The 288358-nt window shown below is 47.4% G+C and overlaps 1 protein-coding gene and 1 pseudogene across 1 annotated transcript; both read right to left on the bottom strand.

The window, feature by feature from the left end:
- Positions 1–66969: 66969 nt before the first annotated feature.
- On the bottom strand, positions 66970–253576 carry LOC136621722 (uncharacterized). Its single transcript, XM_066597399.1, has 15 exons — positions 252883–253576; positions 168572–168708; positions 167972–168030; positions 167052–167111; positions 165436–165498; positions 160880–160927; positions 154867–154914; positions 151420–151440; positions 136322–136342; positions 134956–134991; positions 133337–133381; positions 112625–112672; positions 105447–105533; positions 102847–102888; positions 66970–67117 (listed from the first exon to the last, which is right to left on the bottom strand). Exons 2-15 carry the CDS (start codon positions 168621–168623, stop codon positions 67106–67108), a joined length of 642 nt encoding a protein of 213 aa, XP_066453496.1. The 5' UTR covers positions 168624–168708; positions 252883–253576; the 3' UTR covers positions 66970–67105.
- Positions 119740–119856, bottom strand: LOC136622059 (5S ribosomal RNA; annotated as a pseudogene).
- Positions 253577–288358: the final 34782 nt, after the last annotated feature.

Here is a 288358-nt window from a genome sequence, read left to right as displayed (position 1 = left end):
ACTATGCCTATAATCTTCCCAGGAGTGTACTCAACAACTTCCCAAAGTTTCATGGCGATCGGATGAATGGTGTAGTAGCGCATAAAGGACAAACAGACAGACACGCAGACAGACACGCAGACAGACACGCAGACAGACACGCAGACAGACACGCAGACAGACAGGCATGCATGCACGCACGCAGACAGACATACATTCAATTTTATATATATAGACTAGCGTACCCGTCGCGCGTTGCTGCGAAGACAGACATACATACATACTTCGTTTTTATATATCTAGATGACGGCAGCAGCGACCACTGAGGTTTTGTAGGCCGCTGCTTCCCCCTTGCAGGCTGAATAAAATAGCCGTTGTGTGGAACATCCAATTTATCCGGCTGCTGTGGCTTCTTGGGAAGATAGCCTAGTACATGTTTGCCCACTTCCAACTCCAATGGAGACTGACTGTAAATGGCTGGTGTGCTCTAGTATTTATGGTTTCAAGCTGTACGTGTCATTGCATACAGTCTATCTATCTATCTATCTATCTATCTATCTATCTATCTATCTATCTATCTATCTATCTATCTGGGTTATTGCATACAGTCTATCTATCTATCTATCTATCTATCTATCTATCTATCTATCTATCTATCTATCTATCTATCTATCTATCTATGACATCAGGAAATGAGAGAATTAGATTTTGTAGGCCGCTGCTTCCCCCTTGCGGGCTGAATAAAATAGCGGTTGGGTAGAACATACAATTTATCCGGCTGCTGTGGCTTCTTAGGAAGATATCCTAGTACTTGTTTACCCACTTCCAACTCCAAAGGTAATTGGCTGGCGTGCTCTAGTGGTTCCAAGCTGTACGTGTCATAATAGAGCCTTAATGACATCACAATGCAGCTTTATAGAACATGTTGGGGCATGTTCAAGGGCGTCCGATGTTGATGATATCAGTGATGACATCACAATAGCAGGTGGCTTACTTATTCGATCTACGTGGGGGGGTCGTAACTTTCGACGACCCGCGCGCGTGCGCCATTTATCGTAGGATAGTTGTACTATGCCTATAATCTTCCCAGGAGTGTACTCAACAACTTCCCAAAGTTTCATGGCGATCGGATGAATGGTGTAGTAGCACATAAAGGACAGACAGACAGGCACGCACGCAGACAGACAGACATACATTCAATTTTATATATATAGATATTGCTGTGTATTTTTTACAGATCCTGATATACTGCAGTTTTCACATTGACCACTAAGCCTAATGATAGTCTAAGATTTTCTGTTCCATGGTGAGAACTTTTCAGTAGTCATCTCATTATCATCACAGGTAGGACTACAATGAAAATCAACACCTACATATAGATAGCAGAAGCTCCACCATTCATAAAAAGGTGATTGTCACAGCTCACCTTCTCCCCCCCCCCCCCTGCACAATGACCTCTGCAAAGCATGACCTCAACACTTTCCCACAGTAGCCAATGAAACCTCTCTAGAGATGAGCGAGCACTAGAGATGAGCGAACGTACTCGTCCGAGCTTGATATTCGTGCGAATATTAGGGTGTTCGGGATGCTCGTTACTCGAAACGAATACCACGCGGTGTTCTGGTTACTTTCAGTTTCCTGTCTGAGACGTTAGCGCGCTTTTCTGGCCAATTGAAAGACAGGGAAGGCATTACAACTTCCCCCTGTGACGTTCAAGCCCAATACCACCCTCCTGCTGTGAGTGGCTGGGGCGATCAGATGTCACCCGAGTATAAAAGTCGGCCCCTCCCGTGGATCGCCACACATGCCTTGTGAGTTAGCTGAGGGAAAGTACTATCGTGCTGGTGCTGCTGTAGGGAGAGCGTTAGGAGTCAGTGTAGGCTTCAAGAACCCCAACGGTCCTTCTCAGGGCCACATCTAGTACTGTGCAGTACTGTGTTAGCACAGTATTTTTTTTTTTTTTGTCCAAAATTGGATCTGCAGAGCATTGCGCCCTGCAATAGGGACAGAAGTGGGGGTTAGGCAGGGAGAGTGTTAGGAGTTAGTGTAGGCTTCAAGAACCCCAACGGTCCTTTCTAGGGCCACTTCTATCCGTGTGCAGTACTGTCCAGGCTGCTGTTAGCAGTGTTGCATATTTTTTTTTTTTCTCAAAACCGGCTGTGCAGAGCATTGCACCCGGCATTAATGCTACATGGATAGAATTGTGTAGGCAGGGCCAGAAGACATTTATTATTCATTGAATACACGCAGTGGGGTCTTCCCTTTGCTAAAAAGGACAAAAAATAATATTTGGCCAGCCTGTGTCAGTCCTAACTTGTCTCCGTGTACGTGTGTGCTGCGTGTACAACGTACAAAAATCCGACGCAACCAGCTACGCTTTACTGCAGCCTAGCGCCATTGTCTTTCCTGACTGCTGGCAAATACCTGCTCTGCTAGAGTTAATAACTCTGCTACACTATTGTTGTGTGACACTTTTTGAGGGCCACACCACAGATATTAAACTTCTTCTTCATTGAATATACGCAGTGGGGTCTTCCCTAAGCTAAAAAGCGAAAACATTATATTTGGCCTGCAGGCTTGCGCCAATTTATTTCCTGCCTGGGAAATCAAATCACTGGTAATACAGCATGCTGAGGGGTAGGGGTAAACCTAGAGGACGTGGACGTGGACGTGGCCGAGGACGCGGAGGGCCAAGTGAGGGTGTGGGCACAGGCCGAGCTCCTGATCCAGGTGTGTCGCAGCCGACTGCTGCGCGATTAGGAGAGAGGCACGTTTCTGGCGTCCCCACATTCATCGCCCAATTAATGGGTCCACGCGGGAGACGTTTATTAGAAAATGAGCGTGTGAGCAGGTCCTGTCCTGGATGGCAGAAAGTGCTTCGAGCAACCTATCGTCCAGCCACAGTTCTGCGCCGTCCACTGCTGCAAATCCGAATCCTCTGTCTGCTGCTCCTCCTTCCTCCCAGCCTCCTCACTCCACTACAATGACACATGCTCAGGAGCGGGAAGACTCCCAGGAACTGTTCTCGGGCCCCTGCTTAGATTGGGCAGCAGTGGTTCCTCTCCCACCAGAGGAGTTTATCGTCACTGATGCCCAACCATTCGAAAGTTCCCGGCGTCCGGGGGAAGAGGCTGGGGACTTCCGCCAACTGTCTCAACAACTTTCTGTGGGTGAGGAGGACGATGACGATGAGACACAGTTGTCTTGCAGTGAGGTAGTAGTAAGGGCAGTAAGTCCAAGGGAGCAGTGCACAGAGGATTCGGAGGAAGAGCAGCAGGACGATGAGGTGACTGACCCCACCTGGTGTGCAACGCTTACTCAGGAGGACAGGTCTTCAGAGGGGGAGGCAAGGGCATCAGCAGGGCAGGTTGCAAGAGGCAGTGCGGTGGCCAGGGGTAGAGGCAGGGCCAGACCGAATAATCCACCAAGTGTTTCCCAAAGCACACCCTCGCGCCATGCCACCCTGCAGAGGCCGAGGTGCTCTAAGGTCTGGCAGTTTTTCACAGAGACGCCTGACGACCGACGAACAGTGGTGTGCAACCTTTGTCGCGCCAAGATCAGCCGGGGAGCCACCACCAACAGCCTCACCACCACCAGCATGCGCAGACATATGATGGCCAAGCACCCCGCTAGGTGGGACGAAGGCCGTTCACCGCCTCCGGTTTGCACCGCTGCCTCTCCCCCTGTGCCCCAACCTGCCACTGAGATCCAACCTCCCTCTCAGGACACAGGCACGACCGTCTCATGGCCTGCACCCACACCCTCACCTCCGCTGTCCTCGGCCCCATCCAGCAATGTCTCGCACCGCACAGTCCAGCCGTCGCTAGCGCAAGTGTTGGAGCGCAAGCGCAAGTACGCCGCCACGCACCCGCACGCTCAATCGTTAACCGTCCACATAGCCAAATTTATCAGCCTTGAGATGCTGCCGTATAGGGTTGTGGAAACGGAGTCCTTCAAAGCTATGATGGCGGCGGCGGCCCCGCGCTACTCAGTTCCCAGTCGCCACTACTTTTCCCGATGTGCCGTCCCAGCCCTGCACGACCACGTCTCCCGCAACATTGTACGCGCCCTCACCAATGCGGTTAGTGGCAAGGTCCACTTAACAACGGACACGTGGACAAGCACAGGCGGGCAGGGCCTCCACATCTCCCCGACGGCACATTGGGTGAATTTAGTGGAGGCTGGGACAGAGTCAGAGCCCGGGACCGCTCACGTCCTACCCACCCCCAGAATTGCGGGCCCCAGCTCGGTGGTGGTATCTGCGGCGGTGTATGCCTCGTCCACTAAAGCACCCTCCTCCTCCTCCTCCTCCTCAACCTCTGTCTCGCAATCTAGATGTGTCAGCAGCAGCAGGACGTCGCCAGCAGTCGGTGTCGCGCGGTGTGGCAGCACAGCGGTGGGCAAGCGTCAGCAGGCCGTGCTGAAACTACTCAGCTTAGGAGATAGGAGGCACACGGCCCACGAACTGCTGCAGGGTCTGACAGAGCAGACCGACCGTTGGCTTGCGCCGCTGAGCCTCCAACCGGTGCATGGTCGTGTGTGACAACGGCCGTAACCTGGTGGCGGGTCTGCAGCTCGGCAGCCTCACGCACGTGCCATGCCTGGCCCACGTCTTTAATTTGGTGGTTCAGCGCTTTCTGAAAAGCTACCCACGCTTGTCAGACCTGCTCGTAAAGGTGCGTCGGCTCTGCGCACATTTCCGCAAGTCCCACACGGACGCTGCCACCCTGCGCACCCTGCAAATCGCTTTAATCTGCCAGTGCACCGACTGCTGTGCGATGTGCCCACACGGTGGAAGTCTACGCTCCACATGTTGGCTAGGCTCTATGAGCACGGTAGAGCTATAGTGGAATACCAACTCCAACATGGGCGCGCAGTGGGAGTCAGCCTCCTCAATTATTTTCAGAAGAGTGGGCCTGGTTGGCAGACATCAGCAAGGGTCCTTCGAAACTTTGATCAGTCTACCGAGGTGGTGAGCGGCGATGCTGCAATCATTAGCGTCACCATTCCTCTGCTATGCATCTTGAGAAGTTCCCTGCTAAACCATAAAGGCAGCCGCTTTGCGCTCGGAAACAGAGCTGGGGGAAGACAGTATGTCGCTGGATAGTCAGAGCACCCTCCTGTCTATATCTCAGCGCGTTGAGGAGGAGGAGGAGGAGGAGGAGGATGAGGAGGAGGGGGGAAGAGACAGCTTGGCCCACTGGTGACGGTACCCATGCAGCTTGCCTGTCATCATTTCAGCGTGTATGGCCTGAGGAGGAGGAGGAGGAGGAGGAGGAGGAGCAGGAGGATCCTGAAAGTGATCTTCCTAGTGCGGACAGCCATGTGTTGCGTACAGGTACCCTGGCACACATGGCTGACTTCATGTTAGGATGCCTTTCTCGTGACCCTCGCATTCAATGCATTCTGGCCACTACGGATTACTGGGTGTGTACACACTGCTCGACCCACGCTATAAGGAGAACCTTCCCAGTCTCATTCCCGAAGAGGAAAGGGGTTCGAGAGTGTTGCTATACCACAGGACCCTGGTGGACAAGCTGATGGTAAAATTCCCATCCGACAGCGCTAGTGGCAGAAGGCGCAGTTCCGAGGGACAGGTAGCAGGGGAGGTGCGTAGAAGATCGAGCAGCATTTACAGCCCAGACAGTGCAACAGTCTTTAAGGGCCTGGACAGCTTTATGGCTCCCCACCAAGACTGTGTCACCGCTCCCCAGTCAAGGCTGAGTCGGCGGGAGCACTGTAAAAGGATGGTGAGGGAGTACGTAGCCGATCGCACGACCGTTCCTCGGTGACGCCTCTGCCCCCTACAACTACTGGGTGTCGAAGCTGGACACGTGGCCTGAACTAGCGCTGTATGCCCTGGAGGTGCTTGCGTTGTCCTGCGGCTAGCGTCTTGTCGGAGAGGGTGTTTAGTGCGGCTGGGGGAATCATCACAGATAAGCGTACCCGCCTGTCAACCGACAGTGCCGAGAGGCTAACACTGATCAAGATGAACAAAGCCTGGATTTCCCCAGACTTCTCTTCTCCACCAGCGGACAGCAGCAATACGTAAGCAATACGTAGGCTGCACCCGCGGATGGAAGCTACGTTCTCTCTCACCATCCAAAACGGGGACATTTCTGCTTCATCAATCTGTGTCTATAATATTCCTCCTCCTCCTCCCTACTGCTCCTCCTCCTGAAACCTCACGAAATCACGTTGAACGGGCAATTTTTCTTAGGGCCACAAGGCTCACTCATAATTTTTCTAAACAATTTTTAGATGTTTCAATGCTCTGAAAAGCGTTGGAACTTTAACTTGAACCAATTTTTCGCTAAACTGGGCTGCCTCCAGGCCTAGTTACCACTTAAGCCACATTAACCAAAGCGATTAATGGGTTTCACCTGCCCTCTTGGTTGGCCATGGGCAATTTTTTTCAGGTACATTAGTACTGTTGATACAGCAATTTTTGTGGGCCCTCGCCTACGGTGTAATCAAATAAATTTTTAGCCCACCTGCATTACAGCTGACGTTACATCAGCTGTGTTGGGCAATGCAATGGGATATTTCTATGTACCGCCGGTGGCTTCCTGGCACCCACCCATGCTCTAGGTGCACACGCAGTTTAACCTACATCTGTCCACTTGAAAAGAACCCCAGTCTGACTGGGGCATGCAGTGTGGGCCGAAGCCCACCTGCATTAAGCACGACATTACTACCTCAGCTGTGTTGGGCAATGCAATGGGATATTTCTATGTACCGCCGGTGGGTTCCAGGGAGCCACCCATGCTGTATGTGCACACGGAGTTTTTACTACATCTGTCCACTTGAAAAGAACCCCAGTCTGACTGGGGCATGCAGTGTGGGCCGAAGCCCACCTGCATTAACCACGACATTACCTCAGCTGTGATGGGCAATGCAATGGGATACATTTATGTACAGCGGGTGGGTTCCAGGGAGCCACCATGCTGTGGGTGCACACGGAATTCCCATTGCGGAGTTGTACCCTGCCTGTGACTATTTATAAAAAAAACGCGGTCTGACTGGGGCGTGCAGACACCTTGACAGAATGAATAGTGTGTGGCACATAGGTTCCCCATTGCTATGCCCACGTGTGCAGCTCCAGATGGAGGTGGCACAGGATTGGATTTCTCATTGCTTCTGTACAGCATTGTGGACTATCAGCCCGCCCCTTTTATGGGGGGGTCGCTGCCTAGCCATGCCAACCCTCTGCAGTGTGTGTCTGCTTTTCCTGTGGCAGACGCACTTATACATAGACCTGAGGGTGGCGTGGCATGAGGGCAGCTGAAGGCTGGGCAGGGACAGTTTGGTGTGCGCTGTGGACACTGGGTCGTGTGTGTGTATGGGGAGGGGGGGGAATTGGCAGCATGTAACCCAGGAGAAGTGGCAGCGGAGTGTCATGCAGGCAGTGATTGTGCTTTGTTGGAGGTAGTGTGGTGCTTAGCTAAGGTGTGCATTGCTAATGATGGGTGCCGCTGCGGCTGACAGGTGAGTGACAGGGGAGAGCGGGCGGGAGAAGGGAGAGAAAGATCTTACTCTGTTCCTCCCCGGTCTCCCCTGCAGCTCCCCGCTCAGCAGCGGCACCCGAATCTTCAGACCCGAGCACAGCGATACTCGGATAAAGCAAATTACTCGAGCGAGTAGTGCTTTTCCGAGTACGCTCGCTCATCCCTAATCATATTGTTAAATTTAATTGCAAAACTAATTCATTTTTGTAGCTTGTATTCTATGAATACTTATCTAATAGAAGAACTTTGTTATATATTGTTTGATTTTTTTTTTTTTCCACCTTGACTAAAACATGCAGAGTACCGTAACAAAATGTTTAGGGGAGTAGAGGGTGGATGGGCTAACGGGGGCAGGGTGTGACAGGGGTCCCAATGGTATTCTGATACGGGGGCCCCTGAAAAAAATGTGGGGGCTATGGTTTGAGGACATTGCAAAAGTATGAAACTTAGCTTCAGCACATGAACAATAGCTTTGAAAGCCACATAGAAGACATTCCATAGAAGTTAACTGTACAGGGGCGAGATTTGATGGGGGGGGGGGGGGGGGCAGAAGCAAGCAGACTATCAATCAAAGGAATTAAGTGGGCATGAAAAAGCCTAATTCACATGTGGTGCACACACATTTCAATTAGGAGTAATGCAGGTAGAGGGCAACTTTTAAAAAACTGTAGAAATACGGACTATAATTTGTATATGATACATGATTGGCAAGGTGGTTTGGAAGGGCAAAATGACCTGACAGGTTTCCTTGAAGCATAATCACCATATTGCAGGATGAACAAAATGTATAGAAATAAATATGTCACAGAAAAGTTTCAGAAGCCTTTATTCACACTTCTAACATGGCTTCTGTATATAATAGAGCAATTACAGCTATGATGAGTCCATTTTACAACAGCTCTCAAAGAATCCTGACTGTTCACACTGATTTATAATGATCAAAGCAGAAGGAAAAAAATTAAAAACTGTTTTTTTTTGTACAGTGTACATAGGAATGAAGACATTCACCCAAAATGGAAACATACCCATTGTGGCCCTAATCTACTCATAGGACACATGGTTAGGCCTATAATGGAGGGAACACCCGTTGGATTTCTGGGCATAACTGAATAAATTCCAGGACCCATTGCCCACTTGTATGGAATAAAAATTGACACCTTAAAAAAAATCCTCCCTCCCCCACACACTCCGTGCCCTTTTCGGCGTTCCCCAAATCTTAGATAAAAGTTATAATGTGAACTGTGTAGTATTTCCGAAGACAGGGTAATTACAGAGGCTGGTTAGGATGGGCACATGGGGCAATAAAACGGGTATCCCCCCTCCTCTCATGCTTTTTGGGGGTATTTCTTGACCTCCGTGGGCGGTATGGGTGTAAAAGTGGCGCTCTGTGAGTCTCCATAAGCTTGATGAGGTGCGGCGGTCTCACACAGAAGATGCTCAACAAGCTGCTCCTGGAACTGCAGGAAGGCGAGCGTTCCCGGGAATTCTTGTAAATTGCATATTACGGGTAGCAGTCTGAATAACGCCAGGCTCATGCAGCCGTAGGTGGAATCCGCTTGCGGAGGCCCACAGTGGATCCCAGCTGTGAGCCTGGCTGTGACCTGCGTACGGCGCATAACTGTCTACTCACACAGGCGGTCATGCGCACTACCTTTTTTTTGTTTGTATTTCCTGCACCGTCGCTTAGCGATGACGCGGGTACCCGCAGCCCGTATACAATGTAGTTGCGTATGAGCTGCGATTATATCCGCAACCAACGAACACAATGGGCTCTATGTTGCGGATATCCGCGGTAAAATAGAACCTGCTGCGTTCTCTTTCCTGCAAAGGGATTACGCAATTGCGACCCACTAATGTGAGCGGAATTGTGTAATCCAATGCGATTGATCTGCGTTATTACCGCGGATCAGATGCATGCAGAATCCGTAATTCCTTTCCGTTCATGTGAGACCGGCCAAAGGTAGATCGCTACCTTTTTATCACGTGACCGTGGAACCGCTCAACGAGGCCACCAGTCACTGCTCCGGGCTCTCTGCGATCGTTGGTCGCTGGGAGCAAGGAGATTTTAAATTTCCTGGGCTCCCCGACTCCTGCGCATGTGTCCGGTGTTTTGCCGGCGGTCGCATGCGCAGAATCCGGGAAAGTTCACGGAAGAAGATCGCTTCCGGTGCAAATACGGAGGCCTCCGTTAAAAAGTTTCATCTCCTCTCACCGATCGCATCGGTGAGGGGAGATGAACCTTCACCTTCTTTTTACTTTTACGTGATCGCCATTATCCATTGGATAATGGCGAACGCGTGACCAGGAACCGCTCACAGCGGATCTCCGTGAAATCTCCATTCTCTCGGCTAAGTTTTGTAGCCAGGAGCAGGGAGATTTTAAATTACGCTGGCAATGCACAGCTTTTGCGCATACGCCCGCCACCTTGGTGACGGGAGCGTGCGCAGAAGCTGGGGTAAGGTCCGCGGATAAATCCGCAGGCCTTAGGTACGTCATTTCATCCTCCCTCACGGATATGATCCGTGGGGGTTGATGAGACGTAAGATTTTTTAACTTTTTTAAACTTTTTTTTTTAACTTTTTACACTTTTTTAAAAAACTTTTTTACACTTTTTTTAAACTTTACATGATCACTGTCATCCATTGGATGACAGTGATCATGTCCCCAGTGACATCCCTCTGCTCAGTGCTACACATGGCAGCCAGGAGCAGAGGGATTTTAAATTTCCCGGGTCACGAGCCCCTCTGTGCAGGCGCCCAATGACTGACATCGGGCGCGCACGCGCAGACGGGGACCTCGGGTCCCGGGACATCGGGGAGGACTTAGGTGATTATTTTCACCTCCCCTCATGGATCCGATCCATGAGGGGAGGTGAAACTGACAATTTTTTAAAACTTTTTTCTACTTTTTCGCGATCGCCGCTATCCAATGGATAGCGGCGATCGTGGGCCCGGGGATCGCTCACCGCGGTCCTCGGTAACGCCTCCTGGCTCCCGGCTACCTTTAGGAGCCGGGAGCCAGGAGATTTTAAATTTGCCGGGGCTCCCGGGCTTCTGTGCATGCACGTGACGTCATCGTCTGCGCGCATGCGCAGAAGACCGCTGACGGGTCCAGGAGGACCAGAATCTTCGCGGGCAGCGTGGAGAAGGCGGGTGAGTATCTTTACTTTTTTACAGTGTTTTATTTACTTTTTTTGGATAGCGCCGATCGCACTTGCCGGGGGGGACTGCCCGCATCCTGGGATGATAGCTCCATGCTGTCGGCAACCTGAGGGCACCGACAGCATGGAGCTGTCACGTCCTCAGGCAAGTGGGCATTATTCCTAAGAGGATGCATAAAACTACATCCTCTAGGATTAAAGCCCACTTACTGAGGACGTAGTTTCCCGATGGGGCGGTCGTTAAGGGGTTAAGTCCCCTCCCTGATAGCATCATTCTGGCCACTATGCATGTTCAATCCTTATATTCCAACATCCCACACAAAATCCGATAACACGTAGAAAGGGCAGCATCCAGGTTGTCGATCTAGAAACGTCTTTTATTTCCCCATAACACGAAATAGACAGCAACGTTTCAACCTTGACCACGCTATCTTACAATGCAAACACCCCCTCTTAAAAAGGTATAGTAGGACAGTCACCACCAATCCAATGAAAGGTTGCCACCCCCTAATCCCAACAAGTTTAATTACAGCATTAAAAACATCTGTACATATAATAAAAACATGTAATGGCTTCATCCACGTTGCTGACATCATGCTGATCTTGTCGTGCTCTGGGTCCAGTGCCAGCGTCACGTTACGGATACTGCGCATGCGCGGGGAATAATATCCCGATCTCTCAATGCGGCGCCACCCTAGGAAGGGCATGGCAACTTACATAGTCACTGCACACAGGCGCAAACTGCGCCATCATGTAGGTGGCATGATCCAGCTTACATTACAAATCCCTTCCAGGGTATGGCATGCATTGTCTGTGCAGCGGATCATTACATTAACCCCCATTGGATTTTTAACGGGAGAAGAAAATAGCAGGACAAAACAAGAGAGCAGAAAATGAAGCATAAACAAAAGTAAGAAAAATATGCAGGCATTAGAGATGAGCGAGCACCAAAATGTTCGGGTGCACGTTACTCGAGTCGAACTTCCCGCGATGCTCGAGGGTTCGTTTCGAGTAACGAACCCCATTGAAGTCAATGGGCGACTCGAGCATTTTTGTATATCGCCGATGCTCGCTAAGGTTTTCATTTGTGAAAATCTGGGAAATTCAAGAAAGTGATGGGAACGACACAGAAACGGATAGGGCAGGCGAGGGGCTACATGTTGGGTTGCATCTCAAGTTCCCAGGTCCCACTATAAGGGCGCCCACCCACTGGCGTTTTTTTACCTGCGTTTTGCGTTTTTCCTGCACAGGCATAGAGATAACATGTGTTCCTGTCCACTGGCATTTTTTTGGCGTTGCGTTGCGATTTTTAACATAGGAACTGTCAGTTGCATATGTGTCCTTATTTTTCTCTTAATGCACCCATGAATGGCAATGGAAATTAACGGAAAAGCCGCAAAAAACGCCGCAAAAAACGCGCGGAAAATGCTGCGTTTTTCACGCGCGGAAATCGCAAACGCCAGTGGGTGGGCGCCCTTAAGCCACAATAGCGGCAAGAGTGCCCCCTCCCAACAATTTTTACTTCTAAAAAACCCTCATTAGCAAGGCATACCTTAGCTAAGCACCACACTACCTCCAACAAAGCACAATCACTGCCTGCATGACACTCCGCTGCCACTTCTCCTGGGTTACATGCTGCCCAACCCCCCCGCACGACCCAGTGTCCACAGCGCACAGCAAAGTGTACCTGCGCAGCCTTCAGCTGCCCTCATGCCACACGCTGGCCTCATAGCCTCGGTATCCAAGGAGGCGGCAGCATCAACGGTGTAGAGATTGTAAAAAAAAAAGGGTTTTATTGCTCCATAAAATGGCGACGTTTCGACTTAATCTAAGTCTTTTTCAAGCCTAATACATTGCCATGAACACACATCTTATATAGTGAGGACAGACAGGGAGGACACTCCTCCAACTCCTTAATCAGTAAGTAATACAACACACATGAAACAAAAAGCAGACATGGACTATAGAAAAGACATGGACTATACAAAAGATTAAGGATTAATGATTAAGGAGTTGGAGGAGTGTCCTCCCTGTCTGTCCTCACTATATAAGATGTGTGTTCATGGCAATGTATTAAGCTTGAAAAAGACTTAGATTAAGTCGAAACGTCGCCATTTTATGGAGCAATAAAACCCTTTTTTTTACAATCTCTACACCGTTGATGCTGCCGCCTCCTTGGATACCATTGCATTTATTTGGGGTTGGGTTCATGACTCCACAGGTGGCTTGGCATATACAGACTGGAACCTCTGCACTGAAGTGCATGTGTTAGGTGTGCTGCGGGACTTTCCTATTTCTACTGGCCTCATAGCCTCATCACCCTTATGTCTATTTATAAGTGCGTCTGCCATGAGGAGGAATCGGAGGCACACACTGCAGAGGGTTGGCAGGGCCAGGTAGCGACCCTCTGTAAAAGGGGCGGGGCGATAGCCTACAATTCTGTACAGAAGCAATGAGAACTCCAATCCCGTGCCACCTCCATCAGGAGCTGCAAACGTGGGCATAGCAATGGGGAATCCATGTGCCCCACAGTATTCATTCTGTCAAGGTGTCGCATAGCTCAATCCACACTGCAAGGGGAAAGCCGTCTACGCTCTGCCCCCTACCCAAGTCAGTCAGTGTCTTTGTGCCAGACAGGTCAAACACCGCAATGGGAACTAAGTTTGCACCAACAGCATAGGTGGGTCCTAGGAAACCCAAGACATGAACAAAAAATTGATCTGAGCGGCCAAACATGGCAGACTTGCACTGCGCCCACGGCATAGGCCTCGGCCCACAGATTCAGCAATCCTAGGCTGGAAGCGGACTTTCACTGCACCCAGGACATAGGCCTCTGCACAAACCCTCAGCAATCGCGTGCCTACAACGGACTCCAATGCTAGCGTAGCTGTGCACGTCTCATTAGCGCTGTATTGCTCCTGTAGTTTGTCCCAATGCAGTGCCCCGGATAGTAGAGCTAACGTCATATTAAATACAGGTGGGCTTCGGCCCACACTGCATGCCCCAGTCAGACTGGGGTTCTTTATAAGTAGACACAGGCAGGTACAACTCCGTGTGGACCGACAGCATGGGTGGGTCCCAGGAAGCCACCGGCGTTACATAAATAAATCCCATTGCATTGCCCAGCATGGCTGAGGTAACGTCAGATTAAACGCAGGTGGGCTTCGGCCCACACTGCATGCCCCAGTCAGACTGGGGTATTTTTATAAGTAGACACAGGCAGGTACAACTCCGTAATGTGAAGTCCATGTGGACCCAAAGCATGGGTGGCTCCCTGGAACCCACAGGCGGTACATAAACAAATCCCATTGCAGTGCCCAGCACAGCTGAGGTAACGTCAGATTAAATGCAGGTGGGCTTCGGCCCACACTGCATGCCCCAGTCTGACTGGGGTTTTTAACCCCTTCCCGCTCCATGACGTACCGGTACGTCATGGCAGGCTGGTACTTCGCGCAAAATGATGTATCGGTACGTCATCGGGATAGCGCGAGACCATGACTAACCTCGCTCTATCCCGCAGCGGGAGTCGGCTGTCAGTCACAGCCGCCATCCCGCTGCAACAGCGGGGGGCATCGGAGACGCGCCCCCCGCTGTTAACCCCTTCCTTGCCGCGATCTAAGTAGATCGCGGCATGGAAAGAGTTCACAGGGGGAGCGCGCTCCATCTGTGTCTCCGGCCAGCTCTCGCAATGTCATCGCGAGAGCCCGGCCTGTCACCATGGCAACAGGACGCCAGACACTGGCGTCCTGTATTGCCTATGCCTATGATCGCTGTATAAGCAATAAGGCATGGCAGAGCAGTAGCTCTGCCATGCCTTATGACAGCGATCATAGGCACAGTGCTGCAAGTCCCTCAGAGGGACTCAAATGGTGTAACAAAAAGAAAAGAAAAATGTAAAAAAACCCCTTTTTATGCTTTTTCTAATATTAGCATAAAAAAAGTAAATAAAAATTAAAATCCCGCATATTGGGTATTGACGCGTCCATAACGACGTGGATAAAAAGTTGAACATGCTTTTTATTTTGTACAACAAAAAGCGTAAAAAAAACACTAAAAAACAGAGGCAAAATGCTAATTTTTAGCATTTTGCCTCACAAAAAAATGCAATAAAAGTGATCAAAAAAGGTGTACATTCCCCAAAATGGTACCAATAAACCTACAGCTCGTCTTACAAAAAATAAGCCTATATAGAGCTCCATATATAGAAAAATAAAAAAGTTACAGGACTTTGAATGCAGCTATAGAGAAAAAAAAAAAGATTTCCCAAAAAAAGGCTTTTTATTAGAGATGAGCGAGCACCAAAATGCTCGGGTGCTCGTTACTTGGGACGAAATTTTCGCAATGCTCGAGGGTTTGTTTCGAGTAACGAACCCCATTGAAGTCAATGGGCGACCCGAGCATTTTTGTATATCGCCGATGCTCGCTAAGGTTTTCGTTTGTGAAAATCTGGACAATTCAACAAAGTGATGGGAACAACACAGAAACGGATAGGGCAGGTGAGGGGCTACATGTTGGGCTGCATCTCAAGTTCCCAGGTCCCACTATTAAGCCACAATAGCGGCAAGAGTGCCCCCCCCCCCCGCACTGTCAGCGTAAAGATCGTTCTCCTCTGCCATAGCTGTAACAGCTGTGGCAGAGAAGAACGATGTTTGCGCATTGAATTCAATGGAGCCAGCAATACAGCAGGTTCCACTGAATGCAATGGGCTGCCGGCGAGCGCGGGGATGAATTGTCGGGAAGGGCTTAAATATATAAGCCCTTCCCTGCAATTCATCCAGAAATGTGTTACAATAAAAATATATACCGGCGTATAAGGCGACGGGGCGTATAAGACGACCCCCCAACTGTCACCTTATACGCCGGCAATACAGTGGAGCAAAGAATAAAAATCATTACTCACTTCTTCTGATGTTCTGCGCCACTCCTGCAGGTTGTCGCTCCCTCCTGGTCCACGGCATAGTATTGCTTTCTGGACGCAGGGCTTGAAATCCCCGCCTCCAGAAACACAGCCAATCACAGCCATTCAATGACATCATTGTCATTGGCTGTGATTGGCTGAAGGCACGTGTGTTTCTGGAGGCTGGGATTTAAAGCCCTTCGTAGAGAAATCAATGCTCTGCCGGGAACCAGGAGGGAGCGACAGCCTGCAGGAGCACTGCAGAACACCAGCTGTGGCAGAGAAGGATTTGTCTTCTATATGTTCTCAATGGGGTTCGCGCTGCTGCCGCCGGCCCCATTGAGCGCGTATAGAGAAGATTTATGGCCTTAAGGAGGACCGTTGGGGTTCTTGAAAGCTAAAATCACTCCTAACACTCTCCCTATAGCAGCTCCAACACGATAGCACTTTCCCTGAACTAATGTCAGAATGCATCTGTGGCGAGCCGCGGGAGGGGCAGATTTTAATATTTGGGTGACACCTAATCTCGCCAGCCACTCACTGCAGGGGGGTGGTATAGGGCTTGAACGTCGCAGGGGGAAGTTGTAATGCCTTCCCTGTCTTTCAATTGGCCAGAAAAGTGCACTAACGTCTCAGAGATGAAAGTGAAAGTAACCCGAACATCGCGTGGTGCTCGTTACGAGTAACGAGCATCCCGAACACCCTAATATTCGCCCGAGCATCAAGCTCAGACGAGTACGTTCGCTCAACTCTACTTTTTATTGAAAAAGTGTAAAAACCTAAAAAAAATAAGAATTTTGGTATCGCTGTAACCGTACTGACCCGCAGAAAAAATTTAGTGTCATGTATGCTGCATGATTAACGCTGTAAAAAGAATCTGTCAGAATTGATGCGTTTTCTCTCCCTGTTATCATAAAAAAAAAAAAAAAAGTTTTACGATATTGTCTATATACCCAAAAGTGGCACCGATAAAAACGACAGCTCGCCACGCAAAAAACAAGCTCTTATATGGCCGCGTCGACGGAAAAATAAAAAAGTTATGGCTTTTGAAAAATGGCGATGGAAAAATACCAAAAATCGCTTGGTCCTCAACTCCAACATAGGCCATGTCATTAAGGGGTTAATACATAGACACTGGCAGGTACCAATCCGTAATGTGAAGTCCCTGTAGACCCACAGCATGGGTGGCTCCCTGGAACCCATCGGCGGTACATAAATGTATCCCATTGCAGTGCCCTGCTCAGCAGAGCTAACGTCAGATACAATACAGGTGGGCTTCGGCCCACAGTGCATGCCCCAGTCAGACTGGTAATATGTACCTTAACAGTAACCGCGTTGGTGCAAATGGTTGCGACTGTGGACCTAGTAGCGCGGTTTTATTTAGTTGGTTTTCGAAATGTGGCCATGAATAAGTGGGCCGCTGAGCCGGCGCACTTTTCCGCGCAGGTCTGACAAGCGTGGGTAGCTTTCCAGAAACCGCTGAACCACCAAATTAAAGACGTGGGCCAGGCATGGCACGTCCGTGAGGCTGCCGAGCTGCAGAGCCGCCACCAGGTTACGGCCGTTGTCACACACGACCATGCCCGGTTGGAGGCTCAGCGGCGAAAGCCAGCAGTCGGTCTGCCCTGTCAGACCCTGCAGCAGTTCGTGGGCTGTGTGCCTCTTCTCTCCTAAGCTGAGTAGTTTCAGCACGGCCTGCTGACGCTTGGCCACCGCTGTGCTGCCACGCCGCGCGACACCGACTGCTGGCGACGTGCTGCTGCTGACACATCTTGATTGCGAGACAGAGGTTGCGTAGGAGGATGAGGAGGAGGGTGGTTTAGTGGAGGAAGCATACACCGCCGCAGATACCACCACCGAGCTGGGGCCCGCAATTCTGGGGGTGGGTAGGACGTGAGCGGTCCCAGACTCTGACTCGGTCCCAACCTCTACTAAATTCACCCAATGTGCCGTCAGGGAAATATAGTGGCCCTGCCCGCATGTGCTTGTCCACGTGTCCGTTGTTAAGTGGACCTTGGCAGTAACCGCGTTGGTGAGGGCGCGTACAATGTTTCGGGAGATGTGGTCGTGCAGGGCTGGGACGGCACATCGGGAAAAGTAGTGGCGACTGGGAACCGAGTAGTGCGGCAGCATCTCCAGGCTGCTCAATTTGGCTATGTGCACGTTTAACGCTTGAGCGTGCGGGTGCATGGCGGCGTACTTGCGCTCAAACAGTTGCGCTAGCGACGGCTGGACGCTGCGCTGAGAGACATTGCTGGATGGGGCCGAGGACAGCAGAGGTGAGAGTGTGGGTGCAGGCCAGGAGACGGTCGTGCTTGTGTCCTGAGAGGGGGGTTGGATCTCAGTGGCAGGTTGGGGCACAGGGGGAGAGGCAGTGATGCAAACTGGAGGCGGTGAACGGCCTTCGTCCCACCTTGTGGGGTGCTTGGCCATCATATGCCTGCGCATGCTGGTGGTGGTGGCTCCCCGGCTGATCTTGGCGCGACAAACCTTGCACACCACAGTTCGTCAGTTGTCTGCACTCTCAGTAAAAAACTGCCACACCTTTGAGCACCTCGGCCTTTGCAGGGTGGCATGGCGCGAGGGGGCGCTTTGGGGAACAGTTGATGGATTATTCGGTCTGGCCCTGCCTCTACCCCTGGCCACCGCCTCTTTCAACCTGCCCTGCTGCTGCACTTGCCTCCCCCTCTGAAGACCGGTCCTCAGTAGGCTTAGCAAACCAGGTGGGGTCAGTCTCCTCATCGTCCAGCTGCTCTTCCTCCGAATCCTCTGTGCGCTCCTCCCTCGGACTTACTGCCCTTACTACTACCTCACTGATAGACAACTGTGTCTCATCGTCCTCCTCACCCACTGAAAGCTCTTGAGACAGTTGCCGGAAGTCCCCAGCCTCATACCCCGGACCCCAGGAACTTTCCAAAGGTTGGGCATCGGTCACGACAAACTCCTCCGGTGGGAGAGAAACCATTGCTGCCCATTCTGGGCAGGGGCCCGAGAACAGTTCCCGGGAGTCTGCCTGCTCCTCAGAATGTGTCATTTTAATGGAGTGAGGAGGCTGGGAGGAAGGAGGAGCAGCAGCCAGAGGATTCAGAGTTGCAGCAGTGGACGGCGTAGAAGTCTGGGTGGTCGATAGATCGTGGATGGCAGAAAGTGCATCCACCATCCACGACAGGACCTGCTCACACTGCTCAGTTTCTAATAAAGGTCTACCGCGAGGACCCATTAATTGTGAGATGAATCTGGGGACACCAGAAACTCGGCTCTCTCCTAATCCCGCAGCAGTCGGCTGCGATACACCTGGATCAGGAGCTCGGCCTGTGCCCACACCCTGACTTGGGCCTCCGCGTCCTCGCCCCCGTCCACGTCCTCTAGGCCTACCCTTACCCCTCAGCATGGTGTATTACGAGATTAGCAGAAACAGAACGCTGTAATTAAATGTGCCGCTTATTGGCCTGTGGTTGGAGGCTGACTTCGCGTACCTAACGCACAGTAGAGCCAGGAAACAATAATGCGCAAGGCTGGGTATTAATTCACCAACTACTACCCCCAGCTGAGACGCAGTAAACTGAAGGCAGTGAGAGGCAGGCCAAATATTGTAAATTTTTGAACTTTGTGGGAACAACCACACTGCCTGTGATATACACTGTATTTCGATTGCCCTGTTGGAGGCTGACTTCGCGTATGTAACGCACAGCAGAGGCAGGAAATAATTATGCGCAAGGCTGGGTATTAATTCACCAACTACTACCCCCAGCTGAGACGCAGTAAACTGAAGGCAGTGACAGGCAGGCCAAATATTGTATATTTTTGAACTTTTTGGAACAACCACACTGCCTATATAGCCAGTATATTTATTTCACCTTTCCCACTGTGCCTGCCTCACTAGTACTGCCCCTATACTCTGTAAAATGACTGCAGACTGAGGACGCTATGGTCTGCACGCCTGATATACAAAAAAAAAATAAAAAAATTGTGCAACACTGCTCCCAGCAGCCTCAACAGTACTGCACACGGTCAGATGTGGCCCTAAGAAGGACCGCTGGGGTTCTTGAAGACTAAAATAACACCTAACCCACTCCCTATAGCAGCTACAGCAAGACAGCACTTTCCCTGCCAGCCACTCACTGCAGGGGGGTGGTATAGGGCTGGAACGTCACAGGAGGAAGTTGTAATGCCTTCCCTGTCTTTCTATTGGCCAGAAAAGTGCGCAAATTTCTCAGGGAAGAAAGTGAAAGTAACTCGAACATCGCGTGGTGCTCGTCTCGGACGAGTACGTTCGCTCATCTCTAGTGCCCAAGCAAAGGGTAAAATGAGGTATTTTATATTATGGCCAAATTATGAAGATACAAAATAACTGTTAATAATACTTGAGCTAATTGGGCCACATTATATAAGCTTGCAATCTATGTCAAGGGTCCTCATTGTCTTGCGAGTCTCCAACTAAAAAAATGGCTTTGTGGAAAAAGTTCATTTGCCACGGAAATTCTCTGTGAGAAGTCAGGAAGTCGTCAGCAAAGGGGTCTCTAACTTTAAGTTCAGAACATGCTGGTGTATGCTGTCATTGATCTGGCACAAATTATGCAGAACCACAGCAGCTTTAATTATCGTGCAAATGTTTTCGGCTTTCATTTGAATGGTGCCCAGGAAAACTCGCCAATAACTGGAAAAAATCATGAAGGTACATTCAACAAAATTCTGAGGCTATGTAAAATGGTAAAGACCCATCTTTTGCTGTCCAACCCTCTGCGCGGAAATGTTCGCAGAATGTGGGTTAACAGGCCAAAGCCCAAATCTGCAAAAATTATGAAAAGAGGCTAGTGTACCTGAAGAATCAGTAAGCAGCCGTGTCACTGGCAGGGCCAGCTGGTTGGAAAGAAGCTGCTGCCCCATTCGGGATAACCTGAAAATGTGAGCATCTGCAGCGCTTCCATAGGTACAAACCAGTAGTTACTGTCGTCCATCACTAGTAGAACTGTGGAACAGTATTACTTATAGTTGTAATATCAGGACCGTAAGTGCGGCAGGTTCTTCACATGAATGTGCTTACCATCCAGGGCCCCGAAGTAGTTTGTACACTGCGGAGCAGCTTGAAATCCCTCAGCGATGTTCAGCCAGTCTTGCTGAGAGGAAAGCAACATCATCGATGGTTTCAGCAACTCACAAATAACATTGAGGTCCTTTCATTGATCCCACAGATGGTGGAGGGCCCCAACAGGAACTAAAAATGCAGTGATACAAATGACAAATCTGAAATTACAAGACAAATACAAATATTTAAGACATTACAAAAGCAAAAAGATAAACACTTTCTAGGGAAAAAGAATATATAAACCACAAAATACACATGGAAACCAGCTTGCACTTACCTTAAGGTGACCAGCAGATGCTCCTCAGGGGAGATACACCAGCACATGTTAGTATCTGTATAGCTCAATCCAGAACAAACCTCCTCAAGCTGCTTGTCGAATGATCATGTAGTGTCCCAGAACGAGAGTCCTTGTGACACCCCAGTGCAAAGTTGTTGAGTGGTTTTATAAAGCATATTTTTCACAATGCATAATCATATATATTGTTTGTACTTTGCACTGTGCTGCCTTATATTTGCAGAACCTTGCATTAGCCCAGGCTATGCAGAGATATAAGGATTAAATTGTACAGTCGAGATGTGATTTTGGTAGAGATGAGCGAGCACCAAAATGCTCAGGTGCTCGTGTCGAACTTTTCGTGATGCTCAAGAGCTCGTTTCGAGTAACGAACCCTATTTAAGTCAATGGGCCACTCGTGCATTTTTGTATGGGACCGATGCTCCGCATAGGTGATGACTTGTGAAACTCATGGAAACACCACAGAAACGGATAGGGAAGGGCAGGGGAAGCATGCTTGGCTGCATCTGAGGCTCCCAGGTCCCACTATTAAGCCACAATTGGGGCAAAAGTTTGCCTCCCCACTTCTTAACAAATTTTTACTTCCGTCAAACCCTCATTAGCAAGGCACACCTTAGCTAAGCACCACACTACCTGCAACCAAGGACAATCACTGCCTGCGGGTGACACTGGTGGCTCTTCTCCTGGGTTACATGCTGCCCAACCCCCCGCACGACCCTGCGTCCACAGCGCACACAAAAGTTTCCCTGCGCAGCCTTCAGCTGCCCCCATGCCACACGCTCGCTTCCTAGCTACACCACCAGGGTTGGCAGGACTTACCTTAAGGTGGCCAGCAGATGCTCCTCATGGGAGATACACCAGCGCATGTTAGTGTCTGCATAGCTCAATCCAGAACACACCTCCTCCAGCAGCTTGTCGAATGATCACACAGACATGCAGCAGAAGGCGAGAACCTTTCTAGATGTGTGTGCAAATCACAGTAAAGACTGTTAAAGTTGCCCTTACTGGGTCGCTACAACACCAGAGGGTGAACCCAGAACCTCTGCTTCTTTCTTCTGGTCTCTTTCCCCAGGATCAGATGAGATGCTTCAAAAAAAAAAAAAAAAAATTGTATATACCAGCCAAGCCAGGAGAGCAGTATCCTGTTCTGAAGGCATGGTTCTAAGAGCAAATTCAACAGCCCTCACCATGACAAAAGCACGTGAGAATGTCGCCTGGGCGTTCACCTGAAGAATATAAAATGATGTTTCCAGTGGCAACTTTCTGATGTAATTACCTGCTTGCGATCGTTTCATGTAGTTGATATGCAGTCCATAACCTGTACTTCTGCTGAAAAAAAAAAAAACATCTGCGATCTTCCGCGACCATTGCTTTCCGCAATCGCTCACAGGTCTTCCACTGCGGATATCCACACGTAGAATCTGACCCGTTCGTGTGAGCCGGGCCTAAAGGGGACACAGAATGTGACATTTATGTTTAGATGTTCGCCATGAAACTTTGGGAAGTTGTTGAGTACACTCCTAGGAAGATTATAGGCATAGTACATTCATGCTATGATAAATGGCGCGCGTGCGTCGTCGACAGTTACGACCCCCCCCCACGTAGATTGTTCGATTTCCATCATTGCCACTAATTCTCTCACTTCCCGATGTTGTAGAAACATGAAATTTGGCAGGAGCATTGATTATGTCATAAATAGGAAAAGCTAATGGGTCCCAACTTGATTATTCAATTCTATGCGCAAAAGAATTAGCGCCCAAATTTTACGTACGGAATCGAATTCTCTCGCTTCCCAATGTCATAGAAACTCGAAATTTGGCACGAGCATTGATTATGTCATAAATAGGAAAAGTTAATGGGTCCCAACTCGATTATTCAATTTTAAGCGCAAAACAATTGGCGTCCAAATTTTACGTACGGAATCGAATTTTCTCGCTTCCCAATGTCATAGAAACTTGAAATTTGGCACGAACATTGATTATGTCATAAATAGGAAAAGTTAATGGGAAGTTGTTGAGTACACTCCTGGGAAGATTACTGGCATAGTACATCTATCCTACGATAGGTGGCGCGTGCGAGCGTCGACGACAGTTATGCCCTCCCAGACAAAGATCGTTTGGTTTCCATCTCAAGCACAAAAGCAAAAGGCATTACGAGCAACGGAATGCGTGGTCAACTACAAAATGATGCATCCGCCGAACGTATCACAAGACAATTCCTGGATATTGAGAATGCTGAGGTAAAATAAAAGCTGTGATGTGATTGGTTGCTATATATTATACCGCTGAGGTAAAATGAATGCTGCGCTGTGATTCGTTGCTATTTTTTATATTGCTGAGGCAGAATAAAAGTTGCGCAGTGATTGGTTATTTCTCTTACTGCTGACGTAACATAAAAGCTGCACTGTGATTGGTTGTTATAGTTTATACTGCTGAGGTAACATGAAAGCTGCGCTGTGATTGGTTGTTATATATTATACCACTGAGGTAACCTAAAAAAGCTGCGCTGTGATTGGTTGTTATCTAGATATATAAAAACGAATGTATGTCTGTCTGTCTTCGCAGCAACGCGCTAATTCTTTTGTGCATAGAATTGAATAATCAAGTTGGGACCTATTAACTTTTCCTATTTATGACATAATCAATGCTCCTGCCAAATTTCAAGTTTCTATTACATTGGGAAGCGAGAAAATTAGATTCCGTACGTAAAATTGACGCTAATTCTTTTGTACATAGAATTGAATAATCAAGTTGGGACCCATTAACTTTTCCTATTTATGACATAATAAATGCTCCTGCCAAATTTCATGTTTCTACAACATCGGGAAGTGAGAGAATTGGTGGCAATGATGGAAATCGAACGATCTACGTGGGGGGGTCGTAACTGTCGACGACGCACGCATGCGCGCCATTTATCGTAGCATAAATGTACTATGCCTATAATCTTCCCAGGAGTGTACTCAACAACTTCCCCATAGTTTCATGGCGATCGGATGAATGGCGTAGTAGCGCATAAAGGACAGACAGACAGACAGACAGACACGCACGCATACATACAGACATACATTCAATTTTATATATATAGATGTTCAGTAATTGGCAGAGTGGTTATGTAAATTATGAACGGCACATGGCCGCGGCAATTGCTTCCAGGATTGGATCAGCAGGGACTAAAATGGCAGCACTGGACCAAGGAGGGGAATATGGCTGTAATTAGAGATGAGCGAACGTGTTCTTAATGAGTACTTACGCACCCGAACACCGCCATTTCCGAGGACTTCAGTATTCGCGCGTAAAGTTTCGGGGGGCGCCGGGGGGCGGGGAGAGGCGCGGCGGTGCGGGGGGTAGCAGCGGGGAACAGGAGGGAGCCCTCTCTCCCTCTCCCCCCCCACTCCCCGCTGCAACCCCCCGCGCTGCCACGGCGACCCCCGAACTTTTTTCGCCCGAGTACGGAAGTCCTCGCAAAGTTCGGTGTTCGGGCGAAAAGGGGCGGGGCCGAACACGTTCGCTCATCTCTAGCTGTAATGTATGGAGAGTGACATAGAAGCCTAGTCTGAAAAATTTGGAAAAAAGTGAACCATCTGCTCCTATGCACTTACATTACTACACAATGTTCTTCTACAGCCTAGCAGTGGGCAAATGTGCAATTCTACAATCTATCCTGTCTTTGCCGTTTTCCTTAAAATATTATCAGCTCTGCTTTCACACGGACAAATCGCATGATTTTCTCGCGATGCAACAAATTACATGTATGTGAAGCCCAATGGGTTCCTTCACATTTGCGAGGTTTTCTCTGATGCTATGTTGTGAGAAAAAAAAATAAAAATACACGGCATGCTCAATATTTGAACGATTTGCAAATTTTTGTAGCCCATATTTCCCTATGGAGCTTCCTTGTTTATCGCATCTCACAAGCTAACGATTTTCATGAAATGTGATACATTTCTCTACCCCTAAAATAAGCCCTAGCTGCATTCCCTAAAAATAAAAGAATACTTATCTAGCAGGCTTGGTCCAGGTCCTCCTGCTGCGCTCTGGAGCTCCGTGGAGTGTCCTGCAGTCCTTGTTCGTCCACAGAAGATCACTTCCTGATTGCCGGATTCAAAAATCCCGCCTCCAGGAAGCGATCGGTCTGATTGCATTATCGAGCGCTGCATTGATTGGCTGTGTAGCGCTGGGTGAACCAATGTGAGGGCTGTGATCGGTTCATCCAGCTCTGCAGGATAGGACTATCCGGGGTAAGGCTTCTCTAAATCCAGGTCCTTGAAAATCCAGGGACTGGTATTGAACTCCAATTGTTTCTTCATTCAAGAAAACCAGGAACATAAAGACAAAGAAACTAGACAAACATGCTATATGTAAAATGCAACGCATTTCAGAGGCACGCAAGTTACCTTATTTATCAAGCACAAGGAACAGATTCAGTGGTGTAGGTTATATATCTTTTGCTTAATGAGAAGGGAGAAGGAAGAGTTAGAAGAAGGGAATAGGTAGGGGTAAGGGTAGAGTACACATACTGGTTCCATTGATCTGAACAGTGGCTATTTCATTGATTTGAGACTAGGAGCACCCGCGGGAAATCCTGTGACATTATAAGCCTCACTAAACAGGTAACAGGATGTAATAAGCGGTCACCCAGTAATACAATACTCACAATCCAAAATGTGTCAATATAAAGTGCAATAAATGACTAATAAAAAAATAAAGAAGTGTTTACTCCAACCCTAGACTTGGTAAAGAGCCCTCTGGTATAGGCAAAGGAAGGGATTTCTGTAAACCAAAGTGTCATAATTGTATACGGGTTAAAATACAAGTAGGCAGAATGGAAGAGGCACCAGCACTCCACATGTATTGCCACCAAGAGGAGAGGCTTCCTCAGGGGTAGCCAGCTTATATGGTTAGTGAATCTAAACATGCTCTGAATTTACGCAGAGGTGACACATTGACATGCATTGGCCTGATCTATTTCTTGTCTGTGAAAAACAAACGTGCTCCAAGGGAAAAATACCCCCGCCCTCCGGAGCCCAGAAAGATCAATGACGTATTCTATTATCCTTTTTTTTTTATTGCGACGCGTTTCGGCAGCGAACACCCGCCTTTCTCAAGCAATCATAAAGTTTACAATGAGATACAACTACTAAGTTTAACTCACATAACCCGCTCTCCGAGGTATAGATCAATACACGAAATTGAAAGGGGACCCAATTCAGGGAATTCAAAAAACCCTAATAGACCACATAGAGAGGGGTATAAAAAACAATAGTCTAACAATAGCCACAAGGATCAAGTGTATGCAGGAAAGAGGGTGAGCGTTGGTTTATTCTTGTTATAGGATCTGAACAATGGCTATTTTAATAATTTCAGACTAGGAGCACCCGCGGGAAATCCTGTGATATTATGAGCCTCACTAAACAATACGCACAATCCAAAAGGTGTCAATTAGAGATGAGCGAACGTGTTCGGCCCCGCCCCTTTTCGCCCGAACACCGAACTTTGCGAGGACTTCCGTACTCGGGCGAAAAAAGTTCGGGGGTCGCCGTGGCAGCGCGGGGGGTTGCAGCGGGGAGTGGGGGGGAGAGGGAGAGAGAGAGGGTTCCCCCCTGTTCCCCGCTGCTACCCCCCGCACCACCGCGCCTCTCCCCGCCCCCCGGCGCCCCCCGAATCTTTACGCGCGAACACTGAAGTCCTCGGAAATGGCGGTGTTCGGGTGCGTAAGTACTCGTTAAGAACACGTTCGCTCATCTCTAGTGTCAATATAAAGTGCAATCAATGACTAGAGCTATAGCAATTTCACCTGCGCTCTGGTATCTGAACGGGCCTAAAGGTCCCTCTACATATAAAAATACCAGTATTACAAATTACACGTGGCTTTAGCCAGGGCGCTGTCTTTTTGACGCCAAGTAGCTTTGGCCGGAATTTGTTGGCAGGAGTGAGCTTTAGGGAGAGCCATTTTCATGGGTGCCAACTTGATAGCCCAGGTACAAGTCTTAAACAGTCCATAAAACACATAAATACATATGTGCAGGAGGTAGGATCCTGTTCATGGGACGCCAAAACTTGCAATCCCTGGGCGGAGTATACAAAGGCAAGGGTTCTTATCAAAGAGCCCTCAAGATGAGGTGGTTGTATTCAAGTTCGGGACGCCACTGTTCCACTCACCAGCATTCATACATGGCGGAAAAATAGACACATAGGCAAGTGTATTATGCCTCGGTACCCTAGGAACAGTTAGGGCCCAGAATAAACTTTACTAGTGACTTTCAAAGACAGTTCAAACAACTTCAGCAGGCAAGTTTCACAGTGCAGGCAGATTAACATTATTCAGACATTTGACGTGAAAGTCAATGGCCACAGAATGGCAGTATTATCACCGCGCTCTCATAGACTTCAGGACGCGTGGGTGTGACAGTTATCTAGACTTCAGACGGCCGCATGGGGCTTGCAGATAAACTTAAGATTACTTGAAAAGGTTTAGAAGACTTCTGCTCTGGCCCTGCTTGAGGCACACAGTCACTAGAGGAAGTAGTTACTTACAGTGGCTCACTAACAACAGACTTATGGGGGAAAAACATTCAAGCTCACTCACTCCCATTTCAAGCCTCTTCTTAGAAATAAAGTCTTTCTTGCTCCTCCATCTTCAGCAACACGAGGGTTGAAGGTGCCCTCATGTGCCTCTGTGGTAGCAAATCCTCAGGTAGATGATGGACCTCTGAAGATGAACTTTGAACTCCTCACTGGAGCCCTTAACACACATATTTATAGATTCATCCACACCACGTCACATGTCAAGCTGGTACATTTACATACAGGCAGGAACTTTATTATTGTTAAAGGGGTTGTCCCGCGCCGAAACGGGTTTTTTTTTTTTTAACCCCCCCCCCCCCCGTTCGGCGCGAGACAACCCCGATGCAGGGGTTAAAAAAACAACCCGCACAGCGCTTACCTGAATCCCGGCGGTCCGGCGTCTTCATACTTACCTGCTGAAGATGGCCGCCGGGATCCTCTGTCTCCGTGGACCGCAGGGCTTCTGTGCGGTCCATTGCCGATTCCAGCCTCCTGATTGGCTGGAATCGGCACGTGATGGGGCGGAGCTACACGGAGCCGGCATTCTACACGAGCGGCCCCATAGAAGACTGCAGAAGACCCGGACTGCGCAAGCGCGGCTAATTTGGCCATCGGAGGGCGAAAATTAGTCGGCTCCATGGAGACGAGGACGCCAGCAACGGAGCAGGTAAGTATAAAACTTTTTATAACTTCTGTATGGCTCATAATTAATGCACAATGTACATTACAAAGTGCATTATTATGGCCATACAGAAGTGTATAGACCCACTTGCTGCGGCGGGACAACCCCTTTAACTCTTCACTCACTGCAGTTGTGCAACACACATACTGCAAATAACTAGACAAGCTTTGCACAGTGCATCTACAGAAGACAGCCATGTATGACATATATGGAGGGGCCCTAGAATAGCTATTCTGGGACACTACACTTGCAATGTGTCAATTCATGTCTGTCATGTGTTATGCTAGAGGTTCTAAGTAGCAGTGAGTGGTGACAAGAAGAGTCCAGTCTGGCCAGAGAGTTCAAACTTAGTGAGAGTGCGCTAGAGGCTCTTTCTTCAAAGTCTATCCTTTCTTTAGAGTTAGTGAGTGCTGGCCAAATGAGGGTACATTCAACCCTCATGTAAAAAGAATGGAGGAAGAAGAGCTGTTCCCTGAGGTTGGATATGCCGTGGAAAGTTGAGACGTGAAGAGAGAAAGAGAGAGCATGCAGAGAGAGAGAGTCTGATCACCGTGCAGATGTACCGTACTTAATCGTTTGTATGTGGAGAAATCTGTCCCTTGCCCAGTTTCCAGGAGTAGTCCTGGACAGATAACTAGGACTCTCAAGCTGGTGTCATCCTGAGTGTACCCTTCCAGGAGTGGCTCCATACAAGTCTCAAGATTTTAGGGCCACTGGCCTGCGTTCCTCCCAGATCTACTTGTGTTTCTGTGTGACCTGCATCGGTGTATCGTTATACTGTATATCCTGTTTGCCAAGTTTTCAATAGTAAAGTTTGCCAAGCCCTGACCGTTCCCAGGGATTGAGGTACTTAAAGGGGTTGTACCGTGAACAGAAGTCAATGTATACACTTCTGTATGGCCATATTCATGCACTTTGTAATATACAATGTGCATAAGATATGTGCCATACAGAAGTTATACACTTACCTCAACTTATTTGGGACTGGCAGTGTAAATTGATTTTGTCGCTGATCTTTTCTGATATGCGTGCAATATAGTTATATAGTATTGTGACACTTTGAGTTCAGGATCTCTAAATTCTATTGTTATTCACAGTCAGGGTTATATTAGTAACTTCATGAAGAAGAGTGCCCAAATGTTACTAAATGGATACTGATAAGTTGTGAGATAGTCTGTGCCAGCTTCCCCTTGGCTTTGTGTTATGTACATAGCTACAGATTACATTCCAACAGCAGCAAAGACAATTCTCTGTACTTGGCAAGATGATAATTGTTTTTCATTGTAGGTTAAATGTAATTTTATGGCGTCTTCTCGACCATGTTCTAATTCACAGATATGCATGGCCTGCCAGTTACTTGCAGATTGTCTGTAGAATCTATAGTCTCAGGATAAAACATATAACTCAAGTCTCACCCTTGCTGTCAACATTTGTATATTAGCTGTATACAGCTGAATGGCATTTGTATACTTCTATATATATGTATTGTAGCACAGCGGGGGTTAAAGAGCACTCCAAACCGTCACTTTTCTTTAGGTTTATTTACGCAGTCTTTAACAGGCAACAAAAAGTAGCTGGGTCTCCAGATAAATAGTAAAATAGCAGCAACAAAAAAGTCTCTGTTCAGGATTAACCCTCCCTAGTCCGGAGGTAACGCAGGTAAACTCCTCAGCTGAGGAAACCATACAAGTCCTTAGAGGTGCACAGACCTGTGGATGTCCAGAGCGCCGCTGGTCCTTATGCCCTCACTCTCAGTGGCTCTAGTCCAGGGGCAGGCGAAACCTCCAGGGGTCCTGCTGCATCAGGTAGCGCCTTGTCCACAGTGTCTCTCTCTGTTCACAGTGGAGGTTACACCAAGCAACTGTAGCCTGTATCTCCCCGACACACACCGCCTTCTACCTTCCACCTGTCTCCTTAAATGGCCGGCTGGACAGGTGATAAGATCTGGCCTGGAGTGGAAGAGGACCGGACTACCTCACAGAGGCTAATAACCTCTGTGACACATACCTTCCACTCCAGACCATTCCTCTTACCCGGTTACAGTATATAAACACTGTGAATAAGTATAGACTAGTATTGTGTGTGCACCCAAAACCATTAATCCCCATATACTTACAATGTTGTAGGACCGTTTTCGGGGTCACTACAACTAGGCTGAGTGACAAGTGTGAAAAACAAAGGATTTTCTTTTTCAATACAGATTGTGACGTAAACTTATAGAAGAATTTCAGATTTCTTTTCTTTAATACTTTAACATAAAAACGTGATTTCTAAAAACTGATCATTTTCTGATGACACATTCTCTTTATTGTCCATACTTTAATATGCAGAGAGAAATCTTGCCATAGGAAGCCATGGGGTCTTTTAGATGTGATTTCTTGAAGCCCCTACTCAGCGTCAAAACGACCCTCATGTGAAAGAGCCCTAAGAACCAACAAAGTGTTTGAACACAATCCCCGTTCCTCCTGCTGAAGCCATGTTGGATATGGTCACTACGACATCTGCTGTGCAACAATTAGTATTAAAAAACATAAAATTACACAAGTAGAAAAAAAGAATCCCATTTATTTGAAAATCTCCCTTTTCAACATCTATTACAATATGCAGACTAAACATCTTGGTTTATCTCATGGTTAGTAATAATAATCTTTATTCATATAGTGCCAACATATTCCGCAGCGCTTACAATACAGGGGACATAACACAAGACAACGGTTACATGTAGTAATCAATTGATGGAAACAGTAGGGGTGCGGGTCCTGCTCCAACAAGCTTACATACTACATATAATGGGGTGATAAGAAGGTAACGGGGCTGGAGATGTGCACAGTATGGCGAGGTGCAGAGTGAGGGATGCTATACACACAGACAATGGTCAGGCCATATAGTGGCGGAATCGGGATGACTGCAGGTGCTGGTTGATTACGAAGAGCCATGCTAACCCTAAACCTAACCCTAAACCCCCGCGTGTCTCGTGAAGTAGCACTCGGGGACATCTCGAAAGGGGGGGCTGCGTACGGCTGCTTAAGGCAATCCGCGTGCACGCAGTGTAGTCACGTGGTGCCGAAGAGCCAATCAGATGGCTCTAATCAGCAGCGCCGCTTAAGTGCGGCTGAAATACCAAATATCCTTCCTGCACGCATACACTGACCTGTATGCACCGGCGAGAGGAGAGGTCAGGGGTCACAGACTGATTACAGCACAGCGCCCCACCGACTGGAGCTGCAGAGAATTAATGCAGTGCTGGGTGCCCAGTACAGGGGTCACTATTACTACTGGGGCCACTAATGGAGTCACAAATACTATGGGGCCATTGAAGGGGGTCACTATTACTTTTTGGGCCACTAAAGGGACCACTACTAGGGGCACTATTAATATTGAGGCTACTATGTGGGACACTCATAATACTGGAACCACTTAGGGGGTCGCTGTTACTACTGGGACCTCTATAGGGGTCACCATTAATACTTGGGCCACTATGAAGGTCACTAATAATTCTACGGCGACAATGAGTGCCACTATTATTACTAGGTCGCTTTGGGCTACATTATTACTAATGGGGCCACTTTGGGTGTCACTATGACTACTAGGGCCACTATCCCAGTCACTATGACTACTAGGGCCACTATTCCAGTCACTATGACTACTGGGGCCACTATCCCAGTCACTATGACTACTAGGGCCACTATTCCAGTCACTATGACTACTGGGGCCACTATCCCAGACACTATGACTACTGGGGCCACTATCCCAGACACTATGACTACTGGGGCCACTATCCCAGTCACTATGACTACTGGGGCCACTATCCCAGTCACTATGACTACTGGAGCCACTATCCCAGTCACTATGACTACTGGGGCCACTATCCCAGTCACTATGACTACTGGGGCCATTAAGGCAGGTCACTATTACTTTTTGGGCCACTAAAGGGGCCACTCCTGGGGTCACTATCAGTCCAGCCTCACGCTGGCATATTTGCCCATATAATAGGCAGAGAATAGGACCCGTTGTTTTCTTTGGGTTCATTCTCATTTTCGGTTTTTGCACAAGCTCTATTTTAGTGCACATTTGCGCACCAAAGGCCCCCATAGGAGTCTATGCGCACACATGTACACACGGGAAGCACATACCTGCGAACACCGGCACCTCGTTTGGCTTAACAGCCATATAAATGAGTGCGAGGCGATTCCCCCACCCGTGTGAACTAGCGGCGCTGGCGCATACACGCACGGTATTTGTACAGACACGCAAGATACGATTCTTCAGGGCGCAAAAACGCCTGTGTTTTTGCGCTTTCCCCCTTGTGAGGCCGCCCTTACTCTGATCACTTCACACCAGTCTCAGTGCTTCATAAATGTGTCGCCATCTTCTGTATTGGTGCTTTCAATGCTGCAAAGTGGATGTTTTGGGGGTTATTTTTTGGCGGGGAGGACATTTCACACTTTTCCTCAGGCAGCATGAAGACTTGGGGGCTGCTGGTTAGATGTGACATCATTAGGATGAGATGACAGTGACAAGCAGGTGACATCACTGCAGCTAGGCGGCGCTGTACTCCACCTGCCCGCAGACTCCCGCTTCTGCCCCCTCCTCCTGCAGACAGTGGGGGGCGCTCTGGCCCTGACATGATGGCTCTCAGATCACATCATCATTCCAGCACACAACTCACAGACGCTTCCTCTCTCCTCCCGGGCAGCGCTGCTTAACCTAAGCAGAAAGTGCTAATATGCGCCCGACACAACAAGCAGCTCAGCAGCAGGATGACGTCAGAGCGCACATCAGCGGGAACCTCCCTGGTCTCTGCTACTGATAAAACCTTGAGGTAAAATCTGCGGCGTCTAGCAGAGAAAGAGCTTTGCAGGAGCCTTATACAACAGCGCCACCTGCTGCCAGAAACAGGACAATCACTGGCTTTCCTACCGCTCATACAGCGCACCCTGCTGGTCGCTGCAGTTTAGTGTTTGGATGTTTGCTCCCACACACTTGCGTTTGGGTTTTTTGTTAACGCGATTGTCAATGGGACTTTGTAATGTTAAAAACGCAACGCAATGCGCTAAAAACGCAAGTGTGTGGGAGCCCTTATAGAAATGATTGCTGGCAATATTAAGATTGCAACATAAAAATCATAAATATACATTATTAGTCGGATTTCTGAAAACTGTCTAAAATGAAAAATTGCCCATAGCAACCAATCACAGAGCAACTTTCATTTTGTAAGAGCATGACGAGAAATGAAAGCTGAGCTGTGATTGGTTGCTTTGGGCAACAAAGACAGTTTTTGTTTTAGTCAGTTTTATAAATCCTCCCTCTGCTGGCCGTAATAACTGGATACTGATAGCGGGCTCACGGCGTACCTTTATATATAAAACGCAGAATCTGTTTGTGTCAGATACAAATCCGCAGTTCTGGTCCGATCTGAGTGATATGTTGCCTAAACGTTCTGCAGCACCAGCGACGAATACTGGCGGAATTAAAAATCAAAAACACGTCCCCTGTGATTTTTTTTGCCAATAACAACCAATCACAGCGCAGCTTTCATTTCTTATACTGCTGAGGTAAAATGAATGCTGCGCTGTGATTGGTTGCTATTTGTTATACTGTTGGGGTAAAATGAAAGCTGCGCTGTGATTGGTTGCTATTTCTTATACTGCCGAGGTAAAATGAAAGCTGCGCTGTGATTGGTTGCTATTTCTTATACTGCTGAGGTAAAATGAAAGCTGTCCTGTGATTGGTTGCTATTTCTTATACTGCTGAGGTAAAATGAAAGCTGCACTGTGATTGGTTGCTATTTCTTATACTGCTGAGGTAAAATGAAAGCTGCGCTGTGATTGGCTGCTATGGGCAACACAGATTTTCTTGCGGTCAGCTCCCATAACAGTGGGGGGGCTCATTTTTGTGGCCACTTTGTATATTCCGGGACTGATAGTCATAAAATCGCTGTGTATCGCAGGGTGTATCTCCCAGTCCGTTATAGCAGGATCCGTATTTTTCTCTTTCCCGGTTCGTACATCATGGATATTCCCCGGCAACATAGAGTACCATATAAGTGAATGGGGTTTAACAAACGCCGTTCACTTACAACAGAAGCACTCTGCAGCGGGAGTGAGGGCTCCTGCAGACGAGCGCAGGCGTATATACGTCTGATAGAGCGTGACGTGATTGCGCTGTGAAGGGAGCGCTATCATGGGCTTTCATGCGTCTGGCAGCGCTGTTTACTGTAGTTTTTGCGCTGTAGGGATGTTTATATCGGGCGGGACACATCCGCACCGGCTGAGCAGCCTAATTAGTCCCCGACGTTATAAATTAATACAGAGAAATCGCGCAGTTCAGTGCACAATTTTTTGCAAATCCCCCCATAGACTACTATGGTGCCCCGAGTGCGCAAATGTGAACAATAACAGAGCACGTTGCGTATATTTTCACGTTGGTGAAAATCTAGTGCAAAAACACAGAATGTAAAGGAACCCATTGAAATGAATGGGTTCTGTTGTCTGCGGTTTGCCCGTCTGCAGGAGCCCTATGGCCGGCGTCACACGGACATCTTGGCGTGCACAATACGCAGTGAATAGAACCTACTGATTACAAGGGATTTGTTCAAATGCACATATTTTGGGTGCGCATTTTCGGCCATGCAAAAAAAGATAGAACGTGTTTTATCATTCTGTGCATTGACTCGCCAGAGGTCTCCATAGAATTCAATAGGGGCGCGCAAATGCGTGCGCAACACTCAAGGTGAAGCATGAAACAATACGTAATTATGCTGGAAAAAGAACGCATCTGGAACTAATTAGTCATTTCAATACGTGCGTTTGTTTGCCACGCGCAAATTAATATGCCTTGCGGGCAGAAAAAGTACAATAACACTTGCTGATACACAAAGCAAAAAAGCCGCGTTCATAGTGCAAAAAAAGTTGTGCTATGCTCGTGGGAAGCCATCTTAATGATGTGATTTTGACATCTCCAGCGCCGATTTTCACTGTGGAATTCATTCATTATAATGCAGCGAGGGAATTCTGCGGGCAAAATCCGCATCAAAATCCTGAGGCAGATTATAATTCAGATTTTGTCACGGATTTTCTCAGCGAGGCGTGAATTCTTCAACAAAAAAACCCTAGATGTCTAGGGGGTCATTCACACGAGCATATTTGCGCAGTGTATTATGCGTGCAATTTTAGCATAATACGCAGTGAATAGAACCTATTGATTTCGATGGGTTTGTTTACTTGAGCGTATTTTTTCACACAATGTGCGATCGCAGCATGTTTTAAGTTGGCACGAATTACGCGCCATAGAAGCACATTAAATCAATGGGTGTGTGTAAATAGGCGCCAAATACGTAGGAAGCCTTCGTATCTGCTGCTTATTTATGCACAAAATCAGTGTGATTTTGTGCATTCATTTTCATACGTGTAAATACGCTGCGTATTCACGCAAGTAACAAGACTGACGACAGGCAGAAAAACATAAGACAGCAGCCATCCTATCATTCCCCATTTAGTGAATATTACATGCAGGACAGATCGCGTAGCACCGGTCCTATCTTTCCCCATATAGTAAATACTAGAGATGAGCGAGCACCAAAATGCTCGGGTGCTCGTTACTCCAGACGAACTTCCCGCGATGCTCGAGGGTTTGTTTCGAATAACGAACCCCATTGAAGTCAATGGGCGACCCGAGCATTTTTGTATATCACCGATGCTCGCTAAGGTTTTCATTTGTGAAAATCTGGGCAATTCAAGAAAGTGATGGGAACGACACAGCAACGGATAGGGCAGGCGAGGGGCTACATGTTGGGCTGCATCTCAAGTTCCCAGGTCCCACTATTAAGCCACAATACCGGCAAGAGTGCCCCCCCCCCCCTCCCACCAACTTTTACTTCTGAAAAGCCCTCATTAGCATGGCATACCTTAGCTAAGCACCACACTACCTCCAACAAAGCACAATCACTGCCTGCATGACACTCCACTGACACTTCTCCTGGGTTACATGCTGCCCAACCGCCCCCCCCCCCCCCCCGCATGACCCAGTGTCCACAGTGCACACCAAAGTGTCCCTGCGCAGCCTTCAGCTGCCCTCATGCCACACCACCCTCATGACTATTTATAAGTGTGTCTGCCAGAGGAAAAGCAGGCACACACTGCAGAGGGTTGGCATGGCTAGGCAGCGACCCTCTTTAAAAGTGGTGGGGCGATAGCCCACAATGCTGTACAGAAGCAATGAGAAATCCAATCCTGTGCCACCTCCATCTGGAGCTGCACACATGGGCATAGCAATGGCACAACCTATGTGCCACACACTATTCATTCTGTCAAGGTGTCTGCATGCCCCAGTCAGACCGTGGTTTTTTATATATAGTCACAGGCAGGTACAACTCCCAATGGGAATTCCGTGTGCACCCACAGCATGAGTGGCTCCCTGGAACCCACCGGCGGTACATAAAAAAATCCCATTGCATTGCCCATCACAGCTGAGGTAATGTCATGTTTAATGCAGGTGGGCTTCGGCCCACACTGCATGCCCCAGTCAGACTGGGGTTCTTTAGAAGTGGACACATGCAGTTACAACTCCCTGTGGACCCACAGCATGGGTGGCTCCCTGGAACCCACCGGCGGTACATAAATATATCCCATTGCATTGCCCAACACAGCTGAGGTAGTATTGTCATGTTTAATGCAGGTGGGCTTCGGCCCACACTGCATGCCCCAGTCAGACTGGGGTTCTTTAGAAGTGGACACATGCAGTTACAACTCCCTGTGGACCCACAGCATGGGTGGGTGCCAGGAAGCCACCGGCGGTACATAAATATATCCCATTGCAGTGCCCATCACAGCTGATGTAACGTCAGCTGTAATGCAGGTGGGCTAAAAATTAATTTGATTACACTGTAGGCGAGGGCCCACAAAAATTGCTGTATCAACAGTACTAATGTACCTCTGAAAAATTGCCCATGCCCAACCAAGAGGGCAGGTGAAACCCATTAATCGCTTTGGTTAATGTGGCTTAATTTGTAACTAGGCCTGGAGGCAGCCCAGTTAAAATAAAAATTGGTTCAGGTGAAAGTTTCAATGCTTTAATGAGCATTGAAACGTATAAAATATTTTTAGAAAAATTATATGACTGAGCCTTGTGGGCCTAAAAAAAATTGCCCGTTCGGCGTGATTATGTGAGGTTTCAGGAGGAGGAGCAGGAGGAGGAGGATGAATATTATACACAGATAGATGAAGCAAAAAGGTCCCCGTTTTGGATGGTGAGAGAGAACGTAGCTTCCATCCGCGGGTGCAGCCTACGTATTGCTTAGGTATCGCTGCTGTCCGCTGGTGGAGAAGAGAAGTCTGGGGAAATCCAAGCTTTGTTCATCTTGATGAGTGTAAGCCTGTCAGCACTGTCGGTTGACAGGCGGGTACGCTTATCCGTGATGATTCCCCCAGCCACACTAAACACACTCTCTGACAAGACGCTAGCCGCAGGACAAGCAAGCACCTCCAGGGCATACAGCGCGAGTTCAGGCCACGTGTCCAGCTTCAACACCCAGTAGTTGTAGGGGGCAGAGGCGTCACCGAGGACGGTGCTGCAATCGGCTACGTACTCCCTCACCATCCTTTTACAGTGCTCCCACCAACTCAGCCTTGACTGGGGACCGGTGACACAGTCTTGCTAGGGAGCCATAAAGCTGTCCAGGGCCTTGGATAATGTTCCCCTGCCTGCGCTGTACATGCTGCCTGATCTCTGCGCCTCCCCTGCTACCTGGGCCGCGGAAATGCGCCTTCGGCCACTAGCGCTGTCGGATGGGAAGTTTACCATCAGTTTGTCCACCAGCGCCCTGTGGTATAGCATCATTCTCGAACCCCTTTCCTCTTCAGGAATGAGAGTGCAAAGGTTCTTCTTATACCGTGGGTCGAGCAGTGTGTACACCCAGTAATCCGTAGTGGCCAGAATGCGTGTAACGCGAGGGTCACAAGAAAGGCATCCTAACATGAAGTCAGCCATGTGTGCCAGGGTACCTGTACGCAACACATGGCTGTCCTCACTCGGAAGATCGCTTTCAGGATCCTCCTCCTCCTCCTCCTCCTCCTCTGGCCATACATGCTGAAAGGATGACAGGCAAGCTGCATCTGTACCCTCAGCAGTGGGCCAAGCTGTCTCTTCCCGCTCCTCCTCATGCTCCTCCCCCTCCTCCTCCTCCTCCTCCTCCTCTGGCCATACACGCTGAAAGGATGACAGGCAAGCAGCATCTGTCCCCTCAGCAGTGGGCCAAGCTGTCTCATCCCCCTCCTCCTCATGCTCCTCCTCCTCCTCAACGCGCTGAGATGTAGACATGAGGTTGCTCTGACTATCCAGTGACATACTGTCTTCCCCCGCCTCCATTTCTGATTCCAAAGCGTCTGCCTTTATGCTTTGCAGGGAACTTCTCAAGAGGCATAGCAGAGGAATGGTGACGCTAATGATTGCGGCATCCCCGCTCACCATCTGGGTAGACTCCTCAAATTTTCCAAGGACCTGGCAGATGGCTGCCAACCAGGCCCACTCTTCTGTAAATAATTGAGGAGGCTGACTCCCACTGCGCCGCACAAGTTGGAGTTGGTATTCCACTATAGCTCTACGCTGCTCATAGAGTCTGGCCAACATGTGGAGCGTAGAGTTCCACTGTGTGGGCACGTCGCACAGCAGTCGGTGCACTGGCAGATTAAACCGATGTTGCAGTGTCCGCAGGGTGGCAGCGTGCGTGTGGGATTTGCGGAAATGAGCGCAGAGCTGGCGCACCTTTCCGAGCAGGTATGACAAGTGGGGGTAGCTTTTCAGAAAGCGCTGAACCACCAAATTAAAGACATGGGCCAAACATGGCACGTGCGTGAGGCTTCCGAGCTGCAGAGCCGCCACCAGGTTACGGCCGTTGTCACACACGACCATGCCCGCTTGGAGGCTCAGCGGCGCAAGCCAGCGGTCGGTCTGCTCTGTCAGACCCTGCAGCAGTTCTTGGGCCGTGTGGCTCTTCTCTCCTAAGCTGAGTAGTTTCACCACAGCCTGCGGACGCTTGCCCACCGCTGTGCTGACACGCCACGTCACACTGACTGCTGGCGACGTGCTGCTGCTGACACATCTTGATTGCGAGACAGAGGTTGCGTAGGAGAAGGAGGAAGGTGGTTTAGTGTAGCAAGTATACACCCCCGCAGATACCACCACCGAGCTGAGGCATGCAATTCGGGGGGTGGGTAGGACGTGAGCGGTCCCAGGCTCTGACTCTGTCCCAGCCTCCACTAAATTCAGCCAATGTGCCGTCAGGGAGATATAGTGGCCCTGCCCGCCTGTGCTTGTCCACGTGTCCGTTGTTAAGTGGACCTTGGCAGTAACCGCGTTGGTGAGGGCGCGTACAATGTTGCGGGAGACGTGGTCGTGCAGAGCTGGGACGGCACATCGGGAAAAGTAGTGGCGACTGGGAAATGAGTAGCGCTGGGCCGCCGCCGCCATCATGCTTTTGAAAGCCTCCGTTTCCACAAGCCTATACGGCAGCATCTCTAGGCTGATCAATTTTGCAATGTGCACGTTTAACGCTTGAGCGTGCGGGTGCGTGGCATCGTACTTGCGCTTGCGCTCAAACTGTGGCGCTAGCGACGTCTGGACGCTATGCTGAGAGACATTGCTGGATGGGGCCGAGGACAGCGGAGGTGAGGGTGTGGGTGCAGGCCCGGAGACGGTAGTGCCTGTGTCCTCAGAGGGGGGTTGGATCTCAGTGGCAGGTTGGGGCACAGGGGGAGAGGCAGTGGTGCAAACCAGAGGCGGTGAACGGGCATCGTCCCACCTTGTGGGGTGCTTGGCCATCATATGCCTGCGCATGCTGGTGGTGGTGCCTCCCCAGCTGATCTTGGTGCGACAAAGGTTGCACACCACTGTTCGTCGGTCGTCAGGCGTCTCTGTGAAAAACTGCCACACCGTAGAGCACCTTGACCTCTGCAGGGTGGCATGGCGCGAGGGGGCGCTTTGGGAACCAGTTGGTGGATTATTCGGTCTGGCCCTGCCTCTACCCCTGGCCACCGCACTGGCTCGGCCTGTGCCCACACCCTGACTTGGGCCTCCGCGTCCTCGCCCGCGTCCACGTCCTATAGGCCTACCCCTACCCCTCAGCATGGTGTATTAGCAGTAGTGCAGAAACAGAACGCTGTAATTAAATGTGCCGCTTATTGGCCTGTGGTTGGAGGCTGACTTCGTTTACGGAACCCCAGGTAATAATTAGGCGCAAGCCTGCTGTAACACTTAGCTGGCTGCGTATTTATTTGGAGAACTACAACCCCCAGCAGACACGAACCCAGAACACTGAGCAGAGTAACAGGCAAGCCAAATAGAATTTTTTTCAAATATTTTTTTCCAAAGGACCACTGCGTATATTCAATCTATAAGATGTCTTCTGGCCCTGCCTACACAATTCTGTCCCTGATCTGTGTGACGGAACTGCAGTGTTGCACTGTTATTAAGTGCAACAGAGCATTGATTTCAGAGCCAGGAAATTATTTGGCGCAAGCCTGCTGTAACACTTAGCTGGCTGCGTATTAATTTGGAGAACTACAACCCCCAGCAGACACGGACCCAGAACACTGAGCAGAGTAACAGGCAGACCAGTAGAATTTTTTCAAATATTTTTTTCCAAAGGACCACTGCGTATATTCAATCTATAAGATGTCTTCTGGCCCTGCCTACACAATTCTGTCCCTGATCTGTGTGACGGAACTGCAGTGTTGCACTGTTATTAAGTGCAACTGAGCGGTGATTTCAGAGCCAGGAAATAATTTGGCGCACGCCTGCTGTAACACTTAGCTGGCTGCGTATTTATTTAAAGAAATTTTACCCCCAGCAGACACGGACCCACAACACTGAGCACAGTGACAGACAGGCCAAATAGATTTTTTTCAAATCTTTTTTTCAAAAAGACCACTGCGTATATTCAATCTATAAGATGTCTTCTGGCCCTCCCTACACAATTCTGTCCCTGTAGTATTACTGCAGGGCGCAATGCTCTGCACGGCCGATATAGCAAAAAAAAAAAAGTGCAACACTGCTAACAGCAGCCTCCACAGTACTGCACACGGTTAGATGTGTTCCTAGGAAGGACCGTTGGGGTTCTTGAAGCCTACACTAACTCCTAACACTCTCCCTGCCTAACCACCACTTCTGCCCCTGTAGTATTACTGCAGGGCGCAATGCTCTGCACGGCCGATATAGAAAAAAAAAAAAGGTGAAAAACCGCTAAATGCAGCCTCCACAGTACTGCACACGGTTAGATGTGGCCCTAAGAAGGACCGTTGGGGTTCTTGAAGCCTACACTAACTCCTAACACTCTCCCTGCCTAACCACCACTTCTGTCCCTGAACTATTCATGCAGGGCGCAATGCTCTGCACGGCCGATATAGCAAAAAAAAAAAAGTGCAACACTGCTAACAGCAGCCTCCACAGTACTGCACACGGTTAGATGTGGCCCTAAGAAGGACCGTTGGGGTTTTTGAAGCCTACACTAACTCCTAACACTCTCCCTACAACAGCACCAGCAGCAGCACTTTCCCTCAGCTAAGTCTCACAACGCATCTGAGGCGAGCCGCGGGAGGGGCCGATTTTTATACTCGGGTGACACCTGATCTCCCCAGCCACTCACTGCAGGGGGGTGGTATAGGGCTTAAACGTTGCAGGGGGAAGTTGTAATGCCTTCCCTGTCTTTCAATTGGCCAGAAAAGTGCGCTAACGTCTCAGAGAGGAAAGTGAAAGTAACTTGAACATCGCGTGGTACTCGTTACGAGTAACGAACATCTCGAACACGCTAATACTCGAACGAGTATCAAGCTCGAATGAGTACGTTCGCTCATCTCTAGTAAATACTATGTGCGGGACAGATCGGGTAGCAGCGGTCCTATCTTTCCCCATGTAGTGAATACTACATGCAGGACAGATCGCGTAGCATCGGTTCTGTCTTTCCCCATGTAGTGAATACTACTTGCGGGACAGATCGGGTAGCACCGGTCCTATCCTTCCCCAAGTAGTGAATACTACATGCGGGACCGATCAGGTAGCATCGGTCCTATCATTCCCCATGTAGTGAATACTATGTGCGGGACAGATCGGGTAGCACCAGTCCTATCTTCCCCATGTAGTGAATACTACTTGCGGGACAGATCAGGTAGCGCCGGTCCTATCTTTCCCCATGTAGTGAATACTACATGCAGGACAGATCACGTAGCATTGGTTCTGTCTTTCCCCATGTAGTGAATACTACATGCGGGACCGATCGGGTAGCATCGGTCCTATCATTCCCCATGTAGTGAATACTATGTGCGGGACAGATCGGGTGGCACCGATCCTATCATTCCCCATGTAGTGAATACTATGTGTAGGACAGATCGGGTAGCAGCGGTCCTATCTTTCCCCATGTAGTGAATACTATGTGTAGGACAGATCGGGTAGCACAGGTCCTATCATTCCCCATGTAGTGAATACTACATGCGGGACAGATCGGGTAGCACCGGTCCTATCTTTCCCCATGTAGTGAATACTACATGCGGGACAGATCGGGTAGCATCGGTCCTATCTTTTCCCATGTAGTGAATACTACTTGCGGGACAGATCGGGTAGCATCGGACCTATCTTTTCCCATGTAGTGAATACTATGTGTAGGACAGATCGGGTAGCACAGGTCCTATCATTCCCCATGTAGTGAATACTACATGCGGGACAGATCGGGTAGCACCGGTCCTATCTTTCCCCATGTAGTGAATACTACATGCGGGACAGATCTGGCAGCATCGGTCCTATCTTTCCCCATGTAGTGAATACTACATGCAGGACAGATCGGGCAGCATCGGACCTATCTTTCTCCATGTAGTGAATGTGAACCCGACCATAGGAGGAGACTTTTACTGAAATAGAGGGCATTTTAGATATTCAGTTTGAAAACTAGATGTCCAGTGGGTCTAAAGCCTCCTTCACATGAGCGACAAAGTCGCGTGATTTTCTTGCGTTGCGGCAATGCGACAAGTCACGTGTATGTGAAGCCCATGCTTTCCTATGGATTTCTTCACATTTGCAATGTTTTGTAGCATGTGACATTGCTAGTCAAACACCTCGCGGGTTTCGCGATATGCCTGCGACTTGCGATGTTGTGAAGCCCATGCTTCCCTATGGAGCCTTCCTCTCTGTTGCATTGCATGGAACGAAAATGCTGTACAATTTTGACAGTAGGAAATCCTACTGTAAAAACTCTAAACTAAGCCCTAGCAGCAGGAAAAAAAAATCACCTAAGAAATGCTGTCCAGCTCTGCAGCATCGTCTTCTCCCTGATCCACTGCACTGGACTTTAGGCATGCATTCTGGCCGGGAATTGGAAATTCCCCCGCCTCCAGGAAGCGCTGCTTCTAATTGGCCGTGGTGCTCAGTCAATCAGAGCCAGAGCTCGTTGAACAAACCATAGCTATTCACAATGATGGGGTGCATTAAAAACCATCCGTGTCCGAATATGGTGTCAAAATCGCAACAAAATGTTCTGATTCAAATCGCAGAGTTTTTCCCACGGTAAGTGTGAGAGTGGCCTTAGTTATGTGGCATGTTCAGTACGAGGTTCAGCAACGACCTAGTAGTGGACAGTGGGGAACTCCTCAACAGCCCCGATCAGGTAAGTGGTACTTTTCGGTTGGCATAGACCTCTATATCTCTGGCCAAACCTGAATTTCCAATTTTTGTCTGGAAATGGAATGTAACTAGAGATGAGCGAGCGTACTTGTCCAAGCCTGATGCTCGTTCGAGTATTAGGGTACTCGAGATGCTCGTTACTCGAGGCGAGCACCACGCGATGTTCGAGTCAATTCCATTTCCTTCCCTGAAAGTTTTGCGCCATTTTCTGGCCAATAGAAACGCAGGGAAGGCATTACAACTTCCTCCTGTGACGTTCCAGCCCTATCCCACCCCCCCTGCAGTGAGTGGCTGGCGAGATCAAGTGACCGCCGAGTATTTAAAGTGGGGCTGCCCGCGGCTTGCCACAGTCACACACTGGGAGAGATTAGGGACAGTGCTGGTGCTGCTATAGGGAAAGTGTTAGTGTAGGATCCTGTCTTCAAGAACCCCAACGGTCCTTCTTAGGGCCACATCTGACTGTCTGCATTACTGTTGTGGCTGCTGGTAGCAGTTTTGCAAATGTTTTTTTTTTGCATATCGGGCATGCAGCCCCATTACAGCTATAGTGTTCTCAGGTTACAGTCTGTACTACATAGTATAGGGACAGCGTTGCTGAGATAGGGAAAGTGGTAGTGTAGGATCCTGTGTACAAGAAACCCAACGGTCCTTCTTAGGGCTACCTGTGACCGTGTGCATTTTACAGGTTGTCTGATGAGAGTTGTAGTCCATCACTATTGCACAACTAGGCCTGCTTACAGCCTTCTGTATAATTTGTTTCTGGCTGCAGTTAGCGTTACATAACCGTTGCCAGCCTCCAACTGTACACCAATAATTTTTTACACCGCTCTGTGTCTGCCGTCAACTTCACGCACAGCGTACGGCGACAGCCCCTGATAGAGGGAAAGTCATATACACACTATATAGCCAGTATTCTTTTTCAAAAAATTTTTTAAATAAAAGTTCCTTTTTACGGCTACCTGTGACAGTGTGCATTTTACAGGTTGTCTGATGGGAGTTGTGGTCCATCAGTATTGCACTTAGGCCTGTTTGCGGCCTTCCTGACTATTTTTTTTCTGCCTGGAGTATGCCTTACTATACTGCTCTCAGCGACAAAGACTACGCACATAATTCCAAGATTATTTACACCAGCCTGTGTCTGCAGTGAATTTGATGCTCAGTGCACGGCCAGCACAGGTACCTATAGAGGGAAAGTGATATACACAGTATATAGCCTGTCTTCTTTTTTTTAAAAAAGCCAAAAAGCTCCTTCGTTGGGCTACCTCTGACCTTCTGCATTTTACTGGGTGCCTGGTGGGAGTTTTGGTGCATCACTATTGCATTGCGTCCTTTCTTCCATTTTTTTCTGCCTGGAGTTAGCGTTACGATTCCGCTCTCTCCGTGAAAGTGTACGCATATAATTCCATAATTATTTACAGCGGTCTGTGTCTGCTCTATTCATAATCCACCATGCTGAGGGGTAGGGGTAGGGGTCGAGGATGTGGACACAGGCGAGGATGCGGAGTTCGAAGTGAGGGTGTGGGCACAGGCCGAGTTCCTGGTCCAGGTGTATCCCAGATGGCTGCTGCGGGATTAGGAGAGAGGCAAGTTTCTGGGGTCCCCAGCTTTATACCATAATTTATGGGTCCATGTGGTAGACCTGTATTGCAAACAGAGCTGTGTGAGCAGGTCCTGTCGTGGATGGCATAAAATACATCCAGCAATGTATTGGGCACCCAGTCTGCATATGCTTCTGCTACATAAATGTTACAGGGGTCTGCTGATACTGCTGTTACAGAAATGTTACAGTGGTCTGCGCATACTGCTGCTAGAGAAATGTTACTGGGGTCTGCCTATACTTCCACTACAGAAATGGTACTGGGGTCTGCCTATACTGCAGCTACAAAAATGTTACAGGGGTCTGCCTATACTGCTGCTACAGAAATGTTCCTGGGGTCTGTTTATACCTTTGCTACAGGAATGTTACAGCGGTCTGTCTATACTATGGGTGCACTAAGTCTTCCCATCGCAGTGTTTCACCTATGTGGCACAAATAATACAGTGACTGAGTAGGCCAGAATTGCTGGCCGAGGCCATGTTGCTTGGCGGAGAGAAACGCTCCTATGGTTGGGCACTCCGATTTCTTCCTGTGTAATACCATGTTTGTGCACTTACAGCATAGGCTAGGCCAAGTGTGAGGATATATATATATATTGCCATATGTGCTTTATACTTTTATACCTATATGCAAGTTTTATTCAATTCCAAATGAGAAAAAAACTTAATCTGTCGCCTTAACATCAGATATTCCAAGGCTTTGCAAGGCTGAGAGAGAGTTCATAGCGCTGGACACACAGACCTGGACATACACGGCCACCCTTAGCCAGGCGCTGATCACAGCACAGAGAGATGTTCTAGAAATTCAGAGATACCGAACCAGACGTGAAGGCCGCATGTACTTGGCCGTTTTCCCAGAAGCCCATATCAAGATGTTCAAATGTACATAAACGTTCACTGTCTTAAGCCGCTTTCTTAGAATTGAGTGGGTGATTCTTTGCACTGGAGTTAATTAAATACGTGATTTTCTGTACATAAGCCAGAGGCGCCTCACTGTCTCAGGCCGGAAATCCGGACTGCCCATATGTGGTTATTAGCCCATCACCCCTTGCTGGGGATGGGACAAAGGGTATAAGATCTCATGTAATCTGTAATAAAGCGGGTCGGCAAAGCGCAGCCATGCCCCGTGTGAGGAATTATACCAGACCTCCCTGTGTGGTGTCTCTTCTTACCGCCGGCAACGGGGCAAGTGGGGTGGGCCCGATTGGTGCTGTACTTAGAATATATTACCCTGACAAATGGCGCAACCAACTGGGGCGACAAAGCCAGAGCCTGCAACGCATTCCACCCGGATCCACGCTACGGGGAAGCCATCCTGCTGCAAACCGAGCCTGATCAACTCACTTAGAACTCCAGGTAAGGCCAGCATATATTTATGTTGTGTTTTACGCTGAGAGTCTTGCAGCAGGACTGACTATCTGTGGTTTGTGACCGGACGGGTTGGGTTAAGAGTTCTACACGGTAACTCGTGTGGGCTCCGGGTTTGCCGTCATGGACCACTGACCGTGATATGCGCACCAATCGGTCACCCAGAAACTAGTCTGTAGTCTATTTGTTGTTGAAGTTTTAACGTTTTAATAATAGTGGAGATTGTTGTATCTGCAGAAGTTTTTTTTTTTCTCTTTCTTTTCATTTAGTCTCACAAGAGAAGGGACCCTCAGTTTAGTTTAGTTAGTTGTTAATGGTTTAGCAGAGAGGGATGCATTTTGTGAGACAGGCTTCATAAGAGAAGGGACTCTCGGTCGTTTTGCCTTATATATGGGGCTAACGATCTGATTTCAGAGAGATGCATTTTATGGGGCTGGTTCCATAAGGAGAAGGGACCCTCGGTTGTCTTGCCGGTATATAAGGGGCTGACAATTTGAAAATTAAGAGGGATGCATTCTATGGAGCGTGCTATTTTTATTGTTGTTGTTGTTCTAATATGCGTAAGATCTTATTAAAGAAGACAGAGCCCCTTAAGGGCTGCCACCGTGTGGATGAATCTGTAAAATGTAAGAAAACTTATGAAAATGTGTGACACCGACCCGCACGGCAGATTACAAAATGGTGTCTGGGAGGAGGTCTTTAGGACCGAGAGGTGCCTTGGAAGACCAAGGTTTGCTAGAAAGTGCTGGAGAGAGAGAGAGACAGAGTAAGTTAAGTATGTACACATTATTTGTTTAAGAAAGTATCCGTAAGTGAAATGTTGGAAAGTACAGTAAGTGATCAAGAGGGTGTCAAGAGAGTGTCTATTGAAGGTTATATTGGCAGTTAGGTAAGGGAGAGAAGTATGAGAAACAAGCAAGTCGATAAGAAAGTTACAATGCATGTGATTTGTTGGCAAAAAGAAAGAAGAAAATGTGTATAATACAAGATAGATAATAGATATGGATATATATGTGTATATATGTATATACTGTATGTGCAAATAGTGCAAATAGTTAACTGAGCTTGCTTTTAGATGAGAAAGATTGTTGACATGTAGCTGCGAGCTTGTGTTTAGTCTTCAAGGTCGGAAGATAACAGCGAGAGAGAAAGAATGCAATAACAACCTTGGTTAATATCTTTGCTTGCTTACAATGAATTGAAATGAATTTAATTAGTTATACTGTCTTAGTAGGCAGGAAATATAGCAATCAATTTCTAAGTTATATTCTTACTTATACAGGGGTTGAAAATGAAGAACATGTTGTGCTGTATTTATGAGTTCAAATGCAGGGCTGTTCAGTCAGTGAATGCATATTCAGAGATTTATTTTGAAAAGGTGGGGGCTTTCAGACTTCACTTTTTGTTCAGGGTCAAATACAGAGAAATACAGAGAAAGAGAGACAAGGGGGGTTGAAAAATACCCACAGATTCTAAAATACTTCAGCGTTTAATACAGCATATAATAGCTTCAGTAGATGAGAGATAGAATGTTTCAGTCACTTAGCAAACTTTTTTTACATAATTTGTCAAAGATAGCGCTCATTCACAATCTCATCTCAATAGAATTATGTACTTTATAAGATCATAGCACTCACCTCGGTGTTTTTCAGATGATGTATGTATGTCAAACTTTTTTTGTCTGTGCATCTGTATGTACTGGTACACCTTCAAAGGGGGTGATGGAGCAGACTTGAGAGCATGGATGGATGAGAGTTAGTGACCCGTGTTTGGGCTGCGTGGAATGTGTGATGCAGATAATTGACTGGGGATAAAAGTCCTCCCCATGCATGGGACTTTGCTTGGTTGTGATGTGGACGTTTGGACTGTTACGCTGAAATGGAGCAGAGAAGACGGACGCACGGAGCCAATATCGAAGGGGTGGAGCTAGATGATGTAATAGTACGTAATGTTTCATCCCTCTTCTCGACAAGGGAGGGGTGAGGAGCTTGAGCAGCTAGTAAAGGTTTTGTTTTGTTTTTTTTTTTGTTTTTTTTCTCCTGTCTCAGATTTTATAAGACATTGCATGCAGGAACAGACTAATAATGAATTCACTTAAAGGAATATCACATTTCCAATATTAGTAGATGTTTTGTAGATTATTCTGCCCCGGTGTAACTCATGTTTCTGTTATAGGTGCTAACATCTTACAGGCCTTATCTGCATCCATCAAATCTTTTTACAATGTTGTACTAATTTAAACCCGGCTACTATTGTTCCAATTGAGTACCCTGGTTTAAAGGGGGGGAGGAGAAGGCATAGGTGATCTAGGTATTGCAAGTCAGCCATTTTTAAATTTTTTGCAAGCCATTTTTAAATTTTTTGCAAGCCATTTTTAAATTTTTTGCAACAAGGTTCTAATCTTTTTGAAATAAAATACCAGCCTGATTGTCTAGCAGTGATGCAACAAGAAAATTTAAGTTTTAAAAAAAGTTACTGAAAGCCCTTGTTAATAATGCATATTTTGAGTTGTTTTTTATAGATGGTACCAGGGTGATTGACGACTCCACACTGGATATACAGTGGTTACACAACAAGATGTCCTAAAAGCAGAATGCCTCCGCATGTCGCAGTACAAGAAGCGGAACAGAAAGCACTCACTGGGGCGTGTAGAATGGCCACAGGTAAGATGGCAAACATTTACACTGACTCCCGGTATGCATTTGGCATAGCTCATGATTACGGCCCAAAATGGAAGGCCAGACAGTTTTTTACCTCAGCAGGACAGCCAATTAAAAATGTTGCAGCGGTGCAGTCTCATGGAGACCCTACTTCTACCTGACAAAGTGGAAAGCTCACACCAATTCCTACACCGGAGAAGCGAGAGGCAACGCCATCACAGGCCACACAGCAAAAGCAGCGGCCCTCAAGCCGTGGAAGAAAAGAAGAAAAGAAGAATTTGACAATAACTTTGGACTTTGACTAAACTTGAACTTTGATAAAAACTTGGAATTTGACAATAACTTTGGATTTTGATATGAACTTGGACTTTGATAAAAATCTTGGACTTTGATATGCTAAAGACTTTACAGTTAAGAAAAAGACAAATGGACTAAAAAGGGACGGCGTATGGTGAACAGTCAACAGAACTTGCTTACCATAGTCCCTGTGCCCCATGATGGCCCAGCTGACGCACGAAAAGACGCACCTCTCAAAGCAGTAATGATGTCGATGCTTGAACGAGGACGGGTGGCTCCTTGGTTTTCTGTAGCTGCTGCATCATTTGTCCAATTTTGCATGATCTTTGCCGTAAGCAACAGGGCAGAAGTAAATTTGCCACATCACACTTGCCTAGACCACTCTACCCATTTCAGGGATTGCAAATTGGCTACACTCAGCTCCCACTTGTTGGGGAGCATGAAAATGTGCTTGTTGTTGATTTCTTTTCAGGTTGGGGACCTACTCTGTTACCAAAGTAAATAAGCAGGTAACCGCTCAGAAGCTCATGAATGAGGTAATCTGCAGATATGAGGCACCAGAAGTGATTGAGCCAAACAAAGGTACACACTTCACAGGTGAAATAATACAACACATCATGTCTGTTTTGGGTATATTCCAGGCTTTTCACACACCCTACCGTCCGCGGAGTAGGGGGAAAGTAGATATAAAAGGCAATGAAGAAAATGGGCAAATCTTGAACTGAGTGTCTTCTATTAGTTTTTCTTTTTCTCAGGAGGATACATGCCACAGTAGCTGAGTTTGGGGAATGATTTTCTTGTTAATTTTGTCATAGGTTTCTCCAAGGAATTGTCAATAATGTATTCTGCAGTCTCTGCTTTTCTCCCAGGTCCTACAGATGAGTGTCACAATCTGAAACCAGGTGACAGGGTCTATGCGAAAAAGTTTGAAAGAGGGACCCGGTTTGAATGTCCCTACCAGATGTTGTTCACCACCCCAACTGCAGTCAAGCTCGAAGGAAAGCCCACTTGGATCCACACTTCGCACTGAAAAAACTAATGATCCTGCATATCCTTTACATGCTATAATGTGGTACAATTCCTCTAACACACCTTTGACTACTGTACACTAGCCCCCTGTTTCAGAACAAATTAATACAATCAAATGTGCAATATGAAGACTACACTAAGGGTGAGAATCCAACACCGCATCGTGCTAAGAGAGAAGTTGACGCTCCAGGTGGTAACTTTGATCCACATGTACACATAGATACAATAGGAGTGCCAAGGGGGGTGCCAGATTAATTTAATTCTAGAGATCAGTTTAAAGCAGGTTTTGAGTCCTTATTTGCTATTGTCACTGTTAATAATAATGTAGATTGGATGAATTATATCTATTACAATCAGCAGAGGTTTGTAAACTACACCAGAGATGCTTTACAAGGGTAAGCTGATCAATTAGGGCCTACTGCATCCATGGCGTTCCAAAATAGAGTGGCCGTGGATATGGTTTTAGCAGAAAGAGGTGGGGTATGTAATTTCCTGTATGTGTATTATCCCTTTGATCAAAAAGAGTATGAGTAAGGGACTGGATAATGTGACCAAAATTTCCCTTGTTTGAAAAAGATGAAGAGCCAGTTCCGATAATGCCAACCACGTACGTTACCAGAAGAATGGAGAGATAGACTAGTACTGTGTCTGTCCCAGTCTCATAAGATGGACTGTCAGTGGACTTCCCATTTGCCTAGGGAAAGTGCAGAAGACCTTAGGTTCCGGCGAGGGCACACCCTGTGGGGTGTTAACTCGTACAGATAGAGGGTGTGGATGCCCGGAAATAAGCCCAGGGAATCCATGGCCTCCTTCTGAGGTGAGGTAGGGATCCCTCCCTTTTAGAAGTAGGGACTTACGGGCAAGTGGAGAAACCCTGACGCAAGGGAGAGACAACCGAGGAAGAGTGCAAAGTCTGATGCTTGATCTCCATATTAAGTTTTTTTTAGGGGGGTTTGTGAGGATATATATATATATTGCCATATGTTCTTTATACTTTTATACCTATATGCAAGTTTTATTCAATTCCAAATGAGAAAAAAACTTAATCTGTCGCCTTAACATCAGATATTCCAAGGCTTTGCAAGGCTGAGAGAGAGTTCATAGCGCTGGACACACAGACCTGGACATACACGGCCACCATGAGCCAGGCGCTGATCACAGCACAGAGAGATGTTCTAGAAATTCAGAGATGATACCGAACCAGACGTGAAGGCCGCATGTACTTGGCCGTTTTCCCAGAAGCCCATATCAAGATGTTCAAATGTACATAAACTTTCACTGTCTTAAGCCGCTTTCTTAGAATTGAGTGGGTGATTCTTTGCACTGGAGTTAATTAAATACGTGATTTTCTGTACATAAGCCAGAGGCGCCTCACTGTCTCAGGCCGGAAATCCGGACTGCCCATATGTGGTTATTAACCCATCACCCCTTGCTGGGGATGGGACAAAGGGTATAAGATCTCATGTAATCTGTAATAAAGCGGGTCGGCAAAGCGCAGCCATGCCCCGTGTGAGGAATTATACCAGACCTCCCTGTGTGGTGTCTCTTCTTACCGCCGGCAACGGGGCAAGTGGGGTGGGCCCGATTGGTGCTGTACTTAGAATATATTACCCTGACAAATGGCGCAACCAACTGGGGCGACAAAGCCAGAGCCTGCAACGCATTCCACCCGGATCCACGCTACGGGGAAGCCGTCCTGCTGCAAACCGAGCCTGATCAACTCACTTAGAACTCCAGGTAAGGCCAGCATATATTTATGTTGTGTTTTACGCTGAGAGTCTTGCAGCAGGACTGACTATCTGTGGTTTGTGACCGGACGGGTTGGGTTAAGAGTTCTACAGGGTAACTCGTGTGGGCTCCGGGTTTGCCGTCATGGACCACTGACCGTGATATGCGCACCAATCGGTCACCCAGAAACTAGTCTGTAGTCTATTTGTTGTTGAAGTTTTAACGTTTTAATAATAGTGGAGATTGTTGTATCTGCAGAAGTTTTTTTTTTTCTCTTTCTTTTCATTTAGTCTCACAAGAGAAGGGACCCTCAGTTTAGTTTAGTTAGTTGTTAATGGTTTAGCAGAGAGGGATGCATTTTGTGAGACAGGCTTCATAAGAGAAGGGACTCTCGGTCGTTTTGCCTTATATATGGGGCTAACGATCTGATTTCAGAGAGATGCATTTTATGGGGCTGGTTCCATAAGGAGAAGGGACCCTCGGTTGTCTTGCCGGTATATAAGGGGCTGACAATTTGAAAATTAAGAGGGATGCATTCTATGGAGCGTGCTATTTTTATTGTTGTTGTTGTTCTAATATGCGTAAGATCTTATTAAAGAAGACAGAGCCCCTTAAGGGCTGCCGCCGTGTGGATGAATCTGTAAAATGTAAGAAAACTTATGAAAATGTGTGACACCGACCCGCACGGCAGATTACAAAATGGTGTCTGGGAGGAGGTCTTTAGGACCGAGAGGTGCCTTGGAAGACCAAGGTTTGCTAGAAAGTGCTGGAGAGAGAGAGAGACAGAGTAAGTTAAGTATGTACACATTATTTGTTTAAGAAAGTATCCGTAAGTGAAATGTTGGAAAGTACAGTAAGTGATCAAGAGGGTGTCAAGAGAGTGTCTATTGAAGGTTATATTGGCAGTTAGGTAAGGGAGAGAAGTATGAGAAACAAGCAAGTCGATAAGAAAGTTACAATGCATGTGATTTGTTGGCAAAAAGAAAGAAGAAAATGTGTATAATACAAGATAGATAATAGATATGGATATATATATGTATATATGTATATACTGTATGTGCAAATAGTGCAAATAGTTAACTGAGCTTGCTTTTAGATGAGAAAGATTGTTGACATGTAGCTGCGAGCTTGTGTTTAGTCTTCAAGGTCGGAAGATAACAGCGAGAGAGAAAGAATGCAATAACAACCTTGGTTAATATCTTTGCTTGCTTACAATGAATTGAAATGAATTTAATTAGTTATACTGTCTTAGTAGGCAGGAAATATAGCAATCAATTTCTAAGTTATATTCTTACTTATACAGGGGTTGAAAATGAAGAACATGTTGTGCTGTATTTATGAGTTCAAATGCAGGGCTGTTCAGTCAGTGAATGCATATTCAGAGATTTATTTTGAAAAGGTGGGGGCTTTCAGACTTCACTTTTTGTTCAGGGTCAAATACAGAGAAATACAGAGAAAGAGAGACAAGGGGGGTTGAAAAATACCCACAGATTCTAAAATACTTCAGCGTTTAATACAGCATATAATAGCTTCAGTAGATGAGAGATAGAATGTCTCAGTCACTTAGCAAACTTTTTTTACATAATTTGTCAAAGATAGCGCTCATTCACAATCTCATCTCAATAGAATTATGTACTTTATAAGATCATAGCACTCACCTCGGTGTTTTTCAGATGATGTATGTATGTCAAACTTTTTTTGTCTGTGCATCTGTATGTACTGGTACACCTTCAAAGGGGGTGATGGAGCAGACTTGAGAGCATGGATGGATGAGAGTTAGTGACCCGTGTTTGGGCTGCGTGGAATGTGTGATGCAGATAATTGACTGGGGATAAAAGTCCTCCCCATGCATGGGACTTTGCTTGGTTGTGATGTGGACGTTTGGACTGTTACGCTGAAATGGAGCTGAGAAGACGGACGCACGGAGCCAATATCGAAGGGGTGGAGCTAGATGATGTAATAGTACGTAATGTTTCATCCCTCTTCTCGACAAGGGAGGGGTGAGGAGCTTGAGCAGCTAGTAAAGGTTTTGTTTTGTTTTTTTTTTTGTTTTTTTTCTCCTGTCTCAGATTTTATAAGACATTGCATGCAGGAACAGACTAATAATGAATTCACTTAAAGGAATATCACATTTCCAATATTAGTAGATGTTTTGTAGATTATTCTGCCCCGGTGTAACTCATGTTTCTGTTATAGGTGCTAACATCTTACAGGCCTTATCTGCATCCATCAAATCTTTTTACAATGTTGTACTAATTTAAACCCGGCTACTATTGTTCCAATTGAGTACCCTGGTTTAAAGGGGGGGAGGAGAAGGCATAGGTGATCTAGGTATTGCAAGTCAGCCATTTTTAAATTTTTTGCAAGCCATTTTTAAATTTTTTGCAAGCCATTTTTAAATTTTTTGCAACAAGGTTCTAATCTTTTTGAAATAAAATACCAGCCTGATTGTCTAGCAGTGATGCAACAAGAAAATTTAAGTTTTAAAAAAAGTTACTGAAAGCCCTTGTTAATAATGCATATTTTGAGTTGTTTTTTATAGATGGTACCAGGGTGATTGACGACTCCACACTGGATATACAGTGGTTACACAACAAGATGTCCTAAAAGCAGAATGCCTCCGCATGTCGCAGTACAAGAAGCGGAACAGAAAGCACTCACTGGGGCGTGTAGAATGGCCACAGGTAAGATGGCAAACATTTACACTGACTCCCGGTATGCATTTGGCATAGCTCATGATTACGGCCCAAAATGGAAGGCCAGACAGTTTTTTACCTCAGCAGGACAGCCAATTAAAAATGTTGCAGCGGTGCAGTCTCATGGAGACCCTACTTCTACCTGACAAAGTGGAAAGCTCACACCAATTCCTACACCGGAGAAGCGAGAGGCAACGCCATCACAGGCCACACAGCAAAAGCAGCGGCCCTCAAGCCGTGGAAGAAAAGAAGAAAAGAAGAATTTGACAATAACTTTGGACTTTGACTAAACTTGGACTTTGATAAAAACTTGGAATTTGACAATAACTTTGGATTTTGATATGAACTTGGACTTTGATAAAAATCTTGGACTTTGATATGCTAAAGACTTTACAGTTAAGAAAAAGACAAATGGACTAAAAAGGGACGGCGTATGGTGAACAGTCAACAGAACTTGCTTACCATAGTCCCTGTGCCCCATGATGGCCCAGCTGACGCACGAAAAGACGCACCTCTCAAAGCAGTAATGATGTCGATGCTTGAACGAGGACGGGTGGCTCCTTGGTTTTCTGTAGCTGCTGCATCATTTGTCCAATTTTGCATGATCTTTGCCGTAAGCAACAGGGCAGAAGTAAATTTGCCACATCACACTTGCCTAGACCACTCTATCCATTTCAGGGATTGCAAATTGGCTACACTCAGCTCCCACTTGTTGGGGAGCATGAAAATGTGCTTGTTGTTGATTTCTTTTCAGGTTGGGGACCTACTCTGTTACCAAAGTAAATAAGCAGGTAACCGCTCAGAAGCTCATGAATGAGGTAATCTGCAGATATGAGGCACCAGAAGTGATTGAGCCAAACAAAGGTACACACTTCACAGGTGAAATAATACAACACATCATGTCTGTTTTGGGTATATTCCAGGCTTTTCACACACCCTACCGTCCGCGGAGTAGGGGGAAAGTAGATATAAAAGGCAATGAAGAAAATGGGCAAATCTTGAACTGAGTGTCTTCTATTAGTTTTTCTTTTTCTCAGGAGGATACATGCCACAGTAGCTGAGTTTGGGGAATGATTTTCTTGTTAATTTTGTCATAGGTTTCTCCAAGGAATTGTCAATAATGTATTCTGCAGTCTCTGCTTTTCTCCCAGGTCCTACAGATGAGTGTCACAATCTGAAACCAGGTGACAGGGTCTATGCGAAAAAGTTTGAAAGAGGGACCCGGTTTGAATGTCCCTACCAGATGTTGTTCACCACCCCAACTGCAGTCAAGCTCGAAGGAAAGCCCACTTGGATCCACACTTCGCACTGAAAAAACTAATGATCCTGCATATCCTTTACATGCTATAATGTGGTACAATTCCTCTAACACACCTTTGACTACTGTACACTAGCCCCCTGTTTCAGAACAAATTAATACAATCAAATGTGCAATATGAAGACTACACTAAGGGTGAGAATCCAACACCGCATCGTGCTAAGAGAGAAGTTGACGCTCCAGGTGGTAACTTTGATCCACATGTACACATAGATACAATAGGAGTGCCAAGGGGGGTGCCAGATTAATTTAATTCTAGAGATCAGTTTAAAGCAGGTTTTGAGTCCTTATTTGCTATTGTCACTGTTAATAATAATGTAGATTGGATGAATTATATCTATTACAATCAGCAGAGGTTTGTAAACTACACCAGAGATGCTTTACAAGGGTAAGCTGATCAATTAGGGCCCACTGCATCCATGGCGTTCCAAAATAGAGTGGCCGTGGATATGGTTTTAGCAGAAAGAGGTGGGGTATGTAATTTCCTGTATGTGTATTATCCCTTTGATCAAAAAGAGTATGAGTAAGGGACTGGATAATGTGACCAAAATTTCCCTTGTTTGAAAAAGATGAAGAGCCAGTTCCGATAATGCCAACCACGTACGTTACCAGAAGAATGGAGAGATAGACTAGTACTGTGTCTGCCCCAGTCTCATAAGATGGACTGTCAGTGGACTTCCCATTTGCCTAGGGAAAGTGCAGAAGACCTTAGGTTCCGGCGAGGGCACACCCTGTGGGGTGTTAACTCGTACAGATAGAGGGTGTGGATGCCCGGAAATAAGCCCAGGGAATCCATGGCCTCCTTCTGAGGTGAGGTAGGGATCCCTCCCTTTTAGGAGTAGGGACTTACGGGCAAGTGGAGAAACCCTGACGCAAGGGAGAGACAACCGAGGAAGAGTGCAAAGTCTGATGCTTGATCTCCATATTAAGTTTTTTTTAGGGGGGTTTGTGAGGATATATATATATATATTGCCATATGTTCTTTATACTTTTATACCTATATGCAAGTTTTATTCAATTCCAAATGAGAAAAAAACTTAATCTGTCGCCTTAACATCAGATATTCCAAGGCTTTGCAAGGCTGAGAGAGAGTTCATAGCGCTGGACACACAGACCTGGACATACACGGCCACCATGAGCCAGGCGCTGATCACAGCACAGAGAGATGTTCTAGAAATTCAGAGATGATACCGAACCAGACGTGAAGGCCGCATGTACTTGGCCGTTTTCCCAGAAGCCCATATCAAGATGTTCAAATGTACATAAACTTTCACTGTCTTAAGCCGCTTTCTTAGAATTGAGTGGGTGATTCTTTGCACTGGAGTTAATTAAATACGTGATTTTCTGTACATAAGCCAGAGGCGCCTCACTGTCTCAGGCCGGAAATCCGGACTGCCCATATGTGGTTATTAGCCCATCACCCCTTGCTGGGGATGGGACAAAGGGTATAAGATCTCATGTAATCTGTAATAAAGCGGGTCGGCAAAGCGCAGCCATGCCCCGTGTGAGGAATTATACCAGACCTCCCTGTGTGGTGTCTCTTCTTACCGCCGGCAACGGGGCAAGTGGGGTGGGCCCGATTGGTGCTGTACTTAGAATATATTACCCTGACACAAGGAACTCAAAGACTGCCCTTTACAGTGTTGAGCTATCTGTGTTGCGACACATGGATTTCCCGTTGCTATGTAACTCAGGGCACCTTGGGTCCCAAAGGTGGAGGCTTGGAACCGAGCCTGACCCTGGGCCCGCTAACGTGCTTCCCACACAGACTATTGCGGGTCCTGGTCATGGTGTCTTTGGCTTTTAATGCCATCTCCTCCTCCTGCTTAGGGGTCAGGGGATCAGCACTGGGCATCATGTATTTTCTCCTGTGTTACCACAGTTATTTGAGACACTGGTTTGGGCCAAGGAAAAGGAGCATTAGTGCATTGATGAGACCTTCACAGCTGTACTAGCATCGGGGTCCGCTCTATGCCCACGATTGCTGAGGGTGTGTGCAGAGGCCTATGTACTCGGCTCAGTGAAAGTCTGGCATGTTTGGGCACTATCATTTCTTCATGTTTATTACTGTCTTTGGGTTCCTTCGGCTCGCCTACGCTGTGGGTGCACAAAGACTTCCCATAGCGGTGATTTACCTGTCCGGCACAAAGTCACTGACTGACTTGGGTAGGGTGCATAGTGCAGATGGCTTTCCCCTTGCAGTGTCAATAGAGCTATCCGACACCTAGACAGAATGAATACTGTATGGGCACATGGACTGCCCATTGCTATGTCAGTCGCAGCACCTTGGGTCTCACAAGGTATTTGCTGGGACCGAGCCTGGCAAAGGGCCCGCTCACATCCTTTTAACACAGGCTACAGTGGGTCCTAGTCATGGTTTCTTGGCCTTGTAAGTTCACCTCCTCCTGCTTGGGGTCAGGTGATCAGCAATGCGCATCATGTATTTTCTCTCGTGTTACCACAGTTATCTGAGAAACTTGTTTGGGCCAAAGGAGAGGAGCGTTACTGCATTAATGTTACAGGAGTCTGCCTATACGTCAGCTGCAGAAATGTTACAGGGGGTTGCCTATTCCTCAGCTGCCGAAATGTTACAGGGGTCTGCCTATACTGCTGCTACACAAATGTTACAGGGGTCTGCCTATACTGCTGCTACACAAATGTTACTGGGGTCTGCCTATATTGTTACTACAGAAATGTTACTGGGGTCTGTCTATATTGTTACTACTGAAATGTTACTGGGGTCTCCCTAGACTTCTGCAACATAACTGTTACTGGGGTCAGCTTATAGCTTTGCTACAGGAATATTAAAGGGTCTGTGCATACTATGGGTGCACTAAGTTTTCCCATCACGGTGTTCTACCTATCTAGCCCCCAATAAACACTGACTGACTAAGGCATGGAGTGTGGGCCGAAGCCAACATGTATTTTCTCTCACGTTACCACAGCTATCCGGGGCACTGCAATGGGATTTTTTATATACCTTCTCTGGGTTCCTGGGACCCACCCATGATGTGGGTGCACACAGACTTCCCATAGCGGAGTTGTACCTGCCTAGCACTTTAAAATAAACCCAGACTGACTAGGGCATGAAGTGTGGGCCGAAGCCAACATGCATTTTCTCTCACGTTACCACAGCTATCCGGGGCACTGCATTGGGAAAAACAAGAGGAGCGATACAGCGCTAATGAGACGTTCACAGCTACACTATCATCGGAGTCCGCTCTATGCCCGCGATTGCTGAGGGTTTGTGCAGAGGCCTATGTCCTGGGCGCAGTGAAAATCTGCCATGTTTGGGCACTCTGATTTCTTTATGTGTACTGTCTTTAAGTTCCTTGGGCCCACCCATGCTGTGGGTGCACACAGACTTCCCATAGAGGTGTTTTACCTGTCTGTCCTCAAAAGACTGACAGACTCGGGTAGGGTGCAGAGTGCAGATGGTTTACCCCTTGCGTTGTCAATGAGGTATCCGACACCCAAACAGAATAAGTAGTGTGTGGACACATAGATTCTCCATTGCTATGTCACTTGCAGCACCTTGGACCACACAAGGTGTTTGCTGGGACCGAGCCTGGCCAAGGGCTCACATCCTTTCAGCACAGGCTACAGCGGCTCCTGGTCATGGTTTCAGGGCCTTGTGAGGCCACCTCCTCCTCCTGCTTGGGGTCAGCATTGCGCATCATGTATTTTCTCTCGTGTTACTACAGTTATCTGAGAAACTCATTTGGGCCACAGGAGAGGAGCATAACTGCATTAATGAGACCTTCACAGGTGTACTAGCATCAAAGTCCGCTTCCTGCCTATGATTGCTGAAGCTGTTGGCCGAGGCCTATGTCCTGGGGCAACTGCAACGGCGCCAGGTTGGGCCTTTGGAACTTTTTCCTGGCTAATGCAGTCTTTGGAGCAGTGAAAGTAAACGTAACGGATTTACTGAGACCTTCACAGGTGTACTAGCATCGAAGTTCGCTTCCTGCCTACGATTGCTGAGCCTGTTGGCCGAGGCCTATGTCCCGGGGGAACTGCAACGGTGCCAGGTTGGGCCTGTGAAACTTTTTCCTGGCTAATCCAGTCTTTGGAGCGGTGAAAGAAAACGTAAGTGATTTAATGAGACCTTCACAGGTGTACTAGCATCGAAGTCCGCTTCATGCCTACGATTGCTGAAGCTGTGGCCCGAGGCCTATGTCGTCGTCGCAGTGTAAGTCTGCCATGTTTGGCCACTCTGATTTCTTTATTGTTCATGCCTTGGGTTGCGTTGGACCCACCTATGCTGTTGGTGCACACAGACTTCCCATCGCGGTGTTTGACCTGTCTGGCACAAAGACACTGACTGACTTGGGTAGGGGGCAGAGTGCAGATGGCTTTCCCCTTGTGGTGTCGATTGAGCTATCTGACACCTAGACAGAATGAATACTGTGGGGGCACACGGATTCCCCATAGCTATGTAACTCATGCCCACGTTTGCAGCTCCTGACGGAGGTTGGCGCTTTATTGGAATGAAGATTGAACATCAATTTCTCATCGATTCTCTACAGCATAGTAGGCTATCGCCCCACCCCATTTAAAGAGGGTCGCTACCTGGCCCTGCCAACCCTCTGCAGTGTGTGCCTCCGGTTCCTCCTCATGGCAGACGTACTTATATATAGACATGAGGGTGGTGTGGCTATGCAGCCAGTGTGTGGCATGAGGGCAGCTGAAGGCTGCGCAGGGACACTTTTGTGTGCACTGCGGAACGCAGGGTCGTGCGGGGCGGTTGGACAGCATGTAACCCAGGAGAAGAGGCAGCGGTGTGTCCCGCAGGCAGTGCTTGTGCTTAGTTGGAGGTAATGTGGTGCTTAGCTAAGGTATGCCTTGCTAATGAGGGTTTGTCCGAAGTAAAAATTGTTAGGGGGGGGCTCACTCTTGCCGCTATTGTGGCTTAATAGTGGGACCTGGGAACTAGCCCAACCCGCCTCCTTCCCTTGCAGAGAGGGGCAGCGTATATCGGCTGGGCATGAAAACCCTTCCAATATACGCCCATCTGAATAAGCCCTTAATCATGCAGCATAAATAACACAATACATTTTTTTTTGTGAGTCAGTACGATTACAATGATACCAAAGTTCTTATTTTTTTTTGGTTTTTTCACTTTTCTGCAATAAAAACACGTTTTTTGGACATTTTGTTTTCTAAATCACTGCATTCAAAGTCCCATAACTTTTTTATTTTTCCATGGACGGAGCTTAGTGAGGGCTTATTTTTTGCGAGACAAGCTGTACTTTTTATTGGTACCATTTTGGGGTACATATGGCTTTTTTGATTACCTTTATTGCGTTTTTTTGGGAGTAAAATGCTAAAAATGAGCATTTTGCCTCAGTTTTTTAGCATCTTTTTTATGCTTTTTGCCATGCAGGATAAAAAGCCTGTTCAACTTATTGTATTCGTCGTTACAGACAAGGCGATACCAAATATGTGGGATTTTATTAATTTTTTTATGCTATGAGAAAAAGTACAAAAAAGTTTTTTTTTTAACATTTTTCTCTTTTGTACAGTATTTTAATCTTTTTTTTTTTACACCATTTGTGTCTGTAATACCAAAATGCACCTACAGTTGGTATTGCCGGAGGCCTTTGGTTGTCACATGACGCCACACTCTATTTGGATATGATGATGACGCAGAAATAATGGAGACCAGTCCAGTATAGTTTAGTAAACTGGGAGTGAGCAGTTTGATATCGGTAAACAACAGGTTAACTTTACAACTTTCTGTGGAAGGCTTTGTCTCAGCTGAACAAGGATGCAATATAAGACAGGCAAGATACAGTAAGATTGATTTGATGATTCTCAATTTCAACGCTCTCTCTAATATTAACGCCTTCCCGCTCCAGGGCGTAAGTTTACGTCCTGGGAGCGGGGTACTTCCCGCTACAGGACGTAAACTTACGTCCTAGTGATAGCGTGGGATCACATATGATCCCGCGCTATCCCGCAGCGGGAGCCGGCTGTCAGTCACAGCGATGCGGCCCCGATCAGAGATACGGCCCTGCTGTTAACCCCTTCCATGTCAGTCACAGCCGGCGTCCTGCTGCAACAGCGGGGGCGCATCGGAGATGCGCCCCTGCTGTTAACCCCTTCCCTGCCACGATCTAAGTAGATCGCGGCAGGCAAAGAGTTCACAGAGGGAGCTCGCTCCCTCTGTGTCTTCGGCCGGCTCTTGCGATGTTATCGCGTCCTGTGTTGCCACTGCCCTAGATCGCTGTATAAGCGATAAGGCATGGCAGGGCAGAAGCCCTGCCATGCCTTATCACAGCGATCATTAGGGCTATAGTGAAAGTCCCCCAGAGGGACACAAATGTTGTAAAAAAAAAGATTAAAAAAATGAATTTAAAAAAATGTAAAAAAAAGTTAAAAAAAACCTTTTTTTTATGCTTTTTCTTAGATTAGCATAAAAAAAGGTAAAAAAATGAAAACCCCACATATTTGGTATTGTCGTGTCCATAACGACGCGCACAATAAGTTGCACATGCTTCTGACTGTGCACGGAAAAAAGCTTTAAAAAAAACGCTGAAAAACTGGCAAACAAACAGGTGAGACAGGGTAATTGTGCTTATAGTGTTCTGTAGTACCCGCTGGGCCACTACATGGCCCTCTGGGGGACTTACATCCTAGCACAGAGGATTTTTATGATAAGACATTGCAGGACTTTGCTCCTGCAATGCCTTATCGCTTGTTATAGCGATCATAGGCAGTGGTAATACAGGATGTCTATATGTGGCATCCTGTTACCATGGCAAGCAGCCGGGCTCTCTGCGATTACATCGCAAGAGCTCAATGACGTCACAGAGGGAGTGCGCTCCCTCTGTGAAGCCTTTACGTGCCACAATCTATATAGATTGCGGCGGGGAAGGGGTTAACAGCGGGGGTCGCATCTCCGATGCACCCACGCTGTTGCAGCGGGAGGCCTGCTATCAGTGATCGCCAGCTCCCACTACCGGATAGCGCGAGATCTCTTCTGATCTAGCGCTATGCACAGGACATCAGGGTACATCCAGTTGCGGGAAATACTCCGCTGCCATGATGTACCCTTACGTCTTGTGGAGAGAAGGGGTTAAAGAGGTTCTACCAGAATTGCAAGTTATCCCTTATCCACAAAATAGGGGGTAACTTGATGATTGATGGGGTCTCACTGCTAAAACCCCCGCTGATCTCAAGAACGGTACTACTGTGGGGGAAGTTGCTTCTCTTTCCACAGTGATGAAACTGCCAATGGAGCGCTGGCAAAGCATATGTGGTCAGCGCACCATGCATTTCAATGGTGTGGAAATAAGTGGCACCCGCTCAGGTATCTCTGCAGTTCCATTATAAGTGAATGGAATGCTACTTGCACAACCAACAATTCAGTCTCTGCCCCATTACAGGAAGTGCAGTAACCTTGCAGTGAGGAGGAGAGGAACACAGGGGTCCCATTCTCAAGATCACTGAGGGTCTCAGCAGTGAGATACCTACTGATCAGCAACTTATCCTGTATCCTATGGATAGGGGATAACTTGTAATCTTGGTACAACCCCTTTAAAGAGACACACAGCACATTTCTTGAAGCTTCTCACATGCTAGTGTTTAAACGGAACAAGTGAACGAGCCAACAATGATTTACAGTCCTGCAGAAACTGAAAGACGAACGAGAAGTGAACGATTCTCATTTGTATTCAGTTGTTGGCTCACATTTAGACTGAACGATTAACGTTCACTTTAAGTCGTTTGAACGATTTTTTGAATGTTGTTGCGTCTAAATGCAGCGCGAGGGCTCAGTCACACGGGCGCCGATCTGCCTGTGTTTCTGGATGATAAGACGGCCGCACTGCAGGTGCAGATGACTCACCGCACCGGCTAGAAAAAAGAACACATGGCTGGTAATGGAGCTGGTCATGCGGAGAATCGTCTGCACGCGGTGCGTCCGTCTTATCGTCCAGAAATACAGGCGGATCAGCGCCCATGTGACTGAGCCCTTACTTTCTATCTCTTACAGGGGTCACAACACACAATTACTGTGGTCCGGGTCCCTCAGAGGCCTGTGTGCCACACCATAGTGTAAGGCATCCATGACTTCCTACTCAAGTACACTTCTGTTCTTTCAATATAACACACAAGTATTGAGATGTAACGCTGGATCGGTCTTTCTGACTACACCCAGTATAAATGTATTTTCTTTACCGTAGGGACTGATCTTAAGAGTTTACATGTAATGCATCAGACATGTCAACTTTCATACTGAAAACCTTGGTGGGAAACAATATGAGTATCGTGGTTTTGTTCTAATCTACTGCATAGAACATCTGCAGTGGCCCAGTACATCATCCTGGTCCCCTCCATAAATGTCATGTTTTATGTTGATGCACTGTGCAAATCTGTCCTCTCATTCTAGTATGTGTATTGCAGCAAATGAGAGGTTAAATGTCTGCAGAATATGAGGTGACTGTCTGTGAATGTAACAAATTCTATCCTGTCACGTGGTATGAGTGAGGCTAAGGGCTCCAACCCACTTGCGTTTTTTTCACGCGTTATAGCTTGCCTTTTTTTCATGCTATATTGCTGCTTTTTTCCATGCAATTGTCAATGGGACTTTCTAATGTTAAAAACGCTTTGCAAGTTGGTGCGTTTTTAACATTAGAAAGTCCCATTGACAATCGCGTGAAAAGAAAGCAGCAATATAGCATGAAAAAAAGGCAAGCTATAACGCGTGAAAAAAACGCAAGTGTGCAGGAGCCCATATGGCATGAAAAAAAAGAAAGCTATAACCCGTGAAAAAAATGCAAGTGGGTTAGAGCCCTAAAATGAGAGTGCCTGAAAGCGGGAAAAGGTCCATGTCTTCTGGGTTCCTGTTGAGGAGTGACAGCTACATGGAGGTACCTTTAATCGGTACTGGTGTATCTTGACACCACCGGAAGCTAGGGGTGTAACAGCTGTCACCAGGAGTGAACGCCCCTGTCCCACCTCTAGCTTCGGATAGGGAGAAAAGATACAACAGGAAGGAGTAATGGCCGTGGCAGATACCCCCTCACCTTTTTGCTGGCACTGTTCCATGCCCCGTGGTGTCCCTTTTGCAATGCAGCGGCAGCCCCGCATTTTCTCTACATGCTCCGAGGCTAGGAGTGCTCCCCTGATCAGTCCCTGTGGCGTGCTGTGCTCCCTTCAGCACTGGAGCGGCGGGCAGGCCGTCCACTTGCCTGCCTGCTCCGCGCCTGGTACTGGTTCCCCGGTGTCACTGGCAGCGGCCAGCGTGCTCTCTTCTGCACTGCAGCCTTGGGCCAGCATCTTGCATGCGTGCTGCACTGCTGTAAGTGTCCTGCGCCGCTACTGCTCCCTGGCGGTCCGGCGCGTGGGAGAAACATGTACAGCCGCCACATGCTGCCTTACAGCGAGCAGGAGAGTGTCGGCGGGGGCACATAGGCAGCACAGAGTCACCGGGCCCAGATGGCCAGGCAGCCGCAGGGTGAAAGGGGGGCTGGGAGTGCAGTATCAGGAGCAAAGGCACCGGAGGGTTGCCAAAACACTTGCCACATGCTGCTGCAAGTAGCCAATCGGGAGCTAGGGGTATGACAGGGGCGTTCCTGCATTGAAGCCCTGTCAAACCCCTAGCTTCCCATGGCATCAAGATACACTAATACCCCTGTAACCCTTGTGTAGTGAAGTATGGAAGAAGAGGAGAGGTTTCTCGGAGTGCTTATTTATGGAATGATGATGGAGTGAGCCCCCGAGAGAAAGAGAGTGAGCAGCCAACAAGTGCATTCTTCCAAGGCCTAGTGCAGAGGTACTCAATTATAATTGTTTCACGTCCGCGCCTCCTGAAGTCTGGGACTGCCAGGTGGAGGTACTCTGTCATTGTTCACACTCAAGAGTCCTGAAGTCTGGGTCCTGCTGAGTGGAGGTACGCGTCTTTATTTGGTCACGCACAGACGACCTAAAGTCTGGGTCTGCTGTGTGGAGGTACTTTGTTTTATCTAATTCCTGCACTTTCCAATCCTGTCATCTGTGCCTTGTGTACTGCTGAAGTTTGCCAAGTAAAGTTTTATTCCAGGCCCTGACCATTCCCGGGGACGTGAGGTACTCTACAATTGTCTGTGGCTCAATTATTTCCCTGCTGATGTTCATACAGGTGGGAACCAGAACAGCGGCGTCACCCGTGACAACCACAATTCCTGTTGCTCAGTTAATTGGGGATCCCAATGCCGCAGGTGTACGGAAGAGGCCCAGCGCTGCCCTGGCCGAGGCTACGTGCGTTCCCCCAGGAGGGAGCATGGTAAATGTCACCATGAGAAGCCAGCATCTTACCCTCCCTGCTCCTCAACGTAGGCCCTATGTCTGGGGTCACCCTATGGGACACCGCACATTCTTTCTCTTTAGTTTCATCCATCCACCCAAACCTTCACACCTTCATCCGAAATAAGACAAACCATAGGTTAGTATACTGAAAATTTATTTAGTAATCATTCGAGGGGTATAAGGAGTGGGGACAATTTAGGTAAAATCATCATTTTTATAGATGAAAGTTAATCTAATGGTGATTGTTGATTTTGTTGTTGATTGGAGATTTTCTTTGCATCCTACATTCAGTCTGATGCCTGAAAAAAGACAAAAAGAATTTAAATATTCCATATTTTTCATATGTCTGTAGGGCTGTTTGTTGGCTGTATCTTTGTTATGTATGTAAGGTACATGGATCAACAACATGATGGAGTAAGGCTGCTTGCACACGGGTAGGTCGGACCCCACAGTGGAGTTCGACCTTGTGCCTGGCTAGTGACCGCAGCTTATCTCTCTGCCGTCTTCTCCTCTGCTGCTGATGTGCTGGCCGATGCGCCGGCACATCAGCAATACATAGGACGCCGTGCCGTGGCTATGGTGATGACACGGCTCCTGTGACCATTTTGCAAGGATGATTTCAGAATGGCAGCAGGACGGATGGCTTCCTTTGACTTCAATGGAAACCGGCCGTGGGTAGCCCACACAAAATCACAGCATGCTGCAATTTCTCCCCTGTGAACGGAAAATCACAAACAATTTCCGCTCATGAGCAGGAAATCGTGTTTTCTCATAGCATGCTATGGAATGGATTTGCTGCAGAATACAGAGGCGGAATCCTGCTCTGGATTTCACAATGCAAATCCGCCTGTGTGCAGGAGGCTGAAAGTGGATGGCCATGACTAAATAAGTCATATGGGAGTTTACTTTCAACATTTAAATCAAATGGGCTTAATTGTCATACTTATAGGGTGCTTTCACATGGGCAAAATTATTCCGCAACAATGTTGCATAATATTCTGTACAAAAATCCGCACATCTAAATGCAAATTTACATATACAGAATACAATACAATACAGAATTGCCAGCAGAATTCTTTGATTTTATTTCACATCAAACTCCACAATTTAGCAGTGCGCATTTTGGTGCTGCTTACTCTGCAAGAATGCAAATTCCACTAAACTTCCTGTCCAACTTATCTCTTTTTCTGTGTTTAAAAAGAGAATTACCTGTGGCTGAGCACTTTTCTAACCATAGACATAACATAGGAGATATGAGAGTTTTGATTTTGAAGGGTGGTTTCAAGTCGCAAAATCACAGAAGAATTTGGGAGTATAAATTGATAACAACCTTTGACACGCTGAATACAGGGCTAAATTATTCCCCAGGATTTATGCGTGAATGGGAGGTGTGAGACATTTATTGCACAGATAAGACCCCCATCAACAGTAATTCAGGGACCATAAACTTTCACTCCCTTATCAGTGTTTAGTTAAAAATATTTGTGTACCTCTTGTAGCATTTCTAGCCTGACGACCCCCCCCCCCCCCCCAACAGTAATTTAGGGACCATAAAACTTTCACTCCACTATTAGTGCCTACACAAAAAAAGTTTGTTTGCTGTTGCAGAATCCCTTTTAAGTGCGAACCAATCACATCCATATCTGTGCCTTGTCATAAGTATGTATGTTATGAGTGTGTATAAATATTCATGCCTCTTCAGATCTTTTCCATTTAAGCCTGAAAAAGAACCCTGCGTTGGTTCGGAAGCTCGCTGTAACATCATGTATTTTTGTTAGCCATTAAAAGGTATTATATCTACAAGATTACGTGGTTTCTCTTTTGCTGGGAACAGTCACATTTTGCTCTACTGGCTAACACGGTACCAAACCTTTGTTTTCAGTAGTTGGCCACACATGGCATATTGTGCACAGTTTGTGTATAAGACGGACATAGATGAACTGGAGTGGGTGCAGGAGTGGGGACATAGTATAATAGATTTCGGAAGGAGAGTCATTGATCCAGGATTTTCTTCTGATTACCATCTGTGGCGTCGGGAAGGAATTTTTCCCTCTATTATGAGGCTGTTAGCAACTACCTCCTGGGGTTTTTTGTCACCATCTCATCCACAGTAGAATTATAGGTTGTAATTGATTGATTTGTGCTTTTGACCAGCTACATAACTATTTAAGCCTGTCTTTGCTCAGAGATGAGCAAGACATGAAACTGAGCGAGTAACAGTAGCCGGTATTTAGGTATGTAGAGGGTATCTAGAATGGTAAGAAACATGACATGTCAGAAGTTGAGATTAGTGAGATTCTGGATGTTAAGACACCAACCCCACTTACCCCTCACGATTACTGATGGATGCATGCTCCTGTTGACTTTGGCTCTCCTCAAAAAACTGTATAGGGGATGACTGTCATCCCAGCGATGATCACTCAGGCAGAGTGTGTCGGAGATCGTTCCGCCCGCCCACCTCTATTTACTGAAAACAGGCAATTGTTCATAGATGAATGACTGCATATTTACAGCGGCCGATGCAGCGGCAGACCAACAATAATTTTATGGTCTGTATGAAAGATCCGATCAGTGATTTCTCTGATTGTTCTCTCTCTGCCTGCATTTAGACGGCACAATTATTGTCCAAACTGGTCAATCTAACAAATGATTCACACGATAATCATGCTGTGTAAAAGTAGTATAATGTTTGTACTCTACTCTCTAAGGAGAGAGAGTAGAGAAGTGTTTATAGGAGCTAAACAGTCATGGACGGGGGGTGTGTGGCCTGATGAGAAGCGGGAACAGACGCACTCCTTAGTTCTCCTCTGCAAGAACCCGTTTAAAGCGGCCCCTGGCAGCTCGGATTGGCTCTAAAGCGCCCAAACACCCCATAAATAGTCTCCTCAGACTAAGAGGTACAGTTTGAGCCCTCTTGCGGGTCCATGGGCACCGGAAAAAATTGCGGCCTACCTGGGCAGCTGCAGCCTAAGTTTGGAGGCCCAGCCGGCTGGAAGTCCAGCGGGAGGTACGGCAGAGGCGGATTCTGGCGACGGCGGGAGTGAGGAGGCCTGCGCTCAGGCAGGGGAAGGTCGGGCACCACAGCCGCTACCGGGAGGAGCGGTGAAGAAACAGAGGGAGGTGAGGGAGGGCTCCAAAGGGGCTGCGGGTGGCGGGGGAGCAGCCGCAAGCGTGGCAAGAAGGCCCAATAGAACGCTACCTGTGGGAACACCGCTTCACAGGGCCACAGCACTCTCTCCACCCCCCAAAACAAGAAAACCCAAAAAAGCAATAAGGGGGTCTCCAGGGAATGCCTCCAGACACCGGAGGCATCCCTCATAAGGCTGACTGAGGCTGACAGAGGGGTGTGGGACCCGAGAAAATACAAAAGGAAGATAGAGGTCTCTTCTCCAGCTTCTACAATCAGGACATTAACCTCTTCCCACCCCATGACGCAAGGGTACGTCATGGGAGCGGGGTACTTCCCGCAAAATGACGTATCCTTATGTCATAGGGATAGCGCGAGATCACATATAATCTCGCGCTATCCTGCAGCAGGAGTCGGCTGTCACCCGGCCTCCCGCTGCAACAGCGGGGATGCATCAGAGATGCGCCCCCCACTGTTAACCCCTTCCCTATCGCGATCTATGCAGATCGCGGCAAGGGAAGGGTTCACAGAGGGAGCGCAGCCTGTTGCCATGGCAGTAGCCCTGCCATGCCTTATCACAGCGATCATCAGGCAGTGTTGCAAGTCCCCCAGTGGGACACAAATTGTGTTAAAGAAAAAGATTTAAAAAATGAATTAAAAAAATATTTAAAAAAAGGTAAGAAAACCCTTTTTTTATGCTTATTCTCATATTAGCATAAAAAAAGGTTACAAAAATTATTTATTTATTTTTTTTTTTAAATCAATTTTTATTGAAATTTTCACAATAAAAGACAAAGAGAATTTTACAGCGTACTGTACATATGTAGAACTGTAGACAAGGATAAACATATGCATTAACAATCTGCTATATCTAGGCTATACCGCGGGGCATGTACAGTATCTTTGGCTTAAGAAAGAGAAAGAGGGGATCATCTGGTCTCAACTGAGGCCAGTATTGTGAGTAATTATTGCAAGGACCTGTTCAAGCAGAACATACTGTGAAAGACAAAAGGGGGGAATGGGAAGAGTTAAGAGAGGATGGGGGGGGGGGGGGGGGGGACGAGGGAGGGTGAGGGGAGAGTGAGCTCCCGAGAGGGGGGAAGGTTATTTCCAACCTTGGGGCTCTCACCAGCTGCGCCCCCAATGACGTTCCCGATGTCAGCTTCGTTCTAAGCCAGTAATGGAGGAGGAGGGAGAGGAAAGGTTAAGCGCAAGGACCCTCACATTAAAACCCCACATATTTGGTATTGTTGCGTTCATAATGACGCGTACAATAGGTTGCACATGCTTTTGACTGTGCACGGAAAAAAGCATTAAAAAAACACAAAAAAACTAAACGCGATAAAAGTGATCAAAAAAAGCCGTATGTACCCCAAAATGGTACCAATAAAAACTACAGCTCGTCTTGCAAAAAATAAGCCCCCAAAGAGCTCCGTACATAAAAAAATTAAAAAGTTACAGGACCTTGAATGCAGCGATTTTGAAAAAAAGGTTTCCCAAAAAAACTGTTTTTATCGCAGAAAAGTGGAAAAACCTAAAAAAAAAAGTAAGAATTTTGATATTGACCCGCAGAAAAAATGGACTGTGTCATTTATGCTGCATGATTAACACTGTAAAAAAAAAAAATCTATGGCAGAATTGATGCGTTTTCTCTCCCTATCATAAAAAAAAAAAAAAGTTTTACAATATAGTCAATGTACCCAAAAGTAGCACCGATAAAAACTACAGTTCGCCATGCAAAAAACAGGCCCTTATACGGCCGTGTCGACGGAAAAATAAAAAAGTTATGACTTTTGATATATTGAGTAGAAAATCTGCCAAAAATCGTTGCGTCCTTAAGCCCAAAATAGGCCATGTCCTTAAGGGGTTAAGAGAACAGAACAACCAGTTCTCTGGCAATTCCCCCATTGCCACCCATATAAAACAAAGAAGCAGGCTAATTATAATAATGGGGCAGACAACAAGTTCTGGACTGTAAAACTACACTTTGAGCAAGACACAGTTTCTAACCCAGATTTATTGATCTCTGCTGCCACCTGCTGCCCCTCCTGCAAATGACAGCTTTCCAGCTTCTCTGCTAATTTGATATAACATAAAACAATCTACGCTTATCAGGGTGTTTGTGTAGTACGGGATGGATTGGAGAATGCATCCTTAGTTCCTGCTCCTTCCGGAGTCTCGCATCGTGATATGCATTAATAACCTACTCAAATTATAACAGCACCCTTTGGCGTTCTTTCTAAATCTTTACATAACAATGGTGAAAAACAAAGGCAAAACATCGCAATTTCAACAGATCCCCTTCAGAGCTACTTTACCGAGAATGTTCACTTCACAATCTGTAACCGACCCTCCCTCCCCGACGAATCCTCAAGCTTCATCAGCACCAGAGGCATCCCCACCAAGAGCTCAAGAAGAATTCAATATAGAAGCTAGCTGTGTCCACTTTGACCAATCCTCCCTACTAGACCAGATGAAAACGATCTTTAAAACTGAACGTTCTGCTGCCGTCAAGGAATTCTCCAAGCAAATTTGAGACCTAGGTCAGAGGATGGATGAACTAAAAAAAAAATTGATGACATAGTGGAAACTATTGAAGCAGACCGCCAACATGTAGCCAACCTTGAGGCCAAAATTGAGCTACTGGAATCCAAATATGAGGACTTAGAGAACAGATCTTGGCGCTGCAATATTCGCATCAGAGGTCTACCTGAATCCATTACTGCCCTAAAGGAAACCGCAATCAATCTATTTTCAGCTATTCTTCCACAGATTGATCAGACGTCCTTCAGAATCGACAGAATACATAGGGCCCTGGCCCGCCCAGACGTGGTTCTTAAATTACATTTTTACGAAGTCAGAGATCAGCTATTACTAGCAGCCAGAAATCTGACCTCATTACCAGGACTACCCACTTCAGTTCAGCTGTACACAGATGTGGCCCCGTCGACCCTGGCCAAGCGAAGAGCCTTCAGACCGATTACACAGGCTCTGAGCTCAGCCAATATAAGATATAAATGGGAGTTCCCATTCGCTCTCCATTTCCAGCCCCTTGGTAGGACCTATACTGCCAAATCTATAGAAGAGGCGTTTGGGGCCCTAGAGAGAGCACAGATTCCGGTGTAGAGATCAAGGGAGACCGGCCCCTCGCGTTCCCATCCTGGGAGGACCTGAAGTAGGCCTTGCCCCTCGAGGGGGTCGACAAGGCCCTTACGTCAGGAGTCTGATCCAGGACTGTCTAACTCCCCATAAAAGGAAAAAGAAAGAAAAATTGATTTAAGGACCTTCCCTTTACTAAATTAATGGTAGTTTGTGAGGGGAAGATAAGGAGGGGAGATACGGTCGTCGATGAGGTCTCCACTACCTGGTTGGCAAATTATCCCTGATGCTAAGCAGGTAGCGGAGGTGATAAAAAATGATAAAAAACATAAGGACTTAAAGGGGTTGTCCCGCGCCGAAACGGGTTTTTTTTTTTCAACCCCCCCCCCCCCCGTTCGGCGCGAGACAACCCCGATGCAGGGACCTAAAGAAAGCTTACCGGAGCGCTTACCTGAATCCCCGCGCTCCGGTGACTTCTATACTTACCGGTGAAGATGGCCGCCGGGATCCGCTTCCTCCGTGGACCGCAGCTCTTCTGTGCGGTCCATTGCCGATTCCAGCCTCCTGATTGGCTGGAATCGGCACGTGACGGGGCGGAGCTACACGGAGCCCCATTGAGAACAGAAGAAGACCCGGACTGCGCAAGCGCGGCTAATTTGGCCATCAGAGGCCGAAAATTAGTCCGAAACCATGGAGACGAGGACGCCAGCAACGGAGCAGGTAAGTATAAAACTTTTTATAACTTCTGTATGGCTCATAATTAATGCACAATGTACATTACAAAGTGCATTAATATGGCCATACAGAAGTGTATAGACCCACTTGCTGCCGCGGGACAACCCCTTTAAGCATGAGGGTTTTTTTTGATACTTTAATACAGGTGGTAAAATTAAGCAAGCTACAAGACTAGAGATGCGAGACCGAGAAGGACAAATAACTGCCCTGATTGTTCAAAGATGAGCGGCTCCCCTTTAAGGAGAGTCGTTCTAGGACCTTTTCTGGTTTATTTTGTGTCTTATATATGTTGTTCCCTCGAGGGGGGGGCATCAGATGTTTGCATGTTTGTTTGTTTTTCTGGAATTCTAGGTCTTCCATTTTACAAGGAGTATGGTAGAAAAACTGGTCCCGCTAAATCGGAAGTTCGGGGAGAGAGAAAGGTAGAGCGTTACACTCAAGACATCCAATGGTATGTATAATTTCCCACAATTTACGGGGATTCAACTCTCCCAACAAAAGAAAGATGGCTCTACTGTCATACTTAAAATATAAACCTGATATAGTCTGTATACAGGAGATCCACTTTTCTCACACCTCTGTTCCCAAACACTTCCACACACACTACTTCAGATATTATACAGCAACGGCACCAAAAAAGCATAGAGGAGTTCTTACCTTGCTGCATAACTCTTTCCCATTTCAAGTTGAAGAGACAGATATAGACCAGGAAGTAAGATTCTCTATACTGCTAGGCAAATTATATACCCAATCGATGGCCATAGTCAATGTCTATGCTCCCTCAGAAAACCCCCTTCCTACCATACAGGTGATTTATCGGAAGCTCCTCAAACTTTCACAATATAAAATCATATGGGTAGGCGACTTTCATTTCCCTTTCTCGGCAACTAAAGATAGGTCAAATAGTAATCCAGACAGATTCTCGGCTCATCAGAAGAGGGACTGGGGAAACAAATTATCCCTATTGGCGCTAACAGATAGTTGGAGAGAGATACACGGCAACAAGAGAGGATATACTTTTTTTCTTCAGCCAGTCAGGTATATTCGAGACTGGATTATATACTGATCTCTACATCCCTCCTACCCGCACTTGTAACATCTAGGCACTATTCATGCTCGTGGTCAGACCACGACTTGGTCCATTGTGATGAGATCCCCAAACCCATCTATAAATGGAGACTGAATGAAGCTCTTATCCGAGACCCCAATATCTCAGGTCAAATTCATAAGCAGATTTCAGACGTTTTTAGTCTGAATTCTCCCCAGGAATCGCATCCCCATTGGATTTGGCTCGCTCATAAGGCCTGTATTAGGGGACAGCTAATCCGACTAGCTTCCCAAAGAAAAATAGAGAAAACGCAAACTTATTTAGCCCTCGCGAGAAGACTATTTCTGCTTGAAACCTATAATCAGCGCAACCCTTCGAGGGCCACGACTAAGGAGATTAGGGATATTAAGATTCAGCTGAACGCCCTTTTATCGGAAAAGGTTGAACGAGCGCTCCAGTAGATGGTGTACAAATATTATAAATTTGCTAATAAGCCAGATAGATTATTAGCAGAGAAACTGAGAGAGAGGCAGAGGATGAACTCAGTTTTCAAGCTGTACACTCCCAACAATACGACCACCTCTAATCCAGACAGGATATATAATGCGTTTGCCACATATTATTCGTCACTATATAAAGTACATAAGGGGAATGTTGAGGTCACAGGACCCACTTTTATAGAATCCCTCCTGCTACTTACTCTATCTCAAGACCAACGAGACCATCTAAATGGGGATATCATCATGGAAGAAATAAGGGAGGCCATAGATAACCTAAAAAGTTAGGGAAAGCCCCGGGCCCCGATGGTTACACTGTAATCTATATATATAAAATTGAATGTATGTCTGCGTGTCTGTCTGTCTGTCTGTGTGTTTGTCCTTTATGCGCTACTACACCATTCATCCGATCACCATGAAACTTTGGGAAGTTGTTGAGTACACTCCTGGGAAGATTATAGGCATAGTATAAATATTTTATGATAAATGGCGCGCATGCGAGTGTCGTCGACAGTTACGCCCCCCCACGTAGATCGTTCGATTTCCATCGTTGCCACTAATTCTCTCACTTCCCGATGTCGCAGAAACAGGAAATTGGCAGGAGCATTGATTATGTCATAAATAGGAAAAGATAATGGGTCCCAACTGGATTATTCAATTCTAAGCACCAAAGGATTAGCGTCCAAATTTTACGTACGGAATCTACTTTTCTCGCTTCCCAATGTCATAGAAACTTGAAATGGCACAAGCATTGATTATGTCATTAATAGGAAACGCTAATCGGTCCCAACTCGATTATTCAATTCTAAGTGCCAAAGAATTAGCGTCCAAATTTTACATACGGAATCTAATTTTCTCGCTTTCCAATGTCATAGAAACTTGAAATTTGGCATGAGCATTGATTATATCATAAATAGGAAAAGCTAATGGGTCCCAACTCGATTATTCAATTCTATGCACCAAAGAATTAGCGTCCAAATTTTACGTACGGAAAGTAATTTTCTCACATAGAAACTTGAAATTTGGCACGGGCATTGAATATGTCATAAATAGGAAAAGCTAATCGGTCCCAACTCGATTATTCAATTCTAAGCGCAAAATAATAAGCATCCAAATTTTACGTACGGAATGTAATTCTCTCACACCCTGATATATATAAATGAATGTATGTCTGTCTGTCCTTTATGCATTACTACACCATTCATCCAATTGCCATGAGACTTTGGGAAGTTGTTGAGTACACTCCTGGGAAGATTACTGGCATAGTACATCTATCCTACGATAGGTGGCGCACGCGCGTGCGAGCGTCGTCGACAGTTATGCCCCCCAGACAAAGATCGTTTGATTTCCATCTCAAGCACGAAAGCAAAAGGCATTACGAGCAACGGGATGAGTGTTCAACTACAAAATGATGCATCCGCCCAACGTTTCGCAAGACAATTGCTGGATATTGAGAATGCTGAGGTAAAATGAAAGCTGTGCTGTGATTGGTTGCTATTTCTTATACTGCTGAGGGAAAATGAAAGCTGTGCTGTGATTGGTGTCTGCTTCTTAAACTACTGAGGTAACATGAAAGCTGTGCTGCGATTCGTTGTTATATATTATACCACTGAGGTAACATGAAAGCTGCGCTGTGATTGGTTGCTATATATAATACCGCAGAGGTAACATGAAAGCTGCGCTGTGATTGGTTGCTATTTTTTATATTGCTGAGGCAGAATAAAAGTTGTGCTGTGATTGGTTGTTATTTCTCTTACTGCTGAGGTAACATGAAAGCTGCGCTGTGATTGGTTGTTATATTTTATACTGCTAAGGTAACATGAAAGCTGCGCTGTGATTGGTTGTTATATATTATACCACTGAGGTAACATGAAAGCTGCGCTGTGATTGGTTGTTATATATTATACCACTGAGGTAACATGAAAGCTGCGCTGTGATTGGTTGTTATCTAGATATATAAAAACGAATGAATGTATGTCTGTCTGTCTTCGCAGCAACGCGCGACGGGTCAGCTAGTCTATTATAAAAAATACAAAGATACTTTATTGGGACCACTACAGAATCTGTTTCAATCTCTTCTGAAAGGGCACACCCCACCTTAGGAATTCTAAAACTCCAACTTAACGGTCATTCCTAAGGCTAATAAAGACCCTCTCCCAAGAGCTATAGGCCTATCTCGCTATTAACCCTTTCCAATCCAATGTCGGGCCTGCCCCGACATCATAATTTCCCTCCACAGCTCCGATGTCGGGGCAGGCCTGACACTGCAGTGCAGGAGTGCATCTGCACCCGATCGTCAGACACATCAGGTGCAGATGCACTCCTGCACACAGGTCCTCATCAAGGACCCCCGAGGAGAAGGCAGAAAGGGTTTTTAACCCTTTCTGCCTTCTCCTTTACACATTACATAGCGCTCAATTAGCGCTACGTAATGCATAGAGATTCCGGACGGCGATCATGTGACCGCCGATGTTACCTGAGCCCCGGTGGTCACATGATCGCCGAGCCGGGAGCCTGCACCGTGGGAGGACCTGCTTACCTGACCGGCGTCTTGCGCCACCTGACCTCAGCGGTCACATGATCGCTGAGCCGGGAGGCAGAAGGAGAATGCGGAAGACAGGTAAGCAGGTCCCTTCCTGCACCCTCCTGAACTCTGTCAGTTCAGGAGGGTGCAGGGAAAATGTATTTTTTCTCACCCATTGTGAGAAAAAATAAATGGATTGGAAAGGGTTAAATATTGACTATAAAATTTTCACCTCTATTTCAGTGGCTCACCTGAACCATTTTCTTCCAAGCCTCGTCCACAAACACCAAGTCGGGTTCATCCCCTCTAGACAGGTCCCAGATAACATTAGAAAGGTGCTAAATATATTTGATTACCCTAAGGATACGAAAATCCCAGTTACATTATTAGCTCTCGATACTGAAAAAGATTTTAACTCTCTGGCCTGGGACTACCTATTTTTTATCTTGTGGCGTATGGGTTTCGATGGCGCCTTTATACATGCTATTCAATCGTCAAAATCGCGGCAGCACTCCGCTGGATCCAACCACAAAGGTGGGAGATGGCAAGAAAGAAATGCGCAAAAAGCTCACACAGGAGGACCCGACTCCCTTGAGTCCTCAAAGATCATCGATTCAAAAGAATAAAGTAGCGAGCAGCGCCAGAGATGGTTACTTGTTATTTAAAAATGCATCAATGGATGCCTCTTTATTGCATTAAGAAAATCCAGTAGCGCACAACGTTTCAACCCGGCAAGGGTCTTTCTCAAGTGCATCCATTGATGCATTTTTAAATAACAAGTAACCATCTCTGGCGCTGCTCGCTACTTTATTCTTTTGAATTTATACATGCTATTGGAGCGCTGTATTCCACTCCCTCCACTCTATTAAAATTGCCTACAAGCAAAGAGACTCCTATTCCAATCAGGAGGGGCACGCGACAACGCTGTCCCCTCTCGCCAGCATTATTCGTGTTAGCAATTGAACCCCTCGCAATAGGTATTAGACAAAACCCTAATATAAAAGGAGTTGCAGTAGAGGGAGTGGAATACAAATTGAGCCTATTCGCAGATGATTTACTGCTTACACTAACCCATTAACTTCCCTACCCAATCTAATGGGGCTATTAGAAAAGTGGGTGTCACTCTCGGGACTTAAAATCAATTCAGATAAATGCAACATTGCATATATGAACTTCCCTTCCTCCTTAGTAAAACTAATTGATGTAAATTTCGGATTCCAAAATCAACACCAATATATCCTCTACCTAGGAATCAACTTAAGTACATCAGTAGCCACTTTATACAAGTGGAATAACCCCCCCTTGATACAAAATTTATTGACGGATCTGACCAAATTGGATGAGCCTCTACTGTCATGGGTGGGGAGAATTCACGCAATAAAAATGAATCTACTACCTCGCATACTGTACTTGTTCAGGACACTACCTATCCCAATCCACTGCCCAGTTATAGCAAACCTACAGCGACGTATATTTCAATTTATGTGGGCTTCAAAACTACCGAGAATTAAAAATACCCTCATGTATTACCACAAAAACAGGGGCGGCCTCTCCGTTCCTAATCTATGGAAATATTATGTAGCGGCACAATCGGCCCAATGGTTAACGACATTGGGGGGGGGGGGGGGGGGAAGGCCCCACTATGGGTCAATATAGGGTCATCTAGAATATCGCCGCAAACTTTTCCTTCCCTAATATGGTCAGATAACCCCATGAGCCCAAATTTACACAACAAAAGTCCGCTCACCTTTTACTCCACGAGAATATGGAGAAATAGCCGATTTAAATATAAGCTTTCTACTAAACCCTCTAGGATGGTGCCTATCATTCCAAACACAAGATTCCCACCGAGCATGAATTTGATCCACTTTCAATGGTGGAAGACTAACGAACTGACAGACCTCCACCATTTTGTGATGGGATCCCAGGTATTAATGCCAACCCAATTTCAAGCTAAATTTCATCCTCCAGTAACAGAAATTTTTCCAGGAAATCAAGTTTTCCATTTTCTGCATTCACTGAGTTTGCCACGGGTGAGTCCCGAGATGACAATGTTCGAAAGATTATGCAGAAATGACCTCCTGAGAAAGGGAACATTGTCCCTATTATATAAAGCGTTGAATAGACTCAATACAGAAGGCAAGCTCCCGTTCATGCGAAAGTGGGAAACGGAATTACAAATTCACATGTCAGAGGAGAGATGATATCATTGCTGCGAAACGATCACTAAGGGCAGCCACCAGGTCACCCTAATAAAGACATCCATCAATATTCTGCATCGTACACATCTAGTTCCAGCTAGAATAATTACATTTTCCCCCTCAGTTTCACCGCTTTGCTTTAGAGGTTGTACAGAAATGGGATCCCAGGTGCAAATATGGTGGAGTTGTCTGGTGGTAGCCAGACTTTGGTCCCAGATTCACTGGCTATTACAGAGGCTATTTATAAGCCCACTTCCAAAATCCCCAACAATGTTTCTACTAGGAGAGCGCCCTCCAGGAATTAAATATCAAGCACATAAACTGAATCAATACATATGCATGGCAACCACGATCCATATTGTGGCTAGGTGGAAGCAGCCCATCCTCTCCTACAATGATGTCCATAATCGGATCTCTCAGATTCCTCTGTATGAAAGGTTGCACGCCATACAAACAGACACTAACGAGTTATAGCGAACTATGGAGACCCTGGATTGAGATGATTGACATTCCAGGTCTCAGTCATAACCTGCTCTCGACCATGAACTCCCCCGATGATCTTATAAGCCTTAAAGGGCCTATGTTGAATTCCTACCTACTGTAATGACTGTAATAATAAAAGAAAGTGAAGACTTATGTTTTTGTTTTAGTTTAGTTATTTGCTCAGAATGTTATTTAATATCCAGGAACATTTGATATTCTAGAATTCTGCTTATTAGAAGAAAATGTATGAAAGAAGTATTCAAAATGTACGAAGATGGATCTCTGTTATTCCTTTTACTCATCATTCCGCCCCCTACGTGGCGTAAAGTGAAAGCATGAATTACAAATGTATCAATTTTTGTACCCTAATGAAACCCGTTGAAACTAAACAGTCATGGAGGTCAGCGGAGTGCACTTTGTTCTAGCAATTATATTATTGAGGGGTGTTAGAACTCGGACCCCTTCCCAACACAACTGGTGACATGTTAAAGATTTTCCTTTATTTAATTCATACATTTATCATTCTCTTAAATGCATGGTAGGCCTTAGAGCCCACCTCAGACTGCGAGTAGGTTTCAGATACCGGCTACTTGGTCAACTGTTTTTATTACTCCTCCCTGGTTAAAAAGAAATAAAAGGGGGGAGGGGGGGCGTGGCCTGGCAGAAGCGGGAACGGGCGCCATCTTAGAGGCTCCTGACCGAGGAGCACTTCAGACAGCGATCCTGCTCACCTGAGGCCCCATCCGGGGACGAAAAACATACCGCTGACACCGCGGGGAAGAGAGCTCCAAATAGAGACCGGTTGGAGCTCTCTAGCAGCACTTATACCGTCGCGGCCTACACACCCTGGAGAATCCCCGGGCTAAAGTGCCGGCCCCGACTGAACGAAAGTAGAGGAAGCGGCCCGCGAGCGGCGGACCACAGCAGCTAGAGCCTGCAGTCAGCGGCAGCAACACACAGCCAGCAGACAGAGGAGGACGAGGCTCCCCTGCAAGAAGCAGATAAGTGGAGGGGGAAGCAGCGCCGGGGGAGAGCAGAAAATCACCCAAGGGGGGGGGGGGGGCTGCATATACAAAACAGCAGAGTCCAGCAGTAATCCCTGGAGGCCCCTATTTGCCAGAAGGGAGACACAGCTTCAATATACTAAGCCCACCACAGACCACAAGTAGGGGGCTGCAGACCCCTGGACGAGCAGCATAAAACAAAGTGATATAACCCCCCCCCCTTTTCCCACCACTATCACCAACTCCACTCATCCACCCATAAACTGCCCATAAGGGAAACAAATTGAGAGCCTTGCTCTAATTTTTCCAGAGCCACCTCTAGTGTAGCTCTAATAACAATAATAATCCTCAGTAAAGCTGACAATGGCCCGACCAGAGCCCAGTGACAAGCTACCTAAAAGGCCGCCCTTGTTGTGATATGCTAACAAGAGACCCACGAGAAAGAGAACCGAGATGGAAGACTAATAGAGATGAGCGAACGTACTCGGATAAGCACTACTCGTCCGAGTAATGTGCCTTATCCGAGTACCGCTGTACTCGTCTTGAAAGATTCGGGGCGCTCCGCTGCTGACAGGTGAGTCGCAGCGGGGAGCGGGGCAGAGCGGCCGGGAGAGAAGGAGAGAAAGATCTCCCCTCCGTTCCTCCCCGCTCTCCCCTGCAGCTCCCCGCTCCGCACCGCGTCCCGAATCTTTCAAGACGAGTACAGCGGTACTCGGATAAGGCACATTACTCGGACGAGTAGTGCTTATCCGAGTACGTTCGCTCATCTCTAAAGACTAACTAAACAAAATGTAAGGGGAGACACCGAGACCTCCGACCTCCTTTCTTAACAAAATAGCGGACCGGATGAGCTAACGATAAATCGCCTAATTCTGAGACAATAGCGCCAAAACAGTGCGCCACAGATCCACAATAGAAAAATGGTGAAAATTGGAAAAGATAAAAACAAACAGCATGTAGGTACGCCGAGACCTAACAAGAACCAGGCAGAAATGGACAAATACTTAAAAAAAAAAGCACAGCTCCCCAGCGGCGCATAAACAGAGAGCGCATCAAGAAAACCTCACCGAACAAATTTCAGAGGACTCTGACATAGATAGTGCCTCAGTCACCTCAGACCGTAATGAGGGCACAGACAGGGGCCCGATATCTCGCACTTTTCTCAAAAAACTACTAGCCCACTCCATCTCCCCAGTAATGAGAGAATTGGCGGATATCAAATCAGAAGTCAAACAAATTGGACACAGAGTGGAGGACCTAGAGAACACACAACAGGAATTAATACAACACAATTTAGCCCTCCAATCTAACGTGATGGCTCAACAAGACCACCTGAACCAAGCCATGCTTCTGATAGAAGATCAGGAGAATAGAAGCCGACAAAAGAATATCCGCTTCAGAGTCCATCGCCACTGAGGCGTTAAATTCAGTTGTGACACAGATTTTCCAAAACTTACTAGGAGAAGAAAGGGCAAATAAAATAACAATCGAACTAATCCACAGAGCCCTACGGCCCAGACCCTCACCTACTGAACCACCCAGAGACGTAATCTGTGGTCTGTTAAGTTATACAGACACTGCGCTATTCTACAACGAGCCAGAGAAATGAAAGAAGTAACTTTTGAAGATAACATTATTCTTCTATTCCAGGATATTGCACCCAGCACCCTGGCAAAAAGAAGATTACTGAAGCCATTGACTGAGGCCCTACGTCTGAGAAAACTATCGGTGCGGTGGCTCTTTCCGTTTGGCCTCTCCACATATAAAGATGGCCAACAGATAATAATTAGAACCCCAGAAGACCTAGAAAAAGTATGGGAGAAACTCGAAATACCCCCTCTAGACATACCGTCGTGGCAACCTGTCCAGCTCAAACACCAGCTTCCTCCGCTAAAGAAACCTGAAAACTGGACATTAGGGGAACCCCGAAAACGCCAAGATACAAAAAAAAGACCATTAGTGGAAGCCTAGAAACATGACCCCTCTCCACCAAGTGGAGGGCCATTTAAAGAGACTCTGACACCTCGTCCTCATCTCGACTCCACTCCCGACGAGATACCCTGAAAAGCGGTAGATACTGAAAAGGAATTCGAGGGGCCACGGGGAACCTATCCTGAGACTAGAAGACCAGGTAACGGGGTTTTACCCCACCAACACTCTTCTCCCATCCCCCGACATAATGTCATCACCTCACTATTTACAGAGACTTGGTTTATGGACACAGATCTACTACCATTATCCACACAAAAGACATTATATCTACAAAGATGTCCCTACACTCCGGGGCTTCGAGTACAAACTGGTCTTGTTACTAACCCATAGTTAAGTCACAAATTACATAAATGTTACAGCTACTGTTATTGAAATAGTTTGGACGATCCCCTGTCCTTAGGGATCGCGTTCTTGTTCGGTCTGTTACTAACCATTTAAATGCTGAACCAGGACCACTTTTAGTGGCCCTAGCTATAACCATAGCAATACTGAATTATGGAGGTCTCGGTGGTTGTCCCCACCTTTACAGGTGAGCGCCCAACCACCCCCCATCTATACGGAGAGAGAGGGGAGCCATGGGGGCTTTGCCCCATTCTTGGACACGATTGAGGAACGGGCTCAAGATCCTTTTAGGCATGGCCCCCTCATTACCCCGTACAAGTTAAGTTTCCTCATTTTACCACCACACGTGGTGTTTACTGTTCATATTTGTTTTTATAACTGTTTAATTGGCAAGAGCACATCTAACATTATGGGAGAGGAAAGAGCAACCCAGCGAAAATTTGAAGCTGCCCCGGAACCGACCCATGGCGGAAGTTAAAATCACTTCATTTAATGTAAGAGGCTGGAACACCCCACAAAAAAGAGCCCAATCCTTTTCACTACTGAAACAACTTAAAACAGAGGTGGTGTTCCTGCAAGAGACCCACTTCCGACATAATCGAATCCCCAACCTCCCTACATATAGATTCAACCAATGGTACCATAGCACTCCACTCCTTCCAGGGGAGTCTCGATAGCCATATACAAAAAAGTCCCCTTTACCCATGAGCGGATGGAAATAGATATGCAAGGCAGATACATCTTCTTAAAGGGCACAGTGGCACACAGCAAAATATCTTTTGCTAATTTATACGCCCCAAATAAAAAGCAAATTCCATGGCTTATACGTGTACTAACCAAATTCAACAAATTCGCTGAGGACCTGTGTGTGGTCGGCGGGGATTTTAACCTGGCACTAGACCACTCACTAGACACCACCTCGAGTTCTGAAGCGTTCTCACGAAAACAAATATACAGAATAAGAAGTCTCTTGACAGAATTTAATCTACAAGAAAACTAAACCTAGGAGTAAGAGAGTACTTGTATTACTCCCATATACACTCTACATACCATAGAATAGATTATATCTTGATATCAGGCAAACACATCCACGCAGTCAACGCAGCAGACATTGGCCCAACCACAATTTCGGATCATGCCCCCATCTCTATCACAATGATAGTGGACAGCCTGCCGAGGAGAGATTGGAACTGGCGCCTCATTTGCACACTTATAAACGGCGGAGAAAACTACAATCTTCTGATAGGAAAGCTAAAAGAATTCTTTAAAATTAACGACAGCTCAGAGATATCCACCCCCATCCTGTGGGAGGTTTATAAAGCCTTCATTAGGGGAGAACTAATTTCCCTAGGAACTAAAGTTAAACGACAAAGAGATGAGGAAACCAATAAGCTCCTCGCCCAAATAACTGAGGTTGAAACCCAACACAAAAATAGACCCGGTAATGACACCTTAAAAAAACTAAAGGACCTGAGAGATGAACTTAAACAAGTCTTAAATATAAAAACAGCAAAAACCCTCCTCACATCTAAATATAAAATTTATATCCATGGAGACAGAGGCTCAAAAGTGATGATGAGATTCATTAAAAAACAGAAAGAAAAAGCCTTCATTTCACAGATAAAAAATATCCATGGAGACAGAGGCTCAAAAGTGATGATGAGATTCATTAAAAAACAGAAAGAAAAAGCCTTCATTTCACAGATAAAAACCTCCTCGGTCACTTCTTCGTTGGATGTCACTATGTCTCCCGAGGAGTTTGAAAAGTACTACACTAAATTATATAACTTACAGACCGAGCCGAACATGACTACCGACGACACTCTAGCATTTTTAAACCACTTAGATCTCCCGAGACTGTCTGAGGAAGAAGCCTCATCTCTCCTACAACAAGTCACAGAGGACGAGGTGACCAGAGTCCTAGCCTCTATTCCCAATGGGAAAAGCCCAGGCCCAGACGGGCTCCCTATTATGTACTACAAAAAGTTCGCGAAAACACTAGTCCCATATCTCACAAAACTATGTAACTCCCTTCTCACAGGTACAGCTCTACCCAAACAGTCTCTCGAGGCACACATAGCATTAATCCCCAAAGAAGGGAAAGACCCGACCTCATGCAGTAACTACCGCCCCATTTCTTTACTAAATGCGGACATAAAACTATGGGCGAAATTGATCGCCCAGAGATTGGCCCCTTACCTCCCCAAACTGATCGACCCCGATCAAGTGGGCTTTGTCCAAGGAAGAGAAGGAAAATACAACACCACACGGGCTGTACACGCTATTCACCACACTAAAATAAACAAGATACCACTGATGCTGATATCTACAGATGCTGAAAAGGCTTTTGATAGGGTCAGCTGGGATTACATGGAACACACCCTCACAAAATTTGGTCTCCCGCTGACCCTAGTTAAAGCCATCTTTACACTCTACTCCGACCCTACGGCGAAGATCCAGATCAACGGCACACTGTCAAAACCTTTTCCTATAAAAAAACGGCACTAGACAAGGTTGCCCACTCTCCCCCACATTATTTATTCTAATTATGGAAACACTACTTCAAAAAATTAGACAAAACACGGATATCAAAGGAATCAAAATAGGAGACGCTGTTCACACCACCGCGGCATTCGCAGACGACCTCCTAGTCCTCACGACAAACCCAAAGAAAGCCCTTCCGGCGCTATTGGAAACTTTCAATCTCTTCGGCAGGCTGTCCAACTTCAAGATCAACTATGACAAGTCAGAGGCCCTTAATATTTCTACACCACCCCACATTATTAACTACCTAAAAAAGAAATTCGAGTTTAAATGGCCACCCTCGAAAATTAAATACCTAGGTACATCACTAACTTCCAACCCCAGCCTTCTGTTTGACGCTAACTACATCCCCCTGTTTCAAAAAGTCAAATCCCAACTCAAACAATTTAACTCGCCACTAATCTCATGGTTAGGGAGGAAGAACCTAATATTCACCTACATACTGCCACCAATCTTTTACATACTTAACGCAATCCCCATTAGTGTCCCCAACTTCTTTTTTGCACAAATACATAGACTATTCAGAGAATTTATTTGGGACAAACGCAAGCCGCGGAGAAAGATTCACTTCCCCCGATGACCCCAGCGACCTTAATCCCAGCTATCCTTGCTAACAGCCCATATAAAACAGGTGGGTTCTGGGACAAACTTAACGGTCTCACGATATTTGATATCCTCAAGGGGCCCAAACTCACTAACCAGGCCCAATTCGATGCAAAATTCGCCCACCTTGGCCTAGATTTCTTGGGCAAGGCGGCACTTCACCACTCCCTGATGAAGCTCCAGAGATCTAGCTATGGCAAACTTAGAGACCCACTATGGTTTGAGAGATACATCTCACTATCCTCATGCCCAAAGAGATTGGTCACACAACTATATAAAAGCCTTCTTCTACAAACAGCATCAGAGAAGCCCCGGTTCCTAAGAGAATGGGAAAGAGAAATGGGAATTAGCCTTACCAAGGAAGACACCCTTCGGGTATTGAAAAATTCACATGGCTTCTCCAGATGTGTACGAATTCAGGAAAACTCATATAAAATTCTGTCCAAGTGGTACAGAACCCCGACAGCAATATGCAAAACAAAACCCGAGACTTCGGACAGATGCTGGAGATGCGAAAAAGAGAAAGGAAATGCACTACACATATGGTGGGATTGCCCGATGATCAGACCCTTCTGGAGATCGGTCACTGATTACATTAATAAAATTTGCCATACGTCATTTTCCTTCAGACCTGAAGAGGTTCTTGTTTGGCTGCCTACAGATAGATTTAGCCCCTCCACTAAAAACGTACCCACTATCTTACTAACAGCAGCTAAGCTACTTATTCCACTTTACTGGAGGGAAAAACAGATCCCACAGATGTCCCAATGGCTAGAGAGAATAGCTCAAATATTCCGCTTCGAAGAAATACTCGCCTGGGAGAACGGTACAAGGGATGAGTTTACAACCCTCTGGACACCGTGGATCGGGTTCCGGGAAAGCAGAAATGACCCAGATGACTAGCATAACAAATAAGTATCCACGAATACCATTGAAAGCTCTCACTATTGCTCCCATTGAGCAGACAAGATAATTTGCTTGCCATGTATTACTTTGTCGTTTTCCCCTCCCCCATCTACCCCTTACCCCACTCAAATTCCCCCCCCCCCCCTCCTCCCAACCCCGCAGCCCTCAGCCAGTTAATAGAACAATACAGGTGTATGTTGTACACAACTCTTACGCGATAATAGCGAAAATACGAATGTATATATGCCATATGTTATTGCCGGCCCTGCACGGCCATACAGTCGCAATTTTCTGGCAATCCTAAAAGTTTAATAAAAAGAAATTGTTTAAAAAAAAAAAAGAAATAAAAATATAATTTTATTAAGATGTGCAAGTGATGAAAATAAACATAAACTAACAGAACTACATTCAGTACTAATTCCACAACATTCTGCAGGATTTTACAGTAAAACTGGAATGGCAGTTATTTTATACATCTGATTTTACATGTCTATGTACTCATTAATATGTCTGTAGTGCCCAATAAGCAGTGCCCCTGGCATAGAGTGCCCCCATACTTAGTGCCCCAGCCAATAATTTCAAGGAATGTAAAACCAAACAGTCGCTTCCTCCTCTCACCAGCGCAGCAAGAATGCAAATGATCAGTGAGCGGCCAACTAGTGGCTGCTCCCACATCAGAAATCTAGATTGGATGTTTAATTGCCAAACTATCAAGCAAATTACTTTTGCCAGCAGTGATTTGGGGATCTTGCAATTTTTTTACTTACCTGACGTTCTGCCATTGCAATTTTAACTATTTAGAGTAGATGTCCGCGTATTTGAGCATATCTATCTATCCCTCCATGTCTTCCCTGGTGTAACAATAGGGGTCAAAATTGCACACCAGCCCCTAAATCAGGGAACCCATAGGCTCCCCTAGCCATGGTAACGCTGCCTGACTGCACTGTTTAATGCTACGCCTAGGACCCCCACACAGCGTGTCTGGTGCGAGCGCTGCACAGCTTCCCCTGCACTGTGACTAATAGTCAGAACTTCCTCCCCAGCGCCGGCTCAGTCTCCTCCCCTTCAATGTTGTTTCCTCCACTCAGGACGTTGGGGAGGAGGAGCCAGAGTTGGGGAAGAAATTCTGACTAAAGAGAAAAATACATTAAAAGGGGAGGAGACTAAGCAAAGGCGGGGAGGAAGTTATGGCTATCAGTCACTGTAGGAGACGCTGCCTGTGCAACATAGAAGAACCTAGAAGAAAGGTTAAACAGTGCAGTCAGATAGGCAAGGTGCATCATCTTGTATGACAGTAGGGCAAAGGGAGAAATAATGGGAAATATGTGTGACGGGGCAGAGGAAGAAATAAAGAGGCATCATCTGCGACGGCAGAGGAAAAAATAAGGGGGCATTATGTGGTATGGGGCAGAGGGAGAAATAAAGGGACAATATGTGCTATGGCACAGATGGAGAAATGAATGGGCATCATGTGTGACAGGGCAGAGGGAGAAATAAAGGGCCATAATATGTGACAGGGGGCAGAGGGAGAAATAAAGGGACAATATGTGCTATGGCGCAGAGGAAGAAATAAGGGGGCATCATATTTGACAGGGGGCAGAAGAAGAAATAAAGGGGCATCATGTGTGACTGGGGGCAGAGACAGAAATGAAAGGACATCATGTGTGACCGGACAGAGGGAGAAATAAAGGGGATAAATGTGTGACAGGGGGGCAGAGGAAGAAATCAAGGGGCAGCATGCCTGGCAGGGTGCAGAGGAGAAATCAAGGGGCTTTATGTGTTATAGGGCACAGGGGAAAATCAAGGGGCATTATGTATTACAGTGGGCAGAGGGAGAAATCAAGGGGCATTATGTGTGATGGGGCGGAGGAAGAAATAAAGAGGCATCAACTGCGACGGAGCAGAGGGAAAAATAAGGGGGCATTATGTGGTATGGGGCAGAGGGAGAAATAAAGGGGCATCATGTGTGACATGGGGTAGAGGGAGAAATGAAGGGGCATCATGCATGACAGGGACAGAGGAAGGAATAAAGGGACATCATGCATGACAAGAGGCAGAGAGAGAAATCAAAGGGTATCATGCATGGCATGGGGCAGAGGAGAAATCAAGGGGCATTATGTGTTATCAGGCAGAGGGAGAAATCAAGGCGCATTATGTATTATGGGGCACTGGGAGAAATAAAGAGGCATCATGAGTGATGGGGGCAGAGGGAAAAATAAAAAGGCATTATGTGTTACAGGGGAGAGAGGGAGAAATAAAATGGCATCATGAGTAACAGGGGGCAGAGGGGAAATCAAGGGGCATTATGTGTTACAGGGGGCAGAGCGAGAAATAAAAGGGCATTATGTGTGACAGGGTGCAGAGGGAGAAACAATGAGGCATCATGTGTGACAGGGGGTAGAGGGAGCAATAAAGAGGCATCATGTGTGACAGGGGGCACAGGGAGAAATAAAAGGGCATTATGTGTGACAGGGCAGAGGGAGAAAAAAATGGGCATCATGCGTGACAGGGGGGCAGATGGAGGAATAGAGGAGCATCAGCATGACAAGGGGCAGAGGGAGAAATGAATGGGGCATAATGCATTGTAGGGGGCAGAGGGGAAATCAAGGGGCATTATGTGTTACAGGGGGCAGAGGGAGAGATAAAGGGGCATTATGTGTGACAGGGGGCAGAGGGAGAAATAAAGGGGCATTATTTGTGACAGGGCAGAGGGAGAAATAAAGGGGCATCATCTGCGACGCGGCAGAGGAAAAAATAAAGGGGCATTATGTGCTATGGAGCACAGGGAAAAATAAAGGGACAATATGTGCTATGGCGCAGAGGGAGAAATCAAGGGGCATCATGTATGACAGGGGCAGAGGGAGAACTAAAGGGGCATTATGTGTGACAGGGGCAGATGGAGAAATAAAAGGGGAATCATGCGTGACCGGGGCGCAGAGGGAGGAATAGAGGGGCATAATGCATGACAGGGGCAGAGGGAGAAAACAAAGGATATCATGCAAGGCAATGGGCGGAGGCGAAATCAAGGGGCATTATGTATTACAGGGGGCAGAGTGAGACATAAGGGGGCGTTATTTGTGACAGGGGGCAGAGGGAGAAATAAAGGGGCATTACGTGCGACAGGGCAGAGGGAGAAATAAAGGGGCATCATCTGCGACGGGGCAGAGGAAAAAATAAAGGGGCATTATGTGCTATAGAGCAGAGGGAAAAATAAAGGGACAATATGTGCTATGGCGCAGAGGAAGAAATAAATGGGCATCATGTATGACGGGGCAGAGGGAGAAATAAAGGGGCATCATGTATGACTGGGCAGAGGGAGTAATAAAGGGGCATCATATGTGACGGGGCAGAGGAAGAAATAAAGGGGCATCATGTGTGACAGGGGGGCAGAAGGCAAAATGGAAGGGCATCATGTGTGACCGGGGTGCAGAGGGAGAAATAAAGAGGCATCATGTGTGACTGGGAAGAGGAAGAAATAAAGAGGCATCATCTGCAACTAGGCAGAGGGAGAAATCGAAGGGCATCACGCATGGCAAGGGGTAGAGGAGAAATCATGGGGCATTATGTGTTATGAGGGAGAGGGAGAAATTAAGGGGCATTATGTCTTATTGGGGAGAGGGAGAAATAAAGGGGCATTATGTGTGACAGGGGCAGATGGAGAAATAAAAGGGGAATCATGCGTGACCTGGGGCAGAGGGAGGAATAGAGGGGCATAATGCATGACAGGGGCAGATGGAGCAAACAAAGGGCATCATGCAAGGCAGGGGGCGGAGGCGAAATCAAGGGGCATTATGTGTTACAGGGGGCAGAGGGAAAAATAAAGTGGCATTATGTTTGACGGGTGCAGAGGGAGAAACAATGAGGCATCATGTGTGACAGGGGGTAGAGGGAGCAATAAAGAGGCATCATGTGTGACAGGGGGTAGAGGGAGCAATAAAGAGGCATCATGTGTGACAGGGGGCACATGGAGAAATAAAGGGGCATTATGTGTGACAGGGCAGAGGGAGAAAAAAATGGGCATCATGCGTGACAGGGGGGCAGATGGAGGAATAGAGGAGCATCAGCATGACAAGGGGCAGAGGGAGAAATGAATGGGGCATAATGCATTGTAGGGGGCAGAGGGGAAATCAAGGGGCATTATGTGTTACAGGGGGCAGAGGGAGAGATAAAGGGGCATTATGTGTGACAGGGGGCAAAGGGAGAAATAAAGGGGCATTATTTGTGACAGGGCAGAGGGAGAAATAAAGGGCATCATCTGCGACGGGGCAGAGGAAGAAATAAAGGGGCATTATGTGCTATGGAGCACAGGGAAAAATAAAGGGACAATATGTGCTATGGCGCAGAGGGAGAAATCAAGGGGCATCATGTATGACAGGGGCAGAGGGAGAACTAAAGGGGCATTATGTGTGACAGGGGCAGATGGAGAAATAAAAGGGGAATCATGCGTGACCGGGGCGCAGAGGGAGGAATAGAGGGGCATAATGCATGACAGGGGCAGATGGAGCAAACAAAGGGCATCAAGCAAGGCAGGGGGCGGAGGCGAAATCAAGGGGCATTATGTGTTACAGGGGGCAGAGGGAAAAATAAAGTGGCATTATGTGTGACGGGTGCAGAGGGAGAAACAATGAGGCATCATGTGTGACAGGGGGTAGAGGGAGCAATAAAGAGGCATCATGTGTGACAGGGGCAGAGGGAGAACTAAAGGGGCATTATGTGTGACAGGGGCAGATGGAGAAATAAAAGGGGAATCATGCGTGACCGGGGCGCAGAGGGAGGAATAGAGGGGCATAATGCATGACAGGGGCAGAGGGAGAAAACAAAGGATATCATGCAAGGCAATGGGCGGAGGCGAAATCAAGGGGCATTATGTATTACAGGGGGCAGAGTGAGACATAAGGGGGCATTATGTTTGACAGGGGGCAGAGGAAGAATTAAAGGGGCGTTATTTGTGACAGGGGGCAGAGGGAGAAATAAAGGGGCATTACGTGCGACAGGGCAGAGGGAGAAATAAAGGGGCATCATCTGCGACGGGGCAGAGGAAAAAATAAAGTGGCATTATGTGCTATGGAGCAGAGGGAAAAATAAAGGGACAATATGTGCTATGGCGCAGAGGAAGAAATAAATGGGCATCATGTATGACGGGGGCAGAGGGAGAAATAAAGGGGCATCATGTATGACTGGGCAGAGGGAGTAATAAAGGGGCATCATATGTGACGGGGCAGAGGAAGAAATAAAGGGGCATCATGTGTGACAGGGGGGCAGAAGGCAAAAAGGAAAGGGCATCATGTGTGACAGTGGAGCAGAGGGTGAAATAAATAGGCTTTATGCATGACAGGGGCAGAGGGAGAAATAAAGGGGCATCATGTGTGACAGGGGAGCAGAGGGTGAAATAAATAGGCATCATGCGTGACAGGGGCAGAGGCAGGAATAAAGGGGCATCAGGCAGAACAAGGGGCAGAGGGAGAAATCAGGCGGCATCCTGCATGACAGAGGAGAAATTAAGGGGCATTATGTGTTACACGGGGCAGAGAGAGAAATCAAGGGGCATTGTGTGTGACAGGGCAGAGGGAGAAATAAAGTGGCATCATGTGTGACCGGGGTGCAGAGGGAGAAATAAAGAGGCATCATGTGTGACTGGGAAGAGGAAGAAATAAAGAGGCATCATCTGCAACTAGGCAGAGGGAGAAATCGAAGGGCATCACGCATGGCAAGGGGTAGAGGAGAAATCATGGGGCATTATGTGTTATGAGGGAGAGGGAGAAATTAAGGGGCATTATGTCTTATGGGGCAGAGGGAGAAATAAAGGGGCATTATGTGTGACAGGGGCAGATGGAGAAATAAAAGGGGAATCATGCGTGACCTGGGGCAGAGGGAGGAATAGAGGGGCATAATGCATGACAGGGGCAGATGGAGCAAACAAAGGGCATCATGCAAGGCAGGGGGCGGAGGCGAAATCAAGGGACATTATGTGTTACAGGGGGCAGAGGGAAAAATAAAGTGGCATTATGTGTGACAGGGGGCAGAGGGAGAAATAAAGGGGCATCATGTGTGACAGGGGGCAGAGGAAGAAATAACAGGGCATCATCTGCGACGGGGCAGAGGAAAAAATAAAGTGGCATTATGTGCTATGGAGCAGAGGGAAAAATAAAGGGACAATATGTGCTATGGCGCAGAGGAAGAAATAAATGGGCATCATGTATGACGGGGGCAGAGGGAGAAATAAAGGGGCATCATGTATGACTGGGCAGAGGGAGTAATAAAGGGGCATCATATGTGACGGGGCAGAGGAAGAAATAAAGGGGCATCATGTGTGACAGGGGGGCAGAAGGCAAAAAGGAAAGGGCATCATGTGTGACAGTTGAGCAGAGGGTGAAATAAATAGGCTTTATGCATGACAGGGGCAGAGGGAGAAATAAAGGGGCATCATGTGTGACAGGGGAGCAGAGGGTGAAATAAATAGGCATCATGCGTGACAGGGGCAGAGGCAGGAATAAAGGGGCATCAGGCAGAACAAGGGGCAGAGGGAGAAATCAGGCGGCATCCTGCATGACAGAGGAGAAATTAAGGGGCATTATGTGTTACACGGGGCAGAGAGAGAAATCAAGGGGCATTGTGTGTGACAGGGCAGAGGGAGAAATAAAGTGGCATCATGTGTGACCGGGGTGCAGAGGGAGAAATAAAGAGGCATCATGTGTGACTGGGAAGAGGAAGAAATAAAGAGGCATCACCTGCAACTAGGCAGAGGGAGAAATCGAAGGGCATCACGCATGGCAAGGGGTAGAGGAGAAATCATGGGGCATTATGTGTTATGAGGGAGAGGGAGAAATTAAGGGGCATTATGTCTTATGGGGCAGAGGGAGAAATAAAGGGGCATTATGTGTGACAGGGGCAGATGGAGAAATAAAAGGGGAATCATGCGTGACCTGGGGCAGAGGGAGGAATAGAGGGGCATAATGCATGACAGGGGCAGATGGAGCAAACAAAGGGCATCATGCAAGGCAGGGGGCGGAGGCGAAATCAAGGGGCATTATGTGTTACAGGGGGCAGAGGGAAAAATAAAGTGGCATTATGTGTGACAGGGGGCAGAGGGAGAAATAAAGGGGCATCATGTGTGACAGGGGGCAGAGGAAGAAATAACAGGGCATCATGTGTAACGGGGGGTAAAGGGAGAAATAAAGAGGCATCATGTGTGACAGTGGGGCACAGGGAGAAATAACGGGGCATCATGTGTGACAGGGAGCAGAGGGTGAAATAAATGGGCATCATGCGTGAGAGGGGCAGAGGCAGGAATAAAGGGGCATCATGCATGATAAGGGGCAAATGTAGAAATCAAGGAGAATCATGCATGGCAGGGGGCAGAGGAGAAATCAAGGGGCTTAATGTGTTACAGGGGGCAGAGGGAAAAATAAAAGGGCATCATGAGTGACAGGGGGCAGAGGGAAGAATAAAGGGGGATTATGTGTGACAGGTTGCCAGATGGAGAAATAAAGGGCATCATGCGTGACCTGGGGGCAGAGGAAGGAATAAAGGGGCATTATGCATAGCAGAGGAGAAATCAGGGGGCATTATGTGTTATTGGGCAGAGGGAGAAATAAAGGGGCGTGATAAGTGACAGAAGGGCAGAGGGAGAAAAAAAGGGGCATTATGTGACAGGTGGGCAGAGGGAAAAATGAAGGGGCATCATGCGAGACAAGGGAGCAGAGGGAGAAATAAGGGGCCTTACGTGTGACAGGGGGCAGAGGGAGAAATAAAGGGGTGTTATGTGTGACAGGGGGCAGAGGGAGAAATAAAGAGGCATCATGTGTGACAGGGGGATGAGGGAGAAATAAAGGGGCATTATGTGTGACAGGGCACTGGAAGAAATAAAGGTGCAAAATCTGCGATGGGGCAGAGGGAAAAATAAAGGGGCATTATGTGCTTTGAGCCAGAGGGAGAAATAAAGGGACAATATGTGCTATGGTGCAGAGGGAGAAATAAATGGGAATCATGTGTGACAGGGGCAGAGGGAGAAATAAAGGGGCATCATGTGTGACAGCGGGCAAAAGGGGGGAAATAAAGGGGCATTATGTATGATAGGGGGGCAGAGGGAGAAATATAGGGGCATCATGTGTGACAGGGAGCAGAGGATGAAAGCAATAGGCATCATATGTGACAGGCAGAGGGAAGAATAAAGGGGGATCATGCATGGCAGGGAGCAAAGGAGAAATCAAGGGGCTTTATGTGTTATGGGGCGAGGGATAAATAAAGGGGTATCATGAGTGAGAAATCAAGGGGCATCATGCATGGCACGGGGCAGAGGTAGAAATCAAGGGGCATTATGTGTTATGGGGCAGAGGGAGAAATCAAGTAGCATTAAGTGTTATGGGGCAGAGGGAGAAATAAAGGGGCATTATGTGTGACAGGGGACAGAGGGAGAAATAAGGGGGCATCATGTATGACAAGGGGCAGAGGGAGAAATAAAGGGGCATCATGCATGGCAGGGGCAGAGGAGAAATAAAGGGGCATTATGTGTGACAGGGGCAGAGAGAGAAATCAAGGGGCATTATGTGTGACAGGGGGCAGAGGGAAAAATCAAGGGGCATTACGTGTGACAGAAGGCAGAGGGAGAAATAAAGGGACATTATCTGCGACAGGAGAGGGGGGCAAAGGGAGGAATAAAAGAGCATTATGCGTAACAGGGGGGCAGAGACAGGAATAAAGGGGCATCATGCATGACAAGGGGCAGAGGGAGAAATCAAGGGGCATTATGTATTATGGGGCAGAGGGAGAAATCAGGGGGCAATATGTGTGACAGGGGGCGGAGGGAGAAATAAAGGGATATCATGCGTGACAACGGGGCAGAGGGAGAACTATGACAGCTCATTCACAAGAGCGTATACATGCACACTTTTTAATGTGAGTAATACACTGCAAATATAACTCACTGATATCAATGGATTCAGTCACATTAGTGTATTTTCGCTATGTATTTTGGTCATATAAAAAAAAACGCAGCATGTCCTATATTCATGTATTTTTCTGGACTGAAATACTAGTAGTATGTAAGTATGGAGTGTATAAATACGCTGGTAAAAATGTACCTACTTGTGTATAAATGCTGTGTTTACACGCAGCCTATTTAGGTGACCTAAACCTGCATTACACATGTGAATGAGCCCTAAAGGGCAGGATATGTGACGGGGCAGAGATTGAAGTATAAGTGGCATAATGTGTTGTAAAGGGAGAGAAATATAAGGGGTATCTTGTTTGATGGATGACAAAAGCAGCATTCAGTGAGAGAAGGCATGCAGATAACCATGAAGGGGCATCCTGTGTGATGAGGAAGAAAGGCGAGAATCATTAGGGGCATTGTGTTTGACTAGGAAGGTGTGCAGAACCATGAAATGGCTTTCTGTGTGATGACAGCAGGGAGTGAATGAGGAGCTATCTATGAGGAGGGGAACTATGAGGGGCATTCTGTGGGATGGGGAGGGGGCAGAACCATCAGTCTGTGTAAAGAGTAGGGAATAGAGATGAGCGAACGTACTCGTCCGAGCTTGATGCTCGTTCGAGTATTAGCGTGTTCGAGATGCTCGTTGTTCGAAACGAGCACCACGCGATGTTCGAGTTACTTTCACTTTCATCTCTGAGACGTTAGCGCGCTTTTCTGGCCAATAGAAAGACAGGGAAGGCATTACAACTTCCCCCTGCGACGTTCAAGCCCTATACCACCCCCCTGCAGTGAGTGGCTGGCGAGATCAGGTGTCACCCGAGTATATGAATCGGCCCCTCCCGCGGCTCGCAGGATGCATTCTGACAGAGATCAGGGAAAGTGCTGCTGATGCTGGAGCTGCTATAGGGAGAGTGTTAGGAGTTATTTTAGGCTTCAAGAACCCCAACGGTCCTTCTTAGGGCCACATCTGACCGTGTGCAGTACTGTTGAGGCTGCTTTTTGCAGTGTTGCACATTTTTTTTTTTTGTATATTGGCCGTGCAGAGCATTGTGTCTTGCAGTAATTTTACATAGTCCAGGGCCAGTAGTGGTGAGGCAGGGACAGAAGACATATACAGTCTATATAGGCAGTGGTCTTTTCCAAAAAAATTTGGGAAAAAAATTCTATTTGGGCTGCCTGTGACGCAGCCAGCTAAGTGTTACAGCAGCCTTGCGCAAAATTCTTTCCTGGCTCTGCTGTGCGTTCAGTAAGCGAAGTCAGCCTCCAACCACAGGCCAATAAGCGGCACATTTAATTACAGCGTTCTATTTCTGCTCTACTTGTAACACCACCAGCATGTGCAGGCATATGATGGCCAAGCACCCCACAAGGTGGGACGAAGGTCGTTCAGCGCCTCCGGTTTGCACCACTGCCTCTCCCCCTGTGCCCCAACCTGCCACCGAGATCCAACCCCCCTCTCAGGACACAGGCACTACCGTCTCCTAGCTTGCACCCACACCCTCACCTCCGCTGTCCTCGGCCCCATCCAGCAATGTCTCTCAGCGCAGCGTCCAGATGTCGCTAGCGCAACTGTTTGAGTGCAAGCGCAAGTACGCCGCCACGCACCCGCACGCTCAAGCGTTAAACATGCACATAGCCAAATTGATCAGCCTGGAGATGCTGCCGTATAGGCTTGTGGAAACGGAGGCTTTCAAATACATGATGGCGGCGGCCCCACGCTACTCGGTTCCCAGTCGCCACTACTTTTCCCGATGTGCTGTCCCAGCCCTGTACGACCACGTCTCCCGAAACATTGTACGCGCCCTCACCAACGCGGTTACTACCAAGGTCCACTTAACAACAGACAGGTGGACAAGCACAGGCGGGCAGGGCCACTATATCTCCCTGACAGCACATTGGGTGAATTTAGTGGAGGCTGGGACCGAGTCAGAGCCTGGGACCGCTCACGTCCTACCCACCCCCAGAATTGCGGGCCCCAGTGGGTGCACACAGAATTCCCATTGCGGAGTTGTACCTGCCTGTGACTATTTATAAAAAACTGCGGTCTGACTGGGGCATGCAGACACCATTGCTATGCCCACGTGTGCAGCTCCTGATGGCGGTGGCACAGGATTATATTTCTCACTGTTTCTGTACAGCATTGTGGGTATCGTCCTGCCCCTTTTAAAGAGGGTCGCTGCCTAGCCGTGCCAACCCTCTGCAGTGTGTGCCTGCGGTTCCTCCTCATGGCAGACGCACTTATAAATAGACATGAGGGTGGCGTGGCATGAGGGCAGCTTAAGGCTGCGCAGGGACACTTTGGTGTGTGCTGTGGACACTGGGTCGTGCGCGCGGGGGGGGGGGGGGGGGTTGGGCAGCATGTAACCCAGGAGAAGTGGCAGTGGAGTGTCATGCAGGCAGTGATTGTGCTTTGTTGGAGGTAGTGTGGTGCTTAGCTAAGGTATGCATTGCTAATGAGGGCTTTTCAGAAGTAAAAATTGTTGGGAGGGGCCCACTCTTGCCGCTATTGTGGCTTAATAGTGGGACCTGTGAACTTGAGATGCAGCCCAACATGTAGCCCCTCGCCTGCCCTATCCGTTGCTGTGTCGTTCCCATCACTTTCTTGAATTGCCCAGATTTTCACAAATGGAAACCTTAGCGAGCATCGGCGATATACAAAAATGCTCAGGTCACTCATTGACTTCAATGGTGTTCGTTATTCGAAACGAACCCTCAAGCATCGCGAAAATTTCGTCCCGAGTAACGAGCACCCGAGCATTTTGGTGCTCGCTCATCTCTAGTAGGGAATGATGGGGAGCAGTTTGTCTGAGAGGTGAGCAGTCAGTGAAAGAGGGCAACATGGGGATCAGTTTGTGTTAGATTACTTATTAGAAATTTTAGCTGGTTGGCATTATTAAAGGGTGCAGCAGGATGGAGGTTGTGACTAGTGTGGGGATGTGGTGTGTGGTGGGAAAGCATGGAGCCAAAATGTCTTATACAAATTCTGCATAGATAATTGGTGGTTAGAAAAAGTTGTCATGGTAGTCTGGGCCCGATACAGGTGCAAACCGAAAGTGAATGATACGAATCAGGTATGACATCACTTGTTATCACTGAAGGTAACTGCACTGTAATCACTATCACTGTAGAACTAGTATCCGTTCATTATTTGCTAAGTTTACTATTAGGCCTTAGTCAGATGGGCGTTTTTTCACGCGATTTGCGGATCGCATGACGGATGCGCATCCGCAAATCGCGTGACCGGTGCCCGAAAATCGCCCGAAAATCTGCTCCTAGCCGCGTTTCATTAGAAACGGGCCGGAGCTGTCCAGCGCATTGCATTCAATGGAGCCGGCAATACAGCCCACTCCATTGAAAGCAATGCGCTGCGGGCGAGTGTGGGATGAATTGTCGGGAAGGGGTTAAATATATAAGCCCTTCCCTGCAATTCATCCAGAAATGTGTTAAAATAAAAAATATATACATACTCACCTGCTCCTGGCAGCCGGAGTTCAGAGCGGCCGGCCTGCAGTGGGTGTGAAGGGGGTGTGAGTCAGACCTGCCCCCTGGGTGTGAAGGGGGTGTGAGTCAGACCTGCCCCCTGATTGGCTCAGCTGAGCCAATCAGGGGGCAGGTCTGACTCACACCCCCTTCACACCCACTGCAGGCCGGCCGCACGGAACTCCGGCTGCCGGGAGCAGGTGAGTATATATATATTTTTTATTTTAACACATTTCTGGATGAATTGCAGGGAAGGGCTTATATATTTAAGCCCTTCCTGACAATTCATCCTGCGCATGCCGGCAGCCCATTGCTTTCAATGGAGTCGGCTGTATTGCCGGCTCCATTGAATTCAATGGGCAAACATCGTTCTTCTCTGCCACAGCTGTTACAGCTGTGGCAGAGAAGAATGATTTGTCTTCTCTATGTTCTCAATGGGGTCGGCGCTGCTGCCGCCGGCCCCATTGAGCGCATATAGAGAAGAGAACAGGAATCGCAGATCGCAGATAGGTGCGATCTGCGATTTCTGTTCTATAATTTATCGGACGAGCGCATAAAAAGCGCTCATGTGTCCGATACCATTGCAAAGCAATGGTTTTAAAAAATCGCGGGACGCATGCGCAAATCACGCGAAAAAACGCCCGTCTGACTAAGGCCTTAGAAGTACACTAGAGCCAAGCTGCTGTATCTAAGCCTAAATGCTCTTTTAGGGTGCCTACCCACTACAGTTTTTTTCACTACAAAATTCGCAGCCTTTTTGTTTTTCTGCAGGGGTCTATGGGACTTGTAATGTTAAAATCGCGATCGCGCAAAATCGCGATTTTGCGCGATCGTGATTTTAGCTTTACAAGTCCCATAGCCCGTAGACCCCTGCAGAAAAAAATAACCCTGCGAATTTCGCAGTGAAAAAAAAACTGTAGTGGGTAGTCACCCAAAGGCCTCGGTCACACGGGCGTTTTTTCGCACGATTTGCGGATCGCATGACGGATGCGCATCCGCAAATCGCGTGACCGGGGCCGATGGTTCGCCGAAAAATCTGCAGCTAGCAGCGTTATCGGCTAAACGGCCTAGCGCCGACCCCATTGAGAACATATACTTAAAGATCGTTTAACAGTAACAGCTGTGGCAGAGGACAACGATGTTTGCCCATTGAATTTAATGGAGCCGGGTTTATTACAATGGGCTGCCAGCGAGCGCGGGATGAATTTTCGGGAAGGGCTTAAAAATATAAGCCCTTCTCTGAAAACCATCCTAAAATGTGTAAAAAAAAAAAAAAAGTATACTCACCTTTTTCTTGCAGCCGGAGTTCAGCCGCGTCCGGCTGGCAGTTCTCCTGAACTGCTCTGTGCAGTATTCAGCAGGCGGGGATTTAAAATCCCGGCCTGCTGAATGGGCTGCCTCTGATTGGTCACAGCCCTCACCAATCATAGGCAGCTCTCACTCACCCATTCATGAATGCTGCCTCTGATTGGTCCCTGCGCTCAGCCAATCAGAGGCAGCACTCACTCACCCATTCATGAATTCATGAATGAGTGAGTGAGAGCTGCCTCTGATTGGTGAGGGCTGTGACCAATCAGAGGCAGCCCATTCAGCTAAATACTACACAGAGCAGTTCAGGAGAACTACCGGCCGGACGCGGCTGAACTCTGGCTGCAAGAAAAAGGTGAGTATACTTTTTTTTTATTTTTACACATTTTAGAATGGTTTTCAGGGAAGCGCTTATATTTTTAAGCCCTTCACGAAAATTCATCCCGCACTCGCCGGCAGCCCATTGCTTTCAATGGAGCCGGCTGTATTGCCGTCTCCATTGAATTCAATGGGCGAACATCAGCTGTGGCAGAGGAGAACGATCTTTAAGTATATGTTCTCAATGGGGTCGGCGCTGCTTCTGCCGGCCCCATTGGGTGCATATATAGAACACAGCGATGCGCAGAATCGTTGTGTCCTATAATTTATCGCACATCTGTATAAAAAGCGGACATGTGACCGATCCCATTGCGAAGCATTGGGTCTATATATGCGCGGATCACATGCGCATGCGCAAATCTCGCAAAAAAACGCCCGTTTGACCGAGGCCTAAAACTGAACAACTAGGTGATTCTCATTCAAAACCCTGCGGGAGTCTGAGCAACCAGAGCAATAATCATCCCGTGTAAAAGGGCCTTAAGATGGTATGAAAGTTATTTTATGTTGTCTTCAATGTGTATATCTAATTTATTATTTGGGATACAACACACGTCTTGAGGCTTGTGCTGCATAGCTGAATCACTTAAAAGGCCAGTGATGCTGCTAAAACTGATGGGCGAGACAGCAACTGAAGTTGCAGGGGGACCCCATCCATCCATCCATCCATCCATCTATCCTCTATCTATCTATCTATCTATCTATCTATCCCATATCTATCCATCCATCCATCCATCCATCTATCTATCTCAAGTCGAATAAATAAACTATGATATAATTTTAAATGTAAATGTCAAACAAATTCTATACAGGAAATCTTCATCTCACCGTAGCACATCCAACTGCACGAACAGCTGGATCAAGTGAATCCTGTAAGAAAGAAATTACAATTTTTTAGTAAAAATGGGTAGAGTATCTGTGAAATCTACTTTTCAGATTGTGGTATTTCTAATATTAAATCTGTAATTCCTCATACAAGTGCAAGTACAAAAGCCAATAAATTGCCTGTATCGGTATTTGAACAAATTGCACTGAATTAACCCCTTAAGGTAATTCTAAAGGACTCGGCACTTCAGTGATTTTATGCATGTGATGGTTTTATAACCCCATTTTTTTCTTGGGCTACCAAAACTATTTGTAGTATATTTTTCATGACATACAGACCTGTTTTAAATACCTTTTATGAATACTTCTTTCTTCTTTGTTTTATTAGGGGTACTGTGTTTAACCCCTTAAGGACATGGCCTATTTTGGGCATAAGGATGCAACGATTTCTGGCAGATTTTCATCTCCATTTTTTATAAGCATAACTTCGCGGGGTGAACTGCCTTTATGGGTGCCATTTTGGGTACATAGACTATATTGTAAAACGTTTATTAATTTTTTTTTATGATAGCAGGAAGAAAAACCGCATTAATTCTGCCAGAGATTTTTTTTTTACAGCGTTATGGCTTATTTAAACGAGAATATAATCATTTTCACAGCTGGCCAATATACGCTTCCATCTGAGCAGTTTCCCCCTTCCCTCCCCCTCACCGGCTCTCTGCCTCTCTCCTCCACTTCGGCATTTGCAATGGGAGGTGGCGGGACGCAGGTGGAGCTAAGCTCCGCTCTGTCCTGCACACTCCCATTGCTGGCTGCGGACAAGGGGCGGAAGCTTAGCTCTGCCCCCATCCCGCCCACTCCCATTGAAAACAGCCGAAGGGGGAAGGAGAGGCAAAGAAGCGATGAGAAGGAGGGAAAGGGGGGACTGCTCAGTTGGAAGCGTATATCAGCTGACCATGAAAACGCTGGCTGATATACACTCATGTAAATTAGCCCATAATCATGCAGCATTAATGACACAATAAATTTTCTGCAGGTCGGTATAATTAAAATGATACCAAAATTCTTATATATCTTTTTAAAGGTTTTTCCACTTTTCCGCAATAAAAATCGTTTCCTTGGAAATCATTTTTTCTTTCTAAATCACTGCATTTAATAGAGATGAGCGAACCTACTCGTTTCGAGTAATTACTCGATCGAGCACCGCGATTTTCGAGTACTTCCGTACTCGGGTGAAAAGATTCGGGGGGCGCCGGGGGGCGGGTGGAGGCGTGGCGGAGCGGGGGTAGCAGCGGGGAACAGAGGGGAGCCCTCTCTCTCTCCCTCTCCCCCCCACTCCCCGCTGCAACCCCCCCACTCACCCACGGCGCCCCTCGAATCTTTTCGCCCGAGTACGGAAGTACTCGAAAATCGCGGTGCTCGGACGAAAAAGGGGCGTGGCCGAGTAGGTTCGCTCATCTCTATTCTTTAACTTTTTATCTTTCCATGGATTGAGCTCAGTGAGGGCTTGTTTTTTGCGAGACGAGTTTTTTAGTTTTTATTGGTACCATTTTAAGGTACATATTGCTTTTTTGATCACTTTTATTGCGTTTTTTGGGAGGCAAAATGCTAAAAAAAATTTTAGATTTTTTGATGCTAATATGAGAAAAAGCACAAAAAATATTTTTTTATTTAGATTTTTTTTACATTTTTCTTTTTTGTACATTGGTTTTATTCTCTTTATACGCTGTGATCGCTATGATAAGGCATTGCAGGACTTGTTATAGCGATCATAGACACTGGCAATACAGGGCGGCTCTATCTGGCATCATGTTGCCATGGCAACCTGCTGGGCTCTTCACCATTATATAGCGAGAGTCCGATGACTTCACTCTTCCCCCTGTGAACCCTTCACATGCCGCGATCTACATAGATCAGGGGTCGCTGCTCTGATGCACCTACACTTTTGCAGGGGGAGGCCGGCTATCAGTGACAGCCGACTCCCGCTGCCGGATAGCGCGGTATCTCGCAATAGCACAAACTTGCGATTTTTGTGCGATGCGAATTTAACATTAGAAAGTCCCATTGAAAAAAACGCAGTGATATTGCAGAGTGAAAAAAACCACTAGTGGGTAAAAGCCCTTAGGGTGCGTTCACATGTAGTGGAATTGATGCAAATTTTTCTCAACATAAAATTCACATCAAAACTCGTGTCAAATTCCACATCAAAAACTGCGCCAAAATCTGCACTATTGTGGATCTAGGGAAGAAAGCTACAAGAGGAGCCCAGCAACATCACTTCTCACCCCGGCTACCGGAATAAATTTTGTCCCCAGGACCGGAGGATTGCTTTAACTTTACTTGTCAAATTGCGTCAATCATTGTTTTGAAAAAGTCTGTTCTGTGTAAGTTATTACACAGAGCTGGCAGCAAGCAGTCAGCGCCATTTTCTTACTGTAATCAGTTTCAATCGCCCAGTTTTCAGTTCCTAGACAACTGATTGCCAACCAGTCTGATGGCGGCGGGAACAACTATATCGAGTTTATATTCAATAGGAAATGCTTTTAAATGAGGCCGAGAGTATGTACAATGACACACAGATGTAGAACACTTATGATAGTTACCAGAAGTTTTTGAAGTACGGCTACTACAGCACTGGCGCACGTATTTCCAGCTAGTTCTTGCACATCAGCCGGTAATCCCAATATAGCCTGAAAAATACCGTTATAATAAAGTCACATTTTGGGTAGAATGAGTAAAGATATTCATATCTAAAACAAAAAATGATATAAATGTCAAATGTGCCCGAGTATTCCCGCTGTCCAACAACTGAATCTCCCTTTATAATCTAATAGCTTTAGGGCTCATGCCCACGGACAGAGTGGGATACGCCCGCGGATCTAAGCTGCGGGAGTACCGCATATAAAAACGTGATACACCTGCGATTGATCACAGATTTCCGCACTCTTCATTAATATTATAATAGAGACCTCCTGCTGCGGAAATCGGCGGTGAAATAGAACATGCCACACTTTTTTCACATAGTGGAAATCCACTGCAGAATTCCACATATGAGCATTGGACGGCAGGAAAGCTATTGGGTTCAATAGAACCTAATAGCTGAGGAATTCTGCCGCAGGAAATGCAACAGAAATCCGTCCATGGGCATTAGCCCTTAAGAACTGGACAATCCACAGTAGATTTTGCATTAAAGCAGGTCAGTTACAAGACTACACTGCCCTCTTTAAGGAAGGTAAAGTATGGGGACAGGCTCCATGCAATATTAGCCTTAATGGCATAAAAAATATTTAGACAACTATCAAAAAATACAGAAGGCCCTCAGCTGTGAGGAGAACGCTCCCACCATCTCTGCCAGTAGTGATTAATGGGCTGCCTTGTATCTGCATGTACACAGGAGCCGTCAATCATTCCTAAGACGGGCGGGGAGTGTTTCCCTCATGAGTCAATTCCATAATGATTATCCAGAGGGCACAATACATTTATGCACAGTTTGGGTTAGTATGCAACAGATGTGTCTCCATGCTATGCTGGCCTTGGAGGGAATTGTGAGCAGAAAACTGACCTATTGTTTCTATCAACATTTTATGTTAAAGATATTTTTTTATTGGTAATTTTTTTTTATTTTCCATATTGCTGTGTATATTTTACAGATCCTGATTAGAGATGAGCGAACGTGTCCGTTACGGACACATCCGCACCCGGACACCGGCTTTGCCGAACACTGCAGTGTTCGCGCGTAAAGGTCCGAGTGCCGCCGGGGGGCGGGGAGATGCGCGGCGGCACGGGCGGCAGTAGCGGGGAACAGGGGGGAGCCCTCTCTCTCTCCCTCTCCCCCCCACTCCCCGCCGCACCCCCCCGCGCTGCCACGGCGGCCCCCGAACTTTTTCGCCCGAACACTGAAGTGTTCGCAAAGTTCGGTGTTCGGGAGAAAAAGGGGCGGGGCCGAACGTGTTCGCTCATCTCTAATCCTGATATACTGCAGTTTTCACATTTTTCCGCTAAGGGTAACTACCCACTATAGTTTTTTTTTCTCTACGATATTCGCAACGTTTTTTTTCTGCAGGGGTCTATGGCACTTGTAATGTTAAAATCGCAATTGATCGCGCAAAATCGCAATTTACCGCGAAATCGTGATTTTGCGCAATCGCAATTTTAACATTACCAGTCCCATAGATCCCTGCAGAAAAAAAAACGCTGCGAATTTTGCAGTAAAAAAAACCTGTAGTGGGTAGTCACCCTAAGGCTGGATTCAGACGACCGTATATTGGCTCGGTTTTCACGCCCAGCCGATATACGTTGTCTCTCTCTGCAGGGGGAGAGGATAGAAGAGCCAGGAGCAGTGCTCTGAGCTCCCGCCCCCTCTGCCTCCTCTCCACACTATTTGCAACGGGGAGAGGCGGGACGGGGGCAGGGCTAATTTGCGGAACTTAGCTCCGCCCCCGTCCCGGCTCCTTTCATTGCAAATAGTGCAGAGGGGCGGAGAGGAGGCAGAGAGGGGGCGGGAGCTCAGTTCCTGCTCCTGGCTCTTCCATCCTCCCCCCCCCCCTGCAGATGAGGACGACGTATATCGGCTCGGCGTGAAAACCGAGCTGATATACGTTTGTGTGAATGCAGCCTAAGCATGCATGCCACGCGAATTATGAGCTGTATTAAGTATGGCTGGATGAAGTATGATGCAGTTTGACCATGGCAGTTAACAACCTCCATCTAGCTTCTCTCTCTCTCAACAGGTATGTTCATTTTTGGATCATCCCAATCCAAGCTGAACTCCCTCTGCTATCTCCCTCCGCTTAAATCATCTGTGCTGCTTGCTTGCTGTGAATTGTGTATTTTGCATTTCATCTGTTTGCATCAGTACGTTCATTTCTGCATCATCCCACTCCAAGCTGAAATCCCTCTGCTATCTCCCTCCACTTAAATCATCTGTGCTGCTTGCTTGCTGTGAATTGTGTATTTTGCATTTCATCTGTTTGCATCAGTACATTCATTTCTGCATCATCCCACTCCAAGCTGAACTCCCTCTGCTATCTCCCTCTGCTTAAATCATCTGTGCTGCTTGCTTGCTGTGAATTATGTATTTTGCATTTCATCTGTTTGCATCGGTACGTTCATTTATGGCATAATGAAACTTTACTTTTAGTCATTTCTGCCATCCACCTCCCACAAATGGTATCTTTCACCCATCCTTGCTGAGATGCTTTCCTTATCTAAGGAGAGCAATAAATTTCACTCCCCCCTTCCTTTTGGTCATTAGGTTTGCAATGCTCAAGTCAGCTGGCTAGTCAATTGGAACCGGATTAGCCATTCCCAGCTGTTTCCTAGTCGTACCTTAAACTTTCACTATAATATCAGTGTAAGCATGCATGCCACGTGAATATGAGCTGTATTAAAAAAAAATCAAATCATGGTATTTGTATAGCGCCAACTTATTCCGCAGCGCTTTCAGGTAATTATTACTTATTACCCCCCACCAAGCTGGGTTCTCATTTTACCAACCTCGGAAGGATGGAAGGCTGAGTCAACCTTGAGCCGGCTACCTGATTCATGTGGGGATCGAACTTGCAACCTTCAGGTCGTAGGCAAGAGCTTACACTCTGCACCACACTGTATGGCTGGATTAAGTATGATGCAGTTTGACCATGGCAGTTCGACAGGGTAGGAGACAGGTAGGCCTCAAACTCTGCCTAAATGCTTTACACTTCAAAGCTATCGCTAATGTTCTCATCCTTGCTCTTAGTTTCAGAACTTCTTTCAAGTGCCAACCTCTGGGGCACTCTATTCACATTAGCCCCTCTCTCCTTTCCTCACCTAATCACAGCTCACATGCACTCTTTACCTTCTTGCTTAGCCTCAAACCCCCTAATGCCACTAACAAACATAACAGTCATCCTCATAAATCTCCTAACCATCTGCTAACCCTCTCTATTCTGCTACTACTAGCAGCTGGGGATATCTCTCCCAGTCCTGGCCCACCCTCCACTGCTCCTAGCTATCACCCCCTACCTGACTCACTAATAAAATCCCCAAGCCCAACTGCTAGCCCATGCATACCCTTCCCTGACTCACTAAATGTGCGCTCTGGAACTACCAGTCAGCATGTAATAAACTCCCCACCATCCACGGCTTTTTTACTGCTAAATCTTTAAATCTGCTTGCTCTCACAGAAATGTGGATACAGCAGTCTGACACGGCTTCCCCTACTGCACTGTCTTACAATGGCCTGCAGTTGTCCCATACTCCGAGACCCGATGACAGGCGTGGCGGAGGAGTAGTTGCTCTTCTCTCCCCGAAATGTACCTTCCAGGTCATCCTCCCTGTACCCTCACTCACTTTTCCATCATTTGAGGTACATATGCTACGGCTTTTCTGTCCGCTGTCCATGCCAGTAGCAGTTTTACCCAGGTGCTCCTCGCCTGTTTTTGGACCACTTTGCTGCCTGGCTTCCCCACTTCCTCCTCTGCGAATTTCCAACCCTCATCTTAGGGGATTTTAACATCCCTACTAATGACCCCAACTCCCCATCTGATTCTCAGCTTCTTTCGCTCACCTCCTCCCTTGGTCTTTCTCAACTCACAACCTCTCCCAGTCACAGGGATGGAAACACTCTTGATCTGGTCTTCCTCCATCTCTGCTCTGCTTCCAACTTCACTAACTCCACTCTCCCGCTCTCAGATCATAACCTCCTCTCTTTCTCTGTCATGCTCCCTAACATCTCTCCAGACCCACCTACCTACCGTACCTACAGGAACCTTAAGGCCATTCACACCCAGGACTTTGCTGAATCCCTACAGTCCTCTCTGTCCCCTATCTCTCTCCTCTCCTGCCCCAACCTGGCTGCCGCTCACTACAACACCACTCTCAAACAGGCCCTGGATGAAGCGGCGCCCCCAAGGACCCAAGCCATCCGATGTAGAATGCAGCAACCCTGGCTCACACCTCAAACGCGCTTCATCCGGCGGTGCTCTAGAAGTGCTGAACGGCTGTGGAGGAAGTCGCAAACATCCGCAGACTTCCTCCACTACAAATTCATGCTCAGAACCTACGACCTCGCCCTCCACCATGCCAAACAAGTCTACTTCACCTCTCTAGTCTCCTCACTATTGCACAACCCTAAATGGCTCTTTGATACTTTTCACTCCGTTCTCAGCCCTAAACCGCAGCTCCCTGTGACGGATCTCAGTGCTGTAGAGTTGGCTGCTTACTTCAAAAGGAAAATTGATGACATCCGTCAGGAAATGACTTCCCAATCCCAGACTAGCCCTGACCCTAGTCTTGTCAGCACTGCATCTAGCTCCTGCTCACTGTCTGTATTCAGATCAGCGACAGAGGAAGAAGTCTCCAAATTGCTCTTCTCTGCTCGCCCCACCACCTGCGCTAGCAACCCCCTCCCCTCACACCTTCTCAGATCCCTCTCCCCAGTGGTCATCTCCTATCTCACCACTATATTCACCCTCTCTCTGACCTCTGGCATCTTTCCCTCTTCTTTCAAACACGCAATCATATCCTCACTGCTAAAGAAGCCGACTCTGGACGCGACCGATGCTGCCAACTACCGACACATCTCAAACCTCCCCTTCATCTCCAAACTACTAGAACGCCTGGTTTACTCCTTGTAAGCTATCTATCAGAGCACTCTCTCCTAGACCCTCTATAGTCTGGCTTCCGACCTCAACACTCGACAGAAACTGCCCTTACAAGGGTATACAATGACCTACTGACAGCCAAATTGAGGTGTGATTACTCCCTACTGATCCTCCTCGACCTTTCTGCAGCATTTGACACTGTTGATCACAAACTCCTCCTCAGTATGCTTTGCTCCATCGGCCTGAAGGACACTGCTCTCTCCTGGTTCTCCTCCTACCCATCTGACCGCTCTTTCAGCGTCTCCTTTGCTGGCTCTACCTCCCCTCCTCTTCCCCTTGCTGTTGGGGTCCCCCAGGGCTCGGTCCTCAGCCCCCTCCTTTTCTCTATCTTCACAGCCCCAATTGGACAAACCATTAGGAGATTTGGCCTCCAATACCACCTGTATGCTGACGACACCCAGCTATACACCTCTTCCCGTGACATCTCTGCACCTTTCCTCCAAAACATCACCGACTATCTGTCCGCTGTCTCTAACACTATGTCCTCTCTCTACTGAAAACTAAACCTCTCTAAAACTGACTTACTGGTATTTTCACCCTCCACTAACCGACCTCATCCTGACATCTCCATCTCAGTGTGTGGCGCCACCATAACTCCTAGACAACATGCTCGCTGCCTTGGGGTCATATTCGATTCTGGTCTCTCTTTTACCCCCTACATCCAATCTCTCACCCGAACATGTCAGCTGCACCTCAAGAACATCGCAAGAATCCGCTCTTTTCTCACTGTGGACACGCTAAAAAGGCTTACTGTTGCCCTCATCCACTCTCGGCTCGAATATTGCAACTCGTTGCTGATCGGCCTCCCCTGCATCAGACTCCACCCTCTCCAATCCATCCTGAATGCGGCAGCCAGGATCATCTTCCTGTCCAGCCGCTACTCGGACGCCTTTGCCCTGTGCCGGTCACTGCACTGGCTGCCTGTTAACTCGCTACCTTCATCAACAAAGTCCTTCACAGCGCAGCGCCCCCCTATATTGCCCCCCTCATCTCAATCCATCACCCAGCCTGGGCTCTCTGCTCTGCTAACAAAACCAGACTGAGCACCCCTTTAATTCAAACTTCTCATTCCCGCCTCCAAGACTTCTCCAGAGCAGCACAGGTTCTCTGGAACATACTACCAAAGGCTACCCGAGCAATGCAGGACTCGCAGAACTTCAGGCGTGCTCTAAAAACGCACCTCTTCAGGGAGGCATGCCGCATTCCCTAAACAAACCCCTCTGTACTCCGCCTGATAACATGTTCCCTGACCTATTGACTGCAATCCCTGATAACCATCATAAACTGCTCCTGCAGTCATACCATTTCTGCCGTCACACGGCCAAATATCTGACCATTGTCTATGTGTATAGAATCCCTCACCTCTCCACCTCGCCATACCATGCACATCTCCAGCCCTTTACCTTCTGTATCACCCCATTACTCATAGTATGTAAGCTCGTTGGAGCAGGACCCTCACCCCTAATGTTTCCATCAACTGATTACTATGTAACCATGGTTCTGTAATTTTTGTACTTTTTGTCTTTCTGTATTCCCTCTGTCTATGTAAGGCCTCCTTCCCACGAACGGATTTCCGACGCGTAAATTCGCGGCAAAAATCCGCTGCGTTGCCCCCTGCTATTAGGTTCTATTGAACCTAATAGCACAATGCTCACGATGCGTAATTCCACCGCGGAATTACGCACCGTGAAAGCTCCCGTCCTCACCCGCGGCATGCTCCATTTGCCGCGGGTGTACGCGCTGACGGCTTCCATTGCAGTCAATGGAAGCCGTCCGTTCACGCTAGCTCCCGCTGTAACGAGCGGAAGATAGCGTGAAAAAACGCTTCCCCGCCTACCGCCGCGCGTCATATGACGCGGCCGGCTCGTCACGTGATATGGCCGGCCGCGTCATGTGACGCGGTGGGCGTGTCACATGACGCGACGGCGATGGGCGGGGAAGAGTCTTCATGCTATCTTCCGCTGGTAAGTATGGGGTCTCTGGGTGGCGCCGTGACGGGCTTCACTGCGGAATATTACGCGGCGGAGCCCGTCACTCTCGTGTGAAGCCGGCCTAAGTGCTGCGGAATATGTTGGCACTATACAAATAAAGTTTATTATTATATATATAGCATATAATAATTACAGACAGTATCTTACCTGTTTCAATGCACTTAGAGTTTGGGCCATGCCAGGGTACAGGTTATTCTTAAAAATAAATAAAACCCAGAGTTCAGTAAATCTTACATTAAAGGGGTTCTGAAATGTAAAAAATTTTTTTTACTCACCTTGCCTGGCCAGGACCGATTGCCAGGCTTGTCCTCTCCCTCCGGCATCCTCTTCTGTGGCTTCTGGAAGCAGAGCAGGAGCACTCAAAATGACTGCTTCCTGCTCTGCTCCGTCTGTCAGCCACTTCCGAGGTGAACAGACGGGCTGCCCACAGCAAGCACGTCACAAGCAGTGCTTGCTGTGGGCGGCCCATCCGTCCTGGCTGAACTCCGAGATTCTGCAGTTGCGCAGTGATGACGTGGCCCGTCCTGACTCCTGTCAGAGGACACCCCTTCACTGCGCATGCGCACAATCCCGAAGGGGGGGCGGCCCATCCTTGGCTCATCGGAGGAAGAAGCAGCCTGCTTCAACAACAGAAGAAAGTAAGAATAAGGTAAGTATAGGATTTTATGCTTTAACAGCCAAAAATCGTGGGTTCCCTGTGTTCAGTAGGCAGACCCGGGAACACTGGCTGTTAAAGCATAAAAACATTATTCGTGTTGGCCTCGTTCAGGAATTTATTGAATTCAATGAATGGCCAAGCGCTGCCTGTGATTGTCTGTCATTCAATGAATGGCTGAGAGCGATCAGCCAATCAGATACAGCCCATTCAGCAGGTGGGGATTTTAAATCCCCGCCTGCTGAAAAAGCTTTACAGCAGTGCAGGGAGAAGACAGGCTGGATGCGTCTGAGCCCCCCGGCAGCTGAGAGAAGATGAGTATATATATTTTTTATTTTTAACACATTGTATGGATGATTTTCAGGGAAGAGCCTATATTTAAAGCCCTTCCCCGAAAATCCCTGCAGGGCTTGCCAGCAGCCCATTGCTTTCAATGGGACTGCAGAAGCGACAGTCCCATTGAAAGCAATGGGAGAACATTGCGATCCTCTACCACAGCTGTGACAGCTGTGGGAGGGAATTTTTTTACTCCCCACTGGGAACACTGACAGTGCTGTCACAGTGTTCAGTGACAAGGGGACTCCCTGTGGGGAATATTTAAACGTCAGTGGCGGAGAGGTGAGAATATTTAAATATTTTTCATTTATTTATTTATTTTTCTACACAAACAGGGAGGATTTTCAGGGAAGGGCTTATGTTTCGAGCCCTTCCCTGAAAATCACTGCAGGGGTTGCCAGCAGCCCATTGCTTTCAATGGTGCCGCCAGCAGCAGCCGTAGCCCCATTGAAGGCAATGGGCACGGACCTACATTCAAGCGTACTTGTGCACATACCTGGGTGCGCGGTTTTGTGCGCACCTATGTATGCACACACTTGTGTGAATGCACCCTTAATCCCCTGTAGCTCCGCTCTCCCTGCTATGAGGAAATCCCGAAGCCCTGCGCGGTTCTGATCTCTCTCCTACTGGAGCAGCTGCCCCTTTACGCAATTTTTAGCACAGTATAGGTGGGCTTTCTTCACACACCTACACTGCCCAAAAACTACGCTAGTCTGAACGAGCCCTCAGGCTAATTTCACGAGTGTATTTGTGGATGCCTGAAACAGGAGCCTACACAGAACTCATGGGGTTCAGAAACCCTTTCTTAAATAAAGAAAGCTAAAGGCATGTATATATTTGTATTTGTTAGCCAAAGCAGGAGTTGAACATAAGCAGATATAAAGTACAATAGTGAGGTTTTTGTGTCTTCCCCCTTTTGGATTCGCTCATACTATAGTTTTGGCTTACAAATATTGATACAAAATACTAGCCCATATAGTGCCATGTGGCCTAATACAGATCCACAATGCAGATGTATGTTGAAAAGGATGCATTGATATTTTCTCAGTATTCCATGAGTATTGCATCAGCGTCTGCTTTCATTATTATTTCTAGTTGTTTTTGCCCAATAGAAAATAGTAGCATTGAATGCACATGTGGATACAAGAATGGATGCAGTACTGATGCATCCATATTTTAATGGAATTCTGTCATCAGACTCATGCGGCCTGAACCTTGGTCAGCATGAACCAGGGGCGTACCTAAGGGCTCAGGGGCCCGGGTGCAAAAGTTCAGCTCTGGGCCCCCCCTTGAGCCTCCACCCCACACTCCCCCGTTCCCATATCTAGATCGTGCTGCATACATGATCTCCCCCTTGGCGTAATTTTTCCAAACAGGACACATTTCCTGCACATGAACATTTCTTTGTAGCCCCGCAGGCCACTCTCACAAGCACTGCTTTTTACTGCTATTAGCGCGGTGTCCTGAGTGCCGTACTAACCACGGTACAACACTCCCAGAGATTTTAATGAGCTTACTTAAACCTGCGCTCGAATACGGTGTTTCTAACGCTGTGATTTTCGAGAGCTGTCTGTTCTATTTTTGCGTTGTCGTGGTTTTTAACACACCTCCTCACAACGATTGGGGGGAGCATTAAAAAGCGCTGTCAGACGCTGTAAACTGTGTTCAAAAACGCTGCTCAAAATCCTGGTAAAAATGCCACAATTTCAAGCTGCGTGTTCTGAACACGTGTCTATCTATCTATCTCATATCTATCTATATACTATTTATCTATCCCATATCTATCTAGATACTATCTATCCCATATCTATCTATATACTATCTATTTCATATCTATCTATATACTATCTATCTCATATCTATCTATATACTATCTATCTGCTATCTATATACTATATCTATCTCATATCCATTTATATTCTATCTATCTATCTATCTATCCCATATCTATTTATATACTATATATCTATCCCATATCTATCTATATACTATCTATCTGCTATCTGTATACTATCTATCTATCTATCTATTCATCCATCTATCTATACACTATCTATCTATCTATATACTATCTATCCCATATCTATCTATATACTATCTATCTATCTCATATGAGATAGATGGTATATAGATAGCAGATAGATAGTATATAGATAGATGGATGAATAGATAGATAGTATATAGATATATATGGGCTAGATAGATAGTATATAGATAAATATGGGATAGATAGATAGTATATAGATAAATATGGGATAGATAGATAGTATATAGATAGCAGATAGATAGATAGTATATAGATAGATAGTATACAGATAGCAGATAGATAGTATATAGATAGCAGATAGATAGTATATAGATAGATGGATGAATAGATAGTATATAGATAGATATGGGATAGATAGATAGATAGTATATAGATAGATATGGGATAGATAAATAGTATATAGATAGATATGGGATAGATAAATAGTATATAGATAGATATGGGATAGATAGTAGATAGATAAATAGCTAGATAGATAGATAGCAGATAGATAGTATATAGATAGATATTATATCGATAGATAATATATAGATAGATAGATAGATAGATAGATAGTATATATAGATAGATAGCAGATAGATACATAGTAGATAGATAGATAGATAGATAGATAGATAGTATATAGATAGATAGATAGTATATAGATAGATAGATAGTATATAGATAGCAGATAGATAGATAGATAGATATGAGATAGATAGATAGCAGATAGATACATAGTATATAGATAGATACATAGTATATAGATAGATATATAGTATATAGATAGATAGATAGATAGATATGGGATAGATAGATAGATATGGGATAGATAAATAGATAGATAGATAGATAGATATGACATAGGTAGATAGATAGATATGACATAGGTAGATATATATGACATAGGTAGATAGATAGATAGAGATAGATAGATAGATATGGGATAGATAGATAGATAGATAGATAGATATGACATAGGTAGCTAGATAGAGATAGATAGATAGATATGACATAGATAGATAGATAGATATGAGATAGATAGATAGATATGAGATAGATAGAGAGATAGAAATGAGATAGATAGAGAGATAGATATGAGATAGATAGATATGAGATAGATAGAGATGACGAGGAACCTTCCTTTGCGGAACCACGCCTTACTCAATTTGGAATGTTTACAGCCCTCCATATTAATTCTGAATTGATAATGCGCATAAGAAGTTCCCACACTGACACGATGTTCAGCATAGCTTCCTCAATTCTACTTTAATGATCGGCGTGTAGCCTATTTTAAGAGTTTAACAAATCCGCCCATCTGGGCAGGTCAAAAATTACATGCATACAACGTATTGTTTAATTATTGGATAAGCATCTTGCAATTCTTCCATCCTCCGGTCATCTGTGATTGGCCATCAGGTGGTGGATGAAATGAGTGGGTTGTCTTGGAGCCACGTGGGGTTCCTTCGATATGATTGGATGTTACATCATGAACTATAAATTGCACAAACCTCCCATGTTATTTGCATACGTTTCCAGTAAAGTCGCTGGGGAAATTTCTGCGGTTGTCCATGTCTGATTCCTAGTTCCGTATTAGTGCATGCAGCTGGACAGTCACATATATTTATACATGTTGGTTACGGGCTAAATTGCTAAATTCAATCTTTGTCAGCAGAGTTTTATAAAACAGATATTTCATATAAGCGGAAGTACCTATTGCATAACTTGTAGCAAGACATTATATTTGTAGCAAGATAGAAATATGTATACAGAATGTTCAATTGACAACTGTCTACTGCCAAAGCCCACCGATCCATAATATAGGAATACTGGACTTCCACCACAGACCCCCCTTGAAACTATCTGTTTCACTAAACTCGCCCTGCTCCGTCCCACCCCAATCCCCCACCGCTGACCCTAGACCCGCATTGCGTTGTAGACGACTAGGCCTACTACTGCCATGGGGGTATAGGATGGTTCGACATCATCACATTCTGGATCCATGATGACGACGGTTGCGCTGACAGTGGGCTTTTTGTTGGACATCGTAGTGGGACAGGTGGACCAGGCAGTCATCAGGGTCGGAATACCCTGTATGCAACGACAAACAGAAATTAGAATGATTCCTATAAAGGTGACAAATATAATCAGGTTAGGAGAGGTGCGACTTTTACTATCTCAGGTAAACACTGCATAACTTGTATAGAACCCCGCCTTCTTGACGTTACCTCGATTCATCAACAAGAGTGCAAAATCAGGACTATCTAATTACTGATCAATATGACTGAACCCCTGTCTCATTAGTAAGTGCATTATCATATATATTAGTCTGGAAGGAAAGAGCTACAAGGTGATTATTCCCACTTCCCTTTTCCAGAGGCGGCAAGGTAACAGGACCAGGGGCGTTGTAACACCGGCATGTTGTGTGGACATAAGCAGAGTGCACTGCAGATAAAATAAAGCAAAGTCTTAGCAAAACCCTATCACAGTGTTCTAAATACACAATGTTCCAAAACTTATTTTTCTATATTTTTTCCTTCTCCTGTTAGGTACCTAACTGAGGAAAACAGACTAAGGTTGCTCTTTTTAGTTAGTGCGGTCAGCTTCTTAATGGCAACTGCGTTTTTACCTGTGGGTCACGTTTTGTCTGGAATGTAGGTACATGTCTCCCCTATCATCTTACAGACACTCCCTTTTTTGGCTAAAATCGTACCTAGTGCCATTCTATTTTGAAAAGTCATAGTCGAGGTAGGTTCTATTGGTCGACTAGTCCCTATAAGGCGTCTCTAGTATAATTTATAAACCGCTGTTAATTATAATAAACATAATTAATCCAGTCAACATTTATTTACCCTAATGATCGGGAAAATGGACTCGAATCTAGTTTTAACTTGGTCTCTAATTTTTAAAACGTGTCAGGTACCCCCCTTGGCTATCCTATGATGTCAATGTATACGTGTAGATCAACACTATCACCAGGAGCCTCTCTTCTCGCTCTAGCATAATGTTACAATACTAATAGCGTGCACAGGTACGCACGGCGTGGGACTCCTTAATCTTCACCCACACCAATGTCCCTCCTGGAGATAGTCCTAATGGTGAACACGTCCAGTTCCCCTCACCCTTGCGTCAGGGTTTTCCCACTGCCCGTAAGTCCCTACTCCTAAAAGGGGAGGGATCCCTACCTCACCTCAGAAGGAGGCCATGGATTCCCTGGGCTTATTTCCGGGCATCCATACCCTCTATCTGTACGAGTTAACACCCCATAGGGTGTGCCCTCGCCGGAACCTAAGGTCTTCTGCACTTTCCCTAGGCAAATGGGAAGTCCACTGACAGTCCATCTTATGAGACTGAGGTAGGTGCAGTACTGGTACATTTCTCCATTCTTCTGGTAACGTACCTGGTTGGCATTATCGGAACTGGCTCTTCATCTTTTTCAAACAAGGGAAACATTGGTCACATTAAAGGGAGAATACACGTACAGGAAATTACATACCCCACCTCTTTCTGCGAAAATCATATCCACGGTCACTCTATTTTGGAACGCCATGGATGCAGTGGGCCCTAACTGGTTAGCTAACCCTTGCAACGCATCTCTGGTGTAGTTTACAAACCTCTGCTGATTGTAAGAGATATAATTCATCCAATCTACATTATTATTAACAGTGACAAAGCAAATGAGGAATCAAAACCTGCTTTAACCTGATCTCTAGAATTAAATTAATCTCGCTCCCCCCTTGGCACTCCTATTACATCTATGTGTACACGTGGATCAAAGTTACCACCTGGAGCGTCAACGTCTCTCTTACCACGATGTAGTGTTAGATTCTCACCCTCAGTGTAGGCTTCATATTGCACATTTTATTGTATTAATTTGTTCTGAAACAGGGAGCTAGTGTACAGTAGTCAAAGGTGTGTGTTAGAGGAATTGTACCACATTATAGCATGTAAAGGATATGCAGGATCATTAGTTTTTTTTTCAGTACGGAGTGTGGATCCAAGTGGGCTTTCCTTCGAGCTTGACTGCAGTTGGGGTGGTGAACAACATCTGGTAGGGACATTCAAACAGGGTTTCTCTCTTAAACTTTTCCACATAGACCCTGTCACCTGGTGTTAGATTGTGACACTCATCTGTAGGACCTGGGGAAAAGCAGAGACTGCAGAATGCATTACTAACAATTCCTTGGAGAGGCCTATGACAAAATTAACAAGAAAATCATTCCCCAAATTCAGCTACTGTGGCATGTATCCCAGCACCTGGTATTCCCAGGCGGTCTCCCATCCAAGTACTAACCAGGCCCGACCCTGCTTAGCTTCCGAGATCAGACGAGATCGGGCGTGTTCAGGGTGGTGTGTGCAATATTGGGGACTAAACACCTATTGGGGACTTGGCAAACATAGACGTATTTTCTTGTGGGCACGGTGTATTGGGATTTGGTGGGCTACGCAGTCTGTATTCTTAAAAGCCCCCTCAGGATGTGCGTGGCATACAACTTTTTACATTTGTATGACGGATGTATTTGTCTGAAGGATTAGGTTACATAACAAGCCATCCGCAGTAGTTTTAACATCCAACAGTAGTTATTTATTACAGCACAGGAATTGCTCCGCTTCTATTAAGAGTTCCACTTCCTCTTTTTAAATGTAGTTAGCAGCCCTTTTTTTTCCTTTCTCCAAACACACTTACGGGCACAAGCCTATGCTTCTATGCTATTATTAACGTTTAACAATTCGAAAGCAATATAGTTTAGTAGTCTGTCATTTACTAGAAGGGATCCAATAATGCAACCTAACCTATAAAGTCCAAACCCACAGCGCGCCGCTGTGTACGGTGCATTATCTTGGCTATAACCCAGCCAATGCATTCTCATTGCTAACAATCCCTTCCTACAGTTACTGATACTAATTCTATATGACCAACAAACAAACTATTCCTATATAACAACTCAGGATTAGCTCTACACAACAGACAAGCACACTAACTTTATATAGGTAGGACACACAGAAAGATTGCTTGATTAATCAATGATAACTTGACTCTCCACCCCTTCCACACTTTCCTGGAGGGTGTAAGAATTAACCTTGGTACATTGTTTGCTGCCTTTCAATTTCAATCATGGCTGCCAGATTTATGATTACAGAAGTCTCCTCAGACGCCGGACACAGTATGCCCCGCCCTAGAGTCTCTAGCATTTCTGTCGCTACACAGTTTATCAATCTACCCTCAGACGGAGGGATCTACTCGTGGACATTTAAACAATAAACAAATATTTGTGGACACACACAAATAGACAGACAATTAGACGGAGCACCAGTACGGCTGGCTTAGTCTAAACTGCCCCTCGGGATACTGTCTGGTAGCCCCCCTGTCCTAGATCTTTTACCAGACTTTACCGGAGCAGAGGTGCCTGTCCAGACGTTTGACCGTTTCCTGACTCTAAGGTTTTAGACACCAAACCTGAACCGAGCAAGACCTCCTAGTCAAACTACCCTGTCAGGTCCCCCTGACTCTAAGGTTTTAGACACCAAACCTGAACCGAGCAAGGGGCCCCTGCGGGGACTTCCTCTCCCTTAAAGCAATTCACTGACCTTGCCAACCGACCAGTACTCTCAAAACGACAGGCATGTAAACATTCCTTTATATCTTATGACAGGTTCTTATCGAGTGATCGAGACTTAAAGAAGTACCTGTCGTCGTGCGGATCCAAATAATTCGGCCTGGCACGGCACATAGGCGAGTCTGAACTTAGCCACACAGGTATAGATAATTAATTTATCTCACCGTGTTCTGATGATATTTTGGGCCCACCAAGTCCAAGGTCGCATATGTCCGTGTCTTCTGTCCGAATTCTATGGAACCTATCGATCACTCCCCGTACGGGCCACCAACTGACGAGGAACCTTCCTTTGCGGAACCACGCCTTACTCAATTTGGAATGTTTACAGCCCTCCATATTAATTCTGAATTGATAATGCGCATAAGAAGTTCCCACACTGACACGATGTTCAGCATAGCTTCCTCAATTCTACTTTAATGATCGGCGTGTAGCCTATTTTAAGAGTTTAACAAATCCGCCCATCTGGGCAGGTCAAAAATTACATGCATACAACGTATTGTTTAATTATTGGATAAGCATCTTGCAATTCTTCCATCCTCCGGTCATCTGTGATTGGCCATCAGGTGGTGGATGAAATGAGTGGGTTGTCTTGGAGCCACGTGGGGTTCCTTCGATATGATTGGATGTTACATCATGAACTATAAATTGCACAAACCTCCCATGTTATTTGCATACGTTTCCAGTAAAGTCGCTGGGGAAATTTCTGCGGTTGTCCATGTCTGATTCCTAGTTCCGTATTAGTGCATGCAGCTGGACAGTCACATATATTTATACATGTTGGTTACGGGCTAAATTGCTAAATTCAATCTTTGTCAGCAGAGTTTTATAAAACAGATATTTCATATAAGCGGAAGTACCTATTGCATAACTTGTAGCAAGACATTATATTTGTAGCAAGATAGAAATATGTATACAGAATGTTCAATTGACAACTGTCTACTGCCAAAGCCCACCGATCCATAATATAGGAATACTGGACTTCCACCACAGAGAGATAGATAGATAAATATGAGATAGACTAGCTGATATACCAGGCTTCGCCCGAGTTAATTTGGTACTGGTGTTTATCTGGTGTTCACATGGAAAATCTTATGAAGTCGTGGTTACTTTAGAGATACTGAGGAAAAAGATATGTTCACCATTTTGCATAGTTCTCTGCGTTACCCAGAAAACACCACGTGGAGGTAACCATGCGACGCTTCCTTGATATAAAAGGACATCAGGAAGTGAGAGAATTAGATTACATGCATAAAATTTGGACATTAATTCTTTTGCACTTAGAATTGAATAATCGAGTTGGGACCCATTAACTTTTCATATTTATGACACCATCAATGCTTGTGCCAAATTTCATGTTTCCATGACATTGGGAAGTGAGAGATTTAGATTATGTACGTAAAATTTGGACGCTAATTCTTTTGCGCATAGAATTGAATAATGGTGTTGTGACCCATTAGCTTTTCCTATTTATGACATAATCAATGCTCGTGCCAAATTTCCCGTTTCTATGACACTGGAAAGTGAAAAAATTACATTCCGCACGTAAAATTTCGACGCCAATTCTTTTGCGCTAGAATTGAATAATCGAGTTGGGACCCATTAGCTTTTCCTATTTATGACATAATCAATGCTCGTGCCAAATTTCACGTTTCTATGACACCGGAAAGTGAAGAAATTACATTCCGCACATAAATTTGGATGCTAATTCTTTTGCGCATAGAATTGAATAATCGAGTTGGGACTAGTGATGAGCGAACGTGTTCTTAACGAGTACTTACGCACCCGAACACCGGCTTTTCCGAGGACTTCAGTGTTCGCGCGTAAAGATTCGGGGGGCGCCGGGGGGCGGGGAGAGGCGCGGCGGCGTGGGCGGCAGCAGCGGGGAACAGGGGGGAGCCCTCTCTCTCTCCCTCTTCCTTCATATAAAATGACATCAGGAAGTGAGAGTATTTGATTACGTACATAAAATTTGGACACTAATTGTGTTGCGCTTAGAATTGAATAATCGAGTTGGGACCCATTAGCTTTTCCTATTTATGACATAATCAATAATCATGCCAAATTTCCCGTTTCTATGACACCGGAAAGTGAAAAAATTACATTCTGTACATAAAATTTGGACGCTAATTCTTTTGTGCATAGAATTGAATAATCAAGTTGGGACCCATTAGCTTTTCCTATTTATGACATAATCAATGCTCGTGCCAAATTTCACGTTTCTATGACACCGGAAAGTAAAAAATTACATTCCGCACGTAAAATTTCGACACCAATTCTTTTGTGCTAGAATTGAATAATCGAGTTGGGACCTATTAACGTTTCCTATTTATGACATAATCAATGCCCGTGCCAAATTTCATGTTTCTATCACATTGGGAAGTGAGAGATTTAGATTATGTACGTAAAATTTGGACGCTAATTCTTTTGCGCATAGAATTGAATAATGGAGTTGGGACCCATTAGATTTTCCTATTTATGACATAATGAATGCTCGTGCCAAATTTCCTGTTTCTATGACACCGGAAAGTGAAGAAATTACATTCCGTACGTAAAATTTGGACGCTAATTCTTTTGCGCATAGAATTGAATAATTGAGTTGGGACCCATTAGCTTTTCCTATTTATGACATAATCAATGCTTGTGCCAAATTTCCTGTTTCTATGACACCGGAAAGTGAGAAAATTACATTCCACACGTAAAATTTGGACGCTAATTCTTTTGTGCATAGAATTGAATAATCGAGTTGGGACCTATTAGCGTTTCCTATTCATGACATAATCAATGCTCGTGCCAAATTTCCCGTTTCTATGACACCGGAAAGTGAAAAAATTACATTCCGCACGTAAAATTTCGACACCAATTCTTTTGCGCTAGTATTGAATAATCGAGTTGGGACCCATTAGCTTTTCCTATTTATGACATAATCAATGCTCGTGTCAAATTTACCGTTTTCTATGACACCGGAAAGTGAAAAAAATTACATTCCACACGTAAAATTTCGACGCCAATTTTTTTGCGCTAGAATTGAATAATCGAGTTGGGACCTATTAACTTTTCCTATTTATGACATAATCAATGCTCGTGCCAAATTTCACGTTTCTATGACACCGGAAAGTGGAAAATTAGATTCCGTATGTAAAATTTGGACGCTAATTCTTTTGCGCATAATATTGAATAATCGAGTTGGGACCCATTAGCTTTTCCTATTTATGACATAATCAATGCTCATGCCAAATTTCCTGTTTCTATGACACCGGAAAGTGAAAAAATTACATTCTGCACGTAAAATTTGGACGCTAATTCTTTTGCGCATAGAATTGAATAATGGAGTTGGGACCCATTAGCTTTTCCTATTTATGACATAATCAATGCTCGTGCCAAATTTCACGTTTCTATGACACCAGAAAGTGAAAAAATTACATTCCGCACGTAAAATTTCGACGCCAATTCTTTTGCGCTAGAATTGAATAATCGAGTTGGGACCTACGAACTTTTCCTATTTATGACATAATCAATGCTCGTGCCAAATTTCACGTTTCTATGACACCGGAAAGTGAGATAATTAGATTCCGTACGTAAAATTTGGACGCTAATTCTTTTGCGCATAGAATTGAATAATCGTATTGGGACCCATTAGCTTTTCCTATTTATGACATAATCAATGCTCGTGCCAAATTTCACGTTTCTATGACACCGGAAAGTGAGATAATTAGATTCCGTACGTAAAATTTGGACGCTAATTCTTTTGCGCATAGAATTGAATAATCGTATTGGGACCCATTAACTTTTCCCATTTATGACATAATCAATGCTCGTGCCAAATTTTAAGTTTCTATGACATTGGAAAGTGACAGATTTAGATTACGTATGTAAAATTTCGACGCCAATTCTTTTGCGCTAGAATTGAATAATCGAGTTGGGACCCAATTACTTTTCCTATTTTGGAGATAATCTATGCGTGTGCCAAATTTCATGTTTCTACGACATCGGGAAGTTGGAGAACTTTTGGCGAGTCAGTGAGTCAGTGAGGGCTTTCGTCTTTAGATAGATAGATAGATAGATAGATAGATAGATAGATAGATAGATAGATAGATAGATAGATAGTAGAGATGAGCGAGCACCAAAATGCTCGGGTGCTCGTTACTCGAGACGAAGTTTTCGCGATGCTCGAGGGTTCGTTTCGAGTAACGAATCCCATTGAAGTCAATGGGCGACCCGAGCATTTTTGTATTTCGCCGATGCTCGCTAAGGTTTTCATTTGTGAAAATCTAGGCAATTCAAGAAAGTGATGGGAACAACACAGCAACGGATAGGGCAGGCGAGGGGCTACATGTTGGGCTGCATCTCAAGTTCACAGGTCCCACTATTAAGCCACAATAGCGGCAAGAATGGGCCCCCCCCTCCCAACAACTTTTACTTCTGAAAAGCCCTCATTAGCAATGCATACCTTAGCTAAGCACCACACTACCTCCAACAAAGCACAATCACTGCCTGCATGACACTCCGCTGCCACTTCTCCTGGGTTACATGCTGCCCCCCCACCCCCGCACGACCCAGTGTCCACAGCGCACACCAAACTGTCCCTGCGCAGCCTTCAGCTGCCCTCATGCCACGCCACCCTCATGTCTATTTATAAGTGCGTCTGCCATGAGGAGGAACCGCAGGCACGGCCATGCAGCGACCCTCTTTAAAAGGGGCGGGGCGATAGCCCACAATGCTGTACAGAAGCAATGAGAAATCCAATCCTGTGCCACCTCCATCTGGAGCTGCACACGTGGGCATAGCAATGGGGAACCTATGTGCCACACACTATTCATTCTGTCAAGGTGTCTGCATGCCCCAGTCAGACCGCGTTTTTTTATAAATAGTCACAGGCAGGTACAACTCCGCAATGGGAATTCCGTGTGCACCCCCAGCATGGGTGGCTCCCTGGAACCCACCGGCTGTAGGGGTGCATCAAAAGAGGTATAGGGGCGAAGGACGAGAACATTATCCTTCCATTATATAAGGCACTTGTCAGACCTCACATGGAACACTGCGTACAATTCTGGACACCGGTGCTCAGGAAAGATGTCACAGTGCTTGAGGGGGTTCAAAGAAGGGCAACTAAACTAATACATGGAATGACGGGACTGGAATACCCCGAGAGGCTATCCAAATTGGGACTATTTACTCTAGAAAAAAGAAGGTTAAGAGGCGACCAAATAACCATGTATAAGTACATGAGGGGACAACACATGGATCTCTCCCGCGATCTGTTTACACCCAGGACCACGACGGTAACAAGAGGACATCCACTACGATTAGAGGAAAGTAGGTTTCATCACCAACACAGAAAGGGGTTCTTTACTGTAAGAGCAGTTAGACTGTGGAACTCTCTACCGGAGGAAGTGGTGATGGCAAAATCCATAGAGGAGTTTAAAAGGGGACTTGATGTCTTTCTGGAGAAGGATATTACAGGATATAAATATTAGGTTAAGTGTCAATCCTGGTATATAGGCAGGTAGGAACTATTAGGGGTTGATCCAGGGAACAGTCTGATTGCCATTAGGGAGTCAGGAAGGAATTTTTCCCCCAAAAGGGCTAATTGGCTTCTGGCTTTGGTTTTTTTTTTGCCTTCCTCTGGATCAACACAGTAGGATAGACAGGCTGGACTAGATGGACAATGTCTTCATTCGGCCTTACATACTATGTTACTATGTACATAAATGTATCCCATTGCAGTGCCCTGGACAGCAGAGCTAACGTCAGATTAAATGCAGGTGGGCTTCGGCCCACACTGCATGCCCCAACCTGACCGGGGTTTTTAATTCATAGACACAGGCAGGTACAACTCCCTATTGTGAAGTCCCTGTGGACCGACAGCATGGGTGGGTGCCAGGAAGCCACCGGCGGTACATAAATATATCCCAGTGCATTGCCCATCACAGCTGAGGTAATGTCATGTTTAATGCAGGTGGGCTTCGGCCCACACTGCATGCCCCAGTCAGACTGGGGTTCTTTAGGAGTGGACACATGCAGTTACAACTCCCTGTGGACCCACAGCATGGGTGGCTCCCTGGAACCAACCGGCGGTACATAAATATATCCCATTGCAGTGCCCAGCATAGCGGAGGTAATGTCATGTTTAATGCAGGTGGGCTTCGGCCCACACTGCATGCCCCAGTCAGACTGGGGTTCTTTAGAAATGGACACATGCAGTTACAACTCCCTGTGGACCCACAGCATGGGTGGGTGCCAGGAAGCCACCGGCGGTACATAAATATATCCCATTGCATTGCCCATCACAGCTGAGGTAATGTCATGTTTAATGCAGGTGGGCTTCGGCCCACACTGCATTCCCCAGTCAGACTGGGGTTCTTTAGAAGTAGACACATGCAGTTACAACTCCGTGTGGACCCACAGCATGGGTGGCTCCCTGGAACCCACCGGCGGTACATAAATATATCCCATTGCAGTGCCCAACACAGCTGATGTAACGTCAGCTGTAATTTGATTACACTGTAGGCGAGGGCCCCCAAAAATTGGTGTACCAACAGTACTAATGTACCTCAGAAAAATTGCCCATGCCCAACCAAGAGGGCAGGTGAAACCCATTAATCGCTTTGGTTAATGTGGCTTAATTGGTAACTAGGCCTGGAGGCAGCCCAGTTAAAATAAAAATTGGTTGAGGTGAAAGTTTCAACGCTTTAATGAGCATTGAAACGTATAAAAATTGTTTAGAAAAATTATATGACTGAGCCTTGTGGGCCTAAGAAAAATTGCCCGTTCGGCGTGATTATGTGAGGTTTCAGGAGGAGGAGCAGGAGGAGGAGGAGGAATATTATACACAGATTCATGAAGCAAAAAGGTCCCCGTTTTGGATGGTGATAGAGAACGATGCTTCCATCCGCGGGTGCAGCCTACGTATTGTTTAGGTATCGCTGCTGTCCGCTGGTGGAGAAGAGAAGTCTGGTGAAATCCAGGCTTTGTTCATCTTGATGAGTGTAAGCCTGTCGGCACTGTCGGTTGACAGGTGGGTACGCTTATCCGTGATGATTCCCCCAGCCACACTAAACACACTCTCTGACAAGACGCTAGCTGCAGGACAAGCAAGCACCTCCAGGGCATACAGCGCGAGTTCAGGCCACGTGTCCAGCTTCGACACCCAGTAGTTGTAGGGGGCAGAGGCGTCACGAGGACGGTCGTGCGATCGGCTACGTACTCCCTCACCATCCTTTTACAGTGCTTCCGCCAACTCAGCCTTGACTGGGGACCGGTGACACAGTCTTGGTGGGGAGCCATAAAGCTGGCCAGGCCCTTAAAGACTGTTGCACTGCCTGGGATGTACATGCTGCTCGATCTACGCACATCCCCTGCTACCTTGCCCTCGGTACAGAAAGCTGGCAAAGGCCTTGGAGAATGGTCTCCTGCTTGTGCTGTACATGCTGCCTGATCTCTGCGCCTCCCCTGCTACCTGGCCCTCGGAAATGCGCCTTCGGCCACTAGCGCTGTCGGATGGGAAGTTTACCATCAGTTTGTCCACCAGCGCCCTGTGGTATAGCATCATTCTCAAACCCCTTTCCTCTTCGGGAATGAGAGTGGAAAGGTTCTCCTTATACCGTGGGTCGAGCAGTGTGTACACCCAGTAATCTGTAGTGGCCAGAATGCGTGTAACGCGAGGGTCACGAGAAAGGCATCCTAACATGAAGTCAGCCATGTGTGCCAGGGTACCTGTACGCAACACATGGCTGTCCTCACTCGGAAGATCACTTTCAGGATCCTCCTCCTCCTCCTCCTCTGGCTATACACGCTGAAAGGATGACAGGCAAGCAGCATGTGTACCCTCAGCAGTGGGCCAAGCTGTCTCTTCCCCCTCCTCCTCATGCTCCTCCCCCTCCTCCTCCTACTCAACGTGCTGAGATATAGACATGAGGGTGCTCTGACTATCCAGCGACATACTGTCTTCCCCCGCCTCCGTTTCCGAGTGCAAAGCGTCTGCCTTTATGCTTTGCAGGGAACTTCTCAAGAGGCATAGCAGAGGAATGGTGACGCTAATGATTGCAGCATCCCCGCTCAGCATCTGGGTAGACTCCTCAAAGTTTCCAAGGACCTGGCAGATGGCTGCCAACCAGGCCCACTCTTCTGTAAAGAATTGAGGAGGCTGACTCCCACAACGCCACCCATGTTGGAGTTGGTATTCCGCAATAGCTCTACGCTGCTGATAGTGCCTGGCCAACATGTGGAGCATAGAGTTCCACTGTGTGGGCACGTCGCACAGCAATCGGTGCACTGGCAGATGAAACCGACGTTGCAGGGTCCGCAGAGTGGCAGCGTCCGTCTTGGAGTTGCGGAAATGTGCGCTGACCCGGCGCACCTTTCTGAGCAGGTATGACAAGTGTGGGTAGCTTTTCAGAAAGCGCTGAACCACCAAATTAAAGACGTGGGCCAGGCATGGCACGTGCGTGAGGCTGCCGAGCTGCAGAGCCGCCACCAGGTTACGGCCGTTGTCACACACGACCATGCCCGGTTGGAGGCTCAGCGGCGCAAGCCAGCGGTTGGTCTGCTCTGTCAGACCCTGCAGCAGTTCTTGGGCCGTCTGCCTCTTCTCTCCTAAGCTGAGTAGTTTCAGCACGGCTTGCTGACGCTTGCCCTCGCTGTGCTGCCATGCCGCGCGACACCGACTGCTGGCGACGTGCTGCTGCTGACACATCTTGATTGCGAGACAGAGGTTGCGTAGGAGGAGGAGGGTGGTTTAGTGGAGGAAGCATAGCTGGGGCACGCAATTCGGGGGGTGGGTAGGACGTGAGCGGTCCCAGGCTCTGACTCTGTCCCAGCCTCCACTAAATTCACCCAATGTGCTGTCAGGGAGATATAGTGGCCCTGCCCGCCTGTGCTTGTCCACGTGTCTGTTGTTAAGTGGACCTTGGCAGTAACCGCGTTGGTGAGGGCGCGTACAATGTTGCGGGAGACGTGGTCGTGCAGGGCTGGGACGGCACATCGGGAAAAGTAGTGGCGACTGGGAACCGAGTAGCGCGGGGCCGCCGCCGCCATCCTGCTTTTGAAAGCCTCCGTTTCCACAAGCCTATACGGCAGCATCTCCAGGCTGATCAATTTGGCAATGTGCACGTTTAACGCTTGAGCGTGCGGGTGCGTGGCGGCGTACTTGCGCTTGCGCTCAAACAGTGGCGCTAGCGACGTCTGGACGCTGCGCTGAGAGACATTACTGGATGGGGCCGAGGACAGCGGAGGTGAGGGTGTGGGTGCAGGCCAGGAGACGGTAGTGCCTGTGTCCTCAGAGGGGGGTTGGATCTCAGTGGCAGGTTGGGGCACAGGGGGAGAGGCAGTGGTGCAAGCCGGAGGCGGTGAATGGCCTTCGTCCCACCTTGTGGGGTGCTTGGCCATCATATGCCTGCGCATGCTGGTGGTGGTGCCTCCCCAGCTGATCTTGCCGCGACAAAGGTTGCACACCACTGTTCGTCGGTCGTCAGGCGTCTCTGTGAAAAACTGCCACACCGTAGAGCACCTTGACCTCTGCAGGGTGGCATGGCGCGAGGGGGCGCTTTGGGAAACAGTTGGTGGATTATTCGGTCTGGCCCTGCCTCTACCCCTGGCCACCGCACTGGCTCGGCCTGTGCCCACACCCTGACTTGGGCCTCCGCGTCCTCGCCCGTGTCCACGTCCTCTAGGCCTACCCCTACCCCTCAGCATGGTGTATTACCAGTAGTGCAGAAACAGAACGCTGTAATTAAATGTGCCGCTTATTGGCCTGTGGTTGGAGGCTGATTTCGCTTACGGAACGCCATGAAATAATTTTGCGCAAGCCTGCTGTAACACTTAGCTGGCTGCGTATGAATTTGGAGAACTACTACACCCAGCAGAGACCCAGAACACTGAGGACAGTCACAGGCAGCCCAAATAGATTTTTTTCCCCAAATTTTTTTGCAAAGGCCCACTGCCTATATTCAATCAATATGTCTTCTGTCCCTGCCTAAGCGCTTCTGGCCCTGGAGTATGTCAAAGAACTGCAGAGTGTTGCACTGTGAACTGCAATACAGCGGTGATTTCACAGCCCAGACAAAGCCAGGAAATAATTTTGTGCAAGCCTGCTGTAACACTTAGCTGGCTGCGTATGAATTTGGAGAACTACTACACCCAGCAGAGACCCAGAACACTGAGGACAGTGACAGGCAGCCCAAATAGATTTTTTTTCCCCCAATTTTTTTGCAAAGGCCCACTGCCTATATTCAATCAATATGTCTTCTGTCCCTGCCTAAGCGCTTCTGGCCCTGGAGTATTACTGCAGGGCGCAATGCTCTGCACGGCCGATATACCAAAAAAAAGAAATGTGCAACACTGCAAAAAGCAGCCTCCACAGTACTGCACATGGTTAGATGTGGCCCTAAGAAGGACCGTTGGGGTTCTTGAAGCCTAAAATACTCCTAACACTCTCCCTATAGCAGCTCCGGCACCAACAGCACTTTCCCTCCTCTATGTCAGAACAAATCTGTGGCGAGCCGCGGGAGGGGCCGATTTTTATACTCGGGTGACACCTGATCTCCCCAGCCACTCACTGCAGGGGGGTGGTATAGGGTTTGAACGTCGCAGGGGGAAGTTGTAATGCCTTCCCTGTCTTTCTATTGGCCAGAAAAGCACGCTAACGTCTCAGAGATGAAAGTGAAAGTAACCCGAACATCGCGTGGTACTAGTCACGAGTAACGAGCATCTCGAACACGCTAATACTCGAATGAGTATCAAGCTCGGACGAGTACGTTCGCTCATCTCTAATAGATAGATAGATAGATAGATAGATAGATAGATAGATAGATAGAAGCTAGGGTAGGATATAGAAAGATAGATACAAGTAAATAGATAGTATATAGATAAAGGAGGGAGACATACAGACACACACACACACACACGCACGCACGCACGCATTTACCCCAGGGCCTGGTCCACTTCTCTTTCATGTGACAGCAGCAGCAAGCCAGCAACTCAGAAGCTTCCCGTTCAGCAGGAAGCAGGGGGCAGCACATGATCACTGTGCTCTGCCGCCCCATGTGACTTCTTCCCTCCTCCCCTGCCGTTCCATGTGACTTCCTCCATCCTCCCCTGCCGGCCCATGTGAGTACCTCCCTCCTCCTCCCTGCTATGCCGAGCCTTCCTCTCACGCTGGCCGTTCCGGCTGCCGCATGATGAGAATTTTTCTGCAGTCAGAACGGCCAGCGATTAATGCCCTAAATGTGCATGTTGATATTGCACAGGGCCGCCTCGGGGCCCCCTGAGCGCACGGGCCGGGTCACCATGGCGACCCCAGCTCCCCCTGACGCTACGCCTATGGCATGAACCCAAGGCAGGGATGCCTATTGCCCCTGGGAGTGTTTCATTCTGAAACACTGGGGCATTTCATAAATTTGACTGTGAGTTGAGGTCCGAGTTACGAGTGCCAGTCGTGACACTTTTTCCCGCCCGCTGAATGAAGACCGACAGCTCTCTCCCTGCATGATTAGGGAGATAACTCAGTCTTATCCCTTCCCAATCCACTGTCTGACCTCTGAAGACATTATGATTTAAGGCTATACAGCTCCGATGTTGGAAGACGTCCGTCGGGGTTCTCTTACTGTATATTGCCAGCTTCTCTGCTATCGGAGCCTATCCAACGTGTCACCTCATGCAGTACTGGCTTTAGCCAGCAGATAGCGCCGATGTATAACGACAGAAAAAGAATAAGCCCCCTAGGAAAACCAGGATACAAATTGGATTGGAAAGGGTTAATGCAGCGGGCAGGGAGAGGCTGGCACGGCCCGTCCCCGTGACTTGGAGCTCAGCTTCTGAGTAAAACTTCAAAGTGCATTTAAAACAGTCATGGGGTGACGGGCATCCCTGCCTCAGGTTAATACTGCTTGTGGTTTGGGCAGCATGAATCTGATGACAGAATCCCTCTAAGCATTCTCCATAGACTTCAATGGACATTTACTAGCTGCAAACAAGATGAACAGAACGCCTTCTGCATTTTTAAAATATGTGCAGCTTTTATACATCCGTGTAATTAGACTCAAGGACTAACATCAGCTCCTGGTTACAGACAGAAACATATGGATGGAATGCTGATGAAACATTCATGTGAAGCCGCCTCAAGCAACGTGATGTTCATGTGAGACTAAACTGTATAAATAGGAACTCATTTTGCTAATTTCATGGCACATATAAACAATACTGAAGAAATATATGTATATAAATCTTACCAAAGGTTTTATGATTTGATCCAGAGTCGGTGGTTTGATCTGACACTTTAACAACAAAATACATTGCATTAAATGAATGTAATTACTTTCCTCTCTAGATGGACAGTAATTCCCCCCTGTGTATGTCTGTGTCAACTCTCGGGCTTCTAGTCTAAATTTAGTGTTTCCCAGGCATTAATGGGGGACCCAAAACTTATTTGTTACGTAGGTCATTTGTGACCCCTTAGGTTATGCTTTATAACCTCTTTAACCTTTCTTATCTTCAACAACAATAGCGAAGTACAGTGTGTACTAATGTGTATACAGGGTGACTTTAACACACGCAGTGTATACACCTTAGACGTCTGAATTATACTTTGTATATATTCTTTTGTTCTTTTTTTTTTCTACCCTGAATTATCTTTCAATGTCTGACCAGCTAACATACATTAGTCCTGCGTGCCTGTATGTCAGTTATACTGCAGATAACTATTATTATCACAAAGTAACAGAACTAGTCGGCCGCCTCTGTCACTTCTCTTGGAGAATAAAACGTACAATAGGTACAGATTAGTACTAAAATGATACTTTCATTCCCAAATACACTTCAGCCTTTGACTAAATTTGAGGTGGGTGTCACTAAGATCTATTGTATGCAGCGGGATAAGGAAAAATATCGCCTTAGTGTAAGGTAGCTGCCTTGTAAATCAATATGCAACATTTTTGCAGGCCTTGCATCATGGCAGGCTTAAAAATGTCAGTTTTTGACTTATATTGTAGCTACCTTCCAACAAGTGAAGCTATGGTGGCATTTTTCTATCTCCTATTTGCATACCTTTTAGCCCAGGAAGCATTGCATGGCCTAGAAGTCTCCTTATGTCATCTTGGTGCTCTGCACAAGGCAAAACCGTACCCTCCCATCCCCCAGACCAAAGGTCTATTGAACGCAGTTTACAGGAGGACAACTTTCTTGTGCTGAAAATCTACAGGCAGAACTTGCTTTGTAGATATAGATTATAGAGTTCATATTTATAGAAAGGTGATGTATGCTTAAAGGGGTTGTCCTGCGCCGAAACAGTTTTTTTTTTTTTCAATAGCCCCCCCGTTCGGCGCAAGACAAACCCGATGCAGGGGTTAAAAAAGAACACCGCACAGCGCTTACCTGAATCCCCGCGCTCCGGTGACTTCTTACTTACCTGCTGAAGATAGCCGCCGGGATCTTCTCCCTCGGTGGACCGCAGGGCTTCTGTGCGGTCCATTGCCGATTCCAGCCTCCTGATTGGCTGGAATCGGCACGTGACGGGGCGGAGCTACCAGGAGTCGGTCTCCGGCACGAGCAGCCCCATTCAGAAAACAAGAAGACCGGACTGCGCAAGCGCGTCTAATCCGGCGATTAGACGCTAAAAATTAGACGGCTCCATGGAAATGAGGACGCTAGCAACGGAGCAGGTAAGTGAATAACTTCTGATAACTTCTGTATGGCTCATAATTAATGCACAATGTACATTACAAAGTGCATTAATATGGCCATACAGAAGTGTATAGACCCACTTGCTTTCGCGGGACAACCCCTTTAAGGGGTTACTTATAATTTTCGACTAACCAATCTAGCAACATAAAGAATACATTTTGTACTTTACCGCACAATCAAGCTGCTTTATGTTGGATACTAATGTCTGAAAGATATAATTAAAAAAATAATCAATTAGCCTAAAAATCCGAAAAGTATTTTGATATAAATGCAGTGCAGGTTTATTGTTCATCTAATTGGCCTGTTGCTGAGTTTTACTGTTGGGTTCTCTGATCCAGTAACAAGCAGAAACAATCAGATATGTCTTACCAAATACCGGTCATGACCAGAATTATAAGTCAACTTTCAATAAATTGTCCACTTTATATTTAAAGGAGATGTCCCGCGCCGAAACGGGTTTTTTTTTTTTTTTAACCCCCCCCCCGTTCGGCGCGAGACAACCCCGATGCAGGGGTTAAAAAAACCACCCGCACAGCGCTTACCTGAATCCCGGCGGTCCGGCGTCTTCATACTCACCTGCTGAAGATGGCCGCCGGGATCTTCTACCTTCGTGGACCGCAGCTCTTCTGTGCGGTCCACTGCCGATTCCAGCCTCCTGATTGGCTGGAATCGGCACGTGACGGGGCGGAGCTACACGGAGCCGCTCTCTGGCACGAGCGGCTCCATAGAAGACTGCTGAAGACCCGGACTGCGCAAGCGCGGCTAATTTGGCCATCGGAGGCCAAAAATTAGTCGGCTCCATGGAGACGAGGACGCTAGCAACGGAGCAGGTAAGTATAAAACTTTTTATAACTTCTGTATGGCTCATAATTAATGCACAATGTACATTACAAAGTGCATTATTATGGCCATACAGAAGTGTATAGACCCACTTGCTGCCTCGGGACAACCCCTTTAAATAACAGAATTATTGTTTGTATAACAAGTATATAAGTTCCATGTAGCATTTTCAGGTCCACCCTCCCCTCTCCATCTGGCGGTTCCATCGTCTAGCTCCATGATGCTTTTCTATCTAGCTGAAAAGATTAAGAAGGATGGAAAACTATTGAAATGAAGATCAAAGTCATCTCCGACTCACATGGTAAACCCTGTGGTTCCATCCCAGTTTCTGTCTTTATACAGTTTGCTACATATAAAATGAAAAGCCAAGATATAGAGGAAAGGTCTAGGCGAAGACTGTGTATGAGAGGAGCCTAAGTTATATGAGGAAACCTTAGCAAACCTGGATTTGTGGTATTAGAAGATCTCCACTGGTACATAAAGAGGTAGAGGAGTTGAAAATCATCATAAAAGATTGGAAAAAAATGTTTAACATGTTCTTCTAAGTCCCTATCTGAATATTGGGAAAACTTAGTGATTGTGTTGTGATCTTGAAATTCTAGCCTGACGGGTCAAATGCAGAACATTCAGCAGCTGACTGTGCTAACATTCACCACATTAAATGCAAGTGGAAAACTATAAAAGTGAATACTTACCCCTGCAGTGTTGGTTAGACCCTAAAAGTATATAAAAAGGTAGATGAGATAACAGATGACCAATGCAAGAATTGCCCTACCTGCGCTCAGTCATAAGAAATCTCAGGAGCATCAGATTTATCTTCTAGGTTTCTCTGTATAATATTTATCCATTTTACAAACTGAAATGTTCAGATCAATGCTCTATACAAATATGTTCCAGACAGGACATAGCAGAAGAGTCAGGGCGGGGTTATACTAATTTCATTCTGCTTGGTATGTTAGTTTTTGTACTTTTCATCTAACCGATCTAACGTAATAATAGATCATTTCAGATCAAGTTTTTAATCTTATTTGTTTTAGATTAGATTCTCATCACCTGATCCAAAGCAAACATTTTTTGCATCCCATTAACCCCTTAAGGACCAGGCTGTTTTGTACTTTAGCCCCTTCTCTCCTCATGACATAAGTATAGGCGTAGCGTCAGGGGTTGCTGGGGTCGCCATGGCGATCTGGCCCCTGCGCTCAGGGGGCCCCTCCGCCGCCCTCTGCCATACCCATCTGCACATTCAGTGCATTAATGGCTGGCCGTTCTGTGTGCAGCATGATTCCAATCCAGCTGCATGCAGAATAGCCAGTCTGAGTAAGAGCCCAGCAGAGAAAGGGAGAGGAGGAGAAGCGAGGAGGAGGAGGAGGAGGAGGGAGGAAGTCACATGATCATGCTGGCAGGGCACAGTGATCATGTGCTGCTCCCCTCCTTCCTGCTGAACGTGGAGCTGCGGTGTCTGGCTCACCTAATGCAGTGAGATGGAGAAGTCGTCCGGGCCCCGGAGTAAGTGTATATATGTGTATGTGTATGTGTATGTGTGTGTGTGTATCTGTCTGTGTCCTCTATCTATCTCACATCTATCTATCTCATATCTATCTCACATCTATCTATCTTACATCTATCTCACATCTCTCTATCTATCTATCTATCTATCTATCTCACATCTATCTATCCATCTATCTCACATCTATCTCACATCTATCTCACATCTATCTCACATCTATCTATCTATCTATCTATCTATCTATCTATCTATCTATCTATCTATCTATCTATCTATCTATCTGTCTATCTATCTGTCTATCTCTGGTATAAGTTACACATCTCCCTGGATTTACTGTATTCACACTTTACACACAATAAAAAAAATGCATCTAAACCATATGCAGTTTTTAATAGTGTCTGCAGCTCCTTAATACCGTACGTGGTCTTTCAATTCTGCATACAGGTTTTTTATGTGTTTTTCTTTATTGTGGTTCTAAAGTACAGCAAAAACATGATCAACCTAATGTCGCTCTCACACATGTGTTCAGAAAATGCAGCTTGTAATCGTGGCATTTTTACCGGAATTTCAAGCAGCGTTTCCGAACACAGGTTACAGCGTTTGACAGCGCTTTTTAATGCATCCTATCATTGTGATGGGTGAGGAGGTGTGTTAAAAACCACGAAAACGCAAAAATAGAACAGACAGCTCGCGAAAATCACAGCGATAGGGACACCGCATTCCAGCGCAGATTTGAGTAAGCTCATTAAAATCTATGGGAGTGTTGTACTGCGGTTAGTACGGCCCTTGGGGCGCTGTGCTAATAGCGGTAAAAAGCGGTGTGTGTGAGAGTGGCCTGCGGGGCTACAAACAAATTTTCATGTGCAGGAAATTTGTCATGTTTGGAAAGATTACGCCAAGGGGATAGATTATGTATGCAGCACGATCTAGATATGGGTACGGGGGAGTGTGGGGTGGAGGCCCAAAGGGGGGCCCGAGCTGAACTTTTTCACCCGGGAACCTGAGCCCTTAGGCACGCCCCTGGATGTAAGGGTACGTCATGGGAGCAGGGTACTTCCCGCAAAATGACGTATTCTGTCACTAGTAGCCGGCCTCCCGCTGCGACAGCCGGAGGCATGGGAGATGCGCCCACCCACTGTTAACCTGTTCCCTGCCACGATCTAAGTAGATCGTGGCCCGGCTGGTTGCTATGGCAACAGGACGCCAGATACCGGCGTCCTGTATTGCCATTGCCTAAGATCGCTATAATAAGCGATAAGGCATGGCAGCAGAGAAGTCCTGCCATGCCTTATCAGAGCGATCTTCAGTCCTGCAGTGTAAGTCCCTCAGAGGGACACAGATTGTGTAAAAAGAAGAGAAAAATAAAGTACAAAAATAAAAATGTAAAAAAAAAGTTAAAACCCTTTTTTTATGCTTATTCCCATATTAGCATAAAAAAATCCCACATATTTGGTATCGACGCGACCATAACGACACGTACAATAAATTGAACATGCTTTTTATCCTGCACGGCAAAAGCGTTAAAAAAAACGCTAAAAAGCTGAGGCAAAATGTTAATTTTTAGCATTTTGCCTCCCAAAAAACACAAGTAGGCCTTAGTCAGATGGGCTTTTTTTCACGCGATTTGCGCATGCGTCCGTCGATTTTTTAAAACCATTGCTTTGCAATGGTATCGGACACATGAGCGCTTTTTATGCGCTCGTCCGATAAATTATAGAACAGAAATCACAGATCGCACCTATCTGCGATCTGCGATTCCTGTTCTCTTCTCTATATGTGCTCAATGGGGCCGGCGGCAGCAGTGCCGACCCCATTGAGAACATATAGAACACAATGTTAGCCCATTGAATTCAATGGAGCCGGCAATACAGCCGGCTCCATTGAAAGCATTGGGCTGCCGGCAAGCGCGGGATGAATTGTCGGGAACGGCTTAAATATATAAGCCCTTCCCTGCAATTCATCCAGAAATGTGTTAAAATAAAAAATATATATATACTCACCTTGTCCCGGCAGACGGAGTTTAGCGCGGCCGGCCTGCAGTGGGTGTGAAGGGGGTGTGAGTCAGACCTGCCCCTGATTGGTCCCTGCGCTGAGCCAATCAGAGGCAGGTCTCACTCACACCCATTCATGAATGGGTGTGAGTGAGACCTGCCTCTGATTGGCTCAACGCTGAGCCAATCAGGGGCAGGTCTGACTCACACCCCCTTCACACCCACTGCAGGCGGCTGCGCTGAACTCCGTCTGCCGGGACAAGGTGAGTATATATATATATATTTTTTTTTTTACACATTTCTAGATGAATTGCAGGGAAGGGCTTATATATTTAAGCCCTTCCCGACAATTCATCCTGCGCTCGCCCGCAGCGTATTGCTTTCAATGGAGCCGGCTGTATTGCCGCCTCCATTGAATGCAATGCGCTGGACAGCTCCGACCCGTTTCTAATGAAACGCGTCTAGGAGCAGATTTTCAGGCCCCGGTCACGTGATTTGCGGATGCGCATCCGTCATGCGATCTGCAAAGCGCGCGAAAAAACGCCCATGTGACTAAGGCCTAAAAGTGATTAAAAAAAACATATGTACGCCAAAATGGTACCAATAAAAACTACAGCTCATCTCGCAAAAAATAAGGCCTCACAGAGCTCCGTCCATAGAAAAATAAAAAAGTTATAGCACTTTAAATGCAATGATTTAGAAAAAAAAATTTAAAAAAGGGTTTTTATTGTGCAAAAACCTAAAAACATATAAGAATTTTGGTATCGATCTAACTGTACCGTCTTGCTGAAAAAAAATGTAGTGTATCATTTATGCTGCATAATTAACGCTTTAAGAAAAAATCTATGGCAGAATTGATGGGTTTTCTCTCCCTACGATCATAAAAAAAAAAATAATAAAAGTTTTACAATATAGTCTATGTACCCAAAATTGGCACCAATAAAAACTACAGTTCGCTCCGCAAAAAATTAGCCCTTATACCGCCGCGTCGACAAAAAAATAAAAAAGTTATGGCTTTTGAGAAATGGAGATGAAAAAATACCAAAAATTGTTTGGTCCTCAACGCCAAATTAGGCCATGTCCATAAGGGGTTAAGGACCAGACTCTTTTCAGAGATTTTACCGATGTTGTGGTTCAACTGCTCTATTTTTTTTTTTTTTTTCAGATACCAAAATTATTTTTGCTGCATTTTTTTTCATGATATTTAGGGCTATTTTTAAAATATATTTTTCACTGACTTTTTTCCCTCCATTTTTTAGTTCTATTGGGGATAAAAAGCTAAAAAAAAATCTTCGTTTAACATGTATAGTTATATTTTTTAAAATTTGTATATTTATGTTTAAATAAAGTACGGGAACGGGTTCCTCATTTTGTTTTGGACGTTTTGATATATAATATGTATGGTTTAGGATAACAGGGCGCATACGACAACGATTTCGATTTTGGGTTATTTTTAGAGATGAGCGAACGCGTTCGTCCGAGCTTGATATTCGTGCGAATATTAGGGTGTTCGGGATGTTCGTTATTCGTGACGAACACCATGCGGTGTTCTGGTTACTTTCACTTCCTTCCCTGAGACGTTAGCGCGCTTTTCTGGCCAATTGAAAGACAGGGAAGGCATTACAACTTCCCCCTGCAACGTTTAAGCCCTATACCACCCCCCTGCTGTGAGTGGCTGGCGAGATCAGGTGTTCGCCTAATATAAAAGTCGGCCCCTCCCGCGGCTCGCCTCAGATGCGGTGTGAGTTAGATGAGGGACAGTGCTGTTTATACCGGAGCTGCTGTAGGGAAAGAATTGGTAGTTAGTGTAGGCTTCAAGACCCCCCAAAGGTCCTTATTAGGGCCACTGATAGCTGTGTGTTGGCTGCTGTTAGCAGTGGGATTTTTTTTTTTTTCTCAAAATCGCCTCTGCAGACCGTTGCACCTGGCATTAGGGACAGAAGTGCTGCATAGGCAGGGAGAGTGTTAGGAGTGAGTGTAGCCTTCAAGAACCTCAACGGTCCTTTCTAGGGCCATATTTATCCGTGTGCAGTACTGTCCAGGCTGCTGTTGGCTGTGCTGCATTTTTTTTGGGCTTCTCAAAATCGCCTCTGCAGAGCATTCCACCCTCCATTGATACTGCAGGGAAAGAATTGTATAGGCAGGGCCACAACACAGTTATTATTCATAGAATATACGCAGTGCTGCCTGTTGGTGGGAAAAAACTGAAAACAAATCTATTTGTCCAGCCTCTGTCCGTCCTTACGCCTGTGGAGACGTGTGAGCTGCGTGAAAAACATTGCTAAATCATACGCAGCCAGCTACGCTTTACTGCTGGCTTCGCCATTTGCTTTCCTTAATTGGGAAAAAAAATACCTGCTCTCCAAGAGTTATAATAACTCTGCTACCCTCACGTTCTGTGACACATAAGCAGGGACACAGCACAGTTATTAAACTTCTCATGTTCATTGAATATACGCAGTGCTGCCTGTTGGTGGGAAAAAACTGAAAACAAATCTATTTGTCCAGCCTCTGTCCGTCCTTACGCCTGTGGAGACGTGTGAGCTGCGTGAAAAACATTGCTAAATCATACGCAGCCAGCTACGCTTTACTGCTGGCTTCGCCATTTGCTTTCCTTAATTGGGAAAAAAAATACCTGCTCTCCAAGAGTTATAATAACTCTGCTACCCTCACGTTCTGTGACACATAAGCAGGGACACAGCACAGTTATTAAACTTCTCAGGTTCATTGAATATACGCAGTGCTGCCTGTTGGTGGGAAAAAACTGAAAACAAATCTATTTGTCCAGCCTCTGTCCGTCCTTACGCCTGTGGAGACGTGTGAGCTGCGTGAAAAACATTGCTAAATCATACGCAGCCAGCTACGCTTTACTGCTGGCTTCGCCATTTGCTTTCCTTAATTGGGAAAAAAAATACCTGCTCTCCAAGAGTTATAATAACTCTGCTACCCTCACGTTCTGTGACACATAAGCAGGGACACAGCACAGTTATTAAACTTCTCATGTTCATTGAATATACGCAGTGCTGCCTGTTGGTGGGAAAAAACTGAAAACAAATCTATTTGTCCAGCCTCTGTCCGTCCTTACGCCTGTGGAGACGTGTGAGCTGCGTGAAAAACATTGCTAAATCATACGCAGCCAGCTACGCTTTACTGCTGGCTTCGCCATTTGCTTTCCTTAATTGGGAAAAAAAATACCTGCTCTCCAAGAGTTATAATAACTCTGCTACCCTCACGTTCTGTGACACATAAGCAGGGACACAGCACAGTTATTAAACTTCTCAGGTTCATTGAATATACGCAGTGCTGCCTGTTGGTGGGAAAAAACTGAAAACAAATCTATTTGTCCAGCCTCTGTCCGTCCTTACGCCTGTGGAGACGTGTGAGCTGCGTGAAAAACATTGCTAAATCATACGCAGCCAGCTACGCTTTACTGCTGGCTTCGCCATTTGCTTTCCTTAATTGGGAAAAAAAATACCTGCTCTCCAAGAGTTATAATAACTCTGCTACCCTCACGTTCTGTGACACATAAGCAGGGACACAGCACAGTTATTAAACTTCTCAGGTTCATTGAATATACGCAGTGCTGCCTGTTGGTGGGAAAAAACTGAAAACAAATCTATTTGTCCAGCCTCTGTCCGTCCTTACGCCTGTGGAGACGTGTGAGCTGCGTGAAAAACATTGCTAAATCATACGCAGCCAGCTACGCTTTACTGCTGGCTTCGCCATTTGCTTTCCTTAATTGGGAAAAAAAATACCTGCTCTCCAAGAGTTATAATAACTCTGCTACCCTCACGTTCTGTGACACATAAGCAGGGACACAGCACAGTTATTAAACTTCTCAGGTTCATTGAATATACGCAGTGCTGCCTGTTGGTGGGAAAAATCTGAAAACAAATCTATTTGTCCAGCCTCTGTCCGTCCTTACGCCTGTGGAGACGTGTGAGCTGCGTGAAAAACATTGCTAAATCATACGCAGCCAGCTACGCTTTACTGCTGGCTTCGCCATTTGCTTTCCTTAATTGGGAAAAAAAATACCTGCTCTCCAAGAGTTATAATAACTCTGCTACCCTCACGTTCTGTGACACATAAGCAGGGACACAGCACAGTTATTAAACTTCTCATGTTCATAGAATATACGCAGTGCTGCCTTTTGGTGGGAAAAAACTGAAAACAAATCTATTTGTCCAGCCTCTGTCCGTCCTTACGGGCGGTGGAGACGTGTGAGCTGCGTGAAGAACAGTGCTAAATCATACGCACCCAGCTACGCTTTACTGCTGGCTTCGCCATTTGCTTTCCTTAATTGGGAAAAAAAATACCTACTCTGCCAGAGTTATAATAACTCTGCTACCCTCACGTTCTGTGACACATAAGCAGGGACACAGCACAGTTATTAAACTTAGATAATTCATTCACTAGAGGCAGTGGGGCCTTTCGTTTTCCAAAAAGGGCAAAAATTATATTTGGCCTGCAGTCTTGCGCCAATTTATTTCCTGCCTGTGAAATCAAATCACTGGTAATACAGCATGCTGAGGGGTAGGGGTAGGCCTAGAGGACGTGGACGCGGCCGAGGACGCGGAGGGCCAAGTCAGGGTGTGGGCACAGGCCAAGCTCCTGATCCAGGTGTGTCGCAGCCGACTGCTGCGCGATTAGGAGAGAGGCACGTTTCTGGCGTCCCCACATTCATCGCCCAATTAATGGGTCCACGCGGGAGACGGTTATTAGAAAATGAGCAGTGTGAGCAGGTCCTGTCCTGGATGGCAGAAAGTGCTTCGAGCAACCTATCGTCTACCCGCAGTTCTGCGCCGTCCACTGCTGCCAATCCGAATCCTCTGTCTGCTGCTCCTCCTTCCTCCCAGCCTCCTCACTCCACTACAATAACACCTGCTCAGGAGCGGGAGCACTCCCAGGAACTGTTCTCGGGCCCCTGCTTAGATTGGGCAGCAGCGGTTCCTCTCCCACCAGAGGAGTTTATCGTCACTGATGCCCAACCATTCGAAAGTTCCCGGGGTCCGGGGGAAGAGGCTGGGGACTTCCGCCAACTGTCTCAACAACTTTCTGTGGGTGAGGAGGACGATGACGATCAGACACAGTTGTCTTGCAGTGAGGTAGTAGTAAGGGCAGTAAGTCCCAGGGAGCAGCGCACAGAGGATTCGGAGGAAGAGCAGCAGGACGATGAGGTGACTGACCCCACCTGGTGTGCAACGCTTACTCAGGAGGACAGGTCTTCAGAGGGGGAGTCAAGGGCATCAGCAGGGCAGGTTGCAAGAGGCAGTGCAGTGGCCAGGGGTAGAGGCAGGGCCAGACCGAATAATCCACCAAGTGTTTCCCAAAGCGCCCCCTCGCGCCATGCCACCCTGCGGAGGCCGAGGTGCTCTAAGGTCTGGCAGTTTTTCACAGAGACGCCTGACGACCGACGAACAGTGGTGTGCAACCTTTGTCGCGCAAAGCTCAGCCGGGGAGCCAACACCAACAGCCTCACCACCACCACCATGCGCAGACATATGATGGCCAAGCACCCCGCAAGGTGGGACAAAGGCCGTTCACCGCCTCCGGTTTGCACCCCTGCCTCTCCCCCTGTGCCCCAACCTGCCACTGAGATGCAACCCCCCTCTCAGGACACAGGCACTACCGCCTCATGGCCTGCACCCACACCCTCATCTCCGCTGTCCTCGGCCCCATCCAGCAGTGTAGTTCAGCGCACCGTTCAGCCGTCGCTTGCGCAAGTGTTCGAGCGCAAGCGCAAGTACGCCGCCACGCACCCGCACGCTCAAACGTTAACCGTCCGCATCGCAAAATTCATCAGCCTTGAGATGCTGCCGTATAGGGTTGTGGAAACGGAGTCCTTCAAAAGTATCATGGAGGCGGCGGCCCCGCGCTACTCAGTTCCCAGTCGCCACTACTTTTCCCGATGTGCCGTCCCAGCCCTGCACGACCACGTCTCCCGCAACATTGTGCGCGCCCTCACCAACGCGGTTACTGCCACGGTCCACTTAACTACGGACACGTGGACAAGCACAGGCGGGCAGGGCCACTACATCTCCCTGACGGCACATTGGGTGAATTTAGTGGAGGCTGGGACAGAGTCAGAGCCTGGGACCGCTCACGTCCTACCCACCCCCAGAATTGCGGGCCCCAGCTCGGTGCTGGTATCTGCGGAGGTGTATGCTTCCTCCACTAAAGCACCCTCCTCCTCCTCCTCCTCCTCCTCTGTCTCACAATCAAGATGTGTTAGCAGCAGCATGTCGCCAGCAGTCGGTGTCGCGCGGTGTGGCAGCACAGCGGTGGGCAAGCGTCAGCAGGCCGTGCTGAAACTACTCAGCTTAGGCGATAAGAGGCACACGGCCCACGAACTGCTGCAGGGTCTGACAGAGCAGACCGACCGCTGGCTTTCGCCGCTGAGCCTCCAACCGGGCATGGTCGTGTGTGACAACGGCCGTAACCTGGTGGCGGCTCTGCAGCTCGGCAGCCTCACGCACGTGCCATGCCTGGCCCACGTCTTTAATTTGGTGGTTCAGCGGTTTCTGAAAAGCTACCCACGCTTGTCAGACCTGCTCGTAAAGGCGCGCCGGCTCTGCGCACATTTCCGCAAGTCCCACACGGACGCTGCCACCCTGCGCACCCTGCAACATCACTTTAAGCTGCCAGTGCACCGACTGCTGTGCGACCAAGACTGTGTCACCGCTCCCCAGTCACGGCTGAGTCGGCGGGAGCACTGTAAAAGGATGGTGAGGGAGTACGTAGCGGATCGCACGACCATCCTTGGTGACGCCTCTGCCCCCTACAACTACTGGGTGTCGAAGCTGGACATGTGGCCTGAACTAGCGCTGTATGCCCTGGAGGTGCTTGCTTGTCCTGCGGCTAGCGTCTTGTCGGAGAGGGTGTTTAGTGCGGCTGGGGGAATCATCACAGATAAGCGTAGCCGCTTGTCAACCGACAGTGCCGACAGGCTAACACTCATCAAGATGAACAAAGGCTGGATTTCCCCAGACTTCTGTTCTCCACCAGCGGACAGCAGCGATACGTAAGCAATACGTAGGCTGCACCCGCGGATGGAAGCTACGTTCTCTCTCACCATCCAAAACGGGGACATTTCTGCTTCATCAATCTGTGTCTAATATTCCTCCTCCTCCTCCTCCTGCTCCTCCTCCTGAAACCTCACGTAATCACGCTGAACGGGCAATTTTTCTTAGGGCCACAAGGCTCACTCAAATAATTTTTCAGAACAATTTTTATAAGTTTCAATGCGCTTAAAAGCATTGGAACTTTCACTTGAACCAATTTTTCGTTACACTGGGCTGCCTCCAGGCCTAGTTACCACTTAAGCCACATTAACCAAAGCGATTAATGGGTTTCACCTGCCCTCTTGGCTGGCCATGGCCAATTTTTGGGATGTACATTAGTACTGTTGATACAGCAATTTTTGGGGGCCCTCGCCTACAGTGTAATCAAATTAATTTTTAGCCCACCTGCATTACAGCTGACGTTACCTCAGCTGTGTTGGGCAATGCAATGGGATATTTTTATGTACCGCCGGTGGGTTCCAGGGAGCCACCCATGCTGTAGGTGCACACTGAGTTTTTAATACATCTGTACACTTCTAAAGAACCCGTCTGACTGGGCCATGCAGTGTGGGCCGAAGCCCACCTGTATTACGCACGACATTACTACCTCAGCTGTGTTGGGCAATGCAATGGGATATTTCTATGTACCGCCGGTGGCTTCCTGGCACCCACCTAGGCAGTGGGTCCACAGGGAGTTTAACCTACATGTGTCCACTTGTAAAGAACCCCAGTCTGACTGGGGCATGCAGTGTGGGCCGAAACCCACCTGCATTAACCCTTTCCAGTCCACTGTGTGACCTGTGAAGACATTAGGGTTTAAGGCTGTACAGCTCCGTTGTTGGTAGACGTCCGTCGGGGTTCTCTTACTGTATATTGCCAGCCTCTCTGCTGTCGGAGCCTATCCTACGTGTCACCTCATGCAGTACTGGCTTTAGCCAGCATATAACGCCGTTGTATAACGGCAGAAAAAGAGTAAGCCCCCTAGGAAAACCATATACAAATTGGATTGGAAAGGGTTAAGCACAACATTACTACCTCAGCTGTGTTGGGCAATGCAATGGGATATTTCTGTGTACCGCCGGTGGGTTCCAGGGAGCCACCCATGCTGTGGGTCGACAGGGACTTCACAATAGGGAGTTGTACCTGCCTGTGTCTATGAATTAAAAAGCCCGGTCTGACTGGGGCATGCAGACACCTTGACAGAATGAATAGTGTGTGGCACATAGGTTCCCCATTGCTATGCCCACGTGTGCAGCTCCTGATGGCGGTGGCACAGGATTCTATTTCTCATTGCTTCTGTACAGCATTGTGGGCTATCGCCCCGCCCCTTTTAAAGAGGGTCGCTGCCTAGCCGTGCCAACCTCTGCAGTGTGTGCCTGCGGTCCCTCGTCATGGCAGACGCAATTCTAAATAGACATGAGCGTGGTGTGGCATGAGGGCAGCTGAAGGCTGCCCAGGGACACTTTGGTGTGCGCTGTGGGGGGGGAGGGGGGGCGGTTGGGCAGCATGTAACTCAGGAGAAGTGGCAGTGGAGTGTCATGCAGGCAGTGATTGTGCTTTGTTGGAGGTAGTGTGGTGCTTAGCAAAGGTATGCCATGCTAATGAGCGCTTTTCAGAAGTAAAAGTTGTTGGGAGGGGGGGGGGCCCACTCTTGCCGCTATTGTGGCTTAATAGTGGGACCTGTGAACTTAGGATGCAGCCCAACATGTAGCCCCTCGCCTGCCCTATCCGTCACTGTGTCATTCCCATCACTTTCCTGAATTGCCCAGATTTTCACACATGAAAACCTTAGCGAGCATCGGCGAAATACAAAAATGTTCTGGTCGCCCATTGACTTCAATGGGGTTCGTTGTTCGAAACGAACCCTCGAGCATCACGGGAAGTTCGTTACGAATAACGAACACCCGAACATTTTGGTGTTCGCTCATCTCTAGTTATTTTCTCTTATATATTATATTATATAATTTTATTCTGTAATTTTTTAAAACTTATTTATGCAATTATTTTTATACTATCTATGTCCCTCAAGTTGCCATATGAGACTTCTGGGGGACATTCTCGTGTTTTTTTTTTTTGGCACTTTTGCACTGTAGCTGGGGCATCCATAGGAGCCCCATTTACAGGGAAAAACATCCCCTGTAGTGACAGTAGTCACTAAGGCCTCATGTCCATGGGGAAAACCAGGCCCGCCGCGGATTCTTCATGTAGAATCCGTAGCAGGTCCCTCCTGCCCCGTGGACATGAGGCCTAAAAATCTGAATAAACTCACCTGCTCCGGACGATACGGATCTTCCTTCCTTCGCGGCTGGATCTTCTTTCTTCGGCCCGGCGGATGTGCGCATCCGCCGGACCGAAGAAACAAGATCCGGCCGCGAAGAAGGGAAGAACCTCATCGTCCGGAGCAGGTGAGTTTAATTCTGGTACGGGTCTCTCACGGATCTGGACGGCTTCCATAGGCTTCAATAGAAGCCTGGGGAACCATCCCCGCAGGTGACCCGCACGAAAATACAGCATGTCCATTTTTTTCCCCGCACACGGATCCGTGCCTGACAGGAAAAATGACATCCGCAGGTATTTAACTACCTGCGGGTGTCCAATGCATCTCTATGGGCCGCGGATCCGCGTGCGGGAGAAACGCTGCGGATTTTAAGGACATGAGGCCTAACAGAGCTGATCAGGGGCTGCTGGGACCCAGCAGATCTGCTGTGCCAGAGGATCCCGGTGGTCACGTGACCGCCGGCTCACGAAGTGGAAGTTATACTTCAACTTTCACTTTTTAGTACATAGCGCTCATTGAGCGCTATTTGCTAGGCAAAGGAGAAGGCAGAAGGGGTGAAAAATCAATCCTGCCTTCTCCTTAGGGTTCTGGGCTGTGACTAACGGCTGACAATCCCACCTGTTTCTGATTGATTGCAGAACCAGGGGCTTTAATCCTTAGCTTTATTTTTATTATCAGCTGGGATGAAAGCCCAGAACCATGCACCATAAATTTACTGTGCTTGGTCATTAATGGGTTAAAAAAATTAAAACCAACTGATACAATTTCTATCAGACTGCATTCATCAAGGATTCTTTTGTAATTTTTTTGAGAAATCAAAGTTGATTTGTGATAGACAAAACCTGAGTGTATTAACACCACAGAAGTAACATTTAGCACAATGTAAATATATTGTCATTCAAAAAGGAAACGTTTAATTAAAGTGTTCACAAGACCTACCTAATCTCCTCGTCTTTTGTATCATTTGTGATTTTCATTGGTAGACCATACCAATAACAGTGTGCTATGCCAATGACTATATTACTCTCACAGCTCTTATTCTGGTTTACATAATCCACCCTTTGTGTACTAATCACTGCACATACTATTCTTCACTTCCCCTGTCCCCAATTAATAATCAACCACCCTGATACTGATACTTAATTTCCCCATCCTAATGCAGCATGAGCCAAGTGCCTGTTCCAGGGCCTAAACGTTTTTTAATAATATAATAATAATAATCTTTATTTGTATAGCGCCAACCTATTTCACAGCGCTTCTCCAGGCAAAGTTTTAGTTACCAATAAGAGAAATAATAAATCTTTCTCCTAAATCTGATAGCCTGAGTAAGGCTTGGGGCAGACGGACGTATTTTCAAGCTATGTGCTCTCCATATAATTCCACGGACAGCAAACTGTCCCATTATACTCTTTGAGACTATACACATGGGCATTCTTTCACATGGACCCATGGTCCATATGGAAAACTCATGGCATGTCTTATTCCTGTCTGTTTTATAGCCGACTAATAGGACATGCATTACGAGTAAATGTCCATTGTCTGTGTATATCAAACAGCACATGGATGGGTGTCCGCATGCATTCTGATGGGAGTTGTGGTGAGGTCACATTTATGAGTGTATGTCCCTAACCGAAAGGTGAAGGGAGATCCAAGCAAATATATGCTGCATCTGTCACAGATGTGGCAGGTGCAGCAGGGAGTTCTTTTTCCTTGGGGAGATGAAGGAAACATCCGCCGAATGTGGCAGATGTGTTCTTCAACCTCGCGGGGATTTAGAATTCCTTTGCTGCATCTGTCACAGATGTGGCAGGTGCAGCAGGGAATTCTTTTTCCTTGTAGGGATTAACGAAACATCTCCCGAATGCGGCAGATATGTTGTTCATCCCCGTGGGGACACGGCAGTGGCACACAGGTAAGTATTTTTTATTTTTAACACTAAAATTTTAGTTTTTTTCAGGGAAGAGCTTATATTTAAAGCTCTTCCCTGAAAAACAATTACGGGGTGCTGGCTGACCATTGCCTTCAATGGAGCTACCGACAGCAGCCGCGGCTCCATTGAAGGCAATATAAGGACCTTTGTACACGCGTGTTTTTGCGTGTACAGGGTTGGGCACCTATGTACGCACATGCTCGAGTGAAGCCACCCTTATAAACAAAGACATAAAGAGAACACTTTGTGCATTCATTAATATGTAATTAAAACTGTTCAAATGGTGGCAAGTGCTGCCATCCCATTATCTCCCAATGTATGCATTGTACCTTTATTATGAGTTAACTGTAAGCAGTAATGACCCTTTAAAATATTATTAGGCCCTATTACACTTCAGAATGGCCATATTTAATCTTAATTTATATTCTGTCACAGTAGGTTAATATTCTTAAAGGGATTTTCTGGAATTTACATATTGATGATGCATCCTTAGGGTAGGTCATCTATATCTGATTGGTGGGGTTCTGTTTTCCGGCACCCCAAGAGTCAGCTTAAGAAGAGGCTGCATAGGTCGGGGCAAGCACTTTGGCCTCTTAATTGGTCATTGGGTAGCTTTTCTGCCTGGCATTGTAGTTCATTCCAATTCATTTAAATGGAATTGAGGTGCAGGAAGCCAATGTGACCAATGAACATGACATCATGGGACAGAAAAGGAAAACACAACGCTCATTGGACGAGGGGCCAAGACTTTCCCCACCGATCTGATATTAGTGACATAACATAAGGATATATCATCAATATTTAATTCCTGGAAAAGCACTTGGCTTGTAGCATCATGAAAGATTGGAAGAAAATGTTCAACATCCCTATCTGAAGATTGGAAAAACTTAGTGATTGTGTTGTGATCTTGAAATTCTAGCCTAACTGGTCAAGTGCAGAACATTAGAAGAATTTCATTCAGCGGCTGACTGTGCTAACATTCACCACATTAAATGCAAGTGGAAAACTATAAAAGTGAATACTTACCTCTTCACTGCGGGGTTGATGCTAAAAGAACATAAAAAAATGTAGATGAGTTAACAGATGACCAATGCAAGAATTGCCCTACCTGCGCTCAGTCATAAGAAATCTCAGGCTCATCAGATTTATCTTCTAGGTTTCTCTGTATAATATCTAGCCATTTTTACAAACTGAAATGTTCAAATCAAAGCTATATATATATAAAATGTGTGTGTGTTCCAGGCAGGAACATAATAGAAGAGTCAGGGCCGGGTTATACTAATTTCATTTTACTCGGTATGTTAGTTTTTGTACTTTTTGTCAAACCTGATCTAATTCAATAATAGATAATTGCAGATCACGTTTTCAATCTTCTTTCACTCAAGGTCTGCGTGAGAAATGTCCTGGCATATCCAATTCCTTCCTACCTGATTAAAGGGGTTCTGACATGAATAATGTTTTTATGCTTTAGCAGCCATTGTTCCCTGGTGTGCCTAATGGACCCAGGGAACCCATGGTTTAATGGCTGCTAAAGCATAAAAAGATAATACTTACCTTGTCTTCTGTTGTTGTTGACATCGGGGGGTCATCTCCCCGCAGGCGCTGCTCCTCCTCTTCTGTCTGCACGAGCCGCGCCGCTCCGGGATTGCGCGCATGCGCAGTGGAGAGGTGCCCTCTGACAGGAGTCAGGACGGGCTGCGTCTCCACTGCGCATGCGCAGCACTCCGGAGTTCAGCCGGATGGACGGGCCGCCCACAGCAAGCACTGCTTGTGACGTGCTTGCTGTGGCGGTCCGTCCGTTGACCTCGGAAGTGCCTGACGGACGGACCAGAGCAGGAAGTGGTCTTTTTGACCGCTCCTGCTCTGCTTTAAAAGCACAGAAGAAGATGCCGGCTGGAGGGGACATGCCTGGCGATTGGGCCAGGCCAGGCAAGGTGAGTACAATTTTTTTTTTGATGTCAGAACCCCTTTAATGCAATGCACATAAATGTGCACTGTCAGCAAATATTTTAGAGCAAGCAAACAAGTATCTCAGTTATGGCTGCGTGCACCTAACCTTAGGCCTCATCTCCACGGGTGAGTCGGATTCCACATGCAGTAGCTCTCAGCAGAATCCAAGCCTGTCCACGGCCAGCCACCCTGCGTACCTGTCCGGGTCTGTACTGCGGATGTGTTGAAGCAGTACAGTTTTTTTTTTCTTTTTCAAACTCCTGCTTTCCTGCGGATCAGGCAGCTTTGATTGACTTCAATGGAAGCCGTCCGTGCGGGAACCACACTGAGAATTGGAGAATGCTGCGATTTTTATTTTTTTTTTTTTTCCACACCCAAAGATTTGCAAAACAAATCCGCATGCTTTAATTCAGGTGCGGACGCCCATGTTTCCCAATGGGCAGATTGAATTGTGGATCTTCTGCGCGGTTTCCACAAATCAAATCCGCCCATGGACATGAGCCCTGAAGTCACTTGTACACAGTCAGTAGGAATCGGGAAGGTTATCTCTAGAGAGAACAAATGGATTAGGCGTTGAAATTCAATGTACCCGATTCTTCTTTCTGCCATCCTCCTCATACATATATGGCAGCTGCATTGTCCTGTATAAATCAGCATGTTCCGATGACTTTTCCTTAATATGTATGGGGGAATTAAAGGCAACCTGTCACACACTATTGGACCATAAAGTCATGGTGCTTATAGTTTAGGTGGCGTGGAGTCCAGGGAGACGCTTTTCATACTCATCCAGTCTCCTGTTGCCACAGAGTCCCTTGGTGAAGCCAGAACATCCACAGCAAGCAGTGACCTCCCATAGAGCTGAACGGGAATATGTGCGCAGCCTTCTTCGTTTATGATGCTTATCATTATGGCGGCTTCACACGGCCGTATGCACATTTACGCATGCCTCAGCGCAATGTATTTATACTATGAACTAATCTTTTTTGAGCACATGTCTGCGTACCTCACTGTACTTTTTCCACGCACAAGTTATGTTTTTTGCGTGTGGGACAGAACCACGCCTGATTTAAATGGCTGATTCATCTAATGAGGCTCAGATGTGTTTTTTTTTCCAGTGGAATTATGCATTGTTTCATGCATTCCCTTGCATATTGCACGCCCATTTGTGCCCCCCCCCATTGACTTCTATAGGGACGCTTGGTGCGCAAATGCGTCCAAAAATAGAACATGCTGCGTTATTTTTTTCATGCAAGCAAAATACATGAAAGTGTAAACTACCCCATTGACATCAGTGGGTTGTATTCTATGCATATCTGCAGACCAAAACGCCCCTTAAAAGTCTATGGGTGTGTGTGTGGGGGGGGGGGGGGGGGGGGGGGTGCTCAAATACACGGTACGCAGCACAATTCCATAAAAAAATGAACAATCTAGCTAAATAGCCTTTTAAATCAGGGTAGGGGGTGTTGTGCACAGAACAGGCTCTGCTGGTGCAAAAAAGTACAGTACATCGTGCAAACACATGTGCAAATCACCCTTGTTCATAGCACAAATACATTGCGCTGAAGCGTGTGCATTTTCATATACGTTCGTGTGAAGCCGCCCAAAGCATGGATGTAACAAGAAAAATTGATTCAGTATGAGCCAAATGTGAACATACAAGTGTCATGCTTACGTATTACAGACCTGCTTACAGACGTGCTTACAGAACTCCATGTAGAGTCTTACACGCAATAGGGACATATTTTTTATGATCAAGCTCAGGGTCCCATACGAATAGGAATTGAAAGGTAAATATAATGGTTAATAGATGCCCTTTTATGTGTAATTAGTAATAGTATGACTATATGAAGCACTTGGACTGCTTTACTTAGTTTGATCAGAATTTGTTTTTTATTCCAGGGTTCTGCTTACATAAGAGATGGTGACTGCTGATGTTACAATGCTGGCACATTCTTAAAGGGATTTTTTGAGATTATTAAAAAGTTCACAGGGGTCAAAAAGAGATAAAACATAGAAACGGTATTCACCTCTCAAAGGTCCCCCTGATCCAGCAGCACCACTTCATCCAGACTGGTCTGGTGCCGGCCGTTCTTGCGGCGGTCATATGTTATTGTACACATGACTATCGCAGTCAATCACTTGTCTCAGTGTCACATATGTGTTGAGTGATACACGACTTCTGAGGACCGTGAGTGACTTGTAACAGTCTGCAATGATGAAAGCCATGTGATTGCTGCAGAAACATCCGGCACTGGAACAGCGGTGCTGGAGCGGGCAGATATTTGTGAGGAGGATAGTTTGTTTTTTAATTTTACCCACTTTTCACCCTTCTGTGAATGTTTTAAATAAACTCGGAAAACCCCTTTAAACTCTGTGGTCAACTAAGCTGATAAGCTTCATCTTCTAGGCCGCAGCACCGCGTATAAGATGGTTAGATGTGCGCCACATTGTTAAATGTAATCATTTCACTAGTGGAAATCAGTCATATGGCTACAGTAATAGTACTGAGGGATATGTTCTTACCGAAATCATTTTTGTCATTACAGGCATTAGATTTTGTACTCCTATTAGCTGTAAAAAATAAATACATTAGAAGGGATTCTGGATAAAACAAGAAGGGTCCGTGCTTGAAGTTTACATTAACTGCATTCAGAGTGCCGGATTTAACCATGTGGAGTCTCCTAGGCAGTTGGAATCTGCCCCCCCCCCCATACCTGCATATTATCTGCTAATATGTTTTTGATTTTACCCACCAACAATTTTAATAAACCAATGTTCTTACACAAAGCAAACATTAACAATTAATCGTATTAAACAATTTAGCATATTATGTTATTATACTGTTATAGCTTATATATATATATATTGTTAGATGGTTTCTCAAAGTTTCTCATGTGTGGGAGAACATTGTACTGAGCAGTGTGCACTACACTTCGGCCGCTACATAGAGATGACCATTACTGCTGTACATTACACGTACGGAGGTCGCACTGAAATGTTTTACAAACTGACATAAAATGAGCTTTTAACCCCTTAGTGACCAAGCCTGTTTGCGCCTTAATGACCAGGCCAAATTTTGCAAATCTGACATGTGTTACTTTAACGTGGAAAAACACCAGAAAGGTTTTGCATATCCAAGCGATTCTGACATTGTTTTTTCGCCACATGTTGTACTTCATTTAGGCGGAAAAAAAAGACCGATAGAATTTGTGTTTATTTATTAAAAGCGCCAAAATTGGGAAAATTTTGAAAGAATCATCATTTTTTCACATTTCCAACTGCAATATCTCAAATATGTGCAAACATAATATAGAATTTTTTGCTAAGATATATATTTCCATCCGTTTACTTTATTTTGGGCGCATATTGGAAAAACTTTCGTTTTTTTTTAACCATTTAGGAGACATACAAATTTAACATTACTTTTCAGCATTTTGAGGAACATTTTTTTTTTCCTACACCAAGCCAAGATTGGAAAGGCTCATAGGAGTCAAAATGATAGGTACCACCACAAGTGACCCCATTTTAAAAACTACACCCCTTAAAGTATTTACTGAGGGGTATAATTAGTATTTTAACCCCACAGTTTTTTTTCAGGAGTCAATGCAATTTAGAAGAGGAAAACTAAAATTTCATATTTTTGCAAATATGTCATTTTAAAGACAGGCCTTTCTTCTATAATACACAAGAAAATGAGGATTTGCACCCAAAAATGGATACCCCTGTTTGTCCCGTGCTCAGAAACATACCCATTGTGGCCCTAGTATTACGTCTGTATGCACAAGGGGGCCCAAAATGAAAGGAGCAACCGGTGGCTTTCAGAACAGAAATTTTGCTTGAAGGAGATTTAGGCCCTATTGCACACTTGTAGAGCCATTGAGTGACCAAAACGATGGAGAACGCCCACAAGTGACCCCATTTTGAAAAGTAGACCCCTTAACGAATTTATCTAGGGGTACGATGACTTTTTTGACTTCATAGTTTTTGAATGAATCTAAGTCAAGCAGAAGGAAAAAAATTACGATTTTCATTTTTTTTGTAATTCTGTCATTTTAAAAGCAGTTTTTTTGTACAGCACACATATAAATGAAGGCTTGCACCCCAAAATGGATACCCCTGTTTGTCCCGTGCTCAGAAACATACCCATTGTGGCCCTATTATTACGTCTGTATGCACAATGGGGCCCAAAATGAAAGGAGCAACCGGTGGCTTTCGGAACAGAAATTTGCTTGAAGGAGATTTAGGCCCTATTGCACACTTGTAGAGCCCTTGAGTGACCAAAACGATCGAGAACCCCCACAAGTGACTCCATTTTGAAAAGTAGACCCCTTAATGAATTTATCTAGGGGTACGATGACTTTTTTGACTTACAGTTTTTAAATGAATCTAAGCCAAGCAGAAGGAAAAAATTATGATTTTCATTTTTTTGGCAATTGTGTCAATTTAAAAATAGGTTTTTTTGTACGGTGTAGATAGGAATGAAGACGTTCACCCCAAAATGGATACCCCCGTTTGTCTTGTGTTCAGAAACATACCCATTGTGGCCCTAATCTACTTAAAGGACACATGGCTAGGTCTATAATGGAAGGAGCACCCGTTGGATTTCAGGGTACAACTGAATAAATTCCAGGCCCCCTTGCCCACTTGTAGAGCCATTGAACGGCCAAAACGATAGAGAACCCCCACAAATGACCCCATTTTGAAAACTAGATCCCTTAACAAATTCATCTAGGGGTGTACTGCGTATTTTGACCCCACAGTATTTGAATGAATCTAAGCAAAGCAGAAGGAAAAAATTACGATTTTCATTTTTTTGGCAATTTTGTCAATTTAAAAACAGGTTTTTTTGTACAGTGTACATAGGAATGAAGACGTTCACCCCAAAATGGATACCCCTGTTTGTCCTGTGTTCAGAAACATTCCCCATTTTGGCCCTAGTCTACTTACAGGACACATGGCTAGGCCCATAATGGAGGGAATGACCGCTGGATTTCAGGGTACAACTGAATAAATTCCAGGCCCCATTGCCCACTTATACGGAAAAAAATTGTCTTCCTAAAAATACCCACCCCCACCCCCGCCATCCCCATTTTTTGGCATTCCCTAAATATTAGATAAAAGTAATAATATAAACTGCGTTTTATGTCCGAAGACAGGGGTAATTACGGAGGCTGGTTGGGATGGGCACATGGGGCAAGAAAACCGGGTATCCCCCCCTCTCGCTTTTTTGGGGGTATTTTGTGACCTCAGTGGCGGGGATGGAGTGTAAAAAGTGGCGCTGTGAGGCTTTTGTAATCTTGCTGCGGTGCAGCGGTCTCATATAGAAGGCGCTCAACAAGCTGCTCCTGGAACTGCATGAAGGCGAGCGTTCCCGGGGCTTCTTGTAAATTACGGATTACAGGTAGCGGTCTGAATAACGCCGGGCTCTCACGGCCATATGCAGAATCCGCTTACGGAGGCCCGCAGCGGATCCCAGCTGTGACCCTGTGTACAGGCACGTAATGTACTGCGCATAACTGCCTACTCACACAGACGGTCATGCGCAGTACACCGGTTTTTGTTCATATTTCCCGCGCTGTCGCTTAGAGATGACCCATGTACCCGCAACCCGTACACAATGTGTTTGCATATGGGCTGCGGGTATATCCGCGGTCATAGAGCACAATGGGCTCTAGGTCGCGGATATCCGCGGTAAAATATAACATACCGTGTTCTGTTTTCTGCGAGTGGATTCCGTAATTCCGACCCGCTTATTGGGGGGAATTGTGTAATCCAATGCATGCGATTGATCCGTGGATTACCGCTGATCAAGCGCATGCAGAACCCATAATTCCTCTCTGGTCATGCGTGACCGGCCTAATGTTATGTTGCTAATTTATCACGTGACCGGGGACCGCTCAACAAGGCCACCCGTCACTGCTCCAAGCACTCAGCGACTGTTGGTTGCTGGGAGCAAGGAGATTTAAAATTTCCTGGGCTCCCCAGCTCCTGCGAATGTGTCCGGCATTTTGCCGGCGGGCGCATGCGCAGCAGCCGGAAGGGTCCATGGAGGATAATCGCATCTGGATTCAAATGCGGAAGCCTCCGAGAAGATGTTTCATCTCCTCTCCCCGATCGCATCGGTGAGGGGAGATGAAACTTCCACTTTTTTAAGAACTTTTACGTGATTGCCATTATGCATTGGATAACGGCGATCACGTGACCAGTAACCGCATACCACGGCTGCCCGTGACATCTCCAGGCTCGTGGCTACCTTTGGTAGCCAGCAGCAGGGAGATTTTAAATTTCTTGGGCAATCTTTCACTTTTGCGCATGCGTCGCCATCATGCTGACGGGCGCATGCGCCGAAGCTGGGGTAAGGTCCGCGGATCAACATCCCACCAGGGAACAAATCCAGGACCTTGGGTACGTAATTTCATCCCCCCTTACAGATACGATCCATAAGGGGAGATGAAACTTTAACTTTATAAACTTTTTTCTAACTTTTAACTTTTTTTTTTCTTCTACTTTTTAACTTTATATGATCATCGTTGTCCAATGGATAACGGTGATCATATGACTGGAAACCACATACAGCGGTCCCCAGTCATATCTCCCTGCACTCGGCTATCTGTGACAGCCGGGTGCAAGGAGATTTTGAATTTGCCGGGCTCGCCGGCCTTCTGCGCATGCGCGCCACATCGGCGCATGCGCAGAAGCCAGCGGATGGTCCCGACACTGGCCGGAGGACACGGAGGAAGGGAAGTGAGTATTTTCACCTTCCCTCATGGATCGGATCCATGAGGGGAGGTGAAGCTTTTCTTTTTTTTACTTTTTTTCTCCACTTTTCCGCGATCGTGGTACCGGGGACCACTCATTGCGGTCCCCACTGACATCTCCTGCCTCCCGGCTACCTACAGATTCCCGGGCCGCCAGGCCTTCTGCACATGCGGCTGACGTAATTCCTATGGGACAAAAACTGCGTAGCCATACCTGAGACGTACAAACTGAGTCTAAAATCACGCTTCCTTTATGTGGTAACACCGTGACCTATACCAGCACGTGTGTTCTGTTCATTGTTGTTTTGTCTTTGTCTTATTTTCTCATCAGTGGATGAGTGTCTTGAGCCCAAAGTGTGTTTTTTAAAGGAAAAGTAATAAAATATTATAGTTTTAAGGGATCTTCTGTGATTTGGGCATTTCATAAATTAGTTCCCTCTGCCTCTGTGATTCAGATTTATAGACCCAATGCAAAGCAATGGGATCAGTTACATGTTCGTTTTTGATGCGGATATGCCGATAATTTTAGGACACACCGATTTGCAAATCGGTGCTTGTATATGCGCCCAATGGGGCCGGCGGCAGCAGCGCCGACCCCATTGAGAATATATACTAAGATTGTTCTCCTCTGCCACAGCTGTGCCACAACTGTGGCAGAGAAGAACAATGTTCTCCTATTGAAGTCAATGGAGCCGGCAATACAGCCGGCTACTTTGAAAGCAATGGGCTGCCGGCAAGCGCTGGATGAATTTTCGGGGATGGGCTTAAAATATAAGCCCTTCCTTGAAAACCATCCCGAAAATGTGTAACAAAAAAAAAAAAGTATACTCACCTTTTTCCTGCAGCCGGAGTTCAGCCGCGTTCGTCCGGCAGTTCTACTGAACTGCTCTCTGTAGTATTCAGCAGGCGGAGATTTAAAATCCCCGCCTGCTGAATGAGCTGCCTCTGATTGGTCACAGCTCTCACCCTGACAAATCAGAGGCAGCTCTCACTTACCCATTCATGAATTCATGAATGGGTGAGTGAGAGCTGCCTCTGATTGGCTGAGCGCAGGGACCAATCAGAGGCAGCTCTCAGCTATTGAATGACAGCTGAGAGCTGCCTCTGATTGGTCCCTATGCTCAGCCAATCAGAGGCAGCACTCACTCACCCATTCATGAATTCATGAATTGGGTGAGTGAGAGCTGCCTCTGTTTGGTGAGGGCTGTGACCAATCAGGGGCAGCCCATTCAGCAGGTGGGGATTTTAAATCCCCGCCTGCTAAATACTAGAGAGAGAAGTTCAGGAGAACTGCCGGACTCGGCTGAACTCTGGCTGCAGGAAAAAGGTGAGTATACTTTTTTTTTTTACACATTTTCAGGATGGTTTTCAGGGCCGGGCTTATATTTTAAGCCCTTCCCCGAATTCAATGGGCAAACATCGTTCTCCTCTGCCACAGGTGTGCCACAGCTGTGACAGAGGATAGCAGGCAGCGCTGGGCTGTTTCGCTGAAAACGCTGCTAGGTGCAGATTTTTCAGCGAATTGTCAGCCCTGGTCACGCAATTTGCGGATGCGCATCCGTTATGCGATCTGCAAATGGCGGGAAAAAACGCCCGTGTGACCGAGGCCTAATACTGTACATTAGTGTATAATAAGTTATTTAGCTCATATGGCGGATCACTACTTGGATTCTACACATTTTTCTATCACACTAGATTCCTACAAAATGTAGCGAGGAAAACGATGTGTAAACAAAACAAAAAGATTACAACAACATAAAGAATAATAATGAACTTACTATCTCACATAATGATTCCAGGACAATTTTTTTTAGTCCAAATTTATCCTATGGAAAGAGACAGAAGAGAAAATGTACTTATTATCAAATGTAAAATGAACATGCTAAAGGCCCTTCATATTAACATGAGCCAATGATTGTGAACGAATATTCGTCTGAACATTCATGTAAACAGGGCAGTTTGTTTGTCAGCTGATTAGGTCCTTAGGGCGGCTTCACGCAGGTATATGCGCAATTGCGCCCGTCACAGTACAACGTACTTGTGCTATGAAGTAGGTTTTTCTGCACAAATGTTGGCACTTACTGTGCTTCTAGCGCCTGCAGGGCATGTTCATTTGCGCGCAGCAGAAAGATACGCCCGAATTTAAATGGCCATTTAGTCCAATGATCCAGATGTGTTCTTCTTCTAGCGGAATTGTGCAGCGTATGGCACATATCCTTGCGTATTCTGCACACATTTGCGCAACACAAATATAATTCTATGGGAACACGGAGCGCAAAAGTAGAGCATGCTGTATTTTTTCCTGTGCAAGCGAAATGTGCCAAAATAATATATTTATGTGAACAAATCCATCAAATGGCTATTTAGCCTAATGAGTTCCAGGTAGAATTGCGCTGTTTTTCACACATCTGCTTGCATATTATATGCGTATTTGTACCCCACCTCCACCATAGACTACTATGGGGACCTTTGGTGCACAAATGCGCACAAAAGTAAAGCATGCTGCTTTTTTTCCGTGCGCACAAAAGAGTAAAATCTAAGTGAACCCATTGGAATCAGTGGGTTCTATTCTCAGTGTTGCGTACACAAATTTTGAGCGTGCAAATACAGCCGTGAGAAGGAGCCGTAAGTGACAAACTTTTGCTTACTTAAAACTACAATTGCTACCATTCATTCATTCATTCATTTCTAGAACCTCTTTTATTATTTGATGTAATCTGGTAACCTGGGGCTGGAAGACTTTGCACAGAAAATGTGTGTATATATACGTGTGTGTGGACAGCTAACTTCAATATTCTGGTTCCGTCATTCCCTCAACAGAAGATTCTAAAACGTGTTTGATATTTGTAAAAAAAAACTGAAAAATTGCATGCATTTTACTTGGCTGCATTTTCTAGCTGCATTGCTTGGAGTCGTGTTTTTTGGCTACATATGCATTTTTTTCTGCCATTTTTATCCTTTAGAGAAGCTTATTGAAAAACACTTGAAAAAACTCCACACCCAAAGCATGCTGCGATTTTGAAATAAAAAAGCCATGAGCACAAGAAAAAAAAATCAAAGTAGAGAAAAAAGCCAGTTTAAAAAAAACGCAATGTTTTATAAGGCTTTTGATTAGAGATTAGCGAACATGCTCAATTAGGACAATTACTCGATCGAGCATCACTTTTTTTCAAGTAACTGCCTACTCGGGATTCCTGGCGACCCCCGAATCTTTTCGCCGGTTAGGCAGTTACTTGAAAAAAGCGATGCTCGATCGAGTAATTGCTCTAAACGAGCACGTTCGCTCATCCCTACTTTTCATATGTTCCTGTGGAGCCACAGCCAATATCTGGATGCAGCATTTTTTTAACCCCAAGCTGTAAAAAATGCCATCATTACATCAGCCAGAGTCTGGAATCCAAATGAGGGGATCCTCGCTTTCAGCTTGTGGGCGCATTCAGATGAGCGGGAGTACTACATGTGCGGACGATCGGGCAGCGGGTTTCTTCTCAAGCTCTGGCAAGGAGTTTGAAAAGCAAGTGAATGGGAAGGGATTCCCCTCATTCAGGCGCAACTGTGCTCCGTGCTGCCAAGTTGTGCCCACACTCATGGGAATAAGCCCTAATAATGCTCTGATGGTGATCCCACGCACAGCGCAATGCGCACTGAAACTCTACAACAATATACTGTAAGTGAATTAGGTTTTAACAAGCCCCGTTCACTAGCAGTGGAATCTAGTCATGCTGCAGATTTGCTCTCGCTGTCATGGAAAAGCTGTGGATCTTCGCTGCACATTTCATTCATTTTTATGCAATAAGTGAAATCCATGGTGAAATTCTGCACCGACATCCGCAATGAGGTCATGTACAGGGGTTGATGTGGATTTTTGTGCAAAAAATGCCCTCTTTGTGTGATCTCGCTTTATGGCTTCTAGCACACTAGCAGATTTTGGTACCATGAGCTGTCCATGTAATTCCATGGAAAGCACACGGTCCCGTTAGAGCCTATGGGCCATACACATGGACAATTTTTTTCACGCATGACACGTCCTATTTCTGTCGGTTCCACTAATGAGAAATACATCTCAATGCATGTCAATGTGCAGTGTCAGTGTATATTGGACAGCATACAGACCGATGTCTGTGTGCTGTCCGATCCGAATTGCAGCATTTCTATTGAAGTGAATTGAGTAAAGTTACACATGTGCATCCTCCACTGCTCACACCTTGTGACACTCCTGGAATGCATTTTTGGGATCAGTGGGAGCCTCAGTAAATGGACCCTCTCCGATCAACAAGTTATCCACTACCCAGGCATAAGGGATAACCTGCTGTGGTTGAAATAACCCTCATTGCAAATTAATAGTTTCTTCTGAGGCCTTAGTCAGACGGGCGTTTTTTTCACGCGATTTGCGGATCGCATGACGGATGCGCATCCGCAAATCGCGTGACCGATGCCCGGAAATCGCCCGAAAATCTGCTCCTAGCCGCGTTTCATTAGAAACGGGCTGGAGCTGTCCAGCGCATTGCATTCAATGGAGCCGGCAATACAGCCGACTCCATTGAAAGCAATGCACTGCGGGCGAGTGTGGGATGAAGTGTGCGCTGAGCCAATCAGGGGGCAGGTCTGACTCACACCCCCTTCACACCCACTGCAGGCCGGCCGCGGCGAACTCCGACTGCCGGGAGCAGGTGAGTATGTATATTTTTTTTATTCTAACACTTTTCTGGATGAATTGCAGGGAAGGGCTTATATATTTAAGCCCTTCCCGACAATTCATCCCGCGATCGCCGGCAGCCCATTGCTTTCAATGGAGTTGGCTGTATTGCCGGCTCCATTGAATTCAATGGGCAAACATTGTTCTTCTCTGCCACAGCTGTTACAGCTGTGGCAGAGAAGAATGATTTGTCTTCTATATGTTCTCAATGGAGTCGGCGCTGCTGCCGCCGGCCCCATTGAGCGCATATAGAGAAGAGAACAGGAATCGCAGATCGCAGATAGGTGCGATCTGCGATTTCTGTTCTATAATTTATTGGACGAGCGCATAAAAAGCGCTCATGTGTCCGATACCATTGCAAAGCAATGGTTTTAAAAAATCGCCGGAAGCATGCGCATGCGCAAATTGTGCAAAAAAACGCCCGTCTGACTAAGGCCTGATAGAGAAATACTTAAATATTAGAAATTCGACCTAAAAGATGTTCATTACCGAACACTGAAAGGGTAACGTCTCCCTCTGGTCCCAGCAATGATAGGTTGGCTGCATTGTCCTTTCAACAGTCAGCTTATCAGCTGTAATTGTAAAGTTCTAAGGACACTGGTTATACTGCTTGTGTTCTGTTAGACTCCCTGTCCACAGGCGTGATTTCGCTGATGGTAAATCGCCGGAGAATCACGCCGTCTAAAGCTTTCTATAGCGTTGCTATGGAAAGCACCGACTCCTGTCCACGAGCGGAGAATCATTGCGATTCTCCGCTCATGGCCAGCAATTTGCAGCATACTGCGAATTGCCCCTGATTCTCTGCGGTAGGACTATGTCTCAGATGGTTCTCCGCAGGTCAGCCTGTCTGCCGGCCCTGCTCCTGGGCGGTGGCTCCCAAGGCGGAGATGCACCGCAGGATACCGCAACACCCGTGGACAGGGGGCCTTAGAGTACACTGTTATACTCAGGGATCTCATTGTTTAGTAACAGTATTTCCGTCAGCTTTGAACTTTGTATTACATTAGTTTGTCTCTGTTTTCTCAAGTGTGTCTTGGACTGCTTTAAAGTCTCTCCCCAGTGGTGAGGTTGCCTTTTTGGGGGGCAGGTGGTCCACTTGAGTGACCCATCTGCTTCAGGCAGTTCTGCTATACTTGTCCATGTATCTCCCTATACCTCTACTATACTTAGTTCTGATATTTTAGTAATTCTGAAAAGATACTCAGATTGGTTTGTACCTGAAACTCGTCATCTCTCATTGTGAAAACTGGTCATACCAGGCATGACAATAAGTCTGTCATTGACTCCCATCCCTCAGTATACTTAGCTTTTTTCTATCCATCTATCTATCTCATATCTATCTATCTATCTATCTATCTATCTATCTATCTATCTATCTATCTATCTATCTATCTATCTATCTATCTATCTATCGATATAGAAATGCTTGCAGGGAAGTACAGTACTACCATTTCTCCATACACCTACCATATACTGTTAGTGCATTATCTGTGGCTTTGAGCAGGGCTACAGTAAAGCCTACTGCATTATTTCATCTGGGTTTATAATTGTGATTTTGTGTAACTTTGTATTTAGCTACTATTGTTTTTAGCATTCTGGAAACAGGAATACATCAATCTAAATACAAGTGACACTTACCAGAATTGTTTGTAACTTTCCAGAAACTGCCTCGTTCAGTTTTGTATTTGCTTCATCCCCTGGCTATAAGAATAGGAACTTAGACTGTTGTTGTTTTATTTATTCTTGTACTCTTTAAGAATAGTTTGTCTGCGTACATTTTAATTGTACATTTTCTTCATAACTATATTACAGAATAACATTTACTTGTCCTTTAGACTTCTGTATTTATTAGACTAACAATTTATTAAAAAAGTTAAATGTATTCTAAATAAGTAACACAATAAATTACTTTCATTGTAAGCTTTAACCCCTTAAGGACCCAGCGCGGTAAACATACAGCGCTTGGTCCTGGGCTTTAATTCAGGCCAATAGTAAAAATACAGCGCAGGATTTATGCCCGTGCTTCTGCATTCAAGCAGAAGCAGGTCAGGTTGTCAGCTGTTAGTCACAGCTGAGAATCCGAAGGACAAGGGAGAAACAATTTTTAACTACTTCTGCCTTCTCCTTGCCCCAGTACATAGCGTTCAATTAGCCCTGTGTACTAAAAAGGGAAAGTAGAAGTGTTTCTTCCACTATGCAAGCCGGCGGTTATTAAAGTTATTTAAAAAAGCACCTTATAGGTCACAAGGGAAAAAAAACAAGCTGAAGGAAAAGAAAATAGGGCAGTAAAACCACCACATGGGTAAAGTCCTTACAAAGTGTCAGGTCCTTAAGGGGTTAAGAAGACACAGAACAAGATATGTTCATAAGCCTATTTGTGAATGTAACTGTAAGTCTACATTTACATTAAAGGGGTTGTCCCGTGCCGAAACGTTTTTTTTTTTTTTCACCCCCCCCCCCCCCCCCCGTTCGGCGCAAGACAACCCCGATGCAGGGGTTAAAAAAGAACACCGCACAGCGCTTACCTGAATCCCCGCGCTCCGGTGACTTCTTACTTACCTGCTGAAGATGGCCGCCGGGATCTTCACCCTCGGTGGACCACAGGGCTTCTGTGCGGTCCATTGCCGATTCCAGCCTCCTGATTGGCTGGAATCGGCATGTGACGGGGCGGAGCTACACGGAGCCGGCATCCTGCACGAGAGGCCCCATTGAGAAAAGAAGAAGACCCGGACTGCGCAAGCGCGTCTAATTTGGCCATTAGACGCCGAAAATTAGTCGGCTCCATGGAAACGAGGACGCTAGCAACGGAACAGGTAAGTGAAAAACTTCTTATAACTTCTGTATGGCTCATAATTAATGCACAATGTACATTACAAAGTGCATTAAGATGGCCATACAGAAGTGTATAGACCCACTTGCTGCCGCGGGACAACCCCTTTAAGTCTGGAGGCTGCATATTTAATGCCAAGAATAGGATCAGATCTCATAAGACAGAGCCATATCCAGAAATTATAAGGGCTTCCTAGCAATACTCAGATTGTAATCCCCTTACACTATGAGCCAAGCCAAATGCACTCCGCCTAATTACATAAAGTGTAATAGTAGGGAGTGGCTGCAAATGAATCTTCCAATTGTTAAAACAATCTATTCTGCTTTCCTTATGGTGTTACGTGTCAAACCATTATTGTTTTTGTATGGCATATTTTACATCATCATATGCAGCAAAATGTAAAATGGTAAACAGAATGAATTACGTTCATTTCATCATAGTAGCAGGAAGGTTTAATGACCCTGTTCATTAGGGTTGGTCGGCCCTGTAAAAAAAAATTAAATTAAATATTAGCATATAAATAGAAGATGGATATGTATCTTCACAGTATCACCTACTGGAAGCCACTTTCTAATAGGTGGCACTTGGAATGTACTTTTTGATCTATTTGCATAACTTTCCCCCATGCAGCATTATATGGCTTATATAAGACTCTCTATGCAACTTGAAACTCTCCACAAGTAGAAACCTCATTCCCCTAGACCCAAAGATTAGTATAAAGTTTTTCAAGCTTTTATATAAGCAATAATGTGAAATCAGTACAAATGTATAGATTTTTATCCAATACCCCGGTGAAATGATGATGCAGTTAAAGACCTAAGTGTTAATTCTGCTTATGGAAAAGGCCATGTCATGTGAGAGTCAGGGTGAAATCTCAGCTAATGCTCAGCTCACACTGCAGTCTAGACTTTCCTTGGAGGCATACATCACTGATAGAATGCCATTTTAAAAACTTCTAGGCCATGCACTATATCTAGGTTGTATAAATATTGTAGCAGGTTATATAGAGTTTTCCCTCTGTACCTGATATTTATTGCAGCTGTAAAAGTACTGGAAATCCCAAATACTCCGTTCGAATACGGAACTTGTGAACATTTCGGATTATGATTCTATCATTACTTATTTATTACCTGCTACAGCTATATTGTTTCTCCATGTTATTTTTTGTTAAAACACCAATCAAAACAAATCTAACCTGAAGGTGAAGGCCTTATGTATACAAAAGCAGCATATCAGCCTATATAACCTGGCAGTATCACATACGCTTTATGTGCTATGGGTCATGAAAAGGCTTTTTATTCTAGTTCATTATGTAGAATTATTTGATTTAAAAGGAAAAAATACCTTGGGAGATATGCCCATAAAGGTACTGGATCCATCTGCATCTTCGTCACTGCAGAGTCCTGAAAAAAAAGATGAACAATATTACATGGGTAAATGAGGTAAGAAAGCACATAAGTGTACACCGGCTTGTTACATTCATTACTTTCACTTTTTTGCATGTGTGCCATTATATAAAGCCATTAAACACAGTTATGATTTGTAGCCTCAATACAGATACTTACAAATACATTTCTACCTAGATGCTGCTGATTGGCTAATAATATGTGTGTCAATTTCTCATTGGTGGTTTAGATGCTTGGCGTTTACAAGCTATTAGTGTGTACTAACCCTCTGTAATGTTAAAGAGTAGAAAGTCTGAACAAGCAATGCTGCAATGTAGAGCAGATGTAATGGACAACCTCTGATGAGGTAGTAAGAGGCATTGTTCATAGCTCTGTCCTAATGGATATGTGAAGTAGTCAGCCCATCAGCTACCAATGAAGTGAATGAATAGCAAAGAGGCAACCAACATATAACTTTCCAGACTACATAACTTAAAGCATTAACCTAATGCATGATATATCATATAACAGTTATCAGCAGACTAATCAGGTGACTTACCATTACTGAAAAGGCTGAGGCCAACCAGCATAAAGATAGCGATGCTCTTCATTGTGCAGATTGGGGAGTTCACCTCAGGTTATTGATGACAACTGCGTATGGCTCCTAATTTATATAGTTAAAGTTGGCTGACATCACTAAAGAAGAAAGGTGGAGATAATGATTCTGTGATGTGCCAAAACCACAAAGTTCTTTAACATTTCACGTTTAACATAACTATTGGCATTACTTAGGAGAGTCCACACTGGGCAAATATCCACTTTATAACTTGTGTTCAAAGGATTAAAAATTTGTAATCACTAATCCTGAAACAAAGCAATGATTAGCACTATGATGAGGATGTTAACTGCACACCATGAAGACCACCCAGTCCATGGGAAATGAAGAAATAAACATGGTACATTCCCGTTATTTTGTGCTTCATTGTTAAATACGTATTAGGCCTCCTGTCCATGTGTGATATTTCACTGCGTTATCCGCTGCGATAATCCGCACGCGGGTAATGCAGTGGATGCTTTCCATAGGATAACTATTGAAAGTGCAGCCCGACATCCATGAGCGGAGAATCATAGCGATTCTCCACTTGCATGATTAAAATTGCTGCATGCTGCGATTGTCCGCTATGAGCCTATCTATTAGATAGACTCATCAGGGAGACCTTTTACTTCTCACCTCTGCTCCCCTGCGGCGGAATATAACTAGCAATATTCCGTCTCGGCCGTGGATAGACGGCCTCAAAGAAAACCTTCAAAATTCCATAAAGAGAGTTTCACAGACTCAATCTAATGAAGAAATTAAGTTGAAAACACAATTAAGAGATTTTATGCTGTGGTCGTAGTAGATCTCCATCAGAAATGACTTAGGTACAGATAAAGGCTCTTTTAGAATTGAAGTAACTGCTCACCAGGGGGAATTAGCAAGGTCTATTTTCTGATTTCTGCCCTTAATGTAAACTTATGCTCTACATTGAATTTTCATCTTAGATTCTTAGGGTGACTTCAGACGAGCATATGCACAAAGACGATCACCTGACCGCAATGTATTTGCGCAGTGAACTAGGTTGATTTATGTGCGTATCGGCGCCTTTTATTAAACTTTTTTGCACAAACAGGTCATGTTCACATGTGCGCACGACGCCCCACTCCCCCTGCCTTGATTCAAAAGGCTATTTAGCCTTACAAGGTCCAGATGTGCTCTTTGCGCGTGCCTTTTTACACTTCCCATAGACTTCTATGGGGACCTGCGCTGCAAAAATATGCAGATAAAGCAGGTCCTACTTTTTTTTACACGCAGACAGAATACGCATAAACATAATTGTTCCTGTGAAAGGACTCATTGACATGAATAGGTTCTATTCTGTGTATTGCGCATAAATACATTTGTCTCAAGCTGCCCTCATTATTCTGAATTTGTAAGATTCTCTGTTTTGAATTTGTGCAGGTTGCTTCCTAAGGCCTCATTCACATGAGCGTTTGCTGGTGCGTACATAGTTGCGCACAAAACCGGCTCACCATCGTATGTGCATAAACATGCGTGAATGCAGGTCAATTCACCATTGCTTTCAATGGGGCCACAGCTGCTTCCAGCGGCACTATTGAAAGCAATGGTGTGCCAGCAGCCCCTGCAGTGATTTTTAAAAGAAGGGCTTTAAATATAAGCCCTTCCCTGAAAAAAAAAATCTATACTTACCTCTCTGTTGCTGCCAGGGATCAGGCGTTGCTAGTCACTTTAGTCCCGTTACTGTAATGAAGTTCTTTCAGCTGCTGAAAAGGCTGTATCTGATTGGCTGAGTGCTCAGCCAATTACAGGCATCGCTCATCCAGTCAATAAATGACAGCCAAGCGCTGCCTGTGATTGGTCACAGCGCTCAGCCAATCACAGACAGTGCTTGGCCAACAGGCAGGCAGTGCTCAGCCAATTAGATACAGCTCTTTCAGCAGATGGGGATTTAATATCCCCGCCTATTAACCTCTTCCCGCTCCTGGACGTACCTGGTACGTCATGGTAGCGGGATACTTCCCGCAACATGACGTACCTGGTACGTCATGTCATTAAAGTGTCGCCGCGGTGACAATCGCAGCGACACAGCAGTGATGTCTGCTGACATAGTCAGCAGACAAGTGCTGCGTCCGGGCTGGGGACCAATCAGAGCGGCCCCTCCCCCACGATCGCTGTGATTGGTCAGGGAAAAACTCCCTGACCAATCACAGCGCAGCAGCGGACTTCGCGCTGTTTACAGTAGGGGCTCCATGTGCAAGCACCGCAGTGTGCTTCCAGTGCTTGTAGATAGAGCACCTACTGTGGTATTTGTGATAAAAAAGAGCGATTACTGTGTAGATTAGGCAGGGAGTGCGTGATCAGTGTAGTGTAGTGTAGTGTAGTGGAGTGGAGTTAGTGATCAGTGTAGTGGAGAGGAGTTAGTCATCAGTGTGGTGTAGTGGAGTGAGTGTTAGTGATCAGTGTGGTGTAGTGTAGTGAGTGTAGTGAGTGATTGATCAGGCAGTGTAGTGTAGTGAGTGATTGATCAGGCAGTGGAGTGTAGCAGAGTGGAGTGAGTGATCAGAAGTGCAGTGTAGTGTAGTGAGTGAGGGATCTGTAGTGTGTGATCAGAAGTGTAGTGAGTGAGCTGTAGCGTGCGATCAGCGTGTAGTCAGTGTATCCCTTGGTGTAAAAAAAAAAAAAAAAAGTTCCTGTTGTTCCCATTTCGTTACCTGTCCCGTCACCCGTTATTAGTTAGTGTAGTGTTTAGTTAGTCCGTCTAGTGTGTAGCGTGTCGTTAGTTCGTGTACTGTCAGTGTATTCGTCTGTGTAAAAAAAAAACAAAAAAAACAAAAAAAGTTCCTGTTGTTCCCATTTCGTTACCTGTCCCGTCACCCGTTATTAGTTAGTGTAGTGTTTAGTTAGTCCGTCTAGTGTGTAGCGTGTCGTTAGTCCGTGTACTGTCAGTGTATTCGTCTGTGTAAAAAAAAAAAAAAGTTCCTGTTGTTCCCATTTTGTTACCTGTCCCGTCACCCGTTATTAGTTAGTGTAGTGTTTAGTTAGTCCGTCTAGTGTGTAGCGTGTCGTTAGTCCGTGTACGATCAGTGTATTCGTCTGTGTAAAAAAAACCCCCAAAAAACAAAAAAAGTTCCTGTTGTTCCCATTTCGTTACCTGTCCCGTCACCCGTCATTAGTTAGTGTAGCGTGTCGTTAGACCGTCTACTGTGTAGTGTGTCGTTAGTCCGTGTTGTGTCAGTGTATTTGTCTGTGTAAAAAAAAAAAAAAGAAAAAAAAAAAACACTTACGTGAATACACCACATAAGTTTCCGCGTTCTTTCCGACCCCCGTCCCGTGGTCACCCCATCCCGCAGTGTCCCATCTAATAAAACTTTTTCCCCGTGTGCCCCATTTTATATAAATATGGCCCGCAGGAAGTACACTTCAGAGGAACTGTATGCAATCATTGCATCAGACTCGGACTCAGGTAGTGGTGATGACGACCCCACTTTTTTGGCATTCTCCGACTTCTCATCCTCATCCTCATCCAGCGAGTCTGAGCTCCCTGCAACCCCGAGAAGGCGTCGAAGGACCGCCACTGACCCCAATGCATCAGATGCTCACTGGAGTACCCTGGAAGATTACAGACCCCAGATCCCTGATTTTATTGGGAACCCAGGGATTCAATTTGACACGGAAGGGCTCAGAGGGAAGGACTTCTTCAAGTTTTTTTTTTTCTGAAGAGTTCATTGCCCATATTGTTACCCAGACTAATTTGTACGCCCAGAATTTTATAGAAGAAAATCCCACCTCCAGCTATGCCAGACCCGATAAGTGGACCCCTGTGGATGCACCAGAGATAAAAAAATTTGGGGGGCTTATACTAACCATGGGGCTAATAAAGAAGCCAACAATCAGGGCGTACTGGTCTACCGATATTTTGTACCACACCCCAATGTTCCGCATGGCGATGTCGAGGACGCGCTTTGAGTGTATTTTAAAATTTCTGCACTACAATGACAACCAGCTGTGCCCCCCCAGCGATCACCCCAATTACGATCGGTTGTATAAGATCAGGCCCGTAATAGACCATTTTAACGCCAAGTTTGCCCAGGCGTATGCCCCACAGATAAACATTGCAGTAGACGAGTCCCTGGTACACTTCAAGGGGAGGCTAAAATTCCGCCAGTACCTGCCCAGTAAGCGGGCACGGTATGGTGTGAAGTTGTACAAGCTGTGCGAAAGTACATCAGGGTACACCCACAAGTTCCGTATTTACGAGGGGAAGGACACTAAAATTGAGCCCCCAGAATGCCCCCCCCGTGCTGGGAGTAACAGGGAAAATAGTGTGGGAACTGGTGCACCCACTATTAGACCAGGGTTACCATCTGTACCTGGATAACTTTTATACCAGTGTCCCCCTGTTTCAGTGCCTCGCTTCCAGAGGAACAGTGGCATGTGGCACTGTTCGGAAAAATCAAAAAAGCCTCCCTAAGACGCTGCTTGGGCAACTGCTCAGAAGGGGTGAGAGCCGGGCCCAATGCAGCGACAATGTATTGTGCGTTAAATATAAGGACAAGAGGGATGTCCTTATGTTGACGACAATACACGGCCACAGCAGTACCCCCTGCCCAGTACGAGGTACCAGTGCAGAGACCCCCAAACCAGACTGCATCCTCGACTATAATAAGTACATGGGAGGGGTCGATCTATCAGACCAGGTACTGGAGCCCTATAGAGCCATGCGGAAAACACGGGTGTGGTACAAAAAACTGGCCGTGCACCTCGTACAGATGGCACTGTATAATGCCTACGTGCTGTTCCGAGGTGCAGGCCACAGGGGGACATTCCTTGAATTTCAAGAGGAAGTTATCAAGGACCTAATTTTTGGGGACCAGGAGGTGGGGGAGAGGCCCAGTACTTCTGGAAGCGAGGCCACAAGAATTGTACCAGGGCAGCATTTTCTCAGTGAAATTCCCTCCACTGCAACGAAGGGAAGGACCCAAAAGAGGTGTAGAGTGTGCTACAAACAGGGGATAAGAAAATACACCATATACCAGTGTGAAACGTGCCCCACACAACCCGGCCTCTGTATAAATGAGTGTTTTAAGATCTACCACACGTCCCTGAAATTTTAATTTTTTTATTGCCCTGACGTTTTACCCTGATGTACTTCGCACAGCTTGTACATAAAGCCACATGCTAAGTCCTTCCCTTCTGAGCCCTGCGCCCTAAAAACAGTTTAGATTCACATATGGGGCATTTCCCTGTTGGGTAACATCATGGGTTACGTTTTCTCCTTCTGCCCCTGGTAAAAAATAAAAATCTGGGCCTAAACTGAGCATTATTGGAAAAATGTGAATTTTTCGTTCTCAACTCAAATTGTTTAAAAAAATTCCTCAAATACCTGTGGGTTCAAACCGCTCACTACACCCCTTAAAAAATTCCCTGAGGGGTGTAGTTTCCAAAATGGGGTCAGTTGTTGGGGGTTTCAAATGCACTCGTACCTCAGGGGCACTGTAAACACTACATGGGGTCTGAAAATTATTCTAGCAAAACCTGCATTCAAAAAGCCAAGAAGCGCTCCTATCCTTCTGAGTCCTGCCATGTGCCCATACAACAGGCTACGTCCACCTATGGGGCATTTCCGTGTTCGAGAGCAACTGGGTAACGCATCATGGGGTACGTTTTTTCCTTCTGCCACTGGTAAAAAATATAAATCTGGGCCTAAAGCTGAACATTATGTGAAAAATGTGATTTTTTTCGTATTGAACTCAAACTGTTAAAAAAAATTCCTCAAACATCTGTGGGTTCAAACCGCTCACTACACCCCTTAATAAATTCCCTGAGGGGTGTAGTTTCCAAAATGGGGTCAGTTATTGGGGGTTTCAAATGCACTGGTACCTCAGGGGCACTGCAAACACTACATGGGGTCTGAAAATTATTCCTGCCAAATCTGCATTCAAAAAGACAAGAAGCGCTCCTTTCCTTCTGAGACCTACCATGTGCCCATATAACAGGCTACGTCCACATATGGGGCATTTCTAAAAACTGCGGAATCTGGGTAATACATTCCAAGTTTTGTTTCTTTGCTAACTCCTACTGTTTTATATATATAAAAAAAGTTTTATATTGAAAATCAGTAGAAAAAAGGAACTGTTCTAATTTTTGATGCACTTTCCTTTAATTCCTGTAAAACATCTAAAGGGTTAATAAACTTTCTAAATGCCATTTTGAATACTTTGAAGGGTGCTGATTTTAAAATGGGGCAATTCATGGGGGATTCTGATATACAGGCTCGGCAAAACTATGTCTGAACTGCATTGGTGCTTAAAAAATTTAGATTTTGAAATTTGCTAGTAAATGTGAAAAATTACTGCTAAATTTATATACTTTGTGGAGTCTGCAAAAAGTAAAATAACACTTAAAAAATGTAGTAAAGTAGGCCTGTGTAAAGTAGGCCTATGGGAAATGTTAATTAATAACTATGTTGTGGTGTTTGACTTTCTATCTTACAAAGAAAACAATTCAAAGTTTGAAAATTGTGAATTTTTCCAAATTTTCAGTAAATTTAGATTTTTTTTCCTAATAAGGACAAAATTTATTGATGAAATTTTTACACTAACATAAAGTACAATATGTCACGAAAAAACAATCTCAGAATCACCTTGATAAGTAAAAGCATTCAAAAGTTATTAGCACAGAAAGTGACAGATGTCAGATTTGAAAAATAAGGCTTGGTCCTTAAGCTCAAAATAGGCCATGTCATTAAGGGGTTAAAAGAACTTCATTACAGTGGCGGGACCCAAGCGGCTAGATGCGCCTGAGCCCCGGCAGCAGTGGAGAGGTAAACATTTCCAGGTCGTCATCCTGACGGCCCCATTTACAATGGAGGTTGCCCTCTGACCTCGATAGGGACAGGAAGAGCCCTTAAAGCACCTCCCTTTCCACCATGCTTCAGTGTCTTCCTGTCCCTACGGTGGACAGATGCAAGCTGCAGGGAGGTTCACTTACCGGAGGCACGTAGTGCCGAAGATCCCCTGAAGGGAAGAGGTCGGGGCGGCATACCGCGGAGTCCATGCATCCCCGGCCTGCGCTGCCATGGAGCCGTCAGTCGCCAAGCAGCGCAGGTCTCCTTGTGTGGGTCAGCACCTTCTGACGGCTTCCACGGACCAGTGGGCGCATACTGGTGATGTCATCCGGCGCAGTGACGTCACACACACGACGTAGTGGGCATGGCTACGGGTGAAGACCCTGAAAAGGCGCCAGATTTAAAATCTGCTTCACAGACAGGCTCTACTCCTGCATGGAAGTTACCCTGCAAGCTGCCAGCAGTGCTTCAGCAATGTCTACATGCGACAGCTCAGCACGTGAAGGAGAAGTAGATGCCCTACAAACCGTGAGTGGCTATATGCCAAAAAGGAATATGCAAACTTGTCTCTGTGATTGATTAAGATGCATATATGTTCCCTTTTCTCCCCCTTCTCCCCCATTCTTGTGTATGGGTTAGACTGTTAAGGAAGGTTCGAAGATTAAGGCGGACCCGAGAAAGAAATCCAGAAAGTGTGTTATCTGTAGCAAGAGACTTGAAGATAGTTACAAGTAGTCTCTTTGTAAAGAATGCACTGGAAAGATCCTAGTGGAGGAAAGGGCGGCGTTTAAAACTGATATTAGGTCAATGATTAAGGAGGAATTCCAGGCCTCTATGGCGTCCTTCTCTCACCTAAAAGGTCAAGGCAGGTAGAATCAGCAAGTTCCATCTCCGGGGAGTCCCTGGAACCCCTATCAGAGGGGGAACTAGAAGACCCGCTACCGATCGCTGAGAATGAGAAAAAATACTACTTTGCCTCAGATGACATGGGACACCTCATCAAGGTGGTGAGGGGAACCATGCAGATTGAGGAGGACCGTCCACCCCGAACTGTCCAGGATGAGATGTTTGGGGGACTTCGGTCAAAAAGGAAAACTTTATTTCCGGTTAATCAAACCCTGCAGCAGATTATCGCAGATGAGTGGCAGGAACCGGAAAGAAGACTATCAGTCTCAAGAGAGATCAGAAACCACCTGGCTTTTTCTCCAGAAGACGTCCGTCTGTACAAGGAGACCCCAAAAGTTGACATGCAGATTGCTAGGGTAGCAAAAAAGACTCTGCTACCTTTCGAAGATGCGTCCCAGCTCTCAGATCCTATGGACAAAAAAGTCGACGGGCTGATGAGGAAAACCTGGGAAGCAACCACCTTCACAATTGAGGCTAATATAGCGGCAATGTCGGTAGCCAGATCCATGGTCCTGTGGCTAAACAGGATGGAAGCCTCAATTAAAGAACGGGCTCCTAGGGAAGAACTAGCCAGCTGCCTTTCCCTTTTGAAAATGGACACCGCCTTCCTTGCAGATGCGTCAGCAGAATCTGTTAGATACGGCGCAAGAATGGCAGTCCTCAGCAACACCGCAAGAAGGGCGCTGTGGTTGAAATCGTGGTCAGCTGATGTGGCATCCAAAAACAAGCTTTGTGGATTCCCATTCCAAAGCGAATATATGTTTGGACCCCTCTTGGACAAAATCCTTGAAAAAGCGGGAAACAAAAACAATATCTTTCCAGACAGAAGGTCCTATAGGAAACCATAATTTCCAAGGAGGACACGGCAGCCACCTCCAGAAGTTAAAAGGAAAGGGAAAACAGGGAGATGGTCATACCCCAAAGGTGGTCGGCGTAAGGAAGTCCAATCCATTTCTGACTCAACAGGGGATAGATTAACACGATACCTAGACCAGTGGAGAGGAATACCATCCAACCCCTGGGTACTCCAGATCATTGAAGCATGGTATTGGATTGAATTTAACTCGTTACCCCCTAGAAGGTTCTTTCTAACCTCCCCAGGGTCTCCGCAGGAGCAGAAAAATCTGTTTAAAGGTATCCTAGAGCGTAAAGACCTAGGAGTCATTACGCAGTCATTACGATGCGCCTGCCAGAAAATTTGTGGCCATCTTCAGGATAGGGAGGGAGTTTATGATTTGCTCCCTTGGCGTCCTATTAGTTATATGGAGCTCCAGCTGTTCCAGCCACACTCCTAGGGTCCTGGAGACACACGTGGCTGCGACCCCCAGTCTGAGTGTACTAGCTGCCGCCTCCCAGGATCTTCTCAGGAGGCCCTCCACCTTCTGATCCATTCGGTCTCTTAGCTGCGTGGTGTCCTCGAAGGGCAGAGTTGTTCTTTTAGCCACCTTTGCCACCGGGACATCCACTCTGGGTATTTCCTCCCAGCTTGCGCACACCTCCTCTTTGAATGGGTATCGCCTCTTAACCCCTCTAGAGGAAAAGATCCCGCATCGGGTTTTTTCCATTCTTTTTGAATCATCTTGGAGATGTTGCTATGGACTGGGAAGGTATGTTTGCGTCTCTCGCCCAATCCCCCGAAGACTTCGTCTTGTATAGTGCGAGGCTCTCTGGGCTCCTCCATCTTAAGCGAGGCTCTGACCAATTTAATGAGCTCTGCTAAGTCCTCCTGATGGAATAGGTATTTTTTATAATCCTCCTCCTTTGATGACTCTTCAAACGCTGGATCTTCCGGCTCTGTCCCAATCGAGCTCCTTTCAGAATCTGAATCCTCTTCCGGGCTATGCACCCTTCTCCGGCGCGTCGCCTTGGATGCCCCTGTTGGTGGCGTTTTTTGTGATGTCAGAGCTGACCGGACCTCCTCCCTGACCAACTTCCTGACATCCTCTAAGAATCCTCCCGATTCCTCTTTAACCAGCCTGGCTATGCATGTTTTGCATAGAGACCTTTTATACGTAGCTGGTAGTCTTGCGCCGCATTCTGCGCATTTTTTTGGTTTTGCTCTGGAAGAGGGGCGTCTCTTGCTCCCTGACAGACAAACAGAGTTTTGCAGATAAGGTTGCAACATTCCACACAACTATACATTGGATTTGCATAAACTTTTTTGCCCCACTGACTATTTACAGCTCCCGCTGAAGATTCAGCGACACTTGGTGCTGGAACACTCATCTAAACACCAGTGCTACAGACACTCTGGGGCAATGAAGCCAGCCTAATAGCAATGGCTTTACCTGTAGATGTTCTTCTCTCAGGCTCTTCTGGGGGACTTACACAGCAGGACTGCAGATCGCTACGATAAGGCATGGCAGGACTTCTCTTCTGCCATGCCTTATCGCTTATTACAGCGATCTTAGGCAATGGCAATACCGGACGCCGGTATCTGGCATCCTGTTGCCATAGCAGCCAGCCGGACTCTCACGATGTTATCGCGAGAGCTGGCTGGAATTACAGAGGGAGCATGCTCCCTCTATAAACTCTTTCCCCACGGCGATCTACTTAGATCGCGGCAGGGAAGGGGTCAACAGCAGGGGGAGCGCATCTCCGATGCCCCCCGCTGTCGCAGCAGGACGCCAGCTACTAGTGACAGCCGGTTCCCACTGCGGGATAGCGCGAGATCAGCTATGATCTTGCGCTATCCCTATGACGAAAGGGTACGTCATTTTGCAGGAAGTTTCATTTTAATATATGAAATAGAAGATTTGAGGGCACCCCGTAAAAAGGCCTACAGTGTCTCCCATAGCACTACTGAGTTGGCATGTGGTTGGTTTAACTCTAGAAAACTAGCAAGTTGGTCAGGGATCCTATCATTTGTGCCAAACAGGCTCAATCAAAATGTATGTACGCGCCAGCTATGTCTGTGGGCTTGTGCATCCGATGTAGTAATTTCGACATGTAGAGAGGAGTGATCCGATGCGCCCCTAGGAAGGTATTCAATATGAGTTATAGCTGTACACAGTCTGGTATTCCCAAGATATTAGAAATGATTCATTCTCGTCATATTTTTTTAACATGACAAAAACCTGGCATTTTAATAGGAGTGTACAGACTTTTTGTATTCACTGTAGATGCATTCACAGGCCTGCAAGTATCCTTTGTCACAGAGCACCACCTTCTTGGTGTTGCTGCGAGGGATCTCCATCACCAATCCTCTTACGGCTTCTCCTACTGTGGCATGGCCCTGCAAATCCCATCTCACAGAGCTGAGAGAGGCTCTAGGAAAGAAATGGTCCAAAGCAAAGGCCAGATGGCCAGAAAAAAATGTGTCCCTTCGTCTCTTAGGTAATTAAAAAAAAATATTTTCACATTCCTGTCATCCCTTTCCCCTTCATAGGGAACTATAACTCTCAGCATGCTATGACAGCAGCAGACCTTCTGGAACTGCTGGAAGTTTTCCCTACAGATTGCATTCAACAAGGAACCAACTCAAAACCGAGGTCCCACATAAACCTCTCTGACAGCATGCTTTCAAATAGATTATTAATGATCACACTATACGCGGTTCACCTAGAAAACTGTGCAGCCATTAAAAATCAGTTTCAAAATTGTCATTTTGCAATAACACTGCGAGTCGGATCACCTGTAGCCTTCATGGGCGATATCACACTTCGCCATAAATACCACCACTGGAATTCTCACCATTTCAACGGACTGTACTGTCCACATACTTCAGTGGAGACGGGCCACATGCAGATGCAGCCACCTTTCCACGGAATTGTATGAAGAATGTGTCAGTTGGGCATTGGCGAACAGGAATCAGGTTATATTTGCTAGAGTGGGCCCCAAGAATGAATTTCACTGGTGGGCTCTACGGACCCCAGTCCGACCCTGCTGTATAGAGGGAGCATTCATATTACTGTCTGTAATGTGTCAGTCTGTCATGTTCTGTAGAGCATTTTTAAACAACACAAAGTATTGATTGTATTAATATAAGGGCAATAAATGCAAGCACAATGGACAATAAGGTGCCTGACATTCTAGAAAACATATCTGTGAATATATTGTTTGATCCTTCCCATCAAAGGAAGATTACTGTCATTCTAGCAATACAGGAGAAACAATGGAGCTCTTCTCAGAGTTGTTATTGTTCTCTTATGTTCATTGGACAGTTGGCCCCTTAAAAGAGCGAGTTGGACAATTGGTCCCTTTGAATGCAGAGCATTTGGCTGCCATAACTTAATTTTTAGTTCTGTTGCCAAATGACGTCTTGTTTTGTTGGGAACAAGTTGCAGTGTTCGTGGCACTATTTTAAGGGTTTATATATACATTAGAAATTAATATATATTAAAGGGATTTTCCAGTAAAAACTATTGATAACCTATCCTATGTCATATGGAATTGCCCTAGCTTGCTTCATTAGCATTGAAATCAATGGGAGTAGAAGCGGCTATTACACTTCCGCGGCTGTCCCTAGTGTTGGAGGTGGAAGCGATAGAGGTGTAATAGCCACTTCTACTGCCGTCCCCTATGACACACATCCAACCCACTGCATTGACAGCAAGCTGGGTGATTAGCTCATCCCCGGAAATCCAGGTAGGCTCCCTGTGATTAACTATTGAGCCAATCGCAAGTTGCTAGTATTGTTACCATGCAGCGCGGCGCGCACCGCTCCGGCGTCCTGGAGCCGTGACGTCAGGGCTCCCTCGGCGACGTGGGTCGGCCGGTGTGCAGCGGCGTGGGCGCCCGCACCCCTTCCTCTCTCTTGTACTGTGAGTGGGGAGTTGGCTCCCCCCACTCTCTCTAGCCCTAGTTTGCCAGTCAGTTTCCTCCAGCCTGCCTGTAGCTTAGTTTTGCTTTGTTGGTCATTCCATCTTTCTTTTCTGTCGGCAATCTGTCCCCCGTCAGTTAGTTTCCATCTAGGTAGTCGCCAGGTCCCTAGCCAGAGTAGGGACCGCTGCCCAGTTGTCCGCCTGGGGTTAGCCAGGTCGAGGCAAGTAGGCAGGGGCAGTGGGGTGCGGTAAGTTCAGGGCACCCCATTTGGCGCTCGGGGGTCAGAGTGCCGTAACATAATAACCTTAAAAACTGTTTTTTTCCATGGAGGCGATCAGCTCCCTCGCAAACCAGCTGCAAGCCCTGGTGCCGGTGATCCAGGATTTATCCACTCGCATGGCGGCCCAGGAGCAGCAGGGGTTGTCGCAGGGGCCGGATGCCTCAACCAGTCTAGAACCCAAGTGCCCTCTTCCTGAGGTGTTCTCTGGGGAGAGGAACAAGTTTTTTGTTTTCCACCAGGCGTGTCACCTTTTTTTTCGGATGCGTCCCCGTTCTTCCGGGTCGGAGGCTCAGAGGGTCGGGCTGATAATGTCCCTGCTGCGGGGCTTTTTCCATCCCCGAGGGTCCCACTGCCTGCAGTCCGTGGACGCATTTTTCCAGGAACTCGGGGATATCTTCGACGAACCGGACCAAGCGGGGTTGGCGGTTTCCCGGCTGTTGGCGTTGCATCAGGGGTCGCTTTGTGTGGAGGATTATTGCTACAACTTCAGACGCTATGCGGGTGATACGGCATGGAACGATAGCGCTCTGAAAGACGTTTTTTTGCAGGGCCTCTTGGATGCAGTAAAAGACCTGTTGATTTCCCATCCTGTTCCCGGGTCCTTAAGGGAGGCTATGGAGCTAGCGGTAAAGGCAGATAGGAGGCTCAGGTCTAGGAAGCAGGATAGACAGGCCCGTAGGGTCAGGGAGGTCGTTTTGCCTGTTCCCTCTTCTTCCGCACCTGTCTCTGTCCCCGAGCCAATGGAGGTGGACCCGCTGGACCCCAAAGAGCGACGCCGGATCCGATTGATGCATCATCTCTGCCTCTACTGCGGGAAAGTTGGACATCGGGTGAAGACCTGCCCCCTGAGGCTTCAGCGCCCGCAGCCTGGACCGGCGGAAAACTCCGAGTCCTAGGCGATTGTAGGGAGGATCGCCTAGGACTTCAGGTACTTCCTAAACTTCTGGTACCTTGTCAGGTTAGTTTCCGGAATTTTTCCCGACCAGGGAAAGCGTTTATTGATTCCGGAGCAGCCGCTAACCTGATAAGCATGTGTTTCATTAGACCCCTGATGGCTGAATTTGTGGCGCTGAAGACGCCAATTCATTTTACTAGTATTGATGCTACCCCTCTCTCTACGGGTCTAGTACGATGGAGGACCCCAGTGCTACAGTTCACGGTGGGGGTTCTCCACTCGGAAGAACTATCATTCCCGGTGATGGAGAAAATGTTGGTTGACATGGTACTAGGGATGCCTTGGTTGGCGTTGCACAACCCCCAATGCCACCCGGTAACTGACCCATTGGGGACCATCCTGCCATAGCCATCTTGCTCCCCGTTCTCTCTGCTCAGTAGATACCGCACTCATTCCGGAATACCTGTGACTTCCGGGATGTGTTTTCTAAAAGACTGCCCGAGACCCTGCCTCCCCACAGAAAGTGGGATTGTGGAATAGACCTTATTCCAAATAAGCCCATCCCTAAGGAAGCCATTTTTAATTTATCCAGGCGGGAGCACGAGGCTCTCAAGAGCTACATTACTGAGTCCCTAGCCAAACGTCACATTAGGCCATCCCGCTCCCCTGCTGGGGCGGGGCTCTTCTTTGTCGAGAAGAAGGATGGGACATTGAGGCCTTGTGTAGATTATCGGGCCTTGAACCAGATCACAGTCAAGAACCAGTGCTCTCTACCTCTGATTCCCGACCTCCTGAATCAGGTGGTGGGAGCCCGCTGGTTTTCTAAATTGGATTTAGGAGGGGCTTATAATTTGATCCGTATCCGCGAAGGGGATGAATGGAAGACAGCCTTTAATACCCCGTTGGGACACTTTGAATGTCTGGTGATGCCATTTGTCCTGTGTAATGCCCCTGCTGTCTTCCAGGGATTTATGAATGCGGTCTTTCACGACGTCCTGGGGGTGTTTTTAGTCATCTACCTCGACGACATCCTGGTGTACTCTGCTGACTGGGACTCTCATGTGCCGCACCTTAGGTTGGTACTTACCCGGTGACATGAGTACCAGTTGTTCGTCAAATTGGAGAAATGTCTGTTTGGCACTCAACAATTGTCCTTTCTGGGGTACGTAATTTCTCCAACGTCCGTGCAAATGGAGTCGGATAAGGTGGCAGCCATCTCCCATTGCGTTCGACCAGGTAATCTGAAAGCACTCCAACGGTTCTTATGTTTTGCGAATTTCTATCGCAAATTCATTAGAAACTGCTCGGTCATCGCTCAACCGTTGACCGATCTTACCAAGAAGGGGGCTGACTTGATAAGATGGTCTCCTGAGGCCCTGGAGGTGTTCGATCATCTCAAAAGGGCGTTCTTGGCCGCCCCGGTGCTCGTCCAACCTGACCTGCAACTCCCCTTCTTCATGGAGGTTGATGCATCTGAGGTGGGGGCTGGCTCGGTGTTGTCTCAGGTGGTTAGCGGAAGGGCAGGCTACAGCCCATGTGCATTCTTCTCATGCAAGTTCAGTTCGGCAGAGCGTAATTATGATGTGGGCAATCGAGAGTTATTGGCAATCAAGTGGTCCTTAGAGGACTGGCGCCACCACCTTGAGGACGCTCGGCACCCAGTCACAGTGTACACTGATCATAAGAACCTAGTATACCTCGCCAACGCTAAGCGACTCACTACACGTCAGGCCAGGCGGGCACTGTTTTTCTCTAGGTTTAATCTCGTAGTGACGTATCTCCCGGGGGCTAAGAATGTAAAGGCTGACGCTCTCTCGCGGAGTTTTGGGTTGCCAGACTGTGAGTCGCTTCCTCCCAAAAATATCCTGGAACCTGGGGTTGTGGTTGCAGCGGTGGACTCTGGTCTCATTCGCCGCCTTCAGAGGGCTCAGCAGGACGCTCCCCCAGGCCTCCCAAAGGGCAGATGGTTTGTGCCAGAATCATTGCGTCTTACGGTTATTGAAGAGTCCCACTCGTCAGTTTTCGCGGGTCATCCGGGAGTGCAAGGGACCCTAGATCTCTGCTCCAGGCTCTACTGGTGGCCTAGCATGTCTCGTCAGATACGCGACTTCGTAAAGGGGTGCTCTGTTTGGCGCGCGGCAAGAGTCGCCGGCGGCATCCGGAGGGGCCCCTGAGACCGTTGCCCGTGCTGTCGCGCCCCTGGTCGCACCTTTCGGTAGATTTTGTTACCGACCTGCCAGAATCACAAGGGTTCACCACCGTTCAGGTGGTGGTGGACCGTTTCTCTAAGATGGCCCATTTTGTGGCATTAGAGAAACATCCTTCGGCGATCGAATTTGCCCAGGTCTTCATTAAAGAAATTGTCCGCCTCCATGGAGTTCCTGAGAACTTTGTTTCCGATCGCGGGGTTCAGTTTGTGGCGTAGTTTTTGCGGGTCTTCTGCAGAAACCTGGGGACTTCGCTTTCGTTCTCGTCAGCATTCCACCCACAGACTAATGGTCAAACTGAGCAGAAAAACCAGGATATGGTGCCATATTTGAGGCTGTTTGCAAGCGAGAAGGCTCATCGGTGGGTTGAGTTTATGCCGTTGGCTGAGTTTGCGCTGAACAACCGTACTAGTTCTTCCACTGGGGTTTCTCCGTTCCTTTGCGTTTATGGCCAGCATTCTCGTTTCCTTACTTCTCTTCCTACCCTGTCTGCCTGTCCGGCAGCTGATGTCGCCACTAATGTGCTGCAGGGGGTATGGAAGGAAGTACAGAAGAATCTGGAGGTAGTGGGGTCTCGCATGCAGTTGCGCAGTGGGAGAAACCTCTCAGTTTCTGAACCTTACACGGTGGATCAGAAGGTGTATCTGTCCTCCAAGAACCTAAGATTGAAGGCCCCGTCCTTAAAGTTTGCGCCGTGCTTTGTAGGCCCTTTTACCATCACGCGGGTAATTAACCTGCTCGCGTACGAACTGGAGCTGCCAGCCATGTGGAAAGTGCATAGGGTTTTCCACAAGGCCTCGTTGAAACCCTTTGTCCCTTCGGTGAGGCCCACCTCTGGTCCCCCGCTTCCCATCCTGGTTCGGGGCGAGGTCGAGTATGAGGTTCAGGATATTCTGGATTCTCGCCTGCGATGGGGGACCTTGCGGCCTGGTGGCGTGGAAGGGTTTTGGTCCTGAGGACCATTCCTGGGTGGCTACATGGGAAGTCCATGCTCCCGTGTTGGTACGGGGTTTTCACCGTTGTTTTCCGGAGAAACCTGGTCGGGTTTCCGGGGACCCGGAGGTCCCCCGTCAGAGGGGGGGGTAATGTTACCATGCAGCGCGGGGTCCCGCGTCTGGCGCTCGCTCCGGCGTCTTGGAGCCGTGACGTCAGGGCTCTCATGGCGACGTGGGGCGGCCGGTGTGCGGCGGTGTGGGCGGGTATGCCCATAGGGCACCGCCTGCACCCCTTCCTCTCTCTTGTACTGTGAGTGGGGGAGTTGGCTCCTCCCACTCTCTGCCCCCGGGCGGAGTCTTGCAATTATAAGGCTGGCAGTGACCTGAGCTCACTGCCAGTTATTGGTTCTGTCTGCTACTACCTAGTCTGTCTGCAGCTACTCTCAGCTAGCCCTAGTTTGCCAGTCAGTTTCCTCCAGCCTGCCTGTAGCTTAGTTTTGTTTTGTTGGTCATTCCATCTGCCTTTTCTGTCGGCACTCTGTCCCCCGTCAGTTAGTTTCCATCTAGGTAGTCGCCAGGTCCCTAGCCAGAGTAGGGACCGCCGCCCAGTTGTCCGCCTGGGGTTAGCCAGGTCGAGGCAAGTAGGCAGGGACAGTGGGGTGCGGTAAGTTCAGGGCACCCCATCTGGCGCTCGGGGGTCAGAGTGCCGTAACAAGTATAGTAGAGATATAGTAAAGATAGCGGACATAGCGTATCTAGCAACACTGACATACCATCAGCATTGCTGGATGCGCTATCTCCGATATCTCTAATATATCTTTCTAGCTTTTAGCTAGGTAGGGTCATTTTGCCTAGAGCTGGTCTGGACCTTGTTGTTTCAGACCTAGTCATTCTAGCAACCTGAGATTGGCTCACTGCTGTTGGCATTTAGGAGTGAGGATAGTCCTCAATGCTTGCCTCTTATACTTTATCAATCTAGCTTTTTGGCTATGTAGAGTCATTACGCCCAGTGCTGGTGTGGACCTTGTCTACACAGGTTGGAGGTTTCTGCTTCTACTCCATACACTGTGTTTGTGAGCTGACGGCAGGTGCCTTAGCAGCTGATCAGCTGTGGTTGAAAATGTTAGGGGCTCAAGGGCCCTTGCCATGAGCTGAAACCCACAGTTGGGTCCTCTTAAAAAGTAACTTTTATTGATATGTAATAAAATATATTAGAGTAACAATGAATTAAAAAGATCAGAGTCTCAATGTAGTATGAGTGAATGTAATACAATAGACCAAACCAGTCTTAGGTCTCCCTTGCATGAGCGTTGCGGTAAGCTCTGTGATTTTAATCGCAACGCTTTGTCGCATGGTACTCTTGCTTTTGTCCACAGTAATGCTATGGCCAATGCCGGTATTTAGTACTCCTCATCATTGATGGGGAGCACTAAACTCTCAAAAACAGAACAGACACCGCTCAAAAATAGTGGCGATGAAAAGTGCTGTAATAGAGCAGCTGTCTGAGCGGTCCAATTGAAAACAATGGGAGTGTTAAAAAATGTCAGTGTGTGAGGGAGGCCTAAGAGAAACAATATCCTGCCTTGCTGATTGTGCTCAAATATCAGGCTCATGACTAACACTTGCTGCAAATGATGCATGCTACTATGCAGCTGTACACTGCTATGTGCTAAAGATATGGCAAGTGATTGGATCCCTGCATGAACTGCCAGCAACTAAGTCTGAGATGAGCTTTGGCAGGATAGACTACATAGGGCTCTGTGCTAAAAGACAACCTCCCCAATTTTTTTTTTAACAGCGTTAATCATGCAGCATAAATGATACAGTCCATTTTTTCTGCGGGACGGTCTGATTACAACGATACCAAAATTCTTATTTTTTTTAGGTTTTTCCATTTTTCTGCAATAAAAATCCTTGTTTTGGAAATCTTTTTTTTCTATATCGCTGCATTCAAAGTCCTGTAACTTTTTTATTTTTCTATATACGGAGCTCTGTGAGGGCTTATTTTTTGTGAGACGAGCTGTAGTTTTCATTGGTTCCATTTTGGGGAATATATGGCTATTTTGATCACTTTTATAGCATTTTTTGGGAGGCAAAAAGCAAAAAATTAGCATTTTGCCTCTGCTTTTTAGCATGTTTTTTAACGCTTTTTCCGTACAAAATAAAAAGTGTGTTTAATTTTTATACGCATCGTTACGGACACATCAATACCAAATATGTGCCTTTTTCTTTTTTTACGCTAATTTGAGAAAAAGCACAAAAAAAGGGGTTTTTTTTGCATTTTCCTTTTTTGTACATTTTTATTAGCTTTTTTTTTTTTACACCATCTATGTCCCTCTGAGGGAGATAAACCACAGCACTGATGATCGTTGTGATAAGGCATGGCAGGACCATGCCTTATCGCTTATACAGCGATCCCAGGCACTGGCAACACAGCACGCGAGTATCTGGCCGGGCTCTCTGCGATTATATTGCGAGAGTCTGGCAACTTTACAGAGGGAGCGCGCTCCCTCTGTGAACCCTTCACATACCGTGTTCTATATAGATCGCGGCAGGGAAGGGGTTAACAGCGGGGGTGGGGTGGGGGGCTATGACTGACAGCCAGTTCCGGCTGTGGGATAGCGCGAGATCAGTCATGAGGAATGCCCCTGTCACACCCCTAGCTTCTGATAAGGTCAAGGCTGCAAGGTGCTAGCAGCACGCTGTGGATCCACTTGGCAGCCCAACTGCCTTCGGCCGACGGTTAGTTCTCTTCTTTGCCTTACATTATTACCTGCAAATGCTGCTAAGTTACCACACTAAGATGGCAGCATTAACAAGTAATAATGTAAGGCAAAGAAGAGAGCTAACCATCAGCTGAAGGGAGTAGGCCCGGCAGAAAGGGATCGAGACACAGCAGCATCTCACCTCTGTCCCGGCCGGCATTTCTGGCATGCGTCCCACCCGTCTGCTGGCCTGACACCCCCATCCCTGCCACTGCTGTGAGCTCCGTCCTTGCCGGCGCATGTATCAGCCGGCGACTGTGAGCTCTGTGACAGCCATCGACAGCTCTGAGCTGCGTTGCGGCCAGAGGCTGTGAGTTCCAGTAGCGGCCAGCAGCTGTGTGATCCATTGCAGACTGCCGCCACAACCCCCGCTGACAGCTGGCAATGCAATAAAAGATTCACCTGGCGTAACACTGTATGTTCCGTGTCGCCTCCTGCTGCCCAGGTGCCGCAATGCTTGTGCACTGAGGGGGGTCTGCCTTTTGGGGCGCTGGCGGCGAAGCGCTATGCCTTTTTTCTAGCAATCTTTAGTGCCCTTCCAGGACCTTGTACCCAAGAAGCTGCACAGCCAATCAGCTACAGGGGGAATCACCTCCCTGTTAATCTTTGCTATTGCTGGTGGCGTCAAGATACACTAATACAGAGTACTAGTACTGTCAGGGCCACATGGGGATAACTATTGCTACTGGGGGTCACAAGTTGAGCACTATTACTAATGCGTGCCACAAAAGGAGTTCTATTACTGCTGGGGGCACAAGGGGGGCGTTACTGTACTTGCGTTACTTATGTGGTGGAAACCTTGCTAAGAGCAGTGATACATTCTTTTGGCTTTATGATGATACATATGCAGAATGTGCTGCTTCTAGAGATGAGCGAACGTACTCGTCCGAGCTTGATACTCGTTCGAGTATTAGCGTGTTCGAGATGCTTGTTACTAGAGGTGAGCACCACGCGATGTTCGAGTTACTTTCACTTTCATCTCTGAGACGTTAGCGTGCTTTTCTGGCCAATAGAAAGACAGGGAAGGCATTACAACTTCCCCCTGCGATGTTCAAGCCCTATACCACCCCCCTGCAGTGAGTGGCTGGCGAGATCAGGTGTCACCCGAGTATATAAATCGGCCCCTCCCGCGGCTCGCCACAGATGCATTCTGACATAGTTCAGGGAAAGTGCTGTCTTGCTGGAGTTGCTATAGGAAGAGTGTTAGGAGTTATTTTAGGCTTCAAGAACCCCAACGGTCCTTCTTAGGGCCACATCTGACCGTGTGCAGTACTGTTGAGGCTGCTTTTTGCAGTGTTGCACATTTTTTTTTTTGTATATCGGCCATGCAGAGCATTGCGTCCTCAGTCTGCAGTAATTTTACATAGTCCAGGGCCAGTAGTGGTGAGGCAGGGAAAGTGAAACAGATATACTGTCTATATAGACAGTGGGCTTTTCCAAAAAAAATTGGGAAAAAACATTCTATTTGGGCTGCCTGTGACCGTCCTGAGTGTACTGCGTCTCTGCTGGGGGTAGTAGTCCTAATTAATACGCAGCCAGCTAAGTGTTATAGCTGGCTTGCGCAAAATTCTTTCCTGGCTCTGCGTTGCCAGTCACATCACCGCTGTCATCCTGTCCAGAGGGAAACAGTCTGCAGTAATTTTACATAGTCCAGGGCCAGTAGTGCTGAGGCAGGGACAGTGAAAGAGATATACTGTCTATATAGGCAGTGGGCTTTTCCAAAAAAAATTGGGAAAAAACATTCTATTTGGGCTGCCTGTGACCGTCCTGAGTGTACTGCGTCTCTGCTGGGGGTAGTAGTCCTAATTAATACGCAGCCAGCTAAGTGTTACAGCAGGCTTGCGCAAAATTCTTTCCTGGCTCTGCTGTGAGTTCCGTAAGCGAAGTCAGCCTCCAACCACAGGCCAATAAGCGGCACATTTAATTACAGCATTCTGTTTCTGCTCTACTCGTAATACCACCAGCATGCGCAGGCATATGATGGCCAAGCACCCCACAAGGTGGGATGAAGGCCGTTCACCGCCTTCGGTTTGCACCACTGCCTCTCCCCCTGTGCCCCAACCTGCCACTGAGATCCAACCCCCCTCTCAGGACACAGGCACTACCGTCTCCTGGCCTGCACCTACACCCTCACCTTCGCTGTCCTCGGCCCCATCCGCCAATGTCTCTCACTGCACCGTCCAGCCGTCGCTAGCACTAGAGCCTCCAACCGGGCATGGTCGTGTGTGACAATGGCCGTAACCTGGTGGCGGCTCTGGAGCTCGGCAGCCTCACGCACGTGCCATGCCTGGCCCATGTCTTTCTGAAAAGCTACCCACACTTATCAGACCTGCTCGAAAAGGTGTGCCGGCTCAGCGTACATTTCCGCAAGTCCAACACGGACGCTGCTACCCTGTGCACCCTGCAACATCGGTTTAATCTGCCAGTGCACTGACTGCTGTGCGACGTGCCCACACTGTGAAACTCTACGCTCCATATGTTGGCCAGACTCTATGAGCAGCGTAGAGCTATAGTGGAATACCAACTCCAACATGGGCAGCGTAGTGGGAGTCAGCCTCCTCAATTCTTAACCAAAGAGTGGGCCTGGTTGGCAGACATCTGCCAGGTCCTTGGAAACTTTGAGGAGTCTACCCAGATGGTGAGCGGGGATGCTGCAATCATTAGCGTCACCATTCCTCTGCTATGCCTCTTGAGAAGTTCCCTGCAAAGCATAAAGGCAGACGCTTTGCGCTCGGAAACGGAGGCGGGTGAAGACAGTATGTCACTGGATAGTCAGAGCACCCTCATGTCTATATCTCAGCGCGTTGAGGAGGAGGAGGAGGAGGGGGAGGAGCATGAGGAGGAGGGGAAGAGACCGCTTGGCCCACTGCTGAGGATACCCATGCTGCTTGCCTGTCATCCTTTCAGCGTGTATGGCCTGAGGAGGCGGAGGAGGAGGATCCTGAAAGTGATCTTCCTAGTGAGGACAGCCATGTGTTGCGTACAGGTACCCTGGCACACATGGCTGACTTCATGTTAGGATGCCTTTTTCGTGACCCTCGCGTTACACGCATTCTGGCCACTACGGATTACTGGGTGTACACACTCCTCGACCCACGGTATAAGGAGAACCTTTCCACTCTCATACCCGAAGAGGAAAGGGGTTCGAGAGTGATGCTATACCGCAGGACCCTGGCGGACAAACTGATGGTAACATTCCTATCCAACAGCGCTAGTGGCAGAAGGAGCAGTTCCGAGGGCCAGGTAGCAGGGGAGGCGTGGAGATCAGGCAGCATGTACAGCGCAGGCAGGGGAACACTCTCCAAGGCCTTTGCCAGCTTTCTGGCTCCCCAGCAAGACTGTGTCACCGCTCCCCAGTCAAGGCTGAGTCGGCGGGAGCACTGTAAAAGGATGGTGAGGGAGTACGTAGCCGATTGCATGACTGTCCTCAGTGACGCCTCTGCCCCCTACAACTACTGGGTGTCGAAGCTGGACACGTGGCCTGAACTCGCGCTGTATGCCCTGGAGGTACTTGCTTGTCCTGCGGCTAGCGTCTTGTCAGAGAGGCTGTTTAGTGCGGCTGGGGAATCATCACGCATAAGCGTACCCGCCAGTCAACCGACAGTGCCAACAGGCTTACACTCATCAAGATGAACAAAGCCTGGATTTCCCCAGACTTCTCTTCTCCACCAGCGGACAGCAGCGATACCTAAACAATACGTAGGCTGCACCCGCGGATGGAAGCATCGTTCTCCATCACCATCAAAAACGGGGTCCTTTTAGCTTCATCAATCTGTGTATTCTATTCATCCTCCTCCTCGTGCTCCTCCTCCTGAAACCTCACGTAATCACGCCGAACGGGCAATTTTTCTTAGGCCCACAAGGCTCAGTCATATAATTTTTGTAAACAATTTTTATATGCTTCAATGCTCATTAAAGCGTTGAAACTTGCACCTGAACCAATTTTTATTTTAACTGGGCTGCCTCCAGGCCTAGTTACAAATTAAGCCACATTAACCAAAGCGATTAATGGGTTTCACCTGCCCTCTTGGTTGGGCATGGGCAATTTTTCTGAGGTACATTAGTACTGTTGGTACACCAATTTTTTTGGGCCCTCGCCTACAGTGTAATCCAATTAATTTTTTGCCCACCTGCATTAAAGCTGACGTTACATCAGCTGTGCTGGGCACTGCAATGGGATATATTTATGTACCGCCGCTTGGCTTCCTGGGACCCACCCATGCTGTCGGGCCACATGGACTTCCCATTAGGGAGATGTACGTGACTGTGTTTACTCATAAAAAACTCGAGCCTGCCTTGGGCATGCAGTTTGGGCCGAAGCCCACCTTTATTTAATCAGACGTTAGCTCTGCTGTCCAGGGCACTACAATGGGATACATTTTTGTACCGCCAGTGGGTTCCAGGGAGCCACCCATGCTGTCGATCCACACGGACCTCACATTAGGGAGTTGTACCTGCCTGTGTCTATGTATTAAAAACCCCGGTCTGACTGGGGCATGCAGTGTGGGCCGAAGCCCACCTGTATTTTATCTGACGTTACCTCAGCTAGGCAGAGCAATGCAATGGGATATATTTATGTACCGCCGGTGGCTTCCTGGCACCCACCCATGCTGTAGGTCCATAGGGAGTTGTAACTGCATGTGTCCACTTCTAAAGAACCCCAGTCTGACTGGGGCATGCAGTGTGGGCCGAAGCCTTCCTGCATTAAACATGACATTACCTCAGCTGTGCTGGGCACTGCAATGGGATATATTTATGTACCACCGGTGGGTTCCAGGGAGCCACCCATGCTGTGGGTGCACACGGAATTCCCATTGCGGAGTTGTACCTGCCTGTGACTATTTATAAAAAAACGCGGTCTGACTGGGGCATGCAGTCACCTTGGCAGAAGGAATAGTGTGTGGCACATAGGTTCCCCATTGCTATGCCAACGTGTGCAGCTCCTGATGGAGGTGGCACAGGATTGGATTTCTCATTGCTTCTGTACAACATTGTGGGCTATCGCCCCGCCCCTTTTAAAGAGGGTCGCTGCCTAGCCGTGCCAACCCTCTGCAGTCTGTGCCTGCGGTTCCTCCTCATGGCAGACGCACTTATAAATAGACATGAGGGTGGTGTGGCATGAGGGCAGCTGAAGGCTGCGCACTTTGGTGTGTGCTGTGGACACTGGGTCGTGCGGGGGGGGGGGGGGGGGGTTGGGCAGCATGTAACCCAGGAGAAGTGGCAGCGGAGTGTCATGCAGGCAGTGATTGTGCTTTGTTGGAGGTAGTGTAGTGCTTAGCATAAGGTATGCATAAGGTATGCTAAGGTATGCTAATGAGGGCTTTTCAGAAGTAAAAATTATTGGGAGGGGGGGGCACTCTTGCCGCTATTGTGGCTTAATAGTGGGACCTGGGAACTTGAGATGCAGCCCAACATGTAGCCCCTCACCTGCCCTATCCGTTGCTGTGTCGTTCCCATCACTTTCTTGAATTGCCCAGATTTTCACAAATGGAAACCTTAGCGAGCATCGGAGATATGCAAAAATGCTCGGGTCGCCCATTGACTTCAATGGGGTTCGTTATTCGAAACGAACCCTCGAGCATGGCGAAATTTTCGTCCCGAGTAACGAGCACCCCAGCATTTTGGTGCTCGCTCATCTCTAGCTGCTTCTCCAGCAAACTTACTCACAAGTGCAGAGTGCAGGACTTCAAGACAGGCACTGGGATGAGTCCAAAGATAACATGATAACAGTATGCTAATTAGCTCTCATCCAGAAGGAAGGAAACTGCATATCCATAAAAGATCCTTAAAAAAGTAGACAAATGTGACACCCATATATAGATAGGTGTTTTAAGTTTTTCTTGAAAAAAAAAAAGTCATACTGCAGTGTCGGACTTTGACTGAAGAAGCCAGGATCAGAAGGAGAGACATAGGTGAGAAAAACAGGTTTTATTTTGCTATATATAAATGTCATTGTGGAGGGCTGGAGACTATGAGGTGCCATCCACTTGTCATGGCAGCCCAGGGTCTTCTGAAGGCCCCCAGTGCTGCCACATTATTTATCTTCTATTCATGGACTCCAGCGTGGAGGAATGAGGAACACAAATAAAGAAAGATCTCTTTTCAAGGATGACTAGCACAGTAATATTATATATGTTCATTTTCATGTGTTCAAGATAGCATAACTTGCAAGTAATAGGAGAGAACTGGAAAACCTTTAGTTTTGTTAAAGGGGTTGTCCCATGCCAGCAAGTTTCCAATAACCACAGGATAGGACAAACTGCTGATTAGTGGAGATCCATGTAATTATGGGTGGAAGCCCTTTGTATCTTTGCAGCACGAGCCTTAACAGCTACTTGTGTCCTTTAACACGTTTTGCTTCAAATATATTGACTGAATTCTTTTGTGATATATTCTAGCACATGCTCTTGTATTCTCCCATTATTGGAGTTAACGATACATGTGCCTTTACACTTGTGCATGTTGATACATGCATTGGTGCTTATGCCCTTTATGTTTCTGTGGTTCCAAGCTCAATGGCTGCCAGTATTCTTTAATCCTTTAGTGATAACTAGAGATGAGCGAACACCAAAATGTTCGGGTGTTCGTTATTCGGAACGAACTTCCCGTGATGCTCGAGGGTTCGTTTCGAACAACGAACCCCATTGAAGTCAATGGGCGACCAGAACATTTTTGTATTTCGCCGATGCTCGCTAAGGTTTTCATGTGTGAAAATCTGGGCAATTCAGGAAAGTGATGGGAATGACACAGTGACGGATAGGGCAGGCGAGGGGCTACGTGTTGGGCTGCATCTCAAGTTCACAGGTCCCACTATTAAGCCACAATACCGGCAAGAGTGGCCCCCCCCCCCCTCCCAACAACTTTTACTTCTGAAAAGCCCTCATTAGCATGGCATACCTTTGCTAAGCACCACACTACCTCCAACAAAGCACAATCACTGCCTGCATGACACTCCACTGACACTTCTCCTGGGTTACATGCTGCCCAACCGCCCCCCCTCCCCCCCCACAGCGCACACCAAAGTGTCCCTGGGCAGCCTTCAGCTGCCCTCATGCCACACCACCCTCATGTCTATTTAGAAGTGCGTCTGCCACGACGAGGGACCGCAGGCACACACTGCACAGGGTTGGCACGGCTAGGTAGCGACCCTCTTTAATAGGGGCGGGGCGATAGCCCACAATGCTGTACAGAAGCAATGATAAATATAATCCTGTGCCACCGCCATCAGGAGCTGCACACCTGGGCATAGCAATGGGGAACCTATGTGCCACACACTATTCATTCTGTCAAGGTGTCTGCATGCCCCAGTCAGACTGGTAATATGCACCTTAACAGTAACCGCGTTGGTGGTAATGTGGTGGTGACTGCGGACCTAGTAGCACGGTTGTATTTTGTTGGTTTTCGGAATGTGGCCAGGATTAAGTGGGCCGTGGCGGGGGGATGGTGGGGGGGCTCTCTTGTAGTGTCGGTAAAGGTGAAATTCTTGGACTGCCACCAGACGAACCAATGCAAAGGCATTTGCCAACAATGTTTTCCCTGTTGGAGGAGGAGGGGGATGTTTTTGAGGCACTACGTGTCCTCTCCACGTGTCCGTGGTTATATGCACCTTAACAGTAACCGCGTTGGTGGTAATGTGGTGGTGACTGCGGACCTAGTAGCACGGTTGTATTTTGTTGGTTTTCGGAATGTGGCCAGGATTAAGTGGGCCGTGGCGGGGGGATGGTGGGGGGGCTCTCTTGTAGTGTCGGTAAAGGTGAAATTCTTGGACTGCCACCAGACGAACCAATGCAAAGGCATTTGCCAACAATGTTTTCCCTGTTGGAGGAGGAGGGGGATGTTTTTGAGGCACTACGTGTCCTCTCCACGTGTCCGTGGTTATATGCACCTTAACAGTAACCGCGTTGGTGGTAATGTGGTGGTGACTGCGGACCTAGTAGCACGGTTGTATTTTGTTGGTTTTCGGAATGTGGCCAGGATTAAGTGGGCCGTGGCGGGGGGATGGTGGGGGGGCTCTCTTGTAGTGTCGGTAAAGGTGAAATTCTTGGACTGCCACCAGACGAACCAATGCAAAGGCATTTGCCAACAATGTTTTCCCTGTTGGAGGAGGAGGGGGATGTTTTTGAGGCACTACGTGTCCTCTCCACGTGTCCGTTCCATGTCAGCAATAGTAGCACTCAAGACAGGCCCCAGTAACAATTCTGAAGCAGCAGTATAGCGGGAGCGCAGTCTTCGTTCCATGTAAGCAATAGTAGCACTCAAGACAGGCCCCAGTAACAATTCTGAAGCAGCAGTATAGCGGGAGCGCAGTCTTCGTTCCATGTAAGCAATAGTAGCACTCAAGACAGGCCCCAGTAACAATTCTGAAGCAGCAGTATAGCGGGAGCGCAGTCTTCGTTCCATGTAAGCAATAGTAGCACTCAAGACAGGCCCCAGTAACAATTCTGAAGCAGCAGTATAGCGGGAGCGCAGTCTTCGTTCCATGTAAGCAATAGTAGCACTCAAGACAGGCCCCAGTAACAATTCTGAAGCAGCAGTATAGCGGGAGCGCAGTCTTCGTTCCATGTAAGCAATAGTAGCACTCAAGACAGGCCCCAGTAACAATTCCGAAGCAGCAGTATAGCGGGAGCGCAGTCTTCGTTCCATGTAAGCAATAGTAGCACTCAAGACAGGCCCCAGTAACAATTCCGAAGCAGCAGTATAGCGGGAGCGCAGTCTTAGTTCCATTTCAGTAGCCTTAGTATAGCCAAGGCACAAGTGACATTTATGTAGCTAAAGTGTAGGCCAACCCCACACACCTTTCTGTACCATGAGTGCAGGCGAAGAACATAGAAATTACTATGATTACACTGTAGGTGAGGGCCCCAAAAAATTGGTGTACCAACAGTACTAATGTACCTCAGTAAAAATTGGCCATGCCCAACCAAGATGGCAGGTGAATCGCTTTGGTTAATGTGGCTTAAGTGGTAACTAGGCCTGGAGGCAGCCCAGTGTAACGAAAAATTGGTTGAAGTTAAAGTTCCAACGCTTTTAAGCTAATTGAAACTTATAAAAATTGTTCTGAAAAATTATTTGAGTGAGCCTTGTGGCCCTAAGAAAAATTGCCCGTTCAGCGTGATTACGTGAGGTTTCAGGAGGAGGAGCAGGAGGAGGAGGAGGAGGAATATTAGACACAGATTGATGAAGCAGAAATGTCCCCGTTTTGGATGGTGAGAGAGAACGTAGCTTCCATCCGTGGGTGCAGCCTACGTATTGCTTACGTATCGCTGCTGTCCGCTGGTGGAGAACAGAAGTCTGGGGAAATCCAGCCTTTGTTCATCTTGATGAGTGTTAGCCTGTCGGCACTGTCGGTTGACAAGCGGCTACGCTTATCTGTGATGATTCCCCCAGCCGCACTAAACACCCTTTCCGACAAGACGCTAGCCGCAGGACAAGCAAGCACCTCAAGGGCATACAGGGCTAGTTCAGGCCACGTGTCCAGCTTCGACACCCAGTAGTTGTAGGGGGCAGAGGCGTCACCAAGGATGGTCGTGCGATCCGCTACGTACTCCCTCACCATCCTTTTACAGTGCTCCCGCCGACTCAGCCGTGACTGGGGAGCGGTGACACAGTCTTGGTGGGGAGCCATAAAGCTGGCCAGGCCCTTAAAGACTGTTGCACTGCCTGGGATGTACATGCTGCTCGATCTACGCACATCCCCTGCTACCTTGCCCTCGGTACTGCGCCTTCTGCCACTAGCGCTGTCGGCTGGGAATTTTACCATCAGCTTGTCCGCAAGGGTCCTGTGGTATAGCAACACTCTCGAACCCCTTTCCTCTTCGGGAATCAGAGTGGGCAGGTTCTCCTTATACCGTGGATCGAGCAGTGTGTACACCCAGTAATCCGTCGTGGCCAGAATGCGTGCAACGCGAGGGTCACGAGAATGGCATCCTAACATGAAGTCAGCCATGTGTGCCAGGGTACCAGTACGCAACACATGGCTGTCCTCACTAGGAAGATCACTTTCAGGATCCTCCTCCTCCTCCTCCTCCTCCTCAGGCCATACACGCTGAAAGGATGACAGGCAATCAGCCGGTGTACCGTCAGCAGCGGCCCAAGCTGTCTCTTCCCCCTCCTCCTCATCCTCCTCATGCTCCTCCTCCTCCTCCTGTACGCGCTGAGAAATAGACAGGAGGGTGCCCTGACTATCCAGCGGCATACTGTCTTCCCCCGCCCCCGTTTCCGAGCGCAAAGCAGCTGCCTTTATGGTTTGCAGGGAATTTCTCAAGATGCATAGCAGAGGAATGGTGACGCTAATGATTGTAGCATCGCCGCTCACCACCTGGGTAGACTCCTCAAAATTACCAAGGACATGGCAGATGTCTGCCAACCAGGCCCACTCTTCTGAAAGGAATTGAGGAGGCTGACTCCCACTGCGCCGCCCATGTTGGAGTTGGTATTCCACTATAGCTCTCCGTTGTTCATAGAGCCTGGCCAACATGTGGAGCGTAGAGTTCCACCGTGTGGGCACGTCGCACAGCAGTCGGTGCACTGGCAGCTTAAAGTGATGTTGCAGGGTGCGCAGGGTGGCAGCGTCCGTGTGGGACTTGCGGAAATGTGCGCAGAGCCGGCGCGCCTTTACGAGCAGGTCTGACAAGCGTGGGTAGCTTTTCAGAAAGCGCTGAACCACCAAATTAAAGACGTGGGCCAGGCATGGCACGTGCGTGAGGCTGCCGAGCTGCAGAGCCACCACCAGGTTACGCCCGTTGTCACACACGACCATGCCCGGTTGGAGGCTCAGCGGCGCAAGCCAGCGGTCGGTCTGCTGTGTCAGACCCTGCAGCAGTTCATGGGCCGTGTGCCTCTTATCGCCTAAGCTGAGTAGTTTCAGCACGGCCTGCTGACGCTTGCCCACCGCTGTGCTGCCACACCGCGCGACACCGACTGCTGGCGACATGCTGCTGCTAACACATCTTGATTGCGAGACAGAGGAGGAGGAGGAGGAGGAGGGTGCTTTAGTGGAGGAAGCATACACCTCCGCAGATACCAGCACCGAGCTGGGGCCCGCAATTCTGGGGGTGGGTAGGACGTGAGCGGTCCCAGGCTCTGACTCTGTCCCAGCCTCCACTAAATTCACCCAATGTGCCGTCAGGGAGATGTAGTGGCCCTGCCCGCCTGTGCTTGTCCACGTGTCCGTAGTTAAGTGGACCGTGGCAGTAACCGCGTTGGTGAGGGCGCGCACAATGTTGCGGGAGACGTGGTCGTGCAGGGCTGGGACGGCACATCGGGAAAAGTAGTGGCGACTGGGAACTGAGTAGCGCGCGGCCGCCGCCTCCATGATACTTTTGAAGGACTCAGTTTCCACAACCCTATACGGCAGCATCTCAAGGCTGATGAATTTTGCTATGCGGACGGTTAACGTTTGAGCGTGCGGGTGCGTGGCGGCGTACTTGCGCTTGCGCTCGAACACTTGCGCAAGCGACGGCTGAACGGTGCGCTGAACTACACTGCTGGATGGGGCCGAGGACAGCGGAGATGAGGGTGTGGGTGCAGGCCATGAGGCGGTAGTGCCTGTGTCCTGAGAGGGGGGTTGCATCTCAGTGGCAGGTTGGGGCACAGGGGGAGAGGCAGGGGTGCAAACCGGAGGCGGTGAACGGCCTTCGTCCCACCTTGTGGGGTGCTTGGCCATCATATGTCTGCGCATGGTGGTGGTGGTGAGGCTGTTGGTGTTGGCTCCCCGGCTGAGCTTTGCGCAACAAAGGTTGCACACCACTGTTCGTTGGTCGTCAGGCGTCTCTGTGAAAAACTGCCAGACCTTAGAGCACCTCGGCCTCTGCAGGGTGGCATGGCGCGAGGGGGCGCTTTGGGAAACACTTGGTGGATTATTCGGTCTGGCCCTGCCTCTACCCCTGGCCCTGGCCACCGCACTGCCTCTTGCAACCTGCCCTGCTGATGCCCTTGACTCCCCCTCTGAAGACCTGTCCTCCTGAGTAAGCGTTGCACACCAGGTGGGGTCAGTCACCTCATCGTCCTGCTGCTCTTCCTCCGAATCCTCTGTGCGCTGCTCCCTTGGACTTACTGCCCTTACTACTACCTCACTGCAAGACAACTGTGTCTGATCGTCATCGTCCTCCTCACCCACAGAAAGTTGTTGAGACAGTTGGCGGAAGTCCCCAGCCTCTTCCCTCGGACCCCGGGAACTTTCGAATGGTTGGGCATCAGTGACGATAAACTCCTCTGGTGGGAGAGGAACCGCTGCTGCCCAATCTAAGCAGGGGCCCGAGAACAGTTCCTGGGAGTGTTCCCGCTCCTGAGCAGGTGTCATTGTAGTGGAGTGAGGAGGCTGGGAGGAAGGAGGAGCAGCAGACAGAGGATTCGGATTTGCAGCAGTGGACGGCGCAGAACTGCGTGTTGACGATAGGTTGCTCGAAGCACTTTCTGCCATCCAGGACAGGACCTGCTCACACTGCTCATTTTCTAATAACCGTCTCCCGCGTGGACCCATTAATTGTGCGATGAATGTGGGGACGCCAGAAACGTGCCTCTCTCCTAATCGCGCAGCAGTCGGCTGCGACACACCGGGATCAGGAGCTCGGCCTGTGCCCACACCCTGACTTGGCCCTCTGCGTCCTCGGCCGCGTCCACGTCCTCTAGGCCTACCCCTACCCCTCAGCATGCTGTATTACCAGTGATTTGATTTCACAGGCAGGAAATAAATTGGCGCAAGACTGCAGGCCAAATATAATTTTTTCCCTTTTTGGAAAACGAAAGGCCCCACTGCCTCTAGTGAATGAATAATCTAAGTTTAATAACTGTGCTGTGTCCCTGCTAATGTGTCACAGAACGTGAGGGTAGCAGAGTTATTATAACTCTGGCAGAGCAGGTATTTTTTTTCCCAATTAAGGAAAGCAAATGGCGAAGCCAGCAGTAAAGCGTAGCTGGGTGCGTATGATTTAGCAATGTTTTTCACGCAGCTCACACGTGTCCACCGCCCGTAAGGACGGACAGAGGCTGGACAAATAGATTTGTTTTCACTTGTTTTTCCACCAAAAGGCAGCACTGCGTATATTCAATGAACATGAAAAGTTTAATAACTGTGCTGTGTCCCTGCTAATGTGTCACAGAACGTGAGGGTAGCAGAGTTATTATAACTCTGGCAGAGCAGGTATTTTTTTTCCCAATTAAGGAAAGCAAATGGCGAAGCCAGCAGTAAAGCGTAGCTGGGTGCGTATGATTTAGCAATGTTTTTCACGCAGCTCACACGTGTCCACCGCCCGTAAGGACGGACAGAGGCTGGACAAATAGATTTGTTTTCACTTGTTTTTCCACCAAAAGGCAGCACTGCGTATATTCTATGAATAATAACTGTGTTGTGGCCCTGCCTATACAATTCTTTCCCTGCAGTATCAATGGAGGGTGGAATGCTCTGCAGAGGCGATTTTGAGAAGCCCAAAAAAAATGCAGCACAGCTAACAGCAGCCTGGACAGTACTGCACACGGATAAATATGGCCCTAGAAAGGACCGTTGAGGTTCTTGAAGGCTACACTCACTCCTAACACTCTCCCTGCCTATGCAGCACTTCTGTCCCTAATGCCAGGTGCAACGCTCTGCAGAGCCGATTTTGAGAAAAAAAAAAATGCCACTGCTAACAGCAGCCAACACACAGCTATCAGTGGCCCTAATAAGGACCTTTGGGGGGTCTTGAAGCCTACACTAACTACCAATTCTTTCCCTACAGCAGCTCCGGTATAAACAGCACTGTCCCTCATCTAACTCACCAGGCATCTGAGGCGAGCCGCGGGAGGGGCCGACTTTTATATTAGGCGAACACCTGATCTCGCCAGCCACTCACAGCAGGGGGGTGGTATAGGGCTTAAACGTTGCAGGGGGAAGTTGTAATGCCTTCCCTGTCTTTCAATTGGCCAGAAAAGCGCGCTAACGTCTCAGGGAAGGAAGTGAAAGTAACCAGAACACCGCATGGTGTTCGTTACGAATAACGAACATCCCGAACACCCTAATATTCGCACGAATATCAAGCTCGGACGAACGCGTGCGCTCATCTCTAGTGATAACCCCATTTCCTTTTTACATCCTGCTTTGCTGGCCTTTAATGCTCAGGGCCATAAAAACATGCTCGCCCTGTAGATTAAAGCCCTGCAGGGTGAAGACGTGACAGCTTTATGCTGTTGGCTCCCGGAGGTAGCCAACAACTTGGAGCTGTCATGGGGGGCCACAGGAAGCCACCTCCCCTCTGTAATGGGAAGCCTCCTGGATTGGATCCACAAAGGGTGCTGAAACTACTTACCACCGTCATTCGTAATGTCCTGCGATGATCTGGTCCAAAAAGGAGCTTTGGCCATCTTCTGCGCGTGCGCGCCAAAGGAGAGATGGTGAAGCATGCATGGAAGAGCGGATCGTCATGGGACATATGAAATCTCCTGGCAGGAGAGAACACCGGGATCACAGTGACCGGGCCCCGGGACCGTAATCGCGGCTATCCAATGGATATCATAACGGCGATCAGGAAAAAGTTTTTAAAAAAGTAAAATAAAGTTAGAGTTTCACCTCCCCCATGGATCATATCCATGAGGGGAGGTGAAAGTATTCATCCCCGTCCTCCGTGATGTCCCGTGGCGATCTGATCCTTCCAGGACCTTATGACGTCTTTGCCCGCGTTCACAGAAGAGCTTGTGCCTTGGGAGATTTAAACTCCCTCTGCTCCCGGCTAGTATGTGTAGCCGGGAGCAGAGAAATATCACTGGGGACCGCAGTATGCGATCCCGGTCACATGATCACTGTTATCCAATCGATAACAGTGATCATCCAAAGTAAAAAAAAAAAGTCTTAAAAAGTGTAAAAAAAAATAAAATTTAAGTTTGTTTCATCTCCCCTCACGGCTCATATCTGTGAGGCAGGATGAACTCGCATACCTAATGCCAACAGATTTTTTGCAGACTTTACCCCAGCTTCAAAAGCCGCAGATTGCCTGGGTAATTTAAAATCTACCTGCTCCTGGCTACCAAACGTAGCCAAGAGCCTGGAGATTTGACAGGGGGCCACGTGATCGCTGCTATCCAATGGCTAACAGCAATCATGTAAAAGTAAAAAAAAAAGTTAAAATTTCACCTCCCATCATGGATTCAATCCCATCATGGATGGGGGAGGTGGGATTACTTAACTAAGGCCTCCAGCAATTTCCCTCAAAGAGATCCTTATGTGTAGACCTTTCCTCAACTTTGGCGCATGCGCCCGTTGGCAAGATGGGGGATGTAAAAATTTGTACAGTATGTTTGCATATATTTGAGATATTACAGTTGAAAATGTGAAAAATGGGAGGCGTGGTCTGACTGAGAAAGAAGACAAACGTCGCGGACTGAGCTCCATCTCTATCCAGCCTGAAAGCGACAGTTACACAGAACCAGCAGCAAGATTTTTACAGCACACTACTCACCAAACCTCCTGGACACCATGCCGAAGAGGAAGGTGTGCAAAGCGCCGCCACAGATGTGTCTCCCACTTTTTCCCCATGCGCCCTGAGGACCAGGAGACTAAGACCGGGGACTAAGAAGCTGCTATCTCCCACTGTCTCGGGGCCTGCCGGAGGGGCAGAGAAGTTGCCTGTCACTACCGCTGCAGACATCAGATATCCTGCCACTAGCACCAACTCAAAGCAGCCTGCGATGCAGAGGAGCCCGCCGACAGGAGGGGTAAGAGAGGGGAGGATGTTGGATCTGTTCAGGGCTAACCTAAAATGGTGCCTGGGCGCCCCCAAACACCCCCACCTTCCTCACTGCAGCAGAAAAGCTGAGTGAATGGCTCAAATAAAAATAAACAAGGAGACATTCAATCTCTACAGGGAATAGTATTGTGGGACACAGGAGAGGAGGGGAAGATTAAGCAGAGAGATGGAAGCCCTGTAACTGCACCTATGAAAAACAAACAGCACAAAATGGCTGCATCTCCATTTTCCGTTCCTACATCCCAACCTCAGTCTCCTTCCAATAGCCCAGAAATACAAAAACCTAGGCTATCCACACCTCCTTCTTCATAGCAAAGCTCTGAAGAAAGGGGAGATTTTATTGTTAAGGTCTCCGCATCTAACACACCAGCCTCAGAGGACTTTATAAAGGATATGATCATAGTGTTAAGAGGCACGCTGCAAAACGACATAAAACAGTTATCCTCCTCATTCCGCCAGTCTCTCCAAGAACTAGGAGAACGTACTGACAATGTTGAAAATAAAATGGCAGAATTCACAATCTCGCATAACAATCTAATTGATTTGCACTATGCTTTAGAAGAAGAAGTAACATCTTTTAAGCACAAACTGGCAGATTTGGAGGACAGGAATATGAGGAATAATATTAAACTTAGAGGTGTTCCTGAAATTATTGGACAATCTCAGCTAAAAAATTATCTCCAAATTTATAGCGACTCTTCTGCCGAATTCCTCCGAAAGTGACCGTATAATTGACAGTACTTAGACTGCCTAAACCAAAATTTCTATCAGAAGAGACTCCACATAATGTAATAGTGAGGGTGCATTTCATTTTTTATTAAAGATGCACTTATGTATGCGGCAAGAAAATCAAATACCCTACCCAGCCCATATTCTGATATCTATTTTTATGTGGACCTCTCTGCATTCATAATCCAAAGCAGAAAGGGAGGCCGGAACCGGGGCCCGCAGGGCCGTAGGTGAAGGCGAACATGACGGGGTTAACGGGGATGAAAGGGTTAATATTTTAAATGAAAATAAGGTGAGGTGGAGGTTAAAAGGGAGGGGGTAATGAGGGGGAGAAAAGGTTTATGGGATAGAAAGAGCGGGAAGGAAAGGGGGAGGAGTCATTCCGGGAGCAGCAGAGGAAGAAGACGGACCTGGAGCCTGGACGGGGAGAAGAGTGAAGACCGAAGAGGGAAGACAGCAGAAGAAGATTAGAAGCGTGGCAGCTGAAGAAGAACGGGAGGACTTGAAGCAGAGGACGATCGGGTGAAGACAGAAGAATTAGAAGATTTACCTGAAGACCGGAGCAGGAAGATCGCTGGGGAGAAGACCGGAGCAGGAAGATCGCTGGTTAGAAGACCGGAGCAGGTAGATCGCTGGTGAGAAGAGGGGAGCAAGAAGACCGCTGGTGAGAAGATCGCAGCAAGAAGACCGCTGGTGAGAAGACCGGAGCAAGAAGATCGGTGGTGAGAAGACCGGAGGAAGGGGACCGCTTGGGAGAGGACCGGAAGTAAGAAGACCGCCCCTGTGAAGATCGGAGGTTGCAGCCGCGCAAGAAGAGCCTGAAGAGATGGAAGCGCTGATGGAGAGGATCCGGGCAGCGGCAGCTGAGCGAGGAATCGGGTGGCTCGAAAGACTGGCAAGTGAGGGAGAGGGGGGAGCGGCGGCAGTTCCGGAGAGGAGGCCGCGGCGGGCGCGTGCGCCGGAGAGGCTTAGCCCCGAGCACGCTCCCGTGCGCCGGCGCCGCACAGGGCGCCCATCAGTGGAACCTCCAGCCGGGCCAGCCCCCGCAGCGGCAGGCGGGGGGGGGGGCAGGGCTGGGAGGAATCCTAATCGGCGGCGTGGCGCTGCGTGCAGCACGGGTACCCGGGCTGCGAGGGGGCCGGGACCTGCGGCTGCACAGTCGGCTCTAGGAGCAGTTAGAGGGGGGGGCGCTCCAGCGGTGAGGGTAGCAGAGAGGAGCGCCCTTGTCCCAGTTCGTCGAGAGGATCCGGGACAGGACAGAGTAGAGGGTCCAGAGCTGCTGGAGGTGAGCAGTGTGGACTCAGCGGGAGGGTTAGCCGGGGGTCCAGAGGGGGGGAGGGAGTTGGAGCCGGTGATCGTGGAAAGAGGGGGACAGCAGCAGGCTGGTCCAGAGCATGTCACTAATGCTGGTTTTTTGAGTTCCAGCGGGGCGGCTGCGCGCGCAGCAGAGAGGCGGCAGTCGGCGGAGGAATCGGATGGACCAAGCGGAACATGGATGGATTCCAGGACGAGACGCCAGGAAGACGGATCGGCGGCTGGTGGGCCCACAGCACCTGCGCAGCCCGGTGAGTTTACCACACAACACACTTTAAATGTTATTGGTAGATCTGTGCCCACCGGGGGGAATATAGGTATAGGTAGTGGTGCGGTCGGTTCTGCCGGTGCGCATGGGGGGGATAGTGATTTGAGGGCACTGGTAGGTTGTATGTGGGAGTTCCTGCGAAGGCAGGAAACGGGGTCGGTCGGTTTGTCTGGGTCGGCGTTCAACACGCCGGATAGTGGGTCATCTGGTAGGGAGGGCTCCGTAATGGGAGCCCCCGCCGGGGCGACTGGGGGAGTGCAGGCAAGTGGAGCAGTAGGGCCAGGCGCGGGGCCATCGCCGGTGGCGGCATGGAGTACTTCAATGGCAACCCCCTCAAGTAGGGTAAGTACGCTGGGGGGCAGATCAGGGGGGGCTGAAGAAATGGCATCGGGGGTGACGGTCGCCGTACAAACGGAAAGAGATGGGGAAGCGGTGCGGTTGGACGATAGGGCAAAAGGTGAGGTATATGTGTGTTTTGAGGGCCCATTGGGGGCACACCTTAAGAAAGAGACCAAGGAAAAGATATGGCGGGACGAATTTGTAGAGATATTCACCCTCTTGCCTTTGGAGAAATTTAATTTGGACAAAGGCAAAAGGACCGAATACAAGAAGGAGGAGGAAGAAAAACGCAGATGGCGTTTAATTCCTCAAACATTTAATAATTGGTTGCAGGCGTTCGCTATATTGGCCAGCGTGATCGGGGAGAAGGCGCCGGAGAACTGTTCCGGCCTCTTCTGTTATCTAGATTCTATAGGCGAAGCGTATCGGGTTTACGGGGGTCAAACTTGGTTAAGGTACGACGAACAATTTAGGCAACGTAAGGTTGGTGAGGCCGTCAATCCGGTTGGACCAAAAGGATATTGGTCCATGGCTTTGGGTTATGGCACCTAGTTGATTTGGGCAGCCCTTTCACGGAGGAGCCAGGCCATCAGGCCTGGCTTCGACCTCACAGGGGGGAAACCAGGGGGGTCAGTCGGGGGGTAATAGAGTCGGTTTGTGTTGGCAATTTAATGAGGGCCAACGCAAATTCGGAACAGGCTGCAGATTTAAGCATATCTGCTCACACTGCAATGGCGGGTCGCATGGAGCATCTAAATGCTTCAAGAAAGGAAAAGGAAAGGCCGCAGGGGGGGTGGGGTGGAAAAAGGGAGGACGCCGGTGAGGCTGGAAGAGATGGTCAGGTTCCTAAATAGGTATCCTGACAGGGAAAAGGACAAATTGTTATTAGAGGGTTTTCGGGAGGGGTTAGGGTGCAAGTTAAGGGGGGTGGGGGATATAACGAAGAATTTTTTAGTAAGACAAGCGTTGAAGGGTTTTAAGAAAGGAAAAGGGAGTGTGGATTTGCGTAGACCAGTCTCGTTTGAGTTGTTAGAAAAGATTGGGGGAGTACTGGAAGGCCTCTGCGAGGCGTCGTTCGAAAGATCGTTATTCAGGCTAGCTTTTTCACTGGCATTTTTCGGGGCATTTAGGGTGGGGGAGTTGGTTTCCCCTAGTAAATCAGTTCGGGGAGGTTTACAGGTGGGGGATGTTAGGAAAGTTGATGACCATTTAGAGTTGGTCATACGCCGATCAAAAACAGATCAGGCTGGGCGGGGACAGTTGATTAGATTGGGGAGGGTTCACGGGTCAGTAATGTGCCCCGTGTCGGCATGAGTCGGCTATACTGAGGTAGCGGGCAAGAGATTAGGTCCTTTACTGCAGCATGAGGGGGGGGGCAGTTTCTGTCACGCTTCCAGTTTACAGCGATCTTTAAGAAGGCGCTGAGGGAGCTCGGTTTAGATGAGTCGCAATTTGGGACACACTCGTTTAGGGTGGGGGCGGCTACGGAGGCACAGGTGCAAGGTTTGTCGGGTGAGTCGATCAGGAAAATGGGTAGGTGGCAATCTGGGAGATATAAATTGTATGTTCGCCCCCAGTTGCTGTAAAAGTGGTAGGGGGGAAGGGGGGGTATAATTATAATTAAGGGTGTTGGTCAATTTTGTTTTTTCCCCTTTTTTGTTTCAGGTCCACAATCAGCGCTAGTGTGGGTTATGGGCCATTCCTATGTTTATTGGGGGGCGGAGAGGGCTAGTGTAAGGCAGGACGGGAGACAGTTGAGGTTTCCTAGGTCAGAGGCGGTCCTGAGATGGATGGGAGTTAGAGGGATGTCTTGGTGCAAAGTGTTGGAGGAGTTTGAGAGGATGGTGGGTTTAGACAGGGCCCCGGACATAGTTGTTATACATGCAGGGGGGAATGATTTGGGAAAAAGGCCCTTCAGGGATTAGCTGTTAGCGGCACATAAGAAGATGGTGGTGGTGTGGTCGGAGATTGTGCCGAAACAGATATGGAAGTTTGTACGGACAGCAAGGGGATTAGACAAGGCGAGGATAAAACTTAATAGAGAAGTGTCTCGCTTTGTGGGAAGGAATGGGGGGGTCGCGGTGCGACACATAGACCTAGAATCTGGCAGGGGGAACTATTGGAGGCAAGATGGGGTTCATTTAAATGAGATAGGTTTGGATTTGTGGCTGGAGGCAGTGCAGGAGGGAGTGGAGCGCGCCTTGTTGTTGTGGAGGGCGGCGCAGGCTTGAGGTTTCAAGCCGTGCTGGCTGTGGCGGTTAGGGAGGGGTCCTTGGAGTCAATATACGAGGGGGTAAGGGGGGAGGCAGGGGTTAGTAGAGTTACCTCCTCCCCCCTCTGGTTAGTTTTAAATTGTAGGTGGGTCTGTCGCCTCTTGTTTTGGCAGGGGGTTACCTGCTAAAGTTGTGGTTGTTAATAGCCGGGGTATGGCTAGATAGCCTCGGGGTCGGGAGGTTGGTGACTCGAGGTAAATGGCGAGTCTCCTGAGTCAGGTGATTGGAGACGGGAGGCGTAGTTTGGAAAATAGGGTTTCCCGAGTCAGGATTTTTAGGAGACGGGAGACAGTTACACCTATTTTCCTTGTTTTTGGGTGAGGCGGCAGATATTTTTGTTGGGAACTCCAAGGATCTCTCCATAGTAGTTAGGATCAGGGTTAAAAGTGTTATTCAGGATTTATTGTTGTATGTTATAATAAAATTGGCTGTTGTGGCCAAATTTAATCCAAAAGAAGTTGTCGGTGTTTATTTTAGATAAGCTAGGTAAAAAGGGGTAAAAGGGGGGGGGGGGGGGTAAGTGGTCACAGCGACGACTCTGTTGTACCTAGTCAAGACCTTTGCGAGAATTACTACTTCATTGAGAGGGGTGAATATTCCGTATAGATGGGGATTTCCCACTAAACTATTAGTGCATAAAGATAACACTACACGTGATATCAACACCAAAAGTGGGAGAGTCCCTGCTGCTAAAATGGGGAATCCAGATGGTAGAGAGGCAACTGCCCACAAATCTGCCACAACGTAAAAAGATGCAGAGCCCAGCGTCTCGTGCTCCTCCTGATGGTTAAGCCAAATGCTTTGATGGTTAATAGAGATGAGCGAACGTACTCGTCCGAGCTTGATGCTCGTTTGAGTATTAGCGTGTTCGAGATGCTCGTTACTCGAGGCGAGCACCACGCGATGTTCGAGTTACTTTCACTTTCATCTCTGAGACATTAGCGCGCTTTTCTAGCCAATAGAAAGACAGGGAAGGCATTACAACTTCCCCCTGTGACATTCCAGCCCTATACCACCCCCCTGCAGTGAGTGGCTGGGGAGATCAGGTGTCACCCGAGTATTTAAATCTGCTCCTCCCGCGGCTCGCCACAGATGCCTTCTGATATAGATCAGGGAAAGTGCTGCTAATGCTGCTGCTGCTATAGGGACAGTGTTAGGTGTTATTTTAGGCTTGAAGAACCCCAACGGTCCTTCTTAGGGCCACATCTGACCGTGTGCAGTACTGTTGAGGCTGCTTTTAGTAGTGTTGCACATTTTTTTTTTTTCGGGCGTGCAGAGCATTGCGTCCTCAGTCTGCAATCATTGTACATAGTATATACTGTCTATATAGGCAGTGGGCTTTTTCAAACAAATTTGGGAAAATAACTATATTTGGGCTGCCTGTGACCGTCCTCAGTGTACTGCGTGTCTGCTGGGGGTAGTAGTCCTAATTAATACGCAGCTAAGTGTTACAGCAGGCTTGCGCAAAAGTGTTTCCTGGCTCTGCGTTGCCCGTTACATCACCGCCGTCATCCTGTCCACATTGAAACAGTATACATATATACGCTGCCTACAGTATCTGTCTGCTGTCTCAGCTCTGCCTTTCAAAAATAGAAGCAAAATACTTAAGGCCTACTAGTGGCCTTTGGACACTTGACTGCTTCAGCGCTGTGAATTCCAATAGCTCAGTCATATGCACCTACGTCTCACTACAGGCTTGCGCAAAATTCTTTCCTGGCTCTGCTGTGCGTTCCGTAAGCGAAGTCAGCCTCCAACCACAGGCCAATAAGCGGCACATTTTATTACAGCGTTCTGTTTCTGCTCTACTCGTAATACACCATGCTGAGGGGTAGGAGTAGGCCTAGAGGAAGTGGACGCGGGCGAGGACGCGGAGGCCCAAGTCAGGGTGTGGGCACAGGCTGAGCTCCTGATCCAGGTGTTTCGCAGCCGACTGCTGCGGGATTAGGAGAGAGGCACGTTTCTGGCGTCCCCAGATTAATCTCACAATTAATGGGTCCACGCGGTAGACCTTTATTGGAAAATGAGCAATGTGAGCAGGTCCTGTCGTGGATGGCAGAAAGTACATCCAGCAATCTATTGACCACCCAGAGTTCTACGCCGTCCACTGCTGCAACTCTGAATCCTCTGGCTGCTGCTCCTCCTTCCTCCCAGCCTCCTCACTCCATTACAATGACACATTCTGAGGAGCAGGCAGACTCCCGGGAACTGTTCTCGGGCCCCTGTCCAGAATGGGCAGCAATGGTTCCTATCCCACCGGAGGAGTTTGTCGTGACCGATGCCCAACCTTTGGAAAGTTCCCGGGGTTCGGGGGATCAGGCTGGGGACTTCCGGCAACTGTCTCAAGAGCTTTCAGTGGGTGAGGAGGATGACGACAATGAGACACAGTTGTCTATCACTCAGGTAGTAGTAATTGCAGTAAGTCCGAGGGAGGAGCGCACAGAGGATTCAGAGGAAGAGCAGCAGGACGATGAGGTGACTGACCCCACCTGGTTTGCTAAGCCTACTGAGGACAGGTCTTCAGAGGGGGAGGCAAGTGCAGCAGCAGGGCAGGTTGGAAGAGGCAGTGCGGTGGCCAGGGGTAGAGGCAGGGCCAGAGCGAATAATCCACCAACTGTTTCCCAAAGCGCCACCTCGCGCCATGCCACCCTGCAGAGGCCGAGGTGCTCAAAGGTCTGGCAGTTTTTCACTGAGAGTGCAGACGACCGACGAACAGTGGTGTGCAACCTTTGTCGTGCCAAGATCAGCCAGGGAGCCACCACCACCAGCCTCACCACCACCAGCATGCGCAGGCATGTGATGGCCAAGCACCCCACAAGGTGGGACGAAGGCCGTTCACCGCCTCCGGTTTGCACCACTGCCTCTCCCCCTGTGCCCCAACCTGCCACTGAGATACAAGCCCCCTCTCAGGACACAGGCTTGACCGTCTCCTGGTCTGCACCCACACCCTTACCTCCGCTGTCCTCGGCCCCATCCACCAATGTCTCTCAGCGCACTGTCCAACCGTCGCTGAGTGTTTGAGCGCAAGCGCAAGTACGCCGCCACGCACCTGCATGCTCAAGCGTTAAACGTGCACATAGCCAAATTGATCAGCCTGGAGATGCTGCCGTATAGGCTTGTGGAAACGGAGGCGAGCAGGGCCACTATATCTCCCTGACAGCACATTTGGTGAATTTAGTGGAGGCTGGGACCGAGTCAGAGCCTGGGACTGCTCACGTCCTACCCACCCCCAGAATTGCGGGCGCCAGTTCAGTGCTGGTATCTGCGGCGGTGTATGCTTCCTCCACTAAACCACCATCCTCCTCCTCCTCCTCCTACGCAACCTCTGTCTCGCAATCAAGATGTGTCAGCAGCAGCACGCCGCCAGCAGTCGGTGTCGCGCGGCGTGGCAGCACAGCGGTGGCCAAGCGTCAGCAGGCCGTGCTGAAACTACTCAGCTTAGGAGAGAAGAGGCACACGGCCCACGAACTGCTGCAGGGTCTGACAGAGCAGACCGACCGCTGGCTTGCGCCGCTGAGCCTCCAACCGGGCATGGTCGTGTGTGACAATGGCCGTAACCTGGTGGCGGCTCTGCAGCTCGGCAGCCTCACGCACGTGCCATGCCTGGCCCACGTCTTTAATTTGGTGGTTCAGTGCTTTCTGAAAAGCTACCCACGCTTGTCAGACCTGCTTGAAAAGGTGCGCCGGCTCAGCGCACATTTCCGCAAGTCACACACGGACGCTGCCACCCTGCGCACCCTGCAACATCGGTTTAATCTGCCAGTGCACCGACTGCTGTGCGACGTGCCCACACAGTGGAACTCTACGCTCTACATGTTGGCCAGGCTCTATGAGCAGCGTAGAGCTATAGTGAAATACCAACTCCAACATGGGCGGCGTAGTGGGAGTCAGCCTCCTCAATTCTTTATAAAAGAGTGGGCCTGGTTGGCAGACATCTGCCAGGTCCTTGGAAACGTTGAGGAGTCTACCCAGATGGTGAGCTTGGATGCTGCAATCATTAGCATCACCATTCCTCTGCTAAGCCTCTTGAGAAGTTCCCTGCAAAGCATAAAGGCAGACGCTTTGCACTCGGAAATGGAGGTGGGAGAATACAGTATGTCACTGGATAGTCAGAGCACCCTCATGTCTATATCTCAGCGCGTTGAGGAGGAGGAGGAGGAGCATGAGGAGGATGAGGAGGAGGGGGAAGAGACAGCTTGCCCCACTGCTGAGGGTACCCATGCTGCTTGCCTGTCATCCTTTCAGCGTGTATGGCCTGAGGAGGAGGAGGATCCTGAAAGTGATCTTCCTAGTGAGGACAGCCATGTGTTGCGTACAGGTACGCTGGCACACATGGCTGACTTCATGTTAGGATGCCTTTCTCGTGACCCTCGCGTTACACGCATTCTGGCCACTACGGATTACTGGGTGTACACACTGCTCGACCCACGGTATAAGGAGAACCTTTCCACTCTCATACCCGAAGAGGAAAGGGGTTCGAGAGTGATGCTATACCACAGGACCCTGGCGGACAAGCTGATGGTAAAATTCCCATCCGACAGCGCTAGTGGCAGAAGGCGCAGTTCCGGGGGCCAGGTAGCAGGGGAGGTGCGGAGATCAGGCAGCATGTACAGCACAGGCAGGGGAACACTCTGTAAGGCCTTTGACAGCTTTCTGGCTCCCCAGCAAGACTGTGTCACCGCTCTCCAGTCAAGGCTGAGTTGGCGGGAGCACTGTAAAAGGATGGTGAGGGAGTATGTAGCCGATCGCACGACCGTCCTCCGTGACGCCTCTGCCGCCTACAACTACTGGGTATCGAAGCTGGACACGTGGCCTGAACTCGCGCTGTATGCCCTGGAGGTGTTTGCTTGTTCTGCGGCTAGCGTCTTGTCAGAGAGGGTGTTTAGTGCAGCTGGGGTAATCATCATGGATAAGCGTACCCGCCTGTCAACCGACAGTGCCGACAGGCTTACACTCATAAAGATGAACAAAGCCTGGATTTCCTCAGACTTCTCTTCTCCACCAGCGGACAGCAGCGATACCTAAACAATACGTAGGCTGCACCCGCGGATGGAAGCATCGTTCTCTATCACCATAAAAAACGGGGACCTTTTAGCTTCATCAATCTGTGTATTATATTCATCCTCCTCCTCCTGCTCCTCCTCCTGAAACCCCACGTAATCACGCCGAACGGGCATTTTTTCTTAGGCCCACAAGGCTCAGTCATATAACTTTTGTAAACAATGTTTATAGTTTCAATGCTCATTAAAGCGTTGAAACTTGCACCTGAACCAATTTTTATTTTAACTGGGCTGCCTACAGGCCTAGTTACAAATTAAGCCACATTAACCAAAGCGATTAATGGGTTTCACCTGCCCTCTTGGTTGGGCATGGTCAATTTTTCTGAGGTACATTAGTACTGTTGGTACACCAATGTCTTTGGGCCCTCGCCTACAGTGTAATCCTAGTAATTTTTAGCCCACCTGCATTAAACCTGATATTACCTCAGCTGTGCTGGGCACTGCAATGGGGCATATTTATGTACCACCGGTGGGTTCCTGGGACCCACCAATGCTGTCCGTTCACACGGAGTTGTAACTGCATGTGTCCACTTCTAAAGAACCCCAGTCTGATGGGGCATGCAGTGTGGGTCGAAGCCCACCTGCATAAAACATGACGTTAGCTTTGCTGTCCAGGGCACTGCAATGAGATATATTTATGTACCGCCGGTGGCTTCCTGGGACCCACCCATGCTGTCGGTCCACACGGAGTTGTAACTGCATGTGTCCACTTCTAAAGAACCCCAGTCTGATGGGGCATGCAGTGTGGGCCGAAGCCCACCTGCATTAAACATCACATTACCTCAGCTGTGCTGGGCACTGCAATGGGATATATTTATGTACCGCCGGTGGGTTCCAGGGAGCCACCCATGCTGTCGGTCCACACGGAGTTGTAACTGCATGTGTCCACTTCTAAAGAACCGAAGCCCACCTGCATTTAATCTGACGTTAGCTCTGCTGTCCAGGGCACTGCAATAGGATACATTTATGTACAGCCGGTGGGTTCCAGGGAGCCACCCATGCTGTGGGTGCACATGGAATTCCCATTGCGGAGTTGTACCTGCCTGTGACTATTTATAAAAAACCGCGGTCTGACTGGGGCATGCAGACACCTTGACAGAATGAATAGTGTGTGGTACATAGGTTTCCCATTGCTATGCCCACGTGTGCAACTCCTGATGGCGGTGGCACAGGATTATATTTCTCATTGCTTCTGTACAGCATTGTGGGCTGTCGCCCCGCCCCTTTTACAGAGGGTCGCTGCCTAGCCGTGCCAACCCTCTGCAGTGTGTGCCTGCGGTTCCTCCTCATGGCAGACGCACTTATAAATAGACATGAGGGTGGTGTGGCATGAGGGCAGCTGAAGGCTGCACAGGGACACTTTGGTGTGCGCTGTGGACACTGGGTCGTGCGGGGGGGGGGGGGTTGGGCAGCATGTAACCCAGGAGAAGAGGCAGCGGAGTGTCATGCAGGCAGTGATTGTGCTTTGTTGTAGGTAGTGTGGTGCTTAGCTAAGGTATGCATTGCTAATGAGGGTTTTTCAGAAGTAAAAATTGTTGGGAGGGGCCCACTCTTGCCTCTATTGTGGCTTAATAGTGGGACCTGGGAACTTGAGATGCAGCCCAACATGTAGCCCCTCGCCTGCCCCATCCGTTGCTGTGTCGTTCCCATCGCTTTATGGAATTGCCCCGATTTTCACAAATGGAAATCTTAGCGAGCATCGGCGAAATACAAAAATGCTCGAGTCGCCCATTGACTTCAATGGGGTTCGTTACTCGAAACGAACCCTCGAGCATCGCAAAAATATCGTCTCCAGTAACGAGCACCCGAGCATTTTGGTGCTCGCTCATCTCTAATGGTTAACCAATAAAGATGAGCGAGCACCATCCTTTAAGGCTGATGCTCAAGTGAGCATCGGTGTTCTCGAGTGACTGATTACTCGTCTGAGCAAATGCGGGGGGGAGAGAGAGAGCTTTCTCTCACTCGTTTGACCGCCGTTCCCCCTCCGCCCCCCACATTAGCTCGAACAAGTAATCAGTTACTCAAGAAGACCGGTGCTCGCTCGGGCATCCGTCTTAAACAAGTGTGCTCGCTCATCTCTATCGACCAATCCATGTCCAGATTAACCGCTGCTGGTATTTCTTCAAATCAACAAAAAGAAAAACAAAACTGTCTCAAGGGGTTTCAGGTGAACTTTTCTTTCCTCCCAAGAATATGCAGGTGTTAAAACCTGTTCTGCTACCTGTTAGATGTTGTTTTTTTTGTTCTGTTTTTGTTTTTTATTTTTGTTCTGCGGGTACAAAGAGCGGCATTGTCCAACAGTAAAGACAACAGAGGAAAAGCAAACTATTGAGTAATGTTTGTTATGTCTCGCTAAACCACCAATTCAGGTTGTCGACATATGCTTTTATATGTACAATGACAGTTAGAATACTATCACAGAATGCGAAGGGCCTAAAATCTCACTTTAAAAGAGCAATGATATGGAGGGAAGCGAAAGAGGCAATTGTTGATATATTATGTGTGCAAGAGGCACATTTTACAGAGTTAGCAGGTCCAAAATTTTCTAACAAAAAATTTCCACAAATTTTTATGGCAAATGCAAAAAAGAAGCAGGCTGGAGTTCTTGTTGCGTTCAGAGAAAACACTGACTTTGTGCTACATGAACTGTTTTTAGACCCACGGGGTAGATTTATTATTTTAGTAGGCAGTTTATCTGAACAAACAATTACTCTAGTAAATATTTACGCTCCCAATAATGCACAAATATCATTCTTGAACAAAATATTTAGGAAAATTGAAAAAATTCGGAAGGGAAAATTATTGATCTGTGGAGATTTCAACATCATCCCAGACAAATCCATCGATTCCACGGCTAGTCGTAGAACAGCACCCACATTGAACCCATGGCTCCACAAGCAAAGTTTGTATGACACATTTCATTGTCTAAATTCGTTGTCTAAAGAATTTACCTACTACTCCACATGTCACAAAAAGTTCTCAAGGATAGATCTTTTTCTAACAGATGGATGCTTCCTCACATTCGAGCATCAGATATAGGAACAACATCTTGGTCAGATCACTCACCAATATTATTGAAACTCGAACTTGGAACTTCCCCACAGCAACCTCAGGATTTGGCGTAATGATGTAAACCTACTCAAATCCCCCCAAAACCAAAAAATAATTGGTGATGCAATAGATGAATACTTCATTTTAAACTCAGATCCAGCTGCGGTAGAGAATCCTGCTGCCGGCTCCCCGTCATTGGATTTCAGGGAAGGGCTTTAAACATAAGCCCTTCCCTAAAAATTCAAGAAAAGTACTGTTAAAAAATAAAACAAAAACATGCTCACCTCCCTTCACCTGCCGGGGCTCAGCCGCGACTTCTGCTGCTGTCCCCGGTTCTGTAGTTCTGAGCTATCAGCAGCCGGGGATTTAAAATCCCTGCCTGCTGCTAGCTCTGATTGTGATTGGCTGAGCGCTTCAGCCTTGGATACGCTCAAGATAGGCAGAAAAGTAACAAATGAGGTTTAACACTGATAAATGTAAGGTTATGTACGTGGGCAGGGAAATACATGTCACTATTACATTACATGGAAAAAGACTTGTGGATTTTAGTTAACTGTGATCTTAACAGGAGCAACCAATGTCAGGCAGCTGCTGCAAAGGTAAATAGGATCATTTGGGGTGCATCAAAAGAGGTCTAGTGGCACATGACCAGAACATTGCTCTTCCTCTTTACAAGTCACTGGTCAGACCACACATGGAATATTGTGTACAGTTTTGGGCACCAGAACTTAAGAAGGACATATCATACGGTAGAAAGTGGTTCTTTACTGTAAGAACAGGGAGACTACGGATGCTAAAAAAGTTCAAGAGGGGCCTGGTACCTTTCTTGAGCATTACAGTATTAGGCTGGATTCAGACGAACGTATATCGGCTGGGTATTCACGCCCAGCCGATATACATCGTCTCTCTCTGCAGGGGGGGGGGCCTGGAAGAGCCAGGAGCAGTGCTTTGAGCTCCCGCCCCCTCTCTGCCTCCTTTCTGCCCCTCTACACTATTTGCAATGGGGAGAGGCGGGACGGGGGTGGGGCTAATTCTCAAAACTTAGCCCCGCCTCAGCTCCTTTCATTGCAAATAGTGCAGAGGGGCGGAGATGGGGTGGACAGGAGGCAGAGAGGGGGCGGGAGCTCAGTTCCTGCTCCTGGCTCTTCCATCCTCACCCCCTGCAGATGAGTACACCGTATATCGGCTCGGCGTGAAAACCGAGCCGATATACGGTCGTCTGAATCCACCCTTACATGTTATAGTCACTGATTACTTTAGAAGGGTTGTTGTTAAAGAGAGTTATTCTAATTGTCAGAATTGATTTGGGAAGGATTTTTTCCCCTAAATGAGGAAAATTGGCTTCTACTAGAGATGAGCGAACGTACTCGTCCGAGCTTGATATTTGTGCGAATATTAGGGTGTTCGGGATGCTCGTTACTCTTAACGAGCACCACGCAGTGTTCGGTTTACTTTCAGTTTCCTCTCTGAGACGTTAGCGCGCTTTTCTGGCCAATTGAAAGACAGGGAAGGCATTACAACTTCCCCCTGCAACGTTCAAGCCCTATACCACCCCCCTGCTGTGAGTGGCTGGGGAGATCAGATGTCACCCGAGTATAAAAATCGGCCCCTCCCGCGGCTCGGCTCAGATGCCTTGTGAGTTAGCTGAGGGAAAGTGCTGCTGGTGCCGGAGCTGCTGTAGGGAGAGCGTTAGGAGTTAGTGTAAGCTTCAAGAACCCCAACGGTCCTTCTTAGGGCCACATCTAATAGTGTGCAGTACTGTGTTAGCACTGTATTTTTTTATTTTTCAAAATTGGATCTGCAGAGCATTGCGCCCTGCAATAGGGACAGAAGTGGTGGTTAGGCAGGGAGAGTGTTAGGAGTGAGTGTAGGCTTCAAGAACCCCAACGGTCCTTTCTAGGGCCACATCTATCCGTGTGCAGTACTGTCCAGGCTGCTGTTAGCAGTGTTGCATTTTTTTTTCTCAAAACCGGCTGTGCAGACCATTGCACCCAGCATTAATACTACAGGGATAGAATTGTGTAGGCAGGGCCAGAAGACATATATTATTCATTGAATAGACGCAGTGTGGCTTTTCCTTTGAAAAACAAGGGAAAAAATTCTATTTCGGCTGCCTCTGAAAGTCCTCAGGGCTCTGGGTACGTGTGTGCTGCGTGCAGAACGTAAAAAAAAATCAGACGCAGCCAGCTACGTTTTACTGCAGGCTTGCGCCAATTTCTTTCCTGCATGGGAAATCCCTGATCTGCTGTAGCGAATAACTTTGCATCACTGCAGTTCTGTGACACATTTGCAGGGCCACAACACAGTTATTAAACTTAGTATTCATTGAATACACGCAGTGTGGCTTTCCTTTAAAAAACAAGGGAAAAAATTCTATTTCGCCTGCCTCTGACAGTCCTCAGGGCTCTGGGTACGTGTGTGCTGCGTGCAGAACATTAAAAAAAAAATCAGACGCAGCCAGCTACGTTTTACTGCAGGCTTGCGCCAATTTCTTTCCTGCATGGGAAATCCCTGATCTGCTGTAGCGAATAACTTTGCATCACTGCAGTTCTGTGACACATTTGCAGGGCCACAACACAGTTATTAAACTTAGTATTCATTGAATACACGCAGTGTGGCTTTCCTTTGAAAAACAAGGGAAAAAATTCTATTTCGCCTGCCTCTGACAGTCCTCAGGGCTCTGGGTACGTGTGTGCTGCGTGCAGAACGTAAAAAAAAATCAGACGCAGCCAGCTACGTTTTACTGCAGGCTTGCGCCAATTTCTTTCCTGCATGGGAAATCCCTGATCTGCTGTAGCGAATAACTTTGCATCACTGCAGTTCTGTGACACATTTGCAGGGCCACAACACAGTTATTACACTTAGTATTCATTGAATACACGCAGTGTGCCTTTTCTTTGAAAAACAAGGGAAAAAATTCTATTTGGGCTGCAGGCTTGCGCCAATTTATTTCCTGGCTGGGAAATCACTGGTAATACAGCATGCTGAGGGGTAGGGGTAGGCCTAGAGGACGTGGACGCGGCCGAGGACGCGTAGGCCCAAGTGAGGGTGTGGGCACAGGCCGAGCTCCTGATCCAGGTGTGTCGCAGCCGACTGCTGCGCGATTAGGAGAGAGGCACGTTTCTGGCGTCCCCACATTCATCGCACAATTAATGGGTCCACGCGGGAGACCTTTATTAGAAAATGAGCAGTGTGAGCAGGTCCTGTCGTGGATGGCAGAAAGTGCTTCGAGCAACCTATCATCCACCCACAGTTCTGCGCCGTCCAGTGCTGCAAATCCGAATCCTCTGTCTGCTGCTCCTCCTTCCTCCCAGCCTCCTCACTCCACTACAATGACACATGCTCAGGAGCGGGAAGACTCCCAGGAACTGTTCTCGGGCCCCTGCTCAGATTGGGCAGCAGTGGTTCCTCTCCCACCAGAAGAGTTTATCATCACTGATGCCCAACCATTGCAAAGTTCCTGGGGTCCGGGGGATGAGGCTGGGGACTTCCGGCAACTGTCTCAAGACCTTTCAGTAGGTGAGGAGGACGATGACGATGAGACACAGTTGTCTATCAGTGAGGTAGTAGTAAGGGCAGTAAGTCCGAGGGAGGAGCGCACAGAGGATTCGGAGGAAGAGCAGCTGGACGATGAGGTGACTGACCCCACCTGGTGTGCAACGCCTACTCAGGACAGGTCTTCAGAGGGGGAGGCAAGGGCATCAGCAGGGCAGGTTGCAAGAGGCAGTGCGGTGGCCAGGGGTGGAGGCAGGGCCAGACCGAATAATCCACCAACTGTTTCCCAAAGCGTACCCTCGCGCCATGCCACCCTGCAGAGGCCGAGGTGCTCTAAGGTCTGGCAGTTTTTGACAGAGACGCCTGACAACCGACGAACAGTGGTGTGCAACCTTTGTCGCGCCAAGATCAGCCGGGGAGCCACCACCAACAGCCTCACCACCACCAGCATGCGCAGACATATGATGGCCAAGCACCCCACAAGGTGGGACGAAGGCCGTTCACCGCCTCCGGTTTGCACCGCTGCCTCTCCCCCTGTGCCCCAACCTGCCACTGAGATCCAACCCCCCCTCTCAGGACACAGGCACTACCGTCTCCTGGCCTGCACCCACACCCTCACCTCCGCTGTCCTCGGCCCCATCCACCAATGTCTCGCACCGCACAGTCCAGCCGTCGCCAGCGCAAGTGTTGGAGCGCAAGCGCAAGTACGCCGCCACGCACCCGCACGCTCAATCGTTAACCGTCCACATAGCCAAATTTATCAGCCTTGAGATGCTGCCATATAGGGTTGTGGAAACGGAGGCTTTCAAAGCTATGATGGCGGCGGCGGCCCTGCGCTACTCAGTTCCCAGTCGCCACTACTTTTCCCGATGTGCCATCCCAGCCCTGCACGACCACGTCTCCCGCAACATTGTACGCGCCCTCACCAATGCGGTTAGTGGCAAGGTCCACTTAACAACGGACACGTGGACAAGCACAGGCGGGCAGGGCCACTACATCTCCCTGACGGCACATTGGGTGAATTTAGTGGAGGCTGGGACAGAGTCAGAGCCTGGGACCGCTCACGTCCTACCCACCCCCAGAGTTGCGGGCCCCAGCTCGGTGGTGGTATGTTCGGCGGTGTATGCTTCCTGCACTAAAGCACCCTCCTCCTCCTCCTCAACCTCTGTCTCGCAATCTAGATGTGTCAGCAGCAGCAGGACGTCGCCAGCAGTCAGTGTCGCGCGGCGTGGCAGCACAGCGGTGGCCAAGCGTCAGCAGGCCGTGCTGAAACTACTCAGCTTAGGAGATAGGAGGCACACGGCCCACGAACTGCTGCAGGGTGGCGGCTCTGCAGCTCGGCAGCCTCACGCACGTGCCATGCCTGGCCCACGTCTTTAATTTGGTGGTTCAGCGCTTTCTGAAAAGCTACCCACGCTTGTCAGACCTGCTAGTAAAGGTGTGCCGGTTCTGCGCACATTTCCGCAAATCCCACACGGACGCTGCCACCCTGCGCACCCTGCAACATCGGTTTAATCTGCCAGTGCACCGACTGCTGTGCAACGTGCCCACACGGTGGAACTCTACACTCCACATGTTGGCTAGGCTCTATGAGCAGCGTAGAGCTATAGTGGAATACCAACTCCAACATGGGCGGCGCAGTGGGAGTCAGCCTCCTCAATTCTTTTCAGAAGAGTGGGCCTGGTTGGCAGACATCTGCAAGGTCCTTGGAAACTTTGAGCAGTCGACCCAGGTGGTGAGCGGCGATGCTGCAATCATTAGCGTCACCATTCCTCTGCTCTGCATCTTGAGAAGTTCCCTGCAAAGCATAAAAGCAGATGCTTTGCGCTCGGAAACAGTATGTCGCTGGATAGTCAGAGCACCCTCCTGTCTATATCTCAGCGCGTTGAGGAGGAGGAGGAGGAGGAGCATGAGGAGGTTGAGGAGGAGGGGGAAGAGACAGCTTGGCCCACTGCTGACGGTACCCATGCTGCTTGCCTGTCATCCTTTCAGCGTGTATGGCCTGAGGAGGAGGGGAGATCGAGCAGCATGTACAGCCCAGGCAGTGCAACAGTCTTTAAGGGCCTGGACAGCTTTATGGCTCCCCAGCAAGACTGTGTCATCGCTCCCCAGTCAAGGCTGAGTCGGTGGGAGCACTGTAAAAGGATGGTGAGGGAGTACGTAGCCGATCGCACGACCGTCCTCCGTGACGCCTCTGCCACCTACAACTACTGGGTGTCGAAGCTGGACACGTGGCCTGAACTAGCGCTGTATGCCCTGGAGGTGCGTGCTTGTCCTGTGGCTAGTGTCTTGTCGGAGAGGGTGTTTAGTGCGGCTGGGGGAATCATCACAGATAAGCGTACCCGCCTGTCAACCGACAGTGCCAACAGGCTAACACTCATCAAGATGAACAAAGGCTGGATTTCCTCAGACTTCTCTTCTCCACCAGCGGACAGCAGCGATACCTAAGCAATACGTAGGCTGCACCCGCGGATGGAAGCATCGTTCTCTCTCACCATCCCAAACGGGGACATTTCTGCTTCATCAAACTGTGTATAATATTCCTCCTCCTCCTCCTGCTCCTCCTCCTGAAACCTCACGTAATCACGCTGAACGGGCAATTTTTCTTAGGGCCACAAGGCTCACTCATATAATTTTTCTAAAAAATTTTTATACGTTTCAATGCTCTTAAAAGCGTTGGAACTTTAACTTGAAACAATTTTTCGTTAAACTGGGCTGCCTCCAGGCCTAGTTACCACTTAAGCCACATTAACCAAAGCGATTAATGGGTTTCACCTGCCATCTTGGTTGGGCATGGCCAATTTTTACTGAGGTACATTAGTACTGTTGGTACACCAATTTTTTTGGGCCCTCACCTACAGTGTAATCATAGCAATTTCTATGTTCTTCGCCTGCACTCATGGTACAGAAAGGTGTGTGGGGTTGGCCTACACTTTAGCTACATAAATGTAACTTGGGCCTTGGCTATACTGCAGCTACTGGAATGGAACTAAGACTGCACTCCCACTATATTGCTGCTTCGTAATTGTTCCTGGGGCCTGTGTAGGCTGCTACTATTACTTAAATGGAACTTAGACTATGCTCCTCCTATACTGCTGCTTCGGAATTGTTACTGGGGCCTGTCTTGAGTGCTACTATTACTGAAATGGAACGAAGACTGCGCTCCCACTATAATGCTGCTAGTGATATGTTAGTGGTGCCTGTCCTAATGCTACGGCTGAAATGTTACAAATTATGGGCTCTGCCTATACCGCTGCTAATGGTATGTCTCTGGGGTGTGGAAACAGAGGCTTCCCAAAGACATGATGGCGGCGAGGCCATTTCCCACCAACGCGGTTACTGTTAAGGTGCATATAACCACGGACACGTGGAGAGGACACGTAGTGCCTCAAAAACATCCCCCTCCTCCTCCAACAATGAAAACTTTCTTGGCAAATGCCTTTGCATTGGTTCGTCTGGTGGCAGTCCAAGAATTTCACCTTTACCGACACAACAAGAGAGCCCCCCCACCATCCCCCCGCCACGGCCCACTTAATCCTGGCCACATTCCGAAAACCAACAAAATACAACCGCGCTACTAGGTCCGCAGTCACCACCACATTACCACCAACGCGGTTACTGTTAAGGTGCATATAACCACGGACACATGGAGAGGACACGTAGTGCCTCAAAAACATCCCCCGCCACGGCCGACTTAATCCTGGCCACATTCCGAAAACCAACAAAATACAACCGCGCTACTAGGTCCGCAGTCACCACCACATTACCACCAACGCGGTTACTGTTAAGGTACGTATTACCAGTCTGACTGGGGCATGCAGACACCTTGACAGAATGAATAGTGTGTGGCACATAGGTTCCCCATTGCTATGCCCACGTGTGCAGCTCCTGATGGAGGTGGCACAGGATTGGATTTCTCATTGCTTCTGTACAGCATTGTGGGCTATCGCCCCACCACTTTTAAAGAGGGTCGCTGCGTAGCCGTGCCAACCCTCTGCAGTGTGTGCCTGCAGTTCCTCCTCATGGCAGACGCACTTATAAATAGACATGAGGGTGGTGTGGCATGAGGGCAGCTGAAGGCTGCGCAGGGACAGTTTGGTGTGCGCTGTGAACACTGTGTCGTGCAGGGGGGAGGGGGGTTGGGCAGCATGTAACCCAGGAGAAGTGGCAGCAGAGTGTCATGCAGGCAGTGATTGTGCTTTGTTGTAGGTAGTGTGGTGCTTAGCTAAGGTATGCCATGCTAATGAGGGCTTTTCAGAAGTAAAAGTTGTTGGGGGGGGGGGGCCCACTCTTGCCGGTATTGTGCTTAATAGTGGGACCTGTGAACTTGAGATGCAGCCCAACATGTAGCCCCTCGCCTGCCCTATCTGTTGCTGTGTTGTTCCCATCACTTTCTTGAATTGCCCAGATTTTCACACATGGAAACCTTAGCGAGCATCGGCGAAATACAAAAATGCTCGAGTCGCCCATTGACTTCAATGGGGTTCGTTACTCGAAACGAACCCTCGAGCATCGCGAAAATATCGTCTCGAGTAACGAGCACCCGAGCATTTTGGTGCTCGCTCATCTCTAGCTTCTACCTCATTGTTTTTTTTTACTCTGGCTCAATACTGGGGGAAATAGGCTAAAAATAGAGGGACGTGTGTCTTTTTCAGTCTTACATATTATGTTACTTTATTATTTTTCTCTTAGGGGTGCACATATATTATGTGTCAGTTTTTTCTTCTTATACGTGGTCTATGTTAACACATCAGTGGCACACCAACCATATTTCTAGTATTTCACACTTGTTTTCTTGACAAAAAGTGCCATGTGTACACATAGAATTCCCAAGGTAAGTGCATCTTATTACTAAGTACTGAGCTGAAGTAACTTTGAGGACATTTTGCTTAAAGTTTTAGATCTTTTAAGTTAGGGGTGTCAAACTCATTTTGATCGAGGGCTACATCAGCCCTATGGTTGCCTTCAAAGGGCCGATTGTAATTGTTAATTGTAAGACAGTATAGTAAAAGTGAACCCTACAGTGACCCGTTTGGTACTAAGGTCCCCCCATAGTGGCCAGGATACTATTATACATATATACGCACACACAGGCGCACACTATTATACACATACATGCGCACAGACGCACACTATTATACACATACATGCGCACAGACGCACACTATTATATACATACATGCGCACAGACGCACACTATTATATACATACATGCGCACAGACGCACACTATTATATACATACATGCGCACAGACGCACACTATTATACACATACATGCGCACAGACACACACTATTATATACATACATGCGCACAGACCCACACTATTATACACATACAGGCACACTATTATACACATACATGCACACATGCACATTATTATACACATACATGCACACAGATGCACACTATTATACACATACATGCGCATAGACGCACAATATTATTACACATATGCGCACAGACGCACACTATTATTACACATATGCGCACAGACACACACTATTATTACACATATGCGCACAGACACACACATTATTTATATATATGCACATATACATACACTCACAGGTGCAATATATATATATATATATATATATATGTATATATAATATACATACATACATACATGTGCACGCAAGGACGCTTCTATATGCACATTTTTATACTTGCCTGCATCCAATATAGTCCCACTGGCAAGTATACTGGCTGCTCTCTTCTTGGGGCCCTCCTGCATACTTGGGCCCCTGATGTCTCCCCAGGCCTGCAGCCATGAACAGAGGTAGGGCCGGTGAGAGGAGTTCAGTGCTGACCATGCTCTCACCCTGCAGCTGCTCCTCCTCAGCGCCACTCTCCTCACACCAGAGAATATGTTCTCTGCAGTCTTCTTCCCTCCTCCGTGGCTGTTGTCAGTGTGCTATCGGCACTCCTCTATTACTGTCTGCACTAGGCAGAACAAGCCGAGAGAAGATCGCCTACTGACAGCAGCACGGAGGTGAGGGAACTTACTGCGCAGCCGGCGGGCCACAGAAAATGAGGTGGCGGGCTGGATTCGGCTTGCGAGCCTTGTGTTTGACACCTGTGTTTTAAGTGATGTGGAGTTTAAAATTATGAATCCATCACTACTTCTCCCTTTAAAAATGTATAACACGGTTCACAGGCTTAGTCCTCATGTCCACAGGGACAGATCCGCAGCGGGTCATCCGCACGCGTGATCCGCGCCCCATAGGGATTTATTGGACACTCGCAGGTATTTAAATACCTGTGGATGTCATTTTCCCTTGAGGTGCGGAAAACACCGCAGCATGCTCCATTTTAGTGCAGGTCTCCCGTGGTGACGGCTCCCGCAGGCTTCTATTGAGGCCTATGGAAGCCGTCCGGATGCGCGGCACACTCGCAGCTGAATTCCTGCTCTCCAGCGCGGGAGCACGGGAGAGCAGGAGTGAAAAAAAAAAGAGTGCACAGCGCATGCGCGCGGCCCGCTGCCGGCGTGCCGAGCACATCCGCCGGGCCGAAGAAAAAAGATCCGGCCGTGACGGAGGGCAGATCCGCAGTGTCCGCACAGGTAAGTAATTCTTCTTCTTTAGGCCTCATGTCCGCGGTAAAGGAGAGACCTGCTGCGGGATTCTGCATGGAGAATCCGCGGCGGGCCTGATTTTCCCCGTCGACATGAGGCCTTATACCGAGGTGCTAAGTATTCAGCATTGTTTGTGTAAGTCAGCAAACTCAGTGATGCACAGTCTGAGCAGATGATGCATTTGTAACAAATCCAAAAAGGTCTGCATGTAGAAAAGCAATCAGTTTAGCTACTAAAACCTAGATGTGGTGCCAGGTTAATCCTTTGTTTAACCCCTTAATGACATGGCCTATTTTAGCATTGAGGACCAAACCATTTTTGGTAGATTTTCATCTCCATTTTTCAAAAGCCATACATTTTTTATTTTTTCGTCAATGCGGCCGTATAAGGGCTTGTTTTTTGTGTGGCAAACTGTAGTTTTTATTGGTGCCATTTTTGGGTACATAGACTATATTATAAAACTTTTATTATTTTTTTTTATGATCGCAGGGAGAGAAGATTCATCTATTCTGCCATAGATTTTTTTTTAAGCATTAATTATGCAGCATAAATGACACAACACATTTTTTTCTGCGGCCGTTACGATTGCAACAATACCAAAATTCTTATATTTTTATAGGTTTTTCCACTTTTCTGCAATAAAACCTTTTCTTTGGAAATTTTTTTTTCCTCTAAATCTCTGCATTCAGTCCTATAACTTTTTCATTTTCCCATGGATGCAGCTCTGTGATGGCTTATTTTTTGCAAAATGACCTGTAGCTTTTATTGGTACCATTTTGGGGTACATATGTTTTTATCACTTTTATTGCGTTTTTTGGGAGGCAAAATGCTAAAAATTTGCATTTTGCCTCGTTTTTTTTTACGCTTCTTGCCATGCAGGATAAAAAGCATGTTCAATTTATTGAATTGTGTCTTTATGGACATGATGATACCTTTTTCTTCCTTTTTTTACATTTTTATATTTTGGACATTATTTTGATCTTTTTTTTTTTTTACACTATTTTTGTCCCTCTGGGGGACTTGCAGTGTAGCACTGATGATCGCTACGATAAGGCATTGCCAGACTTTTCTCCTGCAATGCCTTATCGCTTATTACAGCAATCACAGGCACAGGCAATGCAGGACTCTGGTATCTGGCGTCCTGTTGCCATGGCAACCAGCCCGGCTCTCCGTGATAACATTGCGAGAGCCGTTTGAAGTCACAGAGGGAGCGCGCTCCCTCTTTGAATCCTTTCCCTGCCATGATCTACTTAGATGGCGACAGGGAAGGGCTTAACAGCAGGTGACGCATTTCCGATGCACCTCCGCTGTTGCAGTGGGGGAGCTGACAAGCAGTGACAGCCGTCTTCCGCTGCCGGATAGAGTGAGATCTGTCATGATCTTCAGCTACCCCTATGACATAAGGGTATGTCATTTTGCAGGAAGTGCCCCGCTCCCATAACGTACCCTTATGTTAATGTCAACATTTCGTTGCACTTGTGATTATAAATGGATTCATCTATGGGTGGTTGGCCCACCAGGAGAAAAAAATAAATTTTCTTATACTGATGGCAAAACACAGTATATGTTACCCTGTCATTTTCCCACAGCACCTCAACTTAAGTCATGGTGCTGTGGGGACATAGCAGGGACCTGAGGATGTGATTGTAGTACACTGGGGTGCTGTGGAGACATGACAGACTGCTTCTATGCAGGCAAACACAATCATTTTTGTGTGAACGACCATTTTTTCCAGCGTAATACACCCAAAAGTGTTACAGATTTTATGGAAAGTGGACCCACCGGACTAACCAACCAGCCTGGTAAAAACCCCAGAGCAGGAGACTAGCAGCTGACCCCAGAAGACAAGGATACCTAGAGGATGGAAGCTGGCCCTAGGTTAAGCAGGGAGGTGGAAGAGAACCTGCCTACATGCAGAGCGATCACCTCAATAAAGGCGGCCCTGTGCTCCAACCTCTGCCCTGATTATCCCTGACAGAAACGGGAATGGGATCTGAAACACTGGAACAGAAACACTGCACAGAACTGACTACTACCGAGATGAGCAAGACGGACAAACAGAAGGAAAATGGACACATATACAGATAAGGCAAAGATGCAAATAGTACAAGCAGACAAACAGAGAAATAGACTAGGAGTCCAGAAACAGAGGCCCGAGCAGTGGAGTGACCAGAGGAAACACCAATACTGAGGCAACCAGGAGGTGGACGAGCTCAGCTTAAATAGGAAAGCAATTGCTCACTAACTCTGCAGCCGAGCTGACAGCCAGAGGGCTTGTTAATAGAGATGAGCGAACGTACTCGTCCGAGCTTGATATTCGTGCGAATATTAGGGTGTTCGGGATGCTCGTTACTCGTAACGAGCACCACGCAAGGTTCTGGTTACTTTCACTTTCCTCTCTGAGACGTTAGCGCGCTTTTCTGGCCAATTGAAAGACAGGGAAGGCATTACAACTTCCCCCTGTGACGTTCAAGCCCTATACCACCCCCCTGCTGTGAGTGGCTGGGGAGATCTGATGTCACCCGAGTATAAAAGTCGGCCCCTCCCGCGGCTCGCCACACATGCCTTGTGAGTTAGCTGAGGGAAAGTACTATCGTGCTGGTCCTGCTGTAGGGAGAGCGTTAGGAGTCAGTGTAGGCTTCAAGAACCCCAACGGTCCTTCTCAGGGCCACATCTACCTGTGTGCAAGCTGCTGCTAGCAGTGTTTTTTTTTTTTCTCAAAATCGGCAGTGCAGAGCATTGCACCCGGCATTAGGGACAGAAGTGCTGCATAGGCAGGGAGAGTGTTAGGAGTGAGTGTAGCCTTCAAGAACCTCAGCGGTCCTTTCTAGGGCCAAATTTAACCGTGTGCAGTACTGTGCTGGCTGCTGTTAGCAGTGTTGCATTTTTTTCTTTCCTAAAAATCGTCTGTGCAGAGCATTGCACCCTCCATTGATACTACAGGGACAGAATTGTGTAGGCAGGGCCACAACACAGTTATTGTTCATTGAATATACGCAGTGGGTCCTTCCCTTTGCTAAAAAGGACAAAAAATTATATTTGGCCAGCCTGTGTCAGTCCTAAGGTCTCCGTGTACGTGTGTGCTGCGTGGAGAACGTACAAAAATCAGACGCAACCAGCTACGGTTTACTGCAGGCTTGCGCCATTGTCTTTCCTGACTGGCAAATACCTGCTCTGCTAGAGTTAATAACTCTGCTACACTAAAGTTGTGTGTCACTTTTTCTGGGCCACACTACAGTTCTAAAAGTTATTGTTCATTGAATATACGCAGTGGGTCCTTCCCTTTGCAAAAAAGGACAAAAAATTATATTTGGCCAGCCTGTGTCAGTCCTAAGGTCTCCGTGTACGTGTGTGCTGCGTGGACAACGTACAAAAATCAGACGCAACCAGCTACGGTTTACTGCAGGCTTGCGCCATTGTCTTTCCTGACTGGCAAATACCTGCTCTGCTAGAGTTAATAACTCTGCTACACTAAAGTTGTGTGTCACTTTTTCTGGGCCACACTACAGTTCTAAAAGTTATTGTTCATTGAATATACGCAGTGGGTCCTTCCCTTTGCAAAAAAGGACAAAAAATTATATTTGGCCAGCCTGTGTCAGTCCTAAGGTCTCCGTGTACGTGTGTGCTGCGTGGACAACGTACAAAAATCAGACGCAACCAGCTACGGTTTACTGCAGGTTTGCGCCATTGTCTTTCCTGACTGGCAAATACCTGCTCTGCTAGAGTTAATAACTCTGCTACACTATAGTTGTGTGACACTTTTTGAGGGCCACACCACAGATATTAAACTTCTTGTTCATTGAATATACGCAGTGGGTGCTTCCCTTTGCAAAAAAGGAAAAGAAATTATATTTGGCCTGCCTGTGTCAGTCCTAAGGTCTCCGTGTACGTGTGTGCTGCGTGGACAACGTACAAAAATCAGACGCAACCAGCTACGGTTTACTGCAGGCTTGCGCCATTGTCTTTCCTGACTGGCAAATACCTGCTCTGCTAGAGTTAATAACTCTGCTACACTATAGTTGTGTGACACTTTTTGAGGGCCACACCACAGATATTAAACTTCTTGTTCATTGAATATACGCAGTGGGTGCTTCCCTTTGCAAAAAAGGAAAAGAAATTATATTTGGCCTGCCTGTGTCAGTCCTAAGGTCTCCGTGTACGTGTGTGCTGCGTGGACAACGTACAAAAATCAGACGCAACCAGCTACGGTTTACTGCAGGCTTGCGCCATTGTCTTTCCTGACTGGCAAATACCTGCTCTGCTAGAGTTAATAACTCTGCTACACTATAGTTGTGTGACACTTTTTGAGGGCAACACCACAGATATTAAACTTCTTGTTCATTGAATATACGCAGTGGGTGCTTCCCTTTGCAAAAAAGGAAAAGAAATTATATTTGGCCTGCCTGTGTCAGTCCTAAGGTCTCCGTGTACGTGTGTGCTGCGTGGACAACGTACAAAAATCAGACGCAACCAGCTACGGTTGAGTGTAGCCTTGCGCCAATTTCTTTCCTGCCTGGGAAATCAAATCACTGGTAATACAGCATGCTGAGGGGTAGGGGTAGGCCTAGAGGATGTGGACGCGGCCGAGGACGCGGAGGGCCAAGTGAGGGTGTGGGCACAGGCCGAGCCAGTGCGGTGGCCAGGGGTAGAGGCAGGGCCAGACCGAATCATCCACCAACTGTTTCCCAAAGCGCCCCCTCGCGCCATGCCACCCTGCACAGGTCAAGGTGCTCTACGGTGTGGCAGTTTTTCACAGAGACGCCTGACGACCGACGAACAGTGGTGTGCAACCTTTATCGCGCCAAGATCAGCTGGGGAGGCACCACCAACAGTATGCGCAGGCATATGATGGCCAAGCACCCCACAAGGTGGGACGATGCCCGTTCACCGCCTCCGGTTTGCACCACTGCCTCTCCCCCTGTGCCCCAACCTGCCACTGAGATCCAACCCCCCTCTGAGGACACAGGCACTACCGTCTCCTGGCCTGCACCCACACCCTCACCTCCGCTGTCCTCGGCCCCATCCAGCAATGTCTCTCAGCGCAGCGTCCAGACGTCGCTAGTGCCACAGTTTGAGCGCAAGCGCAACAACGACGCCACGCACCCGCACGCTCAAGCGTTAAACGTGCACATTGCAAAATTGATCAGCCTAGAGATGCTGCCGTATAGGCTTGTGGAAACGGAGGCTTTCAAAAGCATGATGGCGGCGGCTGCCCCGCGCTACTCGGTTCCCAGTCGCCACTACTTTTCCTGATGTGCCGTCCCAGCCCTGCACGACCACGTCTCCCGCAACATTGTACGCGCCCTCACCAACGCGGTTACTGCCAAGGTCCACTTAACAACAGACACGTGGACAAGCACAGGCGGGCAGGGCCACTATATCTCCCTGACGGCACATTGGGTGAATTTAGTGGAGGCTGGGACAGAGTCAGAGCCTGGGACCGCTCACGTCCTACCCACCCCCAGAATTGCAGGCCACAGCTCGGTGGTGGTATCTGCGGCGGTGTATGCTTCCTCCACTAAAGCACCTTCCTCCTCCTCCTCCTCCTCCAACGCAACCTCTGTCTCGCAATCAAGATGTGTCAGCAGTACGTCGCCAGCAGTCGGTGTCACGCGGCGTGGCAGCACAGCGGTGGGCAAGCGTCAGCAGGCCGTGCTGAAACTACTCAGCTTAGGAGAGAAGAGGCACACGGCCCACGAACTGCTGCAGAGTCTGACAGAGCAGACCGACCGCTGGCTTGCGCCGCTGAGCCTCCAACCGGGCATGGTCGTGTGTGACAACGGCCGTAAGCTGGTGGCGGCTCTGCAGCTCGGCAGCCTCACGCACGTGCCATGCCTGGCCCATGTCTTTAATTTGGTGGTTCTGCGCTTTCTGAAAAGCTACCCCCCCTTGTCATACCTGCTCGGAAAGGTGCGCCAGCTCTGCGCACATTTCCGCAAATCCCACACGCACGCTGCCACCCTGCGGACACTGCAACATAGGTTTAATCTGCCAGTGCACCGACTGCTGTGCGACGTGCCCACACAGTGGAACTCTACGCTCCACATGTTGGCCAGACTCTATGAGCAGCGTAGAGCTATAGTGGAATACCAACTCCAACTTGCGTGGCGCAGTGGGAGTCAGCCTCCTCAATTATTTACAGAAGAGTGGCCCTGGTTGGCAGCCATCTGTCAGGTCCTTGGAACATTTCAGGAGTCTACCCAGGTGGTGAGCGGCGATGCTGCAATCATTAGCGTCACCATTCCTCTGCTATGCATCTTGAAAAGTTCCCTGCAAAGCATAAAGGCAGACGCTTTGCGCTCGGAAACAGAGCCGGGGGAAGTCAGTATGTCGCTGGATAGTCAGAGCACCCGCCTGTCTATATCTCAGCGCGTCGAGGAGGAGCATGAGGAGGATGAGGAGGAGGGGGAAGAGACAGCTTGGCCCACTGCTGAGGGTACAGATGCTGCTGGGCTGTCATCCTTTCAGCGTGTATGGCCTGAGGAGGAGGAAGAGGAGGAGGAGGAGGATCCTGAAAGTGATCTTCCTAGTGAGGACAGCCATGTGTTGCGTACAGGTACTCTTGCACACATGGCGGACTTCATGTTAGGATGCCTTTCTCGTGACCCTCGTGTTACACGCATTCTGGCCACTACAGATTACTGGGTCTACACATTGCTCGACCCACGGTATAAGGAGAACTTTTCCACTCTGATTCCCGAAGAGGAAAGGGGTTCGAGAGTGATGCTATACCACAGGGCGCTGGTGGACAAACTGATGGTAAACTTCCCATCCGACAGCGCTAGTGGCAGAAGGCGCAGTTCCGAGGGCCAGGTAGCAGGGGAGGCGCAGAGATCAGGCAGCATGTACAGCGCAGGCAGGGGAACATTCTCCAAGGCCTTTGCCAGCTTTATGGCTCCCCAGCAAGACTGTGTCACCGCTCCCCAGTCAAGGCTGAGTCGGTGGGAGCACTGTAAAAGGATGGTGAGGGAGTACGTAGCCGATCGCACGACCGTCCTCCATGACGCCTCTGCCCCCTACAACTACTGGGTGTCGAAGCTGGACACGTGGCCTGAACTCGCGCTGTATGCCCTGGAGGTGCTTGCTTGTCCTGCGGCTAGCGTCTTGTCAGAGAGTGTGTTTAGTGTGGCTGGGGGAATCATCACGGATAAGCGTACCCACCTGTCAACCGACAGTGCCGACAGGCTTACACTCATCAAGATGAACAAAGCCTGGATTTCCCCAGACTTCTCTTCTCCACCAGCGGACAGCAGCGATACGTAAGCAATACGTAGGCTGCACCCGCGGATGGAAGCTACGTTCTCTCTCACCATCCAAAATGGGGACATTTCTGCTTCATCAATCTGTGTCTAATATTCCTCCTCCTCCTCCTGCTCCTCCTCCTGAAACCTCACGTAATCACGCTGAACGGGCAATTTTTCTTAGGGCCACAAGGCTCAGTCATATAATTTTTCTAAACAATTTTTATATGTTTCAATGCTCTTAAAAGCGTTGAAACTTTAACTTGAACCAATTTTTCGTTAAACTGGGCTGCCTCCAGGCCTAGTTACCACTTAAGCCACATTAACCAAAGCGATTAATGGGTTTCACCTGCCCTCTTGGTTGGCCATGGCCAATTTTTTGGATGTACATTAGTACTGTTGATACAGCAATTTTTTGGGGCCCTCGCCTACAGTGTAATCAAATGAATTTTTAGCCCACCTGCATTACAGCTGATGTTACATCCGCTGTGTTGGGCAATGCAATGGGATATTTTTATGTACCGCCGGTGGGTTCCAGGGAGCCACCCATGCTATAGGTGCACACGGAGTTTAACCTACATCTGTCCACTTGTAAAGAACCCCAGTCTGACCTGGGCATGCAGTGTGGGCCGAAGCCCACCTGCATTAAGCACGACATTACTACCTCAGCTGTGTTGGGCAATGCAATGGGATATTTTTATGTACCGCCGGTGGCTTCCTGGCACCCACCCATGCTGTCGGTCCACAGGGACTTCACAATAGGGAGTTGTACCTGCCTGTGTCTATGAATTAAAAACCGCGGTCTGACTGGGGCATGCAGACACCTTGACAGAATGAATAGTGTGTGGCACATAGGTTCCCCATTGCTATGCCCACGTGTGCAGCTCCTGATGGCGGTGGCACAGGATTCTATTTCTCATTGCTTCTGTACAGCATTGTGGGCTATCGCCCCGCCCCTTTTAAAGAGGGTCGCTGCCTAGCCGTGCCAACCCTCTGCAGTGTGTGCCTGCGGTTCCTCCTCGTGGCAGACGCACTTCTAAATTGACATGAGTGTGGCGTGGCATGAGGGCAGCTGAAGGCTGTGCAGGGACACTTTGGTGTGCGCTGTGGGGGGGGAGGGGGGGCGGTTGGGCAGCATGTAAGCCAGGAGAAGTGGCAGTGGAGTGTCATGCAGGCAGTGATTGTGCTTTGTTGGAGGTAGTGTGGTGCTTAGCTAAGGTATGCATTGCTAATGAGGGCTTTTCAGAAGTAAAAGTTTTTGGGAGGGGGGAGGGGCACTCTTGCCGCTATTGTGGCTTAATAGTGGGACCTGTGAACTTGAGATGCAGCCCAACATGTAGCCCCTCGCCTGCCCTGTCCATTGCTGTGTCGTTCCCATCACTTTCTTGAATTGCCCAGATTTTCACACAAGGAAACCTTAGCGAGCATCGGCGAAATACAAAAATGCTCGGGTTGCCCATTGACTTCAATGGGGTTCGTTACTCGAAACGAACCCTCGAGCATCGCGAAAAGTTCGTCCCGAATAACGAGCACCCGAGCATTTTGGTGCTCGCTCATCTCTACTTGTTAACCCTCTCAGTGCTAGACAAAGACAGACAAAGATCCAAAAGCACAGGAACAGCAGAAAGATGCTTGCGGTTACCTGGAACCCCAAGAGGGCGGCAGACATGAGTAGCAGATCTTACAAAAAGATAGGTCAGTGCCTATCTTTTTACGTGTTGAAAATTCCGCCAACAAACACCCTATGCTAGTGAGAATTAACCCTTTGGTAACAATGGGTTCTATTCTCTGTGTATATGGTTGCCAGAAATTCCAGAAAGAACTGGCATATACAAAAGTAAAGTAATCATATTGTTAAATTAATTGCAGAACTAAATTCATTTCTGGAACACTCACCTTTGTAGCTTGTATTATATGAATACTTATCTAATACAATAACTTTGTTAACTATTGTTTGATTTTTTTACCACCTTGACTAAAACACGCAGAGTAGCGTGACATAGTTTTTAGGGAGTAGAGGGTGGATGGGGGAGGGGGCAGGGTGTGATAGGGCCCCGATGGGATTCTGGTACGGGGGCCCCTGAAAAAATGTGGGGGCTATGGTTTGAGGACATTGCAAATGTATGAAACTTAGCTTCAGCGCATGAATAATAGCTTTGGAAAGCCATGTAGAAGGTATGCGATGGTAATTAACTGTACAGGTGCGAGATTTGATAGGCTGTGGAGGGGGAGGAGGGGGTCAGAAGCAAGCAGCCAGTCAAACAAAGGAGTTAAGTGGGCATGGAAAAAAGCCTTATTCACATGTGGCGCACACACATTTCAATTAGGAGTAATGCAGGTAGAGGGCAACTTTTAAAAAACTAAATAGAAATACAGACTATAATTTGTATATGATACATGACTGGCAAGGTGGTTTGGTTGGGCAAAATAACCTCACAGGTTGCCTTGAAGCATAATCACTAGAGATGAGCGAACGTACTTGTCCGAGCTTGATACTCGTTTGAGTATTAGCGTGTTCGAGATGCTCGTTACTCGTGACGAGTACCACGCGATGTTCGAATTACTTTCACTTTCATCTCTGAGACGTTAGTGCGCTTTTCTGGCCAATAGAAAGACAGGGAAGGCATTACAACTTCCCCCTGCGACGTTCAAGCCCTATACCACCCCCCTGCAGTGAGTGGCTGGCGAGATCAGGTGTCACCCGAGTATATAAATCGGCCCCTCCCGCGGCTCGCCACAGATGCATTCTGACAGAGATCAGGGAAAGTGCTGTCTTGCTGGACTTGCTATAGGGAAAGTGTTAGGAGTTATTTTAGGCTTCAAGAACCCCAACGGTCCTTCTTAGGGCCACATCTGACCGTGTGCAGTACTGTTGAGGCTGCTTTTTGCACTTTTTTTTTTTGTATATCGGCCGTGCAGAGCATTGAGTCCTGCAGTAATTTTACATAGTCCAGGGCCAGTAGTGGTGAGGCAGGGACAGAAGACATATACAGTCTATATAGGCAGTGGGCTTTTCCCCAAAAATTTGGGAAAAAACATTCTATTTGGGCTGCCTGTGACCGTCCTGAGTGTACTGCGTCTCTGCTGGGGGTAGTAGTCCTAATTAATACGCAGCCAGCTAAGTGTTACAGCAGGCTTGCGCAAAATTCTTTCCTGGCTCTGCGTTGCCTCTTACATCACCGCTGTATTCCTGTCCAGAGTGAAACAGTCTGCAGTAATTTTACATTGCCCAGGACCAGTAGTGGTGAGGCAGGGACAGTGAAATACATATACAGTCTATATAGGCAGTGGGCTTTTCCAAAAACATTTGGGAAAAAAAATCTATTTGGGCTGCCTGTGACCGTCCTCAGTGTACTGCGTCTCTGCTGGTGGTAGTTGTCCTAATTCATACACAGCCAACTAAGTGTTACAGCAGGCTTGCACAAAATTCTTTCCTGGCTCTGCGTTGCCCGTCACATCACCGCTGTATTCCTGTCCAGAGTGAAACAGTCTGCAGTAATTTTACATTGTCCAGGGCACTGCAATGGGATACATTTATGTACAGCCGGTGGGTTCCAGGGAGCCACCCATGCTGTGGGTGCACACGGAATTCCCATTGCGGAGTTGTACCGGCCTGTGACTATTTATAAAAAAACGCGATCTGACTGGGGCATGCAGACACCTTGACAGAATGAATAGTGTGTGGCACATAGGTTCCCCATTGCTATGCCCACGTGTGCAGGTCCTGATGGCGGTGGCACAGGATTATATTTCTCATTGCTTCTGTACAGCATTGTGGGCTGGCTTCTGTACAGCATTTAAAGAGGGTCGCTGCCTAGCCGTGCCAACTCTCTGCAGTGTGTGCCTGTGGTTTCTCCTCATGGCAGACGCACTTATAAATCGACATGAGGGTGGTGTGGCATGAGGGCAGCTGAAGGCTGCGCAGGGACACTTTGGTGTGCGCTGTGGACACTGGGTCGTGTGGGGGGGGGCTGGGCAGCATGTAACCCAGGAGAAGTGGCAGCGGAGTGTCATGCAGGCAGTGATTGTGCTTTGTTGGAGGTAGTGTGGTGCTTAGCTAAGGTATGCCATGCTAATGAGGGTTTTTCAGAAGTAAAAATTGTTGGGAGGGGGGGGCCCACTCTTGCCGCTATTGTGTCTTAATAGTGGGACCTGGGAACTTGAGATGCAGCCCAACATGTAGCCCCTCGCCTGCCCTATCCGTTGCTGTGTCGTTCCCATCACTTTCTTGAATTGCCCAGATTTTCACAAATGGAAACCTTAGCGAGCATCGGCGATATACAAAAATGCTCGAGTCGCCCATTGACTTCAATGGGGTTCATTACTCAAAACGAACCCTCGAGCATCGCGAAAAGTTCGTCTCGAGTAACGAGCACCCGAGCATTTTGGTGCTCGCTCATCTCTAATAATCACTATATTGCAAGATGGACAAAACGTGTAAAAAAAAAATATGTCACAGATAAGTTTTCAGAAGCTTTTATTCACACTTGTAACGTGGCTTCCATATATAAGGGTGGCTTCAGACGAGCGCGGTGAGATCGGGGGAGCCGTGCAGGTGTCATGGCAGCCTGGGGCCTAATGAAAGGCCCCAGGGCTGCCTTACCAGACTGCCTATCAAGCCATCCCCATGGGGTGGCTTGATAGACTGTCTGTTATATTGCAGTATGACGTAATGCTATAGCATTACGTCATACTGCAGGAGCGATCAAAGTATCGCACGTTAAAGTCCCCCAGGGGGACTTCAAAGTAAAGTAAAAAAAATGTCAATAAAGTTTTTTTAATTGTAAAAAAAAAAAAAAAGTTATAAAAGTTTAAATCACCCCCCTTTTGCCATATCTATTATTAAAAAATCAAAATCCTAAAATAAAAATATGTATTTGATATCACCGCATCCGTAAAAGTCCGATCTATCAAAATAGTGCATTATTTTTCCCGCACGGTGAACGTCGTCCGAAAAAAAAAAAAAGAACGCCAGAAATGCACTTTTTTAGTTACCCTGTCTCCCAGAACAAACGCAATAAAAAGCAATCAAATTGATACCATTGGAAACTACAGGACATTCTGCAAAAAATGAGCCCTTGCTCAACTACGTCGATGGAAAAATAAAAAAGTTATTGCGCACACAAAATGACCGCAGAAAATAATTGAAAAAAATTAAATGTCTTTGAAAAAAAGTAGTATATTAAGAAAAAACCTATACAAGTTTGGTATCCTAGTAATTGTACCTACCCATAGAATAAAGTTATCTTGTCGCTTTTGCTGCAATTTGTGCGCCGTAGAAACAAGATTCACTAAAAGATGGCGAAATGTCGTTTTTTTCTTTCATTTTACTCCACTTACAATTTTTTAAAAGTTTTTCAGTACATTATATGGTACTTTAAATAGCACCATTGAAAAATACATCTCGTCCCGCAAAAAACAAGCCTTCATACAGCGACGTCGATGGATAAATAAAAGAGTTACGATTTTTTTGAAGGGGGGAGGAAAAAACGAAAATGGAAAAAGAAAAAGGGGCCGTGTCATTAAGGGGTTAAACTAATGGTTCATCACTATTTCTCCCTTTAATTATTTATAACACTATTCATAGGCCTAGACCTCAGACACACTTGCCGTGTTGCCGAATGGAACTCAAGAGGTACAGGCACAAGTCGCATCAGACATCACACTGACACCTGTCCATGTGCTGTCCAATATGTGGGCTGCCTGCACACTGACATGCATTTACATGTCCTAATTCTTGCCCATGATTCTGAGTTTCTGAGTTCGGAAAGTAGGACCATCTATGCACTCAAAAACAACAACGAAATCCCCATTATGCCTGCAGATAAAGGTGGTGCTATAATCCTTATGAATAAATCAGACTACATGAAAGAAGCGAACAGACAGCTGACAGCCACCAGATACTACACCAAACTGGATTAAGAGCGGTCTCAAAAATATGTGAGGGAACTGAAAAGGGTCAAAAGACGTCTGTCTGTGGGTTCCAGAAAACGTTTGGATTTGATACCGGAGAACCCCAAGGTTGGAATATTCTACATGCTTTCCAAACTGCACAAAGCTGGCAATCCAGGGGGGTCAATTATCTCAGGTGTGGGAACCCTCACTGAAAAAATCTTAGGATGGGTGGAAGGTGTTCTCAAATCACCGGTGAGAAATAAAACCAGCTACTTACAGGACACCACTGATGAACTGAACAAACTATTAACCATAGTGGCACCCTTATGGCACCATTCTGGCCACCATGCATGTTTAATCCTTATATTCTAACATGCCACACAAAGATGGACTGACTGCCTGCCAGGTACACCTTGAAGCCAATGGGGTTGCCTCTGAATTGATGTTACAACTCACAAGATTCATTGTCACACACAACTATTTCTCCTTAGGCAAAGAGATATACCTGCTACTCACCAGAACCACCATGAACAGTAAAATGGCACCACAATATGCCAACCTTTTCATGGCAAAACTGGAGAGTCACTTTCTGGCCTCCTGCTCCATCAAACTATTGGCCTACTTACACTACATTGATGACATCATAATCATCCAATGGCTGGATGTTCTTAAGGACAGAAATGTCCAAGAAGGTTGGGAAATATTGAAAAAGAAGATTTTGAAAGCACAGTCGTTAACAATCCCTAAAAGAAGGAAAAATGGGAAGCATTTAAAGAAACCAGGATAGATGAACACGGAACTTGCACACATGTTAAAAGACGTCTATAATACGGTCTGCAGAAACTGTAGGGCAAGTGTCAGAAAAGCTAAAGCTGTTAATGAACTGATGCTTGCAACACAGGCCAAAAGCAATAAAAAAAGGATTTTGCAGGTATGTCAAAAGCAAAAGAAAAGTCAAAGGCCGAACTTTTAAATTCCTATTTTGTATTTGTTTTCTCTCAGAAAGAAGATGGAACATCAACTGATCTTCCCTGTGCTACTGGGGGAATAAAATAATGCAGGCTATCTATAAACAGAGAGATAGTGAGGGAACACTTGGCTAACTTAAGTGAATTCAAGTTTCAAGGTCCAGATGAATTACATCCCAGGTTACTAAAGGAAGCAGCGGAGGTAATTGCTGAACAACTTGCCATAATCTTTGAAAATTCCTGAAGGACAAGAGAAGTCCCAGAAGATTGGCAAAGGGCAAATGTTGTCCCTATCTTCAAAAAAGGGAAGAAGGTGGATCCAAGAAGCTACAGGCCTGTGAGCCTGACTTCTATACCGGGAAAGATCTTTGAACAAATTATTAAACAGCATGTATGCAAGTACTTGGAAGAAAATGAAGTAATTAACCAAGTAATTAAACAAGTCATGCCAGACAAATCTAATTTCCTTCTGTGACAGTATCACCGACTGGGTTGATCAGGTAAATGCGGTGGATATAGTTTATATTGACCTTAGTAAAGCATTTGACAAAGTATCTCATACTATTCTTATTGAAAAAATTAACAAATATGGGATTAACAAGGCAACTGTTAGGTGGATTCACAACTGGCTGATTGATCATACTCAAAGAGTGGTCATAAATAGCTGCACATACAAGTGGAAGAATGTCTCAAGTGGGGTACCACAAGACTCTGTCCTAGGCCCAGTGTTGTTCAACATTTTTATAAATGATCTGGAGGAAGGAATTGATGGGAAACTGATCAAATTTGCCGACGACACAAAGCTTAGCTAACACTAGAAAAGAAATAGAGATTATTCAAAAAGATCTAAAAAAGCTGGCACAGTAGGCACCGACTAACAGAATGATATTTAAGAATGAGAAATGCAAAGTCCTACATCTGGGCAAGAAAAAATGAAGAAAGCACATACAGAATCGGAATAGAATAGGAATAGGGAATAGAATAGGAATTGAGCTAAGCAGCAGCACATGTGAAAGAGCCAAAAAGGAAAACAATTCTAGGATGCATTAAAAGAAGCATAGAGTCAAGATCACGTGAGGTAATTATCCCCATCTGCTCTTCCTTAGACAGACCTTATCTGGAATACTGTGTCCAGCTCTAGGCACCCCACCTTAAAAAAGACATGAACAAACAGGAGCAAGTCCAGAGAAGACTTAAATGATCTGGGAATGCGTAGCTTGCAAAAAAAGGCTGAGAACACTTAATAGCTGTCTACAAATATCTGAAGGGCTGTCACAGTGCAGAGGGATCAGCCTTATTCTCATTTGCACATTTAAGTACTAGAAGCAATGAGATAAAACTAAAAGGGGGAAGACACAAATTAGATATTAGAAAAAACTTTCTGACGGTGAAGGTGATCAATGAGTGGAAAAGGTTACCACAGGAGGTGGTGAGTTCTCCTTCAATGGAAGTGTTCTGTCAGGGTGTGCTGCTGGGATCTGTAGTACTAAGGTTCCCACTAGAGCCGCAGGCGCTATCTCTTGCTACTCTGGTCTTGCATTCTCCTCTCAGTAGTTAGCTGTTAATCATCCTGCCTTCGTGCAGAAGCTATTTAGCTTAGAACAGCGGAACTCTGGTCCTCAGTAGATTGGTTAAGTTACCCTGCCTTCGTGCAGTAGCTATCTAGCTTAGAATTGCGGAATATTGTCTCCTAGCAGCCAGCTATAAGCCAGCCTGCCTTCGTGCAGTAGCTACATAGCCTGGGTTAGCAGAAAGCTGTCTCTATATTGAGATTTCAGCGTCTACAACTGCACGGTACGACGTATGGGAGCTTATTTTCGCTCCTGTGCCACTCTACCGGGGGCTCCCTGACCAAACTCTAGTTTAGGATCTGGTCTGGGTTGGCATAACTCTGCCGCTGACAGTAGCATCCTTGACAGTCACCAGCAAGGCTAATAGCCAGCTTCTAGTCACATAACCCTCGGGTAAAGTGACCTAAGAGCTATCTAGCTGGCGGTAGCTATGACCGCTCACAATAATTCTCACGGGTAACAACAACGGCAATTACTGGCTTATACCTATTGGAGCCCGATATCTTGACGTTTCATAATCAGAGACATTAAAGTCAGTACGGCTAAACGCCGTGCCTTGGCAGCACAGCATACGGCCGACACTATCGCCCTGACTAACGATTATGTATTCTACATAGTACCGGACGATCCTTCCTTGTATGCGATACCGCTCGGCTCATAAGAAAATATCGATCCTGTACACAATTGAATACAATACCATGATACAAGTGCGACAGGATTAGAGATGAGCGAACGTACTCGTTACGAGTACTTACGCACCCGAGCACCGCCATTTTCGAGTACAGCGGTACTCGCGCGTAAAGATTCGGGGGGCGCCGTGGCGGCACAGGGGGTAGCAGTGGGGAGTGGGGGGGGGAGAGGGAGAGAGAGACGGCTCCCCCCTGTTCCCCGCTGCTCCCCCCCGCACCGCCGCGCCTCTCCCCGCCCCCCGGCGCCCCCCGAATCTTTACGCCCGAGTACTGAAGTACTCGAAAATGGCGGTACTCGGGTGCGTAAGTACTCATTACGAGTACGTTCGCTCATCTCTAGACAGGATATAATTGGGATACGTAGCGACCAAGAGGTGGCATTGTAATTAAATCAAGCACACTGGTAGCCGCATCAGGGTGCTGTGATTGCTTGTCTTGACTTGACAGACAAATCCACAGTTGTAGATTTCTATACATACCCTTGGGCAATCTGATGCCCCGCTCCTGATGAACTGTCTATTATTAAGACACGGAAACGCGTCGAGCAGAGCATTGAAGAACAGAGTATTGAACGAGAACAGAAATTTTTTTTTTCAATATTAAATCTTTATTTGGGATATAGACATGTAATATACACACAGTTTATAAGACATGTAATAGTTGCAGACATGTTAACATTACTATGTTGTTGTTTTCTATTTAAATCATGCAATTGTCAAATCCCATTTTTTCCTTATATCAATAATATTAGAACGGATAAACATTTTCAGAAATTGTATATAAAAGAAATACTTCGATACAACATGTATCGTATTGAATGAACTTGGCATTTTTGTGCAGCTTTAACTTTTTCAAATAAGGTTACCTCCATAGCTCCCATGCCTCTTTATGTTTTTTTAAAGAGTTGTTTCTTAGTGCTATCCACTTTTCAAATAATTGTTGTTCTGCCATACGGTCCCTAAATTCCCCAAAGGATGGAGGTGTGGGCTCTCTCCATCTTCTCGCAATGAGAGATTTTGCTGTCATAAGGGCATGACCCAGCAAATAACTAATTTTTGTAGGGTATTTATTTAAGCCAACCAATAATAAGGTTAGTTTTGCGGATCTTGTGATACGGGTTTTTAGAATTTCGTCTAGATGATTAAGAATAAGATCCCAGTATCTCTCAAGAGCAGGGCATGCCCAAAATATGTGCGTTAGAGTACCCTTTTGGTCACAGTTCCTCCAACATTTGTCATTGGTGTTTTGGAATCTTGTGGCCAACAAGCACGGTGTGTAGTACCATCTCAGATTTACTTTAATTTGTGTTTCCAGTATCCCCAGACCTTTGGTTGAGCCACATGCCGTTTTATACGCCTTTTCCCATGATTCCGTTGAAATAACTGTACCCAGTTCGTTTTCCCAACTAAGCATATGTGTTTTTTTGGATAATTTGTTGTCGCCTGTCAGAATATCATAGAAATATCTGGTTTCGGACTTTCTCAGGAGGGGTTCTGATGTGATCTTTCTTTGGACTTCCATCGGGATTTCTATCTTATATATAGGAGACTTTTTAAGGAAATTTTTTATTCTGGTATAATTGAAGAGGTCTTTTTGGAGAAGGTTACATTTTTCCTGTAGGATTTCAAAAGGTTTTAGTTCCTCTCCTGTCATTATGTCCTCTAAGTTTTCCACACCCCTTACTCTCCAGGTGTCAATTCTTAAATCAGATATAAACAAGTTTAGTATTTCAATTGGCAGTTTTGGTTTTTTGTGGGTATCGTAGGTGGCTACTTTTTTTGTGTATTCTTCCCAAATTTTTAGGGAGGATGCCACTGTAGGAGGCAAATTTTTGGGAGGGATGTTTAGGGCAAGGTTGGTTGACATGGCCGCGAGTGATGCGCCAAGTAGCAGTAGGTGTCCTTTGGGTGTTTTTGTGAGGCAAGTTTCCATGCCTACCCAGGCCATTGTGTTGTCTCTTTTTGTCCAGCATCTGGTTTGGTTCAGGATAGTAGCTTTAAAATATTTTTCTAGGTTAGGTATATCTGCGCCTCCTTTTCTCCGGTTTGAGGCTAAGATTGAAAGGGCTAATCGTGGTTTATTTCCCTTCCAAATGAATGCAGATAGTTGTGCTTGTAGTTTTTTGATTGTGCTTTTTGATATGGGGATCGGCAGGACCCTGAAAAGGTATAAGATTTTTGGCAATATTTTCATTTTATAGGTCATGATCCTGCCTAGCCAAGATAAATTTATTCTTGATAGATGGTCGATTTCTTTTTGGATTGTTTCTAAGAGTGGAGTATAGTTAATTCCCTCTAGTTTATTTATGTCCGCAGAAAGTAATATGCCCAGATACGGGATGTTGTCAGCCCCCCATTTGAAAGAGAATTCTGATTGGATTGCGTGCTGTAGGCTTTGTGGGATGTTTATGCCTAGTATTTTTGATTTGTCAACATTAAGCTTGTAGTAGGATACTTTGCTAAAATGTTCGAGGATCTGGCAGGCAGCTCTCAAAGACTCCAGGGGGTGTGTTAATGTGAGGATAATATCATCGGCGAATAGGCCAATTTTGTGTTGGCGGGAGTTTAGAGGAATTCCTCTTGTTTCTATAGAGGATCTTATGATTTCGGCCAGGGGTTCCACCATGAGGACATATAGTATAGGGGAAAGTGGGCATCCCTGGCGTGTACCATTGGAAATGGTAAATTTATCTGAAATGTCGCCATCTATTAACACTCGAGCTGTGGGGTAGGAGTACAGGGCCCGGACGGCGCGAATCACACCCCCCCCGAGGCCAAATTTATTTAGCGTTTGAAACGCATATCCCCAGTGAACCCTATCAAAAGCTTTTTCTGCATCCAAAGCTATCATAGTTGTTGGGGATCTAGAGATTTGTGAGGAATATAAAAGGTTGAGAACCCTCCTCGCGCCGTCCGAGGCCTGCCGCCCCTTTACAAAACCCACCTGATCAGAATGCACAACACTCGGTAGGACATCGAGTAATCTATTTGCTAATATCTTTGCATATATCTTGACATCTGTGTTGAGCAAGGAAATGGGCCTAAAGTTTGCTGGATCGTCTGGCTCTCTTCCTGGTTTGGGCAACACTACCACCGTAGCCTGGAGCATCTCTTCAGGAAACGATCCTTTTTCCATAGCTGAACTGTAGAGTTTTCCCAAGTAGGGAGATAGGGAGTTTGAGAACCATTTATAATATTCTGCCGAATATCCATCTGGGCCAGGCGCTTTTTGGTTTTTCATGGAGGAAATTGTTTCCGCCACCTCGGATACCGTTATTGGGCGATCTAAACTAGCGGCTTGGACTGAGTTTATTGATGGTAGTTTAATTTTATTCAGGAATTTTTCTATATCTTCGTTGTTAGGGTGGGAAGTTTGTGGGTCATCTTTTAAGTTGTATAATTTACTATAGAATAGGCGGAATGCTTCCAATATTTGTTTCGGGTGGGATATTTTAAATTCTTTGTTTTTTGAGTTCCAAATGTATGGGATGTTAGTTTTAATTGACTTTTTCTTTGTCAGGTTTGCCATCCATTTAGAGGGTTTGTTTAGGGATGCGTAGACATTAGCACGTTGGGAGGTTATTTCCCTGTCGTGATCCCCTTGCAGCACCCTACGCAGTTCTAATCTTGTTTTGAATAGGTCGTTATATATTTGCTGGTTTGCATTAGTCTGGGCTAGACTTTCTAATTGTTGGATTTTTGTCAGTAAGGTATCAGTTTTTTCTAGTTTTTCCTTTTTGTACCTAGCTCCTAGTTTTATAAGGATACCCCTCATGTAAGCTTTGTGTGCTGTCCAGAGCAATTCAGGGCTTACATCAGGCGTATTATTTAAAGTGAAGTAGTCTTCAATTGCGTTTTGGATATCTTTTTGAAATTTGGGTATTTTCATTAGATAAGTATTGTTTCTCCACATTTTATGAAGGTGGCGGAATCCCCCAATTGCCAGAGATGTCAGTATCGGGGCGTGATCCGACCAAGTTATTGTGCCAACCTCAGCCCTGATTGTAGAGGTTATGAGAGACCTGTCTACCAGGCACAGATCTATGCGAGAAAAGGACCTATGTCTTGCAGAGAAAAATGAGTACTCCCTGGCGGAGGCATTGAGACACCTAAACGTGTCAAAAAGTGCGGCTTTCTTTATCCAGTTGCCTAGGGACATACCCCCTCTCACTTTGTCGCTTGTGGTGTCGACAGATCTCTCTGGTACCAGGTTAAAATCGCCATTTATGATTATAGATCCCTTGGCTACTTTGTTTATTTTTTTGTTTATTTTGTTTAGAAATTTGATTTGGTTTGAATTTGGGACGTATACGTTAGCTATAGTGACCTGTGTGTTTTTTAGCGTGCCCACCAGTACTATGTAACGTCCTTTTGGGTCACATATTTGTTTATCAATTTTTAGCGGGGCTGTGTCTCTAAATGCTATCAGCACTCCTGCATGTTTCTTTTGTGCGCAGGCTTGTATAACCTGGGGGAATTTTTTGTGTGTCATTCTATGACTGTCTGTGTCTACTAAATGTGTTTCTTGGATACATACTATATCCGCGCCGAGACGGCATGCTTCTCTCCACACGGAGCTTCTTTTGTAAGGGGAATTCAGGCCATTGGCGTTCAGAGACATCAATTTTGTGGCCATTTTCGCATGGCGGGTCGTTTGCACGGGAGGACGGAAGACTGGAGGTATCTGTGTTTATCTGCCAAAAAATAATTGAAACGAGAAACAACAACAAACGAGTAATGCATCAGATTACCAGTATCAACCTTGCTACCAGAAGTGTTTTTGCCATGTGAAGAGAATACCGCACAGGATAGTATTGAACAAGTTGTAACTGTTCCTTCGCTGGTAGCGGGTTTTTGCATGAGACGCAAGGTGAAACAACAATAAACCTTCAAAAAAATGTTTATACAAGCTTGTGCCTGCATGTTCGGTGGGGGGGGGTCAAAGTCACTAAAGTGAGAGGACTCACATCTCTGTATTCCAGAATGGACTGTAGATTTAATGTGTCCTTAAGTGTCCTTTGGTTTTTTAAACGGTTTTTTTTTTCTTCTTTTTCCTTTCCAGGAACATAAAGAGGGAAAATTTAGTGGGATCTTTTCTTCCTTCTTCTTGTTCTAGCTTTATTTTCCAAACTTGTCGGAACTGCTTTTCTCGGAGGTAGAGGGCGGAACTTGTTTAGGGGCGGGGGTTGGTACGCCCCACGATTTTAGTGTCTCCATAGCTGTAGAGGGGCTGTGAAATACATATACTGTATTAGCTTTTGTAGCAATGATTTTTGTGGGGAAGCCCCATCTGTAGGGAATATTTGCCTCTCTCAATGCCGTTGTTACAGCTGCAAAACTACGTCTCGCCTCCATAGTAGCTTGTGACAAGTCTATGAATAGACGTATGTCAGCATAAGGACTTGGAAGCACCTTTAGCTTTCTCGCAGTGTTCATGAGTGCCTCTTTGGTGCTGTAGTGATGTATGCGTACTATGATGTCTCTAGGTGTATTTTCCTTGAGAAACTTTGGGAGGGGGAGTCTGTGGGCTCTGTCTATCTGCAGCTCCTGTTCTGGGATGTTCGGGAGGATCTTTTTAAGGAATCGTGTGATAAATCCCTTTATTTCAGAGTTGGAGATTTTTTCTGAGACACCTCGCAGTTTGACGTTGTTACGTCTATTTCTGTCCTCAAGATCCGTTAATTTTTGTTGTAGTTTGGCAACAGTCCCCTCTAATTCGTAGTGGGCATCAATCAAGGAGTTGTGGGATTTAACTATCTCTCCCATTTTTGTTTCTGTTTTTTCTATACGGTTGTTAACCTCTTGAACTGAAGTGTCAACATGAGATGTTAGGCTTTTTAGATCTAGCTGTATAGTTTCTCTCAGAGCTAGTACTATCTCTTTAATATATAACTCTGAGGCTGGCTTATCTGAGGCTGATAGATTAGCTAGCCCGCTCTCCTTCTTGCTATTTTGAGCATTTGCAGGAACTTCAGGGGCTTCTATGCATGTGTTATCTGACATTCTCTGCCTCTGCTTCTCGGGACTGCTTGTGGGGGAGGGGGCACTCAGTGACAGCGTGTCCGAAGCCATCTTATCTCCCTTAGAGCGCTTTATGCTGTCTTCTATCAGGGGAGGGTTGCTTGCTCCCATCTCTTGTCCTGTCTCTGGGATATCTCCTGTCTCCTCTATCCCCTCTGCAGTGTCCCCTCGCTCACCTTTGTTAGCTGGGATCGGAGCCTCCTGCACCTTAGCTGTCTGTGAGCTGTCGGCCATGTCAGAGGGGGGGCTGCGTGCTGGGAAGAAATCCTCCAGCCTGGCAGGTTTAACTTTTGTTGTTCTCCTCCTTGTTGCCATAGCTGGGTTCCTGGTAGGTTCCTGCAGCTTGTGGTGTATTTTTTGTTCTTCTGGAGTTGCTTTGATGTTGCTTAGAGTCCTGTTCTAGACGGAGCCTATGCAAAAACTTCCATCTTGGTGCCTCTCTAAGCCACGCCCCCACGAGAACAGAAATTTGACTGACTTATTAACATCATTTATAGTATCGACCTTGAAGCTAACTTGTTTACCAACCACACTCATAGTGAGACACTGGCCAGGGACCAACACTGGCTAGGTTTCTCAAGTGGTTAATAGTAGCAAGTAGCCTAACGTCTTGATACACGAGTATTGTGGATGAATTTCAGTTTCAAACCTAACCCGTAACAGCACTATTGAGATCTGTACCTAAGTTACACGAAAAGAGACCAATATTTCTTTGTACTATAGTCCCAGTTGCTCCTCATCATATCATTGGAGGGCGTATAATCATCAGTGGTCTCCAAGTTGGGTGGAAACTCCTTCTGTCTGGTCATTATATGCTTGTTATGTGTCTCTATGTTAGCCCATGGTTTTAATTATTTCCAAAATAAAGTTTATTATCTTTTAAATCTATATCTGTGAAGGGCTCTACACGATTTACATAGATTATACATACCACTGTGATCTTTTTGTAGGACTAAGGTTCCTAGCAGCACAGCTTCACAGGTTAGGGTTAATTGAGCTGGCTGAGTGTGGTATTCTCTAGCAGCCAATCTACTTTAGTCTGCAGCACATATAAACCCAGCTCCTGTCAGTGTCTGTCTGGTGTTCAGGGTGAGCAGTCATGTTACTTCAGCTTGCTGTGGGACTTGTATCCTGTTGTTTGTTCTGTACAGCTTGCGTGTGACTTGTGTCCTGGTGTCTGTCCTGTACAGCTTGCCTGTGACTTGTGTCCTGTTGTCTGTGTTGTTTCAGCTTGCAGTGTGAACTGTGTTCAGTGCCACTGGACTCCTGGTTAGTGTAGGGACTAGCAGTATAGCCAGGAGCCGTAAAGTGGCCTGCTAGCTTCCACGTTTTGATGAAAATGTCAACTAATACTTGGTATTTATATTCAGCTTTACCATCTGCTGTTAGTGTTTGCATTTTGGCTGTTGCTTGCTGTGTTTTTCTGGCTCTGTGTGTTCTGTCCAGTTGTCCCTGTAATGTGGCATGTGTATGTGTCCTGTTCTGGTGGCGTGATTCCAAGGAGCAGCTGGGGCCAAGTTCTGAAGACCGCTGGAATGCCCTTTATCAGGGCGATGTCCCCGCTCAGGTAGGGCCATGCCATCCTCCCTGTAGCTCAGGGACAGTTGTCTGAACCCATGTGTATTCATCTTGGTCACATTCGTGTGGGCCCTGTGCTTAGTTGCCCACACGATTGTAACATAATGCACCTCCTTTTGTAGCTGGGGGGGCATTATGTTGTATGTTATTATGTTGTATGTTATGTTGTATGCATTATGCTTGGATTTTTTTGGCATGCTTATGTTGTATGCTTTATGTTGTTATGTTGTATGCTTTATGTTGTTGTTATGTTGCTATTCGTCTATGTTTATGTCTGTATTCTGTCCTGTCTGATCCGCTCGCCCACTGGTGTTTGGACACCCGGTTCCTGTTCCTGTATGTCTACCCGTCTGTGGTGAGTGGCTGCCCGATCTGAATCCTGTCCCTTTGTCCGTTGGTAGGCGGTTTTTAGGGCTTTGTTTGGTCTTTTTCCCTGTCTGTGTCTGGGATCCAGCTTTGTCCGTTACCAGTCCTGTGTTATGCAGTCTGTATTCCTGTCCCGTTGTCCGTCCTGTGGCAAGGTGCGCCCTGCGGACATAATTTGCTGGATACTTGTCTGTGCTTGTATGTACCTGAGCTTTTTCCCTTCTCCTACTGACTAGCTGGCATCTGCACTAGGCCCGTATGGATAAGTCCTGTGCATGCTATATCAGTAGGGAGGGTTGTCATGTTTCCCCCCTGGCTACGTGCACAATATGTGTTATGTTTGCTCCCTCCTTCACAGGGGTGTTGTGTGTTTGCATCAGGCCTGTATGGATAAGTGCTGTGCTACGCCTATCCTGGTTGAGACATATTTGCGGCAGTTCTAGGCCAGTAGGATAAGTCCTGTACTGCGTAGGTGTCTTTTGAAGGAGTTGCATGAATTTTGTTTTATGCTTAAAGGGTCCAGAGGCCCCTTTTTTAAAGGGGAGGTACTGTCAGGGTGTGCTGCTGGGATCTGTAGTACTAAGGTTCCTAGCAGCACAGCTTTACAGGCTAGGGTTAATTGAGCTGGCTGAGTATGGTATTCTCCAGCAGCCAATCTCCTTTAGTCTGCAGCACATATAAACCCAGCTCCTGTCAGTGTCTGTCTCGTGTTCAGGGTGAGCAGTCATGTTACTTCAGCTTGCTGTGTGACTTGTGTTCTGTTGTCTGTTCTATGCAGCTTGCTTGTGACTTGTGTCCTGGTGTCTGTACTGTTGCAGCTTGCGGTGTGAACTTGTGTCCTGTTGTCTGTGCTGTTGCTGCTTGTGGTGTGAACTGTGTCCGGTGCCACTAGCTTCCATGCTTTGATGAAAATGTCAACTAATACTTGGTATTTATATTCAGCTTTACCATCTGCTATTAGTGTTTACATTTTGGCTGTTGTTTGCTGTGTTTTCTGGCTCTGTATGTCTTCTTGTTCTGTCCAGTTGTCCCTGTCATGTGACATGTTTATGTGTCCTTTTCTGGTGGCGTGGTTCCTAGGAGCAGCTAGGGCCCAAATGGAAGACTGCTGGGCTGCCCTTTATCAGCGCGATGTCCTCACTTACGTAAGGCCATGTGGTACTCCCTGTAGCACAGGGTCAGTTGTCCAAAGCCAGTGTGTATTCTTTGGTCACGATCGTGTGGGCCCCATGCTTAGTTGCCCACACGATTGTAACATGTTCAAACAAAGGCTAGACAAATATTTGTCTGGGATGATTTAGTAAATTCTGCACTGAGCAGGAGGTTGGACCTGGTGACCCCGGAGGTCCCTTCCAACTCTACGATTCTATGATTCTATCATCTCTGACCAACTCCAAACAAGAACTAATACAATTTTATGAGAGATTCAATGCATTTCATCCCACCACAAATCTGACATTAAGCTACTCGTATACAGAAATGAACTTTTTGAACACTACCATAAAAATTTTAAACAACTCAGTACAGACATTCCTGTACCAAAACCTATAGATTGGCACACATACCTCAGGTAGGACAGTTTCCATTCCAAACACATCAAAACGTCCCAGTGAGGCCATCAGATGTAACCGGATCTGCTCCAACCTAACAGACAGAGAAGAACATTATTACTATCTTAAAATTACATTTTTAAATCAGGGCTACAATCCCACCTCAAATGGTGATCAAATCACCAGAGCCACCGGGATACCCAGAAATCAACTACTCCAATACACAGAGAAGGAAGAAAACGATTGTCTACCTCTAGTAGAGAAGCGCCGGAATAGCAGACCGCAGGGCTATAGATGGAGGCAGCGCATGACAGGGTTAACGGGGAAGGTAAGGGTTAACAAAAGGTGAGACTGGGGAGTAGAGAAGGGGGCGGGGAGCTAAGGGGGAGGAAGCAGATAGAAAGTGCGGGAACAGCAGGAGGAGGGGTCAGTGCAGCAACGGACAGCAAGGAGCAGAAGCACAGGCAGAGAGGAAGACAGAAGATAAGAATATAAGAAGATAAGAATAGAAAGAAAGAAAGAAGCCCAAAATCAAGACGCGGAGGAGAAGGAGACGGGACAGAAAAGAAGAAGTAAGAAGACCAGCCTGAAGTGCCCGAAGAGGCCCGTCAGGAAGAGCCTGAAGACGATCCACTTACCCAAGATGGACGCCGTGATGGAGAAGATCTGGGCAGCGGTCGAGGAGCGGGGCCTGGAGTGGCTTGAAAGAGTCCTGGAGGGAGCCCAACGCAGCCAGGTGAGATTAATTCCGGGGACACTACATCTGCAGTTAGTCGCGTTGCGCCAGCGACAGATAGCATGGGGGGGTGGACAGGGAGCGCGGGGGCGACGGTAGGCGCAAGCAGTTTAGGCAAGGATTTTGGGTCATTTTTGGGTGGATTATGGGAGATGTGGCGCAGGCAGGAAATAGGGCCGACACCGTCTCCGGTATCGGCATGGGCAGGACCGTCTTGCGCTTCGGTTAGTCGGACAGCACTGGGGGAGGTAGCATGACAGGGGCGTTAGATGGTCAGCAGTCAGGGCCCGTCACCGTCGCGGTGCAGACGGAAAAAGATGGGGACGGGATTCGGTTAGACGATAGAGCAAGGGGAGAAGTATATGTCTGCTTCGAGGGCCCCTTGGGAGCTCATTTAAAGAAAGAGGTAAAGGAAAAAATAGGGCGCGACGAGTACGTCGAAATTTTTTCTCTTCTCCCTTTAGAAAAATTTAATTTGGATAAAGGGAAGAGAACTGAGTACAAGAAGGAAGAGGAGGAAAAGCGTCGGTGGCGATTGATCCCACAGACATTTTCCAATTGGCTTCAAGCATTTGCTGGCCAGTGTCATAGGCGAGAAAGCGCCGGAAAATTGTTCAGGCCTATTTTGTTACCTCGACTCCATAGGCGAGGCATACAGAGTGTACGGGGGACAAACATGGCTCCGGTACGACGAGCAGTTCCGGCAAAGGAAAGCGGTCCGGCCGTCCATTCGTTGGGACCAAAAAGATATAGGGCTTTGGCTGCGAGTGATGGCCCCAGTGAGGTATGGGCAGCCCTTTCAGGGGGGGGCCGGGACTTCGAGCTCGGCCGTCGGTTCCCAAGGAAGCGGGTCGGGAGGACAGGCAGGGGGTCACAAGCCAGGGTTATGTTGGCAGTTTAACGACGGCCAATGTAAGTTCGGAAACACCTGCCGATTCAAACACGTCTGCTCTGTGTGTAACGCTACGTCACACGGAGCAACAAGGTGTTTTAAGAGAGGTAGAGGAAAAGGTTTCGGGGGTACTGGTAAAAGGGATGACACCGGTGAAACTGGCAAAGATGGTGCCATTTCTAAATAGGTACCCAGATAAGGAGAAGGCAAAGTTACTGTTAGAAGGTTTTCGGGATGGTTTCAAAATTCCCGCCCCAGTTCACGAGGTGCCAGTGACGACAAAAAATTTACAGTCGGCACTTCGGCATCCGACAGTTGTCACAGAAAAGTTATTACGGGAAGTGCAGTTAGGGCGCATGGCGGGGCCTTTTAAGTCCCCGCCAGTAGCGGATTTGGTTGTGTCCCCGCTTGGCGTGGTCCCTAAGAAGGAACCAAACAAGTTCAGATTAATACACCACTTGTCGTACCCAAAAGGAGCATCAGTGAATGACGGGATAGACCCGGACGTCTGTTCCGTGGTTTATACTTCATTTGATGCCGCCATTAAATGGGTTCGGAAGTATGGACGGGGGGCTAGGCTGGCGAAAGTGGACATAGAATCAGCTTTTCGGTTACTTCCCGTGTCTCCCGAGAGTATTAGATTGTTAGGGTGTTTTTGGGAAGGGTGTTACTTTGCGGACAGGTGCCTACCCATGGGCTGCTCCATTTCGTGCGCTTATTTTGAAGCGTTCAGCTCATTTTTGGAGTGGGTGGTTAGGGATTCCACCGGGGTTAGGTCCGTCATCCACTATTTGGACGACTTCCTGTGCATAGGGCCAGCGGGGTCGCCAATTTGTGCAACGTTGCTGGAATCTGTTGAATGGGTGTCTCGGTATTTTGGGGTGCCTTTGGCGCCGGAAAAAAACGAAGGGCCCACAACCTGTTTAAAGTTTTTAGGCATTACCATTGACACGGTTGCAATGGAATGCAGACTACCCGAGGACAAATTAGCGGATTTGAAGGGGGAAGTGAATAGAGCGAGGGTTGCAAACAAGGTCACTTTAAGGGACCTGCAATCGTTATTGGGCAAGCTGAATTTCGCTTGCCGAATCATGCCGATGGGTAGAATTTTCTGCAGAAGGTTGGCATCGGCTACGGCTGGGGTTCGGCTACCCCACCATTTTATCCGCCTAGGGGGAGGTCACAAAAAGGATTTGGCCGTGTGGGCGGCGTTTTTGGAGCAATACAATGGTAGGTCGGTAATGTTGGAGGAAGCAGTAGACAATTTTGACTGGGAATTGTTTACCGACGCAGCAGGAAGCACCGGTTTTGGAGCCTACTTCCAAGGCCGGTGGTGCGCGGGCAAGTGGCCAAAGGATTGGTTTTCGTCAGGTTTGGTCAAAAATTTGGTGCTGCTCGAATTGTTCCCTATCATAGTGGCCCTAGCGTTATGGGGAGAATATTTTAGGGATAAAAAGGTACGTTTCCATTGCGACAATTTGGGGGTGGTACAGGCAATAAACAATTTGTCTGCCTCGTCTCCTCCAGTAGTGGCCTTATTGCGCCACTTGGTACTGGAGGCGCTGGCCTTGAACGCATGGATTGTGGCGGTACACGTGCCAGGGGTCAACAACTCAATCGCGGATGCTCTTTCTCGTTTTCAGTGGGAGCGATTCCGTCTGTTGGCCCCAGGAGCAGAGGAGGAGGGGGTTTCTTGCCCGCCACACATCTGGAACGTGGTCGGCGAGCAGCGGAGCACTTGATAAGCGCTTCGCTGGCTCGGGGTACTTGGGCATCCTATGATGCAGCATGGTCGGAATGGGAAGAGTGGCTAGGGCGGTTTGAGAATGTTGAAACGGAAGAAGACACCGTTGGGGCGCTGTTAGAATGGCTAGGTGAAAGTTCGGCGAAGGGTTTGTCGGTGTCTAAGGTTAATACGTGGCGTTCGGTATGAAGCTGAGGGGTAGGATAGATATTGCTAAATCCTTTTTGGTCAGGCAAGCGCTAAAAGGTTTTAGAAGGGGGAGAGGGGGTCAGGATACGCGACGGCCTGTATCGTTTGAGATGTTGGAAAAAATAGGAGAGGTATTGAGGGAGGTGTGTGACCAGGTTGCGGAATGTTCACTGTTTAGATTTGCCTTTTCCTTGGCATTTTTTGGGGCTTTGCGAGTGGGCGAACTTGTTTCGCCCAGCAGGAAAATGGGGGGGGGGGGGGGGTTTGCAGGCAGAGAACTTGAAAGAGGAAAAGGGTCGATTAGAGTTTTTTATTCGTCGCTCTAAAACGGATCAAGAGGGAAAGGGCCGGCGGGTATCGTTGGGGCAGGTTCAAGGAAGCATCATGTGCCCCGTAAAGTGTTGGAGGGAATATAGTTCATTGCTAGGAGATGGGGCAGGGCCGTTATTACGCCATAGAGATGGCTCCTTTTTGTCCAGATTTCAATTTTCGGCGGTGTTCGAAAAAGGCACTAATTAAACTGGGCCTGGATAGTGCCAATTTCGGGACACATTCTTTTAGGATAGGGGCAGCGACGGAAGCAGCAAAAGGGGGTTTAGACAACCGAACGGTAATGAGAATTGGTCGGTGGAAATCAGGGAGGTTTAAATCATACATTAGACCGCATTTGTTATAGGGGAAGGGGGTTGGAGGTGGTAGCGGTACAACGCAGGTCGATTATTTACAGTTAATTTCTTTTCATTACAGATCGCCGAGCGGCCCTCGTATGGATATTGGGTCATTCATACGTTTATTGGGGGGGGGGGGGGGAAAGGGCTAGGATTAGGCCGAATGGCAGGCAGTTGAGGCTTAGCAGGGATACGGCGGTTTTACGGTGGATTGGGGTTAGGGGGATGGCATGGTTCAGAGTTTTACAGGATGTTCAGCGGTTGGTTGCTTTGGATATGGCGCCTGACATTTTAGTATTGCATGTCGGGGGTAATGATTTGGGGCGGAGGCCATTCAGGGACTTATCCAGGGACATTCGGTACGACATGTTACGTCTACTGACGCAGTACCGGGGGCTAATTCTGGTGTGGTCGGAAATTGTCCCTAGAAAAGTCTGGAGGAATGTGCGGTCGGTGCAGGGCATAGACAAGGCCAGGATTAAGCTCAATCGGGAGGTGTCTCGCTTTGTGGGGCGTAACGGGGGGTGTGGCGGTGCGCCATATAGATTTGGAAGCGGGTGTCGGGAATTATTGGAGGACGGATGGCGTGCACCTTAATGAGATAGGCACGGATCTGTGGCTGGAGGGAGTGCAGGAAGGAATTGAGCGGGCCTTGGTTTTGTGGCGAGCTGCGCAGGCATGAGGGGGTCATGCCTGCTGGCCGTGGCGTTTAAAGGGGGGGATCCTTGGAGTCAGCTGTAATAGGGGTGGGGTGAAGGCGGGAGCTCTGAGCTACCTCCCCCACACCCATCGTTCATAGGGTGTATGGTAGTCTGTCGCCTCTCGACTCTGTCAGGCCGGAGTCCCTGCAGAGACGGTGAAGCTAGCATCGGAACGGCTAGCGGGTCTCTGAGTCGGGAGGTCGGCGACTAGGGGCAACCGGGTGTTCCTTCCCTCCCGAGTCGGCGGTCTTGCAGTTGGAGGCGGTAGCGGGATAGAATTTTGGTCTCCCGAGTCGGATAGGTGGAGTGCGGCGGGAGGCAATACAAAATTCGTCCCTGTGGGTGAGGCGACAGCGGTGGTTGAGGCTCCAGGGACTTCCCCCCCAACATTTTTTCTAACGGGGTTTTTTGGTTGGTTGGACGGGTTGTTTATTTTAGGATGTTTTTATAAAATTGTTAAAGAATTTTTTAATAAATGGCTGCTGTGGCCAAATTATCCAAAGTTAGAAGTTGTAATGTGTTTCTTTAAGGTGGGGAAAAGGGGTGGTTGGGTCAGGTCACAGGGCCTAGATCCGTTATACCCGCGTCATGACCTACAATTCACAGCTGGAGGTACTAAGGAAAACTGCAACAAAAACTCCATCATACTCTACACAAAGATGGCCGTCTGAAATCATATTCTCGGACACTCCTCTCCTATCTTTCAAGCAACCTCAAATTTGAGGAACTTTTTAATCAGGAGTGCATTGCTCTCTGACACACAAAAAGGAATCTATCCTTGCAATGTAAGGAGCTGCAAAACCTGCTGACATGTACGGAACGCGGACGGAATACATAACCCCAACACACAGCAGGAATATAAGATCCATGGGACAGTAAATAGCAAGAAGATTAGAACAAGGATAGAGAAAGAAAGAAAAGAAGATCTAAAAAAATCGATAGGAACATACAGAGACATAATTTCTTATGTCTGAGAAAAGGTGCCAGATACAACACAAGATATAGATAGCGTAATCTTCAGCATTAGATATGACACATTGTTCTGAGGGTGGTATCTCCAATCACCAAACAAACAATTGTTGTGGATGAGAGTTGGATTGCTTTGGATGCAGCCTAAAAATAAAAGTGAGTTTTTACTTGTTCCACCTTCACCCCGACTCCTAGAGCTCCTTCTTACTAGGGAACACCTGCAGTACACCACTTGCAGTACATCACATGCTACACCACCCCCCAGGGAAGGGACTACAACCTCCAACAAAACCTTTGTCCATAGTATGACCAGGTGTGAGTGCAACTATCCAGGTGCCCCTTACTCTGGCCAGCTGCAGACTGGTGTCACGAACTACCATTATCATCATCCACCATTTCACCTCTTTCACTTGTAGTGGAGCAGATGAGAGTCAGAGCTTAGTGCCGTGAACCCAAGCTAATTCTCATCGATATTAGTGTATCTTGACGCCACCAGAAGCTAGTGGGTTGACAGGAGGAATGGCCGTGTCACACCCCTCGCCCCCGATTGGCTCAAGCATTGAAGGTCCTAGCAGCCTGCACGTTCCCCTGCAGCCTTCCTGACCCTCAAGTAACCTTGTTGTTTTGCCGCTCCCCTGCAGTCTCCGTCCCCTTCCCTCACTCTGTGAAATAGGAGCGGTGTTCTGTTGCTGCCACTGCCGCTCACCTTCTCCCTCGTAGTCCGCCGGCGCTGTCCACTGCAGGGAGGCCCCCAAGGAAGGCTCTCTACCGCTGATGCCTCATTGTCCTGCTTAGCACCCCAGTGCAGGGAGGCCGCCGGAGAAGCCGCTATTCCTCCGCCGCTGCCCTGTGCAGGGAGGCCGCCAGGGAATCAGCTGTTCCGCCGCCGATTCACAGCTCAGTGCAGGGAGGACGTAACTGACAGAGAAGAAGGCGGCACTGTGACAAAAGCCAAGCCACTGGAGGGCCTGTTACGCCGCTGTAAATCTGTAGTGAGTTCCAGGACCAGAGAGGGGGGCCTGGCCGGCCTGTCAAATTCCCTGTACCTTGTCACCACCCACACTTCCGGTGTCCTAATATTCAAATGTCCACCATAATTTAGGTCTTAATGCAATCAAACGAAATCTAGATGACAATCCCTTATGCCTCAGCATCTTTTATCCTTTATCCTCGATTCCATTCATTTTATATTAAGCATCAATTATTTCATTTTTAATGATCAATTTTATATTCAGTATGAGTAGCCTGAACACCTTTGTTGAACAATAACTGATGTGGTATAGAATTCATGGGTAAATTCGATCCACAGAGAATAATTTTTCTGGATCTAGCGCTTTACATTATAGACAATGTAATGCATACGAGAACACACTTCAAAGCAGTAGATTTCAATAGTTACTTAGATTTCAATAGTCACCATAAAAAAAGGTGTAAAGTCAAGATACCTTACAGGCAGTTTAAGAGGATTCACAGAAATTGCTCCTTACGTCAAATTTTTAAACAGGATGGCCTCTTCATCCTACATGTCACGACCCTCATGATGTGAGGCACTACGACTTTGTTTAGAATACCACTGGGGGCTGTACCTGCTGGCACATAACCCCATTTAGCTGAGACCCCCAAATCCAGATTTAAAGAAAAAGGCTATTCCCTAGACCTCCCCAATTGTATCTGCCTCCTGTTGAGTCCTAGAGTAAAATAGCCCTTTGGCCCCACCTGAAAGTCCAAAAGGTGATGATTTTGTAAAAAAAAACAAACAAAAAAAACCTTCATAACTTCCTATAATTCACACCACTGTAACGTTAAATCTATTTTAGCGAAACACTATGGTACTCTCAAGGGGGATCCATTTTTAAATGACAATATATCTAAAAACCCTACAGTTGTTTTTAGGATACAAAAAATGTAAAGAATATATTCGCACCCTCATGCCCTCGTCTCACATCATGTTTTGCACCTAGCATATCAACATTAAAGACCTCGAAAGAAGCTTTTAAATGTGCCCAGAGGAAGTGCATGTATTGTTCTAGCATATAGCATGTTACCATGTGGCAGCTGTGGCTCCACCCGGGGCGGCGGGACGCTGTGTCCCGCGGTCGGGGCGCACGCCCCCAGCTAGTTGTCCAGCTGCCGGGGGCGCGGGTGGCTGGTCGGCGCGGCACGCTCAGGGGTCCAGGCAGTGACGTGCGCGCACGCGCACCTGTGAGCGCAGCTCCATGCACGAGCCCCTGTTTATGGGACTCTGTTGGGAGATAGTCGCCTCCCTCTCTTTGCCCCTGGGCGCAGGCTTCTGTTTATAAGGCTGGCAGTGAGGTCCATTCAATGCCAGTTAAAGTTTTCTGTTCAGTGTGCTTGCATCCGGCCTCTGTTAGTCTCCTGTTTGTCAGCTTTTGCTATATCTACCAGATGATTTCATGTGCCTCGGTCTGCGTGTATTTACTGTTGGTTTTCTTCATCTGCCCTTCCTGTCAGTATTCTACCATGTTCCATCTTGGTACGTCCATCCTCCTTCTCAGTCCCTAGTGAGAGTAGGGACCGCCGCCCAGTTGCCCGCCTGGGGTTAGCCAGGAGTGAAGGCAAGTAAGCAGGGACAGGGGTTGCAGGTAAGTTCTAGGGCAACCCAGGCTGGCGTATGATCGGGTAGAATACCGTAATATAATAACTGGCCCTTAAAATTACCCTGTGGGTTTTGTTTTGCTCTCCAATGGAGACTGTGAGTGTCCTTGCTAGTCAGTTGCAGGATCTAGTAGGCGTGATCCAAGACCTGTCCGCTCATATGGTGGCCCAGGAGCAGCGTGCGTTGGTGCAGGTTCTGCTGCCCCGTCTGTCCCTGAGCCGAAGTGTCCTCTCCCCGAGCTGTTTTCAGGTGAGAGAAGCAAGGTTTTTGTTTTTCAGCAGGCATGTAGACTGTATTTTCGGATGCGGTTCTGTTCCTCCAGACATGGGCCTACTCTCCTTACCCGAGAGTTTGGCTTGCCTGCAGTCTGTTGATTCATTTTTTTCGTGAACTATTGGTCTAAGCTTAGACAGTATGCGGGTGAAACCTTCTGGAACTATGGTGACCTCAAAGATGTGGTTTTGTTGGGTCTTTCTGATGCTGTCAAGGATCTAATTATTTCACATCCCGCTCCTGTAACACATAATGAGGTGATGGAATTGGCAGTAAAGGCTGACAGGAGACTGAGAGCTAGAGAAAAGGAGCATCAGGCCTGTAAAACTAGGGAGTCCTGCAGACCCGCTCCCACTTCTCCCATGCCAACTCCTGGGGCCGAGCTTATGGAAGTGGACCAGTTAAGTCGCGGGGGACGGTGACGGTTCCGGATGACTCACTGTCTTTGCCTCTGCTGTGAGGAAGCCGGACATCGGGTAGCAACCTGTCCACAGAAGCAATGGCAACATCAGTCTGAACCGGCGGAAAAACTACAGATCCTAGGCGATTGTCGGGAGGATCGCCTAGGATCACAGGTACTCCCTAAGTTGTTGGTGCCTTGTCAGGTTGGCTTCCGGAATTTTATTCGGTTCGATCAAGCCTTTATTGATTTGGCTGCTGCGCCATTCTGATGAATTTAAATTTTGTCAGACCTCTGATGAACGAATTTTCCATGCTGAAGCCCCCCATACGCTTCATCTGTATTGATTCGACCCCTCTCTCTGCAGATGTTATCCAATGGAGGACTCCCATTCTACAGTTCACTGTGGGTGTTCTCCATTCTGAGATTTTGTCTTTCCTGGGTTATGTGATTTCATCTACAGAGATTCAGATGGAGTATGATAAAGTAGCAGCAATCTCCCAATGGGTCAGACCAGATAACCTTAAGGCTCTCCAGCGGTTTTGGGGTTTCGCAAATTTTTCATTCATTAAGAATTACTCCGTTATTGCTCAACCCTTGACTGACCTTACTAAGAAGGGGGCCGACTTGGTAAGATGGTTGCCTATGGCCCTAGAGGCTTTTAGTTGTCTAAAAAGAGCATTTATTACTGCCCCGGTTTTAGTGCAGCCGGACACGCAGTGACCATTTTTTATTAAGGTAGATGCATCTGAGGTGGGGGGAGGAGCTGTATTATCTCAGGACGTCAGTGGGAGATCCGGGTATCGTCCCTATGCGTTCTTTTCATGATGTTTAGTTCCGCAGAATGTAACTATGACTGGGTAACCGTGAGTTACTGGCGATCAAGTGGGCTCTAGAAGAGTGACAACACCATCTTAAGGGGGCTAGACTTCCCATTACCATATATACGGATCATAAAAACCTGGTATACCTCGCCAATGCTAAAAGACTTACTGATCGTCAAGCCAGGTGGGCGTTATTTTTTGCCAGGTTTAATTTCGTTGTGACTTATATTCCGGGAGAGAAGAATGTGAAGGCGGATGCCTTGTCACAGAGTTTTGGGTCGCCGGAAAGTGAGACAGTGACTCTTGAGAATATCTTAGCACCTGGGGTGGTGGTGGCAGCTGTAGAATCTAACCTCATCCCTCAACTACAGAACTGCCAGTAGGACGCTCCTTCGGAGGGCAGATGGTTTGTGCAAGAGACCTTAGGTCTCAGAGTCATTGAAGAATCTCACTCGTCGGTTTTTGCAGGCCATCCGGGGGTGCAGGGGACTCTGAATCTTTGTTCTAGACACTGCTGGTGGCCAGGCATGTCTCAGGAGATTAGCGACTTTGTTAAGGGATGCTCTGTCTGTGCATGCTATAAAAGTCGGCGGCGTCCTCCGGAGGGTCCTCTGAGACCGTTAGCGGTACCTTCTCGTCTGTGGTTGCAGTTATTGGTAGATTTTATCACCGGAATCCCAGAAGTTTACCACCATCTTAGTGGTTGTTGACCGGTTCTCAAAGATGGCACATTTTGTGACGTTAAAGAAGCTACCTTCGGCAATAGATTTTGCTAAGATTTTTGTAAAAGAAATCATTTGCCTACATGGGGTTCCTGAAAACATTGTATCTGATCACGGGGTTCAGTTTGTTGTGCAGTTTTGGTGAGCCTTCTGCAGAAACCTGGGAATTTTGCTTTCCTTCTCGTCAGCATTCCACACGCAAACCAATGGTCAGACTGAGCACTTCCTTACAGCGATTCCTACTCCATCTGTCTGTCCTGCAGCTGACGTCGCCACAGATACGCTGCAGGGAGTAATAATAATAATAATAATAATCTTTATTTGTATAGCGCCAACTTATTCCGCAGCGCTTTCAGGCATGGATAAACGCATAACAATACAACAATTGCAACAATTACAATGTGAGATACATTGGGTTAGACACAAATGGGTTGAGTGTTGTACAGGAGGTGCAGGGGTTGGGGAACACAGGCGATAGGAAATTTTATGTACAGATCATTTATCAGAAGGCAAACAGGGTGGAGCACCATAGGGAGGGGCGAGGGACTAGGTCAGGAGATTTGGTATGCTTCCCTGAAGAGGCGCGTTTTTAAGGCACGTCTGAAATTTCGTGCATCGGGAATTGTCCGGATGCCTTGGGGTAGAGCATTTCAGAGGATGGGTACTGCTCTGGTGAAGTCCTGTAGGTGAGCATGTGAGGGTGGGACAGAAGGTATACCTGTCTTCTAAAAATCTCAAATTAAAGGTTCCTTCCTTGAAGCTGGGGGCCCTTTGTTGTCACACGTGTCGTGAATCCTCTTGCCTATAAACTGGGTTTGCCAGCTACATGGAGGGTTCACAGGGTTTTCCATAAGTCTTTGTTGAATCCTTTTGTCCTTTCGGTGATATTCGATGTATTACTTTTACTTCCGTCGTTCCTAAAAGGACAAGGCTGTTTCAAAATAGACCAGGTGCAGATTTAGGCTGCCTGCAGACGGCCGGGTCGGATCCGGCTGCGAGAATTCTTACAGCGGGACCCGACCCGAGTCCCTGCAGAGACCAGCGTAGCACTCACCCCTCCTGCGGCTCCGGCTCTTTAGTGTGCTGCCAGGCAGCTGGCACATGCGCAGACCGGAACTGGCAGCCAGGAAGTGACAAGCCCCGCACAGAAATAGAGAATGCCGTGATTTGTTTTCTGTGCGTGATTTCACGCGGACCAATCACGGCCGTCTGCCTAGGATTGCGTTTGTAACACAATCCTATGGCAGCTTCCACGGGCGGAAATTCAGCGGGAAATCCTGCCACTGAATTTTCGCCCGTGTGCAGGGGGGTTAGTAGTAATAGTGACATCCCACAGTGGCCCATTAGTAATAGTGACATCCCACAGTAGCCTAGTAGTAACAGTCACATCCCACAGTAGCCTAGTAGTAACAGTCACATCCCACGGTGCTCCCAGTAGTAATAGTGAAGACATAAATTAAAATTATTTTTCTTTATTTAATTTGATTAAAATTGCAGGGCACTAATACGGTCCTCAACTTTCCTATTAAAGGGACAGGACTCACACATACACTCACTTAGACTTGAACATGTACAGAGCAATTAGTAGCAAAATACCTCCAATCTACATCCATAATTCAGAAGGAGAGTGGGAGGCATATGTAGATGGAAATCCACAGAATTTTATATGGTTTAAATTAGATGTAATTCGGGTTTGGTTCAACGCCTTTCCCTACATAGTCCAGTAGTTCATCAGGAACCCTAAATCCCTAGATGGAGGGGGATGATACTAAACTCATATAATGCTGCTTATAGTGCTACTTAGTAAAAAAAAATAAAAAACTTATTTGTATAGCCCAAATTATTACACAGCACTTTCAGGTAATTTTTTGTTTATACTCCCCACCAAGCTGGGAACTCATTTTACCAACCTCAGGGGGATTGAAGGCTGAGTTGACCTTGAGCCGACTACCTGAACCATTCGGGGTTTGAACTTGCAACCTTCAGGTCATGAGCAAGAGCTTACACTCTGCCCCACACAAGGTACTCTTAGTAGCACTCATGAACTACTGGATGAAGTGCAGAGCCGATTAAAGAGGATTAAAATCGATAAATTGTAAGGCCCAGATGGAATACACCCAAGGGTTCTGAGGGAACTAAGTGATGTGATAGCTCGGCTGCTATTTCCAATATTTATGAATACTATCAAGACCAGGGTGGTACCCCTGGATTTACACATTGCAATGTTTCTCCAATATACAAAAAAGGGTCCAAAAGAGAGCCTGGTAACTACAGGCCAGTAAGTCTCACTTCAGTAACTGGAAAAATATTTAAAGGGTTTCTGAGAGACACCATCGTAGAATACCTCAAGGAGAACAATGGAATTACTCCTCACCAGCATGGGTTCATGAGGGGTCAATCATGTCAGACCAATCTGATCAGCTTCTACAATAAAGTAAGCTTTAGGCTGGACTTGGGAGAGTCTATTGATCTCGTATATCGGGACTTCTCTAAAGCATTTGACGCAGTGCCGCATGATAGATTGATATACAAAATGAGGCAGCTCAGATTGGGTGAAAACGTGTGTATCTGAGTAAAGAATTGGCTCAGAGATAGAAAGCAGAGGGTGGTAATAAACGGTTCAAACTCCGATTGGGCCCCCGTCGCTAGTGGTGTGCCACAGGGTTCAGTATTAGGCCCCGATAGAGGGGCTTCACAGTAAAATATCAATATTTGCTGATGACTAGAGATGAGCGAACGTATTCGTCCGAGCTTGATATTCGTGCGAATATTAGGGTGTTCGGGATGCTCGTTACTCGTAACGAGCACCACGCGGTGTTCTGGTTACTTTCAGTTTCCTCTCTGAGACGTTAGCGCGCTTTTCTGGCCAATTGAAAGACAGGGAAGGCATTACAACTTCCCCCTGTGACGTTCAAGCCCTATACCACCCCCCTGCAGTGAGTGGCTGGGAAGACCAGATGTCACCCGAGTATAAAAGTCGGCCCCTCCCGCGGCTCGCCACACATGCCTTGTGAGTTAGCTGAGGGAAAGTACTATCGTGCTGGTGCTGTAGGGAGAGCGTTAGGAGTCAGTGTAGGCTTCAAGAACCCCAAAGGTCCTTCTTAGGGCCACATCTACCTGTGTGCAGGCTGCTGCTAGCAGTGTTTTTTTTTTTCCTCAAAATCGGCAGTGCAGAGCATTGCACCCGGCATTAGGGACAGAAGTGGTGCATAGGCAGGGAGAGTGTTAGGAGTGAGTGTAGCCTTCAAGAACCTCAACGGTCCTTTCTAGGGCCAAATTTAACCGTGTGCAGTACTGTGCTGGCTGCTGTTAGCAGTGTTGCATATTTTTTTTTTTCTAAAAATCGTCTGTGCAGAGCATTGCACCCTCCATTGATACTACAGGGACAGAATTGTGTAGGCAGGGCCACAACACAGTTATTGTTCATTGAATATACGCAGTGGGTCCTTCCCTTTGCAAAAAAGGAAAATAAATTATATTTGGCCTGCCTGTGTCAGTCCTAAGGTCTCCGTGTACGTGTGTGCTGCGTGGACAACGTACAAAAATCAGACGCAACCAGCTACGGTTTACTGCAGGCTTGCGCCATTGTCTTTCCTGACTGGCAAATACCTGCTCTGCTAGAGTTAATAACTCTGCTACACTAAAGTTGTGTGACACTTTTTGAGGGCCACACCACAGTTATTAAACGTATTGTTCATTGAATATACGCAGTAGGGCCTTCCCTTTGCAAAAAAGCGAAAAAATTATATTTGACCTGCAGGCTTGCGCCAATTTATTTCCTGCCTGGGAAATCAAATCACTGGTAATACAGCATGCTGTGGGGTAGGGGTAGGCCTAGAGGACGTGGACGCGGCCGAGGACGCGGAGGGCCAAGTGAGGGTGTGGGCACAGGCCGAGCCAGTGCGGTGGCCAGGGGTAGAGGCAGGGCCAGACCGAATAATCCACCAACTGTTTCCCAAAGCGCCCCCTCGCGCCATGCCACCCTGCACAGGTCAAGGTGCTCTACGGTGTGGCAGTTTTTCACAGAGACGCCTGACGACCGACGAACAGTGGTGTGCAACCTTTGTCGCGCCAAGATCAGCTGGGGAGGCACCACCAACAGCATGCGCAGGCATATGATGGCCAAGCACCCCACAAGGTGGGACGATGCCCGTTCACCGCCTCCGGTTTGCACCACTGCCTCTCCCCCTGTGCCCCAACCTGCCACTGAGATCCAACCCCCCTCTGAGGACACAGGCACTACCGTCTCCTGGCCTGCACCCACACCCTCACCTCCGCTGTCCTCGGCTCCATCCAGCAATGTCTCTCAGCGCAGCGTCCAGACGTCGCTAGTGCCACGGTTTGAGCGCAAGCGCAAGTACGACGCCACGCACCCGCACGCTCAAGCGTTAAACGTGCACATTGCAAAATTGATCAGCCTAGAGATGCTGCCGTATAGGCTTGTGGAAACGGAGGCTTTCAAAAGCATGATGGCGGCGGCTGCCCCGCGCTACTCGGTTCCCAGCCGCCACTAATTTTCCCGATGTGCCGTCCCAGCCTTGCACGACCACGTCTCCCGCAACATTGTACGCGCCCTCACCAACGCGGTTACTCCCAAGGTCCACTTAACAACGGACGCGAGGACAAGCACAGGCGGGCAGGGCCACTATATCTCCCTGACGGCACATTGGGTGAATTTAGTGGAGGCTGGGACAGAGTCAGAGCCTGGGACCGCTCACGTCCTACCCACCCCCAGAATTGCGGGCCACAGCTCGGTGGTGGTATCTGCGGCGGTGTATGCTTCCTCCACTAAAGCACCTTCCTCCTCCTCCTCCTCCAACGCAACCTCTGTCTCGCAATCAAGATGTGTCAGCAGCACGTCGCCAGCAGTCGGTGTCACGCGGCGTGGCAGCACAGCGGTGGGCAAGCGTCAGCAGGCCGTGCTGAAACTACTCAGCTTAGGAGAGAAGAGGCACACGGCCCACGAACTGCTGCAGGGTCTGACAGAGCAGACCGACCACTGGCTTGCGCCGCTGAGCCTCCAACCGGGCATGGTCGTGTATGACAACGGCCGTAAGCTGGTGGCGGCTCTGCAGCTCGGCAGCCTCACGCACGTGCCATGCCTGGCCCATGTGTTTAATTTGGTGGTTCAGCGCTTTCTGAAAAGCTACCCCCACTTGTCATACCTGCTCGGAAAGGTGCGCAAGCTCTGCGCACATTTCCGCAAATCCCACACGCACGCTGCCACCCTGCGGACACTGCAACATAGGTTTAATCTGCCAGTGCACCGACTGCTGTGCGACGTGCCAACACAGTGGAACTCTACGCTCCACATGTTGGCCAGACTCTATGAGCAGCGTAGAGCTATAGTGGAATACCAACTCCAACTTGCGCGGCGCAGTGGGAGTCAGCCTCCTCAATTATTTACAGAAGAGTGGCCCTGGTTGGCAGCCATCTGCCAGGTCCTTGGAAAATTTGAGGAGTCTACCCAGGTGGTGAGCGGCGATGCTGCAATCATTAGCGTCACCATTCCTCTGCTATGCATCTTGAGAAGTTCCCTGCAAAGCATAAAGGCAGACGCTTTGCGCTCGGAAACAGAGCCGGGGGAAGACAGTATGTCGCTGGATAGTCAGAGCACCCGCCTGTCTATATCTCAGCGCGTTGAGGAGGAGGAGCATGAGGAGGATGAGGAGGAGGGGGAAGAGACAGCTTGGCCCACTGCTGAGGGTACAGATGCTGCTGGGCTGTCATCCTTTCAGCGTGTATGGCCTGAGGAGGAGGAAGAGGAGGAGGAGGAGGATCCTGAAAGTGATCTTCCTAGTGAGGACAGCCATGTGTTGCGTACAGGTACCCTGGCACACATGGCTGACTTCATGTTAGGATGCCTTTCTCGTGACCCTCGCGTTACACGCATTCTGGCCACTACGGATTACTGGGTGTACACACTGCTCGATCCACGGTATAAGGAGAGCCTTTGCACTCTCATTCCCGAAGAGGAAAGGGGTTCGAGAATGATGCTATACCACAGGGCGCTGGTGGACAAACTGATGGTAAACTTCCCTTCCGACAGCGCTAGTGGCAGAAGGCGCAGTTCCGAGGGCCAGGTAGCAGGGGAGGCGCAGAGATCAGGCAGCATGTACAGCGCAGGCTGGGGAACATTCTCCAAGGCCTTTGCCAGCTTTCTGGCTCCCCAGCAAGACTGTGTCACCGCTCCCCAGTCAAGGCTGAGTCGGCGGGAGCACTGTAAAAGTATGGTGAGGGAGTACGTAGCCGATCGCACGACCGTCCTCCGTGACGCCTCTGCCCCCTACAACTACTGGGTGTCGAAGCTGGACACGTGGCCTGAACTCGCGCTGTATGCCCTGGAGGTGCTTGCTTGTCCTGCGGCTAGCGTCTTGTCAGAGAGTGTGTTTAGTGTGGCTGGGGGAATCATCACGGATAAGCGTACCCACCTGTCAACCGACAGTGCCGACAGGCTAACACTCATCAAGATGAACAAAGCCTGGATTTCCCCAGACTTCTCTTCTCCACCAGCGGACAGCAGCGATACGTAAGCAATACGTAGGCTGCACCCGCGGATGGAAGCTACGTTCTCTCTCACCATCCAAAACGGGGACATTTCTGCTTCATCAATCTGTGTCTAATATTCCTCCTCCTCCTCCTGCTCCTCCTCCTGAAACCTCACGTAATCACGCTGAACGGGCAATTTTTCTTAGGGCCACAAGGCTCACTCATATAATTTTTCTAAACAATTTTTATATGTTTCAATGCTCTTAAAAGCGTTGAAACTTTAACTTGAACCAATTTTTCGTTAAACTGGGCTGCTTCCAGGCCTAGTTACCACTTAAGCCACATTAACCAAAGCGATTAATGGGTTTCACCTGCCCTCTTGGTTGGCCATGGCCAATTTTTTGGATGTACATTAGTACTGTTGATACAGCAATTTTTGTGGGCCCTCGCCTACAGTGTAATCAAATGAATTTTTAGCCCACCTGCATTACAGCTGACGTTACATCCGCTGTGTTGGGCAATGCAATGGGATATTTTTGTGTATCGCCGGTGGGTTCCAGGGAGCCACCCATGCTGTAGGTGCACACGGAGTTTAACCTACATCTGTCCACTTGTAAAGAACCCCAGTTTGACTGGGGCATGCAGTGTGGGCCGAAGCCCACCTGCATTAAGCACGACATTACTACCTCAGCTGTGTTGGGCAATGCAATGGGATATTTCTATGTACCGCCGGTGTCTTCCTGGCACCCACCCCTGCTGTGGGTCCACAGGGAATTATAAATGCATCTGTTTCCACTTGTAAAGAACCCCAGTCAGACTGGGGCATGCAGTGTGGGCCGAAGCCCACCTGCATTAAGCACGACATTACTACCTCAACTATGTTGGGCAATGCAATGGGATATTTCTATGTACCGCCGGTGGCTTCCTGGCACTCACCCCTGCTGTGGGTCCACAGGGAATTATAAATGCATCTGTTTCCACTTGTAAAGAACCCCAGTCAGACTGGGGCATGCAGTGTGGGCCGAAGCCCACCTGCATTAAGCACGACATTACTACCTCAGCTGTGTTGGGCAATGCAATGGGATATTTCTATGTACCGCCGGTGGCTTCCTGGCACCCACCCATGCTGTGGGTCCACAGGGAATTATAAATGCATCTGTGTCCACTTGTAAAGAACCCCAGTCTGACTGGGGCATGCAGTGTGGGCCGAAGCCCACCTGCATTAAGCACGACATTACTACCTCAGCTGTGTTGGGCACTGCAATGGGATATTTTTATGTACCGCCGGTGGGTTCCAGGAAGCCACCCATGCTGTCGGTCGACAGGGACTTCACAATAGGGAGTTATACCTGCCTGTGTCTATGAATTAAAAAGCCCGGTCTGACTGGGGCATGCAGAGACACCTTGACAGAATGAATAGTGTGTGACACATAGGTTCCCCATTGCTATGCCCACGTGTGCAGCTCCTGATGGCGGTGGCACAGGATTCTATTTCTCATTGCTTCTGTACAGCATTGTGGGCTATCGCCCCGCCACTTTTAAAGAGGGTCACTGCCTAGCCGTGCCAACCTCTGCAGTGTGTGCCTGCGGTTCCTCCTCATGGCAGACGCACTTCTAAATAGACATGAGGGTGGTGAGGCATTAGGGCAGCTGAAGGCTGCGCAGGGACACTTTGGTGTGCGCTGTGGGGGGGAGGGGGGGCGGTTGGGCAGCATGTAACACAGGAGAAGTGGCAGTGGAGTGTCATGCAGGCAGTGATTGTGCTTTGTTGGAGGTAGTGTGGTGCTTAGCTAAGGTATGCCATGCTAATGAGGGCTTTTCAGAAGTAAAAGTTTTTGGGAGGGGGGGGGGCACTCTTGCCGCTATTGTGGCTTAATAGTGGGACCTGTGAACTTGAGATGCAGCCCAGCATGTAGCCCCTCGCCTGCGCTATCCGTTGCTGTGTCGTTCCCATCACTTTCTTGAATTGCCCAGATTTTCACACAAGGAAACCTTAGCGAGCATTGGCGAAATACAAAAATGCTCGTGTCGCCCATTGACTTCAATGGGGTTCGTTACTCGAAACGAACCCTCGAGCATCGCGAAAAGTTTGTCCAGAATAACGAGCACCCGAGCATTTTGGTGCTCGCTCATCTCTACTGATGACACAAAAATATGCAAGATAATTAATACAATAATGTGCGGCTACAAAAGGACCTAGATAAGCTGGTGGCTTGGGCAAAAAAATGCAAATGAAGTTCAATGTGGATAAATGTAAGGTTATGCGCATGAGCAGGAGAAATGGATGTCACCAATATGGACTAAATGGAGTACTGCTAGGGAAAAGTGATATGGATATCACTGGATATCAATGCCAGTAAGCTGCTGCAAAAGCAAATAAAGTCTTGGGGTGCATTAAAAGAGGTATAAGGGCAAAGGATGAAAACATTATTCTTTCACTATAGAAGGCACTTGTCAGGCCCCACATGGAATAAGACAAGTTAAAGATGCTGCTATTTCCAAAGTAGGTATCCAAAAAGTCTTTATTATACAAAGTGTAGCATTAAAACAATCAGTTGCTAGACAGGACACATTACAACTCCGCAAGGAGTCTTGATAGTTGCCCCAGCAGAAATAGTGACCCCCATGGTTGTCTTAGCAGCAATACTGACCCCCCAGTATTTGCCGCAGCAAAACAAGTCAGTTGTCACCTGTCTCTGGGTGGCCCTGCCCTATTTAATCTGTGCTAGTATTGACCTCAGTTCCTGTCAATTTTTCATTTGCTTCCTGGATTGCTGCTGAGAAGCACAGCCTGCCACTGGAGCTCCTCTTTCTTGCAAAGGACCACTGCTGGTAACCGTTTACCGTTCCATTTGTATCAGGGCTCCTTGGTAGGGATTTATTAGTAGCCTAGGTACAAGTGTAGGTCCGCACCTGTCGAAAGCGATCGGCCCACTGAGTAGGCAGGGCTCCCTCCCAGGGTCGGGGTTTGTAGGGAAAGGTTTTACCTTAGTTCCTTTTTGTATTTACGTGGCACGTTCGTGCTTGTTTGTTATGTTACGCACAGTTGTGCTTATTCTTTTGTTTATGTATGCCGCACGTCTGGTAAGGACGCAACAGAGATTCTCAAAGCACAATCGTTAACAATCCCTAAAGAAAGGAAGGTTGGGAAGCATTTAAGGAAACCAGGATGGATGAGCACAGAACTTGCACACATGTTAAAAATGAAGAAAAATATGTTTATCAAATGGAAAGAGTGGGGGAATATCTAAAGAAGAATATAATGCGGTCTGCAGAAACTGTAGGGCAAGTGTCAGAAAAGCTAAAGTTAATAATGAATTGAGGCTTGCAATAGAGGCCAAAAGCAATGGAAAATGATTTTGGGGGTATGTTAGAAGCAAAGGAAAAGTCAAAGATGCTATTGGATGCTTACAAGATAGTGAATTAGTTAAGAATGATGTTGAGAAGGCCGAACTTTTAAATTTCTATTTTGCATCTATTTTCTCAGAAAGAAGATGAAAATCAACTGATCTTCCCTGTGCTACTGGGGGAATAAAATAATGCATGTTATTTATAAATGGAGAGATAATGAGGGAACACTTAGCTAACTTAAATGAACTCAAGTCTCAAGTTCCAGATGAATTACATCCTAGGATACTAAAGGAAGCAGCAGAGGTAATTGCTGAACTACTCGCCATAATCTTTGAAAATTCCTGCAGAACAGAAGTCCTAGAAGATTGGAAAAGGGCAAATGTTGTCCCTATCTTCAAAAATTGAAGAAGGTCGATCCAGGAAACTACAGGCCTGTGAGCCTGACTTCTATACCGGGAAAGATTTTTGAATTATGTTTAATATGTGTTTATTAAAGCTTTTGTAAAATTATACACAGTTTGTAACAAAACAAACATAACAAGTAGCTAGTCTCGCAGGACTGCTGCATTAATATAAGGGCTATAAAAATGGTAGATCGCACCAAAATATAGCACAACTCGTAGTTGTCAGGTGCTTAGCTGACACCCCTTTAGTAATTGTGCTTTGGCAGTGGATCGTTCGATTACAGGACCCATAATTACACGTAGCCCAAGTAAACTGGAAGAAGATGAGAAGGAAAACAAAGACTAATTTTTAAATAGCTACGACGACAAACAAAAAGAGAGGAGAAGCACATAGGAAAAGAGACACAAAAGACCTAGAGTACACGCAGATAGGGGAGGAAAGAGTGACGAAAGAAAAGCCAGAAAGAGAAGGGGAGAAAAAAATAAGGGGGGGGGGGTACCGGGAATAGAAAGGGTGTATGGCCGCTCAATTCCAGTAGGTCGTCAATTCAGGAATCAGGTATGCGTCATAACTTCCTGTAAACCCTGGGACGACTTGTCGCCGCACCACCCCGTAATATTCTGAAACTCAGCTGAGTCACGAAATTCGTTCCATATTGACCAGGCACGCCTGCCTGAGCTCCCAGCTCCAGAGCCCTCATCCCCCAGTTCCTCCATGTACATCAGTTGATTCAGCTCTTGAATAAATTCCATAGTCGAGGGGGTAATGCCGCTTCACCAGTGGTGTGGAATAACGGCCCTGGCTGCAGTGAGGAAATGACGTAGGAGACCCTTCTTAATCATGGCAAAGGGACCGGGGATGATTGAGAGCAGCACAAATTGTGTAGTGGCCTCCACTGTGCTACGTGACACTCCCACGAACAGCTCAAAGACCGTCTCCCAGTAAGGCTGTATAAGCGGGCACTCCCACCAGATATGCAGCATGGTACCATGTCCGACCCCACATCTCCAGCAATTAACTGGAACCGATGAAAATATGCGGTGAATTAGCTCTGGACATCTGTATCACCTAGAGAGGAGCTTAAAGTTTTTCTCCTGTGCCACACAGGCCAGGGGTAATTTGTGTGCGAACGTGAATGCTCTCTCCCAATCAGAGTCCTGCAGCTCCAAAGACAAGTCCCTCTCCCACCCCTTGGTGTATTAAGGAAGACCCTGTGTGAGCCTCCCTAGTATAGTACCATATATCCTTGAGAGGACACGGGTGGGGGGGCTAGTTTGTAGGAATAGTTTTTCAATGGGTTCAGAGGGATCCCCGAGGCGACTTGACCCCATCCGAGCCCTCCAGAAGGAGGACAATTGGAGGTATTCCAGTCACTGTAGTTTCAGATCTGGCCGGGACGCCTGTAAATCATTGAATGATGGGAGGCCCGCCGGGCCTGTTATCTGACAGCACCTTATGTCCTCCTGCTCTCTCCAGCCAAGGAAGCTCTGCTTCTCCTGTCCCGGAGGAAATGCGGGGTTGTGGAATAAGGGCGTCAGTGCCCCCCTACGGGTCACAACATCTCCTCTAGCCATCAGCCTATCCCACATGTCGAGACAGTTCAGGGTCAGGGGTGTATGGGGAAGAGCCGCGGGCATATCCTCCGAAGGGATCCACTGCAATATGTATATTTGCGGCCACACCAGCGCCTTTTCTAGGTCCACCCACTGTTTCAAGCCGGCGTGATGATACCAGTCCAATAGTTTTGTGAGGACCGCAGCTGAATAGTAGATTTTAAGGTCGGGTAAACCCCCCCCCCCCCCCCTCAGCTTTGTGCGAGACATAGTCCGATAGCTGATGCGGCTATTCTGGCCTCCCCACACAAATCTGTGTAACGCCTGCTGGACCAATTTAAAGAACTGCGCGGGAAGCTTAATTGGCAATGTCTGGAAGAGGTATAAAAACTTGGAGGTCACGTCCATTTTTAAGACATTTACTCGCCCAAACGAACTCAATTGTTTGGCGGCATACTCATCCAGTTCACGTGTCACTTTCTTGAGTAAGGGAACGTAATTAAGATGGTATAGAGAAGAGATGTCAGCCGCAATATGTGCCCCTAGGCAAATGATGGAGGTTGCTCGCCATTTGAATTCAAATTGATCTGCTAGATAGGCCACCTCAGCAGCTGGGAGGGATACATTAATGGCTTCGGATTTGTGGAGATTTACTTTGAAATTACTTAGACGCCCAAATTTAGAAAACTCCTGAATAATCGCTTGGAACGAAATACATGGCTGAGAGACAAATAATAAGGGATCGTCTGCATATAGGGCCGCCTTGCAAGTCTGGGTCCCAATCTGCAAGCCACGTACGTTGGATTGTCTCGCAGTGCCACAGCCAAATGCTCAATGACGATGGCGTAGAGAAGAGGGGACAGTGGGAAACCCTGTCTCATCCTGTTCCTAATAGTTACCGGGTCGGACAGTAGGCCGTTCACGCGAATCCTCACTGACGGGTTCCAATACATTGCAAAGACCCAGTTCAGAAACGTAGGCCCCAACCCCAACCTCGTCAGGGAGGAACACAGAAAGTCCCAGCTAACGTGACCAAAGGCTTTCTCCGCGTCCACCGAGAGGAGACAAAATGGCTGCGACAGTTGCTTGGCCTGACTAATCAGCAGGAGAGTCTTATTGCTATTGTCTTTAGCTTCCCGACCTTCTATGAAACCCACTTGGTCGTTGTGTATATGGGCTGGCAAGATAGGGGTTAGCCTGCTCGCTCGAATTTTGGAGAACAGCTTGATGTCTAAGTTAATGAGCGAGATAGGGCGATAGCTGGGGCATAACCCCGGGTCTTTGCCCGGCTTGGGGAGCACCGTGATGTGGGCCATGAGTGACTGAGAAGGGAATGGGGTTGATGGTGAAATTTGGTTGAATGTATCTCTCAGAATGGGTGTCAGAATTTCCCGGAACTGCTTGAAAAAAACGGAAGTGAACCTGTCCGGACAGGGGGCCTTCCCTGACGGCAAGGTCTTAATGGCTTCACTAATCTCCTCTGCAGTAAAATCGATCTCTAAGGTTTCTCTGTCCTCTCCTAATATGCTTGGGAGGGCCGTCCCAGCAGTATATTCATCGATCTTGTTTTCCCAGGTGTTGTGGGCCATATCAGCCAAGTGACCTCTTATATTGTAGAGCCTGTGATAGTAGACACGGAATGCTTCTGTGATTTCTTTAGGGTCATGTCTCTTATGGCCTGTACTGTCTAGTATATGGGGAACGTATGTGAGATTCGCCCTACTGGGGAGGTAACGCGCCAGGGAGCGTCCACATTTGTTGGCATGTTCGTACGAATACTGCTTCAAGCTATCGCGAAATCGCAAGTATTTCTGGTCGAGGATGTGTCTCAGCTCTTCTCTGGTATTCAACAGCTCATTTTGAGTGGCTGCTGCGTTTGACCGGCGAAATATCATCTCCAGGGACTCAATCATGGCCAACAGAGAGACAACTTTGGAGGCCTTTTCGCGCTTAAGACGTGCCCCATGTTTAATAAGGACCCCCCTCAGGACACACTTTAGGGCCTCCCACTGAACTGGTTTAGGTGTGGGATACCCAGAGTGGTCTTTGAGGAAATTGTCGATGGTGCTGCGCAAGTCAGCACAGCACACAGAGTCCTTCAGAAAGTTGTTGTTCAGTCTCCAGGACCCCTGCCTCTCCAGAGCCCCTGGGAAGGATAATGTGAGGAGAACCGGGGCGTGGTCTGACCATATTGCTGATCCAATGGAGGCAACCTGGCCCCACATTAAGGTATGATGGCTAGTAAGGATCAAGTCAATGCGGCTATGTGTACGATGAGCCGGGGAGAAGTAAGAATAGTCTTGGTCTGCTGGATGGGTCACCCTCCAGACATCCACCAATTGCAACTGCCTTAGGGCTTTGTGTAACATGCAAAGTTGTGTGGCAGAAACTGTCGCCCATCCTGAAGTACTATCCTTTTCGGGGTCTAAAGGGAAATTGAAGTCGCCCCCTAGTACCATCACCACCCCCTTTGCAAAGTCCGCTACCTGCCTAGCAGGGTTCTACCCATCTGCACAGGACTCTGATTGGGGAGGTACCACGCCGCGAGGGTGAAAAGTTTACCTCATATTCTGACCTTTATGAATACATAGCGCCCCTCTGGATCTGTCACCGAGTCCAAAACCTTGTGGGGTACCGTTCTGTGGATGGCGATCAATACTCCCCTTGATTTAGTTGTCGGATTCGTGCTGTGGAACCATGCTGCATAGTGCCTATCCCTCATGACCGGGACATGTCCCGCTCGGAAATGTGTCTCCTGGAGAAATAAGACGTGAGATTTTAATTTGTGCATTTGGTATAGGACCTGGCTCCTCTTTTGCATCACATTTAGACCCCACACATTAAGAGAGAACAGAAAATTAGTTTTAACATGTTGGGTGGTGGAAACAGCACAGTAGATGCCGTAAGGACTTCGGAGAGAGAAAGAAATAAGAGTCAAAATAGAGGGGGAAACAAACAAACAAAAAAAAGGGAGGGGGAGGGGGGAGGAGCACACAGAACAAAGAAAGAGAGCAAGGGAAAAGAGAAAAGAAAAAGACGAAGAGAAAACAAAAACCACTAGTAGAAAAACACAACGATTAATGCAATAAAGAAACAGTTACTTAAATGTATCCAAAACCAAGGTAGCAACGGTCAGCCAAAAGAGGCGAGAGTCACTACTTATCCTGGGCGCACCTCCCTCCCCCCCCCTTGAGTATGAGGGGGACGCCTGCGCCCTAAAAAGGAAGTGGGGGTAGTTAATCAACAAAAGAAACTGCCCGTGGAATGACCAAAAAGCCACACCCGGGCCCCCCCCAGTCTGGGACACACTTTCCGAAGGCAGAGTGTCTCCTCCCAGATTGCACCCCCCAGCCCGCCACATATCAACAACAGTTACTGTATGTAATCAGCTAAAAAAAAAGCACACCAATAGATATGGTATACGTAATATCAATACTGGCAGCATAACAAGCATTAAAGAGAATTGAAGCGGCAGAGTTCCTCAAACCTGAACCAGTCAGCCACGTGGAGAATCGGGTGGGGACCGAACAGCACCTCTAGCCTCCTGGCGGTGACGTCTTCATCTGAGCCCCTGCGTGGCATCTGGGGGAAGTCATTGGTGGGTAGAATGGGTAAGGTGGGCCAGTCAGCGATGTTGATCACAGTTATACCCAGTGCATCACAAAAGTCTGGGGCCTCACCAGGAAGTCGCAGCTCCCTCATGGTCCCCCCGTGGCGGGCCTGCAGACGGAAGTGGAATCCCCAACTGTAGGCCATGTCCCGGTGGCGTTCTTCTAGTAACGGACGAAGAGCTCTCCTCTTGGCCAAGGTGAGTCTGGACAGATCAGGCAAAATCTGCAGCTGTGATCCTTTGTACTGTATTGCCCGCTGTTCTCGGGCTCCCCTCATGATGGCTTCTTTCAGCTGGAACTGATGAACCCTGCAAATAACATCGCTTGGGCGCTCTGGATCTCTGGAGCGAGGGCCGAGGGCCCTATGGCATCTGTCAAGTTCCAAGGGAGCATCTGGAGTGGCCCCCTGCAGGTCAATGAAGATATGTCGCACGGTTTCTTCTAAGCGGGAGGGTTCAATATCTTCAGTCAGACCTCTGATGCGGATATTGTTCCTGCGCCCCCTGTTCTCCACGTCGTCAATGGAATCCATTAGGTACTGTAACTGGCGAGACACAGTGGCCAGAGCGGTTTCATGGTGATCAACTTTATTAGTGAGAGACGAGACAGCACCCTCAGTCGCCACGGTCCTTTTCCGTTGCTCTGCGGCCAGAGTGGACCCGCCCGTAAGGTGGTTGTGAAGGGGTTCCCTCATCAGCCCCCACATTCGCATCTGGACTCCCCCGCCTGGGGGTCACCTGGGTCCATTCTGCAGGACCCTGTAGTGTGGCTGTAGCCTGCCTCGTGGGGCCAATTGTAAGGGCGCTTGGAGCACCTGCAGCGGCGTCTGCCTGCTGGATACCCTCTCCACTGTCCCTAGTGTCCTCCATAGGTGCGGCGGCTAGGGAATGGGAGAGGCTCTGAGCTGCAGCACATTGCTCCCTGCTGCTTATCATCGGCGTCCCCACCTGTTTGCTGCCGTCGTTCTGCTCTTCACTGCTGCCGGTATCGGACCGCTGACTGCTGCAGGAGGGAAGCATAGACTCCTCACCTTCTCCTGCAGCTCCAGAGGTGAGCGGCTGGGGAGGGCTGTGAGCTGTGTCTCTTCGCTCCAGCGCTGTGTCTTCTGCCAGTATTGTCGGCCCCTGCTCTCAGCCGGTGCCATCTTCCTCCTCCCTACTGGTGGGACCGGACTGCTGTGTGTTGCAGGGCGAGGTGCTGGGCTCCCTGGTGTCCTCCGGTCCAACAGCGGTGAGTAGCCCCGGAGGGCTGCGCTCTGTCTCCCTCTGCTCTGCCGCGGAGCTGCTTGTCGGTTTCTCCTGCTCGCTGCCGGTGCCATCTTTCTCCTCCCCTCGGTCGGGGCGCAGCCGCTGCCCGCCGTGGAGGAAATTATCGATGCCCCGACCGTTAGGAGTTCCTGTTCGGGCTCCCAGGCGCTGCTGCGTGCGGCTCTTCTTGTTGCTGCCCATGGTGGGCTATTTTAGCTGTGAATTGCTTGCTGTGGCGGGCTAAAGGCACTCCGGGCTTGGGAGCTCACTTAGCAGCGTGTTCACTCCACCATGGTCACACCCACTAAGATTTTTGATTTAATTATTAAACAGCATGTATGCAAGTACTTGGATGAAAATAGAGTATTTAACCAGAGCCAGCATGGGTTTGTAACAAACAAGTCATGCCAGACTAATCTAATTTCCTTCTATGACAGTATCACCAACTGAGTTGATCAGGGAAATGCGGTGGATATAGTTTATCTTCACCTTAGTAAGGCATTTGACAAAGTATCTCATACTATGCTTATTGAAAAAATTACCAAATACAGGATTAACAAGGAAACTGTTAGGTGGATTCACAACTGGCTGAGTGATTGTATTCAAAGATTGTAGAAAAAGGAGATAGATAGCAGCACAGCCGGAGAGAACGCAAGGCAAAACTTGGCCACTGGTGCACGATCCAAATGGAATCCGGACCCAAGGATCCAAAACTGTAGATCACAAATGTAAAGAGGTGGATCAGCACTCCTGGGATTTCTTTAAAATAAAGGCATCTTTATTTCTCAGCAGAAAATTACAAAAAGTTGCAATGTTTCGATCTTGTCTCAGATCTTTTTTAAGTAAGAAAAAGATGCTTGAAAAAGATCTGAGACAAGATCAAAACGTTGCAACTTTTTGTAATTTTCTGCTGAGGAATAAAGATGCCTTTATTTTAAAGGGGTTGTCCCGCGGCAGCAAGTGGGTCTATACACTTCTGTATGGCCATATTAATGCACTTTGTAATGTACATTGTGCATTAATTATGAGCCATACAGAAGTTATAAGAAGTTTTTCACTTACCTGCTCCGTTGCTGGCGTCCTCGTTTCCATGGAGCCGACTAATTTTCGCCGTCTAATGGCCAAATTAGCCGCGCTTGCGCAGTCCGGGTCTTCTTCTTTTCTCAATGGGGCTCCGTGTAGCTCCGTGTAGCTCCGCCCCGTCACGTGCCGATTCCAGCCAATCAGGAGGCTGGAATCGGCAATGGACTGCACAGAAGCCCTGCGGTCCACCAAGGGAGAAGATACCGGCGGCCATCTTCAACCGGTAAGTAAGAAGTCACCGGAGCGCGGGGATTCAGGTAAGCGCTGTGCGTTTTTTTTTTTAAGTCCCTGCATCGGGGTTGTCTCGCGCCGAACGGGGGGGGGGGGGGGGTTGAAAAATAAAAAACCCGTTTCGGCGCGGGACAACCCCTTTAAAGAAAACCCAGGAGTGCTGATCCACCTCTTTATATTCATATTCAAAGAGTGGTCATAAATGGCTGCACATCCAAGTGGATTAATGTATCAAGTGGGGTACCACAAGGCTCTGTCCTAGGCCCAGTGTTGTTCAACATTTTTATAAATGATCTGGAGAAGGAAATTGATGGGAAACTAATCAAATTTGCCAACGACACAAAGCTAGGAAGGATAGCTAACACTAGGAAAGAGAGAATTCAAAAAGATTTGGAAAAGCTTGCACAGTGGGAGGCAACTAACAGAATGGTATTTAACAAGGAGAAATGCAAAGTCCTACATCTGGGCAAGAAAGAATGAAGAAAGCACATACAGAATGTGAGGAATTGGACTAGGCAGCAGCACATGTGAAAAAGACTTGGGTATCCTAATAGATCAGAGAACACAAGTCAACAATGTGATGCAGCAATCAAAAAGGCAAACAATTCTGGGATATATTAAGAGAAGCATTGAGTCTAGATCACGTGAGGTCATTATCCCCCTCTACTCTTCCTTAGTCAGACCTCGTCTGGAATATTGTTTGCAGTTCTGCGCACCCCACCTTAAAAAATACATAGACAATAGAGATGAGCGAGCATACTCGTCCGAGCTTGATACTCGTTCGAGTATTAGGGTGCTCGAGATGCTCGTTACTCGAGACGAGCACCACGCGGTACTCGTCTCGATTAAACGAGCACTGACCATTGAATTCAATGGAGCCGGCAATACAGCCGGCTCTATTGAAAGCAATGGGCTGCCAGCGTACGCGGGATGAATTGTCGGGAAGAGCCTAAATATATAAGCCCTTCCCTGCAATTCATCTAGAAATGTGTAAAAATAAAATATATATATATACTCACTTGGTCCCGGCAGAACGATGTTAGCCCATTGAATTCAATGGAGCCGGCAATACAGCCGACTCCATTGAAAGCAATGGGCTGCCGGCGATCGCGGGATGAATTGTCGGGAAGGGGTTAAATATATAAGCCCTTCCCTGCAATTTATCCAGAAATGTGTAAAAATAAAAAATATATATATACTTACCTGGTCCCGGCAGACGGAGTTCAGCGCGGCAGGCTGCAGTTCTCCTGAACTGCTCTGAACAGCTGTGAGTAGTATTCAGCAGCCGGGGATTTAAAATCCCCGCCTGCTGAATGAGATGCCTCTGATTGGACACAGCCTGACCAATCAGAGGCATCCCTCACTCACACCCATTCATGAATTCATGAATGGGTGAGTGAGGGCTACCTCTGATTGGCTCAGGGGCAGCTCTCAGCAGTGAGCCAATCAGAGGCAGCCCTCACTCACCCATTCATGAATTCATGAATGGGTGTGAGTGAGGGATGCCTCTGATTGGTCAGGCTGTGACCAATCAGAGGCATCTCATTCAGCAGGCGGGGATTTTAAATCCCCGGCTGCTGAATACTACTCACAGCTGTTCAGAGCAGTTCAGGAGAACTGCAGCCTGCCGCGCTGAACTCCGTCTGCCGGGACCAGGTAAGTATATATATATATTTTTTATTTTTACACATTTCTGGATGAATTGCAGGGAAGGGCTTATATATTTAACCCCTTCCCGACAATTCATCCCGCCGGCAGCCCATTGCTTTCAATGGAGTCGGCTGTATTGCCGGCTCCATTGAATTCAATGGGCTAACATCGTTCTGCCGGGACCAGGTAAGTATATATATATTTTTTATTTTTACACATTTCTGGATGAATTGTAGGGAAGGGCTTATATATTTAAGCCCTTCCCGACAATTCATCCCGCGTACGCCGGCAACCCATTGCTTTCAATAGAGCCGGCTGTATTGCCGGCTCCATTGAATTCAATGGGCTAACATCGTTCTTCTCTACCACAGCTGTTACAGCTGTGGCAGAGGAGAACGATCTTTACGCTGACAGTGGGGGGGGGGGGGTCTCACTCTTGCCGCTATTGTGGCTTAATAGTGGGACCTGGGAACTTGAGATGCAGCCCAAAATGTAGCTCCTCGCCTGCCCTATTCGTTTCTGTGTCGTTTCCATCACTTTCTTGTGTTTTGCAGATTTTCACAAATGAAAACCTTAGCGAGCATCGGCGATATACAAAAATGCTCGAGTCACCCATTGACTTCAATGGGGTTCGTTACTCGAAACGAACTCTCGAGCATCACTGAAAGTTCGACTCGAGTAACGAGCACCCGAGCATTTTGGTGCTCGCTCATCTCTAATAGACAAACTAGTATAAGTTCAGAGAAAAGTTACCAAGATGGTGAGCGGTCTACAAATCACGTCCTATGAAGAACAGTTAATGGATCTGGGAATGTTTAGCTTGCAAAAAAGAAGGCTGAGAGGAAACTTAATAGCTGTCTACAAATATCTGAAGGGTTGTCACAGTGCAGAGGGATCAGCCCTATTCTCATGTGCACAAGGAAAGACTAGAAGCAATGGGATGAAATTGAAAGGAAGGAGACACGAATTAGATAATAGAAAACACTTTCTGACAATGAGGGTGATCAATGAGTGGAACAGGTTACCACGGGAGGTGGTAAGTTCTCCTTTAATGGAAGTGTTCAATCAGAGGCTGGACAAATATCTGTCTGGGATGATTTAGAGAATCCTGCATGAAGCAGGGGGTTGGACCAGATGATCCATAGCTCCCTTCCAATAATTGCTCCAGCAATAATAGAGACCCCAATAGTTGCCCCAGCAGAAATAGGGACTCCCAATAATTGCCACAGCAGAAATAGTTACCCCCAATAGTTGCCCCAGCACAAATAATACCCCCCCCCCCCCCAATAATTGCCCCAGCACAAAAGTGACCCCCAATAATTGCTCCAGCACAAAAGTGACCCCCAATAATTGCTTCAGCAGTAATGGTGACCCACAATAGTTGCCCCAGCAGTGATAGTGACTCCAATATTTGCCCCAGCAGTAATAGTGACCCCCAATAATTGCCCCAGCAAAATAAGGATCCCCAATAATTGCTCCAGCAGTAATGGTGACCCACAATAGTTGTCCCAGCAGTGATAATGACTCCAATATTTGCCCCAACAGTAATAGTGACCCCCAATATTTGCCCCAGCAAAATAAGGATCCCCAATAATTGCCCCAGCAGTAATAGCGACCCCTAGTAGTTGCCCCAGCACAGATAATGACCCCTAGTGGTTGGCCCAGCAGAAAATGGTGACCCACAATAATTGCCCCAGAAATATTGACCCTCAATAGTTGCCTCAGAAGTAATAGCGACCCCCAATAATTGCCCCAGCAGTAATAGCGACCCCCAATTGTTGCACCAGCAATAGGGATCCCCAATAGTTTCTCCCAGCAATAGTGACCCCCTAATAGTTGCCCCCAGCAATGGTGACCCCTAATAGTTACCCCCAGCAGAAATAGTGACCCCAATAGTTGCCCCAGCAGAAATAGTGACCCCCCAATAAATGTCCCAGCAGTAATAGTGACCCCCAATAGTTGCCACAGCAGAAATAGTGACACCCAATTGTTGCACCAGCAGTAAGTGACCCCCAATAATTGCCCCAATAGTAATAGTAATACAATAATGTAAAGAAGCAAACAGCTTGTGTCAAATAAATTAAGTTCGGTAGTATAAGGACAAAAATGATAGCTGATACAGGTTTTCATTGATACAAGATGGTCTTCAACCACTTCTAAAAGACTTAATTGGTTAATGCATCCTATGCTAATTATATTATTATGTATTGTACTTACAGTATAGAAGCACTGTATAACGTACAAAATATGCAGATGAAATTTTGAATTCATTATTTTAAGTTATGATGGATAGAAGTAATCAAGGTGGATTGTATAGATAGTTGAATGAAGTGATTTCTTATATCCTTAATTTTGTCAGGCTAAAACTAATAGGAACTGTAATTGACCTAAGCCTATAAAACTTGTTACGTTATGCACAGATGTGTAGATTGTTATCCTGTAAACCAATGGAGCTTTGTAATTAACTGACAATGAGCCATCAATTATTGAATAGTCTTGGGATCTTTAACTCCTAAATGCCTGAGGGATTGGCCACCCTGGGTGTGTGGGAATCGAAGTTAGCAACACCTGTGCAAACACATCTTGATGGACTCTGTCCAGTGGTGGGTATTTATCCAGCTAAACAGATGTAGTTTATGTGTTGTAAGTATATTCATGTGTAATATTAATGTATTCATGTATTTTCCTTGGTAATATCAGCATTTAACCTTTGCCTAAGAAATAGTGTAAAAGTATGCAATATCACCTATTTTATATACATTTGTTTAATTATGATCCATTTTATATAATTTTGTTCATCTTATTAAATAATTTAAGTAGGCAATACAACTGCGCCTGTGCGACAGGAAGACCTGCCGGAGAATTTGTCATATCCATTGATGACAGAATCATAAGCATAGGGGGACACCCGTATAGGTAAGTATATAACTTCTGTATGGCTCATTTACAAAGAACACTGTATATTACAAAGTGCTTTGTAATGGCCATACAGAAGTGTATACATGCACTTGTCACGGCCGGACAACCCCTTTAAAATGGAAATAAGGTCAGATCTAAAGCAGTTAATAACCTACCTTGGTCAGGTAAAGCACCGAGGGTAAGAGTGATCAGCAGAGCTAGCAGGTCTGTCCTCATGATGCTCACCATGATTACAATGGTGTATGTACATAGTCACCTCTCTTTTATGCAGATAATCATGGTGAGATTATGAAATCATGGACTTTTTCCAGTTCTCTGGCACAACAGAACTCTATGTAATATTAAAGCAAACAAAAGACTAGAATTATTTCTTACCGATAATTCCTTTTCCATGAGTCCATCATGACAGCACACATAGAGGTTGCCCTGCTTGTGTTCCTTGGGATAGGAAGGAGAGTTCTTTAAAAGGCCACCTCCCACCGATTAACTCCAGTGACTTCCAAATCATCACAACGGATACGTGGCCCAACAGTTTTATTAACACTGAAAGACATCAAGACACATTATATGTACATGTATTACAAACCATACAAGAGTGGGAAAGTATGTGCTGTCATGATGGACTCCTGGAAAAGGAATTATCGGTAAGAAATAATTCTAGTCTTTCTATCACGTCCATCCTGACATCACACATGGAGATATACCAAATCATCAGATGTTTTAGGTGGGGACTACTGCCTGGAGCTCTTTTGGCCTGAAGGCCAGATCCCTGCTTGAATGAAGGTCTAACCTGTAGTGTTTTGCAAAGGTATTAACCCCTTCCCGCTCCTGGACGTACCTGGTACGTCATGGTAGCGGGATACTTCCCGCAACATGACGTACCTGGTACGTCATGTCATTAAAGTGTCGCCGCGGTGACAATCGCGGCGACACAGCAGTGATGTCTGCTGACATAGTCAGCAGACAAGTGCTGCGTCCGGGCTGGGGACCAATCAGAGCGGTCCCTCCCCCATGATCGCTGTGATTGGTCAGGGAAAAACTCCCTGACCAATCACAGCGCAGCAGCGGACTTCGCGCTGTTTACAGTAGGGGCTCCATGTGCAAGCACCGCAGTGTGTTTCCGGTGCTTGTACAGAGAGCACCTACTGTGTATTTTGTGAATATAAAGTGCGATTAGAGTGTAGATTAGGCAGGGAGTGAGTGTAGTGTAGTGTAGTGTAGTGGAGTGTAGTGTAGTGGAGTGTAGTGTAGCAGAGTGGAGTTAGTGATCAGTGTAGTGCAGAGGAGTTAGTGATCAGTGTGGTGTAGTGGAGTGAGTGTTAGTGATCAGTGTGGTGTAGTGTAGTGAGTGTAGTGAGTGATTGATCAGGCAGTGTAGTGTAGTGAGTGTAGTGAGTGATTGATCAGGCAGTGTAGTGTAGCAGAGTGGAGTGAGTGATCAGAAGTGCAGTGTAGTGTAGTGAGTGAGGGATCTGTAGTGTGTGATCAGAAGTGTAGTGAGTGAGCTGTAGCGTGCGATCAGCAGTGTAGTGTAGCGCAGCGTGTAGTCAGAGTATCCCTTGGTGTAAAAAAAAAAAAAAAAGTTCCTGTTGTTCCCATTTCGTTACCTGTCCCGTCACCCGTTATTAGTTAGTGTAGCGTTTAGTTAGTCCGTCTAGTGTGTAGCGTGTCGTTAGTCCGTGTTGTGTCAGTGTATTCGTCTGTGTAAAAAAAAAACCAAAAAAACAAAAAAAGTTCCTGTTGTTCCCATTTCGTTACCTGTCCCGTCACCCGTCATTAGTTAGTGTAGCGTGTCGTTAGTCCGTGTTGTGTCAGTGTATTCGTCTGTGTAAAAAAAAAAAAAAAGAAACACTTACGTGAATACACCACATAAGTTTCCGCGTTCTTTCCGACCCCCGTCCCGTGGTCACCCCATCCCGCAGTGTCCCATCTAATAAAACTTTTTCCCCGTGTGCCCCATTTTATATAAATATGGCCCGCAGGAGGTACACTTCAGAGGAACTGTATGCAATCATTGCATCAGACTCGGACTCAGGTAGTGGTGATGGCGACCCCACTTTTTTGGCATTCTCCGACTCCTCATCCTCATCCTCATCCAGCGAGTCTGAGCTCCCTGCACCCCCGAGAAGGCGTCCAAGGACCGCCACTGACCCCAATGCATCAGATGCTCACTGGAGTACCCCGGAAGATTACAGACCCCAGATCCCTGATTTTATT

This window comes from Eleutherodactylus coqui, chromosome 3 (genome assembly GCF_035609145.1).
Source record: "Eleutherodactylus coqui strain aEleCoq1 chromosome 3, aEleCoq1.hap1, whole genome shotgun sequence".
Taxonomy (NCBI): Eukaryota; Metazoa; Chordata; class Amphibia; order Anura; family Eleutherodactylidae; genus Eleutherodactylus; species Eleutherodactylus coqui.
This window is presented reverse-complemented; position numbering and strand designations above follow the sequence as displayed.

Excerpts from the sequence above, each read along its gene's own strand:
- LOC136621722 (XM_066597399.1), bottom strand. The coding sequence starts at position 168,623 with ATGAAGAGCATCGCTATCTTTATGCTGGTTGGCCTCAGCCTTTTCAGT. Across the intron at positions 168,031-168,571 it reads CCTCAGCCTTTTCAGTAATG|GACTCTGCAGTGACGAAGAT; the intron begins GTAAGTCACCTG and ends CTTTTTTTTCAG. Across the intron at positions 160,928-165,435 it reads GAAAGTTACAAACAATTCTG|GATAAATTTGGACTAAAAAA; the intron begins GTAAGTGTCACT and ends CTCTTTCCATAG.